This window comes from Drosophila bipectinata, chromosome 2R (genome assembly GCF_030179905.1).
Source record: "Drosophila bipectinata strain 14024-0381.07 chromosome 2R, DbipHiC1v2, whole genome shotgun sequence".
NCBI classification, from domain to species: Eukaryota; Metazoa; Arthropoda; class Insecta; order Diptera; family Drosophilidae; genus Drosophila; species Drosophila bipectinata.
In genome coordinates, this window is record NC_091737.1 from 17,530,062 (window position 1) to 17,791,298 (window position 261,237).

At 45.4% G+C, this 261,237-nt stretch overlaps 57 protein-coding genes and 3 long non-coding RNA genes across 108 annotated transcripts; 28 read left to right on the forward strand and 32 right to left on the reverse strand.

The window, feature by feature from the left end:
• Window positions 1-3,308: 3,308 nt before the first annotated feature.
• Window positions 3,309-4,694, reverse strand: eve (even skipped). Its single transcript, XM_017241031.3, has 2 exons — window positions 4,471-4,694; window positions 3,309-4,399 (listed from the first exon to the last, which is right to left on the reverse strand). Exons 1-2 carry the CDS (start codon window positions 4,607-4,609, stop codon window positions 3,393-3,395), a joined length of 1,146 nt encoding a protein of 381 aa, XP_017096520.2. The 5' UTR covers window positions 4,610-4,694; the 3' UTR covers window positions 3,309-3,392.
• Window positions 4,695-10,143: 5,449 nt separating this feature from the next.
• Window positions 10,144-20,657, forward strand: Usp15-31 (Ubiquitin specific protease 15/31). 2 transcript variants are annotated; one of them, XM_017241261.3, is made up of 7 exons: window positions 10,144-11,391; window positions 12,475-12,482; window positions 15,894-15,977; window positions 16,617-16,823; window positions 16,884-18,951; window positions 19,009-19,826; window positions 19,888-20,657. In XM_017241261.3, exons 1-7 carry the CDS (start codon window positions 10,914-10,916, stop codon window positions 19,936-19,938), a joined length of 3,714 nt encoding a protein of 1,237 aa, XP_017096750.2. In that variant the 5' UTR covers window positions 10,144-10,913; the 3' UTR covers window positions 19,939-20,657. The 2 variants fall into 2 exon arrangements, with proteins under 2 accessions (XP_017096750.2, XP_043066555.1); XM_043210620.2 differs by lacking the exons at window positions 12,475-12,482; window positions 15,894-15,977 and having other exon boundaries at window positions 10,144-11,387.
• Window positions 20,658-20,874: 217 nt separating this feature from the next.
• On the forward strand, window positions 20,875-23,603 carry spz6 (Spaetzle domain-containing protein 6). The gene is made up of 4 exons (XM_017241260.3): window positions 20,875-21,054; window positions 21,988-22,289; window positions 22,346-22,666; window positions 22,727-23,603. The coding sequence occupies exons 1-4, from the start codon at window positions 21,028-21,030 to the stop codon at window positions 23,343-23,345; spliced, it is 1,269 nt and encodes a 422-aa protein (XP_017096749.2). The 5' UTR covers window positions 20,875-21,027; the 3' UTR covers window positions 23,346-23,603.
• A 294-nt stretch (window positions 23,604-23,897) lies between these two features.
• LOC108125164 (Linking immunity and metabolism) lies at window positions 23,898-26,415 on the reverse strand. The gene is made up of 2 exons (XM_017241259.3): window positions 24,415-26,415; window positions 23,898-24,353 (listed from the first exon to the last, which is right to left on the reverse strand). The coding sequence occupies exons 1-2, from the start codon at window positions 26,193-26,195 to the stop codon at window positions 24,320-24,322; spliced, it is 1,815 nt and encodes a 604-aa protein (XP_017096748.2). The 5' UTR covers window positions 26,196-26,415; the 3' UTR covers window positions 23,898-24,319.
• A 2,227-nt stretch (window positions 26,416-28,642) lies between these two features.
• spin (Protein spinster) lies at window positions 28,643-38,155 on the reverse strand. 2 transcript variants are annotated; one of them, XM_070278568.1, is made up of 8 exons: window positions 37,433-38,155; window positions 33,274-33,631; window positions 32,566-32,892; window positions 31,682-31,943; window positions 30,406-30,504; window positions 30,164-30,346; window positions 29,973-30,105; window positions 28,643-29,465 (listed from the first exon to the last, which is right to left on the reverse strand). In XM_070278568.1, the coding sequence occupies exons 1-8, from the start codon at window positions 37,800-37,802 to the stop codon at window positions 29,416-29,418; spliced, it is 1,782 nt and encodes a 593-aa protein (XP_070134669.1). In that variant the 5' UTR covers window positions 37,803-38,155; the 3' UTR covers window positions 28,643-29,415. The 2 variants fall into 2 exon arrangements, with proteins under 2 accessions (XP_070134669.1, XP_017096798.2); XM_017241309.3 differs by lacking the exon at window positions 31,682-31,943 and adding an exon at window positions 32,124-32,385.
• Window positions 38,156-38,475: 320 nt separating this feature from the next.
• On the reverse strand, window positions 38,476-39,242 carry LOC108125064 (uncharacterized). Its single transcript, XM_017241074.2, has 3 exons — window positions 39,032-39,242; window positions 38,806-38,973; window positions 38,476-38,750 (listed from the first exon to the last, which is right to left on the reverse strand). Exons 1-3 carry the CDS (start codon window positions 39,240-39,242, stop codon window positions 38,476-38,478), a joined length of 654 nt encoding a protein of 217 aa, XP_017096563.2.
• A 2,005-nt stretch (window positions 39,243-41,247) lies between these two features.
• Window positions 41,248-43,683, reverse strand: Jhe (Juvenile hormone esterase). Of its 2 annotated transcripts, none has more exons than XM_017241287.3 (6): window positions 43,511-43,683; window positions 43,085-43,436; window positions 42,723-43,029; window positions 41,924-42,669; window positions 41,570-41,859; window positions 41,248-41,507 (listed from the first exon to the last, which is right to left on the reverse strand). In XM_017241287.3, the coding sequence occupies exons 2-6, from the start codon at window positions 43,316-43,318 to the stop codon at window positions 41,315-41,317; spliced, it is 1,770 nt and encodes a 589-aa protein (XP_017096776.2). In that variant the 5' UTR covers window positions 43,319-43,436; window positions 43,511-43,683; the 3' UTR covers window positions 41,248-41,314. The 2 variants fall into 2 exon arrangements, with proteins under 2 accessions (XP_017096776.2, XP_070134670.1); XM_070278569.1 differs by having other exon boundaries at window positions 41,249-41,507; window positions 43,085-43,329.
• Window positions 43,684-44,192: 509 nt separating this feature from the next.
• Window positions 44,193-46,264, reverse strand: Jhedup (Juvenile hormone esterase duplication). The gene is made up of 4 exons (XM_017241291.3): window positions 46,079-46,264; window positions 45,724-46,021; window positions 44,624-45,662; window positions 44,193-44,568 (listed from the first exon to the last, which is right to left on the reverse strand). The coding sequence occupies exons 1-4, from the start codon at window positions 46,262-46,264 to the stop codon at window positions 44,394-44,396; spliced, it is 1,698 nt and encodes a 565-aa protein (XP_017096780.3). The 3' UTR covers window positions 44,193-44,393.
• Window positions 46,265-46,389: 125 nt separating this feature from the next.
• Window positions 46,390-52,816, reverse strand: Asph (Aspartyl beta-hydroxylase). Of its 10 annotated transcripts, XM_070278567.1 has the most exons (14): window positions 52,607-52,814; window positions 51,287-51,472; window positions 51,056-51,229; window positions 50,647-50,984; window positions 50,503-50,586; window positions 50,281-50,446; window positions 50,001-50,078; window positions 49,411-49,518; window positions 48,822-49,253; window positions 48,491-48,576; window positions 47,813-48,053; window positions 47,625-47,730; window positions 46,836-47,561; window positions 46,390-46,781 (listed from the first exon to the last, which is right to left on the reverse strand). In XM_070278567.1, the coding sequence occupies exons 1-14, from the start codon at window positions 52,656-52,658 to the stop codon at window positions 46,631-46,633; spliced, it is 2,928 nt and encodes a 975-aa protein (XP_070134668.1). In that variant the 5' UTR covers window positions 52,659-52,814; the 3' UTR covers window positions 46,390-46,630. The 10 variants fall into 10 exon arrangements, 6 of the variants coding, with proteins under 6 accessions (XP_070134668.1, XP_070134664.1, XP_070134663.1 ...); XM_070278563.1 differs by lacking the exons at window positions 48,822-49,253; window positions 49,411-49,518; window positions 50,001-50,078 and adding an exon at window positions 51,704-51,757 and having other exon boundaries at window positions 52,607-52,810; XM_070278562.1 differs by lacking the exons at window positions 48,822-49,253; window positions 49,411-49,518; window positions 50,001-50,078 and adding an exon at window positions 51,704-51,757 and having other exon boundaries at window positions 50,647-50,987; window positions 52,607-52,810.
• A 68-nt stretch (window positions 52,817-52,884) lies between these two features.
• Ric (Ras-related protein interacting with calmodulin) lies at window positions 52,885-55,360 on the forward strand. The gene is made up of 4 exons (XM_017241191.3): window positions 52,885-53,269; window positions 53,469-53,525; window positions 53,593-53,756; window positions 53,821-55,360. Exons 1-4 carry the CDS (start codon window positions 53,071-53,073, stop codon window positions 54,172-54,174), a joined length of 774 nt encoding a protein of 257 aa, XP_017096680.1. The 5' UTR covers window positions 52,885-53,070; the 3' UTR covers window positions 54,175-55,360.
• A 74-nt stretch (window positions 55,361-55,434) lies between these two features.
• On the reverse strand, window positions 55,435-59,405 carry Rho1 (ras-like GTP-binding protein Rho1). 4 transcript variants are annotated; one of them, XM_017241194.3, is made up of 5 exons: window positions 59,269-59,405; window positions 58,418-58,581; window positions 56,903-57,052; window positions 56,757-56,837; window positions 55,435-56,696 (listed from the first exon to the last, which is right to left on the reverse strand). In XM_017241194.3, exons 2-5 carry the CDS (start codon window positions 58,571-58,573, stop codon window positions 56,505-56,507), a joined length of 579 nt encoding a protein of 192 aa, XP_017096683.1. In that variant the 5' UTR covers window positions 58,574-58,581; window positions 59,269-59,405; the 3' UTR covers window positions 55,435-56,504. The 4 variants fall into 4 exon arrangements, with proteins under 4 accessions (XP_017096683.1, XP_017096682.1, XP_017096681.1 ...); XM_017241193.3 differs by having other exon boundaries at window positions 59,241-59,395; XM_017241192.3 differs by having other exon boundaries at window positions 59,189-59,392.
• Window positions 59,406-59,730: 325 nt separating this feature from the next.
• LOC108125134 (polynucleotide 5'-hydroxyl-kinase NOL9) lies at window positions 59,731-63,570 on the forward strand. The gene is made up of 4 exons (XM_070279153.1): window positions 59,731-60,545; window positions 60,598-60,813; window positions 60,876-63,170; window positions 63,232-63,570. Exons 1-4 carry the CDS (start codon window positions 59,780-59,782, stop codon window positions 63,501-63,503), a joined length of 3,549 nt encoding a protein of 1,182 aa, XP_070135254.1. The 5' UTR covers window positions 59,731-59,779; the 3' UTR covers window positions 63,504-63,570.
• mRpL34 (mitochondrial ribosomal protein L34) lies at window positions 63,541-63,976 on the reverse strand. Its single transcript, XM_017241209.3, has 2 exons — window positions 63,857-63,976; window positions 63,541-63,794 (listed from the first exon to the last, which is right to left on the reverse strand). The coding sequence occupies exons 1-2, from the start codon at window positions 63,877-63,879 to the stop codon at window positions 63,572-63,574; spliced, it is 246 nt and encodes an 81-aa protein (XP_017096698.1). The 5' UTR covers window positions 63,880-63,976; the 3' UTR covers window positions 63,541-63,571.
• Window positions 63,977-64,184: 208 nt separating this feature from the next.
• Dg (Dystroglycan) lies at window positions 64,185-76,153 on the forward strand. Of its 9 annotated transcripts, none has more exons than XM_017241200.3 (15): window positions 64,185-64,326; window positions 68,954-69,340; window positions 69,451-69,645; window positions 69,708-69,839; window positions 69,907-70,049; window positions 70,110-70,193; window positions 70,258-70,318; window positions 70,862-71,533; window positions 72,078-72,296; window positions 72,700-72,759; window positions 72,820-73,124; window positions 73,181-74,331; window positions 74,389-74,583; window positions 74,644-74,805; window positions 74,865-76,153. In XM_017241200.3, exons 2-15 carry the CDS (start codon window positions 69,215-69,217, stop codon window positions 74,984-74,986), a joined length of 3,627 nt encoding a protein of 1,208 aa, XP_017096689.2. In that variant the 5' UTR covers window positions 64,185-64,326; window positions 68,954-69,214; the 3' UTR covers window positions 74,987-76,153. The 9 variants fall into 9 exon arrangements, with proteins under 9 accessions (XP_017096689.2, XP_017096690.2, XP_017096691.2 ...); XM_017241201.3 differs by having other exon boundaries at window positions 72,703-72,759; XM_017241202.3 differs by lacking the exon at window positions 72,078-72,296.
• A 7,706-nt stretch (window positions 76,154-83,859) lies between these two features.
• Window positions 83,860-84,731, reverse strand: LOC138926128 (uncharacterized). The gene is made up of 2 exons (XR_011442490.1): window positions 84,278-84,731; window positions 83,860-84,220 (listed from the first exon to the last, which is right to left on the reverse strand). It is a non-coding gene; the product is annotated as an uncharacterized lncRNA (long non-coding RNA).
• A 562-nt stretch (window positions 84,732-85,293) lies between these two features.
• On the forward strand, window positions 85,294-86,068 carry LOC138926076 (uncharacterized). The gene is made up of 2 exons (XR_011442416.1): window positions 85,294-85,396; window positions 85,454-86,068. It is a non-coding gene; the product is annotated as an uncharacterized lncRNA (long non-coding RNA).
• A 7,186-nt stretch (window positions 86,069-93,254) lies between these two features.
• Window positions 93,255-104,544, reverse strand: LOC108125220 (membralin). The gene is made up of 13 exons (XM_017241338.3): window positions 104,257-104,544; window positions 104,108-104,190; window positions 103,901-104,047; window positions 103,749-103,841; window positions 103,480-103,682; window positions 103,258-103,423; window positions 103,029-103,191; window positions 102,913-102,970; window positions 102,764-102,847; window positions 102,560-102,692; window positions 96,565-96,664; window positions 95,587-96,253; window positions 93,255-94,965 (listed from the first exon to the last, which is right to left on the reverse strand). Exons 1-13 carry the CDS (start codon window positions 104,377-104,379, stop codon window positions 94,202-94,204), a joined length of 2,784 nt encoding a protein of 927 aa, XP_017096827.2. The 5' UTR covers window positions 104,380-104,544; the 3' UTR covers window positions 93,255-94,201.
• Window positions 104,545-106,608: 2,064 nt separating this feature from the next.
• Window positions 106,609-118,203, reverse strand: SP2353 (EGF like, fibronectin type III and laminin G domains protein pikachurin). Its single transcript, XM_043210682.2, has 15 exons — window positions 117,880-118,203; window positions 113,830-114,240; window positions 112,195-112,311; window positions 111,291-112,110; window positions 110,977-111,098; window positions 110,576-110,922; window positions 110,324-110,513; window positions 110,128-110,264; window positions 109,850-110,067; window positions 109,718-109,793; window positions 109,504-109,656; window positions 108,052-109,439; window positions 107,891-107,992; window positions 107,727-107,830; window positions 106,609-107,662 (listed from the first exon to the last, which is right to left on the reverse strand). Exons 2-15 carry the CDS (start codon window positions 113,957-113,959, stop codon window positions 107,508-107,510), a joined length of 4,059 nt encoding a protein of 1,352 aa, XP_043066617.1. The 5' UTR covers window positions 113,960-114,240; window positions 117,880-118,203; the 3' UTR covers window positions 106,609-107,507.
• Window positions 118,204-119,734: 1,531 nt separating this feature from the next.
• On the reverse strand, window positions 119,735-121,636 carry LOC108125178 (UPF0764 protein C16orf89). Of its 4 annotated transcripts, XM_070278122.1 has the most exons (9): window positions 121,475-121,636; window positions 121,221-121,292; window positions 121,021-121,161; window positions 120,804-120,959; window positions 120,626-120,739; window positions 120,423-120,569; window positions 120,253-120,370; window positions 120,028-120,197; window positions 119,735-119,963 (listed from the first exon to the last, which is right to left on the reverse strand). In XM_070278122.1, exons 5-9 carry the CDS (start codon window positions 120,672-120,674, stop codon window positions 119,806-119,808), a joined length of 642 nt encoding a protein of 213 aa, XP_070134223.1. In that variant the 5' UTR covers window positions 120,675-120,739; window positions 120,804-120,959; window positions 121,021-121,161; window positions 121,221-121,292; window positions 121,475-121,636; the 3' UTR covers window positions 119,735-119,805. The 4 variants fall into 4 exon arrangements, 3 of the variants coding, with proteins under 3 accessions (XP_070134223.1, XP_070134222.1, XP_017096767.2); XR_011442289.1 differs by having other exon boundaries at window positions 120,028-120,172; window positions 120,804-121,161; XM_070278121.1 differs by having other exon boundaries at window positions 120,804-121,161.
• Window positions 121,637-121,686: 50 nt separating this feature from the next.
• Window positions 121,687-125,330, forward strand: casp (Fas associated factor casp). The gene is made up of 14 exons (XM_043210414.2): window positions 121,687-121,842; window positions 121,928-122,028; window positions 122,186-122,254; window positions 122,339-122,528; window positions 122,592-122,744; window positions 122,803-122,992; window positions 123,050-123,251; window positions 123,326-123,530; window positions 123,589-123,734; window positions 123,800-123,954; window positions 124,013-124,158; window positions 124,215-124,489; window positions 124,555-124,674; window positions 124,735-125,330. The coding sequence occupies exons 2-14, from the start codon at window positions 121,990-121,992 to the stop codon at window positions 124,888-124,890; spliced, it is 2,046 nt and encodes a 681-aa protein (XP_043066349.1). The 5' UTR covers window positions 121,687-121,842; window positions 121,928-121,989; the 3' UTR covers window positions 124,891-125,330.
• On the reverse strand, window positions 125,282-131,872 carry LOC108124979 (putative ferric-chelate reductase 1 homolog). 4 transcript variants are annotated; one of them, XM_043210415.2, is made up of 8 exons: window positions 131,701-131,872; window positions 127,511-128,020; window positions 127,123-127,454; window positions 126,914-127,065; window positions 126,231-126,852; window positions 126,060-126,172; window positions 125,718-125,873; window positions 125,282-125,658 (listed from the first exon to the last, which is right to left on the reverse strand). In XM_043210415.2, exons 2-8 carry the CDS (start codon window positions 127,981-127,983, stop codon window positions 125,539-125,541), a joined length of 1,968 nt encoding a protein of 655 aa, XP_043066350.2. In that variant the 5' UTR covers window positions 127,984-128,020; window positions 131,701-131,872; the 3' UTR covers window positions 125,282-125,538. The 4 variants fall into 4 exon arrangements, with proteins under 4 accessions (XP_043066350.2, XP_070134220.1, XP_043066352.1 ...); XM_070278119.1 differs by lacking the exon at window positions 131,701-131,872 and adding an exon at window positions 130,811-130,830 and having other exon boundaries at window positions 125,718-125,846; XM_043210417.1 differs by lacking the exon at window positions 131,701-131,872 and adding an exon at window positions 130,811-130,830.
• A 443-nt stretch (window positions 131,873-132,315) lies between these two features.
• EMC7 (ER membrane protein complex subunit 7) lies at window positions 132,316-133,386 on the forward strand. The gene is made up of 4 exons (XM_017240953.3): window positions 132,316-132,716; window positions 132,770-132,916; window positions 132,971-133,099; window positions 133,157-133,386. The coding sequence occupies exons 1-4, from the start codon at window positions 132,375-132,377 to the stop codon at window positions 133,280-133,282; spliced, it is 744 nt and encodes a 247-aa protein (XP_017096442.1). The 5' UTR covers window positions 132,316-132,374; the 3' UTR covers window positions 133,283-133,386.
• On the reverse strand, window positions 133,367-134,602 carry Rrp42 (exosome complex component Rrp42). The gene is made up of 4 exons (XM_017240952.3): window positions 134,411-134,602; window positions 134,145-134,341; window positions 133,919-134,084; window positions 133,367-133,864 (listed from the first exon to the last, which is right to left on the reverse strand). The coding sequence occupies exons 1-4, from the start codon at window positions 134,465-134,467 to the stop codon at window positions 133,394-133,396; spliced, it is 891 nt and encodes a 296-aa protein (XP_017096441.2). The 5' UTR covers window positions 134,468-134,602; the 3' UTR covers window positions 133,367-133,393.
• A 1,277-nt stretch (window positions 134,603-135,879) lies between these two features.
• On the forward strand, window positions 135,880-137,021 carry Rpi (Ribose-5-phosphate isomerase). The gene is made up of 2 exons (XM_017241164.3): window positions 135,880-135,895; window positions 136,112-137,021. The coding sequence occupies exon 2, from the start codon at window positions 136,143-136,145 to the stop codon at window positions 136,866-136,868; it is 726 nt and encodes a 241-aa protein (XP_017096653.2). The 5' UTR covers window positions 135,880-135,895; window positions 136,112-136,142; the 3' UTR covers window positions 136,869-137,021.
• Window position 137,022: 1 nt separating this feature from the next.
• Window positions 137,023-138,225, reverse strand: LOC108125119 (protein TEX261). The gene is made up of 3 exons (XM_017241166.3): window positions 138,067-138,225; window positions 137,701-138,002; window positions 137,023-137,473 (listed from the first exon to the last, which is right to left on the reverse strand). Exons 1-3 carry the CDS (start codon window positions 138,134-138,136, stop codon window positions 137,249-137,251), a joined length of 597 nt encoding a protein of 198 aa, XP_017096655.1. The 5' UTR covers window positions 138,137-138,225; the 3' UTR covers window positions 137,023-137,248.
• Window positions 138,226-138,278: 53 nt separating this feature from the next.
• mahj (LisH and WD40 domain-containing protein mahjong) lies at window positions 138,279-144,458 on the forward strand. 2 transcript variants are annotated; one of them, XM_017241159.3, is made up of 11 exons: window positions 138,279-138,822; window positions 138,884-139,034; window positions 139,090-139,911; window positions 139,976-140,248; window positions 140,306-142,438; window positions 142,503-142,623; window positions 142,681-142,778; window positions 142,836-143,198; window positions 143,620-143,680; window positions 143,734-143,952; window positions 144,010-144,458. In XM_017241159.3, the coding sequence occupies exons 1-11, from the start codon at window positions 138,425-138,427 to the stop codon at window positions 144,012-144,014; spliced, it is 4,644 nt and encodes a 1,547-aa protein (XP_017096648.2). In that variant the 5' UTR covers window positions 138,279-138,424; the 3' UTR covers window positions 144,015-144,458. The 2 variants fall into 2 exon arrangements, 1 of the variants encoding a protein (XP_017096648.2); XR_001773275.3 differs by lacking the exon at window positions 144,010-144,458 and having other exon boundaries at window positions 142,836-143,680; window positions 143,734-143,821.
• A 424-nt stretch (window positions 144,459-144,882) lies between these two features.
• On the forward strand, window positions 144,883-146,883 carry LOC108125116 (uncharacterized). Its single transcript, XM_017241161.3, has 3 exons — window positions 144,883-145,071; window positions 145,468-145,812; window positions 145,869-146,883. The coding sequence occupies exons 1-3, from the start codon at window positions 144,883-144,885 to the stop codon at window positions 146,667-146,669; spliced, it is 1,335 nt and encodes a 444-aa protein (XP_017096650.2). The 3' UTR covers window positions 146,670-146,883.
• On the reverse strand, window positions 146,529-147,219 carry LOC122321246 (uncharacterized). 2 transcript variants are annotated; one of them, XR_006246030.2, is made up of 3 exons: window positions 147,095-147,219; window positions 146,733-146,846; window positions 146,529-146,665 (listed from the first exon to the last, which is right to left on the reverse strand). It is a non-coding gene; the product is annotated as an uncharacterized lncRNA (long non-coding RNA). The 2 variants fall into 2 exon arrangements; XR_011442247.1 differs by lacking the exon at window positions 147,095-147,219 and adding an exon at window positions 146,959-147,087.
• Ip6k (Inositol hexakisphosphate kinase) lies at window positions 146,851-169,361 on the forward strand. 4 transcript variants are annotated; one of them, XM_070277902.1, is made up of 7 exons: window positions 146,851-146,992; window positions 161,161-161,840; window positions 163,713-163,839; window positions 166,206-166,338; window positions 166,398-166,474; window positions 166,536-166,917; window positions 166,978-169,361. In XM_070277902.1, exons 2-7 carry the CDS (start codon window positions 161,286-161,288, stop codon window positions 168,434-168,436), a joined length of 2,733 nt encoding a protein of 910 aa, XP_070134003.1. In that variant the 5' UTR covers window positions 146,851-146,992; window positions 161,161-161,285; the 3' UTR covers window positions 168,437-169,361. The 4 variants fall into 4 exon arrangements, with proteins under 4 accessions (XP_070134003.1, XP_017096723.2, XP_070134005.1 ...); XM_017241234.3 differs by lacking the exon at window positions 146,851-146,992 and adding an exon at window positions 157,312-157,701; XM_070277904.1 differs by lacking the exons at window positions 146,851-146,992; window positions 161,161-161,840; window positions 163,713-163,839 and adding exons at window positions 164,994-165,122; window positions 165,198-165,473.
• LOC108125115 (uncharacterized) lies at window positions 147,191-150,984 on the forward strand. Its single transcript, XM_017241160.3, has 2 exons — window positions 147,191-147,471; window positions 147,870-150,984. Exon 2 carries the CDS (start codon window positions 147,902-147,904, stop codon window positions 150,437-150,439), a length of 2,538 nt encoding a protein of 845 aa, XP_017096649.2. The 5' UTR covers window positions 147,191-147,471; window positions 147,870-147,901; the 3' UTR covers window positions 150,440-150,984.
• On the reverse strand, window positions 161,925-163,316 carry LOC108125149 (protein Aster-C). The gene has a single exon (XM_017241236.3). It carries the CDS (start codon window positions 163,164-163,166, stop codon window positions 162,006-162,008), a length of 1,161 nt encoding a protein of 386 aa, XP_017096725.2. The 5' UTR covers window positions 163,167-163,316; the 3' UTR covers window positions 161,925-162,005.
• Window positions 169,362-169,497: 136 nt separating the features above from the next.
• Window positions 169,498-170,303, forward strand: ND-B12 (NADH dehydrogenase [ubiquinone] 1 beta subcomplex subunit 3). 2 transcript variants are annotated; one of them, XM_017240955.3, is made up of 3 exons: window positions 169,498-169,635; window positions 169,858-169,992; window positions 170,049-170,303. In XM_017240955.3, exons 2-3 carry the CDS (start codon window positions 169,865-169,867, stop codon window positions 170,257-170,259), a joined length of 339 nt encoding a protein of 112 aa, XP_017096444.1. In that variant the 5' UTR covers window positions 169,498-169,635; window positions 169,858-169,864; the 3' UTR covers window positions 170,260-170,303. The 2 variants fall into 2 exon arrangements, with proteins under 2 accessions (XP_017096444.1, XP_070134856.1); XM_070278755.1 differs by lacking the exon at window positions 169,498-169,635 and adding an exon at window positions 169,777-169,799.
• Window positions 170,126-171,554, reverse strand: Rae1 (ribonucleic acid export 1). The gene is made up of 2 exons (XM_017240954.3): window positions 171,055-171,554; window positions 170,126-170,994 (listed from the first exon to the last, which is right to left on the reverse strand). Exons 1-2 carry the CDS (start codon window positions 171,460-171,462, stop codon window positions 170,362-170,364), a joined length of 1,041 nt encoding a protein of 346 aa, XP_017096443.1. The 5' UTR covers window positions 171,463-171,554; the 3' UTR covers window positions 170,126-170,361.
• Window positions 171,555-172,429: 875 nt separating this feature from the next.
• pirk (poor Imd response upon knock-in) lies at window positions 172,430-173,723 on the reverse strand. Its single transcript, XM_017240977.3, has one exon. It carries the CDS (start codon window positions 173,322-173,324, stop codon window positions 172,719-172,721), a length of 606 nt encoding a protein of 201 aa, XP_017096466.2. The 5' UTR covers window positions 173,325-173,723; the 3' UTR covers window positions 172,430-172,718.
• A 3,126-nt stretch (window positions 173,724-176,849) lies between these two features.
• Window positions 176,850-177,518, forward strand: LOC108125003 (uncharacterized). Its single transcript, XM_017240967.3, has 2 exons — window positions 176,850-176,969; window positions 177,030-177,518. The coding sequence occupies exon 2, from the start codon at window positions 177,031-177,033 to the stop codon at window positions 177,490-177,492; it is 462 nt and encodes a 153-aa protein (XP_017096456.2). The 5' UTR covers window positions 176,850-176,969; window position 177,030; the 3' UTR covers window positions 177,493-177,518.
• Window positions 177,519-177,663: 145 nt separating this feature from the next.
• Window positions 177,664-178,206, forward strand: LOC108125004 (uncharacterized). Its single transcript, XM_043210870.2, has one exon. The coding sequence runs from the start codon at window positions 177,766-177,768 to the stop codon at window positions 178,204-178,206; it is 441 nt and encodes a 146-aa protein (XP_043066805.1). The 5' UTR covers window positions 177,664-177,765.
• A 327-nt stretch (window positions 178,207-178,533) lies between these two features.
• On the forward strand, window positions 178,534-180,027 carry LOC122321242 (uncharacterized). Its single transcript, XM_043210855.2, has one exon. The coding sequence runs from the start codon at window positions 178,534-178,536 to the stop codon at window positions 179,080-179,082; it is 549 nt and encodes a 182-aa protein (XP_043066790.1). The 3' UTR covers window positions 179,083-180,027.
• LOC108125193 (uncharacterized) lies at window positions 180,028-180,886 on the forward strand. Its single transcript, XM_017241304.3, has one exon. It carries the CDS (start codon window positions 180,174-180,176, stop codon window positions 180,801-180,803), a length of 630 nt encoding a protein of 209 aa, XP_017096793.2. The 5' UTR covers window positions 180,028-180,173; the 3' UTR covers window positions 180,804-180,886.
• A 156-nt stretch (window positions 180,887-181,042) lies between these two features.
• Window positions 181,043-181,675, forward strand: LOC138926042 (uncharacterized). Its single transcript, XM_070278340.1, has 2 exons — window positions 181,043-181,304; window positions 181,503-181,675. Exons 1-2 carry the CDS (start codon window positions 181,043-181,045, stop codon window positions 181,673-181,675), a joined length of 435 nt encoding a protein of 144 aa, XP_070134441.1.
• A 37-nt stretch (window positions 181,676-181,712) lies between these two features.
• Window positions 181,713-183,167, reverse strand: PIG-M (Phosphatidylinositol glycan anchor biosynthesis class M). The gene has a single exon (XM_017241302.3). The coding sequence runs from the start codon at window positions 183,165-183,167 to the stop codon at window positions 181,761-181,763; it is 1,407 nt and encodes a 468-aa protein (XP_017096791.2). The 3' UTR covers window positions 181,713-181,760.
• A 25-nt stretch (window positions 183,168-183,192) lies between these two features.
• LOC108125196 (uncharacterized) lies at window positions 183,193-183,390 on the reverse strand. The gene has a single exon (XM_017241308.3). The coding sequence runs from the start codon at window positions 183,388-183,390 to the stop codon at window positions 183,193-183,195; it is 198 nt and encodes a 65-aa protein (XP_017096797.2).
• Window positions 183,391-183,398: 8 nt separating this feature from the next.
• On the reverse strand, window positions 183,399-183,653 carry LOC108125194 (uncharacterized). The gene has a single exon (XM_017241305.2). It carries the CDS (start codon window positions 183,651-183,653, stop codon window positions 183,399-183,401), a length of 255 nt encoding a protein of 84 aa, XP_017096794.1.
• LOC108125195 (cx9C motif-containing protein 4) lies at window positions 183,521-184,232 on the reverse strand. The gene is made up of 3 exons (XM_017241307.3): window positions 183,939-184,232; window positions 183,720-183,876; window positions 183,521-183,662 (listed from the first exon to the last, which is right to left on the reverse strand). The coding sequence occupies exons 1-3, from the start codon at window positions 184,003-184,005 to the stop codon at window positions 183,653-183,655; spliced, it is 234 nt and encodes a 77-aa protein (XP_017096796.1). The 5' UTR covers window positions 184,006-184,232; the 3' UTR covers window positions 183,521-183,652.
• A 44-nt stretch (window positions 184,233-184,276) lies between these two features.
• On the forward strand, window positions 184,277-185,810 carry NC2alpha (negative cofactor 2 alpha). Its single transcript, XM_017241303.3, has 2 exons — window positions 184,277-184,469; window positions 184,691-185,810. The coding sequence occupies exons 1-2, from the start codon at window positions 184,428-184,430 to the stop codon at window positions 185,690-185,692; spliced, it is 1,044 nt and encodes a 347-aa protein (XP_017096792.2). The 5' UTR covers window positions 184,277-184,427; the 3' UTR covers window positions 185,693-185,810.
• A 4,350-nt stretch (window positions 185,811-190,160) lies between these two features.
• On the forward strand, window positions 190,161-199,056 carry stum (mechanosensory transduction mediator stumble). 2 transcript variants are annotated; one of them, XM_070279065.1, is made up of 9 exons: window positions 190,161-191,023; window positions 191,081-191,560; window positions 191,614-194,048; window positions 194,113-194,668; window positions 197,406-198,065; window positions 198,135-198,240; window positions 198,301-198,427; window positions 198,485-198,679; window positions 198,746-199,056. In XM_070279065.1, exons 1-9 carry the CDS (start codon window positions 190,203-190,205, stop codon window positions 198,877-198,879), a joined length of 5,514 nt encoding a protein of 1,837 aa, XP_070135166.1. In that variant the 5' UTR covers window positions 190,161-190,202; the 3' UTR covers window positions 198,880-199,056. The 2 variants fall into 2 exon arrangements, with proteins under 2 accessions (XP_070135166.1, XP_017096871.2); XM_017241382.3 differs by lacking the exons at window positions 190,161-191,023; window positions 191,081-191,560; window positions 191,614-194,048; window positions 194,113-194,668 and adding an exon at window positions 196,220-196,497 and having other exon boundaries at window positions 198,746-199,050.
• A 255-nt stretch (window positions 199,057-199,311) lies between these two features.
• Window positions 199,312-200,236, forward strand: eIF3k (eukaryotic translation initiation factor 3 subunit k). Its single transcript, XM_017241312.3, has 2 exons — window positions 199,312-199,475; window positions 199,557-200,236. The coding sequence occupies exons 1-2, from the start codon at window positions 199,405-199,407 to the stop codon at window positions 200,152-200,154; spliced, it is 669 nt and encodes a 222-aa protein (XP_017096801.1). The 5' UTR covers window positions 199,312-199,404; the 3' UTR covers window positions 200,155-200,236.
• Window positions 199,906-201,632, reverse strand: Tbp (TATA binding protein). Its single transcript, XM_017241310.3, has 2 exons — window positions 200,687-201,632; window positions 199,906-200,631 (listed from the first exon to the last, which is right to left on the reverse strand). The coding sequence occupies exons 1-2, from the start codon at window positions 201,446-201,448 to the stop codon at window positions 200,353-200,355; spliced, it is 1,041 nt and encodes a 346-aa protein (XP_017096799.1). The 5' UTR covers window positions 201,449-201,632; the 3' UTR covers window positions 199,906-200,352.
• Window positions 201,633-201,803: 171 nt separating this feature from the next.
• BaraC (Baramicin C) lies at window positions 201,804-202,374 on the reverse strand. 2 transcript variants are annotated; one of them, XM_070278138.1, is made up of 2 exons: window positions 202,220-202,374; window positions 201,804-202,155 (listed from the first exon to the last, which is right to left on the reverse strand). In XM_070278138.1, exons 1-2 carry the CDS (start codon window positions 202,266-202,268, stop codon window positions 201,872-201,874), a joined length of 333 nt encoding a protein of 110 aa, XP_070134239.1. In that variant the 5' UTR covers window positions 202,269-202,374; the 3' UTR covers window positions 201,804-201,871. The 2 variants fall into 2 exon arrangements, with proteins under 2 accessions (XP_070134239.1, XP_070134240.1); XM_070278139.1 differs by having other exon boundaries at window positions 201,804-202,149; window positions 202,220-202,368.
• A 218-nt stretch (window positions 202,375-202,592) lies between these two features.
• Window positions 202,593-203,960, forward strand: LOC108125199 (uncharacterized). Of its 2 annotated transcripts, XM_017241311.3 has the most exons (3): window positions 202,593-202,726; window positions 202,786-203,576; window positions 203,635-203,960. In XM_017241311.3, the coding sequence occupies exons 2-3, from the start codon at window positions 202,812-202,814 to the stop codon at window positions 203,893-203,895; spliced, it is 1,026 nt and encodes a 341-aa protein (XP_017096800.2). In that variant the 5' UTR covers window positions 202,593-202,726; window positions 202,786-202,811; the 3' UTR covers window positions 203,896-203,960. The 2 variants fall into 2 exon arrangements, with proteins under 2 accessions (XP_017096800.2, XP_070134238.1); XM_070278137.1 differs by lacking the exon at window positions 202,593-202,726 and having other exon boundaries at window positions 202,737-203,576.
• On the reverse strand, window positions 203,910-204,779 carry Tim10 (translocase of inner membrane 10). The gene is made up of 2 exons (XM_017241316.2): window positions 204,629-204,779; window positions 203,910-204,170 (listed from the first exon to the last, which is right to left on the reverse strand). Exons 1-2 carry the CDS (start codon window positions 204,777-204,779, stop codon window positions 204,043-204,045), a joined length of 279 nt encoding a protein of 92 aa, XP_017096805.1. The 3' UTR covers window positions 203,910-204,042.
• Window positions 204,780-204,827: 48 nt separating this feature from the next.
• LOC108125204 (uncharacterized) lies at window positions 204,828-205,197 on the reverse strand. Its single transcript, XM_017241317.3, has 2 exons — window positions 205,058-205,197; window positions 204,828-204,984 (listed from the first exon to the last, which is right to left on the reverse strand). Exons 1-2 carry the CDS (start codon window positions 205,093-205,095, stop codon window positions 204,828-204,830), a joined length of 195 nt encoding a protein of 64 aa, XP_017096806.1. The 5' UTR covers window positions 205,096-205,197.
• Window positions 205,198-205,329: 132 nt separating this feature from the next.
• LOC108125139 (uncharacterized) lies at window positions 205,330-205,755 on the forward strand. The gene has a single exon (XM_017241219.3). It carries the CDS (start codon window positions 205,462-205,464, stop codon window positions 205,753-205,755), a length of 294 nt encoding a protein of 97 aa, XP_017096708.2. The 5' UTR covers window positions 205,330-205,461.
• A 2-nt stretch (window positions 205,756-205,757) lies between these two features.
• Ppcdc (phosphopantothenoylcysteine decarboxylase) lies at window positions 205,758-206,573 on the forward strand. Its single transcript, XM_017241213.3, has 3 exons — window positions 205,758-205,932; window positions 205,998-206,137; window positions 206,214-206,573. Exons 1-3 carry the CDS (start codon window positions 205,758-205,760, stop codon window positions 206,472-206,474), a joined length of 576 nt encoding a protein of 191 aa, XP_017096702.2. The 3' UTR covers window positions 206,475-206,573.
• Window positions 206,485-211,011, reverse strand: CngB (Cyclic nucleotide-gated ion channel subunit B). 2 transcript variants are annotated; one of them, XM_017241211.3, is made up of 6 exons: window positions 210,787-211,011; window positions 210,318-210,414; window positions 208,265-209,851; window positions 208,011-208,160; window positions 207,519-207,948; window positions 206,485-207,463 (listed from the first exon to the last, which is right to left on the reverse strand). In XM_017241211.3, the coding sequence occupies exons 2-6, from the start codon at window positions 210,342-210,344 to the stop codon at window positions 206,571-206,573; spliced, it is 3,087 nt and encodes a 1,028-aa protein (XP_017096700.2). In that variant the 5' UTR covers window positions 210,345-210,414; window positions 210,787-211,011; the 3' UTR covers window positions 206,485-206,570. The 2 variants fall into 2 exon arrangements, with proteins under 2 accessions (XP_017096700.2, XP_070134237.1); XM_070278136.1 differs by lacking the exon at window positions 210,787-211,011 and adding an exon at window positions 210,173-210,189 and having other exon boundaries at window positions 210,318-210,348.
• A 202-nt stretch (window positions 211,012-211,213) lies between these two features.
• Window positions 211,214-221,983, reverse strand: HmgZ (HMG protein Z). 6 transcript variants are annotated; one of them, XM_070278707.1, is made up of 6 exons: window positions 221,736-221,983; window positions 221,399-221,472; window positions 221,239-221,345; window positions 219,131-219,193; window positions 218,997-219,060; window positions 218,234-218,920 (listed from the first exon to the last, which is right to left on the reverse strand). In XM_070278707.1, the coding sequence occupies exons 3-6, from the start codon at window positions 221,285-221,287 to the stop codon at window positions 218,884-218,886; spliced, it is 213 nt and encodes a 70-aa protein (XP_070134808.1). In that variant the 5' UTR covers window positions 221,288-221,345; window positions 221,399-221,472; window positions 221,736-221,983; the 3' UTR covers window positions 218,234-218,883. The 6 variants fall into 6 exon arrangements, with proteins under 6 accessions (XP_070134807.1, XP_070134805.1, XP_070134806.1 ...); XM_070278708.1 differs by lacking the exon at window positions 218,234-218,920 and adding an exon at window positions 212,360-212,422 and having other exon boundaries at window positions 221,239-221,472; window positions 221,736-221,970; XM_070278706.1 differs by lacking the exons at window positions 218,997-219,060; window positions 219,131-219,193; window positions 221,239-221,345; window positions 221,399-221,472; window positions 221,736-221,983 and adding exons at window positions 211,214-212,141; window positions 212,202-212,419 and having other exon boundaries at window positions 218,233-218,500.
• Window positions 221,984-222,989: 1,006 nt separating this feature from the next.
• On the reverse strand, window positions 222,990-227,097 carry LOC108125144 (uncharacterized). Of its 2 annotated transcripts, XM_017241227.3 has the most exons (3): window positions 226,726-227,097; window positions 223,944-224,320; window positions 222,990-223,826 (listed from the first exon to the last, which is right to left on the reverse strand). In XM_017241227.3, the coding sequence occupies exons 2-3, from the start codon at window positions 224,280-224,282 to the stop codon at window positions 223,293-223,295; spliced, it is 873 nt and encodes a 290-aa protein (XP_017096716.2). In that variant the 5' UTR covers window positions 224,283-224,320; window positions 226,726-227,097; the 3' UTR covers window positions 222,990-223,292. The 2 variants fall into 2 exon arrangements, with proteins under 2 accessions (XP_017096716.2, XP_043067016.1); XM_043211081.2 differs by lacking the exon at window positions 226,726-227,097 and having other exon boundaries at window positions 223,944-224,404.
• Window positions 226,633-229,301, forward strand: HmgD (High mobility group protein D). 2 transcript variants are annotated; one of them, XM_017241233.3, is made up of 3 exons: window positions 226,633-226,656; window positions 228,277-228,456; window positions 228,522-229,301. In XM_017241233.3, the coding sequence occupies exons 2-3, from the start codon at window positions 228,307-228,309 to the stop codon at window positions 228,705-228,707; spliced, it is 336 nt and encodes a 111-aa protein (XP_017096722.1). In that variant the 5' UTR covers window positions 226,633-226,656; window positions 228,277-228,306; the 3' UTR covers window positions 228,708-229,301. The 2 variants fall into 2 exon arrangements, with proteins under 2 accessions (XP_017096722.1, XP_070134804.1); XM_070278703.1 differs by lacking the exon at window positions 226,633-226,656 and adding an exon at window positions 227,179-227,202.
• Window positions 229,302-229,579: 278 nt separating this feature from the next.
• Tango11 (transport and golgi organization 11) lies at window positions 229,580-232,688 on the reverse strand. Of its 2 annotated transcripts, XM_017241230.3 has the most exons (3): window positions 232,536-232,688; window positions 231,742-232,341; window positions 229,580-230,468 (listed from the first exon to the last, which is right to left on the reverse strand). In XM_017241230.3, exons 2-3 carry the CDS (start codon window positions 232,288-232,290, stop codon window positions 230,184-230,186), a joined length of 834 nt encoding a protein of 277 aa, XP_017096719.2. In that variant the 5' UTR covers window positions 232,291-232,341; window positions 232,536-232,688; the 3' UTR covers window positions 229,580-230,183. The 2 variants fall into 2 exon arrangements, with proteins under 2 accessions (XP_017096719.2, XP_017096721.3); XM_017241232.3 differs by lacking the exons at window positions 231,742-232,341; window positions 232,536-232,688 and adding an exon at window positions 230,524-230,664.
• Window positions 230,684-231,628, forward strand: LOC108125145 (MIT domain-containing protein 1). The gene has a single exon (XM_017241229.3). It carries the CDS (start codon window positions 230,684-230,686, stop codon window positions 231,518-231,520), a length of 837 nt encoding a protein of 278 aa, XP_017096718.2. The 3' UTR covers window positions 231,521-231,628.
• Window positions 232,689-232,797: 109 nt separating the features above from the next.
• Window positions 232,798-235,944, forward strand: LBR (lamin B receptor). 2 transcript variants are annotated; one of them, XM_017241224.3, is made up of 3 exons: window positions 232,798-232,952; window positions 233,249-233,615; window positions 233,736-235,944. In XM_017241224.3, exons 2-3 carry the CDS (start codon window positions 233,280-233,282, stop codon window positions 235,518-235,520), a joined length of 2,121 nt encoding a protein of 706 aa, XP_017096713.2. In that variant the 5' UTR covers window positions 232,798-232,952; window positions 233,249-233,279; the 3' UTR covers window positions 235,521-235,944. The 2 variants fall into 2 exon arrangements, with proteins under 2 accessions (XP_017096713.2, XP_017096714.2); XM_017241225.3 differs by lacking the exon at window positions 232,798-232,952 and adding an exon at window positions 233,015-233,129.
• Window positions 235,945-261,237: the final 25,293 nt, after the last annotated feature.

Genomic DNA, 261,237 nt, shown 5'->3' on the forward strand with positions numbered 1-261,237 from the left:
GGCAAAAAAGGAATATTGCAAAAAAGGACAAGGGACGCTGGTCCGAACAAAGAGGTCCTGCTCGCAGGCGCGCCCAAAAATTCGAGAAAAAAATTATTCCATTTTTTAGAATCAGAACAGGACACTCCGGATCTCTCCCTCGCACCCGGAGCTCTTTAAGACAGTAGAGCGGGATGCCGAGAAGGTCCTGTGGGCTATCCTGACGATGGGCCATTAAAGCCCCGTAAAAAAATAACGCGAAAAAAACAAGAATTATAAATCATGGCCGAAAAATGGGAATCGGAATGGTCGCTGGACTCAGGGGTCTGCCCAGGGGATTCGGGATACTACAGCTTCAGGCTGTAGAGCTGGAAAGTCAAACCGCAATAAAGTTGACACGTCGTGCGCAGGATCTGAAAGACTGCGAGACTGCGAGGCCGAAACACCGGTTTCAGGAAGGCGACTGTCTCCACAACACATTATGTATGTATTTACATGCCCTGCCTATGTATCCTGTATCTATCGCTAGGTGCTCCGCTTCTGTGCCCAGGACATGCGCAGTGCCAGCCGCACCAGTGATTGCCGCAATCATTCTAGTTTCATTATCTGGCCAGCAGATTTATGGCCCTGACCCCCTCGTAGCTCCCACTTCCGATGACCCGAAAATACCGCATCTACCCGGACAGCCGCAGCATCCATCAGAGGCAATTGATTCGATTTTATTGTCCATTTACAGTGAAGCCTGACCAATTGCCATCGATTCACCCACCCCATTGTGGTGTAGTTCCTGGTATGGATGGTATGGTATGGAAATGTTGGCACAACATCGCCCTCATTTGATTGTCGCGATTATCAGTTTGTTAATATCCATGAAAATGATGAGGAATTGGTCTGTCCGACGGCCGATCCGATAAACGGCGCATGGCCCGTTAATGGACAGCGTGCAAATTGGCCAACATCCCATGGATACATCCGCTACACATGTATCTAGATACATTGCGAATATTGCTAGATTGGGTATATGACGCATTTTGGGATGCTGTGCTGTGCTGTGTGTGCGAGAAATGTGTGAAATTATTTCAGTGCTGGCATCATCATTTTACAAAGATGTTTATTCATTGCAAAGCCTCTCATTCCATCAAAAAAAAAAAATATACAAAAAATTGGTAATCTCAGATCTTGCCGTAACTCTGGCTCTTAGCAGTAAACACACTGGCAGTCCTCCTCTCTGATGATCACTTTATATTCATTGACAGTTAGTGTGAAATTCGTAGCTCATAAATCGACGTAGAAGAGGCCGAATCGCGGTCGTCTTGGCCACAAAAGCTGCCTTTTGTCGGCTCTGCAGATGGGTCTCGGAGCTGGGAAAGCAAAGAGGTGGCTATAAACGGCTGGAAGACACAGCCAAGGTGCTAATTCACTATTAAAGAAATCAGAAAAAAAAGAAAGAAGACCAAGACCCAGTCCCGAGAGTCTCAAACAGAAATCGCACCCATTCTCCACTCATCACGCCCCAATAAAACTTAATTTTGTTTGCACATCGGAGGAGTTGAGCCTTGAGATGTGGTTGTTCAATAATCCATTGTTTTTTTTCTTTCGAGGAACGTGGGAGAAGTTCCCATGAAGTGGCAGCCATTCATTGCTATGTATCGCTATCTATTGGATGGACCATTGATTGCCTCCATAACCACCATAAACGGCGGAAATATCAGAGCCCCTGAAATTCGGAGACAATACCAAATTAGATACGTATACCTAATTGATAATAATATCGGATTTATTCAATTCCGAAGTCGGAAGAATCGCAGCTGCTCCTGAATCATGGTTTTCGGGGGCGTTCTGCTCCCAGCTGCTTGGCTGGAAGGATTTAATCCTCTTGTTGGCCATTTCGGCAGCTTGTCGCATAATTTTCCAATAAACAACTTGATGATGGCCGCATTTCAAACACGACAAATCCCTAATCCCCATATGATTAATTATCAACCTGCCCAGAGTCAGAGTCGGAGTCAGCCACCCGACAAACCAATTGGCTCGTCCTGCCTGACTGCCCCCCCTCCAGAGGATAATACTGCCTGGCAGAGATTTTCCTGGTTTTGCTACTTTTTTAATTTACTGTATCCCCGTTCCGGGGCGTTCCCCTGGGTATCTACGTATCTTTATTATCAAATCATAAAATGCTGCCACTTGTGTGCAGTGCATCCCCCGAAGGGAGCAGCCGGGCCACGAAGAAAGGGGTGTCCTGGCACTTCAAGGACCATTTTTTATGCCTCGCCTGGCAAGTGTCAAAACATGTTTTGATACCAGCGCTCGCTCAATTAGATATAGATACAGATACAGTAGGAATTAGGGGTGGTTCAGTATCTATTTATCTGCCAGAATAAGCACTGAGAACTAAAACTATAAAGGACTTTTAAAAAAAAGATTCTATAATAAAAATCTACTAATTTTGTCTATAAACTTTGTTTTATTGTTTTGTAGTTATTATCCTTTGAAAAAAGTTTATTTAAGTACATTTCTCTCAGTGTACTTGGCAGGCGTATCCCTTTTGCTGAATCGGCTTTTTTATGTGCGGGATTATGAACAATTGACAGCCTTTTTAGCAGCCAGGAAGCCAGGAGGCAATCGAAACACATGTTTTCTCTGGTAATTAAATATGAATTTGACTTGTCGCTCCTGTCCTGAGCTCCTGCGATCCTGCACGTATTATCCTTGCTGATTTCTCAATTATGACAATCGTTTTGAGCAAAGCAAACAGACGGCCAGGGACCCGTCTGTCGAAGGACCCGTTCCAACACAACGGGTGAGGTGACAATTAATTAGTCGAGACCAATCCGAGGCCACGGCAATTGAATTCGCCCAGGACGCGTGGCAGGGAGTGGAACAAGGCCCTGCCTACCAGCAGGACACTCATCCTTCTATCACGACAGTCCAGTGCAGTACACTTCGATTTGCTTAAATCACATTAATATAGCATTGGCTTGTGCCACACCCCGTGGATCCTGCTTTCCTGCCCCCGCTGGTGCATGCTGTGACCCTGGTTGTGGGTGGCCACTCCGAAGGACATTCAGCGTCCCTCTACACAGGACTCTGCAAGGCTGCATAAAATGTCATGGCAGAACAGCTGTCGTTGTAGGTTTCTCCAGCGCTAATCCAAGCAGCCAGGTCCATAAAAGTCAGGTAGCTCGCTCCCCTCTTCCCGAGGACTCTTCCAGGTAGTTTCTTCCAAAAAGACTTGCAAATTATTTTCTTTAATTTTGTATTTATTTTCGTATCTTAATAATACTAATTGAGCTACTTTACAATATGATACAATCGTTAGGAATAAATAAAAGGATGATTCGTCTAAGCCTAGTTTGTACAATCTTTGAGGAGTGGCAGGGGCAGGAACTGGAACTGGAACAGGAGGCAGGTTCTTACGCCTCAGTCTTGTAGGGCTTGAAGAGCTTCGGCTTGGGCTCCGCAATCACCGTGGTCGTTGGCGATGGGGGCGACATGTCGGAGGCGGGGCGCTTGGAGCTGGGCATCAGCAGACCGGGAGCGGGCAGCGGGCTGGTGGTGGTCAGGAGAACGGGAGCAGGAGCGGAGGAAGCTGGAGCTGGAGCGGGGCTGCGCTCAAACATCTTGGCGTGATCCGAGCCGACGGGCGACAGGGACAGCGTCGAGGAGTGGGGGGAGGAGGACGACTGCAGATCCAAAGGCGGGGTCTGGGTCTTGGGCACACTCAGTCCGGAGTAGATGGAGGCCGACGGCAGACCGGCTCCCAGCAAGCCGCCGGAGTAGGACGAGGAACTGGCGACGGCAGCGGCGGCGGCGGCACTGGTTCCCATCATGTGCGGATGCATATGAGGGCCAGCGGCGGGATGAGCGGGCACTGGGCGCTGGGCAGTCGGAATGTGGTACGGGGCATAGCGGTACTGGCCGTAGGGCGAGGGCGCATGGCCGGCGGCATGGTGTCCGGGCATCGGGGGCATCGCAGGCATGGCGGGCATGGCCGGCATCGACATGGGCAGCATCGGGTTGGTGGCGGCAGCAGCGGCGGCGGCGGCGGCAGCAGCAGCAGCCGGAGCATATGGGGGGTAGGGCATTCCCACGCTATTGGCGGCCGCTTGCAGGATGGAAGCGGCGAAAGCGGGATCCGAGTAGACGGCGGCGTAGGGCCAGGCGACGGCGATTCTCTGGCGCTTGTCCTTCATGCGGCGGTTCTGGAACCAGACCTTGATGGTGCTCTCTGGGAGGTTCAGCTGGGCGGCCAGTTCGCAGCGTCGGGGCCGGGAGACGTAGTTCTCCTTGTAGAACTCCTTCTCGAGACGGGCCAGCTGGTCGCGGGTGAAGGCGGTGCGGTACCGGCGGACGGAGGGATCGGCTGGGATCTCCGAGCCGCGGCTGCCATTGAGGGAGTTGTCTGGACTCGACAGGCATTCTGAATAAGAAGAAGAAATAATCAGTTAGTTAACCATTCCATAAAAAATGCAATTAATTTTTAAAACCTACCATTTGGGGAAGGCGGAGGAGTTTGCGGCTTTCCGTACTGGGTGGCCAGAAGGTCCACCACGAGGGGCTTCTGGTCCACAGGGCTGCTGTCGTGGTGTGCATGGTGGCTCTCCATGTTGTAGGTTCGGTATCCGTGCATCTTTAGGCGGCGGCGGAGATTCAGAGATCGGTTCGGAAGAGGGTTCGAGTTGCTTTTGAAAGTGCGGATGTGTTGACTGTGCGGCGGTCACAGTTCGAGTGTGCCTCTCCCAGCCACCCCCGCCCGCTTTTATACCCGCGAGAGCTCGGCCGGGCAACCATAGCAATGGCCGCCCTGGCGGCAGGCAACCAATCAGCGGTCACCCAGAGCGAGACGGCAGGCAGAGAGATGCTGCGATGCTGCGGTGCTGAGAGGCAATTACGAGACTGGAACAAAGACGTCTTCTGGTCTGTGAGGAGCTGATGAGGCAAAGGCGCTCAGCATGGAGCTCTCCCTGTGACCCACAGGAAAAGGAAGAGCCTCTGCTCAGCAGCAATTACGAGGCTGGAACAACGGGCGGTTGGATGGGGAGGGGGAGAGGTATGGAGCTTGCAAAAAGAGAGAGTATTTTGGTATTCATAGCGGATGAGCGAATCTTTTGTCTCGCCTGTCCGCAGGCGGTGGACTCTCCACGAGTGAGCGGGACGGGTGGGCCCCCTTAATAATGGGATTTTATCGGCTTCATCAAGAATGATATGGCATAATGCTGCCGTACGGGCGGTGGCTGCTTCTTAACGGTAGCATCCTCCCAACAGTACATATACGAGGAGTACATATATTTATCGATCCGGAGTCGGCCAGCAAATTATTTGCGCTTTTATGAAGTCTTAATATTATGCCGCACGTTTAACAGTCCCACACTGGAGCTGAAAAGTTTATTCATCCCGGGCCACCCTCGGGACAGACCTCGCCCCAAAACCATTTTGTTTTGTGGGATAATGGCTGAGCTGGTCGGGTAGTTACGGGCAGGGGATATATGAAGCCTTCATCTGGAACTAAATTTGAAAAGTTTTGGGTTTCGTTTGGGAAAGCATTTATTATGATGATATAATCACGACGAGCGGAGGAGCAACTGTACCAAAAGATACCATTTTTTGAGGGGGGGGCGCAAGTGGAGCAGTCATTGCCGGAGTGGGAGATGGTAGTATCTACCTGCCGACAGGACGGATCAGAACGGGATTAAGCCAAGGGATTAGGGTTAAGTCCGCGCAAAAAAATAACCCGGTCTGCCTAGTCCGTTAATTGGGCTGCCTGACCCGCAATCCTTCGACGTCATTATTATGTGTTTTTATAACTTTCTAATGAAATCAGCGAAGGCTTGGGACCGGGTTGGGACCTGGCCCAGGACCAAGTCAAGCCCTCCGGCTAATCCGAGCCAACAAACAAACAAACAAGCGACAGGATCCTGACTAGCGGAAAGCCCTGACTCTGACTCTGCAACCCCGTTTCTGGTTTTCTGGTTTGTCTGGTCAAGGAATTCCATTTAATTCGGTTCAATTGAAAGTCAGAAAGAAAGGACACCCAGCGTGTTACCAAACTTCGAGTCGATTGTTCAAGATGCTGCAATAAAATCTAACTCGAAACTGGTAACCGGTAACTGGAACCAGGACCACTCTGAAAAGTGAAATGAAAAGCAGGCTGAACCGAAATTGAAACTGAAACCGAGTCCGAAACTAGGTCGCGCTGGATATTGAAAATTGACTAATAATCTGGATGATGGAAAAGGGATTAACATGGCCGGGAACTCAGCAAGCAACCTTTCTCCATTGTCCGGTTACGGCTAACTTGCATCCTTGCATATCCTTGCGAGTTGACATAGTTAAAATTATTGGGTTATATTGCGCCGCAATTTGCATTGGCATTAACTCGCTGTCCTGCCACTACCTACCTATATAGTACCTTCTACTAGGACCTCTACATTATTGACCTGGAAAAGGTCCAGCTACAAGCCTTCTTGGCCAGGCCCGTACCATGAACCCTGAACCCTACCCTGGCCGCAACCTACAACCTTGCCTATTGTGCAGCACCTCCGGAGCCATTGTCTTTGACTCTCTCCGCGATGGGCTGCTGGGTTAAGCGACAGTAAATACCCTTTATGGGCGAAAGTGACGGGTACGGGTACGGGTGCGGATGAGAGTACCTGACCACCACCCTAGGTGTCTCTCGATCCGCGAACACTTTCGCAGTTTTCCCTTCGTCCAGCCAAATACCCGGAATGCTCGGTTTATTGCACATACTGCCTTTACAAAGCGCCGATCTCGCTGATTATCGTCCGTCATCGTCATCATGGGAAGTAAATGGCGATCGGGACACTAATGGTATGGAATTGTCCGCGCAATACCCAAAGAAGCATAGCATATAGTATGCCCTATCGAGGGACTTGGAAGGGACTTGGAAGGGCCAAAAAGGGAGGAAAAGGCAGAGGCAGTGCAAAAATTGGCAATAAAAACGGCAAACGGAATTATGATTGATGATTGAGTAATTTGTGTAATAAAACGATTACGCCAAAAATGGCAAATAATTTATGATGATTGTGAGGCATTATGGTGGGTCTTTCTCAGTTAATTAATTCATATATTTCATATATTTTAGCCAAAATAAAAAAAAAACTACTAGAATCTTTACTAAAATAGACCATCACTTAAAAATACATAAAAGTTTTATGATAACCCACTATTTTATGATTTTTTGGTTATAAAAACTATAAACTTTTTAGATAGATATATAGATATATCTATACACAAGTTGTAATCCCAAAGTTTCACATTTTTATGACTTGAGTAAAATAAAATTTCTACTCTAGGAAGAATACTATAATTTTAAATATTTAGTTCAATAGACCCATATAATATAAAAGCCATTGAAGGCTAAGAAACATAGAGATATATCCCTAAAGATCCCTCAAAGATCCTTAAAACTCCCATAATTAACAGGTAAGTAGAACGCTAACCTTGTAGCCCAAAACACATTTTTTCAGGAGCACTATACGAAAAGCCGTGAAGAATTAAAAAATTAGAGCATTTCTCGGGGTTCTTAGAAAAAAACTAGCGCAACGAAAAAATCGGACAATGGAAACAAAAAACTTGATCTACTTTCCTAATACCCAAAATAGAGGACCACTCGCGGCAGGATATTGGTCGTTCCGCGAACTAGATCACCGGGACCGGGTATGCCGACATAAAAATCTGCATATAGACCATAATTTCGTATAACAATGGGAACTGGGAATTGGAAAAGCGAGGGCCATAAACCATAAAGCGAAGCAGAGCAGAGCACAAAAATCGACCAAATACTAGAACAAAAAACTGATCTAGTTTTCTAAAAGCAGCGCACTACATTTTCCAGCCACGACTTTATACACAGATCCTTGTCCCCTGTGTTGTCCTGCGGTTCCGTCGAAGGTGCACCAATAAAAAGGCGCGTCCGGATCTTCCGGGCCTAGGAATTTTTTTTCTCGGCCCAATTTTTAGTGGAAATGCGAGCGCGCAATAAAACCTTGCCCCTGTCCGTACGCATGTCCTGTGACCCGGGCAAGGACCAATTGCTGTAATTAGGAGGTTTGTAGCGTAGGCCGGGATTGGGTCGGGATCGAGGGTCGTTCAAAAAATGACAATGGAAAAAACTCATAAAAAGAGCAACAAAGTGGCCCAGAAAGAAAAAAATTGGCTCGCTTTTTTTCGAAAACAAAAAGAGGCCACAAAAAGTCTACAGTCGTGAGCCGTGAGTCCTGGGCAGCGACAATCAGGACGAATAATTAGGTGAGCGATTGTCCTGCCATTGTAAGGCTCAATGATTAGCGGTTTCTTTTTTACAAAAAAAAATGGTTTTTCGGGAGGTGCAGGATATTGGAGTGGAAGCTAAGGAGAGCAAGGACTATTAATGAATTTTTTCTCATGCATTTTTTAATTCATAATTATTAGTAAATAATTAACAAAAAATATAACAAATTATAATAAACAGAGACTAGCTGAGGATTTTCTTTTGTATCTCATAGATGGCTGAGTAATAGTATCTCAAAGATGTCAGTGGAGAGGTGGGGCATGTCCTGAGAGTGCCATTCGAGAAACAGAAAATCAATCGGACACATTTACTATAAATACAGCGCATTGCGGTCTCCGAGGCAATTCAATTCAATCTATGACGAATCGGGGTTCATGTGAAGGAGCAGCAGGACCCTGGGACAGATTCGCCAACAAACGCTGCTGGAAAGCCGCAAACTGCACCGTCAAAGGGACTTGGTAGGGGGCAGCTGTGTACAGCAGGATACGGCCGATACGGCAGGGGCAACAAGGAGAGGTCGTCGGTAGCCAGATTCCACCGCACTGACGAATCACATCAAAGTGGAACACACTAAGGGCCTAAGATCTCAGGACTCAGGGTCAGCGGGCATCCAGCTAACAGACATGTCAAATCACAGAAACCATCGACGACAGGACACTGAGAGCCAGGACTAGGAGGAAAAAAAAGGACATGAAAACAGCATCGACTCACCACAGCAAATTCGCGCTGACGGTGCACGAACAGCGGGGCACACCATAATATTTTGGTTGCCCGGAATGTATCTGAGACGGAGAGACCGATCCAGGACCAAGCGTATGAAGCGGATGCGTCTTGTTTCAGAAGAATTCCTTCTCTCTTTATTGAACGGGCAATTAGCTACGGTGAGTGGCGGTTTCGAGTGAGCTGCAGGACACTGGCTACTTCGACCCAGGACCTACGAATCGGGATCCTCTGCTCCGCGTTGGACTCGCTCGGCAGGACCAGAACCCACAGCTTCAGTGGCGGCGTTTTCTGTTTCTGTTTCCATTTCCATTCCCTGATGTTTTTGTAAATTTGAGAAAATTAAGTCGTTCCGCTTGGTTCTCGTTTTTAGGTGGTACTTCTGTAGCAATTTTATTTGTATCGTAGGTGTTGTATTTGTCAACATTTAGGCAGGATTCTCCGGCTGCCAGGCAGGCAGTGGCAGCGGATTAGACGATTTGTGGGCACGGATTCGAAATGCCTACTGCAGCACTAATTGGTCGACTGAACCGCCAGGGGGGGGGCAGGCATGGAGGAGATTCTAAGGATGCGTTTATCTGCATTGAGGACGTGCTAATTTTTACTCGAATTACCGTGGAGAAATTTATTTTTTTTAAATATTAGAAATAGGTAGTACTTATTAAGTGAAATAAGTAAAACATTAAAATCATGTGAAGTTTAAAAAATCTAAAATTAAAACATAGAATCTTTTAATATTAATTTATTTCAGCTACTTAAGGGCTTCATTTTATTACGCTGAAATTTAGTTTTAACTAAAACTTTTTAAGAGCAGTAGTTGCTATTTATATTTATGGTAAATTCGGACTAAATATAAAATATAGAAACGTAATTTTTAAAAAACTATTCCGTTTTGTTCCATAATTTTCCATCATTCCATCCACCGTGGCGCCACTTAAGCTAAATTTTAAATTTTCGTCCATTGGCGGCAAAAAGTTTTTCATTTATTCCAGCATGGGGCGCAAAATTTGAACCGGTAATAGGGGGTTTTTAACCGGTAATGGTCCGGTTATCGATAATACAAAAATACTGAACAATAATCGATATAATACCGAAAGAATAGTATTTTCGAACATCAATAATCGATAACTTGATACATTTTCGATATGCCGTGTTAGAAAACGACATAAACACTAAAACAGTATAAACGCGGAATACGAGCAAAATAAACACAAATTTAATTAATAAAACGGACCACAAATAATTATAAATAAGCGTTAAACCCTCCCCGTAACATGTGGACTCCGTGAATCTTGTGCAATTATATACCAGACACTTCTGGTTTGTTTATTCCAGTACTGTGGCCCCCCCAACACACCCACACGGGCGAAAAAGAGCATGCACACAGACTGCGACCGACAGAAAAGACCTCAAAACTAAACAGACCACCAATCAGACTCGGTAGCCCAGCCTGTGACCGGATCGGGTCTGCGCTACAAAATCTCGAAAGCGGGTAAAGTCCTTCGCGTGTGCCGCGTCCTATCCCTATCCCAACGGGAGGAAACAACGCCCCTCCTACTCCGAGACCGAGACCGAGTACCCTCGTTCGAGTGCGGATCACTGATTCCGATCGACGATCGCCAGGCACTAGTGAAAGTATTTGCCTTTTGCACCAAAAAAAAGTCTGCGGAGTGGGTCAGAAGCAAGACGCGAAGAGGAAGAGTCAGACGAAGCGAAGCGAGGCAGAAAAATTGGCAATAAGTGCTCCGAAAAGGTCAAGTCGGGCTTGGTTTTTGGTTAACGCTGTGCCAGAACAGCAGCTAGGGCGGAAAGCGACGGTCTCCGCCCGTACAATTCGTTTCTTACGTGTCTATATGTGACGAAAAATCCGTGTTCAGTGAGCCAGAGTGTGAGAGCGAGAGAGAGAGAGAGAGAAAGAGAGACCATGGGTACAACAACAAAAGAACCCCAACAACCAGCAAACACAACGCCAGGACCGGTGGGTGGTGGCAGCACGCCGCCGCCGCCGCCTGCCGAATCGCCGCAAGGAGCACCGCTCGCCACGAGTGCCGCCAAAAAAATCAAGCGCGCCTTCTCCATGCCACGCAATCCCTTTCGGTGGTCGCGCAAGTTCAAGACCTCGTCCGGTGCTGCCGCCTCCCTGTCCGGCTCCGGTTCCGGCCCTGAGAATGCGGAACGACGTGGCAGCCATACGGCTATATCCTCCTGCGTTGGTGGCGGTCGAGGACGCAGCGGTAGCATTGTGTCCCTCAGCAGCTACGAGGCTCCACCCACCACGACACCTGCTTTGGTGACGACACCTCCCTCCCAGGATAGCAACAACAACAAGCGGGCACGTGTCCTGCGGCGTTCATCGTTCAGGAAGTTTCTCAATCGAATCACCCAGCATCTAACGACGGTAAGTGTTCCTTGAGGGAGTCATGATGGATGATTAACTGGGTGACTTGTTCTCCACAATAGTCATAGGGCATCTTATCAGGAGTGCAGTGTCACCACAAGATGAGGAGTCGTTCTTTGTCCCTCCAGTGCCGCACATATGGCGACTCTCTACGATTTGGCACCGTTTTTCTTTTGTTTTCAAAGTTGTGGAACCTTCGACCCCCCCTTATGGGTCCTATGGTTGTTGATGTTGTTCTCCCAACCCCTCCCCTCCGGCTGACTCACTTTCGCGGGTCCGAGTGATAAGCGAGGAGAGAGAGAGCCTGACCGGCTAATCCATATGCATGATATGCGCGGATGTGCTCCCCCGCCAGGCCACCCCGCCAGGCGTTCTTTGTTCGTATCGCGTATCTATAGCCCAGTCGCATTCCTTGGATAAAAATGCCTTTGTTTACAAAACTATAAATACATGGGGAGTACATGGGGCAGCACTTTTCCAAAAGTGTACCTTCCGAATGGTAGCGCTACCAGAATGGGGAATGGAAATTAATTTTATTTTTAAAACAATTGCCGTCTCATTATTATCATAATTTTTGTTCATTGGGAGGTGGAGGTGGAGGAGGTGTAGGGCACCTTTTGTTTCGCAGACACCAATTGTTCAAACATTGTTTTTGTTGTAACATTTGGTGCCCAGCTCGCGCTACAATAAACAAACAAATACAAACAGTAACTAGAAGTAGCGTCTAGTAGCGGAGTGTTTTCAGGTCGTGCTGGAGCTGCTGGAGCGCGACCAGGAGGAGGAGTACCGCCACCCGCCACCCGCCTCCGCTGCATCTTTAAAATGTGTGTCATGCTTAGAAGTCATCTCCAGTGCATTTGGCTTTTATTGATATGGTGGTTTTTGATTAATTGTAGAGGTCGTAACCTTATAGCTGCAGTTGACCTTTTGGCGCTTTTGAATTCCAGAACGATAAGCGCATACGAGAACGAGAACAGAAAATTAATTTCATTCAGAGAGGGAGGGGGGCGTAAAGCTCAATGAAAACGAGGGGAATGAGATATAGCTATAGATAGAGATACTATTCTACTGATAGCTTCTGGTTGAGATTATGTGGTAATTGGTCAATGGTGTGGTTGGTTTCCCCCAAGAGCCCATTACCTCATTGTAAACATCACCCTATTCGGGATTTCGGGAGCTCCCATCAGCCCTCAGAAGTCGGAACTAAAGAAGCCACCGTAGGTGCTGCACTTGTTGATGGCCAGATTAGTACGTAACCGCGTGTACTTAGCCACCCCCCAGACCTCCTTCCGTCTTTATTTGCTGATTTTCCTATGATATTCAAGACCCGAGGGGGAGGGGTGGGGGGCTCTAGCCTACACGAGCGTAGTATTCCCACTTGTTGTTGTTGTTGCTGTACGCCGTGTTTCCGGCCCATGGCTCACACGTAACTTTTCCCTCCCTCCCCTCCCCCTTGTTGTTGTACAACTGTGCGAATTATTGTCTAATGTGCCTTTTTTTCTCATTTTTTATTTTTTTCATTTTTTTCACAATTGTTTTCGCCGCTCGTGTAGCCTCGCACGTTTCTCTCTTTCTTCCGCCCTCTCTTTCTCCCCAGCCCCTGACCCCACCCCACCGCCATTTCTCCCCTGGGGCTGAATACGCTTTCAAGGTAAAATCAATTGAGATCAAACTAATTGAAAGAATGTTTTCAAAATTTTCGCTTTGCGTTTATTTTTGTGATTCCATGGCGGCGTGGCGAGACACGTTCTGGTTTTTTTAAGAAGATTTTTAAATTTTGTTTCAACCAATATACAATTTTGAATTTTGAATCCTTATTTTTACAAGTTTTCCAGGGGAAACCCCTTTTAGAAGGCAGGGCTTTCATGTACCTCATATATTCAGTCATCCAGTAACCAGTCGTATTTGGTTTCTTGCGATGTGTATATCTCAGCCAATATTTATCCGATCCTTGAGAGGAATACCTTGAAAGAATGAAGGATAAATTACCTATCATTCTGCACCAAAACCTGAGAACCAAATTTTCGATCCATATTTTTCAAATTTTTTAAGGGGAACCACAGAAATTCGACCCAAGGCTCCTTGAAATCTCTATATCTTAGCCAATATCCGATCCTTAAGAGGATTGCCTTTAAAGTTTTGTGGAACGATTCCCCACCATTTTGGATCAAAATCAAGGAATAAAATTTTTTATTCATATTTTTCGAATTTTTCTAGGGGAACCCCTTGGAAATAGTTGGATTTCCGTATATGGCATCTCCAACTTTCATATCTCGGCCATTAGGCATCCAATCCTTGAACGGAATGCCTTTAAAGATTCGTGGAATGATTCTCCACCATTCTGCATCAAAATCCGGAGACGAAATATTTTTTTAATTTTTTGCCCTTTTTTGTGATGGAGTCCTTTGAAAATGGGGTTTTCCCCTATAGGGTCCACACAGATGTCTATGTCTTCCCCAATTCTTATCCGATCCTTGAACGGAATGCCTTAAAAGATTCGTGGATTAATTCCCCATCATTTCGCTTAAAAAACCCCAAACAAAATTATGACTTCATATTTTTTAAAATTTTTATGATAGAACCCCTTCCAAAATCCAGAATGTTCATATATGGCTTCTAGCTATGCCTATATCTTGGTCAATTTGCACCCGATCCCAAAGAGGAGTACTTTAAAAGATTTGTGGATTAATTCTCTATAGATCTCTATCAAAATCTAAGAACTTAATTTTTTAGCATTTTTTTTGCAAATTTTTCTTGGGGAACCCCTTTTCTAGAAAACCAAAATTATTCATGAATGGTCTCTAAAAATGGCTGTAACTTTGTTAGTTTTGCACCGATCATTGAATGGCATATCTTAAAAGATTTGTAGACAAATTCTATATAATTCTTTATTCAAACCTGAAAACAACATTTTCCAACCATAATTTGTTAAAATTTTCCCCTAAAAAACCATGTTGTTAGCACTTACCCCGTCTAATTGGGCGTTACTCACTGGTTTTTGTTGTATGTCCGGTATGACAAACATAATGTAGACTATGTAGTATGATGTAATGTTAATAGAATGCCACATCATGAGACTGGATTGGAAAATATGAGCAAAATGTAAATGAATTCGCAGCTCAACAGGAAAGTGCAAATTTTTCAGTGGACTTCGGAAGTCAAGCGGTTCGGTTCGACCTTGTCGAAAGCTACGTGTTCGTTGAATCCAAATGCTAGATATAAGATAAGGTTGACAGGAGTCATAGGGTGTACTATAGAGACAGTAACAGCCATAAAGAAAATTATAAATAAGAGCCCTCTACAAAGCTGTATCTACTTGCATTACAGGCCTGTCGCGCACTGTACTTGTTTAAATGGGCCCCATGAGCACCACCCCGTATCTGATAAGCAACGTGTTCGCAGCAAGGTGGTCTGATTAGAGCCCGTTGTCGCTACAACCTTGACAGAGCTTTCCACTTGATCGAGCCCTTGCTGGGCTTACTCTATATTATATTATATAACTATGTAGATCTCGGGCAATAAGATCTAATTACGGGGGGGAGATAGCAGCAGCATTACGTGTCTGGGACGGGGCTATAAAGGTATAGACTTGGTTAAATGTTTGCGGATCTCGTTCATAAATCTCAGAGACATCATGCCACATGGAGAGGTGTCACTTGTTGACTAACAGACCTGTCGGCTTGGAGCTGAATGACATAAATATAGTACTAGTTTCTGCCGATAATGTTCTAAAAATAGGTTCCATTAATAAGTTAGATTATATAGCATAAGATATAGCTAAAGGCCCTAATCCATAGACCAATTTCATTCATGCCCCGACCAAGATCTCGGAGCCAAGCAGCGTCGCAATTATCTTCAATTATTTACAATTATTTAATAAAACGTGAAACGTAACAGAAATGCCAAGATACAAGTACTATATAGTATACTATACCTACTGGTGATCTTACGTAAAAAGTTGAATAAATACTCGAGTGCAGTGCAATATTTATAAGTTATCTGGCCACCTCCCAGACCTCTCCAGACCTCTCCAGCCCTCCAACCTCTTATGGCTTATCTGTAAAGAGCTTTGGCCGCATAAACACACGGCATGGAATTTTTGCTGGCTACTGGAATCAAGAATTCGAGACGAGGGCCTGATAAATTCGATACATCGAGTTAAACAGAATAATACGAGAAAGTAAACAAAGCGGCGGGCATTAGAGGGGCAAGAGTGTCGCCTCGCTGGACACTTGAACTGGAGCTACTAGGGGCCTGGCGACGAAAGACCGAGCCCACTAGATCCAGAGAAATGTTCTTAAATTTATAAATGATGATTGTCGTCGCAAATTGAGACAAGTGGCCAGTGACCAGTCCCCAGTTGTATTCTTCTGGCCAATTAGCCCCCCGCCCCTTGTCTGGATTAGGTCAGCAAATGTATAGAAAAATATATCCATATTGCTGCTAGAATCTTAATGGTTTCTCAAATCTCTTCCTATTTTTGCCACAAAATGCTGCATCTTCCAGGCGGCGGATAACTCGTACTCGGATCGCCGCCTCGCCTTCATAGAAATCGTGCCTTTCTACACCGGATGCTGGCGCAGAAAAGAGGTACCAACTCTCTATCTAATCAGGGGTCCTCTACACTCTACACTCACCAGTCGTCCCCCAGTGTCATGATCAGGCCCTAGCCCCATCCCACACACACCCAAAGATTTATTTCCTTTCGACCAACTGGGTATTGGTCTTGCGTGGGTTTTTCGCTTTTTTTGAAAAAAAAAAAAACCGGCTTTAGTTCGAGCTTCTTTTGTTTTTTTTTTGTCTCTATTGAACTCATTATAGTCTGGCTTGTTGTTTCATATTTTTTTGTTGGTCGAACGATGACGTTACCCCTTCGGATTACTCATTACAGTGACCCCACAATCCCCTCGAGCTAGTTGCACACATTTCATCATCCGCAAGTCCAAGCTATCAAAGGCACTTGCTGGAAAGGCACTATTGCTTTTATGTAATTTAATTAACAATATTTGGACAGCATCTCTGATACACTTACCCGTCAGACACACCTCCAGACAGCTCATTGTAGCCTCTCCATTATGATTCCAATTCATTATCGACCCTAAACTCGCAAATTTTCCACACGATTGAACCCAAATTAGCATACTTCCTATTTGATAAATAATATTTGCTTTAAAATCAACTAGATAACTGACCAAATCTCCATTTCCTCCAAATCTCCAATCTCCAAAGGCCAACAAGCCCTCGTCCTCGAACTCTGGGGGAGCTGGCAGCATCGAGCGAGTGCCACCCATCGGTGGCTACCAGTGGCCGGCGGATCAGACGCCGGGAGTGATGGGCCTGAAGAACCATGGAAACACTTGCTTCATGAATGCGGTCCTGCAATGCCTCAGCCACACGGACATCCTGGCCGAGTACTTTGTCCTGGACCAATACAAGGTAAGGATCTATAAACATATTCCCCCCAAAGACCTTATCTAATTCCGTTCCTTGTTCCAGGCCGATCTGAAACGACGCAACAAGATCAACTCGCGAAAGTTTGGCACCAAGGGGGAACTCACCGAACAGCTGGCCAATGTCCTGAAGGCCCTGTGGACCTGCAAGAACGAGAGCGACCACAGCACCAGCTTCAAGGCCGTGGTGGACAGGTATGGAACGCAGTTCCGCAGCTCTACGCAGCACGACGCCCAGGAGTTTCTGTTCTGGCTGCTGGACAAGGTGCACGAGGACCTGAACACGGCCAGCAAGAGGCGCTACAAGAGCTTGAAGAACTCCTACGGCCGCTCCGACGAGGTGATCGCCGCAGAGACTCTCGCCAACCATATACGGTGCAACAACAGCTTCGTCCAGGCCGTGTTCCAAGCCCAGTTCCGATCCTCGTTGACCTGCCCGCGCTGCGAAAAGCAATCCAACACCTTCGACCCCTTTCACTGCATCTCCGTGCAGCTCCCGCAGCTCACCCAGCTGACGATCTTCGTCACGGTCGTCTACATGAAGAAGCTGCCGCGCCAAGTGAAGATGGGACTGCGTGTCCCGGCCGGATCCCCCATCGTGGCTCTGCGGGAGCAGCTGCAGACGGACACCGGCATTGAGGGCTCATGCATGGTGCTGGTGGACCTCAACGCCGAGGGATTCACGCGCGTGTTCTTCGACTCCCAGCCCGTGGAGACGGTGGCCAGCAACGAGAACATCTACTGCATCGAAGTCCCCGAGGCGACCCCCGTGCCAAAGGTGGTTGGAAGCGCCGATAGTGCAGCTAGTGCGGCAACTGCCCCAGCTTCAGCACCAGCCCCAGCTTCAGCTTCAACCCCGCCGCAGGCAGACCTGCTCCTCCTAGTGGCCAATGTGTACAGAGCAAAGGACGGCAAGGACGTGGCTCGCTTCGGAGCCCCCTTCAGTATGAAGGCGCCGAGGGACTGCTCCTACCAGGAGCTGCAGAAGAGAATGCTGCGCGAAATGACGCTCCTGCTGAAGCCGGAGGTGTTCTCGTACGCCACGCCGCCCTCCGAGATGTTCCGCATCCGACTGCAGGACCCCTCCGCCGACCCGGACACCTACCTGGAGCAGGTGGAGCACCCGCTGCTCACGGAGATGATCGACTTGGCGTTGTCCGTCCTCTCCGCCGAGGCGGGGCCGCAGCACATCAAGTTGCTTCTGGAGTGGAGCTCGCCGGAGGAGTACTTCCTGGCCAGCAAAGAGCCGGACGATGTGGTGGAGCACGAAAGCGTGGCCCGGCTGAGTGCCAGTAAGTCGGGGGTTACGGCTGCGCTGACCCTGGAGCAGTGCCTGGAGCACTACACCAAGGCGGAGACCCTGAGTGCCGAAGACGCCTGGCGGTGTCCCCACTGCCAGCAGTACTTGCCGGTGGTGAAGACGCTGGGGCTGTGGTCGCTGCCGGACATTCTGGTGGTGCACTTCAAGCGCTTCCGCCAGCACCAGTCGAAGGGCCCGCAGGCCGCCAAGCTGACGACGATGGTCAAGTTTCCGCTCACCGCCTTCGACATGTCGCCACACCTGGCGCGGGGCGTGCACGAGAGTGCCAGCAGCTCGACTGGACTGGGCCTCGGCCTGGGCTCTGCCAATCCTTGGAAACGAGCCAAGACCGGGGAATCGCGCTCCTCCACTCTGAACTCGCGCACCGAATCGAAGGACACGCGCTACGACTTGTACGCCGTGTGCTACCACCAGGGGGACACTCTGGAAACGGGACACTACACAGCCGCGTGCAAGAACCCGTACGACCGGCAGTGGTACAAGTTCGATGACCAGCGCGTCAGCAAGGTGCCCGAGGACGCCATCGAGGAGGACATCATCAACAACGAGGCGTACATGCTCTTCTACCAGCGACGCAGCGTGGACGCCGGCGAGTGCTCCGGCTCTAGCTCCAACTCGGGAGACCACTGGGTGTCGCGCCTAGCACCTGCCAGCTCATCCTCGTCCGCGTCCTCGACGTCGGGTCGGGAGAAGGAGACGGTCAAGCTGGAGGATACCACTAAGGTGGCGGAGAAGGCGGTGGCGCAGTCCAAGCCAGTGGACATACCCAATATTTGCAACGAGAAGATGGAAGGTAGGTGGAGTAACAAAAAGGGAAGGTAATGATTAGTAACCTTAGTCTCTCTTTCAGTTACTGACGCACCGGAAGATGTGATGGCGATGGAGAAATCGCCCCCTCACGAGCTGCTAGGAGCGGAGGAACTAGCTTATGCCGATGCCGATGTGGATGTGGATGGCAGTGGAATCAGCGAGGAGAGCAATGGGTGTCTACCGGTGCCAGCCTCTACCACAATTGCCGATGAGGATCGCCAGCCACTGGCCGAGGATTCGACTTTAATTTTCGCCATGGACGAGAACTGCACGGAGCTCGAGGAAGGAGATCAGAAGGATAAGGAAAAATGCCCACAGCAGGCAGAGGCAACAGAGATGACCGTAGTCCCCGAAGAGGGTATAGCACCCGCAGAGACGGCCAAAACCAACGGCCACACCAGCTCATCCTCGTCCTCGTTGGAGAGCTCAGGGTCTTCGCGGTCCTCGCCAAGATCGCTTAGTACGTCGATCACCGCGGCATCCACGCTGCACCGAAAGTTCAACGGTCATATGACTGCCGCCGCTTCCTTGTTCAACGGAACCCCCCAGCTATCGGGCTCCCAGCTTTCGCGACATGTCCAGCTGCATAACCACAACTGGAACGGATCCAGGAGCAGTGTGTCGGCCGAGGAAAGTGCCGCCCACCAACAGCAGCAGCATGCGGCGGCGGCAGCAAGCCTGAGCCTGCGACACTCCTTCTCCACGAGCTCAAACTACACGGAGACGTTGTCGTCCCTGCTCCGGAACTCGGCCAACACTTGCAGCAAGGACACTCTGCTGTTCATTGACCAACAGAATCACCACGCGTCGGACCTGATGGAGGACGATGATGACTCGTACATGGGCAGATCGCTTTGGGTGAGCTGGAGAGCGATAATGTTGGATGTAATGTTTATTAATAACCCGATTATTCTTACAGATATCGCCCCTGACGCCCCACAAACTCATCACCGTTTCGCCCAAGAATTAAGTGGAAGAGGAAACCACAGAGAAGCACAGGATGCAGACGATAACAGAAACCAGATACCATAAACCAGAAGACACACAAACGCACTATAGCCATAAGCCTAAAGTTTACTTTATATGATATTTGTAAGCCGCGAGCAGTAAGCATTATGAAGATGATTAAGATGTTATACAAATCTGTTTACTTTAAGATGTATACTCATATGTATGATATTTGCAATATGGCATTAAGTTTGACACTTGAGGCGGAAACTTGAGTAGAAATCATAAGCCCCAACATTATTTATTTGATGATTGATACACGATGTAAACTTTATTTTATTATCTGACACCATTTCCGATGTACCACCAGCCGGTAAAAATATTTTATTTATATTTATTTAACTTCTTGTATAGTCCTCAGAGCCAATTTCGACGAAACAATGAAGTGCTTGGCATGCCTATGTTTAGAGTTTTTTGTACACGAAACCAAGTTTCAAACTGCAATCTATGTATGCACGTTATTATACCTTTTAGGCCTAGATCTAGACTCTATATACACACCTCTATGCTCTGTAATAACGATTTGATTTCAACATCGACCTATTTTCCATACATCTACGCTATACGACTCTGGAAGCTTCAAGTTGATCGACTAACGAGTTTAAATAGATTGAAGAACTTTATTTAGGTGTGTAATGTTCATGAAATTCATAAATATACGTGAAGTTGTTGGATTCAAAACTGGGATTGGATTCTTTACTGACTTTCTACAGGGGTACTCTTAAGATTTGGGGCCCTGCCCGAAAGTATGCTTTCTTTTTTGAAAACTTCTTCAAGTTCGAGTCGCTCTTTCGGGCAAGTTTACATGGCTTTCTTTTCATCTACTTTCTTGGCACTATTCTTCGTTGCTCTCCCCATGATGGTGGGGCTATAAAGCAGATCCAGCACCGGAGAACCAGAGGTTCAATGTCTGCAGCGATCCACCGACAGTCTCAGTTCAGTGTGTGCACCTGAAGAGTCAGGTTCTATTGCGGATCACCAGCGAGGAACACCCCAAGCCCCCAAGATACCAAGAACCCAAGCCGAGACAAGGAAGAGCGGAGGAACGGAAATGGAAATGGATTATCGGCTTCTACTGGTATGTCATAATTACAGGTGTGCTAACTGCTAACTGCGAGTCAAGTCAAGTTCGTTGCCCAAGTCTTTTGTTTTGCAATATGCGTTTTTGTCGTTCTGCGGCGGATTACTGTTACTGCGCTCCGATTCTGGAGCATGCTAATGAATTAAACTAACAGTGGAGCACCGTTTCGCCTCTGGATGTGATTCTGGCCGGGTGCCGAGCAACTTTCCCGTTAGTTGCGTGTGGCACATTTATTTCCGAGGCACCGCCACATCGGGCCGCTAAGCTGGAATCTGGTTCTAAGCCACACTATATGGGCACTACTGGGCAGGTTCTTTCGCTTTTGTTGCCAATCCGCAATTGGGCTATCAATATTTACCTATGCAAATTGGGCCCAGTTACCTCCTTCTCGGAGGTCTGCTTTTTTTTCGAATACTCTCTCGGAGGGCAAACTGGTTTTTGGCCCATTAGAAGGGGAAGAAAAAAGAACAAAAGACCTCGAGCCGCTACCGTCACTGACCCAATTTCCCTCGCCGTAGCCATCGCCATCGCCGTCGCCGTATTCAAATTGCGCTGTGAACCATGTCGTCTCCGGGCAAGAGAAATTCCACAGCATCTTCCACTGCATCCGCCCACAAAAACAATGCCGCTTGACCTGAATTCCTCGGCACAGCGTACTTTTGATTTCGTTGGTCAGCTGCCCAGAATTTCAGGGAAAGTTCCCTCGAACAATTAATGGTCAAGTGAATACGGAGAAAGATGCAAAAGTTGTTGCGTTTGTTTATCTTCCGCCAGCAGTCACGGCTTTCGCGCTTTCGCCAAACCCAACAAATACGTCTCGAAAAAGTATCTTATTTCTGGGGACAATGCCGGGCCATTCATGCCCAACTCGGGTCGGGGCAATTAATTTTACGGATGTGCCCTCACAGACTTTGTTTTTGTTTTTCTTAGAAAATTCTTAGCTTTCTGCTGCTGGCCCACTTGGGTTTCTCCCAGCCGCAGCAGTCTCACTCTGCATCGGAGTACGGAGAGGAGCAGCCGCCCGAGGGCTACTACGCCTTCGTCGAGTCTCCCAATGCTGTGCCCCCCAAGGTGCGTCCTCCTCCATACACCTACGTCAATGCGGACTGCAAGGAGGTGGCGGCCGGCAAGAAGTCCGCCGTTTCCGTCCACAACATCTGCGGAGACCTGAACAAGGGTCAGATACCCAAGAACCCGCTGGGTCAGAACGTGCTTGGAGAACCCTATCCCTTGTAAGTAATTTTTAATCTTTAAGAGTCTAAGACTATAGTCCACATCTTCCCAACAGCGAGCTCATTCGCAACCAAACCCTGAAGTTTCTCTCAAAGACCCTCCCAGTTCTGAAGGCCGATGACACTCTGCCAAAGGTCACCCAGATCATACGGGATGATCCCGTTGAGCAGCTGGACAGCAACAACATCGATCGCCCGTATCCGTCGGGAGGATCTACGCGAGTTCGCCGCAGCGTGCCCGAGGGAGTGGAGTCCAATGAGTACAGCTACTTTGATCCTGCTCTGGACGAGGAGGATCCATCTCATCACAAGCAGAGGGAGCAACGTAGAGCTGCCGAGGAACGGAAGCCACGGAAGTTCTGCGATGGCGGTGGAGTGTAAGTCAATGACAGAAAACACCTGCTTCCAGACCCACTACATCGCTGATTCTTCCACAGATTCTGCACACTGTACCGGGCCATCCAGGGAGACTCGTCCTCTGCGGCTGCTCCCACCGCTGAACGGCGAGAGGAGGTGGGACCCATCCGGTACGAGGGTCCGCCAACGCCCTGTCCCGCCAAGGTGGAGTACGCCACCCCAGTGTTCGCCAAGAACTACCAAGGAGCCTGGCGCTACGTGGTCCAGATTCCCTACGAAGGATACTTTACGCAGACTGTGGAGGTTACACGCTGCATCCAAGCCAGGTGCCACTATCTGGATGGCGGCTGTCTGTCCTCGCCACGCTGGGTCAGTCTGCTAGTGGCTGAGATCTTCTACCCGAATGCCGAGGATACAGTGCCCTCCACCTCCACCACCACGCAGGCGCCATCAGTGCAGGACTTCCAGGCCTACCAGCAGTACCTTCAGAAGCGGGCCGGAGTGGCCACTGCTTCCGATGGCACCTCGACCGGCGCGTCTTCGCCACCCACGGATGCTCACTGTGATGGGCATGACGAGCTGGGGTGCTTCCAGGTGCGCCTGTACTACGACTGGTTCCTAATTCCCGGCTCCTGCAAGTGCTGGCGTCCGGACTACTTCGCCAAGTACGTGCGCCGCAAGTCGGTGGCCGATTTGTAAGCGGACGGAGACTCCACAATCTGCCGGACACTTAGCTTAAGTTTATTCAATAGTTTTATGGTGAAGCGCTCATTCTAGCGATCCATCGATCCGGTGATCCAGTGAGGCTTGGATTGCGCAGAGTTTGCGGTTCAGGCGCAGATAAACAATACCAGATACTTTTAACAGATACATTATATAATCTAGGCAACTAGCCCCTTTTCTTGACTGACTAAGCCCAGCGCACGTTCTGCTAATTATATATTTTTTTAGAAAATATGCCCCCACTCTGTGTTTAACTGAGAGCAGCTGAAAGATTCACCAAAACCTGTCGCGCAAGTCAGGTCTGGGTGGTGTTCTTCAGGCCCAAGATACCAGTTGGTTGGGTTCTATCGTTTCCGTTTCGAAACGGGAACAGCATAAAGTCCAGCTGAAACGGTACAGTTTCGAATCCTAAGCCATTTTACTTATATGTATCCTACTCAGGTCTAAAAATAACCAAAAACCGTCCAAGGACTTTCACAAAAAAGGAGATAAAACACGTGGTGTTCGTGTGTTTGCTAGTCTTAGGGTCACGGGTCCATAAATTATCCTACGGGACGTCCTTATCGGCCCAATGTGTAAAGACCGAATATCTTTTGTTTGGTCTTCAGTACCTGCTGAACTTCAGAATGTGATTATTTCGTAACTCTTCGTACAAAAAATGAGAAAAAAACAACCCCAGAAACATTCCGTTGTCGGTTCTTATTTCACTTGAAAAAAATAGCTTGAAAGTGAAGTCCATACTGCTGAGTGAGCAGTTTTGTTTGTAGGTCTGGTTTCAAGGAGTCCATCCACTCAGTCTTGGAAGAGTATTGTATTTCCTTAAAATTGCTTTAAATAATCGTAAAAATAATGGCCAGCTTGGCTGGCACAGGCGTCTTGTTGTGAATATGATCTAATGAATTTCCATCCGAATATTAAATAGTCTTCTAGAAGGCACTCCTCCGCTCGCTCTATGAGAACACATCGCAGTCCAGCCATAGATCGCTGAAAAGAATATAGAAATATTAAAAAATATTGTAAAGCTGATAAGCGTGACTTAACCTACGGATTAAAAAACGGCGATCGCATCGGGTAGGTTCGCTTCGGCTGCCTGGCAGAACTCGCTCCCGGTTCGGTTCTGGCTGGCTGGTCACTGGCGGGCAAGTACTTGGCCGCCGGCTCGCTGGCAGGCTGGTATTTTGCCGCGGCCACCGCATTGTACAGTCTTGTGCTCCAGATCTCATTGCGCCCGAGCTCGGAACCTGGTGGTGGCGCACTCTCTTCCGGGGAGGGTGACGTCTCACAATCCATTGTGGGACTTGCAGGCTTCTCAGCCTGCATACACGGACTGACGACTCCGTGGCTGTACTTCAGGTGCAGCTTGAGGAAGGTCTGCCTCTTGTAGCGTTTCTTGCAGACGTTACACTTGAACAGCTTCTGTACGTGCCTGCCAATCCGGTCCGTGGGCAGGTCGTCTATCTGGTGGAACACTCTGGAGTGGTACTTCAGCGACTGGCGGGAGCTCAGTTTCTTTTTACACAGCTTACAGTCGAACCTGTCGTTTGTCGGAGTGGGCTCTGTAGATGCAGCAGGAATGGAGGATGTCGTTTGTTCCGAGGTCGTCTTCAGTAATTCCTTAGTCGGAATGGGCCTCAAAGTTGCGACAGGATGGGGAGACTCGGATTGTTCCGAGCTTCTCTTCAGCGATTCCTTTGTTGTAATGGGCTTTGTACTCGCTGCAGGATCGAGGGATGCAGGTTGTTCCGAGCTCTTCTTCAGTAATCCCCCTGTCGGAAGGGGCTCCGTACTTGCCCCTGGGTCCGAGGATGCAGGTTGTCCCGAGCTCGTCTTCAGTAATTCCTTTGTCGGAATGGGCCTCAAAGTTGCGGCAGGATGGGAAGACTCAGATTGTTCCGAGCTCTTCTTCAATAATTCCCCTGTCGGAGCGGGATCCGAGGATGCAGGTTGTCCCGATCTCTTCATCAGTAAGTCCTTTAATATTTGAACAGCTGGGGATTTTGGTTTCTCCACAGTGTCCGTTTGCTCTTCTACGTCGACAGATATCTCCACATCCGAAAGATCCACAGTTTCCGGAGTTTCGGATGAAACTATTGGCCGATGCTCCGGTAACTGTCTCGGCTCTGCTTGCAGGGGTGCTGGAACCATGTGCTGGATGGGGTGCTGGATCGGCACTGGCACTGGAGGAAGATTGGGAACAGGCTGATTGGGGAGTGGCTGGTTGGGAAGTGGCTGGTGGGGGAGTGGCTGATTGGGGACTCCTTGCCTCAGCCACAGCGGAGGGCGGGTAAGGAGATGGAGAGGGTAAGGGTGATGGTGTCGAATGCTTGGAACTACTCTCGCAACCATCGTCTCTAGCGGTCGAAGAGGGACCTGGTTGAGCGGCGGCATCGGGTGTTGCCTCTGTTCCTGCATTGGCGGCTCCAGGGGAAACGGCATCGCACAGGGATGCAAGGGCATCGGACCCATTGGCGGCGATGGAGTTGGTGGAAAGGTCACTGGCATATGAAACGGGTGGGTACTCCGCGGTGCCGACTCGTTAGGTGGAATGTAAGGCTGCATATTTGTGGCATTCCCCGTATTCCTCGCGTAGATCTCCGCCGCGTGCTGGGTAAGGTGAGCCTTGAAGCTCTCTATGTCGCCAAAGGGCTGCTGGCACAAGTAGCACGGAATGCAGAGCATAAAGCCCGGCGGAACGTTCAGATCCTGGGTGTTCCGGGCCAGTAAGTCGCTGAGCAGCGGCATCGAGGCACCCTGGACGGCCGAAGGACTCGTCCAAGCTGCTCCTTCGCCTGGTGACAGTGGAGGTGAAGGTAATCGCAAGTACATCCTTATATTCCGCTTGGCCTTCAAGATTCAGTAATTTCTCTTCTTCTTAAAAAGAAAACTCTCCCCGGGGGGTACAAAAAATTTTCTAAATCCCGTCAAGATCGTTATCTGGTAATGCTCACTAGGAGGTCGAAAATTGTGAAATAGAAATATGTACACTCTCGACAGGACGGCACGAACCGCATTCGCCGACGACTTGACGCGAACTGATATTGAAGCGTAGAAGTATTTTTCTTATATACTCCGGATGCCTGACGATCGCGAGTGACCCGTCCTTGCGAGGGTGAGTTGAGAAGATAAGGGCTGGTTGTTTGTGTCTCGCCCCTTTAACGAAGACCCTTTCTAAAAGTCGAGAGAAAAATAATTTGTGAGCAATCAACTCTCTATCAATTAAAACTCATTAGTTTTGTTGAGAAATTTTTTAATTTTTCAATCAAAGAAACATTTATTCCCAAATATTTCTTTATTTAATATTCATTATCTCGAATAGAGCTATCCTAGTGGGGACTATCGCAAAGAATTAATGGGACTTATTGGTTCTGTAAAGAGCGTCTTGATCCATTCGCTTTGAATTTTATTCTATTATCTTTACAAATATTCCTTGGAGTTATCTTTGTTCAAAACGTACTATACATATGTACTATATAGTTGAAACGGATCTAGGTTGCCAACGGAAGCCATGCTATTATAAATATATATATTAACTAATGACGCAGCTAGATTTTAGTTGCGACATAGCTTTAGGATCCTAATCATTATCCTAATCCTAATCTATAACCTCGTGATACTGCTTATAACACTAGATTACTCTCTACGAGCGATCATTCAGCCATTTTAAAATATGAAAAATATTGTTGAATTTTGATAATCCTATAAAAATAAATCTGATTAAATTGCTTTTGTGAGAAGAATAAACGTTTTTTAAATGCTTTCTTATCAGTGTTTTAATATAAAATTAGAAATATGTATTTGAATTTTAAATACCTTATCAGCCTACCTACCTTATTATCAATAATTCAGACATCTTGGTGTCAATTTTCTAGTGGCAGAATTTAATTGTTTAACAATTAAAAATATTAATTCGGACATTTTTTATTGGTTTTCATCGCTCAAAACGACACATTTCTGGCAGATGCTTTATGATTTATTGGTATAAAAAATAATTAAAATAGAAATATAATAGAATATTACATAAAAATATGATTTATTTCATTTTTTAATTCAACAAAATAGGTTTTGAAAACTATTTTCATAATATGGTGAAATTCAAAAATAACAGAAGAAAATAAATTTTTTCCAGGGTGGTTCTAACAACAGGTTTTTGTGTTTTTAAAATGTATATTAATATAAGGGTGGTTCTAACCACAGGTTTTATGTTTTTAAAATGTATATTAATATAACGGTGTGTGCTAGTTCAAAATAAAAAAATTATTTCGCTAAAAATTAAAGACTTTTTTATTGAAATAAGAATTTTCTAGGTATTTTGGTTATTTCCCTGCATTACAATGTCATTATGTACAAGGAATGATAAATTAAGTGTGTCTGTAATGACCCTAACACCACCTTTAAAATTAGGGTCCTTAACACAACACTCACCCTTCATTTTCATAAATTCTTACCTGATCCTTTACGAAAAGGGAGTTTTCTTGATTAAACATGCTCTCACCGCAAAACATCCTAGTTAGGGCGTTTTGGTATGCGAGTAAGGTCACACTAAGTTAACGATGGTTTTCGAAAATTCGAGATCGGGAAGGTTTTCTAGATCTGCCTACTAGTATTGACCAAACTGTACACATTTTTTCTTTTGAAAAAACTTAAATAATTGGATTAGCATTTTAAATATTTCTTAATTTGCAAAAATCCGAACTTTTCACAGTTTTCAGAGAATATTTTAACTATTCCTTAACTGATTCCAAAAAGGAATACCATTTATGAATCAGGACACTAATCTCCGTCGATCTGCGTTAAAATATTTACAAAATTAAGAAATAAAATTTTGGCCCATTTTTTGCCAAAAATTGTGATGTTACCCCTTTGAAAAATTTCGAAAAATGGGTCAAAATTTTTGTTTGTAGGTTTTGATCGAAAAAGATGCTACTCAAAGATACAAGATCGGGAAGGTATAACATTTCTGAATCTGACAAGTACAAGCCGAGTTATGCACATTTTTCCATTTAAAAAACATAAATATTTAGTTTTAACTCTGGGAATAAAACTTAATCCATATTCCCAAAAAATTTTACCAATTTCAAAAATAAAATAGGAACGTATAGAGAAGAATTAATCACAGATTCCTTAAAGCTATCTCGGTTGGAGATCTTGAGCTATATAGCAGAGATAAGGCTACGAAAATCGACGAAAATATTATCTTTTTCAAATCAAGTACGCAATTTTCTTATCTGCAGTCAGCAGAACTCCGACAAGGCAATAAAAACACAATTTAACAATTAATTTGTTTAGTTTCTTGGTTTATAATATAATTAATCTGTAATATTCAGTAATTTTTGAGGGTGCAGGCATATCTCCAATTTGTTACGGGTCTAACTAAGTAAAGCTACGATTAAAATATATATATATAAAATTAGAGGAAAACTATCGATATTACAAACTATGCACTTATCCAATGGCCCGGTATATTCTTAAATATATTTACAAGTCGTGTCATAATATACATAAAAGCATTGAACAATTTTAGCATAGTAGGCACTTTTGACACATTCTGCATTCGACTGCCCACGACTGATATATGTATGTACTTTGATCGAATCAGTTTCAAATGCATTAAAACAGTTGCTCCCTCCTGAATTTCGATTTAGCCTAAAATACCAAAACTAGATACATATATGTACGACTACTGTTGCATCACTACTGTTTCGGAGTAATGCTATGACTCGGGTGCATGTGAGAGAGTGTCTTTGCATATATCTATACAAACGGAGAAGTAGTTCGTGCTTGGTTCTTCATCCACGACGACCACAGTCCGTTCAATCCGATCGATATTTCCCTCCTAATAGGAACATCACAAGGGGAACCTTCGACGAACAGAATGCGACAGAATTCCCCGCCATTGTCTATGATGGCATGGTGTACTGAGGTGTACTGCTGATGATGAGCTTGGTGAGAGCTTAAACTAAAGATGGTTTTCAGTCAGAATATGTTCAGCCTGCAGCGCATCGTTGGAGCTCTGAGTGCGCAGCATAACCTCAAGGATCGGCTGGTATTAGGCAACATTCTGCTCCCGTCGCGGCGGCTGTTGCTGGGACGCGGCGTCTGAAAGATCCGATAAGAAAGTTAATCATTAAGTCAGGATTATATTGGAATTAAAAAACACAAAAAAAAAGCGATAATAGAAACAGGGGGCACGACGCTTTGGACAAAGTTAAAGCCGATCTGATTTTTAGTAGAACGCACGCATAACGACAACAAAATTTGGAGCATTCCACCTACCGGAAACTGGGGCCAAAATACATTCACGTGATACATATGTGCTGAGCACATACTTCCACACCTGACTACTGTGCTGTTATCACGTGCGTTCGCGGAGAGCGATATCAGTGCACAGGACCAGGTAGTCTGAGTTGAAGGACTCTATGTCCTTCTGACCGCTGGCCAAGGCATGTGACGATCGCTCTGCCTCCGAGGATCCACAGACGCCTGCCAAGAGCGAACAATTTTTTTTTTTTTAATTTATGGATGCTTTAACTTGATCGGGTGGCGATGAAGATCATGAACTTGTGTATTGCGGACAGATAGGGTCCTAGATTTGGGTTGCCTTACCTTGGGAGGCCTTTTGCCTGTCCTTGATGATGAAGCAGGCTGTGATCAAGAAGAAAATACCCCCCAGAACTTCCACAAAGCTGGTGGAGAACAGGGCATACTGCAATCCTTCGAACTGGACTACTTCCGAGAACTGAAAGGAGGGGAGATATAAGTTCTGAGAACATCTTTCGACGACGGGGAGTACTTACCTCTCCGGCTCTTTTTTCCGCGGTCAAGCTCAAGGTGTCTGCCAGTTTAGCGGCACCTTCTTCGATTAGTCCTTTAACAGTAATGGTCGTGGTCTCTACCACCTGAGACATACTTTCCATTTCAGTGGACAAACCAGAATCGCCGGGATTCTTCTGCAAGTGTTTCATGATGGCCTCAGACATCTGCGAGGGAAGAGGATCTTTTTATAAACTGAGTTTTAAGGGTTTAAGGATTAACTTACCGCTCCCACCAGGTAGGGACTGCCGGCATCACCCAGGGCATGCGAAATCAGGATCTGGAAGGCCTCAGCCGTGGATCGACGTGTAGGAACAACAACATACTATGGAGGGGAGCACAAATATCAAGTTAGTTAAGAGGTCTCATAAGGGTTAAGAGTTCAAAAGCAAAGCCAAGCTCAAAATAACAGCAACACCACTACCAAAAAGTGCGAAATTACTAATAAATTAGTGTTAAAACACATATAATTAATAAAATAATAATATTAAGCAGTTAGTGTGCGAGAGTGCTCTATAAATTATAAAATACTGATTTTAAATTGCCAAAAGCTCGCCAAAGATGGAGCCACTTAAGAATTTGGGGAACAAAGAAAGAGGCACCGCAGCCCAGTAACATTCTAGGGTTCGTGTCCCCAACGATGGGAACAGATACGGTGGCGGGCCTGACCGGGAACAGTTTTAACGCTACCTGGTTACATGGCGGGCATTTCTTTAATTCTAAATTGTGGCAATTCGTTGGCGTCTAAACTGTTGGACTCATTAATTTTTTACTGTTATAAACAAGTATACTGGGGGGGGTGGTTGTACATGAAAGCAGTGGGGGTGGCATGAAAGCAAGGTGGGTCTTCTGTTAGATAATCGGTTCTGGCCCGATTGCTGGTATTTGCAATGGCAAGAGGGGCAAGGGGGGAGGGGGGAGGCGGCTAAAAAGCGAATACAAGTGCGTTGACAAAAAAAAAAGCGGAAAATAGTGCATGTTGCGGGGTGTATATACGTCGTCTTGCCAAATATAGAACAGACCAGGCCAAGAAACCTGTGCCGAGAGTATTACGTCTGCTCGAGAGTCGGATACCAGAAGACCTTGCAGGCCATTATCTGACCCGCGATGGTGTTATCTTTCATTCAAAAGCTGCCACTGTTGATATTGCATCTTGCATCATCAGCAACACCTGACGGCTTATCAACGAATGTAAAGTAATCTACTATATATGGCTTATACTTGGCTACTGGTCACAATAATATCAATATATTTTTATGATGGACATCACCACCACCACACGATGGACAACACTTATGGGTTAGAGGCTGTGAGTAGATGTGGGATGCAGGCATTATGGTTCGATTTTTGATTATAACAGTAAAAAGTTAATGTTCAATTAATAATATCTGGGTGTAATTACAAAACAATATAGTAGTACTTGTGGATACTGTGCAGATAGTTTAGAAAGCATAAAGCGGGAAGTCGAGATCCCGTCGAGATACATGGATCTCTTGGCTTACCAGCAGGATGTCCGCAACAACTGCCCAATTTAGATTTAAAGCTAATTGCCCGAAAAAGATAAGGACATAGGTGCCCGCGGAATTGCCATTAACCAGGAGGCAGGCCCCGGTTAGCAGAGGAGCGCTCAGCAGCAGGCCGAAGGCGCAGATGATGGGATCGGCGGTGGGGTAGCGCTTTTTCAGGAACTGCGATAGGAACGAGCCCAGCGGCACACCGATCAGGCCCGCCATCATTGTGATGACTCCGAAGATGAACGCAACGCTGGGTGATAAGTTCAGGTTTGGTTAGTTTTTGGCCAAAAAGGTTAAAGGTGTCCTTTTGCAGGACATAACAGGGGTCACTAGAGGGCAGAGGCTTATGCAGTAGTTCGAAATTTGGCGAGCTTGTTGGCTTTTCGTGATGGCTTTGCTTGCTTGCTTAACACTTCAATATCCATCTTACCAGGAGCATGTCGGCGACTATCGACCAGCACAGGTTGAGGGCCACCTGGGCCACAAACACGAAGAAGTAGCACCAGACCTCGCTCTTCTGGGGCATCACCAGAGCGGCAAAGACCATGGGCGCCGAGATGATGAGTCCCGCCGCACAGATGTACGGATCGCACTTGGGATACGGACCGCGTAGTCGTTGGGCCAGTATGGAGCCCAGCGGAACGCCGATCAAGCCGGCCAACATGGCCACAATGCCGAACATATATGAGATGCTTAAGGAACGAATGGAAATCCAGATTTGATTCACGACGCATAGCTCGTTGGGTCGGGGGAGGTCAGGGGGTCGATAAGGTTGTGGGCCCAGTCCCCATTTTCACGAACGGATCTCGCAACCAACTTTGGGTATCTCTCGCCGTGAAAATGGGGACTCCCTCTCGGATGCAAATACTTACTCGTCTTGGACCAGATCATCGTTGCCCGGCTGCATCTTCATGCCTAGATAGATGAAGGAAGGACCCCACCACGCCAAGGCACCGGCCACAAAGGCGACGCAGGTGAAGCCAGCCGTGGAGAGCATGAAGGAGCGATTCTTCAACAGCTCGCAAATGTCCTGTTTGTAGGTGGTGGCCTCCAGGTTCTGGGATCCCTCGCTGTGACCACGGGGCGGGTCCTTGATGAGGAATATCAGCAGCACGGCAATGACACCCAGAATGGGGGTGACCCTCAAGGCCCAGCGCCAGTTGTTGGCCAGGTGAGCTGTCTTGGAGCCAACGATGTACCTGCGAAGAGGCGGAGAGAGGCGGGCCATTAGTAATTGTTATTATGTGATCCCGATCAGTTGACCCGTTGCATTGGCCGGCAATTAGGGGCTGCCTAAGTGCCAATCGACCCCCCCAGTTGACCCAGCACTCTAATTCAATTAAAGCCACCAATTGCGGCATTCCAAATGAATCCCAATATCAATTGCTGGAAGGCTGGAGTCTCGTGATGCTTCTCACGCTTCTTCAGAGATTGCGATACTGATTTGGAAGAGACTCTAGCCTTCAGCTGTGAACTTAGCCCCCATTAGCATATCGCCTGATAAGCTGCCAGACCTGCTGGTGATAAGAGCTCATCTGGCGGCGAACTGATCTTTGGTCGGACTCCACTTGTACACTCACCCCAGACCGGATCCCACGGGAATGGCAAAGTAGAACATCGCCAGCATCTTGGAGCGCATGTCCGAGACGAACAGATCCGAGATGATGGTCGGAGCAATGGTGCTATAGGAGGCTTCTCCGATCCCCACCAGCGCCCGGAACGTGATGAACCATCCAAAGTCCTGCATGTACGATCCCAAGAAGGTCGTTGTGCTCCACAACGCCACACCCACCGCCATAATCCAGGGCCGGGAGTAACGATCGCCCAGATAGCCAAAGATCGGGGCGCAGACCATGTACGAGATGACGAACACGGTCTGAAGCAGTCCAGCCTGGTCGTTTCCAATCTTGAAGTCATCCCGCACGTCCGTCAGCACTCCTGGGGAATGGAAAAAGTTTGTTATTAAGCTATCGGGTTGATAATTGAAAAAATAAACAGATCGTTTAAATATCCGGCATATTAGCGGGTTTTACGTAAGTCTAGTCTCGGGCTGAGAGTGCCTATAATTGCCACTCTATAAGCGAATGAATTGCGAAAACTTATCAGATATATGGCTCATCCTAGTACCCTCGATGTCCATTAATTAAACCATCAATATCTATTAAAACGGAGCCATGACAGGAGATAAGAGCGTCCTCTTATCAAGCTCTCGAGTTACAGTTACAAAAGCTCCAATCAAAAGCTTTATTAAAAAATATAAAGAAGCCTTGCAGTTACCTTCTGATTAAATATGATCACCTTCGCCCACAATCCCCACCATTTCCTAAACATTTAAAAGACCATTAGCTAACGGATATGCAAGCCATCAATTTAATGGCCAAAACGACCTCCGCCGATAACTGTTTATCTTCCGACATAGCCGATTCTATCTGCAGCTCAGACTGAGCTTCAAGCCCGTGAGTGTGTGTTCTGAGCTATTCTTCGTACATTGGCCTCAGGCTTCTAAACAAAAAAAAAAAAAATACAAAAATAATAAGAAATTCAGCTATTTAGGTGCTCGAGCACCGAAAAGTAAACAGAAGCCGCCACTAGGAGCAAGGGGCAAGGGGGAGGGGAGGTATATACATATGAGGAAGAGTGGAGCAGGCGGAGAGAGTGATCAAAAGCTCAACAGTTGGCCATAAAAAAAAAACGGTGAAAAAAGCAAAAGAGAAACAGAGCCCAAAGAGAGAGTCGCCCGCCCCACTCCCCCCGTTACAACCGACACGCGACAAGACGAGACTGGTGCTGCAGTGAATCAGCGTTTGCTTTTTAATTATTCCATTTTCTGGGTCTTTTTGCTCATTTCGCTTTGAGAAATTTATCGTACGATGTTTTCGACCAATCGGAGCGTTTGTTTGACTTGCCAAGTGACGTAACGGTTGGAGGACGCCACGCGATAATAGTGTGTGTATGCAGGGTGCATGGCGCTCAGAGATAGAGAGAGCGAGAATGCGAGAGAGAGGCATGGGGCACACCCCAACGGGTGGGTAATCTCTGGTTCCCCGCAAGACATTCCGATTGTTTATGGCATTCTTGGCCCAAAACAGAAACAGTGGCAGTACGAAACAAAAAAAATAGTATATCAGTACGTAGACATCCTCTACCCCAAAAGACCCCATTACCAGCCAAGTATTCCCCAACAAAACAGGGGGGGGGGGGGGTCCCATACCAAACACGCGAGAACAAGCCGGCAACCGGAGACTCAGAACCAGTTATTGGCTCTCTTCTCTCCCCAGAGAGAGGGAGATTTCTGATTTAAAGATTACTTTTTTATTTTTAACACTTTCTAGGGAAGTTTAGTCTAATATAATTCATTTTTTATGCTTAATTACCCTTTAATCAAGCACTCTGGAGTGGTCATATTATTTATGAAGAACACTGGGGACTGCTGAACCCGCCAAAACCCAAACAGACAATGAATGAAAAAGTGGTTTTTGGTCGAAAGTGACTGTTCTCAGTGGTACCCCCCCTTTATGGCCGGTCTCTGGCATCTGGTGACGTTAACCTTGAAAATCGCGCGATGTGCAGCGTAAGCGTTTTAAAATCAGTCGATGATTAAGCCAAATATCTGCCAGAAAATGATATTTTTCGGTTAAAAAAACACAAAAAAAACAACCGAGGCTGCGTGTGACTTTCGCTTGGAATGCATTTGAATGTTGTGCCCAAAGAGAAACTTTCTTTTCCGACCAGGTGGAAATCAATTGTGAAAGCGAAGACGCCAACAGATCAGTCAAAATAGCTCCAGATCTCCACTAGTCCCTACCTTAATATTTTAATCGATATCCCCCTTTTCTAGCGGAATGTGGCCACTGCACTTTCGCAGAGGGCGTTGACACAAAAATGCAAAATAGAACCAGTGACGTCCAAATCTTCGATAAAAATATGCAAAGCCCCAAGCTAGACATTCGAATTATACGGAAATATATGTATTAGGAGCGACACAGAAAGAAAATTACGAAACGGGGTACTAAATAGCGTAACCTCTTAATAGATCCCCGTTTTAAATTCAAAAAAAATTGAAAGTAAAAAGATTTTTTGAAACAATGAGCAGAGGAAATTATTTAGATTCTGTTTCTTGTCTGCATGGGGGCCAAGAAAATTTACGTTAATACATATAAGCATTTAGCCCACATGTGTATATTTAGACCAAAATAACCAGTAGAGCTTTGTCCCGATCAAAGTTCGGCACCAGATTGTCAACAACAGCGAAATAATATGAATGAATCGAACCAGATCTATAGAGATCTATATACCCGACCCATCCAAAAGGGTATATTGCTATGAAATCGTATGCAACAACCGACAAATTCAGCAAAGTTTGGAGGTCAGACGCAGCAAAGGCCAGACGCGCTTTAAATTATAATTATGTGTATAAGGCGGTCAGACGTCGGACGACACCTGTAGCGCGTAACAGTAAACGTGGGATTGTGTCGAAATTGGCAAGGTAATCTAATCACTGAACTTTGTTAAAAGCCCTACAAGTTTTGCAGCGACACGTGTTCGAATCAGCACCCAGTGCAGCGGTGCAGTTTTTACATTGTGGGCGTCGGTTCACGACCCGGTTCACGGTTGCTTGTAATTGTTATCAAAATTCCTCATTCCTCACTCAGTGACTAATCCCAGCTACTTCCTGCTGCCGATTATAAGTCGTACGATACTCTGAGTGACTCCTATCAGAGGCTTAAGGCCCATCCCTCCATAAAGGAGAGTATAAAATCGATTTCTAATTGAAATCTGCAAAGCCCCCCCCCAAAGGCAATCAACTGATAACTGGGCTCAAGTTCTTGGTCACAGGATTTCGAAACATTCCCCTGTACACAGGCCTATAAATAGCCCTCATGCTGACTATACTCGACTTGGATAGACTCTTGGTAATGATTATGGAGATTAGGTTGAGCAACAGCCCGTATGGGGTGACCGTTTTTAGTCATAACTTGTTACTCCGTGTAATCTCGCAAGTAAACAAGTTTCCATTTAACGTACAAGGGGCGTTTGTATAATGGAATGTGATACGAGACTCCCGACACTCCATTTCTAGACCAAATAGTCGTCGTTTTCCGGATTCAATTGAACGCGCCCGCATACGAGATGCTAGAGACCCAAGAAGCTAGACTCCAATTTCCACTAATATACATAAACAAACGAGAATTCGAGCCAATCAACATCAACTATAGTTTATTTTTAAGCCGAAAACATACGATGAGTCGCTAATTGTCACGCGGGCGGATCCTCTGATCAGTAATCACGAAGAGCGATGTACCAAGAAATCGTGGGGCCAAGATCACCCCACGTCAGGTGCCCTGATCTTTATTTTATTTTATCACACCCGGGTGCTAGGAATGCTCACAAGAAGCTCTTGATTGATTGCCAACGGGAGAGAGAGTGGAAATGTCCCGAGGAAGCAGTACCCTTTATCAGTAAATTAGCAGGCGATAAAACGGTCTGTCTGTTCGGGTTTATGAATATATATGATCGCGTGATTCAATTGTAATGATTAGTCATGCCCCACAGTCAGAAAAGTCATAAACGCGTACGCAATCAGTATGGTTAGTTTTGAAAACAACATCAGATTTCTGGGGAAACTCTCATTCGATGATTAAGTCTGCTGTTGTTTGGCATTCATTCCCAGCCTCAATGTCCCTGATCCTTAAGAAGAAGCCTTATCGCAGTTCCCAGTTTTCAGTTCTGAACACTTACCGGCAATCGTAAAACGGTCCATATAGTTGATGAGGTTGACGAAGCAGAGTGTCGACACCACGAACCACTCCGACCCCCTAACCGCACTCAGTCTAAGGGGCACGGCCGGGTGCGGCATAATGTGATCCCCCGATGGGTGAGGGGGGCGTAGTCGATGTCTCTCCTCCTCCATGCTGTCTGAGTCTGAAGGCATCAGCTGCTGCGATGAGTATGTGGCAGGCAGTCCGATGGGGGCCAAGTTGGCAACATCCTCGCGGCTACCGTTCCTACTGCTTACGCCGCTACTGCTGCTCTGGCTCATTGCGGGATTATCCATGGCGGCCGCAGTGGGTAGCGGCTGGTAGGATTGCTTTTGATGTTTCTGCGACATTCACCCGTTCTCTCCTCGTTCCCGCCGGTTTTTTTTTAATTCAGATTCGCGGATCTGTATCTAATATACTCGTTTGGCAAAACGAAAATTGCAACGCGGCACACGCACACTTGGCGAAAAGAAACTTCGTTGGCAGCAGCGTCAGTCGAGTATTTTGGAGCACCAACTTTATCTACGTAAATAATAAGTTAGGTGTACGGCACTACGGCACATCAACGTAGATGATAAGTTATGTGAACGCCACTAATTTCTACCGCAGCGGTGCTCAGCGGTATTGCTCTTTTGCTACTCGATTTTCCAATTGTTTTGGCAAAAGTAGTTTTTATGGAGCTTCGTTGGCGTTGAGTGTGACCAGCTTACCCTTTCGATACCGATAATTGGGATTGTTATTAATACTAAAATACCAAAATATTTATATCGCGATACCGATAACTATTATCGGTACTATTTCTAATAGTATTAGAACTATTTAAAAGGACTTTTATTAAGAAAAAAGTTAATAAATAGTTGGGTAATATTTTTTATTAATTTTAGGAAACAGAATTACTAAAAGCTTACAGACATATTTGAAAAAAAATTATATTCGATATATCGATATATTCCCACAAAAAGCTTATAGCGGTAGAATTTGAATTAATTTATTGAGCCAATTTTTAGATTTCATTTAAAATCATTAATCAACATCTATTTCATCCAAGCGACCTCGTACACGATTCTTGCGTTTGTGTTTTTTGGTAGGTGGCGGCAGGAAGCTCTCGAGGAACTCTATTGTATTCATGATAGTCTCAGAGCTAACGTTTCCAATGTAGTTTTTGTCAAAGTACACTACCGGCACTGGTGCCTCCGTGGACATCAGTTTGTCGCAGTCGCAGCGGTTCTGATTCTGGTTCTGGATCTTAGCGTCCAGGGTCTCCACATCCGCCTCGGAGCTTGTGGTGTTAGATTTGTCTAAAGTTTTCCCAGATATTATTGGTTATAACGGTCTATCTGTTGGCATACCCACCAAAAATGGGACGAAAACACTCCTTAACCTGGATCCACTTGGTACAAAACTGTTTGATGAAACTGTCGTTCTGGTGGAAGAAACTGCGAGCTGCATTATCCACTCGGTATTTCATGAATCCTGGGACGTACGGCCACTTTCCCTTGGCAGCATAAAAGCAGATGATATCTGTGAATTTTGAATTTAAAAGTTTTGTGAAATATTAAGGAAGCCAATAGTCACTCACAGGGCACATGAAAAAGGTGTAAAAAGGTGCGTTGATGCTCGATACTTGATATGAGATGGATTCCGCTGGCTCGGTTACTGCTTCTGACAATCTGTTTTCCCGCGAACGGAATCTCCTCCACGCGAACACTCTTCAAATACCCATCGCCCATGGAGAGCATAAATCCCACCAGGAAAACGGGAAAAATGGCAACTTTAGTACCCAATTCCATTATTGAACTTTACACCCAGCACTGTCAATTGAAACTGACCATGACGTCCTGCAGGACCTCTATGAACGGTGGTTCTGTTGCGATTATTGATTTGAATTGCATGCGACGCTGACATAAATGTGTCCAGTTGACAAAGGACACTTGCATGCTTTAACCTAATTTGCCAGCAAATGACCACAACACCCATCTGATGGTAAAGTTCATTGCTCTCTTACATACTTCAAAAGGAGACAGGTGAACTAGTTTCACGTATTCGGTCTATGTGGTTTATCATTTAGAAAAGAAGCAAGTGAACATGAAATATGACCCAAATCGCTGGCCATATCTTTGCAAAGAATCATCCGATTTTTAAGCGGAATCCCTCAAATGATTTGTAGATCGATTCTCCATCAATCTGCATCAAAATCTACAGACAACATTTTTTTTAGAGTTTTTGTCTAATTTTCTGAGGGATCCCCTTTAAAAGTTTGAAAAATGCTTGGGAGCAGTATATGGCTCACTTGGATGGCTATATCTTTGCCAATAATCATCCGATTCTTCAGCGGAATACCTCAAACGACTTGTAGATCGATTCTCCATCAATCTGCATCAAAATCTACAGACAAAATTTTTTTTAGATTTTTTGTCAAATTTTCTGAGGAATCCCCTTTAAAATTTTGAAAAATGCTTGGGAGCAGTACGTGCCCCACTGGGATGGCTATATCTTTGCCAATACTTATCCGATTCTTGAGCGGAATACCTCAAACGACTTGTAGATCGATTCTCCATTAATCTGCATCAAAATCTACAGACAACATTTTTTTTAGATTTTTTGTCAAATTTTCTGAGGGATCCCCTTTAAAATTTCAAAAAATGCTTGGGAGCAGTATATGGCCCACTGGGATGGCTATATCTTTGCCAATACTTATCCGATTCTTGAGCGGAATACCTCAAAGGACTTGTAGATCGATTCTCCATCAATCTGCATCAAAATCTACAGGCAAAAATTTTTTTAGATTTTTTGTCAAATTTTCTGATGGATCCTCTTTAAAATTTTGAAAAATTCTTGGGACCAGTATATGGCCCACTGGGATGGCTATATCTTTGCCAATACTTATCCGATTCTTGAGCGGAATACCTCAAAGGACTTGTAGATCGATTCTCCATCAATCTGCATCAAAATCTACAGGCAAAAATTTTTTTAGATTTTTTGTCAAATTTTCTGAGGGATCCCCTTTAAAATTTCAAAAAATGCTTGGGAGCAGTATATGGCCCACTGGGATGGCTATATCTTTGCCAATACTTATCCGATTCTTGAGCGGAATACCTCAAAGGACTTGTAGATCGATTCTCCATCAATCTGCATCAAAATCTACAGACAAAATTTTTTTTAGATTTTTTGTCAAATTTTCTGAGGGATCCCCTTTAAAATTTCAAAAAATGCTTGGGAGCAGTATATGGCCCACTGGGATGGCTATATCTTTGCCAATACTTATCCGATTCTTGAGCGGAATACCTCAAAGGACTTGTAGATCGATTCTCCATCAATCTGCATCAAAATCTACAGGCAAAAATTTTTTTAGATTTTTTGTCATATTTTCTGAGGGATCCCCTTTAAAATTTCAAAAAATGCTTGGGAGCAGTATATGGCCCACTGGGATGGCTATATCTTTGCCAATACTTATCCGATTCTTGAGCGGAATACCTCAAAGGACTTGTAGATCGATTCTCCATCAATCTGCATCAAAATCTACAGGCAAAAATTTTTTTAGATTTTTTGTCAAATTTTCTGATGGATCCTCTTTAAAATTTTGAAAAATTCTTGGGAGCAGTATGTGGCCCACTGGGATGGCTATATCTTTGCCAATAATTATCCGATTCTTGAGCGGAATACCTCAAACGATTTGTAGATTGATTCTCCATCAATCTGCATCAAAATCTAAAGGCAAAGTTCAGCCTTCAGCCCATAAATAAGCATTAGGTATAGGAATTTATTTTACGTATCAAAACTTATTTTCTTGTAGCCTACATTTATTAATATGTCTGGAAACCTAAAAGACAGATCTTAGGAATAATTTTTCTGTCTATAATGACTAGGAACCACTGCTCTCCTCATCCAGTATACTGGCCCAGAGCTTAACCCTGTCGATCTGAAATTCTTTGGCCACCTGGATTTCAAAGCCCTTGGGGGAGTTTACGAATTCTTGGTAATCGCAAATGCCATTTGGACGTGATTGTAGCAGTTCATGGGTACACTGCGTCAGAGTCTCAGAACTTCTTGGTTTTCTAATTCAAAAAATGGTAAAATTAGTTGTTTTTTTTATCAACTTGAATAGAGTTATGCTCACCCAAACTTTGCAAAGTGTACAAAATAATCCACAAAAGACTTCATCACTTGGGCTTCGGTGGAGTTTCGTTCAAAGTCTGGGAAAAGTAAAGGACTCCGGAAAAGGTAAAGCAGATCATCACAGTGAACCACTCCGTATTTTCCAGACACATCGGCGATGGTATACGCCGAGGCATAGCTAAGAGGACCTCGGTAGTTGAAGCTGTACAGGAATACAGGATTCGATCCACGGGAAACTTCCTGGCGAATGGTATTGTAGAGCGGTTGCTTGAAGCCCCTATCCGTGATTAACTGATGGAAAGCGAGATGGGATTGAGAATAACTAGATAAGATTACTGGACTCCTAGAAACTTACATCCATGAAACCTTGGACAGTCTCATCGTTGACTTTGTGCTGGCCCAGGAAGTACTCGCCCACCAGAAGCTTCATTCCCTGCTTGAGTCTCTGCTGGTCCAGTCCAGGAGGGAACTCCATTAGCTCTTGCAGAAGTTCGTCGAAGCGGGAGTTGAAGCTCTCGCGAAGAGTATGGTTCTCATTGATGTTCACCACCCGAACAGCTCCTTCCCCAGGCACAGTGCCGAGGAGCAAGGGCAGTGCCGGCCGCTTACCGTTTTTCAACGTATCCTTTGGATGCTCACCCAAGAAGACCTCTCCTTCGGGAATCCCCTTCTCGACGACTGGACGGAAGTTGGTCATGTGATCGACATCCCAGTATTTGAGGCCATCGCCCGCATTCAGCAAGTCTTCGGCATTTACTCGACGGAGTGCCCGGGTTAGCTTTACAGTGCTCAGTTCCCGGGCATCCTTCACATGGGCCAACTCGGCTAGGCGACGAGCCTGCCTTAGGGGCTCATTTGTAATGGCAAACGGCACATTGGCCGTGCCACTCATGCTGATTACGCGGTGAAAGAGTCCTCTGGAGCGAGGGCTCAGTAGATGCATGTGGGCCGCCACACCTCCGGCACTCTGTCCGAAGATAGTCACACTCGAAGGATCACCCCCAAAGTAGCGAATATTTCGCTGTACCCAACGCAAGGCCATATTCTGGTCCTTCAGACCAAAGTTTCCGGGCATCGCAGAATCGTGAGTGGACAGAAAGCCTGGTGGGGAAATATCTGAAATAGTTTCCAAATCGAGGATTTTAGACACTTACCAAACGGTCCCAGTCGATATGCCACTGTTACCAGTATTACCTCTCCGGAGTCCATGAAATACTCGGGTCCTGAGACACCTGGTCCAGCAGAACCGCCAAAGAAACCACCGCCATGAATGTAGACCATCACTGGGAGGTTGGATGACTGGAATCTGGTCGGATGCTCTGGGCGATAGACATTCAGATATAGACAGTCTTCTTCCCCATAAACGATGGGAGTGGGTAGCAGATAGTTCTTTTGGATGCAGTCCATCCTCGGCCAGCTGGCGTTGTACACGCCCCTCAGCTTCGGCATCGCCTTCGGGTTCTGAAAGCCCAAAAGTGGGTGTTAGCAATCGAGGACTTCTCGTGACTGAACCCACACTGAATCGCAGTTCTCCGACAGGCGGCAGGGCGTAGGGAATGCCCATGAAGGCCTCGAACCGCTCCGCTTGGTAGCCAGCGAGGGTTGTGCCCTTCAGACAGCCCACACTTGGCGGGCAAACGGTGAGCGCATCCAGTGTCTGGGCCTCTAAGGCCGCTGTGATAGCCGTGAAGGTGGGTCCACCGCAGTAGCAGAACAGCAGCACCACCATCGAAATCCATGGTTGACTCATGTTGGCGGTGACTGAAATAGAGCCAATTAATTACCGGGCTAATTAATTATCGGCCTATCAAGCTGTTATTTATGCTCGTATTTTGGGGACTTCCATAGATTTATTTTGACGGGCGGATCTGGCGGATGATGTAAACTCTAGTTTGGAGTCGGCCATAACGAATGGGAGCTGCTGCCCATCTGCAGTACTTACGATCGGATCTAGCAGGGGGGAAAAGTGTCTCGAAGAACCTGCCTCTTCGAAGGTCCAAATCGATCTACCAGCGTTCGAGGGTCAAGCACTCAATTTAATCGTAAACTCCGGCAGAGGAAAAACTTCCGCCGGCCTGGCGTTCCGTCTTCTCTCTCTCGCGATCACTGAGAAAAAAACCTGATGTGTGGTATTAAATATATAAACTATCTAAATATCCATAACAAATGGAAAATAATCGCGAAGAATTTTTTAAACTAACCAACCTTTACGATCGCTAAATAGAGTTTATTTTGTAACTAATTCGTCAGGTAGGTGTAGAATCTACTCTGTAGACTCTCCAACTCTCTTCTTACGATCCGAGATCAGAGAAAACAAGCGACCGATCTCGTTAGTGGAAAATTTATTCAGAGCAGCCACGAGCGGGGTCCACACGGCGTATGCTTGATCGCAGCGGATATCAATTGATCTGGAACTGCAACTAGCCTTTTCCGATCTCAATCTCGATCTTAGTGGGAATCGAAATCTGGTTCCGTGTAATTTGAAACACGCGCCTGAGACCCAGAGCCAGACCCAGAGCCATAGCCAGTAGAAAGTGTTGCCCCTGGGAGCAGGGCTGGGGGTTGAGCTTGGGCTGCGACTTACGGAAGGCCTATCTTATCTGTACTCTGTATTTCGCACTTAATCTCATTCTGCGCCCATTCTGCATATTTAATTGACCTTCGAATGCCAGACAATTGCAAAAAGGGGAGCAGTCTTTAACATAAAAGGGAACAAAAGCCATATCTCCACAATGGCAGTGCTCCCCCAGGTTGGATTACGAGTTCCGTTCTACTTTATTTAACTGTTGAGAATTACTTTAAATAGGGTCACCATTATAGAGGGTCTATTTATGGGATAAATACAACTTTTTCCATAGCGAAAATCTTGTAAGGTCTAGCCTATTCTGAACAGATTCCTCGAAGGTGCCTGGACTGGTACCACCGCTGAATAGCAAATAGTTGCACATCTTTCTGTCCTTGAGATCCGATGCCTGGCAGATGGCATCCTCGTGGAAAATTCTAGGTTGGAGTCAGAAATTAAAATAAATCCTTAGATCTCATACCTTTAACCTACCCCGTTTTCCCGAACTGGGTCACCAATTCACTCATTCTTTTGGTCACTTTGGCATCCAGTGAGTCCTTCGGGTAGTCCTCCACCACTGCCCTTATGCGAATCGTATGTAGACCGTCTTCCATATGTCCTGCTCCCACTCCATAGTTCAGACTAGTTCCGCTGACAAACACTGTAGCGGGACGGGATCCTTCAAAGTCAAAGATATAAATAGACAATGGATTCTTTTCGAGATCAGCATATCCTGCATATGAGACTAGAGTCTCATACATCGGATAGTAAAAATTAAAGTCCCCGCAGATCTCCGTCAGCGCCAGAAGAGTGTCGTTGTTCAGACCTGTCCCCTGAAACTGATACGCATCGAATATGTCCTGTACCACCTCCGGGGCAGTGCCCTCCGGCAGCTGAAGGGCCAAGGACACGTGTTCCAGAAAGCGCTCGTTGAACTCCTCCAGTCGTTTTGGATCAGAAAAGGCGTGCAATAGAGTCATGGATCCCTCGCCAGTCCGCGAATTGAAGCTTATTACCCAAGGCACCTGGTGCATGTTACCAGACAAGTGTGTGGCCAGTGGATCCTCCAGCAGGAAGGCATCCGGACTGCCTTCCTGCTCTAGGACTGGCCGGGAGTTGAGCTGAGGCAGGGTGTCCCACACCTTCAGGCTATCGACACTCTTTAAAAGCTTCATGGCATCCACATCGCGTAGTGCTTCGGCAAGATCCTTGCTGCTAAGGTCTCCGTCCTTCGCTATTCCGGCCAAATTGGCCAATTGCTGGGTTTGCGGAAGTGGATCCTTCAGAATACTTATGGACGGAAGAAACAGCATGCCTGTCAAGGTCATGGCGCGATGAAACAGACCTCGGGACCCTGGGCTTAGCATATGTAGGTGGGTGGAAACTCCTCCAGCGCTGTGCCCGAACAGAGTAACCATCTCCGGGTTGCCACCAAAGCTACTTATATGACGCTGAACCCATTGCAGTCCCAAGCGCTGATCCTTTAGTCCAAAATTACCTGGCATATGCTCATCTCCTGTGCTTAGGAAACCTGGAAGGTGGTATGGGTCATAGAAATAAGGTGTTATTCTGGGATTATAGGAGGCACTTGCCAAAAGGACCAAGGCGATAGGCGATAGTAACCACAACAACGCCTCCAGCATCCATTAGGTACTCTGGACCACTGGCTATGGGATGAGCTGATCCGCTGAAAAAGCCACCAGAGTGGATGTAGACCATAACGGGCAGGAGATCAGAGGTTTTTTCCTTCGGGCGGTAGACGTTCAAATAGAGGCAATCCTCCGACCCCATCACCGGCCAGCCGTCGACAAAATAATTTCTTTGCAGACAGCTCTCCATGGCCATGCCTGCGTCCCTAACGCCATTCCAGGCAGTAGCCGGTTTGGGATTCTAAAGAGTAGTCATGAAATAATCCATGAAAAAAGTAAGTTAGCTGGAAGACAGCACCTTGAAGCGAAGCTCTCCGACTGGCGGTTGGGCAAAGGGTATGCCGAGGAAGGCCTCGAAGCTGCCGCTCTGGAATCCTGGCATTTCGGTGCCCTTCAAACATCCCAAATCCTGCAGGCACACGTCCAGGGAATCACCACGAACGACCGCTAACAAGAACACTGCTCCTAGCGCTCGAAGAAGCATTTTAAAACTTTTAATTCTCTGAAAGTGGTTCCAGTTTTTATATTAACTCGGAGAGCAGCCCATTCCGTAGTCCATAACTCTATTAGTGCAAACCCTCCAATTTAGTTGACAGATAATACCAGCACTTTTCAAAACCTAAAGGTTGTTAATTGTGTATTTAGAGTACAGACGCGCCCACCAAAGCTTAACGTACTATAATAGAGTGTCTTAGCCTAAACACGCATTCAAGTCGAGCTTATCCATTAAGAGGTATGGTTGCAATAATATACATATAAACACGAATCTAACATAGTAATGGCGATTCAATGAACGATATAGATGTGGGTGGGAAATTGCTCTAAATAACAGGCTTAGGAACCGGATACTTTAAATTGCCGGCAGACTGCGGCGCTGGTGAGCGCTCAGCTCCGGATGCCACATATCCAAGATTAACACCAAACGGGGCAACGAGCCATTGTGCCAGACTTCGTGCTCGAAGCTATCGTCGAAGATGAAGAGCTCGCCTTCGCGCCAGGTCCTGAAACAATATATTTGTACAATAATATAATAATAGGTAGAATGTCAAGCATACCTTTCCTGCTCTGCTACACGGAGCACAGTTTTCTCCGGCTCTGGAGCAACTAGCGTGAGGTGAGCCCTTAGACGGCAGTTGGTGGGTCCGCAATGTGGCCACACATGCGTATTGGCCTTCATCACACTGAACTTCACCTGACCCCGTCGACATCCACTCGACTCGGGGAACTGCTGCACTAAAGCACAAGTTTTGGGGGTTTTCTGGCAATTGGCTCCCATTCGGAGTCCCTGGGAGAACAACTCAAACTGCTGCCAGACACCTTTGTCCCGCAACAGCTCCGTTTCGTCCGCGAAAAGCCCTGTTTTGCCCATGACTTCCAATGCCTCATCCCTAATGGTGCGCCAATGAAACTGCAACTTCTCCAAGTGCCGCTGATAGCCGGTCTCCTCTGGCGCCCAAAATGGTTGGGCCTTCAAGCCGGGCACGTTGTACAGTGATCTCTGATACTGACTGGTGAAGAAGCCTTTGGCCACTCCTTTGGAGAAGACTTGAATGGCCTCGGACTGCCGGGACAAGCGTTGCAAGGTTTCCCCGAGCGCCAAGTAAAAAAAAGCCTCCTGGGTGCCTTCCGCCTCGGATTCCACGGCGTACTTGAGAAATGGCAGCGCCTGGGGATAGTCTCCATGCAGTTGCTTGAGAACCAGACCATAGTGAAGCTGGGCCATTGGATCATCCGGCGCGATCTTAAGGGTATTGAATGAGACCTTCTCCACCTGGCGAATGCTGCATAGAAGGAGTCGGATGTATTGGCGATTCGGAAGGAATAAGGTCACCTGTCTCACCTACTTGTTGGCCATGAGATAGGTTAGCGATAGTTGGTTGCGCAAATGGGGATTTCTAGGCAAACGCTCGATGAGGATCTCGTGGATGTTAACGGCCTGGTGGTGGTTACCTGAGAGTGGGTTGAAATCATTAAATCTTTTGTAATTAAACTATTTATGAATATGGTAATGTCCTAATAAAAGTATACTCACCCAAGAATCTCAAATGCTTAATGCAGCTCTCGCCAGCAGCTATAAACTCCGCATCACTGACAATCAGATCCTCAAAGGCCAGGTACCGCTTGTAGGCATCGATGGCTTCCCATAGACGCTGGTTGCTTTGCTGTAGCTCGGCCAGATGCGCCAGGACCTTGGCTTTGCCCAGGTGGGCCAGTGGCTCGTCGGCGTAGCGGAGGGTGAGCATGTTAAAGGAACGCAGGGCTTGGGCGTAGTTCTTGGGTGTGGTGCATATTAGTGAGCGGTTCATTAGCCAAAAACGAAGAAGGGTTACAAAATGACAAGGAACATGCAATTAGTAAAAAAAGTCCATTCTTGCAATCGAAACGAAGCCCAGTTGTCGGCAAGTTAGGAGGCCTAAGGGCTCCTCCAATTTTGGGTGTGTCTTTGTTCGAGGAACTCTATGGGGACTAACTTCCCGACAAGTGGGGCTTTCTTCATTCTTATCTCTAGAGTTATATCTTAAGAGTCTACTAAAATCTTCCCAAAATCTTACGATGCTAAGCCATTGACAAAACTGGAAAACAAGCAAACATAAACTTTAAGCTATGAAATGAGTTGTGTTTTTGTGATTTCTTTAGTGATTGTTGAGCTAGAGATATATATATTGGCGAATTAATCCCGATTGTAGGCTCTCGAAGGAGTGGAACTCACCTCTCGGATCATCTCCTCGTTGGCCTTGCGCAGCTCCTGCTCGAATAGTTCGTTGTTCTCGACAGGAGCTTCTTTGGGCTTGATCTCTGTTCGGGATTAAATTTTACGTTAGCACATTTATAATCGACTCTAGATAAATGGCAATGCGAAATTTTGAACGGTTAATCCTAGAAGAACTCCATTTAAGGGCTACTTGGTACGTTAACACTTACTGGTTAGGGTCAGGTGTTACGATCTGAGTGTACGTGTCTTAAAGTAGCTCTAACATAAGTGATCAATCGAAAGTGTGTGTCGGATGAGGATGGATTCGATGGCTGAGTTTAGAAATTACGTGTCCAGCTGGGATCGTCCGAGTCGGGGTCGCTCTCGTACTCCTTTGAGGGCAGGCGACCGTACTTGGCATCCAGCCGGCTCATCAGATCACTGTCGTCCACGTCGGATATCTCGTCCTCCTCGTCTGTGATCTCGGCGTCATCCTCGCTGTCATCGTGTTCATAATTTTCCATATCCCCATCCTCATACTCCACATATATATCGCTCGACCCGGCTGGCTGAGGCTCCACTCTCTGCTCCACCGGCTCATCCTTGGGAGGTTCCTGCTTGCCCTTGTACATGGCGCTCAGTTGCTCAAAGGTCTCGGGCACATAGCTGGCCATGGAGGCCACGTTATCGTCGCTGTCGTTGGCTGGCTCCTCGTTCTCTTCAATGTCGCTGATCTCCACCTCGATCTCCTCCTCGATAACGATTTCCTCCTCGGAATATTCTTGGAAATACGACTTAAATTAAAATACTGGGCCCGTGGCCAAGACTCAAAGCTAAAGGAGCCAGTAGATCACTTGGATTGGCCAGTAATCTAAAGGCAACTTCGGCAGACCGAAGTTCGCTATGAGCTGGATACATAATTATTCAAATCGTCCAACCATCGTCCAACAGGGGCAGCTCCTCCACGTCATCCGGTATGTGATCCTCGGCCGAGGCGATCGTCAGTCTGCGCCGCATCACGGCCTCCGGGGCGGGCGGGTCGTCGGCTAGCGTTCAGATCGAATATTATTCAAGGATATAGGAAGTATACATGTCGAGCAAGAACATTAAGCCATAAAACTATATCCGTACACACATACATACATACATGGGTGAAAATATTTAAATAAAGCTGTGACTAAAATCAAGAATACACAAAAAAAAAATCAAAAATGAACAATCAAAATAAGCTAAAGTGAAGAAAGTGCAAAATAAGATGCCTGTTTTTGGGTTTAGTTCTGTTAATACGAGACATTCAGATATAGATCTCTTTTCAGATAGATCGGAGTTAGCTAGGAAAGCGGCGTTTAGTTGGAAGCCTGATTCATCCAAAGACCAATTCCCCACATTGGGTTTTAATCGTTAGCATTACAATTTGACGTGCTGTTGCTTTTGCTTTTGCTTTTGCATGGAGATTGGAGATTGAAGAGCAGAGAGCGAAGAATACAGAGCGTGGGGCGGAGAATTCTATTTAGCATTGAAGACTCACTTGTATTAGGACTTTTCCGTATCAATACAAGGCGTGAAACTAAGGCAAGTGCTACGCCAACGCCAAACTTGACGGCAACTGTAAATGAGTCAGTATTTAGTATAATCAGAAAACAAACATATATCGCTTGCACTTTCTTGTACAATTTTTTTTTCAGTGTACATTGTTCTTCGTTCTTTTTGTAAGATGAAGCCTGTCCTTCTGTCTGTCCGTTCTTAAATGTTATACTTCTAGGATATTCGTTAACCGTTCAAATTATCAATCTCTGCCACCAACTTACGTGATGCCAACCAGGAAGATCCTTCTTCTTGGGGATCTTTCTCCTCATTGTTGTCCTTATCATCTTGATCCAGTTTCTGGCTGACTACTTTCTCTGGTTCATCTTGAACATCCTGATCAAGAGACTCAAAATCGTCATCATCATTATCTTCGTCGTTGTCGTCGTTCTATTGTATTATAATATGAATTGAATTGATTTACTGGATTAACAGAATCTTCTCACATTCTCATCATCGTCCGCTGCTGCAGCGGGTTCCACAGATTTCTCTACCTCCTCTTCTTCCTCAGGTTGGTCATCATCTTCTTCCTGAAACACACAGAAGTACTTAGCAATGGCACTCATCTAGTCAAGTGAATCAAAATTTACTTCAGGAGCTTTCGATGGAGGTGCTTCTTGAGACTCCGGAGCTTCTTCATCATCAGCATCGCCTTCGTCTACATTGTCTTCGTCTTCTTCATACTCGGCAGTGGCTTCGGTGGTGGTCTCCACAGTGGGTTCCACCTCCTCCTCCTCCTCTTCGTCCTCCTCATCAGCTTCATCATCCTCCACATCATCTTCGGCTGTTATATTTTCGCCGGCATTATTTTCCTCTTCTCCCTCTTCCTCCTCCTCATCCTCCTCTGGTTCCTCATCTTCCTGATCCACTTCCTCCTCGTCTTCCTCAGGAGTGGCCTCATCTTCCTCTAACTCGGCAGAGAGGGGCTCTTCTAAGAATGAATCGCGAAAGGATACCCATAGTTGAGTTTTTTGACTAAATCCCCCAAAAAAAACCTACCCTCTTCCTCGTGCTCATCTTCTTCGTGATCCTCAAGCTCATCGTGTTCGTCATGATCGTCTAGAGCTTCTCCGGATGGCTCCTGAACATCGTGGGCCTCGTGTTCCGCTCTATGCTCATCCACCCAGCCATCGAAGTAGTTGGAAAATCGAGATTCCGACAAGGGAGTATCCACTGATATAGAAAACAATCTTATAAGTAATCGAACACTATGGATATGTTGATACTTACGATCTTCCAGCCCTCGATTCTCCATGATAATCAGGGCCACCAGACCCAAGAGCGCAGCCATCAACGAGAAGAATATGATTTTGGCACACCAGTGGCCGCCAGTGCCATGATCGTGGTGCACGTGCAGATGGACGTCATCGTTTCCCATCTTTGTAATGTGAACGCCGTGGGACGATTCGTCGTCATCTGAGTTCCAGCGGCCGGAGCGGAGAATGCAATTGCATGAGAACGAAATAATAGTGACATGTGAATGCAATGCCTTTTAATTAAATGCACCTTCAGACAGACAGAGTGATTTTAGTAACTGAGCGGGTATTTAAATTAAAATACAGTACATGAAAAAAGTTTAGAATATTCGTGCAGCAGAGGGGAGGACTAGGGAGACTGGCTGGGGTTCATACATTTAAATTAGGCTACCTTGAAAACTGGACTGGCGCAGATCAGTCAGGTCGCCCTCGGACTTGCGATCATCTAGACAAAAAGTTAGTAACATAATGCAGATACAGATACGATCTTAAAATTCTCTCCCTCTCATGATTTTAAAATTTTTACTCATTTATTTTATGCATATTGGAAAATTCTAGATACTTCTTATCTTTATTTAAGCGATTTTTCATTTTACAATAGGGGTTCATAAGTATAATGCTCTGTTGTACCGGCATTACAGTCCGATAAGGAAGCGAGAAGATTTGTTTATGCCCAAATATGTGAGATTATAAACAAAGAACCCGACAGTCATGCTCTTGGGCAGCTGGCCAACAGAATATAAATGGCCTCACATGAAGCCGCGACAGCACCCGTTTTCTGGTGGGTGTAATGGCCAGGAAGAGTCTTGGCCAAATGCAATGGAATTATTATAGACAGATATATGTAGATTCTAGAAGCATGGTGACTTTGTGGAGGTGAATTCCATCCGTCTCGCCCCCTGGGAGGTGGCAAGATAACAGACCTTCAACATTTGTTTGCTCATACAGACGAGCAATCAGAACCACTCTCTGATTTTTAAGGATCATTCAACCCCCGAATACCATGGCCCTTGTGCCTCAGGCAGGCTCTTGTGTCGACATCCGCACACACGTCATATATGTATATTTTTCCCCCATCTATACGATCGGCACACGCATAGCGACAGACCACGGGCGAGATGTATAATTTTATATAATAGGGCAAAGTTATTTTTAAATGCACTCGCCAATAATATGCTAATAAAAGAAAACAAATGCTTGCTCGATTCTGGCGGCGGCCAAGAATAGCGGTAAGTCACACGGTCACAGATAACGGTTACTTTCACTTTCGAAGGAAATTAGATAGGGGACTCACCTCGTTTTCTGCGCTTATCCTTTCGCTTTCGCGGCTGCACATCACCCGACATTTTGGCTCCTTGGCTCTAAGTTTGTGGCTCTAAGGTGGACAGGATGATGCTTGCCGCTGGTTTGGACCACGGACCGCGATCTTCGTTATTTTGTACTGTTCAGCACTCGCCCCTAGGCCCGGGTGGCAATATCGGATCTTTAGCGTTGCCAGATAGATTGCGAACAATCACTGTGCCGACAGCGCCGAATGCAGTACTATCGATAAAATCGATACTATCGATCACATTCGCAATGCATCCGTGTCCAACCACCCCCAAAAGAAAAAGAAAATACACAAAAAACAAGAAATACACAAGAAACAAGAAGACGGTGGCGCAGCGGATTACAAAGTGGTCCCTGTCGCAGTGAACGGCAATTGAACGGCTTCGGCACTGTCCGCCGCACCTGGCTGGGTAGAAGGAGCACCTGGCAATGGCCGGAGACATGTCCATCGGATGCGCGGCTCTCAAGCGGTCCAGCAAGCATGTGCCCAGCGGAGAACTGGCAAAGGACAAGGAGAACGGTGGCGGTGGCCTGACTAAGATTCCTCCGGTGGCACCACAAAATATGCGTGGTGGTCTAAGAGTCTACAAGATCGTCATCTTGGGTGACGGCGGTGTGGGAAAGTCAGGTGAGTCTGGGTCCAGGGTTTTTAATCAAAAATGGGTATATAAAGTCGGTCGGCCTATCACTGCGCACTTTGTATGTGTGGCTGCGAAAAATCAATAAATTATCTCAATTTCTTTTACGCTTTGTTTTGGCGGCCACCCCTCGACCCAATACCATCTTCCACCCCAAAAATCCGAACGTTGCTCGGTTTTGCCGAACAGCTGTCACTTTGCAGTTCGTGAGCCACAGTTTCCTCGACTACCACGACCCCACAATTGGTGAGTTGCTCCCCTGGAAAAATATCCCACCACCCCCTCAATGACATGGCCTTAATTTTTCCGGCAGAGGACTCGTACCAGCAACAGGCGGTCATTGACAATGAAGCGGCATTGCTGGATATACTCGACACCGCCGGCCAGGTAGAGTTCACGGCCATGCGGGACCAATACATGCGATGCGGCGAAGGTTTCATTATTTGTTACTCGGTCACTGACCGCCACAGTTTCCAGGTAGGATTCGAAAAGAAAGACTACTTTGACGATACCATTATACGCTTTTTAAACGCTTTCTCAGGAAGCCTCTGAATACAGGAAACTTATAACCCGGGTGCGTCTCTCTGAGGACATACCACTGGTGTTGATCGCCAATAAGGTGGATCTGGAATCCCAGCGCCGCGTCACCACCGAGGAGGGAAAGAATCTGGCCAACCAGTTTGGCTGTCCATTTTTCGAGACTTCGGCAGCACTGCGGCACTACATCGACGAAGCGTTCTATACACTTGTCCGCGAAATCCGGCGCAAGGAGCTGCAAAAAGCCCTGGGCACAGACTCCAGCTCGGAGAAGATTCATACACGCCATCGCAGTCGCTGGTGGCGTATTCGCTCTATTTTTGCATTGGTGTTTAGGCGTAGGCGGAACCTCAACTAGGTTCGACCAACCTCGAGTGCAATATTAGCCACACAAAACACACAAAAGAGTAACTTTTTTGCTGTATCTAAGATAGTTGTTATTGATGGTCAATCAGATATTTATTTATTATTTGTTATTACAAAACTATTTAACTTACTTGTTGGCCAGAAAATGGGAATGTGTAGAGCAAATACGTTTAAGCACTGATCCAAAAGATACGTATTAACCATGCACGTACATATGTTTATGTAGTAAATATAAATAATAACGTTGATTCCTATTGAACGGACGATTGGCAGGCGGATTAATGGAAAAGCGACGTTTCTAAAAACCCAGCCGTACGACCAATAATGCGGGCAATTGCTGGAAAAACATTAGCCACGTGGGGAGAATTTTAAATTTATGTATGGAACGTATTATTAAAGGATACACTTACAAAACACGACACAAATTTAACTAATCGAATAAATGTTGAATTTAATGTAAACTAATATTATAAATCGATCGATCGATGGAACACTAGTACCAATAACAATACCAGAGAGCTTTGTTCAAACCCCCAATCCAAAATGAATTAATAATATATACAATATATGTAACAGCGACGCGAAATGTGTGCGTAATTTAAGCCCAAAGCAGCCGAATTGCATTTGTTGTTTAAGTTTGAGACATGTTTATTGTTTATTTTTAAGGACCACCATGTTTACACCTAAGTTTATTTATTATAGTTTAAAAATCTGTTAATTACTTTTACACATCACGACGTTCTATAACAAAAATACTTACCATGAGTTCCTTGTCATCAATGTTAAACTGAATCAGAGCTATCAGAACTCATACACAAAACCGACATCTTCTGGAAGACCCCTCTGTGGGGGCAGTTGGTCGGGCCTACCGTAATTATCCTCCTCCACACACAAACAATATTCCGACCAACAGAATCCAAAACGGCGTAGAACTATTCCACGCCATCATGTAAATGAAGCGATGCTTAAAAAGTGACATGGAGAGATGTCGAAGGAACTATATTTTCAGGTCGTTTTGAAAACGGCAGACTGGTTCTGACAGCGATGCCAATAATGATTGTATCACATAATCGAAAGAAATTCAATGTAACATTTTGATTCATAATGTTATGTACATTTTAAATGTAAAAAAAAAAATGGAATACTAAAGCACAAAATAAAAATAAAAACCAACCAAAGTCTGGAGTTATGATTTTCCCCTGATAGATGATAAGTGACCCATCCAAAATAAAGGAATCTTTTAAACCAAGAGTAGATCAAATTTACTGTTTATTTATAAGTATATATATAGTTTGGTTGTATCTGTTGCATCTTAGAGTTTTTCAACTTCTGCGTGAGAATTACACGATTGACGGTACAAAATACAAAAAAGAAATGTAGTATCTATCGTTTTTTTTTTTTTTTTTATGTTTTCCACTCGTTTTAATGCAAAGTACAAATATTAAAAATCCGCTTAATGCGCTCGAAATAGTTGGTTTCACTTTAATCAAAATCATCATCATCATCATGATCCATTTTTGTTTTTCATCATCCTCCCACGCGAAAACTGAATGCATCTCATTTGTGGCTTACGTTTAGTTTTTTAAATAAACATTTATCGTTTTGTTTTTGTGTTTAGTTCTTTTCGTGTAATGTAGTTTCACTTGCTTGCATAGCGCTGTCTCAGATAGGATTTAAAGGGAACATAACTTTCGCATCTCATAGCTTTCTCTCCGCCTTCCGCGCACAAGTCTAACTAGATCCACTGATAATACACCTGCCCACAGTTTACAATTTACTCATCCGGCTAGACTTCCTGCTGGACCACTTAATCACAATGACACACCAATGGAGCTGGACATAAACGGATACAACTTCTGAATATGTTTACATATATCGATATATATTTGCTTGCAGGTGGCTGACTGATCGATCTGCTCTCTGCCCTAGGTTACAAATAATAATGCCATAGTTATTACTGTTTACTTTTCGGTTTATAACTACACTAGACTGTATATAAAATCAAATCCGCATTTGACATTCTGCCCGGGGTCCACTCTACTGAATCCGCTTGACCTTTCTGCTTGAGAGCTGCTTCCTTGCTCTTCCCTCCGATGATCTTTCATTTCTCAATGTTACTTGCTGTTCTTGCTGTTTGTTGTTGATTTTTGCAGCTTGATGTATCCAATGTTGTTGTTTTGTTGTTTGTTGAGTGGTGGTTCAGCTCGTTATTGTTGTAAAAAGGTGTGTTGTGTTGTTGGTTGGTTGGTTGTATGTGTGAGTTTGTGTATGCTGTTGTTGTTGCTGTGTGGTAAAGATTTTCATGTTTGTTGATTTGCTCTTTTAGAGCAAAAGGCATCTGGTCTTCTTCCTCTTTTTGACTTGCAGCGCGGCCCGAGTTGCCGTCTCAAACACATCCCTCACACCCTCCTTAGACTTGGCCGAGCACTCCAAATAGGCAAAGGCATTAATCTTCTCGGCCATGGCGCGACCCTCTTGCGGTTTCACCGGCTCCTGTTTCATCTTTGCGAGGTCCTGCAATATCAATTCAATATTAAAATTTCGAACTGGCTGAAAAGTCGTTTTAATACTCACCCGAATTGTGTTGGGATCATTTCGCAAATCTTTCTTATTTCCTACCAAAATGATGGGAACATTTGGACAAAAGTGCTTGACCTATAAAAATTATATATAAATTAGAATTAAACCTTTGAAACAGTGAAAAGTCTTTGTCTACTCACCTCTGGGGTCCACTTTTCAGGAATATTTTCTAATGAATCAGGGGAATCCACTGAGAAACACATCAGGATTACATCAGTGTCTGGGTAGCTCAGCGGTCGTAGTCTGTCGTAGTCCTCCTGGCCGGCCGTATCCCACAGGGCCAGCTCCACCTGGAAAAGTATAAATAAATATACATGTATTTGTTATCAAGTCTTAGGTCTGGGGCATGGGTAGGAGGCTTGGGGAAGGCTAAACGCGAAACGAGTTAGAGTTGCAGATAGCGGCGGGAGAGTGAGCTTGCCGAAGGAACTCGCCGGCGGAAATACCAAGCGAATTAATCACTTCGGAACGGGTGAAGTAGGATGACGTGAACGCTGCCAGACGAGCATATGTATGTAAACGCTATCCAAACAGAAATACAGAAACCAAACAGAAACCCCCCCATATTGCGCAGCAGAGGCGGCACACAATATTCGAGTTTTTGCTGTTTATTTCAAAATCAAATCGACAGCTATATAGCCATAGCTATAGCCACAGCCAGGCAAAGGCAAATCATGACTTAATGCCCTCAGAAATCGCAAAAAAAAAAAAAGAAAAAAAAATACAGAATGCTCATTACACTTAAAAGAGAGAAAGAGTAAGAGAGGGATCGCGCAAGAGAGAGTACAGGTAGGGAGAGTGCTGGAGCAGGGAGGAGGAGGTGGGAGGGGGGCGCAGGGCAACGCACAAAACTGTATCTGCGCAACGGACTCGTCCAGTGGCGTGCAGGATTTAAGCTTTTCAAAGGATCTGAGAAAATCTAATATTAAAATAACTAAAAAAAAACTTTAATACTAACTGAGCTTTATGTCGGTCTGTATTAACTTTGATAACAGCTGACCCCCCCGTGACTGCTGACTGCGCCACTGATCTTGTATAAGACAAATTCATAATAAAAGAAACCGAGCGGAAGGAAGGGAGCCAGCCAGCCAGCCAGCCGCTTTCAAAGGTATTGGCGCTGCTAACTCTTAAGAACACGATTGGGGTCTACGAGTGTACATACATGTATGTATGTGTGAGTTTGTAAATGTGTGTGTGTGAGGAAATGTGGCGAAGTGTGACTTAATCACTGCTATCAAAAGTTGGGATTCCATAGGCTTCTCTAGGTTAAAACAACCAACAAAAATTTGAGCAACCAGCGTGATCACTGAGGAAAAATTGGGTTTTTCTCCAGCTTTCCCTGGTACGACTCTGGTCTCTGGGTGGATGTGTTTGTGTAAATCATTCGATATTGTGAGTCAATTTTTTTACAAGGGAAGTGGGCTGGGTGGTGAGGGTGTGGGTGGGAGTGGGGGTGGTCAGGTTGAGGGTGGCACCAACAAGAGAACAATAAACAAAACATAAATAGGAAATGTGAAGAATAGGATACGAAAACAGGCATAAAAAAAGGTCGGATGATTATCTCTGTGAGTCGCCGGCAAGGGTGGGGCTACCAGAAGGGGAAGGAGTGCGTATCTGGGAGGGTTGGGAGTGTTGGGGACAGTCTTAGAACTCACCTGTTTACCATCCACCTCGATGTCGGCCACATAGTTCTCGAAGACAGTGGGCACATAGACCTCGGGGAACTGATCTTTGCTGAAGACAATCAGAAGGCAAGTTTTACCGCAGGCACCGTCGCCGACAATTACCAATTTCTTGCGAATCGTCGTCATTGGAAATTCTGCAAAATTCAGAAGATGCAGTAGTTGCAATAGTTGCAGCCTTTATTCCCTCCTCTTCTCGCAATTCTCGCAGCGTTTGTTCAGTGCTGATTAATTTATTCGCGAAAACTGCTCGAGCTGTTCAAAATTATCAAAATTAAAAAGCCACACACAAACACACATCCACGCATACAGCCGCACGCCCGCTCTCTTTCTCCCGCCCCACTGCCGTGGCCCTCTCCCGCTAACACACACACACACACACACACACGCACACTTAGTCATACTCGCGAGTCGCGACTGGACGGCGATCTAATAGTAAAAAGTGTGGGGGTTCTTTCTTTCTGGCCAGTGGCCATTGTCCGTTGTTTGCTTGTCGCTTTCTGGGTTTTCGCATTTTCCTTGGACTCCAGGTCGCGTCATAGGCCGCTTCCCTCTCCAGAGAAAAACTCCTCGTCCCGCTTTATTCCAAAAACATCTCATCATCCACTCGCGCTCCGCTGCCTCTGTGTGTTTATATGTATGATATACGTATACAAACGGCTGTGTGTGTTTGCGATGGCTGGGCGTGCGTGTGTGCGTGCTGTGTGGAATTTTTTCACAGCTCTTTCAGTCTTCAGCACTTACAATAATGATGATTTCACAACACTCAGCACGAACTGGACACTTATTTGCTTACAAAATGGCACAGATTTGTTGATTCTTACGCGTCTATCGTTTAGCTATCTCGTTATAGTTAATGCAATTACAAAAATTCGAATTCAACTCGACGATTTTTTCCCATGCAAAATGACGATGAACCAACGCCTTCAGGGCTGCGTTTGCGGTCATCGAACAGTGTGGCCAGCTGTAGCGATAACCAAGTATCGTTAATTGTTTTTATTATTTGTTTAACTTTAAAAGTATAAACAATTAAAAATATGGTCAATTTTGTATTCATCTGGCAAATTATTGAAATCAGAATGTAAGAACTTTTAATCTTTTAATATTAATCTTTAAATTTATATCGTTTGATACTGTTTTCTTTTTAATCAAATATAACTTTGTAATATAATGTATTTAATTTAATTTATCATATAATTTAGTTATAAAAATATTAAGTATGATAAAACTAAAAGATACAAATATTTAAAAAAAAACCCCCTAATAGTTTTGAGAAATGGTCATACTTTTTTCTTCCTCTTCCCCTCGGTCGCATGGCCGGGAAAATCAGGGGCAATGTCAAAAAACATTTTAAAATCTCACATGCTGGAAGAGATGAAGCGGAGTTTCCAACTAACTGAAGCGCGTGAACTTGCCTCCGGTCGCAAAAAACCGGGAAAAAGTGGTAGACCAATTCCAGCGGATTCTAAGCTTCGTCCGGCTGGTCCTGCTCCCAAAAAACCAAAAATTCTTCAGGATATCGTACCGAAGGATGGTGCCAAGCAGCAAAACCAACCTCCTTATAAAAAGAAAAAAAAACAAAAGTCTAAAGGTGCTCCGGCTCCCATATCTGCTGAAGTCAACAAGCCCATAGTCAAGGGGCAATCGGCCCAGACTCTGTCAAAGGGTCCTTTGACAGGAAAGCGGAGTTTCCAACTAACTGAGGCGCGTGATCTTGCCTCCGGTCGCAAAAAACCGGGAAAAAGTGGTGGACCAATTCCAGCGGATTCTAAGCTTCGTCCGGCTGGTCCTGCGCCCAAAAAGACCAAAATTCTTCAGGAGATCGTACCGAAGGATGGTGCCAAGCAGCAAAACCAATCTCCTTATAAAAAGAAAAAAAAACAAAAGTCTAAAGGTGCTCCGGCTCCCATATCTGCTGAAGTCAACAAGCCTATAGTGAAGGCGCAATCGGCCCAGACTCTGCCAAAGGGTCCTACCAAACAGGAGAAGAAATCCCAGCCAACTCCCAAGAACAAGACCAAAAAAAGGCCATTGGACTCATCTAAAGATGAATCTGGTGGTCCAAAGAAAAAAAAGAAAAAGGTTGCGCCGACGACTAAAGGTAACACCATCGTGTTTTTTTAAGCACTCGCCAATCAAGCTTTTGTTTTTAGGTAAAGCTCCACTAAAAAATAAAAAGTCTGAGAAAAGAATAAATGGAAAAGGCCCAGTTTCCGTCCCAAAAAGTTCCATAAATGGACGACAAGGAGCGTCGGCTCCAGCAAAACCTGGGAAGGTAGTCCAAATCGCTTTTGCAGGCAATGGATTTGGCGGATCTGAGGAAGACGATCAGGACGAAGAAGTTATGAATGGGAACTATGACCTTACAGGTAAGCATTGCATTTATTTAAAAGTTTATTTTTTTGTCATTAAAATTGTTAATTTTATGCAGATTTGTTCCAAGATGACTCTGGTGATGGGATTGGTGATTTATTTAGAGCCCCGAAAATTTTCAAAGCGTCTAAGCGTAATAAAGGGATAAAGATTAACTTGCCAGCACCATTTCAGGATTATGAAGTGGTCAACGCTCACAAATTGAAACCCAATTCTTCAGGAATTGTGAAGAAGATTTCTGTTTTCGAGGAGTCCCTACTCTCCGATGGTTGTACTGAAGAATCGGATGATGAAGATGGGTCTTTGGAAGAAAGCGATGATTCTTTTTTCGAGGGGAACTCACATGCTGATGGTTGGACTGAAGAATCGGACGATGAAGATGCGTCTGATGGAAGGGAAGAAAGGAGGGTTTCTCTTTTCGATGGGAACTTCCCTGCTGATGGTTTCGAAGAATCAGCGGATGAAGATTGGTCGCCGAGCGAAAATGAAAGCAGTGATGATATGGAAACTGACAGTGATGAGTCCTATACCGAGGAGTCCTTCGACAGCGAAACCTTTGACTTTTCTTTGTATAACAGCGATCTTGACTCCACATTCGAACTAGACTCTTCGAAAGAAGACTCTGGCAGTTATGACGACAGCTGCAGCGAAAACTCCATTGAATCCTTACCACCCCACCTGAAACCTGAGCCTCTTATTATAGAGGAAATATTCGATGATGAAGTGACTGAAAATATTGAAAACAAAAACTCAAATAGTAAAGAACATCCAGACGATTCACTTCAATTGGCACTGGTTGTAAAGAAACCTGATGAACCAGAAATTAAAATACAACCGCAGGAAGATCCAGTAGCTGAACCGCCAGAAAGCAAAACAGAAGAGCAGGAAGACGCAGTCGAATCAGAAGATGACAAAGCTGAGCAAGAGGATGTTGATAATACACAGGATACTCCCGTTACATCGGATAACAATGTTCCATTTTATAGAAATCCGGAAGCCAGCCTATCCGAGCTCAGTGTATTTGAAAACAGCCTAAAGACCAACCATGTTCTGGCGGTGATCAAGGAAGATTTGGAGTTCTACGGCACGGTGATACTTACCCTCTTGGGTGGCCAAATCACAGTGAATGGATACAAACCGCGTTGTCAGGAGTCTCTGACCATTTACTCTCCAAAGGGCGTCAGTTGGGTGTGCGTTTCACCCAAGAAATCAAAAAGACCTGGCAAGGATAAAATCGACTGGGAGAAGCTCAATCTGAATTTTACTCGCGCCCAGTTGAAAAGAATTCAGGCCAATTTTGAAAGTCAAACAGATGCTATTGTTCTCCTACAAAGAAACACCGCCTCCCAAAGACTAGTGGATGGCTTTGAAAAGCACATGTCCCAAAATGTGTTTCCACAAGTGAACACATCCCATCGTCCGCTCCACCTTACCGAGTCTTTGCTGCACTGCCTCGTTCAGTCCTCCGATAATCAGCGTACCATGCAGGTTCCACAAGTATGGAATAAATTAAGACTGCAAGCTAATAGTCGAATGATGTTTGTCGGAGGAAAGGGTGTTGGAAAGTCCAGCCTATTGCGATACCTAGTCAACAGGAGCTTGGGGCAGTTTCCGAAGCTACTGCTTATCGATTTGGATATAGGCCAACCGGAATTGTTTGTGGCACAGACAGTGTCTTGTACCCTTATTGAGGAACCATTTCTTGGACCCGGATTTTTCTTGAACAAGCAGCCTGATCGCGCGTATGCCGTCGGCCACGTAAACGTCGTTATGTGTGCGGAACAGTATGCCAAGGCAGTTACTCAGTTGGCCCGGCACATCCAGAAAGACGCCAAGTATCAAAACCTGCCCTGGCTGATCAACACAATGGGTTACAACAAGGGGTTCGGCACAGAGCTGGTAGCCCTCTTGGCCGACCGTTTTTGTCCCACTGATTTGGTGCAGATTGAGAGTTCCACGGCCATCAACAATTTTGATTCCCCACTCGAGTGGAGCACGCTGACCAAGAGCACACCCATTGTTTACACATCGGATGAATTTGTAGTCAAGGAGATTCCAAAATACACACTGCACAAGCTGGCGAGTGCAGTTCCCTTAAAGGACAGAGGAGCTTGGAGCATGAGCGCCAAGGATTTACGTTATTCTAATCTGTTGGCCCGCCTCAGTTCGTGCTTGAGGGGAAACGCTAAAACCCTAACAGATTTGCAACCAGTGGCAGTTTCTCTGGAGCTTCTTAAATTCCAGCATCTGACCAGTGAGGAGTACACACGAGAGGAACTTATCCAGGGTATGGAGGCCAATGTGGTTTACCTTTGCCGCCAAGACGAAGGCCCTCCAGAGTGCCTGGGAATAGGTGAGCTATTTGTTAAGTTTTTGTAGTGAAAGTAATTAACTCATTATGTAAATCCTTCCAGGTGTGGTTCGTGCCATTGATTACGAAAATGGAAAGCTGTATCTAGTGCCCGCCATGCCTCTAGCCCGACTGACTTTTGTGGATTGCCTGATTCTCGGCGGTGAATTGACCTTGCCTCAGGGATATTTCAAAAACCAAGGCACTGACGTCTGTAGCAGTGTCCCCTTTGTCTTCAACCTAGAAGATTCAAAGTCTTCCAAGAGTATTCAGCAGATCTACCACCGCGCACCTGCATTTCTGGGAGCGCCCGGATCTCGGAAACTGTGCAACTAAAAAGACAAACACCTCGTGCTAATGATAACTTGTTAAGTTTAAATAAAACCAAATTTATTATCGAAAAGCTAATGCGTTAGATCGTGGCGACCCTTGAGTATACGGCGCATTATCACCCTGCGGCCCTCAGGCGTGGACATCCTAGCATCCCATCCGTGTACTTTTATTCTTTTGACTTCCTTCGGTTTGGGGAAGTGGCACCGTACTTTGGGCATCAGCACTGCGCGGTCAAATGCGTGTTTCTGCCGCACGACGAGCGTCTCCGCGGTGGTGGCCACCAGCAGGCAGGTCCTGAATGTAGATAAACATTATTGATTCATTCAAGAATCCTTGTTTTTAATATAATATTGTACCTTTGAATCAATCCTTGGAACATGTTAAGTAATTTGGGGAGCAGTGTGGCTGCCGCTCCAAAAACACCGGTCTGGATATCTGGTATTGTCGCACCACACGGTAACACTGCAACAGCTGAGCCGCTTCGCCCCGTTCCACTGCTGGTCACACTGCAACAACACTTCGAGCGGCCCGACTGCGTTTTTTGTGCTAACGTAAACCGATCCGAAAATCGACCATAAAAGTGAAAAGCCACGCGACCAGGGGAAAAATGAATCCTGGAAATCGGTAGTTGCCGCGAAAGGTGCCTAATAATTGGAACTGAGATCCAAGGTGCAGAGCTCCGCGCGGGCAGGTGCTGCAAGTGAAAGAACACTGCAAGTGAAGTGCAAGTTACAGTCAAAGGAGCACGGGGCAGTGGGGACTCAGAAAGTGCACCAAGGAGACTCTACTTCGCTTACTGGTGTGTCCGGAATAGCATAGCGAAGAGGTGAGTGCCACAGCTACAAGCTCCAGGCAATGGAGTCCTTCAGGACACCAAACAACTCCACCGTTCCGGGTCCAAAAACGAAAGAATACAAGAAAATCGATTTTCCTGAACTTACAAATTTCTCCGCCTCACTGGGCGCCCCCCGAACGAACGGTCGCTCCAGCGGCAGAGCGGCGACAGACCAGCTCGGGGAGCCGGCTGCGCTGGCTGCGGCATCATAAAGTATACATAAATTGAATTTCGAAACACGGAAGCGAGTGGGCGATGGGGCGCTGGGGCGCATGGGGCGGGGGTGGCCGAATGGGAGGCTGCATGCTCTTCCCGTGGATATTGTTTTGTTTGGCTGGTGCTGAGATGATAAAGTGTTGGAGGAAACGGACTCGGGAAATTGTGGTCTGGTTGTTATGGTCACCGCACTTAACAAATGATTTTCGAGGCGACTGTCCCGAGTCTCCCAAAACGGTTCCAGGTACCCGGTACGTCTGCGGCAGCTGTCAGACTTCTGCTTCCTCCTCTGATTCAATCTGTCTGCTCATTTCTCCCCCATTAGAACCCCAAATAGGCAGGACAGTGGACCTCACCTTTCAGTGTCATCTAGTCCCTTTATCAGCAATACTGTCCTCTTTAGCCAGAGCCCACTGTAGTAAATCCCCTCCCGACTTACCACTCTTTTTTTTTTTGGCACTCTTTTGCGGATGCTGCGTACGCAAGAAGGGAGCATTACGGACGGCTACGGACGAGTGTTTCCCTTTTCCATTTCACTTCCGCCCGCACCCCTAATTCGAAAGTGTGTAGGTATGTCTGTGTGTGTGCATACGTGGAGTCCTGCGTATTTTATTGCCGTTTAGCACTGGTTGGCGCTTCCCCTTTGTTGTCAATTGGCTTTTATGCCTCCAGACACGCCTCCAGATTTTGGCAGATTTCATTGCCAGGACTTGGTTCCGGTTCACAGCCAGATGGAGTGTCAAGTTTGGCCAACTGTCCTGCTATCAGGTTGCCCAGCTGCCCGGCCTGTTAATAATATTATATGACCGATATTGGCAAGAATGTCGGAAAACTATCCAGAAGCCCCACACTTATGGCTGGTTCCATGGCCCGTTTAAGTACAAAAATACATGGGCCACGCCAGGCCGGGATGGCCGGATATACGTACGTACATACATCATGACGGCAGCTGTCCAGACCAGCCCGCCAGCAGCTCTCTGGATCGTTCTTTATATTTTTGTTGGTTCTGTTTGCTTTCCAGTGAGTGAGAGTGAGAAGGTTTTCTTTTCGACTTTACGACATTGCATTATATTTTCGTTTAGAATTGGCTTTACTTGGCTCTGGCTGGTGCTCCGACTGGTGCCTGGTGTTGTGAGGAACAGACAGCATCATTATGCATGCAAGGGATCTCTTTTGGAGTTCATTTGATCGCCAACTTGGCCGTACAATGCTCTCTGCAGCCCAGCCAGCCAGCCAGCTACCTCAACTCCAACGCCGCACGCTTCTTGGCCAACATGGCGGCAACAGTCCTGCCCTCCACCAACTTCCCTTCCCCATCTCAGTATCCCCAGTATCGAGAATTAGTGCCAGACGTGGTCCCCACGCAAAATATTTTTGCTTCAGCGGTGGAGTCTCGGGCACAGTGTACTGAAAGTACTTTGTTTTTGTGGTTTACTGCACCTCCATCGATTATGCGTATCTCCAGCTGGCTCATCAGCATCGTCATCGATGAGGTCATGCTCATCGTCTCCGTCATACCCCAATTACCCTCAATTGCCAGCTGCATCTAAAATATAATAGAAAGGAAGTTATCTGTAGCACTCCCGAATCTGGGCTATATTACGGAATTTGGGTAACACCTCGTTACCTCATTAGGTACCCCAGTTACCAATAGGCCTTAGCTTATCTAATGTCCATATGACTGGGTGTGCTATCTCCTATGATATCTATGATTTTGGTGGCATTATCTGGGAAAACCCAGCTAATGCCCGTCATGTGGCTGATTTCCAACTGCTTTCGAAGCATGCTTTTGGCAGAGAAAAGTTGGGGAAGTAGTTGGGGACCAGTCTCCCCCTTGCATATGCTCCACACATTATTCCCTCGTCATTGCAACTCATTGGATCCCAAAAAACTCAGTGCTGATGTGCGGCGATGATTGAGGAGAGTCGAGAGACTTTTGGGGCTATTTTTGGTAATTACATGGCCTGCTTTTGGCAGCGGAGTAGTCTTGTTTTTGGTGCCCAGAGCTTCGAGACTCCCCTTTCTCGGGTTCCCGTTCATTGACTATGCGTGCAACAGAGAATATTTTCAATTTCGACCATTTTTCCAAACGACACAACGCGATTATGGGTCAAACGTATGCCAACATAGTCATGTACATATATAGATACACTTTGTATTCGTTGTGGGGCTATTGTGCGTGTGTGTGTCTGGGCAAAGTATGTATAACAATTTCTCGATGGGGCAGTGCTGGCTGTAAACAACAATCCCGCACTGCCAGCCATACTGTGGCGGCATGGTGCGCCAATGCGGCGAATCAAATTAATTAAAGCCGGCCGAAGGGGTTCCCTCTTCGGAGAAAAATGGAGTCGCCATGGAACAATTGTAGTTGGTTGTTGGCTATTCCCGCAAGAAAACTCATCGAGTTATGCTGGACACTCGATTGAAAGCTAATTGATGAGGAAAGTTGTGGAAAGTCTAGGCCCAAAATTATGTCTATATCTTGGCTAATTAGCATCCGATTCTTCCCAAGATAATACTTCAGGTTAAAAAGGCCCCACAACTAGGTCACTGCAAGTAAGAAAGACCACAAAGAGTGGCTCTATCTTGGGAGACAAGCTCCCAGAAGTGAAAGAATGTCTTTGCAAGTGCCGGCGTTGCAGAATCAACATCTTTTATGTCACGTAGGGCCACCAAGAATGAACAACATCGAGGCACTTTCTTTGTTAACCAAGGCTAATTAAACTGGACCGAACCGAGGCCACGCTGTTTCATAATTAATTGCCCACCAAAAGGGGGGGAGAAGAGTGCTGTGGCTTGGAGATAGGAGGAAGGCCCATAAATAAGGCATTGAACCTCTAAGGAAGACTTTAAAAGGCTGAAGTGTGTGGGTGTCATGTCAGGAATCAGTGTCATCAGATCAATACTTGTAGAACTTGTACCTCTATTAGTTTGGCTTGGTTTCAACCCAATTTATGATCTGACTCCCGACCCTACCGCCTATACCGGCTATAAACTGGTAGGTCCGCACCCCCATGTCTCTGAACCGATGCATTCCGGAGAGAAAAACTCGTTTTTGGGCTGTGTCTCCTAAATTATGTTCTCTGCCACTCCACTCGAACAGTTTAAGGTTTGGCTTTGGGTTTTTGCATTTTGGCTTAAAAAGCTATGATTTCCGATGATATTAGAGCCTTCTTTAATATAAAAATAATCATTGTTTTAATAATATGCTTTGTTGTTTGTTTCAGTGGAAATCCTCATTGGTTAGAGCCTCATTTTTATTCATGCCAAAGAGCAAGAAATATGATGGGGGTGAGGTGTTCATCGGGTATAACGCATAACGACTGATGGCCCCTGCATGCTTGGCTGCATTTTAAGTTCACATACGCCTGTGGCACTCTGTGGCAGACACACACACTCTGCCACAGTCTGTATCGGTGGCATATTGCCGCCTGACACTTGGACACCGCCTTCTCCCTTTTCTCATTTGCTATTCCAGACTGGTGGTGGGTCCCCCAGGGGCGAGGAGCCAGGAGGAGCGAGGAGCGAGGAGGTCTTCAATTAAATTTAACTGGAAAGCGGCAGCGATAGAAAAACAAATGATGGTTTCGTCTTTCCATGCATAGACAATTATAGTTACTATATATATATTATTATTTATGGCCACGGCATTCAATAACTCTCCTTTTGCATTCCTTGCAGTGCGTCTGCAAAGGAATTCCTTTGATATGGATTACAGACGATGGACTGTGTAGCTCCCATTCCCAGGCATGTGTTTATGGCCAGTCGCAAACGTTAACCCCTTTTCGCCCCGAATAGAATGCTGCAAACTTGTGCAACGCTGTTCTAATTTCTGTCCAACACATGGTCGCCTCATTTAATTTGAAGAAAGGGGACTGGCGACAGCGCCCACTCCAACCCGAACCATCGTTGAATGGTTATTGAACAGAATTTTTGGGGAGTGGTTCAGCGCTATAAATAGACCCCCGTGATAAGAGGGGCTGTGCGTGTTCAATGAGGGATTAACCAATTAATGGGAATTATTTTGCTAAGCGGGTCGATAGATGAAAGGCAACGCATTGATTTAAAAACTAGGCAGTTGGGGGCACAAAGGTTAAGTTCCAATTAATCTGCAATTGTGCCCCCAGCCCCTCGGGTATCTCTATCGTTTAATTAAATGCCCCCTTTGAGTAAAACTTTCCATTTTCACTCGTTCACTTTGGTGTCTTTCCAATTACCAAAGATGATCATGTGCATCACGTTAATCAAGCGTTAATTTTTCCCCAAAATACAGGAAAAACAACACTATCGGTTGTTTATGTTAATTACCGAGTGGAGGAAAAGTTGCAGCTATGGGTGAACAAACTTTGGGCAGACAAACAAACCATATTTTGCTAAAGACCTTGTCCCAATCCACTTGCAGATGGTGAAGACGCAGCTGAGGAGCGAAACCAACTAACGAACCAGATGATGTAAACGACCTACGACCGCCCTCCTCTCTATTCTTTCTCTTCAATCGAATCGAAAGTGAAATCGAACCTCGGAGAAGTCTCGGGCAGCAGCAGCAGCAAGCCATAAGCCGAACCAGAAAACCAAAACTGCCTTCGTTGCACTGCAATCGAAGCTGCATTCTTTGGTTTCATTTTTTTTCTTTGGAATTCAAAAGCACATCACAGCGATCGCCATGAACCTGTCACCAAGCTTATCTGCCACTGGAAACCTAATGCTCCTCGCCCTATGCCTTCTGCTGGCCACCTTTCATGGCGCCAGTGTGCAGGCGGAGCGCGATTTCAATGTAAACGACTCCCAGGTGAGTAACTCCTCCTGGAATTGGAATCTGATTCTCAGCGACAACATTCCAGAGCTGATAAGATAAGAGAGCTTTAGGTAACATAACTAAAAATATATCCCCCTCTACAGGTGCCCGTCATTGAGCCCAAGGATGTGCCCGCCTACAAGCAGGATCCCTATGTCAAGGAGCTGATGGGCTGCTCCAACAGCCAGAGCGAGATCGTCCTCTCCCTGGTGCTGAAGAAACACGACTGGAGCGATCTAACTGCCACCAAGCGAGCTCATGTCCAGGCCAAGCTGGCCAAGTTCTTTGCCATACCCAAGGTACTCTATGATAACTCAAAGCCTGCATCCTTCTTTTAAACCAAAACCTCTGTTCTTTCCAGGAATTCATATCCCTGGACTCTGTGTCCAAGCACGAGCTGAAGTCCATGCACAAGTTGGCCAACAAGAGGGGCGGAAAGGGCAACAAAAACATAGAAACCCTGAATCGTCGTCTAGGACGCGCCAGTTTCATGGTTGGGATCTACTTTCTCGTCCTTTAAAGTCCCATATCTTAAGAAAAATATCCTCTCTCTTGACCAGATCGGCTGTGATTCGCGGTACTTTGCCATGGGGGAGCCGATAGCCATGCAGATTGCCCATCAAGTGAAGGATGGCACCATTGGAGCCTTGACTGAGGAGAACTTTGGTCTGTGGTTCATTTGGCGAAAGGAACTGAAGGCCCGGTAGGAGCTCTGATCAAGTATGATCCTCTGATGGTTGAATAAACCAAGTAATCCTTCCAGATCACACCGCAAGAGACGCCAATCAGAGGGCTCTGGCAACGAGGATGACGACTACGAGTACGAAGACGATACCGAAGACACTTCGTAAGTCTTGTAGTATATCTTTGGATGAGTAATGTGGCTAATCCGGGTAATGTTTTTTTTGCAGGGAACCCAGCACGGAAGTACCACCTGTGACAACACACGCCCATCGACACCATCACGGAGCGGTGAGTGCCGAGTCCCATACAGTGGCATTTGTTTCAGTTATTCTGGGTGTTTTCTTTATCTCTGACACTACATACATATGTATTTAAATGAGACTATGGCTCATTATACGGTTCATACTCTGTCTCTGTATGGATCGCGTTGGAATACCGTGTATACATAGATTCCATATTGGTTACCGGAAGCTTTTGTTCCTTTTTGTTTTTAATTATTGCACTTTTGTTAATAACCGCAATTGGTAATAATGTTCGAGCCAAAAACACGATACACATACACATGCATTGAAATGGAAACCCACAAAAAGACACCCACATCTCAACACACACACACTGCAAAAAAAAACTTTAATCAAGAAAACGGTATTTCGTTTTTTTTCTCTTCTCTTTTTGCTATCTTCCCTTCTCATTCCCACTCACTCTACATTCGACATTCTACATTCGACCTCTCTGTGTATATCGATCAATCTCGTTGTGGTAAAATGTTATCGAAAAAATCGAAAAACTAACCCGCCATCCCCACGATCATCAATCCGCCACTAACCCAAGTCGGAGGTTCCCGATTCCGTTTCGGTCGCGTCGGTCGCATCCGTGGAGGAGATCCAGGAGAGCGTCTCCAAGCTGGAGTCCGTGATCAGTAAGACCATTGAGAACACGAAGAACATCAAGGAGCTGCTCATTCTGGGTGCGGATGCTGAGGATGAGGAGGACGAGGAGTTCCGGCAGCTAATCCCAGGGGAGGCTGCCACCTTCAGCAGCAGTACGGCGGCAACTCCAGTGACGGAAACCGTGAAGCCTGTCCTGTTCCCGGAGGAGAATCAAGTGGATCAGGCAGCTATCGATGTGGAGATCGAGACTTCCACGCACGCGTCCAAGCCGTACTCCCCGTATGATGCCACCTCTGCGATGGTAGCCACGTCCTCGTCGCCCACATCCGCCCAGCCAGCGATTTCGGAACCTCCTCCACCTCAAACATCGCAATCGTCGGCGACCACACCCACACCCATGCTCACCGAGCTCGATGGCAATGCCCCCACCACCACCACCACCACCACCATAACCACCTCACCAGCATCCCTGTCCCCGGCAAACCCCGCATTTCTGTCTCCATCTTCACAGGCCACTCAACCATCCTTAAAAACAACTACAACAACATTAACAAGCACAACAGCAACAATCTCAACAACAACAGCAACAACAATATTGTCAGAATCGCCAAAGGTAATGATGTCGCTTCTGTGTTGGTATGTGCAAGCGCCCACATCTCTAGCCACTTGTCTCTTGTCTCTTGTCCCCACTGTCGCCATTGTCTCCTGTCCCCCGTCTTTATATCTGTGTGTGTCTCGTCTCTCGTTGTCACATATTAAACATACTCTTCAATCTGTCCAACCCACCCACTTCGCCCTCCTGTGGCGTTTATCTTCATAACCCCACTTTCCCCGCAATTCTTAGTAGTAAAGACTCCTCCGAACAGGCAAACATTTATGATCCTGTCATAAAATATATGTTAGTCTTAGATAGCAACTAACTATAAGTGTATACTAAAAGTGATATCAAGTACTTGGTCTTTAACATGTCTTGTATTAAGTATAATTTTTGGTGTAGAGAGGGTTTTTGTTTTTTGGTGGTTAGAAGCACATACATATATCCTAGCAAAGAGGGTTAACTAGTTAGTTCTTAGAGGAGTTTCGACCCATGCCCTTTGATTAAAGACTAAGAACAGCACCTAATTATATCTATCAACAATCAAACATCGCAAATGCAGCCAAACACTCTGCACAATGATTTCGAGCTGAGCACCCTGCTGCCCTTCGACGAAAGTGAAGGCAGCACCCCATCAGCAGCAACAGCAGCACCTACTCCAAGCGCAGCCGGAGCAGCATCGGCGGAAACACCAACTCCAAGTGCCACGGCAGCCACTTCAAGCGAAAGCGAGATCGATTTTCATGTAGAATCCACCACACACCGTATTGTTAGCTCTAAGGTGAAGGTCTCGCAATCGCAATCCCGCAACTTAGATCTTAAGCTATAGACCTGCACCACCAATTACCCCCCCCGCCAAAAACTACTCTCTGTACTTGCTCTCGTTGTTCATCCCGAATCCAATTAGGGAAAATTACTTCCAGCCCAATGCACTCAGCATGTTAAGGAAGGCAATTAGTGAATCCGTATCCGAATCCGAATCCGAATCCGAGCTCCTGCATGAGGTCCTTGGTAATTGCATGTCCACTTGTATCTCCAGTATCTGTTGAACGAACACTAACACACACTCTAACCCTCACTCTGCCTGCCTACTTAGCCGATGACTTTTGCAGCATGACACTTAGCCATACATCTGCTGGTAATTAGCCATTTCACTGACAACGTTTTCCTTGTAATTCCCCCAGCAGGGAGAACCTGGTGACAGCCTCAACAGCAGTAGCAGTAACACTTTAACCCATAATGAGGTGATGGCGCACTCCTTTCCCTTGAAACGTTGTAACTGACTATCTTTTTTACTCCCACAGCTGCCCACTCCAACAGTAGGAACTACTACCACCACCGTCCAGCCCGAATCCAGCAGCTCGTTCGCCTCCACGGACTATGTTGAACCGCCGCAGGAGGAGAATAGTCCGCCGGTCATTGAGACGCGTCTCCCGAAACTGGCTGTTACGTCGGGTAAGGCCTTCACCTACATCGTGCCTCTCGAGACTTTCTCTGATGCCGAGGACCAGGGCAACCTGAGGCTGGAACTCACCGACAAAGATGGCCATGAGCTGAAGTCAACCTCGTGGTTGCAGTTTAACGCCGATAAGAGGGAACTCTATGGACTGTAAGTCTCTCTGAAGCTTTATGATCATCAGTCAGTGATAATCTGTTCCTTTCTAGCCCCTTGGACGACACCGTATCCCGATGGCAGTATCGACTCTCGGCAACCGACTCAGGCAATGCGAGTGTCACGGAAACCGTAGAGATCAGCGTCCAGCAGCACCGGGCGGTGAGGACCATCAACCATGAGATTAGTATTTCTGTGAGGATCAACGAAAAGCACGGCCACAACATCAACTGGCAGTTGAAGCTGATCAACGCCGTAGCTAGGACATTGGACGATACGAACAGCTCAGCGTTGGTGGTGCGGGAGATTCGGCAAACTCCCCAGGATCCCTACTCGGCTACCTTGGTCTATTTCAACGAGACTCTGCCAACAAACGAGTGTCCCGAAAGGGAACTCCATGACCTTGTTGGCCGGCTGGATGCCCAGCGGCTGAGTGACTTGGTTCAGCCTCTGCTGGCCATCAAATCCATTACTGGTCAGCTGATTGGTTCCTGCCAGAAGGAGCTGACGCGAGTGAAGCCCACACAGCACATGGCCAAGAATGTGCCGCCCATGCCGCGGAACCAGGTCGATCGCGTGAACGCCAGTGTGGGGCAGTTGTTGGTCTACAAAGTGCCGACCGACACTTTCTACGATGCCAACGACCAGCAGCTGACTCTGACTCTCAAAACCAAGGACCACAAGGAGCTGAGCACACGTCACTGGCTGCAGTTCGACTCCAAAAACGAGGAGTTTTATGGTGTTCCCAAGAGCGGGGATATTGGCTCCGAGGAGTACCTGTTGGTGGCCGAGGACAGCGGTGGGTTAGTTGCCCACGATGCCCTGGTCGTGGTGGTTAGCCATGCTCCCAAACGAGAGTTTGGAGCCTTCTTCAAGGCATATCTGGCCATCAGGCACGAAAACTTTAACGCCGAACTGCAGCGGAAGTTTGTGGAGCGCGTAGCCAAGTTGCACGGAGATCCCACCACCAGCCAGATCCAGATCCGATCCATAACCACCCACCATGACTCGGATGGCACGATTGTCAACTTCTACAACACAACCCTGTACAAAATGCACAATCGTTGTCCGGAGAAGGAGCTGGCCGCCACCAGGAGTATCTACCTGAACAGCGATCTTAGCCTCAAGGATTCGGTGAAGCGAGCTTTGGGCCCGGAATTGAATCTAACCAACTTTTCGGTGGTTCCGTTCGGCAGCTGCCATCGTAAGGACTAGATTCCTTTGTTGAAAGTCAAGGATATTAATCCATTCTCTCTTACAGATGCTGAGATTCCGGATATTCAACCCGATTACAACCCAAGGCCCGATGAGCCCAGCCTGAAGTCCACTTTCAGCGACGAGTACTTGGCCAACATTGTGCTACCCGCCGTCATCATTGTGGTCATGATTATCTTGGCATCCCTTGTGGCCTGCTGCCTGCACCGGCGTCGTCACAAGAGCGGAAAGATGGAGCTGGGTAGGCCACCAGGATTTAGATCACTCCAGAGTCGAAGTCATAAATGAGTTTATTTTTCAGGCGACGATGAGGAGCGCAAATCCTTCCGAACTAAGGGTATCCCCGTAATCTTCCAGGACGAGTACGAGGAAAAACCAGAGATTGGCAACAAGAGTCCGGTTATTCTGAAGGACGAGAAGCCTCCTCTACTGCCACCCTCCTACAATACCTCGAATATGAATGGTGGGTTTAGTTTTCCCTCTTAATTTTTGGAGAATAACCATTTCTATAATCTTGTTTAGGTGACAACGACGTGGATGAGTATGTGCCACCGCCGGCTGTTGTGGTGGGCGGACGGGAGGTACGAGGGAAGTCCCCGGCCACACCCTCCTACCGCAAGCCTCCGCCATATGTGTCACCATAAGTCAGTGGGATCAGGAGGAGCAGAAAAGTAACAATAATACCAATCGCATCGTATTAACCACACAATCTATATATATATACAAGCATACATACTTATGTGTATTTAACCGATTTCGGCACAAGTTATATGCAACTAAGCCAAACCTTTTGTATATATTCAAGTGCAAATTGGTTTCTTTCGAGTGGGTGAGCCAAGTCCAGCCGAGAAGTGTTGCCAGCCAAGTTGAGGAGATTTTTTGATGGAATTTTTTGTACGAGAAACAATCAATTAACTGGAAACGTTTAAGCTTATAGAGATCGACTAACATAGCATGATTTATACCATGAATACCATGAATACCATGAACACAAACACACACGAGTGACGAGAACACAAAATTAGTATTTGACTAGGCCAAGCTAGATGGCTTGAAAAGCAAACGAGGAGCCACACACAAGCCCATTTAAATATAGCATTTAAACAACAAATATTCTTACTAGTTAAGCTAAAATAATTAAGGCATGTCCCGCGCCCTATTTTGATTATTTGTACGGGACTTTCCGATCGATTTGCTTAAGCAGAAGCAGTGTTTTTTAAGTGAGGCAGGGGCGTGCCAAGAGCTTCTATTATGTTTAGTTCATAAGAGACATTCAGAATCTGCAATAGAGCTGCCAATAGATACGACATTTTGAGGTCGTATGCTAACGATTTCCTAGTTGCCTACAAGTGCTTCCCACTCACCGACAACAGACACTACCAACATACCATATCCGCCACACAAAACAAATAATTATACGAACTTGATTACTTAAAGTAGAACTTAGTTTTAAATGGTTTTACACGACTCGCACCCTCTGTATTAGTTTTAGTGGCAGCTAGTTCGGACGTACCCGAGTACTTACGACATCCCTCCCTTCAACTCGAACTAAAAATACCTAGCCAGTTAAGATTAACAATGATTTTATACACAATGGATTATTACGTAGCGTAGAGAGAAGTTGAAATTGAAATACTTTACCTATTACAACTAAGTACGATTAACTAATTTATGTATTTGCATTAAGCTCGTGCGCTGAATTATTTACACTTTGTAAGCAGGACAGGATACTGCAACAGCAATAACCATACAGAAAAAAACAACCAACAATAATGGTATCAATTTATTTTGAATAAAAAATGCCAAAGATACAGATTTTTGTTTTATTTTTGATTTATAATTGCACTAACACGCTAAAAAATATACGAAATTAAATAAATAAATACTGAAATAATTGTGCAGTCGAGATCCAATTGTTGTAAATTGCACATTTAATTAATGTATTGAGCAAATAAGACAACAGCAACCTACTGTATAATATTGACATACAGCATCCCTATATCCCTATATGATGCGTCTATCGATGATACTGTAAATGCAATCTATTGGCCACTTGTTTGGCTTTAATTGAGCGAGCATAGAGCTCTACACCCTCCACAATACAAAAACACACTCACAAACACCCACAATAATTATAATAATTATTGGGAATAACTAAACATTAATTGATTAAAGCATATATGAATTGGATACATTCATGTACGGATCTAATAAACATTTATATATATATTTTGATACAAAATACGAAACGAGGTGAAAAGTTTGATTTTTAATTGGTCCTTCGGAGCGGGCGGGCTTCCATCAGGGATATAATTTGAGTAAAAATTCAATTTATGGAAATTCCTTAACAAATTATGGAATCAAAGCAAGCGGGGAAGCGGGGAGGTGTGGGAGTGGGTGGTCGAAAAAAAAGTCGAATCAAAAGCATTGCCTTAATGAAGTAATACAAATTTGTTTTTCTTGTTGCTCCTTGCCGCCTAATAAAGACATCCTCCAACGTTTCCTGCCCTCCTCCTCCTCCAGGCCAAGGCTATTGATTCCTGTTACTTTGGCAACGAATACACGCCGGATGCTGGTGCACACACACACAAATTTCCGCAAACACACACACACGAAAGGACATATTTGCTTGGCTTCTTTGACGCCGCGGCAGATTGTCTGTCATGTGTGTGATTGTGTGCGTACAGAGCGAGAAAGTATGCTACGAATTAGGCAAAAACTAGTCTGAAGTTTAAACTGTGAACTAGTTGTTAATATTATTTAGTGACTAACTTTATTAGTGTTTTAATATCCCAGTAGTTGGATAATTTTCTTATAATATTACACTTCTATTATAATATTTTCATAAATTTTTACTTGTGTAAGGACACATGGCGGTATAACGGAATGGCGACAGCCATTGTTGCTGCTGCTACGGTTATTGTTATTATTATGTAATGCAGTCATTTAATTGGTAACAAATTGTATTGTTTGGATTGGCTTTCTAGCCTGGCTGGGACGGGGACTGGGTACGAACGACATTTCTTGCTTGTTTCGTTTCGATGCTACGCTTTTATGACTTTCCTAGGAAACGTAAATAGCAACATCCGCCCCGTCGTCCCAGCCTCCTCTCCACCTCTCCACGTGCGTAAGCTCCCAGGGTGTGATACCTATATGGTCTTAATGCCGCCCCCAGGACACTCGCCACTCCACACCGCCCCACCCTACCCTCACCCCCCATCGAAAAGCCCGCTGGAAAAACAGAAACTTTTGCCGTATGGTGACTGTTTGGTTTAAAAACTTTGCCCTCCTGGAAGCCCTCGGAAGTGGAAGTGGAGCGGACTCTGGTTTTCGGGAAATGCAAATCATAATACGCTTATATGAGTTGTAATTAAAAAGTCAAACCGCCGAAACAACAATAGTTGCGCTTAAAAATAATGCTCGCTGCATAACTAGATTAGTTGTATTTTCCAAACATAAAAAGGGATATGTTTTTTGGAGCTGATGGGCAACGAATAGAGTGGTTGGAGGTCCACCTCTTAATTACTTAAAAATATTTTAACAATAATGGTTGTATGTTTAATGGCTGGTTTTTACGCATTTCCATTACATAACTCGATTCGGTTTCATCGGGAGTCGGGGTATTTATCTTTTTCCGAGCAGCTGCTTTCATTTGGGCTCCTTTTCCTCTTTTTCCGGCTGTTGCCATAACGCTCATTATCGCCTCCAAGTGGGCCACAGTGACAGTGGCCATAATCATTCGGTGGCCCCTCTTTCAGGTTTCAGGTTACCTCACAGACAAAAATCAACACAAAGCGTATAATGAACTTATAATCTTACATAGATGTTTGTTGCGAAAATAATAAGCTCCAGTAGTCAGCTGCAAAAAGGCACAAAGGACATGGTGTTCCTTTCACTGAAGGGAAAGACTCACCCGACTATGTGTGACATTTCCATAGTTTTGTGGTTAGAGAGATGCTTTTGTCATGGGTCTTCCACAGGGACCACGCCCCATTGTCTTAAAGCAATACCTCATATCAGAGGACAGGAGAGATTGTGTCCAGGATTGTGTTTGTCAAGTTTTCACTTTTTTTGGGAAGCAACCGAGAGTTCCTGGGGATGTGGCATTCGGCAAATTGAGATTAATCACAGAACAAACCCGGGCCAAAAGCTCAAAAGGTGACAAATGCCGGAACACATACCACACCGAAAGGAACGAATCGACCGAAATGCTCGGGATGTTAAAGCAAACCAGATGATTTGTAAGTGTCAACATACGTGTGTACCTTTCAATGGATATATTTAAGTTTTCCTGCATCTGAACAACGGGCGACTGCTGAGTTCGTTCGGGACACAAATCAATTATGTTGGACACAGGACGCAGGGTGCAGGACAAAGGCGAAAGCATCAAAAAAATAATGGCAATATAAAATCGAGAGGTGAACCCAGAAGGGAACACAATAGCCGGCATTGGCGACCTGCTGCGCTAATGCCGGTTTCAGACAAACAAGCCCCTCGCCCCCCCTCGTCCTTTCTTATCATTTTCTAGCAAACATACACTGAGAGAAACCACTGACATCTTTGGTGATCCACCATCTATCTTTGAGCTGGCTGGTTTCTGGCAGTGCAGTCGGCGAGGCACACGTATGGTGGACACGCAGGAGGCCAGCTCAAAAGAGCCGTGCAATTGAAGAGAGGTCCTGGGCAGAGGACGGCACCCCGAATAGAACAGGGGAATCGTATTCCGGATATTCTCCGGACACTATATTGGGGGCTTTAGGTAAATTGCTTTTATTGCTCCCAGTTCGTGTCGCCGTTCGAATTGCACTTAATTTCAATCAGGCGCCCGCTGCTAAGCCACTTCGGCTAATTGTTTGGCTTTCTGCCGCTCTAGCCTCCTCATGAGGCGTCCCTATGAGGGAGGCAGTATCCCTCCCACCCCTTCCGAGGGTCATGCCAATCTGGAGTCAGGCATCTCCAGTCGCGGGTCTTGAGTGTGGAAGCGAGAGTGTGGAATCCAAGTTAATTTGCAAATGCTGTGCAAGCTGCTAGGTAACAACGTCCTCGAACAGGACTCTTTCCCGCCGATCTCCATCCCCACCCCCTCGCCTCATAGCACTTGCAGCCTGCTCAGCGCGACTTAAGCTGGCTTAAAAATCAACTAGAGACTAGGACGAAGGATGCTGGGGATACTGGGATGGAGGATAGCGTGCCATCTTGCAATGCTACCCGAAATTAATTGTAGTGGCTTTGCTGCGCACTTTATAATTTTACTTTGGAGAAGGGAGCTGGAGCTGGAGCAGGAGCAGGAGTATATCATTAGCCAGCCAGGGAGCATAGCCTCTAATCCCGGGTTTCTGCAAAGTCAATCTGCTGCGGCTAATGGAAGATTCTTGTTGCGCGAGTCCTTACGGCTCGGGGAGCAAAAAGGCGGGGCAAAGTCCCCCCCTCATAGTTGCGTGTCCTGGTAACGCATCAATAATGCGTATCCGTCCCGTATTCAGATTACGTTCTGGCTGAAATCCAAAACGCGTCAAAAAGTGTTGCCTACACGAAGGCGCTGCTTCATGACTCCTGCCATTGCCATTGCCGTTCCAGCCCCCTCTTCTGCCCCGCTTTCAGGTCTTCAAAGGCTGTTTGGAAAAACAGGAAAACAATTCCCATATGGCAGTCGCCTGTGACCTCATTTTCAAATCGAAAACCCAGCCAGCGCAAAGCCCCAAAGGAAGCTCGATCAACTTGGATTTAATAAAGTTGGAGCCGACCCAGGGACCACCAAACACCACACCACACCACGGCATATGGAACAGGGAGCTCTGAGTCTGAGACTGGACAAAGTCCAGGACTTGAGGGTTTCACGTTCCTGGTTTCAGGTTTGGCCATTGAAGCAGCAACAATAAGTAAATTAAAACTGAAGCTACACAGATCTGGCTGCATGCCGCACGCGCTTTGAATACGTTCGGGGCAGGCAAATTAAAATGAAGCATGGCGAAATGATTTTACACTTGCCACCCCCTTCGCTGGGGCATGTCCTCGATGTCCTGGATGTCCTGGAGACTTGTCGTTCACGCATCCGCACGCACAGCTGGCAAGCGAGCAGACTGGCGCCAAAAATTGTGGCTGACTTCACAGATTTCTCGCGATAAGTGACGGCTGTGGCTTTAGTTTTACACTTGGAGAAATAGTTTGGAACTAATTGGTGGAGATTAGGGCCGAGAGAAGCTAAAATATTAACAGAATCTTAAATTATTTAAAGCTCTGCTATAAGACCCTGAATCATAAAGTTAAAGGGTTTCAATGTTAAGGCTATTTTTTTCGAGTACAAGGTCCTGGTCCTGGTCCTGGCTTACTGGACGTTTTGGGTCGTTAATGCTGGCTGAACGCCGCAGGCCAGTGGCATTCGTAGCATGCCGCTCAGCGTGGCAGCTCCAGCTCCAGCTCCGGCTCAAAAGCCAATTCCTACTCTCCGAGTTCCTCCGCCTGCTCACCTCCAAGTGACCCACTGTGCGGCATGAGGCGGATTGGCGTCTGCTCGTGTGGGTGACATGTTCCTGTCCCGAACCGTCGCCGTCGCCGTCACCGTCGTCGTCCTCGTCGGCGCCAGCTCATCAACTAGTCCCCCCCGCCCCGTGCCACTTTGTGCTGTGCCGGGGTTCTGCCATGGCGACGATGCTGATCCTTGGGGAGTCTCCTTGGGGAGAGGGTGGCTCCGTCCCAGCAAGAGTCATTTGGGGTGGCTTGGCAGTTTTGTTTTTATTTGTTGCCGCATTAAAAAATAGACAGAATCCAACGGCAGTAGCGGCGAAGGACTGAACAGAACTCACCATATGGATGCTTGTCCTGGAGAGCCAGGACCCTTGTCAGGTCAGAAGGGTATACTGAGTCGAATGTCGAGTGATTGCTGTTGGCCTCCAGTTTAGATTTAGATCGAACTCGGAACTGTTAATACTTATAGCTCGAAGGACTCTACTCCTTCTCATAATCGAGCGTTAATTGTACAACAATTTCACAATTTGGCTTATGAATATGAATTAAGGACGAAAGGGAGTCCTCCACACCCCTCACACTGACAGGGTTGAACGAATGAATGAATGAATGAATAAATGGGGGTAAGAATGGTAAAAAGGACGAGGGTTGGGGAGCTATGGAGATCATTATACAATATTGTGGACAATTGAGATTATTGCTTTGGCAGCAGGCGGTCTATATCCTCTTCATAAAGGACTCGCCGTGAAAAGGGGGATGAGCGATATGACTTTATTCAAATAATAATAAGATGTGGAATATATAGAAAGTTCTATACCAATTGAGGTAGCGTATTTTCGGTGTTAGATTCTAACAAACAGCCGCTGATCAGCCCCTGGCTTGTCCTTGTTCCAGGCTTAATGGTTAATGCCTTCTGCTAATCCTGTTAGTGCCGACATACAACTGCCCAGCTAGGGGCATCCCCCGAAAGTAATTGCATTCCACCAACTGGTCCGATCAAGCGGAGCAACTGTGTAATGCAATTGTTGCACTGCCCAATTGCAGGACTCGGACCCGGACTCGGACTTGGCCAGCTCTGGTTTGGCCAAAAAGAAAATGGCGTGGAAATGGAAAAGTGCGGCAAGCCGAAAGGGATTTGCATACGTAACTCGATTTGCGGTGTGAGCTCTTTCGGAGAGATCTCCCCTCCTCTGGCGTGCCAACAAATGGACAAATCAGGTGGGTGGCTCTCCATCCACCCTCGCAGGACACAGACAGATGTTGCCACAAAAAAAGGATGGCGGGGGTCGGCTATGGAATAAATCAAGAAAGCCAATTTATATTTGGTATATGGCCCATTAAATGAAATCTTATGAAGTTCGGATGACAATTACATGAATAATTACATGAAAGGGTAGCCGAGCCCACACATCATACTAGCATGTGTGTGGGTGGGGGTGAGGGTGTCCTTAGATGCCGCAACACTCGCACAGACACTGCCAAGGATACAAGGACCAGGACTTAGACCTGGTCCTGGTCCTGGGTCTCGCCCTTGTATTATTTATGTCGCGCACACGCATACCGCAAAAGCCGAGTGCCAAGGATATACAATTGCACTTAAAGCCTGCTCCATATGTGGCAGCCCACAAGCGCCTTTGGCCCGGACACAAGCTGTAACCCAATCTGGGCGGGGGGCAGCTCCATCTCTGGCTTCAGTTCCAGCTACAACTCTGCTTCTGCCATCGTGCTCCGCAGCGCCCCTTCCCGCCTTTGTCCTTGCCAGTGCTTAGTCCTGCAGCATTTCAAGTGCGTTTCATTTACAATTTCCTTCCTCGTGTTATGCGTCCGTTGTGGCGGCGACTACGACGACGACGACGACGACATCACAATGGGGCACACAAAGTGCAGCTTCGTCGGTCCTGCCAGCTCCGGCAACAGGGAACTGGGGATCCGTGCTCACTTTGGCTTTCATGTCATTGTTATATGCTTATTGTGCCCTTCGATGCCATTTTGCCTTTTTGTTGCCACTTTTTTCCTGCCATTTCCCTTGTTATTTTTTTCCAGGTCCCGGCCCGGTCTGGTTTCCCATTGCCGTTAAAACGGTTTGGTTGCTGCAATCGCAATCGAATCACGGCGGCCGTAAAAATATGCAAATGGTGGCTAACGAAACGGAATGCATCCAGCTAGACAGGAGTCACCGGGCTCCAGTTTCGGATTTTAACTCCATCTGCATATCAGACAGTTCCCGGGACACGCCCCTAGATACACCTGGCGAAACTTTGTCACCTACTTCTTGACTTTGTGGCCTCACATCACTATTGGGTTCCGTCCATGTAGTGACCCATCACTGTCATGTCTTTAATTAAAGCTTAGATTTCAGATACCGATTTTTTCGAGTGCCTGCATATCAAAGCAACAGCTTAAGAGAGCACCAGAAAGAAGCAGCTGTTGCCAGATGGGCGTGTAAATGTGTTTAATGCCAGACAGGGGCTGCCAGGGGAATCCCCTCTGCCCTGCGAATCGCGTCATAAACAAGCTGCTGGCCCAGGGGGTGGTGTTGGCTGCCAGCGAGAGTGGGCTCTTCCTGGCGTCACACAAAAAGTAGGCCAAACACACAGACCCCACCATCCACCATGTGTGCGGCAGTCCGATTGTTGTTTTCCCTTGCTGGCTTTGTCTGGGCTTCCTCCAGCGTTTCCTCCAGCAACTGAACAAGTTTATTTAATTCTTCCAGAGGCTCTGGCCAAGGATTTGATTTATGATTGTGTCGGAGATTATGATTCTGCCAAAAATCGTCTCGACCGAATCTCGTCAAAGTCCTTAAGAGAAGGAGGCAGGATATTGTGTTTAAATGAGGAGATGATGGTCGAGATCGTAAGGATTCTAGGGCTACAGTGATTATAGTTTCCTTCAGTCAGTTAAGGTGTTTGATATTGAAGATCCCTATATATATATGCCTTAGATTCTGTAATTCTATAGCTTTCATAAAGCAGAGCTCTTCTATGGATGAGAAAGTGTTGAACATTAATTAGCTTTCTATTTTATGAACTTTTTACGGATACTACAACGTAAGACTTATCAGACTGATTTTATTTTCATTTTTCTGGCCATAATTTAAGAAAACTATTTTCGGGAACAAACCCTCATGACTTTAGGCATTGGAATAACTTGAAGGCCATTTTGCACTTGTTGTCATCTGAGATGTTCATGCACTTGGTCTCTATATCCTTTATAATTTGCTGGTCCTGGGCTGACAGATCTCTGACTAGATTGGTGTAGCCGCCGGAGACGAGCTTGCCATTGGAAGTAACTCCCATTTTTTCGTAGACACAGTGCATAAAGCACTTTGATTTGAGAGTATTGACTCGAGGCAATTTTTTATAGTTGAGTCCTCCCTGAGCGGCACATTCTTTTCGTATCCCGACATTCTTACTCTATGGGCGGAAGAATCTTTAGAAATCTATTAGCTATAATTATGTTCTATTGATTACTTCATTAGGATACGAATAGGCCAGGCCAGCAAGGCAGAGGCACAAAAACGATACAGTCAGTGTCCTCATTTTTTTTATTTTGACTGATTTGAAGGCATTTTTAGAGTCTTTATAGTTTTTACAAATATTTAGCTTGCTAATTGCATTTAATATGGATCTTAATATGGAACGAAACTCATTCTCAGCATTGGATATGGCTGTGGGGATTATACAGGACGAGAAGAAGCTCCATAAATATCAGGAATGTTGGGGATCAATGGTAATTAGCTTTTCGCAACTTTTCACATTTTTACCACTCCAGTCTCCTGCCCCCTGCCTCGTGCTAATTGCTTCACAAATCTGCTTGCAACCCAAAATCAATTCACTCTAAACTTTATGAATTTTGTACGGATACTACATGGGTCTCTTCACAGATTGATTTTATTTGAATTTTTCTGGTCACAATTTAAGAAAAATATTTTCGGGAACAAAACTCTCATGACTTTAGGCATTGGGATAACTTGAAGGCCATTTCGCACTTGTTGTCATCTGAGATGTTCATGCACTTGGTCTCTATATCCTTTATAATTTTCTGGTCTCGGGCTGACAGATCTTTGACTAGATTGGTGTAGCCGCTAGTGACGAGCTTGCCATTGCGAGTAACTCCCAATTTTTCGAAGACGCAGTGCATAAAGCACTTTGGTTTGAGTCCTCCCTTAGCGGCGCATTCTTTTTGTGCCCCGGAATACTTGTTTAAGAAGAATGTTTAAATTAGAAATCTATTAGCTTTAATTATGTTCTATTGATTACTTCATTAGGATACGAAGAGGCCAGGCCAGCAAGGCAGAGGCACAAAAACGATACAGTCAGTGTCCTCATTTTTTTGATTTTGACTGATTTGAAGGCATTTTTAGAGTCTTTATAGTTTCTACAAGTATTTAACTCACTAATTGAATTTAATATGGATTATAATATGGAACGAAACTCATTCTCAGCATTGGATATGGCTGTGGGGATTATACGGAACGAGAAGAAGCCCCATAAATATCAGGAATATTGGGGAATCCATTATATCCATTATACTTTCCAATCGAATCGCCGTGTAAAGTAGCAAATTGTTCAACTTAGGGATCGCCAAAGGTTAATCGATCAATGGTAATTAGCTTTTCGCAACTTTTCACATTTTTACCACTTCAGCCTCCTGGCCCCTGCCTCGTGCTAATTGCTTTTGCCGCAATTCCTTGTGCCACCACTATACTTCACAGATCTGCTTGCAACCCAAGTTGCAGCCACAAGTTGTGGCAAATTAAAGTCGCTTCGCAAACTTCGATAACTTTGGCAGCAACAAGTTTCGAAAGGACTCCACTCCATGCCGCAAACTAAACTCATTGCTGGAGGTCGGGAGGTCGGGAATAGAGAGAGGACAGGACGTTGGATATATATATGTCCTTGTGTATGTGAAGTCCTTCGAAAAGTTATGCAGACTCGCCTCCAAAGCAGGCACAAACAATTGACTTTTGAGCATCGACTCTGTCGCCGTCTGTCTCCATCTTCCGCCCATCCCGGCCGAGGTCCTTGTAGTTGTCAGCATTGTTGCCTTTGGACCGCCTAAGTAAAAGGCGGAGAGTCAAACATATGAGACATACTTGTTACTTGCTTCACCTGAAAGTCCTGTCCCAAGCTATACAGAGACAGGATACAGGGCACTGGGAAGGGGCAGGCACATTAAATGCCAGCAGCTTCCGCCCCCTCTGCTTGAACTTTTTGTTTTCTGTAGCATTTTTCAAAATAAAGAAATGCGGAAAAAATGAAGAGGAACTTAAGGATTCTCAGTAATGCCTTAAAAACCTGACAGATCAATATGAATGGGATAAGTATCTTTAAGGGGGATGACTGCATCCAACCGCTGATCTTGGCTTAGTCCTTGATGGAGTTAATGGAACCTAGATTCTTCAATGTCATACATTCTCCTCCTAGAAAACTAAACTACCTTGGGTCAGGGTATAATTAAGCATAATAATAAGCTCCTAGTTGCCACACCGCTCCATGGCCAGGATCTACCAGCTCTGGCGCTGGCTCCGGCTCCGACTCCGGCTCCCAGCACCTACTCTGACTCTCGCTTGGAAAGAAAAAGAAGCTAGAAAGCAGAAAAACTGGCAACAAAAAATAATAAAAATGCCGCCAGCTGCCCGTACGCCGTACTCTGTATTCCGTATTATTATTACCAGCTGAGGCTGTCTCTTTCGGCCCGGCAGCTCCCTCTCTTTCTGGCTGCCAGGTGCCGACTGTGCTTTGCTGCTTGTTGCTTCACTTGTTGGCAGCGCAGGCCGGCGCCTGCGCCCTGCTGCCCCCATGGCGGCAATAACAGCACCGAATGGAATCCACACCAGGACGGCAGGACGACAGGACACCCGACTTCCCAAGCAGGCCAGAGTGTGGCGTGTGCGTTACAGGTGGGTGGCATGCAACAAATGCAGGCGCCTGGTTCCGCTCTGCCTGTCGCCCTGCAGTAGGAGGTCAAGTGCCGCCCTGGCAACTGGTTGCTCTTGTGGATCCCATCCCCAACGGCGGCAGCGACAGCAGCAGAGAGGCCGAACCAGAGCAGTGACTGAGGCAGAGGCAGAGGCAGCGACAGAGGCAGCAGCCTCAACAGGCTGAATCAATTTTCATCCCTTTTAGCCAACCGTCACCGCGCCCAAGTTGCTATAGATACCACCGCCCCCCCCCTCTCTCCGCCAGTGGCACCCACAACCACAACCACCCTCACCCCGGATCCACCTTCGACAGGGGCCCAGAAGCCGCCGCAGCAGCTGCGGCAGCAGCAGAATCGCCACCAGCGGCAGCGGCGGCCCCAACGCTACCTAGACTTGCTGCCCGATAAATTATCAAACTTCATAACAGTCACAGTCTGACTGGCAACGGTTCTGGTTCCGCTCCTGCAAAGTCCAAGAGTTTCAAAACAAAGACAATGGTGGTGCAAGCACAAAAAAAAACAACCAAGTGTGGTGGAGATCGAGCCTCTAATTTAGGATCTGTAGGATCTCTGAACGCAGATACGAGTGGATCCCGCCGCTGGTTTGTCCGTCCAGAGGGTAGAGCTGCGCCAGCCTGAAGCGGTTGATGGAGGCCAGGACGGCCAAGATGGAGGCCACCATATGGCTGGGTAAGTAGATAGCGCACTCCCGTTATTAGCTTGCTTTTATCGTATTAAATATTTGATGTTGGCAGTGTGCTTATCGCGTCAGAGGGGGTGAGCCACATATTCGAGGCTAACCATATGGTAGTTCAATTTATGGCCAAGATAGCGACTAAGCCAAACTAGAGTGAACCAAAAAGCCAAAAAAATCAAGCTGCAATTCAATTGCAGCCTCGTCTCGGGCCAGCCGAATCCTGGAAGGTCCTGTTGCCCTCGGCAGGTCCCTCGTGTGCATGTGTCTGTGTGATTGATCATTGTGATATATCGCCGGCTGGCAGTGCTAACACCTAAACGTCAACTTTAATTAATGTCCTTTGGGGCCGAGCCAAGTCGTCGCTGGCTCGTTTGTCCCTGACATGGGTTATGGTCGAATTTAATTTCGGTTTAAATTAAAAACAGAGCCCGAGGACACTGAGCCGGAGGGTGTGTGTGGGTGTGGGTTTGGGTGTGAATGGGGGTTGTCGGTTGGGGTATGAGGTGTGTGGAGCTGCTGACAGATAAGCCATAAACAAGGAATTGAAACCCAACACCTGTTGATAACCCATGCGAGCCCCGAGCCTCGTCGGCCTCATTAATTGCGCTAAACAAGCAGCGCAGCCGCCGGGCGAATAAGAAAGCCCGGAAAGGCAATAAATGTGCCAGAGGAGCTCCAGGACTGGGTGCAGCCAGCAGCTCCTCTAGGTACAGCCAGAATTTATTGCCAGCTCATATGCAGCAGGAAAGAAAACAGTGTCTAGCTGGAGATGGAGCTGAAGCAGGAGCAGGAGCTCAAGACGGAGCCGAAGCAGTAGCTGTAGCAGGAAAATTGCAGCCAGTTATTGACTTTTTATGCTGACTGCAGGGCAATAAAAAGGGGGAAATTATTTACCTCTCGGCTTATGATACAGACAGGCAAGCACACAAGACCCAAAGGGAGCCCAAGCCCGGGATCCTGGAGCTCAGGCAGTCAGGAGTCGGATCTAATCCCCGAATTGAGATTATCTTTAATGGTTTCAAATTTAAATATTTGTCTCTTAAGGCAGTCTAGAGGACTAAGAGGGAGGCATCCTTGGAGATGTTAGTTCTCACTAAAGACTAAGATAGTAGATTAGTTAACTTTAAGAAACAGGACACAGATAGACAGATATAGAACCAAATGCCACCACCAACTATCACGTATTCATCTCTCCAGTCTTTTCTCAGAAGCGACCTTTGGCGCTGACAACACTGCGTATGCTTAATATACTCTAATCCCTCCCAAATGCGAAGTAAGTAATCTGAGCTGGCAGCCGCGGGCGCGGACGCCGTTGCGGGTAAGTATCCAGTAAAGATTATGGCTTATAAATACATATACATCCATATTCGAGCACCAATATCTATAAAGTCATCGATAGTTACTTTTTTTCAACTTTCAATGACATGTGAAAACATCAAAATTGTTTCAAAAAATCCACAGTTAAGTGAAGAAAATACATTGGCTTTCAGCCAGTCGAACATTAAATGCCTTTAAGTGCCAATTAATGTTTGAGTTGGACAACTGGGGTGGGGGGGCTAGGTGGGTGCTGGGCCGTAACATGAGCACTCGGGGTAGGTCCTCGGTCCTTGGTCTTGGGTAATGTTCCAGCTGCCGGACTTATGACAAAAGTATGTCGCATATCGCCTGCGGCTCTATATTGTTGGCACATACTTATCGTAACTTTGAGACTTTTTTAAAACATCAATTATATTTACGTATTGAAGCGTAATAATGTGGAGTGCGGGGTGGGGGACGTCCTCTGAGGACATTGAGATCCGGAGCTTGCCTCTCAGGCCAACGACTAACAAGCTGAATCCTTTTCCAAACACATCCCCACCAGACCACGTCTACTTATGGTGGCAACTAATTAAACAAAGACGAGCTCCTTCCTTCCAGAGAAGACTGGCAGGAGCAGGTTCATTTGCTTGCACTTGTTTCCGGGCCGGGTAAAAATAAAAAATGAGTGGGTCCTGAAACTGAAAAAAACTCTTGATTGAGTGGGTTGAAAGTGTCAACAAATTATTCATTTACTCCCCACTGCTGTTGCTGTTTATTCTTCCACGTAGTTATCCTCCCAAAAAAAAAGGTCAGAAAAAACTAGTAAGACAAGCAGACACTACTACTCCGGAGACTCGGAGTCTGCATGCCCTTCTGATGAAAAAATATATATCATATAGTATAAACAAGGACGAAGAGTGCTCACCTCAGCAAGAGTATCAGGAGCAGGTCCTGGGGGCAGCAGTGAATGGAGTTTTAATTAACAACACCCCCAGACAGTGGCAGACAAAGCTTTAAACTTAATCCCCTTTAGTGTCTGTGGCTGTGATTGCAATTTGCCATTAAAATGTCGATTCCCGTTGCCATTCTCATTGCCCATATCCTTTATATCCTGGGAGCACTCAGCGACAACTTCTTTATTGGCCATCATGGGGCGGAACTATCGACGCGACGGGTAAATATTTTAAGAAATGATCAAAAATTCACTTCAAATCCTGGAGGCAGGAGGCCCTACTGTACGGTCCGGCCAGGTCCGACCCGGATCCCAACCAAACAAAATCAAAGTTCCTTTCTTTCTTTCCCTTTTTTGCATACTTTGTTTACTTTTGCAACAATTTCTATTGGCATCCCGTCTATTGGCATATTGGAGGATGCCTTTCTGTGTTTTTCTGTTTTTGTTATGGGGAATTGGCGGCGCTGTTATTGTTGCGGCAGCATTTTTGTTTGCATAAATAAATTTTGAATGAAATCATGTGTCACATTAGCTGCGGGATGTATGCGCTGCCGGATTCCACCCCTTGGAGGGGAGGAGGTCCTTGGATCGAACCTGATTACCCCGGGCTGCGTGGATTCTGCATAGCTGATGGCGGGGACATTCTGTGGTATTCTAATGACGTGTCCGGTTCATAATTTGATTTGAAATCAAATGTGGTAGCTGCCCGATGTCCTTCCGACTGTTGCTAATTGAGTTCTGCGAATGATTTTTCAATTAAAACACCCAAGCCGGCCACGCAATAAAAATATTTTTATTTATACACCAACAGCAGGACAATAACGAGGCCGGGGGGGAATAAGAAGTCGGGATACTGGATCCAGGATACAGGAGGAGTCTGGTGCAGTAGTTGTGGGGCTAAGAGCCAGGCGGAAGTGGATGCTCCGCTGTCAATGTTGGCACAAATTGTTTGTCACGCAGTGCAAATACTTCGTGCTGTTGCTCTGCTATGCGGTATTATGCGCGATTTATTTTCCGTCTGTTGCTGTGGCTATGTCCTGTATCTCTCTGTCTGTGTGTGTATGTGTGTGGGTAGGAGCACCACCAGCAGCAGCAACAGGACAACAAGGAGCAACACGAAGACACAGCAGCAACATCACAGAACCAATTGCCCCACGGCCATGGCAGAAGAACAAATTTGATATTTGTTGATTTTTCTCGTTTTTTTCCTCTCGTCTGAGCTCTCTTATTTTTCCAACTCGCAATTAATGCTGGAAAAAAATGTGTAATATTAGACTTAAATGGCGAACACCGTCTTTATTGGCTAACCTTCACCGGTCACCTGACAAAGTATATTTATTGCAAAGTTTAGGGACTTAATTCTATCAACATTTTGCATTTTTCGCTTAAAACTTTCTAAAGTAGTTTATTGGCTTTGCTTTCCGCACAAAACTGCAGAATAATTGGCTGCGGGCTGGGTGCTCGGGGGCCAGCAAGAATGATTGCGAAACAAACTAATTTTATGGAAAGTGATGCCTTTTTGTGGCCTGGAACAGAGTGCGAGAGGTGGGTTGCGCCACCAGACGTTGCAACCGCCAACCAGGCAGCCAGCCAACCAGCCAGCCAACCAGCCACCCACCAACCACCGATGACAGCAAGTTTGTGTGTAATGTAATTAATTAATTACGAGGAAACAACGGTAGTTACATGTACAATTATGAAAGGGTATGGGTGGCCCTGCGTCCTCTACAGGACACTCTGGAGCTGGAAACTTTGAGCAGACTCAGTCCTGGCCGGCGAGCACCTTCGGTTTTATTAACCGGAGCAGAAACCCTTTCCGCAACGGCATTCCAGCGCGCATAGTTTCGTGTTAGCCCCCCCCGGTAACTTAATTACGAATTATAGTGCAATTAATTCTGCGGCTCGGCATTATTAGGCGCATCAAACGCGTAACACAAACCACCGTGGAGGACGGTGGACGGAGGACCTGCTTCCGGGACTGCTCCCGAGGGTGAGTAGATGAAAATTAAATGGAATCCACCGCAAAGTGACCAAGCGCGGAGACCGTAACGCTTTGGTATCCGATTACCTTGGAAGGTGCGAGAGCTTGGTTATGTGCCAAGTGGATTAAAGTGGCAATCTGAAATCTCCAATGGCCACGTGTATGCTCGTAGCTATAACGTGATGTGCGAATGTTATTGCTTGAGAATACACGTAGTTCAGTGAGATTTGTTCAGCAATCAAAAGGAAAATGGAAAAGGACGATGATTCAAGTGCCAGTGAACCGATAATATCATTATTTCAAAAGCTGCCTTATACTTATTATTAATTAAACAGATTAAAATGTACTCTGCGATTTCAGCTTTGAACTGCCAATTATAGACAGCCAGGAAGAACTTAAATTACACATCCTTCTGGCTCCGCCCCCAGGACGAAAGTGTATCCTGAGCATGTCGGAGCATATGTAGTTTCTGGATTAAGCCGTTTCATTTATCCAGCGGCAATGTTTGGCGAGGGCACACATAAAGAGCCAATTAAAATGTTGTGCTTGTAATCACAGAGCAGGCAGCCCAGAAAAGTAGGCAACACTTTGTTTGACTTTTGATTAACAGCATCCCCGCGGTGGAGTTGCCGGGGATTCCGCCGCAGGGGCTGTTCCTTTTAAGTGAGGCGGTGTGATGGGGAGGTTTTTGTTCTTGACAAGCCTTTTAAAACACTCCCACACGCGAAGATGGGCGATCCAGGATCCCAGGACCCATCATCTATATATGTATGTGTGTGCGTGTGATTTGCATTAATGAGATGCAAATGATTTGTTTATTTTTTTTGCTGTCAGTTGCCAGCGTCTTTGTGGGGAGGTCCTTCATTGAAAAGTTCGCTCCTGCTGCTGAAATGAAGAAATGAGCAAATAATAAGAAAATATTGATAAAGATGTTAATCAAAGGAAGCTCACGTTGCTCATATAGGCAGTAAGGGAGAAGGACTTGCGACATAATAAATATGTATGTATGTGCCACCCCGCCCCATTGCCATTGGCATTGGCATGTTACTTGATGGCCTGGATCCAGGAACTCGTCCTGCTCCTGCTGGGCTTCGTCTGTCGCTATCCCTGTCGCGAATATTTCGACTGCTGGGAGTACTCCTGTCTGAAGACCTGGATCCGCCTGTTTATTATTGTTAGATACTTGGCTTGGTCACATCAACGAACTGGAAGCAATGCACAGTGACAGCACAAGTTGCTACGCCAGCTACATGGCAGAGGAGGAGGTAGCCAGTAGCTCTAACTACTTGGTTAGTGAGGACTTTGATGAAAATAAGATCCTCTTGTACTATAGACAAGTGTTATGAGTATATCCTTCTCTTTTCATCCCTGATCCATCCTATGTCTATCCAATTGATAAATACCCATGAAAGGACTCCCCAAGTTCACTCGACAGGCAGAAATATGCAAATCAAGTGAACTTTTCATGGAGCATAATTTGTTTGTGTTTCATTTAAATAAAATTTCCAGGGACGTCGGTCCGAAGCATTTATGCAAATGCTAATCATTTTCAGATTCATTAAACCCGAAGCCCCGCACAATTACCAGATAGACAGATATGTTTAAGTTGCATTTATTTTTTACACATTTAGAAATAACATTTTGTAGCAATCGTAAATAGTTTGTAGCCACTATGGTTTAGATTAGTGTGTAATTTCGTAAAATACAAACCGTTCTCGGATTCATTGCTTATTGAAATAGACCTAGAAGTACAAAGTCACTCAATAGAATATGGTACACGGGTGTGGGAACAGGGGGGCCTTAAAGTAACAAAAGTTTTCAAAAACAATTAATGCTAGCCATTGCCGTTCGGATATTTAAATCATTCATATTCACAGTCCAGTGTTTGCGGTGTGGCCTGTCAGGGTCCGAGCCGTCCGAACAAATATATTACAATTGACAATCCTATGGCGATTCATAAAGTTTAAAAATGTAAATAGTGGGGGCGGTGGCGGCATCCGGTAAAGCACCGCTCCAGGCTGTTTAACCGTCCGGCTAACCGGCTAAGGGCTTCGTGGCCGCTCGAAAGTTAATTAAAAATTTCCAACGCATTTTTCTCAATAGATGGAGGCTTCGGGGGCTGTGGCACAGCCCAAAAACCAGAAAACAAACAACAAAATATTCAAAGGGAGTACTCGTACATTGTAAAAAGCGACTAGCTGTGGTTAGTATGTGTTGCGGCTTCTCACGTATTTGGCTAATTAAAAGGGGCGAGAGAAACGCTATTAATATTTTTTTTGCTATCAATAGCCCCAAACTGCAGCAGGTCACCTACGCGTGGCTGCCAAGGCTGAAGAACAGATCCGCCGGAGCAGCCCACAGGACACCCACTAAGCGCAGTGGCCATAAGTACACCAGAGAAATTATCTAAAAACAAAAAATTACTAGCTGAGTTTGTGTATAACATCTTGTTATGTGGTTATTTCTGCTCGGGATGGGAATCTCGGTTGAGGTGTGTGTGTGTGGAGTCGGGATGGGGCAGTGCCGTGCCACTAATGCTCGGCTTATTCCGCCGCTGCTGTTGTCACTTGGTTTGATGTATGTTGTGAAGTTTTCATTAGCTCCTCCTGTTGGTGCTGCTCCTCTGGATGTTGGTTCCTTGTTGGCGCCTTGTGGTTTGTGCCCGCATTGAGTTGGCAATTTGTTGCTGACGTTGGGCTGTCGCCTTCTATAAAATCAACTGCTGGCCTGTCATCCATCATTGGCCTGGCTGCTACTACCCCAGCTACCCCTACTCCCACCACTCCACCTCCAGCTTCAGAGGTTTGTTTTGACATGGCAGATGCTGATGTTGTTGATGTTGTCGCGGCCTCGCCCGACTTGTTTTTTTCCCGCTGCTCCTCCTCCTGCTGGTCATTCATAATGCTGTGAGCTTGTAGTGAGCAGCTTTGCTTTTCACCTGGTGCTGGTGGTTCTGGTGCTGCTGCCGGAGCTGCCAAAGCTTTCTCCGGCAAATTATTTTCTAATTGCCCTCCCTTTGGCTGGGAGACGTCCAGACCCCGGACGTCAAAGTGGGCGTGGATTACAGCCCCCGATGCTGTAGCAATAGTGCTTCTCTTATCCGACATACTTGTAATATTCGCCGCAACGGAATTTAGATTTTCCAGCGTCTCGGACATGGCAGGCTTCCGCCCCTCCTCCAGCTTCTTTCCGAGATTGTCTTGAGCTGTTTCCGCTCCGGCTCCTGCTCCAGCTCCATCTCCTGCTTCTCCGTCCCCGGTTTCTGCATCATTTATGCCCGTTGTTGCCCTCTGATTTGTTTCGACATCTGAAATATGCAGAGAATTCGAGATGGCAAGTGAAAATAAAACAGGAAATGACAAGCGAAACATTTACAGTGAATACTTCCAAGCGAATTGAGAAATAATTTCATGCATATTGCGATTATAGTGGCCAGACAAGCCATCCAGGAGCAGACACCCGCCAGGACTCGGAGTCTTGCCATAGAACCAGAATCGAAAATCGAGGGCGTGCCAGCCACCTTTCTTGCTCGAGCGGCTCTCGTTGGCATTTATTGCCCCTGAATCTGAATCTATTATTTGTTTATTTGTGTTTCTTGTTTGGCTCGAGAGTCCTCCTCAGCTCCGGGAAAGGGATTTCCCGCTTGTCGAGTGGAATTCAAATTTGAATTTGTCTTCCAAGCGATTTCACACCCAGCCGAAAAGGACTCTTCCTAGCAACGCAGTCTCTTGCTCGAAAAAAATAAAAGTACTGTGCCACGTGTGGAGGCACTGAATATTCAAAGGATCAGCCTCTATCCAGTCTCTATCAAGCTCTATTATGCAAGGAGGATCTATGGAGAAGGTATGCCAGCTAAGAATTTAAGCCCTCAATGAAGTATGCCGTCTGTCCACTCAATTAAGGTTGCGGGATGTCACCGAAAGCTTACCTGCTGCTGGAGAGGATGCTGGTGGCGCAACTCCACTGCCGAGTTCATCAGCCCGGCTATCCGATGCTGCTCCGCCTCCGGCTGCCCTTTGGGCGGCTCCCACCGCGGCCATGGCTGCTGCCACCTGGTTGCGCAACTCGGGTATATCGGCCACATTGATGCGCTGCAAGCGGACCTGCATCAGGCGTCCGTTGCCCCCCTCCCCCTGCCCGAGGAAGACCCGACGCACGGTGGCGAACTGCTCGCGGCCCTGCAGCCACTGCCCCACCACGGGCAGGCGCCTCAGATTCGCCAAGGCCATGCCCACAGCCGGCGTGGGACCTGGACTAGCTCCTGGCTCGGGCTGTCTTTGGGGCGCTGGCTGCTGCTGTTGCTGCTGCTGCCGCTGCGCAGCCAATTGACTGAAGAGTCGCGTCACGATGAGGCGGGCACGTTGCATGGACGCCTGCTGTCCCGGTGCTTCCCCTCCGGCCGCTGCTCCAGCTGCATCTGGCTGCCCGGCTGCTTGGGCCCCAGCTCCTGCTTCACCTCTAGCCCCCGCTGCTGCTGCTGCTGCTGCGGCTGCTGCTCCTTCCCCCGCCCCCTGGTTGCGCGTAATGATGAAGACCTGGTGCTGGGCCATGATGGCTGGCAATTCGTAGCGATGGAAGAAGAACACCATCGAGTGCTGGAATGGAAAAGAGACAAATAGAGATACATGGAGCAGATGGGTGAGGTTATGCCACGGTCGCCAGGCACGTGAGCCGTTCGTTCGGGGCTGCACGTGAGCCGCCGCCCCGAACGCCCAGAACGGCCCGGATGCCAGGACCCAGGAACGAAATGGAAAACAATGCCACGAGCCGAGCCAGGCAATTTGTCATGCACTTGACAGGCGTAAACATGACCGGAGTTGTATTCGCACTCGCAGTCGCTTCCATCATTGTGGCAGCTCCGCAGTCGGGTTGCATAACGCATTTATTACTCGCCATGGTTACTCACCTGGGTGAAGAGGTAGGAGGATAGCAGCGCCAGGGTCCTGTACTGGCCACTGAAGCGGTAGTGATACGCATAGAAGGCAAAGTGGTACAGATAGAAGAATCTGCAAGGCGGAAACCAAACGAATTTATTAGTGTGAGGTCAGGACGGGCCAGGGAATGGGTCCAAGTGGGTGTCAGAATCCCTTCAAAGTCAATTGTTCGGTTTTGGACTTGAAGCTATATGACCTAACCTTCCTATTGTTGAGTCCTTCATCCGACAACTGAGGTTTTAAGGAAGAAAAGGACCTCTTTTTAGGTAGTGCTCCTTTCTAAAGGGTCTTACTCTCAACTCTTAAGAGTCTCTTACTAAACCGCATCCTTGAAGATTCGTAGATCACATCTCTATCAATCTTCATCAGAACCATCCACCGAAATCTCCAGAATATCAATTAGGTTTCAGTTTTGGTTCGAAGGACAACAAGGACAATATGTATGAAGCTGACAGAAATAAAAAGTGAAAACATATTGGTTTCAGTTTTCTATTTTTTATCGAGACCCCAACCCCTCACTCCCACTCAGGGCTATTTTTTGGTGGAGCGACAATAAGCTACGGAGAAATGGGTCAGACGTGTGGTAGATGGAACGGGATGACATAAGGGTAACAAGTATCAGTGGCCGGACGGACACCAGGGGCGGGAAAAATATCAAAAACTGCCAAGACAACGGCGGAGCCGGCTGGAAACGGAACGGAAACAACAATGGCCAGGACACGGAAAACGGACGGAAGGCGGACGGATGGAAGGAAGAAAAACACTCAAGAGGATTTAATAATATAAATAATTGCTGGCGCTGTTAGTTGAATTGTTGTTCGCCAAAGACAACAAATATAAAAACACAATAGATGGCCGCTGCCAGGACAGCAACAGAAGCAACAATAATGACACCGAAGGCGACTCATTGATAAGCAATGGACAGCGGACAAGGAGCCGAATGGACAGGGGACAACGGACAAGGGGACACGGGGACACGGGGACGGGACAGCTTGACAACCGGACTGAAGGACACCCGTTGGCCTGGCCAGCGGAATTCAACTTTAATTTATTTTTACAGCGAGTAGGATGAGGGGCTATGGCAGTGGCTGTGGGTATGGCCATGATTGAGTTATGTTATTGAATTTAATTCCAGTTGATTGTGTGCACACACACCAGCCCACAAGCAGAGCCGCACACAAAAGTATCGGACCATCAATATCAACAGCGACAAATGAAGACACACGACTCTTATTTAGCAAGCCTTTCCATTCCAGGGCATTGGGCAAGGCGGGTGCAGAGGCACTGAGTGCAGAGCATTACGGACACATCCTTGGCAAACGCTTGCCGGCAATTTCCTCAATTTCCCCCCCACACACTTACAAACACACACACACCCACAGAAGCACACTCTAAGGACTCGCAGCAGACACGTAGACAACACTTATCGCCTGTTCGTTTCCGTTTCATTCGCTTTCTTAATGTAGCGTAGCGTTGACAAGCAGACAACGCCCTTCCCCTAATCCTCCCCCCCTCCCTCCGACACCCGGCACATCCTTGTTCTGGTCCTCACCCTTTACCAGGACTACAGTGCATCCTCTCCATCTATGACTAATTTCGAGTGAAATACACAAAATACTTTCAAAAAAAATGTCTAATTTTTCAATTCTTTGGGGTCCGATGGTGGTATCCTTTCTCTGAAAGGACTCCCGAAACTTTGGGTCGGCAACCAGTGTGCCGGGGGAACGGATGTATGCCAGGCAAATACTGTTGGCCTTCCTGTCCTTTGGCGCGAGAGGAAGTGGGTGGGTTGGTGGGCGGAAGGGCGGATGACAGTGTGGCAAATAAGACAACTGTTGCATGTGTCTGGAACGGAGATGAGTGTGGGAGTGAGTCTGGGAGGTGTGAAAGGCTTCTGTTCTGGTTCTCAGGCACCAATAAAGATCCGATCTGCGTCATAAGCGCTTATTTGTTGCAGGTAAACAAGTGTGGAGTGGGAGTGGGAGTGGGGGGGCTAGGGATCCTAATAGTCGTCGAGCTCAATGAGCTTGTGAGCACTTGTGTTGTGAGTGAGCTCGCTTTTAATGGCATTTGCATATTGGACTGCATATCTATCCGTGGCCATAAATAGCAGTGCCATGGAAACCCTCCAGGAGCACCACATCCAGGAACAGGATTAAAGGTTTTAATGTGTCGTTTAGAGGAGAAGGACTCGTGCTTCCGGCTTTCTGAGAATGCAATTCGAAACTTAATTGAAATATCAGACAACAACAAAAAATGGGAAAGTATTTGCCCAGCAAACATACAGGGTAGAATGCGTGAAAACGACCCATTTTCGTGCATAAATTGGAACAGAGTTCTCGAATGTGTAAACACGGGACAATAGCACGTTGCGCATACGCCATGTTAACAAACAAAACAAGCTGGAGCTGAAACAAACAAAACACCCAAGCACCCAGGCACCCAGCTCCCATACATACATAACAATGAAGCGATTTCGCCTCGTTATGAACACTCATCAACTGCACCTTTGAAGCAACCACCTAACCTCCCGCCATGGCGGCCAGGATACGCTCCATAGTCCCACCCCCCCTGAAACGTCCTGACCGACCAACCCCCCTGGCGGCACTCGGTTGGACAAAAGTTATGGCAGAAAAACAAACTTGACGCAATTATACTTTGCGTAACATGATCTCAATCAACACGAAAACAGCCAAAGGAGTGCAAAGGAAAGGAAAAGGCTGCCCTTTTCCGCCAGCTCCCCCCAGGAGGTCCTTGCAACCATGGTTGCCAATGCCGTTGACGTTGAGGCTAACCCGTCGACACCGCGGCCACCTTTGATACAGAGCAGTGGCAACAATGCCACTCTATAATATATGTATGCGGATATATATATATATATATATTCTGCCAGCGTAACAAGCGTGTAAACAACAGGAAGAAAGCGGAGACTCGGGGCAGGCTACTTGAGGCGCCTCCACCTGCTAACCCCTTTTCTCAGACTGACACCCACTTTTCCACACTCGGAAAAGGCTTGCCCTCTATTCTTAGTCCTTGCTACAAATAGTATTATGAAGTCACAGTATTTCCTCTCAGTGTGGGTGGGTTTCCCCTTTTACTTTCTGGTAGAACTTTTGCTCTTTGATGCCAACCGAGGGCGTCTTGTCTTCCTACTCCTGCTCCCTGCTCCCAGCTTCAGCTCCAGCTTCCTCGACAGCTTTTTAGCGCGACAAAAAATCTGCGCAGGACTCGAGTTGGATACGTAGCCTGTAGGCGGTGGCAGGTGGGAGGAGGGGCAGTGGAGTGGCAAGTGTTTCTTTCAGCTTTTGGCTCCCGTGCGTTTGCAGCTCATTTAATACGTGTCGTCTGCCCCGTGCCTGGCAACCAGATTTAAGCACAAAAGAAGCATTACGCGCCGCAAGAAGCCACAGGCCAGGAAAATAAGAGCCCGAAGAGAAAGGGCTGAGGCTGATGCTGAAGCGGCAGCTGGTCCTGTGACGGGGTGAGCTGGGTGTGAGCTGACAACAGGGGCTTATTATGCCCCTGCTCCTGCCCCTGCCACTGGCACTCCCTGCTCGTTAAACGGCGATTAAGCGGAGCCGGGAAGAGTTCGAGACTGCCTTTGCTCCTTTGATGACTTTAATGTCTCTTAAAAGTCAATTATAATGAACGAGTCGGGAGGCAATTGGCAGGAAGTTCGAAAGGTTAGAAGGCTTTGTTGCCCCGATCGACGTTCGGAAGAAGTGTTACCTGGCCACTTGACAGGATTAAGGTGCCATTCTCTCATAGTTTAAGGACACAAATTAGTCCGTGAATGAAATTAATACCAGCGGGGACTGGAAGGCCGCACTGTGTAGCTAAAAAGCGAAAATAGCCGCCAGCACTTGTTTATCTTGTAGTATGGTAACTTTAATGCCAGCCAGCCTTCTGCAGACCAAGTTAACCGCAAAAACAGGCGAGCAAATACGGAAGCAGAAGGGTCTGAAGCTGGAGCTGGAGCTGGTGCTGAAACACCACAGGCAGGAAGGAAGCAAGAGAACAAGCAATCCCGGCACTCTAACCCATAACCGCAGGACCTACAACAGCAGCGCTACTAACTTGTGTCTTGCAATTTATGAGTCACCAAAGACGATGTCCTTAATACCCTTTCTAAAGCTACAGATTCTTCTAGAATTTGTTGTAGAATTTAAGAAATACTGTTCAACTTTCCACCATATTAAAGCGGAAGTAGTAAAGATTCTTGTTTACCAAATGGCGTTGCCTCGTTCAGATAGCCTCTGAAAGGGTAGTCCTGGCACAGGACCCCTTCAGCTTTCGAGGCAGTCAATAACAGCAAAATTAAACCGAAGGAAAGCACACACACATCCCCCCAGGAAGAAAAAAAAACTCTCGCTGCCTAGCCCTCTTTCCTCAAGCACACACATGCAGTTATGGCCCAGGCGTATTCAGGAGTATCCTGTCCAGGACCCTTTTGCTGAATTAATTTTACTGGCAGCCAGGACCCAGCAGCTCCTTGGCAGACTCACGCCACGTGATCTAAGCAGAAACATATTGAACATTGTTTGCTATTCAATTGCATAGAAAAGGATTCGCCCGGAACATTGCAATTGGATATTTTTTTTCTTGTATTGAAAACTTTTTCCGACGAGGAGCACAAAGTTTGGCAATCTGGCTGGCAAATTATGAGTTATGCGACAGGCCAGAAGATACCATGAAGACTACAAAATATATTATGTAGAATTATAATGTATCTGGGGGGCTTGCTCCCACAGGTTTTTGGGAAAAAGATTTAAACCATTCGCGGCTATGAATATTTAATAAATACAAATACCGCCAGTGGTCGTGGCCCAGTTCTCGAGACTGCCCCTCCGCCGGAGACTCCAAGCATCTGATAGCCATTTAATTCGGCGTAAATTACGCAAAATCAACACCGCGAGGCCGCGACGGAGGCCAGTGATTGAGGACGGATGCATGCACATGAATTTATAATAAGACGCCCGGACCACGCCTGGACCTCGCCTGGGCCTCGTCCGAGCTGCCAGCGCGCTAAAAGGGAATTTTCGAGTGTCTTTTTGAATTATTGATGGTTTCGTTTCCCGCCTGTCTGTCTACAACTGGCCGAAAAAAAAAAATTAAAAATAATTTCTTGCGGCAGTCGCCGTTCAATTATGCAAAGTGCGCGTAATAAACCGCAAAGTAGCTCCTCCTCCTGCTCCGAGATGGGGTTGTCCGGTCTATGCCGGGCTGGCAGTGACGTGCGTGGTCATTAATGTTGATCGAACGGGAAATGAGGGCTCTAAATTTCCGCTGTTTTCCGCTTCATTTTTTTTTTTTTGCTGGACTTTCTGCCTCTTTTGTTAAGAAAAAGCGGCGAGTTTATTTAAATGTTTGCTAATGGCGCGGCTCAGTTGGTCGAGGAAGGGTAGCTGGAGCTGCCACAGCTACATAGAGCTACATGGTGCTTGGGTTACGCTTGTTGACTTAAGTGATGAAATTCTCTGTTTGCCGGTGTCTGTGTGTTGCCAGTTTGGGTGGTAAGTGGCAAGGGGACAAGGGGAGTACCCTGTACACTGGTCGATTTGTTCTGCCCCGGGGGAGGCTTGCGCAAGCCGAGTTAATTTTCAAATAACAACCGAACAGGGGTTCGTCCAGGAAGGAGTGTAAAATAGTAGTCGGTCGGGGGAGTACTCCGGTCGGTACTCGGAAAGAGAAAAGGAAAATATGCGAACCGATACGAACGAAATGAACTGTTAAGTGCTGATGAGAGGTTGGATGAGATGATGGCGATGGTCAAGGAGATGCCTGGTAGCTATTATCAATGCTAGCAAGGCAAGATGCTGGAAAGGATTCTCGACTTAATGTAATTGAATTTATCATTTGTTGGGACGACGGACGATTGTACGAAAAATAAAAGAAATACTCGACTAAATGAACACTACGACAGTGAGGTGGTAAGGTGGAATGGCTTGGCAAATCGCAGAGACGCACCTGAGCCAATGTCGCTTGGTGATGCTGGTGTGGCAACAGATGGCATCGTATTGATCCGCAATCCACACAATTAGAATGATGTAGAAGGCCGTGGTGGTGTCGTTGAAGAACTCTGACATGATGGCTTCCATTCCTGGACAGAAAGTAAGGAAAAAGATTAATGGAAATGCAAATCTTTCCGGGATTAGTAGACAAGTTCCACACCTACGAGCGCCAGAATAACAGTCAACAAAGGAGCGATTGGGAATCGGGCAGACACATTATACTCCAGCATTTGCAGCAAGTCGACTAGAACAAGGTTTATAGATCATTTCAAAGCAGGAGTATCAACAAAATGTTTACGAAATAGCTACCTATAAAGACAAAGATCTGGTGATGGGAGTAACGTAGCAGCATCGACACAGAAAATGTCTGAAAAATAGATCTTCATTTAGATGGTTTTCTAAAGAACATAATCAGTTGAACTTACAAATAAAAGCATCACACAGAAGGCTGCTGGATAGCTGCTCCAGGCCGCCCACCACATGGAGACGAACCTGTAGTGTTCTCCGGTAATCACATTGCGCAAGTAGCCTTTGTTCTCTTCCTGCTCTGCTATGGTTCTCACCGAAGCCATCAGTAGGTCGTCATAGCTGTGGAGTTAGACGATATATATTAGCTTAATAGACCTATATGGATGTGGATTTGGTTTAACTTACCCCAAGAGACGTTTCAACAGGTAGCGTGTTAGCTTGTCTCCAAAGCACTTGTTCGTATTTGGATCCAGCTGCACAGTAAGAACGGGTATCTTCAGGCGCTTACGTGTGGCACCCGAAAGTCGCAAATGACCGTACTCCAATGAATACTCCACGATATACTGCTCGTCTGAAGTAATAACATGTGGATGAGTAATTAGAAGTAAACAAGCTACTAGAACCTACCATCGTCTTCTTCGTCTTTCAGCTGTATGGCATTGGGATGCTCATAGGTATCAAGGATGTTGATCGCATCGAAGTAGTAATAAAGGGATTCGTTGCTGTAGGCAAAAGTGGCACGAACAGGCAAGCCCAGCCTGCCCAATATAGACTCGTAGCGTTTCAGTCTGTCATGATTCTCCAGGGTCTGGGGTCCAATTCCATAGTAACTAAGCAATGTAGAGTTTGCCATAAATAATAGCCCATCTGGCGATACTTTGGTGTCAAAAACTCACTAGGAATCCTTAAGAGATCGCACTATGTGCTTATCCCGCTTGATGCTTTGCCATATGGCCCGCTTCTCAGTCAGATGGGGGATTATCTCCACCCTGCAAAAGTAGGTATATGTTACATGCCGTACCGCATCGATCACCTGAGTAAACCATACCTAATGACGCCCTCTCGGGGCCAGTTTTGAACTTCTTGCAGACAAGTGCAAGGATTCTTTATAAAAGCATTGTGCACATAGATCAGCGTGAAGAAGAAAATCACAGCCTTGGCCAGCAATAGGTATTCGATGGTCAACTGCACCTTCCTGCGATTAGATTAGAGAATTAAGACCACCTAAAGGTAAAACATTATCCATATGACCAACCGTGGCACAAGCTCCGCATAGGTGGCCGCCGCCCGAAAGTAAATCGCGTGGAAAAGCCGATCCCGCATGTTCATCATGTTGTTCTGTAATGACAGTCATCAGGAAAGATAAGGCCTCAAGATATGCATTATATGCTTGAGTAAACCCACCTGGCCACCTCCCCCCAGTCCTAAGACGCGGTTGCGCCCGTTCCCGTTCCCGTTACCATTATTGATGTTATTGATTGCGTTGGCCACCGCGATCTCGGCCGCGTTCTCGGGCACAGCGGCCATGGGTGGCGTTTGGATGCTGGAGGTTACTTAGCCTTGTTACTTCCGCGTCCGCTCTTCCGCGGAAATATTTATTCCAAGTTCCAGTCGCCAAATTTATTCGCGATGTTGTTGTTGGTTATTTTTTGTTGTTTTTTTGGTTCCACGGTGGTGATGGAACTAAATAGGGTTGTCGATAACACGTCGAAATGTCAATATATCGACATTCTTTGTCTGGTAATGATAAATACATCGATTATTGGTTTGTGTCTTCGCTTTTGGATGGTCATTAAAATGTTTTTCCCAACACTGGCTTAGCTTTTGACTTGGCTGAATAGGCGATGATGGATTTTGGCCAAAATCGAAACTTTTGATGTGAATATTTTAACTAACTTGCAACCGATTCAAGAACGAAATACCATTTATTATTCAGGATTTCAATGCGCTTCGATCTGCATTAAAAGTTTGGAAAAATAAATCAAACAAATTTTGACTCAATTTTTGGCTAAAATCATGATGTTACCCCTTTGAAAAAATTGAAAAAATGGGTCAAAAATTTTGTTCCCAAGTTTTTATGGAGACCGATGCTACTCAAAAATACAAGATCGGGAAGGTATAACATTTCCAAATCTGACAAATATTAGCCAAGTTATGCAAATTTTTCATTACAAAAAGTGAAAAAATGGAAGTCATTTTTTAATATTTCTAATTTGGCCAAAATTGAAACTTTTATCACACATTTTTGTGAATATTTTGACTAATTCGCAACCGATACTAAAACGGAATACCATTTATGAATCAGGGCTCCAATCCTCTTCGATCTGCGTTAAAAGTTAGAGAAAATAAAAGAAACAAATTTTGACTCAATTTTTGGCCAAAATCATGATGTTACCCCTTTGAAAAAATTGAAAAAATGGGTCAAAAATTTTGTTCCCAAGTTTTTGTGGAGACCGATGCTACTCAAAAATACAAGATCGGGAAGGTATAACATTTCCAAATCTGACAAATATTAGCCAAGTTATGCAAATTTTTCATTACAAAAAGTGAAAAAATGGAAGCAATTTTTTGACATTTCTAATTTGGCCAAAATCGAAATTTTTAACACCCATTTTAGCGAATATTTTAACTAATACGCAACCGATTCTAAAACGGAATACCATTTATAAATCAGGGTTCCAATCCTCTTCGATTTGCATTAAAATTTGGGAAAAATAAAAGAAACAAATTTGGACTAAATTTTTGGCCAAAATCATGATGTTACCCCTTTGAAAAAATTGAAAAAATGGGTCAAAAATGTTGTTCCCAAGTTTTAATGGAGAACGATGCTACTCAAAAATACAAGATCGGGAAGGTATAACATTTCCAAATCTGTTGAGTATTTACCGAGTTATGCAAATTATTCCATAATAAATGGAAAAAAATTTGGAAAAGTAGAAAATATATATAATAAATATATAGCCGGATAAATTAGTAACATTCCACTCTTACATTCTTTTATCTTTATTTTCTGCAAACGAATGTACGAAACTAAATGTCCCAATGGCTTCCTCTGTTAATAGTTAGTCATATAAATAAGCTACATTGAATGTCGTTAAATTTAGTTTTACATTGATTGGTGGTTGTGATTTCTTTATTTAATTTTACGCTTCGTTTTTCTATAGTTCCCGTTAGTCATATATATATGTAGTTACGCATATGTGTTTATAATGTATATATATAACTACATACGTGGTTGTTTATCTCATTAAGCTACAAAATTATATACTCATAAGACGAATACAAATGTGTCTCCCCCCAGCGGGGCAGACAGCTTTTTCTTAGGTTGTCCTGTCAAACGGAAACTAAATGACGCAGCTCGTTCAAAGTTTTGACAGGACTGTTGACAGGAGCAGTGTTGCCATATTGAATTAGGAAGCGGGAAATTAAAAAAGTCACGGACTTGTTGACCCACCCTTGTATTACATTTCTTATGGATCTTATACCATTTTGTTATAACTCGCTTGATTTAAAAATTTAGCTATGGGATTGTTTAATTGCTTCGCTTAAGTTTCTGTTTGTTTTCCATTAGCTAGTTGTTGTTGTTGTAGTCGCTGTTTTTATTGTGTTATAGTAAAAATTTGTTTAAAAATCGTTTGTGTGTCCTGTTGCTTGGTGTCCTTACGTATGTCTTAAGTTTCTTTGGTGTCTTTATAGTATCTTACGATTTGTTAATGCTCCACGTCGATATAAAAGTAAATATAGGCAGGCGTGTGTGTGTGTGTGTGAGTGTGCCGACTTAAAAGCTAGTACACGCTACACATTTATTAGCTTACAACCTAATAGCTTGTGTTTTTTTTTCCCATCTCCGACTGTCCATCTCACTTGCCCAGCCCTCCACTATCTTTGATTCATTCGATTTTTGGACTAGACCTTCCATGAAGCGCCAAATAGTACAGGATGTACAGTTATACAGTTTAATAGTTCATAGTTTAAGGTACAGCGAAAAACGAAACATTTGCCAATTTCTCCTTCAAGTTTTCAGTTGTCAGATTGTAGGTGTGTGGGTGTGTGGTACAAAAGGATAGCAGCTTTGCGAGTGTAAAGCGTAACGGTTCGTAACGGTTCAAAAAAGCCACCACACACTAAAGTATCGTTATCGCTATCGCTAGTCGCGGCAAATGGACAGTTATTTTGGTATTTGGTATGTTTTTTTTTCATATTCTATATGATTACTCGCCCGACTTCGATCCTTTCGCTAAAGATATATGTATGCACGTATATAAACTATTCCGTTCTGAAGTATTGACAGTCACAGGCTCTATGCGAAAGCGTGCCTTTGTATTTGCTTTGGGAATTGGTTTCCTCTGCTTTAAATATATATATATATATATATATATCTATGTATGCCTTTTTTTTTTTCTTGTATATACTAAATATGCTTGTATATAATATGTAGTTTCTTCCCTTCTAGAATTAGTTCGGTTCGTTCTCAGCTCTCATCATCCACATCATCCTTGGTGTAAAAAAATGCTCCTAACCGTTCTCTGTTTCTCTGTTTTTCGTTTTAAAAGCGTATTTGTACAAACACAAACCGACGAAGGACATTTGTGTGGTTAACATAAACAATTAAACTATTCGATATATCAAAAGTCTTGAGGCGTGCGTGCACCGTTTCACAGGAGGCCCGTCTCCACGTTGTGCTCCGTTCCCAGCGTGTTGGGATCAAAGTTCAGCTTCATCTCGCCCGCCAGCACGATCTCCGAGATGCATCCAACAATGCCGCTGAAGTATCGATGATGCGTGAAGTATGCCACATCAGGCATGCCCCCTTAAAAGGAAAAAAATCTCATAGAATCAAATCCGAAAAGGACCAAAGGATCTCCTGTACTTACCCACATACAGCCCCGTGTCGGTATTCAGCTGACGAAGCTTTCCTGGCGCCAGAAGGGCTGATGTTTTCCGGCCATCCACTTCGAGATAGCCCTCTTGGGAGTTTCTATAAAAGGCAAGTTATGTTAAGAATATATAAATAAAATGCATATAGGATTATCCTCACCTTATAGCCCTCACTCGGTGCCACAGACCATCGCTGACCTTTGTGCCGTTGAAGCGGATGTCCACCTCACCTGAGCCCAAATCGTAGCGGAAGTGCAAGTACCTAGGATTAAAAGATAGTTGATAAAGTAATTCTTATCCTTAAGTATCCTTTGAACTCACCCCTGCTCTATGCCCAAGGACAGGTAATCATCATGCTGATCCGTTGTCCCCTGCCGTCCTGTCCACAGAATAACACCGTTCTCCGAGTGGGTCTTGATGCGCAGATTCAGGTCTATGCTGTAGCTGATCACCTGGCTCATGGTCTCCGCATCATTGTAGTGGAAGTAGCTGTCACTGCCGGCAAAACAGGCTCCGAAGTTCTTCCGGACTCCCTGAATCTGCGACTGGTGCTCGGCGGATAAATCGAACTTCTTCAGCAGACTCCAGTCCGTGTTGGTTTGCGGCGAACTACTGGAGGACGCGTGCTGCTCCGGCTTGGTTTCATCTTCACCCTGCAGCACGGGGGTCAGGAGCTCGTCGTCAGAGTAGTCACTGTACTGAGCGGTGTCCTCGTTGGTCAGTACTGGAGGGCTCGGGGTCTGGGCCTCGGCCTTCTTGTGGCTGGAGTGGGTGTTGGAATTGGACATGATGCGCCGCATGTCCTGGGCCAGCTGCTTGCGCTGGTACTCCTCCGTTCCATCCGATGCATCGAACAAGGACTCGTCGAACACAAAAGTATGGTCTTCCGGGGCTGGCTCCTGGCTGTCATCGTTTTGCTTGGGAGGCTTGGGGTTGCCCTCCTCCTCCTCCACGCCCTTGGCATCGGCGTACTCCTGCTGCTGCAGGCTCGCCACCCAGTCGTTGCTGTCCGCAAAGGTGAGGATGTCGCTGTCCGGGTTCGTCTGGAAACTCTCGTAGTGGGTGGGCAGTCTGCTGAGCTTCCGGGCGAAGGCAGCATTCGGTTTCAGGTGGTGCTCATGTTTGCTGGCGTGGTGCTTGCCGCCAGAGTGTTTCGGCTTCGGCTTGGGCGTGGGGGCAGGACTGCTGCTCAAAGTGGACTGCTGCTGCTCCTTGAGTTCCTTTTGCTGCTGCTGCTGCTGCACAAAGCGGAAGATTATATCGTCTTCGATTTCCTCGTTGCTCAGCGACCCCGCCGTGTCAGTCTCTGCTTGGACCGTGGTGGTGGTGGTGGCTGGGGTTGTGCTCGTCCTTGGGCTTGTGCTGCTTCCCGGGGTTGGCTTATGCACGTTCCTGTGCTTCTTAAAATGCTTCTTGTGATGCAGGCCCGAATATGCCTTCTCCATCGTGGGTTCCTCGCCATTGTGTTTTGCGTCAAGGACCCTGGACTTGTGGATACCCAGCTCGGGCAGTTGTTCCGGCGGTACCTCGGCGGCCTTGTTGCAGCGCTCATTGTGGATGCTGCACCGGCACTCGTAGCTCTCCATCTGCGGCACGCACTCCGCCAGGGGGCCGCAGGGACGCGCCACACAGGCGTGGGGGCAGTTGCCGATGTTGCTGCCTCCCAATGCCTCGGCCACGATTCCCAGCGAGTGCCCATTTATGTCAATCTGGAGCGGGGGGGACAGAAAAGATAAAAGAAGGATTGGAAAAAGCCAAGAGCACTTCACTCACCTTCTGAATGCATCCCACGAAAAAGGGTTTGTACTTGAGGTCCAGGGGCAGGCGATCCACGTGGTTCACTCCGCCCACAAAGAGGTTTTGGTCCAAAGACAAGTGCCAGAAGCCGTTGGAGGAGATGGTCATGACCTCCTGGTGCTGGTCCACCTAAGGGGACAAGGAAAAAAACGTAACTCAAGACAGTAAAGAAAGGAACAGGAAGCCATACCTTCAGCACTGCCAACCGGGCGGTTCGAGAGACCCTAATGGTGTGCCACTGGCCCGGACTGATGGAGCGCTCACTCCTAAGGATCGAAACATTGAATAACCATTTCCTTAAAGAAGAGCTATCCCAACTCACCTTACTAAAGCCGGACCACTGCCCAGGTCAAAGGCAAACTCAACGAAACCGTCGTTCAGGTAGAGGGCTATAAAGTCCCCACGCTGCTCTGGGCCGGAATACAGGATCAGTCCATCTGGCTGTTCCGGTTTCAAGGTCACCTTCAGCTCCAGCCAGATGAGGGCACTGTCTCCCAGGGGCGCGTACCGGAGGAAGGAGGAACCATTAAAGGCTGGGACCTAAAAGAACAATTTAACTTTGAACTACATGGAGGAAAAGATCTTAGATGAGACTTTCACCTGTAAATCCATTCGGATTTCGCACAAATCTCCAACGAAACCAATGGGGCACAGGCAGATGGCTCCCTTGTCCGAGGGAAGGCACTTTCCGCCGTGCTGACATGGATACCTCACACACTTGTCCATTGAACAGTCCTCTGTGATGAGGAGAAGAAAATGTCAGAGCTTCTTACCAATACCGAATAACCGAACTCACGTATATCGAATCCATTGATGACGTCTCCCAGCGGGTGTTCCGTGAACTTGTAATCGTGTTCGTTCGCCACAAATCGGCGAATGCATCCGGCAAAGCCCTCAGCCATTGGTAGTCTCTTGGCCAGTCCAGTAATGTTGCCTATTCCTCCCAGGAAAACGGGCTCTCGGAATGTGATGCGCGAGAACAGGCCCTGGAAAGATGAAAGGTATTCTAGGACATGAACTTCTAGGACATCTCTAAGCTGCAACGTACATTTGATCTTCCTTGAACCTTTGTGCCGTGGTTGAGAACCAGCCATGCGTCCCACCTGTGACGGTATATGATCACCGAGTTCCATTCGTTCAGCAGAATGGTCTCCCGCGACCGGACACTGCCCACTCCAGAACCACAGTCAAACCAAAACTCCACAAAGCCCTTGTTCAGGAGCAGGGCCATAAAGTCGCCAGTCAGGTCGTCCCGCTCGCCGCTGAGCAGGATGATGCCGTCAAAGGACTCGGGACGGAATTCGAGGCGCAGCTGGACATGTTTGTAGGCGCCATGGAGTGCTGGAAAGGCTAGCCAGGATCGCTTGGCGAAGCGCGGTACATTGGCCCGAATGTCTAAAGAAGGAAGATGTGAAAGGTTTGAATTTTATTTATTTTATTCCCTCTCACCTTCTTGGCATCCTGGCCCTGTCTTTCCGAAAGGACACAGGCAGCGGGAACTGGCGGCAGTGGCCTCCAAGGCACAGATTCCCTCGGCGCCACAGTCCAAATTGCAGATGGGGCTGCTGGTTCTGATTTAAGTTAAAAGGATAGAAGGGTAGTTAAAGGATATGAATAATATTTCTCAAAAAAAAATTTAATAAAAGTTCCATCTGAAGACTCCCCCATCCTTCAGCAGAAAGGGGAGAAAGGATTCCACCCTGGCTTTGTATGAAAAATGGCTCAAGGCACTCATCCCTCAGGAGCTGCATGTAGTAACTCACCTGTCGGTTGCCATGGCTGCCCCCACATCCTGCTCCATAGCCTCTGATATGTTTCCAAGAGTGGTGGACTCCCTCGTGATATGCATTTGAACCTTATTGCTGGTTATGTTATTGTTCCTCTTCCTGCTCTTGGCGTTGCTCCTGTTGTCTGGATTGGTATTGCTTGTTTGCTGATATGTTTGCGATTTACTTCTACTGCTGATGCTGCTGCTGGCAGGGTGTCTTAAGTTTAATTGATTATTGTTGACGTCGTCGTAGACGGACATGTCCGACTTGTAGCCGTAGCTGTAGTCATCTCCTCCGTTGCCGTAATCGGCCTCCAGATCCTTATTTCCATCCGGGTCATGGCCAGCACTGACTGGAGTGGGTCTCCGCGTGGTGGTGCTGGTGGTCACCCGGATGGTGCTCCTGCTGCCAGGAGTGGATGGAGTGGCGGTCGAGGGAGATGTGCTGGCCGCCTTGAAGTTGTCCTCGGATTCCGAGTTGAAATTAATGCTCTCGGCTGATATGTAGTAATCGTTTGAATTGACTTTTTGTTTCTCTTCCTGCTGCGCCTGCTGCAGTTGCTCCTGTGTCTCAAAATTGCTGTCATCTGCTTCCCCGTAATCGTAGCTGTCGCTCTCCGAGCCAGACTCATCGTCCCCATTGGCGTCTCCCCCTGGCGCGGAGGTTTGCGAAGCAAATCCCGCCAGTGGCGACTTTCCTGCTGACTTTCCATCATCGTTGGCCAGCTTAGCGCTGAAAGAGGCTCCTTTCTGATAGAGCACGTCCTCGTCGGACTTTCCACGCCCATCCAACCCATTGGCAGTGGAGTTGATAACTGGATGAAACGAAAAAGAGATACGGAAATGAGTGATATTTGAAAGGCTTGTAGACCCTTGCCCCTTGGGATCTTGCAACCCACCTTGACAACTGTAACCGTTCTTGTTCAGCTCGTATCCCTCGATGCAGTCGCATTCGTACATCCCATCGTGGATCTCGTAACAGAGCTGCTCACAGGGGCTTGTGTGTCCACAGTGGCCTAAGGTGAAGGAAACAAGAGTTTATAAATCCCTCGAACATACACCCAAAGAAGTATCTCTTTTATTTTTTGGAAGAGCCGAAGTATCTGAGTCATTTGAAGTCAAGTTTCGAGTTCCCAATATTTTTCTCTATAACCATTGCCAGTTTAGTTTACTTCAGTTTCGTTTAGGGAAGTGTCCTGCGTGTCTAGCTACGTATAATTGTACATCCGAGTGTGTGTGTCCTCTTCTGGGTGTGACCGACGTGTCCGCAATAAATTCTAATAAGCTTTAAGGACTTTGGGCCTGGTCCGGGTCCTGTTCGGTGCTCGGTTCTGGCCTAGTCGTTCTGGTTGTGGCATATGCTTTTGGTAATTTACTGCTGCTCCTGGCAGTTGAGCATTTCAAATGCACCGTCCTAGAGGCCCATGGCCCCACCCACGCCGCCTGACCACAGGACTTCATAATGTCTACTAAAATAACTCGGCTGGGCGGTAGCTCACAATTCGGGTTGAAGGTACAAGTTTTGTGCCCCCAATTCGATGGCAATTTAAATGTAAATTTCACCAGCGCCCACATTTAGTTTATGAAAAAAAATCCAAGCCATTCGACAATGCATTTTAAGAAGTCATTTGGGCGAAAGGGGAAAGAAAGTAAAACATTACATGCATTACGCATACGCCCGAGTGGCCGGAGGAATCTTACGTCATGCATTGTAATAAATGGGACGAACACTCGCAATGGGCCCGAGCCACTTTCAAAGCAAGCAGGATCTGGATAAGGAGCTGGAGATGGAGACGAAGGCACGAACACGTCAGCCACTCTGTTAAAGTGCCATCAACAAGGACATGGGCGGCCATGGGAGGCAAAAGGACGTCGCAACATGCAGGCTTGCTAGTTGATTAAGCAACTGTGGGGACGATTAAAGTGCACTGGACATAGAGGAACATACATTTGCATGCATACAAATATCCATACACACACACACACAAGCACCAGCACCAGCACCAGTACCATCAGAAGCGCCAGCGTGTGTCGAATTCAGGACCTCTTCATCCATCCTTGCCGCCGTCCGTGTTTGCCCGCTGGCTTGTGCATTGCGTATTCAAATTTAAATTGAAAAATCGCATTTTGTATGCAATTGAAATCGAAGTGTCAGCACCAGCACATCACCCAGTGACAGATTCCCCCCGGAGAACTACAGCACGGGCGCATGGGTCCTGGCAAAGAATTTGACAACGGGCATTGCATAACCTCCTCTTCTGGCTTTACACGACCCCCACTCCAGGCCAGTGGACAAACCACACCCGTCCTTCCGCATAATTAAGTCGCTCATTAACGTCAAAGGCCTGGTTTTGGGGTTCGCACAATAGGGCGTCGTCCATTGATATGTAGAAGGGTCTGGCACCAGGCTATTCAAATTTGAAATGCCAATACCAAATACCAAATACCAGATACCGAATTCCAAATACCCAAATTACTACAATTGGCAGGCCTTGCGATTGGTGAGGGGTTGAGAGGTCAAATGTCATACGCACCTTGGAAGGCCGCCTCCTCCGGCTCGGCAATGGCACTCACGGCGGCACTGGCCGTCGATAGCAGAAGAAGCCACACGAAGCCAGCATGGTAGTGGTAATGCCGATGTTGATGATGCTTGGAAGTTGACATCCTGCTGCACGGTGCACTCTGCCCTCCTTTCTTCTCAAAGCCCACAGGTGTGTTCAACGGGGTACGTCGTTCTCTTCAGTTGGAGTTCGTGTTGGAGTTGAAGGTGGAGGTGGTGTCACTGCAATCCCGGTTTCTGTTTCGATTTCGATTCCAATTTTGGCCATCAGCCAGCGGCGAGCATGGAGCATGCATGCGTCTCGAGGTTGCCTTCGCTACTGTAGCTCCTGCTCCCACTGTTCACTCGGGCGCCACCTGAAAGACACACACCAACACCAACACACCTGGAAAAAACACAAGCGCGCAATTAGTAGGTGGTATTAGTAAAGGCAGAGGCAAGAGCCCAGGCCAGCGCAAACGCAAAGGCAAACGCAAATCAAGTGGTCATTATAATATAACCGCAAATTGCTAAGCACGCAATGGCCAAATGGAACATGGCAGGTAAAGTACACTGCCGCAAAAAATATACCTTAAATTATAGGAATATTATAAAGACTTGGTATAAACCCAAACCTCTAGATAAGTAGGTATCTCTTCGACACATTCTCCCATTTATTTAGTATTCTTTTTCTTTCAGTGCAGCATGAGGCATAGGCTTGAGCTTTGGCATTATTCATGGCGTTTGGCAAAATCAATAGGAGCCGCCATGGCAACGCCGCCACAACAAATAGACAAAGGCACTCCCATCACCCAGGTTTCGGCCACCCACTCAAGCCCGCCCACTCAAACCCGCCTGACGTCCTACCTTAAGCCAAATACTGCGTGGCAAAGTAATTAGAAATCAATATGAGCTTGCCACAGTCTCGATACAATGCATCCATCCACCAAAAACCCGACTAAAAGTGATACATAAAAGTATCTAGTTTGGTGGAAGGCTTAGGTTGAGTCCCTAACCATTCGATATAAAAATAAGTAGAGTCTCTGAGTCGCGAGAAACAAGGCGGTGGTACTTTCGTTTCTGTGGCACGGCACTTAACCCGTTCTCGAGAAAAGTGTAGCACACTTACTGGGGCAAACATTGCAGCCTCAATGGATCCACCCCGTGATTGCTCTTCTGTTTTCACTTTTTTCTCTTCTCTTATTTGTTCGAATGCTGGGGCAAAGTTTTCTCTCAGTGTATGCAAGGACTTGCTGTTGGAATCTCCTTTTCGCGTGCTACATATTTTTATGGCAATTTTCATATGGCTTTGCTTGATGTGGCGCTGACTGCCTACGGCCTCGAGTGGTGCCTCCAACTCTGCCCCGCCTCCCGCGTTTGGGGGCAGGCAACTGTGGGTGGAAAAGAACGCGCTGGATGTGCGTACAAAACTTTCCATTCCCTTTTTTTTTTTATACAAGTTTGACGTAAGGGCTAAAAACCCATTACCATTCTGCAGTGTCTCAAGTGGAGTCAGTTGGGGTTTTCTTTAAGATGGGGGCGACCAAATGTTGCCATATTCATTTATATCGATTTTTCCACCTTGGCTATTTACACACACAGAGGCACACAGGGACACCCACACATCAACAGACTCGCCGCACGCTACACACAGACACACCAACACACATACAGCCATGCAGAGTAGAGCAGTTGACATACTACCCACACACTTCTTTTTTTTGCGTTTGTATGCGCACTCTCTACGGTACATTTTCGCATTTCTTTCATTCGGGATTTTGTGTTTCCGCTCCCCCTGCCACCCATCCTTTCGGCGCTACCCTTTTTGTTGTATTTTCTGCATTTTTATTGCGTTTTTAATGGCATTTCTTTCCGGTAGGACGCCTCCGAATGGCCAGCTATGTAGAATGCTGAAGCCTGTCGCCCATCCGTGCACAGTTTGTTTTTCGGGGACTTCCCCGCTCCTTTTTGGAAGCCTTTGCGGGTGAAATGCATGCCACACACGTAGTGTGGGGGCGGGGGCTAGGCGAGGGGCGTTCATCAGGAAAACTCATTATTCAGGTAAGCGTAGAGGCTCAAAACCGAGTGCTCATTTGGGTGGAAAATATGTGTGTGGCAGGACGACCTCAGAAACTAATTAGAACGCACCAGTATCGAGATTAATGGGAGATCCTTTTATCAACCAAATTAGCCGGCTAATGGACAAAAACGGATGCTCAAGTGGCAGTGATTTAATTGCACAATTAAGAGCTCATCTGGAGGAAGTAGCTTTTCATAGTTGATTTGTGACTTCTGATAGTTTTCCAAGCTTTTCTCTGAAACTCCTCGGACGCCGTCGTCCATTGAGAAGTTTTTACTTTTCGGATCGAAAATTAAAAAGTTTGTTCACCCCACTGGAAACGTGACCATATCAAATGATGAAGTTTTTATTCGGGTCGATATGTTGGCAAACTATTTGCATTTCAACGCACAAAAAGAGTATCTTTTGAAGGACTACAAGCTAAGTAGCTTTCCAGAAATATCCCTCCGCTACTGCGGTTCGTTTCAATTATTTAAAAGATGCTCTCGATTCCATGGCTGGTTTATTGATTCAAAAGCCAAACAAGGCCAAAGAGCAGGGCAGGACTTCTATTCCTGCGGTTGATGTCACGCAAAAAACTTTGTACAGAAAGCCAATAAGGGGAAGTCCCCAGGCCACAAAACCCCAAAAAGCCGAATCAAAAAAATTAAGTTCGAATAAAACAAAACAAAGTGGAGAAACTAAAGCAGAAAAAGAATACAATGGCTAATGCAATAAAAGAAAAAGTGGAAACAGAAACCAAAAACAGAAGCTGAAACTGAAGCTGAAGCTGAATCTGGAGGCAGCAATACAAACACACAAAGGCAACCGTTGGGGCAGCAATAAATTGTGTTTTATAAGGCAGGTAAATAGAGCACAAAATCCGTAGAGAGCCAATTGGGTGGCCAGCAACCACAAAATACACACAAAAACAATGCGGGGCGGGATATTTGGGGGTTGGCGGAGACCACAGGCTGGGGCAGGGACAGGGAATCAACTCGATTCACGCATGCCAGACTTTGGACTCCCGTACTGGGCCGGAATGACAGCCAAGAGACAACTGAGAGCCCACAGTGGGGCATGTCTTTGCCACCATCAGACCAGCCGATGAGTGACCTCGACACAGGAACCGCAGGATTCAAATGGTCAAGAGTATTGGAATAGTTTTTACAAATATTTTGTACAAAAAAATGCCTAAACATGACTTCCCAACTAACTATTTATCTCCCCCTGCCAGCAATCACTGTAGCAGCCTTGAGATTTGGCGCTTTTTTGTTATCCTGCCAGGGCTTTAAGTGCTTAGACAGCATCGCACTAAATACATATATCCTTCGACATGCGGGTCCGGGATCTAATTTATGGCAAATTCGCAGGTGCGTATTTCGCTTGAAAGCTGCCAAAGACCGCGTTCCTTGCCAGGACAACAACAAAGGACAGGCAGGCAGGCTGGCTGGCAGGCAGGCGCTGCCACAGCAATGGCAAAGCAATTTTCTTAGCTCCCGAGGACTAAAACAAAGGTAAACACACACACACAAACACACACCAAGGATCATACACGCGTATACCAGCAGCTGGAGGGTAGCCGAGAGTGACGTCTGTGTGCGTGTGCTTTTTCGCGAAACTGGCAGCGTTGGCGGGATGGCGGGTGGGGAAAGGAGATGGGAAAAATTCCCGTTGAAAAGGGGGGAACTCCCCGAGACTTTTGAACTGCTCCCGATGTGAACGAACTGGTAATTACCAACATCAGCACTGAAACTTTAGTTTGACCCAAAATCGCAGGACATAAAAAAGCAAAGCAGCCTTGTTTTGTTTTCAAGATGACTATCCTGGAAGGACACTCGACTCGATTATGGGTGGTACTATAGCTTACCACATCGATTATTATAGACCCTTGTATTTATTTATAATATAAAACACAAAACCCTTTTTCTCAATAAACTAATCGCATAATAATACACTACACAGAATACAAAAACAAATCCTTACGTTTCTTGCTCTGGATTTTCTCTTCTTCTTCTTGCTAGGGATGCCTCCGGCCAAATAATGTAGCTCTGCGACTCCTTCGTTGATTTCTGCTTTCTTCGCCACCCACTACTGCCCCCGATTCTGCTGGTTTATTTTTCGGCGTTCAGTGAGTTTCGTGGTATTTACTTTCACGCACACACGCACAGTAACACACACACACACTCACTGGCAGGACACTCGCGCATACAGACAGTGGCAGGACATTCAGCTGTCGTATAAGCTGACTTTCACATTGCACTTGTAAATTTTCAATCCGAATACCCGTACTCGCATACAATTATTTGGGAATTTGGTTAGTTTTCAGCTTTATCGGATTCGTTGTCGAGCATCGTTGTGCGGCTGTGTGTATATATATGTATATGCAATATTTTTGTTGTATCCTGCAAGCGGATATCAGACGGCGGCGACGGATACGGATTCCTTCTGGGGCTCAGGCGATTCCGTTTTCCGTTCGTTATCATGGGGAGCGTAACGTTTTTACACTCTAATTGACGGTGGACTACTGAGCGTATGAGAAAGGACCTCAGCAGGAGAAAGCAGGGGCGCCAATTCAATTCTCGCTGTTAGCTTTCCAGCCAGGGTTACCAGAGAAGGTTCGAAGAGCTTTTAGAAATTCTTTACTTGCAAGAAAGAAGAGTTCTTATATCTTAACCATGGGATATCCTTATTTGTTAGATTACTACCCTAAGATAATGTCCATCCTTAAAATCAATTAAAATAAATAATATTTGTTTTTTTAATTATTCCCCACCAAAGACTTGACAATCCTGTAAGTCAACATTGTCATCTCTCCCATTCACTATTTACAGGTGTTCTCTCTCAGTTCCAACGCATGCGTCGGAGAAAGTAACCCCCAGTGGTATGCAAGGACCTGGCTCCGGAGAGCTCCGAATGTTAGACAACAGCTTGTTGTTGTGCTGCCAGCCATTTAACAGCATAATAAACACCTACGGAGTGCTACCGACACTTTAAAGGACATAAGCCCATAATGAACTCGACGACACACGCGTGGAAAAAACACAACACAAGTACGGCAGGGTGGAGATGGGAGGGCTGGCTGACAGTACCAGTAAGTCAGCTGATCAAGTTGCAAGGGTTGCTGAAGGGTTGTTTGTCCGCCAGAAAAAAAAAGGAGGCATAGAAGGCAGGAGCAGGACTGTCCAGGTCTGACCTCAGACCGCCCACTCCCCACCCAGGTAACCGACACTTGTAAGGGCTGTGGCATTGTTGTTGCATTGACAAGTCAACGTTACTAATGACCCAGCGCTATTCATGACCCCCGACAAAGGGGATGACATGCACACTGTAGGGGATGACACATGTGTATGCCCAACAACCTTTCAAAATGTTTTGGCTTGGTTGTCTTTTTTTATGTTTCTTTAAATAATATTAAAAAAATGTTATATAAGGAAAATAAATATTATTCAAATCCTGAAAAATATTTCAAAAATCAAGCTTAAAAAACCTTTTTCTAAAAAAAAAGTAACCCTTTTCTTTGTGTGTTTCTTTTTCCTCTGGCTTAGCGGGTGCATTCCCCCCCATCGTGGCAGACACACACATCCTACCCATCGGCTTGCATCAAATGAGGCATTAATATCCTGGCAAATATTAGTATTCCACTTCAGTGTGAGCATTTTGTAATGGAAAGTGTCGCTGTCGCTGTCGCTGTCGTCGCCCCGGCTGCATATCCATCAGTCGGGCAGCCAAGCGCAAGTAATATGTCACATTACAAATGTTTCCTTCCTTCCGTCCTCAAGCCCAGCCCGAGACCAAGCCCAGTGCAGTTCAATAACAAAAGTGTGCTGGAATCGACGCTGGCGCAAAATAAAAGCAATAAGCGGAAATTTATTAACTTATGAAGCGGAACTATGTGAGGGGATTCATAATTTAATGCAGCAGAAGCAAGGAGTTCACATAGAAGACCAGAGCAAGATCGCTTATGTGCTGACTGTCAGCATTGGTGTCCTCCTCCAGCCAGCTGCCAATTTCCATTACGTTGCGCCAATTGACAAACTCATTATAGCCAAACAGCCCGCAGACGGTGGCTGTGGAATGCTTAAAAAGTCAAAGGATATGCCACAGTGGTAGTGGAATGCCACACAAGCTCACCTTGCTCCAAATACAGATCACGATAAGAGGAGGGCAGACCCAGGCTTCGGATAGCATTCTGCTCGCGCTCTACCTCATCGCAGTGGCTTCTCGCCAGAAGCCCATACACCTGGGGTGGACTGAGGTGGGGCGCACACACCTGATGCTGCAGCACGTAAAGCAGTAGTACCCTAACCAGTCCTCATGGTTCAGTTCAAGCTTTGTATGAAACTTGGTGTTACTTACTGGTGGGTCCTTTGGTAGCCGTAGGCAGGGGCATCGCTGTTGAGCATTTCCAGGCAGCTTGAAGAAATACCCTTACAGTTTGGGGGCTCCAGCATTACAATCTCCCGTAGACATAAATCTAAATCATGTTATCTTTAATTTCTTGATGAATTCTCTTGAGAGCCACTCACCCGATAGGGTTTCATTCAACTGCCCCTCGTTCACCACTTTCGGATAGACCTCAGCCAGTTGCTCGTACTCCCCATTAGCATTCAACTCGCCCCACTTGAGAGTTGGGGGTAAGAGCAGCATATTCCTTTGGAAAACACTGCTGAGAACTGGTAAAAAGATATATACTTTTACTCTGCTTTATATTTCGATATAAATTACTGACTGTCTCCGTACACTCCAGACCAGTCAGATCGCTCCCTGATAAGCTCCATCCTGTGGAGTAGATGGTAATATAGCTGCCGTTCGTATCGGGTTGGGGCCACATAGCGTAGTTTTTCTGAAAAACAAATAAATATGCACATCCGTCATCCGTATCGCGGTTTACGGTTCATTAGGCTCACGTTTTATCAAGAACTGAGCCAGCAGTATGGCAAAGGAAGAACTGGCACTTAGTTTGGGAACACAGGATAGTCCATCGAGTAGTCTGTCGATGCGATCGGGCAATTCCCGGCCAGATTTTTCCGCAGCCACAAACTCAAGGACCACCAAACCAGGACCTAGAATGAGAATCAGGGAGAACTTTAGGCCAAAGAGCAACATGTTGTCGCTTGAAGATACCGGAGGCTTCTACTCTGCCGGTTTATTCTGTCCACATCGAAGTGACATCGGACTGCGTCTTTGATTTCCCAGCTTCATGAAGATTAATTGAGCCGCATTTGTTTTGGGCGCGTGGGAAAGTCGTCCTTTATTTATTTGTCTCTGCGGGAAATTAATCAAAATTTGCAGCTGATTTCCATTAAGCTGATTGAAAAACTCACCCATACCCATGACATTCATCCTTTTTTTTATAAATCCACTAAAAAATAATAATTACTGACTAATGCCTATCACTAAATAAAAATGACAGAAAATAAGGTTAAAAGAGTTTTAAAAATGCAGCCCATAGTGAATGAAACTTAAAAAACTGTTTAAAGTTTGATGATATTAAGATTTAAGAAGATTCATAAACACATTCATGAAAAGTTTGGTTCAATCATTTGAAAGTTGGCGCTAATAATGTTATCGTTCATACCGATGTTTTGATGTGACAAAAAATATATTATCGATATATTTTTTTAAATTAGAAGCTTGACAAATATTATATACTTCCTTAATAAAAGCTTGCTTTTGCATCATTTTTTTAAATTTAAAATACATATTTTAGTAACTAGTCTAATAGATTTGTGATTTCACAACTTTGATGCCAAATTTATTTGCGTATTCGGTCATAACATGCCTACCAATTGATAATTTGTCGTTAGAAATCGTCCAAAATTTTAGTTGAAACAGAAAACCCAAAAAAATAAATGAAAACAATTTACGAAGCTGCTTTGAAAACCCAGTTACCCGCAACAAAAATTGCTTGATGCCATCTAGACGCTTTCCAACACTGCCCATCTTGTAAGTCACATTAATGGGACCAGCTCGGTCGATTGGTTATTTTAACTTAAGTCGAAAAACACCTTTTCTTTGTGTAATTTTGTAGTGAAAATCCATAGAGCTAAACACAGGTTTGTCGGTTAAGTTGAGAAACACCAAACGTGTCCAATGTCGGAGAACAAGGAAGAAACACTCGCCAGTTTTCAGGTAAGGCCATCCATAAATGCCCAGCATAAACAGAGAACTCAGCAAGATTCGCTGCGCACATTGATGCGTATTGTTCGTGTATGGGTGACTTTCTGGGAATAAACTCTTTTTCGTACTAATATGAGTACTATTTTGTTTTATACTATGTGTATTTTAGAACATCACAGGCATTGACGATGTCGGCGAAGCCTTCTCCCATCTGGAGGCCGTCAACTGGAATCTTATGGTTCGTTCCTTTGTTCTTCACTCATGCGTCGTCTTCTAACTTTCATGCACTTTTCAATCCATTGTTTTTCTTTTCCGTGTATAGGATGCACTGAGCCGGGTGATGCCCCACGAGGATCCATCCCTTGCCAGCGCTATACATCAGTCGCAGCCTGCATTGGCGGAGAACACCAATGGTTTCCGGCCACCTGGATACGACGAACTGCCTGGGACTTCGAGTGGTGGCTTCTTCGCCTCCGAGCGCCAGAACCTCAACATCCCGCAGAGATTTCCTAGTAAGCTTAACGAGATAGAGCATAATTGCATAAGCCTTGATTTGAAACCATATCCTACTATAGCATCACAATTGCTAGCCCAGCTAACGTCGAGCATCAATCTTGACCCGGTAGCCAGCCAGAACAATAACCAGAACAATCAGGAATTGGTTCTGTTCAATATTCACTTCAACCAGCAGATCTGCCAGATTCGCTTGCCTCCACAGGCTACCATAGGTGAGTAGTTACCCTAACAACCATTAGTAATACTAATAAAAATCGAATTTCTATTTAGAACAACTCAAGCGCTGCATTTTTGAGAAAACCAGAGTTCCAGTCTGCCGGCAGGCCATTCAAGGCTGGCCTCCGTCCAAGGCAAGCGAAGCCCAGCAGCCCAGTTCGAGGCTCGGAAATTTAGATCTGGCACAGGAAAACGAACTGTCTCTAGTGGATCTCACCGATGATGGATACATGGACACTGAGCAGTAAGTGTTATTAAAAAAGTGGTAGCCGTTGAAAGAATAATGAGAAATTTCTTATAGGGATGAGGTAACACAGCGTGCGGACAAGACTTTTTCCATCCATATCCAATTCGAGTCGGGAAGTCCACTCGAACTCAGTCTTCCTGGGAACACAACCATGCTGCAGCTGAAGATGCACGTGGACGATATAAAGAGCATACCCGTTCGTCACCAAGAGTGGACTGGCTGGCCCAGAGGCTGTGACAACGACACCACCCTAGCGGTAAGCTGTAAACTATTAATGATATCCATGTCCTTAAAAAACTAAGCTCCTTTTTTTGTGTGCTGTTCCCTTAGCGATCTGGAATAGATCTCACCCATAGCTTTGGAGTACGCAACCTTGCGCCTACAATTGCCTCCCATAGCAATTCAAACCAGCAACAAAATAATAGCTACGATATCGTCAACGTAGACAGCGAAAGTTCCACAGATGAGTTCGAGGATGCGACTGACTTCAATTTTACAGACTCTCCGCCTGCTCAGCCACTTAACATACACTTAAGTAAGCTCAGTTAATGGAATTTTAAATGCATTTAGTTGCAAGTATTTGCCACTTTCAGTACCAAACAACACAGACGACGAGATGAGCGGTTCCTCTCAGTTCGTAGAGAACTATGTGGCGCGATATGGAGAGCCTTGTCCCTACTTCTTTGTAGGAAGCCTAGAAAGTGCCCTGCAGATGGCCTGCTATAAGCCAGCAAAGGAAGTAAGCTCTGAAAATGTTTACTTAGCATAAGATCCTATTTTATACATTCCCTTTTCAACTTTCAGCGTAAACTTTTGGCCATTTACTTGCATCATGGCAAAAGCATTTTGACCAACGTTTTCTGTGATCAGCTGATGAAAAATGAGACCATTATTCAAACATTCATGGAGAAATTTGTGCTCTTCGGCTGGGACTTGACCTTCGAGAGTAATAAGGATATGTAATATAAACTAAACAGTTACTTGGGTTCTTATTTTATTAATTAATGTAATCCCAAGGTTCCTTTCCTCGCTGACTGCCTGCATCAGCAGCAATGCTTCGCTTATGGCCCGAAACATAGGGCTGGACAAGCTGCCAGCTATCATGCTAGTGGGTAAGAGCCGTGAATTGGGCAGCAGCTGCGGGGTGCTTTCTGTGATTCCTGGTAAGCCAAATAAAGTCGAAATATATGCAGAATAATTGTAACACTCTCTTTCGTAGGCAACATTGACTTGGATGAATTGCTGACGAGGCTGATTGGAACATGTGAGCGGTTCGAGGAGCAGCTGCAAGGAGAGATCCGGCAGGACGACGAGCGGGCTGCTCGTGACCAGGTTAAGGCTGAGCAGGACATGGCTTACGAAGCAACCCTGCAGGCCGACAGGGCTAAGGACGCGGCGAAGCGCCAAAGAGAGGCGGCCCAAGCGGCCGAAAGAAAGCGCCTCGAATCTGAACGTGCCGAGGAGGATGCCAGGCGCGAGTCCATCAGATTAATTGTAAGTTGGATGATTTACTCAAAGATTTTCCTTATCTAGAGACTAATTGCTTCTTGCTATTTCAGGCTCAACAATCCCTACCTCAGGAGCCGGCCGAACAGACGACAGGCACTGCCAAGATACGCGTGCGGAAGCCATCAGGCGAATTTTTGGAACGCCGCTTTTTGAAGAGCAACAACCTCCAGGTATGATTGTTAATTAAATGAAAGTAATCTTCAATATTTCATAAAATATATTTTATGCAGGATCTACTGAACTTTGTGACCGCCAACGGATTCCTAATTGAAGAGTACAAACTGTTAAGCTGGCCACGCCGCGATCTCACAGCCATGGAGTCCGGCCAGACACTTGAGGCCCTTAAGCTGTATCCGCAGGAAACTGTGTTCTTGGAAGAGCGATGATTTCGTTCCATCCCGCCCATCACACCACCTTAATTTTAGGCAGTTTTCGTTTAATTGGTTTCAGTTCTTGTCGCATTATTTGAAAAATGTTTGAGTTTTATTGAAGAACTATTAATTAATTTAACGAGACAAGCGAAAAGTTTAGAAAAAGCGCGAACACAGAACTCCCAAGCACACTCTTATAGCAGCCACACCTAAACCCATACATTCATATAAAGATAATGACATCTGATACAGATTACGGCATGTAAGAGCTAAAAGGTTTTATACAACTATATACAAACATAAATATTGGAGATTCAGCGAAATAAGATAGAGCAGTAGCACCAGGCCCCAGATTCTAGAGATAAACATATAGCAGAGGGGAGAAAGGATAAACAAAATTACTGCATTTATGTTGGCTTGTTTTACTTTATTAATAATAAATTATATAACATGTACTGAGCGCTCCGCTGTAGGTTACACTTTGCGCATAATTACACATAACAACACAACACGGGTTTTTAAAGTCGCTGTGACTGGAGGGGAAAGGCTTTAAACAAAAATTGTTAAATGATAAAAACCCTAGACTGGTACAGGAGTATTGGAGCGGGGGCGGACAGATTATACAAAACGTACGACAGGTGTACGAAAGCGATCAAGAGGCGCCTATGACTTTCCCAAGAATTGTTCGATCGGCGCCAGCACAACCAACAGAATCAACACCACAACAAATAGCGCCAGAACTACGGCATACACTCCCAAGAGACCCTTGCGCATGGCTCCATACTGGAAATAGAACAACCAATTAATTAGACCAAAGACTATTGGATATAATCATTACTTACCGGAGCATCCATCTTGCGTTCCATGCTCATTCCATTCCGCATGGCATGCTGATGGTGATGCGACATGTCGCCCATCTGGAACGTGTTGGCTCGCTGGCTCTGGTGACGCTCCGAGGCCATACCCGCCACCTGCCAATGATTCAAACAAAGACCAATCTACACGTTAAGGGACGTAGCCACAAGTTCTCGGGAGGATGATGGATGATGGCAAATGAATTAGTAACGAGAAATGGTATTTTCCGGTCAATAATGATACAGGCAAGCGATGAGGGGACTACGCTCTATACTCTTTGGGTTAGCATGAATAGGGATCACATTCGAACCCCATACTGAAGGACTTACGGAGAAAACAAGGTGAACCAAAACGTGTACCACTACGAAGCTGACCAAGATCCAGTCCATCCATTCCGGCAGCTCGGCTTTAGGGAGCTTCACCGAAAAGAAAATGGTGACAACTGAAAAGAGAGTACATTTATATATTCTGACCAATGTCCAGAGGAAGGAACAACTTACTGCCCAAGATGTGCGCAAGGTTTCCACCCAGCCAATGTCCCCAGTTGAAGTACGGCCGCTTCTTGTCGTTCGGTCCTGGCCTGAACAGGGCTCCAATGGGTTGAATGAAGCAAAGGATCACGGTGATTAGGCCAATTATCGAATGTGCATGCCAAACGGCACGCTTCAACTCCACCCAGATGAGCACATAGGCGGCAATGGTGAGCGACCAGGTGGTCACCATGAGCAGACGATGCCAGACGAACCACTGATCCTTGCCGCAGCTCTGGCTGCCCACCCATGTTTGCTTAAAGTAGCGGGCAAAGATAATACCCAATGATGTGGTGCCGATCCAGGCAGCAATCATGAAGGCACCGTGGAGCTGAACCAACAGCTTGCTGGATCCCTCCAGATCCTGTACTTCCGCCAGATTGATGGCCTTAGCCGAGGGCAAGCGTCCAATGTCGTGATAGCCAACGCTGTTCTCCTTCAAGCTCCTTCCGGAGGCCACCAACAGGTGGTACTTTCCATTGCGCAGGTCAAAGCTTCGTCCCTGCACGGTGGTCTGAGCATCGCGCTGAACCCGGCAGTATATGACTCCGTCGACCAGCGAGGCGTCCAGCAGGCGGGCAGAGTTTTGGCTCTAAAAAGAGGGATTCCTTGAGAACTCATTGAGTTAAAACCATTTATCGGAAGTCCCTTACCACACTTGACCTGACAGCCGCATAGGGAGACGCAGAAGTCAGTGAGGAGTACAGGTTTACTCTTCCGTTTTCAGGCACACACTCGGTGGTTAGGTCGTCACCCATTCTCTCATCGTCAGACAGGCCAACAGCCACATAGGCAGCATTCGTTCCTGAACATCCAAGAAGTATTAGTATTCATAGAACCCAGAATAACCCTGAAGGCTCACCCTTTCCGGACTGAATCTCGAATTCATACACGTCGCCCCGCACAGTCACAGCTGCGATGGATGTACACGTCTTGGAGGATACACATCCGTTGGGAAAGCCAAAGCAGTTCTTGCTCTGTCCGCATCCATTGTAGATGGGATCAGCGCTGGCCGCTGCCACGTTGTTGGGAGCCACATAATTGGGTGGCACGTAGGGGGGACGGGTAGTTCCTGCCGAGGCCGGTGGAGCTTGGGTGGGCAGTGGCACCGCCGACACATCTCGGCGAACAATTTGAACGGGCTGGGACGGTACTCCGACCCAGAACTCGCTATAAGACTGGGCCACCGTGGCGCTGAAACGGAATGGGTCAGAATTGGGCTATTTTCGACATAGTTTCCTTAAACTTACTTGAAGACCACCTCGCCCAGGAAGTCTACAGGCGACTGCCACTCCAGAAGCACCTGCGGCTTGGGTCCTGCATTGCTGTGAGTGGCGGAGTTGTTGACGGAATTTTCGCAATTCATCAGCTTGATGGTTCCATCGCGGGCAGCTCCAAACTGACCGACGATTTGGTACGGTGGGTTGCGGTTGCGCGCCTGGATCATGTAGCCGCCGAAGTTCAAGCCGACTGGCACGCCGGTAAGATCCACCCGGAGGGTCTGTCCCTGGCCGACTGTCGAGGCCGAGGTCTCAACTCTGAAGGGTGAAACGCTGCTCTGGGGCAGGACACTGCCGCCGGAGTGGAAAGGTAGCATCGAGTCGCACACTGTTTCGGGAGCACCTTGCGGCAGGCTCTGGCTGAAATCAGGCCATGTGGCCAGCGCCAGCAAGAGCGCTGTTGGCAACACCAGCCAGCCCCGTATCGTCGGCGGCTGCGTCATCGTAGCCAGGGAGTTGGAGCCGGATAAGGGGGAGCACCTGTCGAGAGCAGACATTGTGGAATCATCAGCATTGGGTGATCAGAAGCGAACCGTGTCCCATGGCTTCCGCCCCCGACCCTAGTTTCCCCCTCGCATTTGACTCTGAATTCGTAATTTCCATTTCCATCTTGTCTCCGCCGTCTGTGCCTGTTTAATTACCATGGCATAAATAATTGCTTCCCTGCTTATCAGAGTCGAGTTTCCAGCGAACCCGTGCAAACTGAGTGAATTGCAAATGTATAATATCTGGCCATCTACATACTTCAGATACTTATCAGACTATCGATGGTTCTGAAGAGCAGGGTCACCAAACACAGTGGGTAGGTTAGGCATTTCCTCCACATGCCAACCCGAGCCCATAAAAGCTAAATATTCTATAAATATTATACACATACTTTCCAGCCTTAACTTCATCAGTAACAGAGTTCATCATCAGTATTAGAGTCTATAAACTCTATATAATAGGTTCCAATTACGAAAAAATTGGCCTATGGCCATATCTACAGCCCAACAGCGTTTGGCTTTCAGTTGCCTGTCCACCCATCGCTTATCACAAATCCGTAATATTCTCGTTATAATTGCAAAATTAATTAAAACCACAATAAATCACACAAATGCTAGGCGGTTAGACCAATTAGCAACGAGAGCTTCTATAAATTAAACGCAAAATCGTTTAATTCGATGGGGATTCCGCGGTCCCCATAACTTTTGAAATATATTTAGGTTTTTGAAGGTGATTGCCACATTAACGAGGTCAGTTCCCCGTGACTCAGAAAGTGACTTTTGCTTTCGAGTTTCCAGCACATTTCGGGACCAAGATCATTGAGGAAGTGAGTGGGCAGAATACATTATGCGTCTTGGATATTCCCATGTGCTGGCTTGGCTGAATCATCAAGGTATATGTATCTGCCAGCCCGGCTTGGTGGATTCATAGCTAAATCTGTCGTGCTCAGAATGCGAATTTGAACTTGAATTTGAAAGCGATTGCTTCTGACCTTGCCTTATTTTATTGCCTGGTTTTTTTTTTTATTAATTTGCCTTTCTGTAAAATGCCAAATAGTACATACAATTGTATGCTTTTTGATTTGGCCATAAGAACCGCACAATGGGCGTTCACATTTCCATTCGCCCCAGAGACCTTGAAAGCCAAAATTTATCGGTTTTGAGTGATTTATCTTAAAAGCATTCACCTCCGAGACCTGTGTCAAGGTACATGTGTACTACGTACTGTATCTCCGCATGGAACATGGCCAACATGGTTCGCATTCTGCAAAAGGCAAAGTGAAAACCAAGCCAAAGACCCAGTCAGACATAGTGAAAAGTTTCCCGTTAAATGCTTTTCATTAAATTCTTGGCTCATTAGTAAATTTTTCGCGCACACCGCCCCACACACAGTCATATAGCCATTGGCCTCCATATAGCAGCGGCTTCAAATCGGGCTTGGCTTTATTTATATTTTTGTTGTTTTCGAACGTGAGACAAAACTGTTTAGCGACTTTTCCACAATAACACAATAAGCCATTATGTGGGCCCAAGCACTTGACTCCAACATGCTCGTGGCGGAGTCAACACTCACACACACACTCGTCCAAGCTGGTATGTACAATGTATATATGGTACACCTGTATCCAGCATATACTGGTATATAGACGTTGTCATGCCCTTGTTAAAAAGCCAGTTTTTCGAAACTCGTACAAAAAATAATCGCAATTTGAATTTGAATTGGAATGTGTCTACTCGAAATGCCCATTTTTAAATGCACAGAAAACAATTTTGTACTTGTTACTTATGAAATGGTAGGGTTTTTTTCAAAAAGCTATGCTTTTGAAGATTAAAAACACTCAGATATAGCCAAGTACAATCAGTCTGTGCATATGAAATACTTTATTTTTTATTTCTTCTTTTTTGTGTGCCGCTTAATTGACAAGTCGGCTCTAATTGCTTCGATCAACGTATCCAAGTCTGCCATTTTTTAAGGTAAGTGGTTCGCTGGGGGTAACTGACACCCCGGCCGACTAATTTGGCTAAGGTGACTCTGCCTGTTTACAGGTTTACAGGCCAAGTTTGCCAAGTCACCCACTTCACGCGTCCGCTACGTTCTCCGGTGCTAACTATTCCATTAGATTTTATGTGACTTCGATTGATAAGATTGCTCTTCACATTTCTGGTCGAAAACTAGTAATAGCTACCCTCTCCTACGTAAGTTCTCCGCTTATCAGTCATTAAAAGCTTGTTTAGCCAGTTCTGTATAATTTTCCAGCCCACGCCGTTTTATTAACATTTGACCTAAGCGCCCGCTGGGAGGGGTGTCTCCAAGGTGCTCCACGAATCGATCCTTGCCATGGCAATTGCTGGTCATTGCAGCACAATCTTTGCCGGACATCGCGTGCCACCACCTGTGTAAACTGGGTTAGCCCCGCCTCCTCTAGTGCCTTTTCAGGCCATGTCAGTGGGGGGTAAGGACTGTTTTTCCAGGGGGGCATAGACCTTTCCTTGCTTGCTTTGCATACGGTAGGAGATTGATCGAAATTTACACAGTCGGTCCGAATTGGAGTGGCATGTGTCAAAAGGGTTCTAATATTATCTTAAGAAAGGAGTCCAGTTTTATGAAGCTTAAGGACCTTATGAACATCAAAGGTCCTAGAAGTCCTAGTCCTACGAAAAACTTAAAAGTCTCTGAGAGACAAACAGGTGCGCACGGTAAGACCTCGGGAAAATGCCTTAACGACTCGATTATTGATTCGGTTGTATGTGCTCACATATAAACATAAAATTGCCATTAGCTTACATCATGGAAAACAGATCGGCGAAGCTATTCGAGGAAAGGCCAGTCGGAGGCCAAAACAAAAGCTATGACAATTGTCGCCGTCGACCATTATTAAGTTAATAGAGCAGGACGGACCGAAGTAGAAAGTGACTGTCAACTTGATTTATCAGCAAATGCATTAATTGCGTAAGAAATGAACTTGTGGACGCGAGTGTCTCAAGCCGACCTGGGACTACGACACGTCCCGAGATTATTTTATCCAAATGTATGCACGTTGAGTAATTGTTGTCATTTACATGTAAGAATGGTAACAACTTTTTGTAAACATTTTTTATAAATTACTTCTATGTTGAGTTCACTTTACTTAGTTTTCACTGTCTTCTTTTTACGCCTTTTGACTCTTCTGCATATTGTTTACATCACTGCTTCGCGCAGGCGCGACTATTGTCATCACTTGTTTATTTTTATTTTTATTGGATTTGAGTCCGCCGCCAAATGAATTACTGGTTTCCATTGTACTAGAGAAGTCTTGGTTGCGACTTGCCATTGAAATGTTGTGCGAAAAAATAATAAGTCTATGCAACCTCTCAAAAAAGGTGCGCCCGCGGAAGGAGAGGGGGTTTCTGTGATCTCACAGCATCATTAAAATTTCTGAAACCGGTTTCACTGTACATGCGACATACAAGTGGAATAAAACAACAACTTAGGAATTTTTTTGAACAGAGATTTGTGGGTCCGGAATTCCACATCTAATCTTGAGAATTTTATGTTTTACTTTCGTCGCTAGTTTTAGATTTTTCAAAGTGCACATTGCATGGGGCTGTCGATGGCCAGTTGGCACACCTGCGCCCTAGAACTCTAATAATTGCGAATAACTGAAAACTCGTTTGTCAAAAAGCACACGCACTAACCTAAAATCGTTAATAACAAAACTCGAAAATCCGAGCTGCGTTAGAGCTGTTCGCTCTCCGGATTCTGCCGCTGAAGATCCGAACTCGAAATAGACGTATCTGTCGGATCACCTTTTCGCTATAACGCGGAGATACGTTTGTTCGATTCGGCGGCTCAAATTGAATTGCCTGGCTCTACGTTGGCGTTCGAGGCGCCAACGAGTAAAAAAGTTAAGGGGGGGCAGCCAAGTAACCCACTGAAAAATGCGTATTTTATGCAAATTCTTTTTGCTCTGTAAAATGGTCTATCGAACAATTATAGATATTTTTTTAAAAATAGCTGACAATTAGTTTTTAAATTTATTTTTTACTGCAACCTGTTAAATTTTTTCAAGATTAAATTTGGGCTTCCCCCCTTAAAGCTCCGATTGGAGGTCTTCACCAGTGTTGCCAACATAAAAATATATTCTTGTTAAATTTTGATATTTTTTAAAATCGAAAACTACAAATTAAAATTTTTTCAATATTATATTTCGTTTGTTTTGTAAAAATAGTTTTAATAAATCAATCATCTGATTCACTTTTGAATTTGCCGCGTAACACAAAACCCTTTATAACGCTTTGTGGATTATTCATAATTTTCCAAATGGTCACATTACTGCTAATGAAAAGAAAAAATTCCAATTGATCCAAAAATGTGCCTAAAGTTTATTATTTTTGCGGCTCTTATTTATTTAGGGGCCAGTGAAGTGATCATTGGCCAGGACGAGCTAGTAGATGAGGTCTCTGGGCTTTACACCATTGAAGGCAGGGTAGCCCCGCCAGATTCCATTTTTCCGCCTGGCCAAGGTTCACCGGGGAGCAGGGGTGCTCCCATGAGCAAGGAGACATCCAAATGGCAAACAGATGTATCTATCACTATTAATGACGGCGAATTCAAGGGATTTGTCCGTGAGGATGGCCAGTTCATCATCAGTGGAGTACCTTCGGGCAGCTATATACTAGATGTCCATCACCCTGACGTGTTCTATGAACCTGTAAGTTATAGAAACTCCCTGAGGAGCTTTCCATCAATTGTATTCTTTTGCAGGTCCGCGTGGAAATCAATCCCAAAGGAAAGTTCCGTGCACGTAAAGTGAACTATGTCCAACCGGCCCAGATCATGCAAGTACCATATCCTCTGCGAATGAAGCCGCTGATGCCGTTTAAGTATTTCCAAACCAGGGAGCAATGGAAGGCAAGTGCCATATTAAAACAATTGTTGAATATTACTTATTTTACTGGATTTTAGATCACCGACTTCCTCTTCAGCCCAATGGTTTTAATGATGGTACTTCCTCTTGTACTCATGCTGGTGCTGCCCAAGATGATCAATGATCCTGAGACCAAGAAGGAGATTGATAACCTGCAGTTCCCTAAGGTAATCATATCCATCACTTGTTTTTCCAAATTTTTAATTTGGTTTTCCCTTTACTAGATGGGCAACGACATGCCCGAGATTAGCGAAATGCTGACCTCTCTGTTGACCGGCAAACAGCCAGAGCCCAAAGAGAAGAAACCAGTACCCGCTGCCAGACAAACGAAGAAACGCAAAGATCAGTAGCTAGCCAAGTCGCAAGCAGTGTTTAGCATTAAGCCTAAATAGAGCCATAAGCTCGGAAGTCAGTTAGCTTGAGTAAATAGTAAATTTTCATAGCAATCCAGTAAGGAATGTTTATTTTAGAAATCCAACCGTCTTGGGTCGCTTGGGCCCGACGCGGTCTTGTTCCTGCTTCAGCATTTTGGTAAGCAGCGTATTTAGCTGCTCGCCAATGGATAACCCAAGCTGAAGACAATTTTGCATAGTGTCTCGGTGCATAGAACCTCCGCCAGTCATATGAGTGCCCGACAAGTACGGTTCGCCATTGCGCATTGAGACTGAAACAACAATGCTTACCGTGCTGCACCCCTCTTCTTCTGCTGTCGGATCTACGAGGCAGTAGTCCCCTATCTTGCAAACGGTTACCAGAAGAGGCGCCGTTTCGATTCCAATGCGGGTGCAGTCGTATGGATTATCAGATATAATTAGATCTGTGATACCGGCGTCTAGGAGGGTGGCAGTTACCCGTGGTAGCTTTGTGTTAAAGAGCGCAGCTTTGGCAGCCAGCGATACTGCATCATGTAAATTCCCTCCACATTCTAGTACCTTCAAAAAGCAACAATCTATTAGGAAGGCCCTAAATAATGCAAAGTTCCTTACCAAAATGTCTATGTAAAGTTTCCAGCATTGCTGACCTGGGATAAGGCACAAGGAGCGATAATCAAAGGCCAATGGTGACTCGTAAGCGTTCTGAAGGGACAATATCAGTTCCTGGGCAAGATCCGATCCTCCTCGGCCCTCAAACTCCGGAGTGGCATTCGCCGAACTGAAATATATATTGTGAATTTAGTCTGTGACTTTAAAATCATCTTTTCGAATCCATTACCAATCAACAAAAAACTCTAGCTTTCCATAGTCGGGCGCCAGCGGGCTAGGTACATCGATCTCTGTTTTCACGCCTACTAGGATGTCCGTGTTGGCCAGTCGAAGACGTGCTGATCCGCTCGCATTACTAACGACTCCTGTCTCTAGTTCCATTGGTCTGTAATCCCGGCGAGAACGGCCGTCGCATCGAAAATCTTCCTGTTAAATAATTCTTCATTATTTACTATCTTAATCCAGAAGTGCTTTCCCGGAGGAAAAAGAAATTACCTCAACGCCATGTAAAATGAAAGTTTTCTCAGCCTCGCTTAAAGCAACATAGGCCATTTCAGTGATTTACAATTATTTCAAGTAATAAAATAATTTGGTAAATTATTTTAATGTTTATTTTTAAATGTGCAGCATGTGCAGGGTGATAGAACAATGTGGCCAGATGCCGCGAGTCACTTCCCGCAAACTCTGGCCACCAAAACCCACTAAAAAATCCCTTCAATTACAACTATTATATATTTTTAAATTCTAATTAATTTTTTTAAATTATTCTTAATCAGTCTGCATCAAAATCTGACAACAAAATATTTTTTAGATTTTTTGTCAAATTTTCTGGGCGGTCCCCTTCAAAATTATGGAAAATGCATGGGGTGCACAATATGGCCCACGGCGATGGCCATATCTTGGCCAATATCCTTCAGATTCTCAAACGGAGTACCTTAAACGAAAAGTAGATCGATTCCTCATCGATCTGCATCAAAATCTGACAACGAAATATTTTTGAGATTTTTTGTCAAATTTTCTGGGCGGTCCCCTTCAAAATTAGGGAAAATGCATGGGGTGCACAATATGGCCCACGGCGATCGCCATATCTTGGCCAATATCCATCAGATTCTCAAACGGAGTACCTTAAACGAAAAGTAGATCGATTCCTCATCGATCTGCATCAAAATCTGACAACAAAATATTTTTTAGATTTTTTGTCAAATTTTCTGGGCGGTCCCCTTCAAAATTATGGAAAATGCATGGGGTGCACAATATGGCCCACGGCGATGGCCATATCTTGGCCATTATCCATCAGATTCTCAAACGGAGTACCTTAAACGAAAAGTAGATCGATTCCTCATCGATCTGCATCAAAATCTGACAACGAAATATTTTTGAGATTTTTTGTCAAATTTTCTGGGCGGTCCCCTTCAAAATTAGGGAAAATGCATGGGGTGCACAATATGGCCCACGGCGATCGCCATATCTTGGCCAATATCCATCAGATTCTCAAACGGAGTACCTTAAACGAAAAGTAGATCGATTCCTCATCGATCTGCATCAAAATCTGACAACAAAATATTTTTTAGATTTTTTGTCAAATTTTCTGGGCGGTTCTCTTCAAAATTATGGAAAATGCATGAGGTGCACAATATGGCCCACGGCGATGGCCATATCTTGGCCATTATCCATCAGATTCTCAAACGGACTACCTTAAACGAAAAGTAGATCGATTCCTCATCGATCTGCATCCAAATCTGAGAATAAATTATTTCTTAGAATTTTCGTCAAATTTTCAAGACTGGAGGGTCTTGATGGTCATATCTTTGTCCATAGTTACCCGAGTCTTAAACGGAATACTATCATAGAATTGTAGATAAAGAATTGTTGTAAAGATGGCGCCAAAGTTTAAAGTATAGCGCCAATAAGAATAAGGAGACATTTGGCTTTTTTATCGTTATCGATAATTTCGCGGTCACATTGAAGGAACATCTTAAGGTCGTCAAAATAGTAGGCAAAAGTATTAAAAAACATCAACAAAAATAAACTTTTATTCGATATTTCGGCAATACTTGAAATATATTGTTTTTATACAAAGAACAAACTACTCTTCCACCCAACGTACCCAAACGTACATATGATATCTTCATTGCTACGCAAAGGCATCCGTCAACCGCAAATCAGAGACTTTATCAAACAAAATCTCATCTCCAGGGCGTCTGTACTGTACTTACAAACTCGCGGAATGGAGGAAATCGCTGTAGACGCTGCTAAAAAGAGGGCCGCACGCACGGCTGTGGACCAGTGGGTCACTGAGGACACCAAAATCCTGGGCATCGGTAGCGGCTCCACCGTCGTGTACGCCGTGCAGCGCATTGCTGAGCGCGTGTGGAAGGAAGGTGAACTGACGGACCTCATCTGCGTGCCCTCGTCCTACCAGGCGCATCACTTGATCCTGGACTACAATCTCAACCTGGGCGATCTGGATCGGAATCCCAACATCGATGTGGCCATCGATGGAGCTGATGAAGTGGACAGTCACATGGTGTTAATCAAGGGTGGTGGCGGCTGCTTGCTCCAGGAAAAGGTAGTGGCCTCCTGCGCCAAGCACTTCATCGTGGTGGCCGACTACACCAAAAACTCAATCAGACTAGGTGAGCAGTGGTGCCGCGGTGTACCCATCGAGGTGGCCCCCATGGCCTACGTGCCCATCAAGCTACAGATCGAGGCTCTGTTCGGCGGCGAGGCATCTCTGCGCATGGCCAAGGTCAAGGCGGGTCCTATTGTGACGGATAATGGAAACTTTCTACTGGACTGGAAGTTCATTGCCAACCGGGAATACGATTGGGATGAGGTGAACAGGGCCATCACGATGATTCCGGGCGTTATGGAGACGGGGCTGTTCGTGAACATGGCCCATAAGTGCTACTTTGGTATGGCCGATGGCAATGTCAAGGTGCAGAACAAGTAGATAGGTGAAAGTGGTTAACTGTTTGGAGTACACATGTTTTCATTAATAAATTTGGGAGCCCGGCTCCAGTGCATTCCCCTTGCAATTTATTATCATTATTACCCTTAAGGATACCTGGAAATGTTTTTTAAATAAATCCATAATGATTTGAAAGTTGCGTTTTACATTCACATATTATTTAAATAGATAAATAAGATCATTGTTTGGTCTCCATCTTAATTCTTATTTCCCGACATACATATATTGCTTAGGCTGCATATAAAGTGCAATCAAAAATAAACAGATCACGAATGTCATACTAGCATGGCGCATTGTATACTTTTGCGGCTGTATACTCGATGCGGCTACAAAAATAAATAAACATTGGAACTTGATTAATCTTAGAAGGTCTTCTTGCTCCGACCCGGGAGCAGAGACTCTTTCAGATACTGGAACAGGGACAGCAGCCCTTGTTTTTTGTTTCGCGAAAAGTAGTTGCTGACCACGTCCGGACTGCGCCGGTTCTGGTCGCTGACGGTGGTGGGCAGGACGCTGTCATTGGCGCTGAGAGACACGAACAAGGCAAAGGGCACGATCCACATGCAAATCGTGAAATATGCCAGCACCTGGATAAAGAATACAGAATTAAATTGAGCTTTTCATCGATAATGCAAATAAAATGGGCATTAGTTGTGGTACAACTTAAAACAAAAAGGCGAAAGACGTCTAATAATCTTATGCAATATACAAGTGTATAGGTGCATTGCTCATGCACCTGTCACATCCTTTATGCAATCAATTTTAGAATCCCAATCCCTCCGCTACCCTTCCAAAATCATTTCACTTTTCTCACCTGCGTGAATGGAACGTAGACGGTAGTGAAATACTGAAAAGCCAGGAAGTGATTGACCACCAACATGGCCAACGATCCCAGGAGCGGCAACGAAAGGAGGCGGACAAAGGGGAAACCGCCCATTATGGCCAAATGGAAGCCCTGGGCAACGAATCCGCATATTATCATGCTCCACGGCAGATCCTCGAACACCATCAGCATTATATAGACAAAGATGGTGAAGCTGATAAAGCCAAGGATGCACTTCCTCGCCGCCGTGGTGTACTCCTCTGCCAGTTCAGCCAGGTAGTAGAGGCCAGCCACTGAAAAATCCATTGCAACGTGTAAGAAGGAACACTGCGTAAAGAAACTACGCCGGAAACTAACCTATCGACAACGTAAGGAACACGATCTGTATGCCCAGGGAAATCCAGCCGAGAATATATAGGAAACCCATGATGTGTACTTCAGTCGGCAGGATAAAATATTTTCGCACCGACAAAACAAAACAATCCCAATCAGTTGGAATAGCGGTGGTCCAGCAACGATAGCCCTATCGATAGCGTGTCATCAGCTTTTCTCGCCTGCCGCAGGACGGTCCCTCTGTTCTGTGCAAAAAAAAATCAAGCGCGTGGTATTTTCCGCCGCACGCTTTCTTTCGCCACTTTGGATCTCCAAGGATCGAAGCTAATTGTGCGTTTTACCCTTTGCTACTAGGGCCTAGAGTTCCAGGCCACACAACCCGATGGATAGTGGAAGTGAGGCTGATGCTGCCCAGCCATCAGCAGCAGAGGCAGAGGCAGCAACCGAAGCGGCGTTGATGGCCGAAGCGGTGGCTGTAGCTTACCAAAGCGACGAGGAAGAGGAAGAGGCTGAGCCGGACGCGGATGGAGAAGCAGTGGAATTCGCTGTCGATGATTCTGGCGAGGATAACGATGAAGGGGCGCCAGACGGCGAGGAAGAGGCCGCGGGCGAAGCTGGCGAGGAAGACGGTGTAAGTGTGAGTGAGTCGAACGGCAATGCCGAGGAAGCTGCCGCCGCCGACAAGCGACATGCCACCAAAAAAGAGCTCACCCAGATCATTGACAAGTGGGAGCAACAGCAGACCCAGAATGGCTACGACCCGGTCCCCACTCTGCGAAGGTAGGGCTACTTACTGAGAGGGATCTGAATATCTTTCAATAACACCCTTTTTCCATTACAGTCTGGCAGAAATATTTGAGCGCGAGAATGACGTGTATCGTCGCAAGGACCCGGATCCGTTGGACTCTCGCCATCCCTACAGGGCCGATCCCGTCTGCCAGTATGGCTTGTTGTTGAAGCTGCTCTTCCGTAGAGATGTATTTATGAGCAAGGTAAGTGTTTTATCCCCAAGTCATAGCATTTCATTGCAACCCTTAAAATCCCCAGCTTCTGAATGACTATCTGCGCGAAAACTACTTCAGTCGCCAGAATGTTAGTCGCAGCTCATTGGAACTGAACATCCTCGCCTGCCGTCTCATTCTTGAAGTTATTCCGGGCTTAGAGACCACGGCCGTCTTCCAGTCTGCCGTCGACGATGGCACTATCAACCGTATCTACTCCTGGGCGGAGGACAGTATTGAACCATTACAGAGCTATGCCACGGGACTGTTGGCGGAGGCCATGGAAGTCACCGATATCGCGATCAACTATCGGGAACAGAATATGCGACTGGTGCCCAAAATGATCAAGCGACTACACATGCTGCTGGCAATTAGCAAGAGTGCTGCGGCGGATGCTCCAAACACCTCGTCGCATAACCAATCGGCAGACAGTTCTGCCTCCGGGATGCTAAGTTGGATGGCCTGTGCCAGCAACGCCTCCGCCCCTCAATCTCCGCAGCACAATGGCAGTGGTGTGGGGACGAGCTCCTCCGTCCATGGCGATGCCTCCAATATGTCCATTCTGTTTGAGAATAGTAGGGATGCCTTTTCCGTGTCTCGTTTCTACAAACGAATGTACATTCCTTTGCATCCGCCCACAGCGGACACCAGCCAAATGCTGATAATGCGCTTCGTAACTAGCTTGGGCGAGTACCAGGAGTTCCTAGCCATGGCCTTCGAAAACAATGTGATGCAGTTGATCTTTGGCTACCTGGAGAACCTCGATCGGAGGGACACGTGCCTTGCCTTTGAGGTGCTAAAGTATCTGGCATCCTTGCTTTGTCACAAGAAATTCGCCCTGGAATTTATATCCAGCGGAGGCTTAGAGGTACGTCACTCCTGACCTTAGTATACTACTACTTCCATCTGACAACTTTTATATTTTCGTACAGATCTTATTGAAAGTGCCGCGACCTAGTTTGGCCACCACTGGTGTCTCTATTGCAATATACTACTTGGCATATTGCGAGGATGCCATGGAGCGAATCTGCAGCATGCAGCGGCCACTCATCTCTGAGCTCGTGCGCTATGCGCTTTGGATTTTAGGCCGGTGTCACGACTCCTCCAAGTGCCATGCCACTATGTTCTTCAGCCTGAGCTTCCAGTTCAAGGTAATCTTGGACGAGTTTGATGCGCAGGATGGGCTGCGGAAGCTCTACAATGTGGTAAGTATGAGGATTTTGAAATGCGGAAATCTTTCACTCTTTATAATCGTATTCTAGATCTCCGTTCTGAAGATCCTTGATCCGAGCCACAACGACAGCGATAATGACTCTGAGATCAACGAGGACGTGGAATGTGCTTCCCGCCAGATGGTGCGCCATGTGTGCGTCGCCCTTAAGCGCTACTTTGAGGCACACTTCTTCTACAAGTACAACAGCTTCCTATGCCAGCACTACGCCGCATCCTCGAGCCACTTCTTCAGCCAGAATCCTACAGTGGCCGCTAAGCTGACATTCGACCAGCTGCACGACCAAATACGAACTCTACAGGAGCACACTTCCATCCGGGCCCACTGGCAACCAGTGGATCAACTTCTGAAGCTTGGAGGAATCAGCATGCTGCTCCGTATAATCGCCTTCAGCTACGATTGGGTTAACAGCGGACGATCAGAGACTATCCGCTCCGCTCTGGACGTGATTAGCGTCTGCTGTGTGATACCTCGCGTTTTCGGCGTGCTCTGTGACCGGCTACAGATGTTGGACAAGACAACCACTTCGGGATTCTGCTCCGTTTTGGGAGCAGCAGCCGGAGAAATCACCTCCGATGCGGAAGTTATCAAATCCGCACTGGCAGTACTCTGTCATTGTGTTTGCTCGCCAATCATTCGCAAGGATAGTGGCAGCAGTGTGATCAAGTTTGGAAACTCTTCGAGGAAAAACAAGGCCAACACCAAATTCGCGGAGGAGCTGATCGAGCGCGTGTGGGAGTCGGTGTGTTCCAACAACGGTATCGTAGTGCTGCTGTCGCTCATGCAAACCAAAGGACCGATCACCGATGCGGACTGCATTCGGGGAATGGCCTGCCGGGCACTGGCTGGATTAGCACGCTCGGATCGAGTCAGACAGATAGTTAGCAAGCTTCCCCTCTTCGCAGGAGGGCAGCTGCAGGTCCTGATGCGAGACCCCATACTGCAGGAGAAGCGTGCGGAGCATGTGATCTTCCAAAAGTACGCGCTAGAGCTTCTGGAGCGCATTTCCGGCAAGACGAAGCCACTTAACAATCCATTGGATCCCTCCCTCTCCAACATGCACAAGGCGAACGTGATTGCCCAGACCCGCATCCATTACAACAAGCAGCAGCTCTACCAACTCATCTTCGAGCACTTGGAGAGCAATGGTCTGTCGCAAACGGCTCAGATGCTCCAGCGGGAGGTGGGTCTCCCACTGCAAACACCAACCACTCGCAGCTTTCATCAGTCGCCATTCGATTACAAGACCATGCCCAGTAGCAGCGGCTTGTCTTTGTCGAGGAACCGCTTGCGCAGCCGAATGCAGGATGTGAATGCGGCGATAATGAGCAACGGAGAGTTTAACCGAAGCTTCGGCGAGGAATCTTCGCCAGCGCCTGGAGGAGGGGCAGGAACAAGCCACCAGGGAGAGTTGGCCAGCATACCCAATTTTTTGTCTCTTAACTCCAGCCAAACACCAATAAAGATCCGGCGAACTGATCGTTCCGTGAACTCTGTGAGTCGCTCGATTCAAAAGCAAATGCTGGAGCCTGGAGCTAATCTGGCAGTGGGTCTGCCGGAGGAAGGCCAGTGGGCGCCTAAGCGGATCACTTTAAATACTATCGTAACAGAGTACCTAACTAACCAGCACTCGCTGTGCAACAATCCGGTGACCACGTGTCCGCAGTTCGATCTGTTCGAGCCCCACAAGTGCCCAGATCCCAAGCCGAGTCGGCTACTCAGCTCTAACTATAACCTGACCAGTCGCCATGCTCGAACCCAGGCTGGTTTCAACACCAGCCGCTTTGACCGGCGTTACGTGCACACCCACTTCTCGCCCTGGCGCACCATTCGATCGGCGGACTACGAGGACCTGGAGTTCACCTGCTGTGACCTGGTGGGCAAGCTCATTATCGTGGGAACCCAGCAGGGAGATGGACGGGTGTTCAATATGAACGACGGTGTAGAGCAGTTCTTTTCCAACTGCCACAACTTCAGTGTAGATGCTATCAAGGCGAATAGAGCCGGCGATCTTGTGATAACCTCCAGCTTCTGGCGGACCCCAACCAGCATCCTGTGGTCCATTGCGGACAATGAGTTTAAGCAAAAGCTTCGTCTGCCGGATGTAACCTATTGCGAATTTAGCCAGACGGCGCAGGATCGTCTTCTGGGCACTCAGAATGAGGTGGGTTAACAAAAAAATATTATTATTTTATATATTTTTATAATTTTCTTCACAATCTCGACAGTGCGCTACATTATTCGACATAAACACAGGCTCCAAGGTGTCCACATTCACTCCCACAATCCCGAATTTGTACACCAAGAATAGAGCTACCCTGTGTCGGACAGATGAGTTAATTTTATCAGGTAAGTCTTCCATAAAAGACCAGTCCATACCATAGTTTTATCCACATTTGACTACAGATGGTGTGCTGTGGGACGTGCGTTCTGGAAAGGAGATCCACAAGTTCGACAAGTTTAATCAATGTATTTCAGGAGTCTTCCATCCCAACTGCCTGGAGGTGAGTATGCGACCAAGAGACGAACTTTTAATTGTTTGAAACATTTTCCCTTTACAGATCATTGCGAATACAGAGGTGTGGGATCTGCGCACGTTCCATCTGCTGCAAACTGTGCCAGTGTTGGATCAGCGCAACTGCACCTTCTCGCCGATGCATGTGATCTACGGAGCAAGCTTGGGGGCGGATAGGGATCATGACATGGAGCAAACTACGTACGACACCAGCTTTAATGTGCTGGATGCGTACGATTACTCCAGCATTGCTACCATCGACGTGAAGCGCCACATCAACGATTTGAGCGTGAGCGCCAATGGAAGCCTGATCGCCGTTGTGGAAGACTACAGCGGCTACGAGTCCAAGCAGGAGACCTACGTGAAGATCTATGCGGTGGGCGTGAAGAAGAGCGAGCGTTCGGAAGAGGTGCGTGCGGTTATAGAGCTGCCAAGCGAGGTGGCCGACGCCGTTGCGCCGGCACCTGGGAACATTAATTTAAACGCAATCGACGTTGTCGGCGGTGGTGCGGGGGCTCCTTTACCGCGTGACTTTGAGGAGCAGCCCGCGCCAGAGATCCCGGACTTCGAGGAGTTGGATATACTCCGTCGACAGAGTCCTGCCTTGCACGCCAGTCCGAATATAATGCGCCCACATGCATCCAACAGCTCAATTGTTGGCGTGCGACGGCGGCCACGTACTCTGGGCGGAAACGGCAATGGCAATGGCAACGGGAACGGCGGGAGTCTCAATCTGAATATCAATGGTGGCATCGGCGCTGCCATCGATCTGAGAACTCTCATGCGGCAGATGGATGATATTGAACTTAATATTCTGTCTATGCTTGCAGGAAGATGAGGAGGAGGTGCCCGAATCTGATGAGGAGGGCTCGGACACGGACTCGGAGAACCGTAAGTCAGAAGAACCTCATTACCTGACTCTGAAATAATGCTCTCCTTTTTAGCCGGACCTTTCCCACGTAGCCTGCGGTACCGCCACGCCCCGGGCCTTCTCGAAGGTGATTGGGTTCTGGACGGACCAGATTCCGACAGCGACCTAATCAGCTCCGATGACGAGGATATGGATGATGACGACGATGGGGACGGTGACGGAGATGGCGACGGAGACGGCGACGGGGACGACACCGATGATAGCATAGACTTTTTCGGCAGCAGTGGTGACGGTAACTCAAGTACTCTTTCCTCTGTTCGTGTACGACTTGTATTTTCTCCTTCCTTAGATTGATTGAGTCCACTTTACTTCAATACTACTACTACCACTTCTGCCTCCAACTCCACCACCGCTCCAACGATCCACTGCTCCATTGTTATCCTGTTATCCACTGTGCCGTCTTCTCTAGTGTCGTCTCGCATGATCTTTGTTATCCACAGGAGAGAGACGCCGCCAATCTTTGCTAGTTTTTATAGATGTAGTCCGTAAGATGTTACAGTTAAATTACGTTGATTTTTTGTACAAATTAAGAAGATAGCCAGAGGAAGAGGTGCGTTGACTGGGAATGCATGATGATAACATGGAAATGTCGACTGTGAGAATCAAATCTGAAAATTGTTCAACAATTTTTTTCTGTACAAACATACTTATTAGAGTGGCAACTTTTGCTGCAACAATTAAAAGAAGCCCAATTGTAAAATCGTTATAAAAATTCAATAAAAGAAACTTAGATTTAAATTTTTATTAATAAATTGCATACCTATTGGCTATGCCGAGTATAAGTACGATACTATTTACAATCCACAGAATGTGGCAGCATGGACTAATCGGATTCGTAGCTCGTATTATCTTATCGCACGGTTTTCGGGACTCCCAAGTTAGGAAAGAATTGGCCCCAATCGTTACTCACTCGCTGGCATTGCGGTGAGGTGACGTTTCGGGGACGGCTGTTACCCAAAATCGAACCGAATCTCGGCCAAATCCTTCATCAATAGATAAATATGGTGATATTGGCTGGCGGTCAAGTTGAATGCGTCCGATTAAGCATAGGCCGTTGCCCAGTTCTCGGTTTCAGAAATTCAGTGACGACTTGTCAACCGAGGTGCGCGCATCGGCTGCGACTACGGCTCCGCTGCATTAACGAAACCCAACCACTGCGGAAATGTTTTTGCAAGTCACCATCGGATGTCTAGCTCTTTTGGCGGTTGGCACTGCCTTCGAAGAGCATCCGCACTTCTGCATCGATACAGAGCCTCTCCTCCTATCGCAAATAGATAGGCATGTGGTTATTCCCACCGAGAAGGATCTGCAGTGCCATATTAAGGCCACCACACTGACTCTCAAGGAGAAGGTTGGTAATCTTAAGTGCGTGGTTCCGTGGGTTCTAGTGGTTTAATTTAATCGAGAGCGAAAGGAACTGTGATAAGTGGGCTCCCCATTTAGTGATCAGTTTTTTCTGATTTGCCGTCAGTTTTTGTCAGAGGCGACCTTGGGTATAAACTCCTTAAATGGCGTTGAAACGAGTTTGCTTCATCCAAATCCTTAAGTGAGAAATCCAATGCCAATGAGCCATAAATCATTCGTGTGCCCACCTCGAGTGGCTGATATACCAAATTGAATTAGCTCGAAGATAAAGAAACAGACAATATAGAAGATAATGCAAGCAGGCCGCCGATAAGACCACCGCCGGAACACCCGGTTCGTACCTGCCTATTTCCTTGATAATTTTATCTGGACTAATCCGTAGGCGAGCCTCGTGGACACCTTGTGTGCGGATCACGGATCTACGACGATCCGACGCGACAACCATCACTTCCTTCGGCTTCGCAACGGTGAGCTGAGTGGGCGTGGCTCTCAGTCGGATATATGTACGAATAATGCCAGTTCGGTGCTATCGTGGGTGCCGTATGACATGGTGCTGAAGTACTATGCCGCCGAGCTGAATCCAAAGGAACGGCTCACCTACATAGCGAAGGCCACGAATGTTGAGCGCGAGAAGACGGAACTGTGCCATTTCCGGCACACGGATCTGGTCAATGCCGTCTCCGACAACCTGTTCACCTGTGTGGTTATGATATTTGGTGATAACTTTGTGAGTTTCTGGAGATATTCTTGAAAATTGTATTAACCATAAGTTATTGTTTATAGTACGGCTTGGAGGACAACATAAATGTCTTGGTGGAACTGGAACCCCTCATGCACCAGCTTCGTAACATCACCTACTTGCCATGGCGCAACGTCTCCAACAGCTATAAAATGCAACTGGGCGAAAGTATGCTCCGGAATCCGGGCAGCGAAAAGAAGCCCATTTATGGGAGTCTCAACTACGCCTTTGTGGAGAAGATCCATCTGAATGTCAGCAGTGTATATCAGGACAAGCACTTGGCTAGGCTGCCACTTCTCTTAGAGCATCGCAGTTCGGTGCTGCAGCTCGATGAGCACGGCGTGGGCGGTATAGACGTAGAGGAGAAGGCCTACTTCGGGCGCAGCATGGATCCTCGGAGTGAGGTAAAGGTGCAGGTTATTGGGCAGTGGGTGGACCAGCACCGCCAGTTCTCGGCCGACATCTACGAGTACTACGGCTATGGCTTGAAGCGCTACAAGGAACCAATGAAAGGTGGACAGATCACGTTCGTGAGGATTGACAACACGGAGCCAGTCTTTTCGGCGCCGGAGTCAAATAATCTGGTCAAGGCATCCTTGTTCCAGGACTCCAAAGCCGCCAAACTAAAGGATGGATCCACTGGCAACTTTACAGAGTGGGAGAATGCCCAGGAGGACCCCGACGACGAGGAGTCGGGATTCTACGGATGGTTTGTGGTGACATCCTTGTTGGTGGCCTTCATCGTGGTGCTTGGCATCTATGTTGTAATACGCCGGCAGCATTGCAAAAATGGCCAGCGGCAACAGTATAATCTAGCTAATACAAACGTCCCTGCACCAGCCTAAAAATACAGAATAAATCCCATAATCTTAGGACTCAAAAAACAAACTTACAGGTGCTCCTCTCACCTGAAATGTCAGTTCACTTGAACGAGTTGGCAGTTCCTTTGCCAATTCCTTTTATTTTTTAATTGTTCTTTGGTAACCGCTGCAATATTGGTGTAAAATGTCCAGTTTTTATTTCTGAAATAAACCAAGTGATGTATTCTTTGCAAAAATACATTTCCAATGAAAATACTCTTTAGAAACTAATTTGCAAAGACCAACATTTACAAAGGATCCCCGTTCCACCTACCCATGCTGCTGATGGATTGAAAATAAACATCCAGGTAATTCTTCTTTTTGCTGCTTTAAAGTTTTCTTAAAGTTTAAATATAATATAATGGTTCTTAAGCAAAGTTTTTGGTTGTAAACAAAAGAGAGTTCGTCACCTCGTAGACCGCCACTCGCAGTGATAAACAAAGCATGCGTTAGTGCCTTTCTGCTGGCAGCCAGCTTGCAGCCCTGGGGTTGGCAACACGCCTATCTCACTCACACACGAAAAAGACAGACGCGGCTGGCAGTGAAATTCATTCACCGAATTTATTAATTCTATCCGAGACAAACAGCTAGTTATTTCCTTCTAATTGACCCAATACGACCCACTGGTGTGGCACTTGTTTTGGTTCCCTTATCAGTGGTGTGTACGATCCGGATGGACGCTAAATATGTGATTTTTGCAAGAAATTTTTTGTGACGCGGCCATTTTTGAAGAGTTTTGTGTGTTGACTGTGGGGCTAGCTGTGAATATTATATAAATACAGCGCAGGTAAGCAGCTATCGGGTGTTAATAACCAGAAGCAATATCCCCATTAAAGGTGCACAAAGTGCGGGAGTGAGCCAAATCGCAATCAAAGTCCTTAATGTTTCGTTTCGTGGATCGAAAATATGATTTTTCGCTCGCACCAATACAAGGATGGGAAATTGTGTATAACAATATAGCTGTCTCCGTCTGGCCAAGAGCCAGTGTTGCATAGCCGCTTGTTGTGCCAATTTGTCTTACAGGACTGTTATTATCAAAAAGCTGTTATCAACAGCTGATGGACTAATCCGAGTTTAATTGCCGGAAATTGGCGCGGAAACGATGCGATTTAATAGCTGCCGTACTTGTGCATCTTTCGGGGACCTGCCACAGTCCGCCACACAGCTAACAAGTTCTTTTTAAAGCAACCCACAGGGAGAGGGCACCACACCCAACGATGGATCGCAAGAAGGACCTCAACCTGGACAAGATCTGCCGCCTGTGCATCTCGGAGCGCAAAGAGATGCGACCGTTGTTCAGCGAAAAGGTACCAGAGATGCTGATGGACTGCACCAGCGTGCGGATAGAACCCACCGAGGGATGGCCGGACAAGATCTGTGTGCAGTGTGTTCATGCCGTCAGCCGGAATCACGCCTTCAAGACGCTCGTCGAGCGCAGCGACAAGGAACTGCGCGAGTACATTAAGGGACTGACAGTGCGCCTGGTCATGGAGGAGCAGCAGCAGCAGCAGCAACAACAACAAACAGCTGCTAACGCCAAACAGCAGCAGCAGCAGGAGCGAAAGCAACAGAAGCTGCTTCAGAAGCAACAGAAGCTCTTAGAGGAGCAGATGCATCAGCAACAGCTCATTGAGCAGCACCACCAGCAGCCGATACAGCCCAAGCCCAAGCTCAAGCCCCTACTCAAGAAAGGGTCGCGGCAGCACAAGCAGCGGCAGCTGGAGGCAGCTCCCGCCCCTCAGCCCCAAATGCAAATCCTTCCAGAACCAACGCCCCCACCACAGCAACAGCCAGCGACGCTTCAGCAGCAAATACAACAGATCCAGTTGCCGACGCTTCAGCCTGCTCCCACCCAACTCCTGTCCACAGCTGCCGCCACCACGACACTGCCCCAGCAGATTCTGCTACCCAACGGCCAGATCATCACAACGGCGCAGATTGTGGCGCCACAGCTAGCACAAATCATAAGCACGGCTCCCCAGGCGACGGCCAATGGAGCCGGTGCCGCACAATCCTCGTTCCTGCCCCAGTTACTCCAAACGCCGGGTGGCCAAACCCTGCAGTTTGTGCAGCAGCCGAATGGCACCCAGACGCTGCAGCTAGTCCAACTCGTGCCCCAGCGGAGTCTGGCACAAGCTGGAGTGACTGGGGCGTTGGGCACGGCCTCGGCCACTGCAGACTTGTCCCAAAATCCCGGTACCTCCCTGGCGGAGGCCGATGTCCAATTACTGGAGGACGGTTGCGAGGTAGAGGACGAGGATATGGACGAGGTGTACGATCAGCTGGACGGAAAGGGTGGGCATAATTTTGAGACCATTGTCTTGGACGATGAACAGCACCACGAATTCCTTAAAGATCAGCACCAAGTGATGATCGACGAGGATCTTTCCCAGAGCGAAGCCCAAGAACACGAGTACTTTGATGACCTGGACAACCAACAGGTGATGGACGAGGTGGACGAATCGGAGCATCTGAAACAAGAAGAGGAAGAAGATACCTTTATTATTCAGCTGGAGGACGAGGACATGCTGGACGATCCGGATGGTGGGGCCATCAGTCCGGATTGCGAGTATATAACTGATGACCAGGATCCGAATCTGTCCGGTGACGTCGACGACGATCTGCAGTACGCCATCATGGAGCCCCCGGACGGCGAGGCGAGTGCAGACATCGAACAAGCCTTCCTCGAACCTGACCAACTTCACCAGCACCAGCAGGCACAGCAGCAGCATCAGGAGCATGTCGAGCTGCAGAGCATATCGTTAGAAAATGCGGTTGTGGAGTTTAGTCAGGCCAACACCACAACGGACGCGCTGGTGGCCCCCACCCTAACTGTTAGTTCTGAGAGTCCCACTCCAAAACGGGCCAAAAGAGGCAATCAGTCATCGGCCGGGGTAGCTGTCGCTGCTGGAGTTACTCTGGAGCCGTGTGACCACCAACCGGCAGGTCCGGCAATCAACAGCAAGCTGGCTGCGGCAAACTCTCGGCAATTGGTGCAGACGGCCAGTGTGATCGCTGCCGCTGGAGCGGACGACAACTACGAAATAGACGCCAATCTGGTCACGGAATTCATTCGGCAGCACACCTCCCCTCTGGGCTCGGGGCGCTACATCTGCCACCTGTGCAACACCGAGTTCCGGCAATTCAAAGGCCTGCAGAACCACATGCACTCGCACACCAACTGGATCCGAGCCAATTGCAAGAAGCAGCCGCAGTGCGAGATCTGCCTGAAGAGCTTCAAGGGCCCGGGAATGCTGCGGATGCACATGAAAACGCACGACGCCGAGACCAGCACGCCGGTGTGCACCATCTGCAATCGCACCTTCAAGTCCAAGGCGATCCTCTACAGACACCGGCAGACGCACCAGCAACGAGCCTACTGCTGTGGAGTGGCCAACTGCAGGAAGAACTTCTCGTCGGCCGTGAATCTGCGCTGGCACGTGGAGCGCAAGCATCCAGAGGTCCTGGAGCCGTTGTTCAAGTGCGGCGAATGCGGCTCCGTCTACGACAATGTGGACGTTCTGCAGCAGCACGTAGAGACGACGGATCACAGCGCCGAGGTGCAGGCGAGCGGCCAGGACGATGGCTCGTCCGCCTTCAGCGGAGCCGTTAGTATCGTAAGAAATGGGACGGATATGTCTTCTATGATCGCCGCCGCCAGCCAAGGCACCACGTTGACGTCATCCGCGGGCGGAGGAGACCATGCTGTAGTCGTTGGCTCCTCCGGCGAGGTGTACTTTGTGACGCAGGCGTAGCCAGCGGAATATGCCGCAGCCGTTGCTCCCGACGCTGGTGGGGAGTGCCTGCTCGGCATCTAGACGACTACTTAGCTGTAATATATAAATATATACATATATATATATATTTTTGTACTACCCATTTAGATAACACATTATAGAACTTAGCACATAAACACAAATCCACAAAACCACACTCAACACACACACATAAATAATGCAATCCTAGATTTTTGTCGTAGTACTTGTTTTGGTAGAAAAGGACCCTAAAATCCTAAGCGATTCACTCGAATTTCGTAGGGTATAAGCTGATTCAGATCCCACCGGGCCATGATGTAATGCCCGGCGGGACTTGAGCCAGTTTTTGTTTTTAATTTTATTAATCTAATATAAATATTATTTTGTTTTCCCGGGAAATATCAGACTGGCATTTTAGGCTAATCGTCTTACGGCTTTCGGTTTTCATTGTTGGGCTTTAAAACATTAATTAAGATTGAACTGTTTTAACTGCAACAAAATAAATTAACAGAACTTCTATAAAAAATTAATACACAAAAACAAAACATTGTATTATTTAAGGGGCTCTGCTGTAAGGGGCTTTGGGGCGTTCAATATAATACTTATGTATTTTTAACCATGTAATCCTATCCGGTGGTCCGTTGGCTCGGCTTTCTTGTTTATGTTATTCAATTGCTCAAGAGGAGGACCGGAAAAAACCGAACCAAAACAAAATTGATCGAAAGAAAACAGCAATCAAGCCCAAGGTCCAGTCTATTGATTCCCAAGTGCCACGTGCCAACAAGTCGCCGGTATCTGGTTCGATTCTCTGCTGGAATGCAGGTGCTATCCAGAAGATACTTCTCAAATTGGTTTTGAATTTTTGAACTCCCAACTGCAGCTCAATTCCATACCTATCAGATACGGATTTCGTGTTCAGAAACCGCTTATGTCAGAGTCCGTCCGTAATGCGACGCAAATGAAAGCGGATACCAAGGCGCACTTTGGTTTACATTTCGATTTGCGTCGCCAACTCGAGAGTTTTTCCATTTGGGGTTTCGGGTTCGTTCGGATGGGGGGATTTGGAAACAAATGCGCAAGATTGAAACATTTATGTACCCTCTCCATTGTAAGATCCCTTATCTGGAGTCCCCATGCTGTCACATAAAATTGATAATTAATTAGCAAATAAGACGCAAATATCATCAATTGGAATAACCACGGAAAAATCGCCTGCTGGCAATTTATTTTGTTTAGATTATTTATGAGTGTCAGGCGAGAACGGGTGTTGAAAGATAAGATAACCAGGCACGTCACATTTCCTTTATTATATTACATATTTTTCAGTTCCGATTCCCATAATTTTCCGTAATAGAAACGCCCCTTTCTTCTTGACGTGCCCTCAGCTGTAGTTTTTTGGCCAAGTCTTTAATAATTCAAGAATGACCTTTTAAGAGGTTCAACCTTAAGGAAAATATTAAATATTCGTAATTTGTGGCCAGCTGGAAAACGTCCTTGAACTTTGATTCATCCCGAGGAAACTTGGCCACGCAGCCAAATGATTCGAAAACTGGGGGCAAATAAATATTGTTTTGAATGCATAATTTGAACATTTAGTTGAGCACCAGCCCATTGAAAATATTTTTGGCATCATATAAATAACTTGGCCAACACACTACCGAAGAGAATCCGACCAACAGTTGTCCTCCCCATTTCAAATTTAATTGATCCGACACCAGGGGCTCGGGGGGAGCAATATAATCGCATACATTTCATTCTCATCCTTTGAAGAAACAATTTTTGGCTGATTAATTATCCGGGCATCTGTATATAGGCGATGTGCCCCATCATTTTCAATTAATATTCATTTTATTGAAATTATTGAATCGAAACCACAACGTCATAGGGATATTAGTCACGATAGTTGGATGGCACGTATAGTATTTTTTTTTAGGGCATTAAATATTGTTTACTGATCCGATCGGCTGAGATCGTTGAGCTCCCCAGACTGGGCCGAAAACGTGCGAGAGGGCCAAGTAAGGCAAACACTTGTTAGTCCACAACCTGGCCACAACAACCGCCCCCTCGATACCTGCCCCAGACCCGCCATTGACGCAATTGAAAAGAATAACAAAGTTGTTTATTTGGCGCTCACTTCTTAGCAAATAGTAGTGCCCATACTTAGCCCTGATTATTAACAAATTTTATTAAAATTTGTAAACTTTTCCCTTCATATGAACACGTAGTAAAATTTTCCACAAAAAAGCAACAATTTTAATGGTCAGTTTTGGGGGTTTTCCAGTTTCTCAATTCCCATAATTGGGTTTTTCAATTTCTAATTTCTTTTCCCGAATCCCCACAACTGATTAAAATATCAAATTATTTTGCCATAAATTCCTTTTATAAATATTTTTGTTAAGCCATATTTTCACTTATAAGTTTTTATTGGTTTCAGGGTATTACTCTACCAATAGGTTGAGGTATATATATTTTGGTTATTTCTATTCCGTCACGAAATTTTGCAATTCACACGTCGAACATCGCATTTTGTTTTCATTTTTCGCCAATATTTGCACAAAGAATTTGGTTTTCTGGTTTTGGGTCCATGGCCTAGGCTATAGATTTAATAATGTTACCAATAAAGGTCTTCAATGAACTCTTATCAGAGACTTTATCCCTACTTCCCTTACTATTAGCATTAAAAATGTTTAATTTTTAAATCTGGGTAAATACTACTTAAATATTTATATAATTTGTATAATTATAGACCCGCTGTGCAAATCGTGGCTATATTTTTAGCATTATCTATTCGATGCTGCTTGCGGCGCAATTTCAGTTTCATTTCCGATTCGGCTTTTCAAAAAACCGAAATTTTTTTATATTTGTTTGTAAAAAAAAAAAAATTGGCTATATCTGTATGTATTTTATGTGGGCCACACGAGCCGAGTGGGTTATTCTTCTCTCGGATAGGGGCGTGTGCTATTGACATTGCACTGATTTGGTCATGAATTCATTTTTTTTCCCAATTTTATTTTTATTTTTGTAGTCGTCTGGCAAACTTTTTGGCTGAATCCGTTGGCTGGGGGCACTTGAGCGAAGAATCACAAGGCTTGTATCTTTGTATCTTATAGATAAACGCCCCTTAAAGTGGGTGAAGGATGCAGCTGACCAGATATGTTACATTTTTCCCCTTAAAAAATAAGAAAAACTTTCTCAGAATAAGTTGGCTAATTAGAGGCATTGTCCGGTGGGTCATAATTTCATTCAGATTGTGGGGATCTAAAGAGAGATGTTTCGTTAGTGATTCCCAAATATTTATCATCAATAAATGCCGGCGTTTGGCATTTCTGATTTGGCAGTTGGCCAAATTATTTGGGCCACCCACAACAGCTGGGAATCGGAATCATTTTGGCGTGGTCAGTGCCAAAGTGAGTGGCTTTCGATTGGAATTGTGACTAGAGGTAGCTAGTTGTTAGATTGGCCCTGAAATCGCGTCTCTCTGTCAGGGGCGACCAAGAGTCCCGGGCATTTCTTCTTGCCGCGCCTTCTGGCTTTCCTCCCTTTCTTTTGTGGGGGGAGGTGGGTGGCAGACGGACCATTCCCATCACCCAGCGCCACCAATGCGGAAATCAGCTTGGCGAAATGTGGTCATCGAGCGCCAGTGATCACGGCACTAACTCGTGGCCATTGTTCCGGTAGCCGGTAACCGGTGACGTCTCCTCTCGATGGTGCCCCCCATTTATAATCAAAAGTATCTAGATACATCTAGTATCGCGGAATGCTTGGCATAGTCGGAAAAGTAAAATTCGCCAGCACTGTGGGGAATTCTCTAGCCCTCTCTGCCACAAAAAAAAAAAAAACTATTTCGGATGGTTGAAATACATTTTGGCTTTCTTACTTTCTATATGTGGGGCTTTCAATGTCAGGGTCGGTTAAAAAAGACCTGTTGCAGCCGCCTAATACATGTACTAGCCACTAAAATACTATAATGCCATGTCAACGGCTTGTGGCTAAAAATATTATACATTTTTTGAATCAAAATCCAATTAATTAAAATCTAAAAATCACTTTTGCGAAACAATTTTCAGGCAGAACGTGGTAATATACTTTCGAATTTCTGTGGGAATTTGAATGAATCAATAAATATAATTATATATCTACGATGTTCTTCAGAGTTGAGTGGGAATATTTTTAATATTAATGGGCAATAAAATATTCTTTAAAAATTTATAACAAACACGTGCCCATATCAAATATTTGAACATAGATTTCCTGGTGACTCATTCTGCGATTATTTATCTTCCGACGAAAATCTGGACGACAAAGCTATGACAGCTATAGTTTCAAATGGTTTTCAAATTAAATTAAAGCCAAGTGGTCTGTTGGGGGCTGACTAATGAAAAGCAGCTGATAAACCCAATTTATTGGCTGTTTGTGAATCATTATTGGACAAACAATCAGGTAAACGAAGTAATTTCAATTGTTGTTGCAGCCATTTGCCATTTGCCGGTTGATTTCAATTAAGTCTGACTGGCGCGTGTTTTCAATAACACTAAGTATCAATAACAATGCACCAGCCAGTCAGGCGGCCAGGCCAGGCACGGGATGGAACCCACTACTCATCAATCGCCTCCTGGCACGCATCCTAATCTGCTAATGCAGGCCCAATGCCAGGCTCCATGTCCTTGCCACCTTGCCAGCCCAGACAATCGATCGATGTGGTGAGGAGCAGCAGGTGCAACTGCCATTGCAGGTCCGTGTCCTTGCCACAGAATGAGGCTGCCAGCAAGGTCGTTGCTCACCCACAAGTCCTACAAAGCTGGCCCGTTTTATTCACAAGTTAATCCACCTGATATACATCATTCGTGCCTAATTTCGTCAAATCTCTGGCTGAGTGACAGCTTCCCTTTACGGCCTGACATCCGAATTGGCCAAATAGATGAGTAACCAGCCATCATCCTGCTGCCACTCTGACAGCGAACAAGCCGCAAAATACACACAAATTAAATTAAAATCGTCATATATTCGCCGACTGACAATTTTCCCCTTGAAACAAATATGTAGAATTCGTTTTGCGAATTTCTGCCAGAGAACACGATTAAATATTTACTTGGGAGAGTGTTTGAATTAATTTTCATTTCAGCCAGCCATTAAAAAAACAGTGAAGCGAATAGTAAAGCAATTATAGTGGAATTAATTAAAAACAGATAATGAGTTTTTTGGATCTGGTCTAGTGCCACACGTGCTGTCGAAGATCTCTTTAAAGTCCTGGGCTGAGTATGCCTGTCATTCAAGAGGAAGTCCTTGCCTTCTGGCTGCAGTCAGTGTCAAGGATGCGAGCTCTTTGAAACAAAGGAGGCGACAAGCGGTGCGGCGCCCTCTTAGCCCACAGCCCTGACAATGGCCTTCCCAGCCATGATGGCCGTCCTCTGAATAAATTATTCATGGGTGCAGCCAGCAGGACGACTCAGGGTCAGATTGGTAGTGCCACTGGGTGGACTGGGGCTGGAATTCAGGCCAACTCGGTGGCATAACTCTTATCGCTTATGAATGGGCTTCCCTGATGTTGTAGTTTCGGTTCCTGTGGGCGGAATACCGATTTATGTATCTCATCAGGCCTACCGCTTATCGCCCCCACCAGTGGGCTGGTGTAAATGTATCTCAGAGTTGCGTCATTCTTGGCATTTTGAACCTTTATTTCGGGATGTGCCAAAGGAAATGGAGAACAAGTCACAGCTCACGCGATAGGGTATTGTGTGGGCACTGGTTTATTACCAATTTCCATACGACGTCGCCGGCAAACACTTTCGATAATGGCCCGTCCCAGGCAATTGCAAAAATGTATCTGAAGGGTGTCCGCTGTCTCTGTATCTGTTACGGTTCGTGTGACGCGTTACTGACACTTGGCGTTGGGAAAGTTCCAGAACTTCAGTAGCTCCAGCTGTATAAAAAGAGATTCTAAGAAGCTTTATAGAAATCGAGCCATAAACTGTAAATTTTATTGGAATTCCTGACGCCTGGCGATAATATCGATCGATAGCTTCGAGTATCTGGCACTTCGAGAGTTCCAAAGCCCATAATCTTGGCCGAAAGCCCCTGTCAAGAGGGTCTACGATCAAAGCCTATAGATTGCCCGGCCAGACCCATCATAATAGAATCGGGAATGGAATATTCTGTGATAAGCTGTGAACGATAATGGCAAACGGAACATTTGTCAACAACCAGCAGCTTTTTTTTATTATTATTTTTTTGCCATTTGGTAATTTAATTAGGCTCCCACTCTCCATACGGAAGTGGAGAGGTGCCAGGGTGCCTGGAACACCCCGATCTTGGCCCCAATATCGCTTCCGTCAACAAATATTTGTCCGGCTATTGCTTTGTTGTTTTTTTTTCGTGGCACAAACACCGGAGAGCCATTTGAGCTTAAGAGGAAAAAACAGTTTGTTTATTATTTCTTTTGGGCTTCTCGGAATCGGAGACGCCAACTGGATTTCCAGCTTACTATTGGCCTATTATTAGTATCTGTATCTGCCAGATTCCCGACCAGCTGGCCCACCAAAGGTGACCTAGGTCTCGCAATTCCCGGTTCCCTGGGGATTCTTTGTAAAAATAGGATGGCGCGTGGCGCAGGCCAATTTGTTATCCGAGTGTCCTGAAATCCGAGGAAATCCAGTAGGAAAATCGCAAAATGAACTTTTGAGCGAGCCAGAGTCTCAAAAGTATCTGAGAGTGCCCCCGAGAGAGAGAGAGAGCAAGAGAGCGAGAGCAGACTGAAAAGTATCTGAGAGCTGGCAGAAAAGTATCTGCGAGCAGCCAGCCGAGTATCTGTGTGCGCCCGTTGGCTGGGTCTGTGTGCGTGGCTATATAAGGGGCCGCAGAGAGCCACTCTCGTTCATATTGAATATTTTTTCGGATGCGGTCGGACGTGATTATACAGTCCGCGAACAGAATCTACAAAAATTAACTAGTGAAAAACACTCGTCGCCAAACAGCAATATAGCAATTAAAATATCAGCACAGGTGCCGAAAGCCCATTTCCGTGCAATAATCGTGCAAAAAAAAGAAAAGGTGCAGAAATATTTAGTGAGTGTGATTAAGGAGCCACATCGCGCATGTGGAAATCAAATTTAATTGAGAGGAATATAATTTGAGATATATATATATATATATGTATACGGGGAGCGGCGCATGTGTGTGTGCGTGAGTGGGTTTTTGTGCGCCGATGAAAATGCAAACTGAATGAAATTCAGACCGAAAAGTGGACACAAAACCGTCTCGAAAAGGTAAAATTCTTTAACCCATGCCAGAAATCAGAAATTAGCAATTTTTTCGACAGTGTGCGCTGGTGTGTGTGTGTGTTTTATTGAAATTTTTTTTTTTGTGTATGCACTGTAAAAATAGCTAAAGAGAGTTCCCTCTCACGAGAGCCCAAACTCGCTCTCTCTCTCCCGAGACCCGAGAGCTATAGCTATATATCTGCGACGTCACCGTTTCTTTATTTTATTTTATTCTTTATTTTTTTTTGTTGGCCTGGCTCTTCTTTCTGGCTTTCCTTTTGGCCTAATCTTTTGTTTAGAATACGTTTTATCTGAACCCTGCTTCTTCTTCTAGACTCTCTAGTTGGCTGGTTGTATAGCCTGTTTTTTGGTTCGGAGGTGGTTTTTTTTTTTTGAACACGTAATTCCCTTAGATATCGAACCACAGCTGCTTTTTGTTTTGATACATTGTGAAGTCCCATAATCATCAACCTGCTCGGTGAACTTTTTGGCTAAAAATCCGGTTTTCGGTGACGACTCCGAAGACCCAGACATTTCGGGGTGTACGCTGTAAGGCCCGCCATAAAATTAGCAAACTTTTCCACTACCAATACAGGGCCCTTTGAATCTGTTTTAATACCACCAAGGGGCACCAGGTATTTCTGCTTGTTTTAAAATTTACTGTTTTGTTTTTACTTTTTACTTGGAATCGTGACTAATTGTCGCTTTAATTGCTGCTTATTTAATTTGTTCAGTGTCTCAAGTGTTGAGCTTTTTGTTTTTATCGCTTTTGTTTGTCGCAAGATTTAGCTTTCGTTTCTTTTAACTGCCTTTTGCTGCAGTGATAACTGTTGTTTTAGTCACGGGTTATACTAGCCATTAAGTAAATTAATTTGCACAAATACACATGTATGTACACCCCCGCCCCAAAATTTAACTGGCACTGGCAGTTTGGAATATTGTTTTTGTTGCCAAGGCAATCATAAAATTCAGTAAGAAGCCCCCCACGCTCCCGATTATTGGCTTATCAGTGGGCAGAGTTCACAGTGGATCAGTCGATGGATGGGATGGTTGGGGGTAAAGGGGCTCCCAACAAACAAAGGCAGGCCTCCTTTTTATTTGGTATTGGTGAGCACCCCCTCCCGATGCTCCGCTCCTATTTGAATACCAGAAACAAAACCCCACAGCTCCAATACCGACCGCCCAGTCTCACTTCCTACTTCATTTGCAATTGCCAATTCAGTATTCAGTAAATACTGGCTATTGGCCAACAATTTCTGTTTACTCCGAGAATAGAGGCATCCGATTTGTAGACGCAATTGGAGCAAGGCAGGTCAACGAGGTCTATCAACCGTAGGGCCTCCTTCTGCCAGCTGAAATTTCAAACACCAGAGCATATGTCTGTGGGTGCCTGTTTATAAACGAAATTGAATTAATCAATTGTTTGTTTAGCTGGAAATTCACACCTCACTGTTTGCTAGTCTGATCTCCACGGATCTCCAATAGTAATCAGAGGCGATCTGTGCTTTGTGCTTGGAATGGCGCCTCTTGCCTTTGTCCGACCACATGATTATGCTGAGTGGGAGGAACAGCTGACAGCGGATTCTTACTTACGGAGGTCTTCAATTGTCCGGTCCAATCCAATTGGCTTTCGGACAAAGCAACACAAAGCCCCCTTTCGGAGACCGGAGCAGCTGTTTGGGTTTCAGTTCAGCCCGCTTTATTCACTGCCGCCGCCGCTGACCCACTTTCCGGCTCCACCTTATGTACACGATATATAAAGTTCATAAATATGTACATATGCCTATTGCCTGACGGTGGGTACCCCCCACCCCCCATCCGGAAAAGTGGAGCAGTCGGGGATGTTTAGTTTTGCGACGAACTTTGAATCCAATTCCCCCGAAAGTTTTCCTCGCTCTGTTTTTTCCGCTCGTCGATAAGGTCGCTGATTCCGCGATTCCGCTGATTCATCCCGTCTGAGCGATCTTTGGATGATCTTCAATCTCTGGCAATCGCTTTCAATTAATTGCCCGATTATCTTAGTAGCTACTAACACTCGGATCCGGCGTAGATTGTGCGCCTTCCGTGTTCCCAATCAATTTTCGCGACTTTCGCTTGACATTTTCCCGGGTACGGGGACATTAACGGATGGATGGTTGGAAAAAAAAAGCAAAAAATAAAGCAATCGCTAAAGCGAGTAAACACTAATTTATTTAAAGGCCTTTGCTATAAATAACCCCTGTCGAAATAGGCGGCCAGCTTTTGGCTCGGGCTAGGCGATAAACTTCTCCGTATTGTTTTGCGGCGTAGACAAGACAACGGAGTGAATCACCCCGCAAGTTAACGAACTGGCGGAACACTTGGATCCGTTTTGGAGAGCGGTTAATTGCCTTTTGTGGTTCCCCGAACTCGGTGGGTGGCTATGCAGCTATCCAACTATCTAATTACACGGCCAGTACATCTCAGGTCTCTGGTATCTCTCGGGGATTAGCTAATGCCGCCGTCTGGTCTCGATCAGGTAATAGTGGCAGGCCCAGGCAGCAGCTGTCTAATTTGCATACACTGTCTGGGTAGCTGGCTGGCTATCTTTATGACGTCTGCAGTTCCCTTTTTATTCAAACGATTAGAAAACAACAATCAGAGGCGTTGATAAATATGGGCTGAGGGCAGACTGATAGGCGTGTCTGCAACGCAATTGTGGGAAGAGTCGTGCGATCTTTTCGCAGCTCTGATTAATATTATAATTTGCCAGCTCGCTAATTAGAAACCTTTGATACCAGAGCCGCCCTATCTCTGCCCCACAGCTTCTCCTTCTCTCCTTCCGTGCACGTGCCGCACGCTTGACCAGCTCCCCCGATTCGCAATTGCTTTCAATTAACAGCACGCTCCATTGAATGCTTTTCTAATATATAGCTCTTGGTTCACGGGCTGATTTGATTGCTAAATAGCATGTACCATTGTTGATTGTTGATTGTTGATACTTGATATGGTCCGAGGGTCGAGAGAGGCAGGTGTAGTGGCAGTGGGTTCAGTAGGTCTAGACTCTAGAGGGTAGGATTCACAGCCGCAATGTGAATGATTGCCCGAAATTTGATAGGACTTGGAATGTTGCTGATCTGTGGGCTTTGTCCAGGGGTTATTGATCTTTGTGGTATCTCCAGTATTTAGAATTCAAAACCCCTGACCCAAGCTCTAAGAAACTGCAAGTTTTACAACCCATTCGTCGGCCGGAACTGGATTTGCATTCCGAAGTCGCGTGGCAAGTGTTCCGTGGCGGAAATGACATTGAACCCCCGCCCGCATTCCGAATGCATTTGCACCGATCCGAGAACCGGTTAGTGGCCAGTTGAGTGAACGATCAGGGGATGATTCAGGCCATTAAACGATCAAGTGTGGCAGGTTAAGATTATCGCTTATTTAACCCAATTTGCAGGCAATTTATTAACAGCACCCGTCGTTTCCATTTCCATTTCCCTCCCATTCCAGAACAGAACAAAACGACAGGAGACACGGATTTCCCACCATTTCCCAGTGCTCCGAGCGGGAAAGCCTTCGAGCGAGAAAACCCAAAAAGCGAACAGCAATCGTTACACTGTTTACCGCGGCGGGGAATGGTATATTTCTTGGGGGATTGGGGCATGGGAGATTCTGACTTGTCGTCATATCAGCAACATGTTCCAAATATACAACAACAGCAGCAACGCATCCATGGACGTGATCTACTCCTCCATCAGCAGCAGCAGCAGCAGCAACAACAGCAGCAGCAACTCCAACAGCAGCAGCAACAGCAACAGCAGCAGCAGCAACAATTTGTGGCACAAATCTCCAGTAGCCTAAGCCAGTTGCAGTCGCAGTTGCAGTTTGCCAGTGGTTCCAGCTTTCTGCAGCAGGACTCTTCATCTCACTCGACTCACCATCAGACCCAGCAGCAGCAGCAGCCGCAGCAGCAACCGCAACAACATGTTGCAGCTCCAAACAGTAGCAGCAGCTTGGTAACTGCCAATCTCCAGCAGCTCTCAGTGAGCAACACCCCCACCAAGCCGCAGCAGCAGCAGTTGCCCGAAACACCAACCACTGCTGCCAAGGCGTCTAAGTCGTCCTCCCAACTCGGCAAGGATCTTCTGGACAACGAGGATGAGGTGGCATTGCATCCACTGTCAAACCAGGTGAGTGTCTCTTGCTATATATTTCTCTAAGGTAGAGTAAGCCTCTCGGAAACAAACCTCAACCCAAAGAATGTCCAACACGTATACAGTCGATTCTCTATATATTTAGGGACGGTATTTTCAACTCGAGTGACGGTGGGTCGGCGTCAAAGGGTCAACAATCAATCACATCTTCTTGATCTCATTGAGCAGAGCACTGAACAGGGACTGGGCGAACTCGTCCAGGCCCGCGTATGCGTTCTTCTCGATGAATGCCTTTACCACCGCCCAGACGGACTTGACGAACTTGATCTGGGCAAAAATGAGCACGTCGGTCTCGTTATCCACGGTCGCCTTCAAGCAGAAGTGGATTTGCACCTCGAAGGTATCGGCGTAGGGGATCTCCGCGTTGACGCTTCGCACATCGATCGAATAGAGTTGTCCCGGCTGGCTGCACTCTCGCAACGTCTGAGTTTCGGTGACCTTTGCCGTTTTGGGACCGACATTGGCGGCCAAGGCGACGGTCATGGTAACGGTGCGTTCGTTCTGGCCACTGGCGTTCTTGGACCAGTTTCCCATGCGAAGGTCCGTCGTCTGGCGTTTGTCGTGGAAGCTCTGCAGGAACTGTGATGGCGTGAAGAGTAACTTGAATAGGACGTCCACCCCCACCATCATGCGTTCCTGCAGAAGCTTTCGGCCTTCGTGCCCCGAGTTGCACTTGGTTGCACTCACCAGTCTGTCACCAGTCTCTGTCTTCCTGACTAACACAATCGGAGCCGTTTTAAATTGAACTGATTGGGTGTGGGACTTCTTACGCGAGTAGTCGTCCGCGATAGTCCGCCTCCATTGGCTATCTCTTCCCTCGTTTATTGTCGACTGGATCCGCGTCGACCGTGGCTGCGAGATACTAGGATGCGTGTAAACCTGCGTCCTTGAGCGCCTATCATGGCTGATCGTGCTCCGTCCCTCCGTCTGGGCAGAGTTTTCCAGACTGCTCCGGCGCTGTTCGCTAAGCTTTACAGAGTTTGTGGGTCGTTTTTTCCCAGCAGCTGCCATCGATTCCCGCACCTTGGATTGGTGGCTGATGGAGGCCTTGCGACTGCCCCATGGAAACCGCTGTTTGGTGCTGCTGCTGGAAAAATCCGTGGGATCCGAGGATTCGCCGGAAGTAAACAGTTTGCTGCGTCGGGCAGCCGCCGATGCGGCCACATGCATGGACCGGGTGATGTGGCTTATGCTGCCTTTGCGACCGATGAGCATTTCTACAATGGAGACGGAGCCAGCGGCTGCATCCCTCGGGATGTGTCTCCCGGATCGATGCTTGTTTCGGGCCTCAATCGAGTTCATGTCTTAGCAAAGATTGATTTTTATCATAATTGAACCAAAGCGTTGTCAATGGCGCTATAAAATCCAACACAAAACTATAATTTTTATTGTCAGAGTTTAAAAGGCTTAGAGACTTCGGTGATGAGAAGCCGACTGATCCTACTTTCTCATGGGTATCTGAAAAAAGGTTTTTTTTTTTTTTCAAATGGTTCCCCTTTTCAAATTTGATAAGAGGGGTCTTACCTGTTCTTTTGGCACTTTCGTTTCGGGCCAAGAAGTGACGTACAACCGCCAACCGATTAGATACCAACGGCCAGGGTTATGGCCACGCGTCTGGGATCTAGAATGGGCTGAAAATGTTTAGATTGTGTGTATTTTGATAGCCAAAAACATAATAAACAACTAGAAAACGAAAGTAGCTCTAAGATATATATTATAAAGATGTTAAGAGGGTCAATAAATTGCTTTTTAAACGATTAGATTAGGGTAAAATATGAATAGAAACATTCTTATATTCTTACTGAATAATTATTTTTGAATAAAAATTGACTTCTTTGTCTATTCCAGGTCGGAGGACACACTCGCCTGTTGCTGCTCAACCAGTCGACGGTGATCAAGCCGCTGAACCTGCGCGAATTGGACTTCTACCAGAACATTCCGCAGGACATACTGAAGTTTGTGCCCAAGTATAAAGGTAAGATACCGACTGTTTCACCAACTGAAACACCAACATACTGATCACACGTTATCAATTATCTCTCGATTTTGTCGAAGCGCTTCATTTGCTCTTTCGTTTCGAATTAACTAATCGTTTTTATTCATTCAACCGAACAAAATATGCATACAAAAAAAAATAAAATATAAAAAAGAAATGCAAAAAAATATATATATATTATACTCGTAATTATAAAGCATTCTGATTCTGAATCGCGCCAAGCATTTGTCATGTGTCTTGAGTTCCGAAATCGCCAATTTTTAATTGATTCGTACTTTTGTTTTTGTACTAACTCGCAACCAAACAACTGCCAAAATTATGAAGCCAACAACAATCAACCAATATGCGTTTGCTCCTCTTGTATCGTCCCTAGATAAAGCCAAAATCGCATTCGAATATCATTTTTATTTATAGTCTTTTTTTTGCTCTACAACTATATACTACGCCTTAAAAACTATACATATATGTGATATCCTTAGTTTGTAAGCTGTTTATTGAAAATGGAAAAAAATAAAAACCGAGCACAAAAAACAAAAAAAACTAAAAAAAAAAAAGAAAAGAAAAATAAAATGAAAAAAAACTGACTGATGAAAAAAAAAAAGACTGAACCATATACAATAAATATGTAGCTAACATTATAGCCTTAAAGTTATGTAATACAAGAGCTAAGATCGAAAATAAAAGAACCGAAAAATACGTTGTAGATGCCACATGCCACAGAACATTCTCTGACTCGACGGCCCGAACCAGAGACCGTTTCCGATTAAATCCCTCTTAGTTAGTAACAAAAAACAGACAACAATGGGTAAGTCGCAAACCAAAAACAAACCAAAAATCCAATATCAAATTCAAATCAATACAAAATACAAAAAAAACATAAATGAAAATATTAAACGAAAAGTAAAGTATCCAGTATCCAAAGATTGTACAGTTTTTGCCAGGCGAAAATTGTACAATTTCTGGAAATGGAAAATGGAAATTGAATGATATACCATCTATGTATGTATGTAACCTACTACTGAAGCACCCACTCCCGATCCCATCTGGATCGGGGGGCGTGTGCCATCCCCACTACATATTCGCTCTATGCTCGTATTATCCAAAGGTTCGAGGTGCCTGCTGCCCGACTGACAGACCCGCTCGAGATCTGCCGCCGAACCAAGCAAGCCTCTCACTGAACCGTAACCGATACTGATACTGATATCCGGAGTCCGGAACGAGTCCTCCTCCAACCAGCTCTCCCGGGAAAGCCCATAAAAAGCGTAAAGCCATTTAATTTTTTTTCCCGCCATGAAACAGAAACAAAATCGAGTCTCTTATTTTATGTGTTTGTTCAGAGCACGCACCTCCATTCCCTCAAACGTGAAAGGTGAAAGTGTGTTGTTGTGTGTAGTCGTCGTCGCCACCTCCGCTCTGCTCCACTCTGCTCCACTCCACTCCGCTCCACTCTGCTCTGCTCCACTCCGCTCCGCTCAGCTCGTCTCATCTATATACCATAGTGATCCTTAAGCGATCCAGCACGGCCCGTCCTGCTAAAATCGGTTTAGAATGCAGGCGAGCCAGAGCCAGAGCCCGAGCCAAAGGCAAAGCCAAGACCAAAGCGAAGCGAAAGGGTTTGTATGAATAAAACACATCTATATATTATATATTTTACATATGTTAATTACCAATATCTACCATATGATAAAAAAAACAAACTATGCTAGTTAAGAAAACCCCGTTTTAGTATAACTACTCGTAAGAACAGGAAGATGCCCCCGAGGGTATATCCCAGAAGGACATCCTCAACACAAAAGTCTATATTATTTTTCTCAATTAATTTTGCACCTGTTACTGCGTCGGTTCGTTAAGTCTTTCTCCCTCCTTACCTTTCTCTCTATAAATATATATATAATACATATATCCGTTTCTGTTTTGCACCAACTTAGATTAGGAATAGGATTAGTTATATAACCGCCATATGCATAAACATTTTGAAAGCCATCTGAATCCGTCTGATGTTGGAAATGCATGAAGCACTTTTCGAGTTCATTGCACTGAGAAAAATACTGTCAGCCAGTCCAGCTCACTGGACCCACTTGATCCTTTGAGCCGGGCTCCATTTCCACCATCATCAGCTATCTTGTTTTTTGTCTGTTCCGAACCATACCGTGTGTCTGCTAACTCGCTATGTGCTAACCACCTCAGGCCTCCATTTCCACATCTCTGAGTAACCCGTCCCCTAACCGCTCCTAACATCTCTACCGTGTCGGTACATAAAACTCAGCCAGAAGAAGAGACGATAGTGCTGCTCCAATCACAGTTCACTAATCTTCCGGTTCGGCTCGTTTCTGTGTCCATTCCAGGCGTCATGCAGGCCACCACCATGGGCGGAGCCAAGCTGGACAAACGCTACTCGCCCAGTTTCCGAGAGGAGGCCGCCGCCGTTCCCGTTCGCAAGATGAGCGCCTCCAAGAGGAAGCGGGACGAGGTGCTGAGGTGGGTAATCCTTGTATAATCTCAACCCAGGATGTAGCTAACCAAACTAATCATTGCAGGATGAAGGTTCACAAGAATGGTCAGGCAGCTGATGTCATCAAGAGCATCTCCCAACTGGACAACACCAATAAGCAATGTAAGTGGATCGATAAGATAAATGAGAAAAAGATTCTAAATATTTTGGTGGCACTTTTCAGATTTCCTCATGCTCGAGAACATCACCTCGCAGTTCCGCAATCCCTGCATCCTGGACCTCAAGATGGGCACTCGCCAGCACGGCGACGACGCCTCGGCAGAGAAGCGTTCCAAACAGATGGCCAAGTGCGCAGCCAGCACCTCCGGCTCGCTCGGCGTCCGCCTGTGCGGGATGCAGACCTACCAGGCCGATCTGGAGCAGTATGCCAAGCGGGACAAGTACTGGGGCCGCGAGCTCAACGAGGGAGGATTCAAGCAGGCTCTGCACGACTTCTTCTACAACGGATTCAGGCTGCGGGTGCGCGTCATCCGGAAGATACTGCAGCGGCTTCTCCAACTGCGTCGCGTGATTGAGAAGCAGTCCAGCTACAGGTTCTACTCTTGGTGAGTTGAAGCCCACAAATGGCCAGTGTTCCATGTCTAATCAATAACTTCTTTCTCCAGCTCTCTGCTTATTGTGTACGAAGGCTTCGAGGAGAACCCGATGGCCCATCCGCCATCGATGTGCATGGACGAGTGGCCGGAGGCACCCAAGTCGGCAACTGTGCCCGGCACTGTCTTCGACTATCATCCAGAGAACAGCATAGACGAGGAGGACGACCTGGAGGACGAGGACGGGCACGAGGCCGGCGATGAACTAGAGCCCCATGACACGGACGAGGATCTCCAGCTGGTGGCAGCGGACAGTGGCAATGCCTCGGCAACCAACAGCAGCACTGGAGGCGATGGCTGCAACTATGATGCGGATGCCTCTAACGATTCCAGCTCACTGCTCAACCTGGCCACTCGGCGGCACCTGCACAAGCGAGGATTCGCGGAGGCGGCAGCCCGAGGTGTCAAGCAGACGGCGGCCAGTATCACCACCACCGACGAGGAGGAGGAGGACGAGCACCCGGCTGCCATGCCGCCACCGCGCAGCTGTGGGGTTATGGCAGCCAAGGTGGCGGCTGCAGTTGCGGCAGCGGCTTCTGTTTCAGCTACTGGACTGGCAGGCAAGGGACCGGGCGCATTCATTCCAATCTCCGAGGAGACAGTATTCCTGGACCCAGAGCCAGCGCTGCCCAGCGTGACGACCTCATCGCCACATTCCGGTGACTCGTGGATGAACTACAGCAGCAACAGTAGCGACGACTTCTCCGGTCTGTCAGAGCAGATCAAGGCGGTTGCCAGTGGACGGCAGACGGGAAACAACAGCAGCGATGACGCCAGCTCCGACTACGAGAGCAGCATCATCGGACCCACGGAGGCCATGTTCAAGCGCTACAAGTCGCAGCAGTCCTTCGATGCCGCTTCAGTTGCTGCCGAATCCGCCTCTTCCCCGCCCCACACTGCCGGCAACTCCAGCGTCTCCAATGGCACCGGAACCGGCACCGCCACCGCCCGCTCCCTGGTCTCGCCTGCCTCCTCGAGCGCCTCGTCTCTGAAGTCGGTCAAGGGTGCTGTGAAACGATTGCGCTGCAAGGACGATGATGAGCAGGCGGCGGCTCTGGGGGAGTGCGACTCGCGCGAGGCCAAGAAATCCACGATCACCTCGACGCCTGTGTCGGCCGTATCCTCGCCGGCGAAGACCTCCAACCCGCCCTCGCACTCCTCCCTGCTGGCCGGCTTGCTCCTGGACTCGCTGGACAACAGCAGCGAGCAGCTTGCCCCGCGCAACTCAGCCCTGCTGCAGCATAGTTCCAAGTCATTGGACATGTCTGCACCCCCCACAGACGACTCCCAGTGCTTTGTGGACGTGCGCCTCATCGACTTCGCCCACACGGCCTTTGTGCCGAGGAACGGCAGCATGCTGCCCACTCCAGTGGCCGCACCGGTGCACCATGGACCCGACGGAGGATTCCTGACCGGGCTGGATAGTCTCAACCGTCTGCTCAACGAAATACTGGCCGAGGAGCGCATCTGAAAACTTAAAAAAACAGGAACAAAACCCAAAAAAAAAATGGAAAAAATTGAAAATGGAAAAAAGAGTAGTGGAACCTGGGGATCCTGGGAAAGGAACAGAAGTTAAGAGTACAATTTGATTTCAGAATACCTAAATTGTTGTAGCAACATGCGTTAAATTATGAAACTAAAAATCTGAAACTAATCTTTAGAAATTCGAAATGTGATTCAACAAAACCTATTTAACAACCGGATATAAGCCCATATAACTTTTAACTTTTAACCAAAACACGTAAAATTAAGCGCAGGGCGGAGCCTGTTCCCCCGGAATTACCGCAGCATTTGTGGACAACCAGAAGATGAAGGATAATGTAAAATTGATTTGTGAACAAGACGCTTCCAAAACCGTAGTTGAGAGTTAGCTTGAGAGTAGTTTGATAGTTTGATATTGTTCGTGCATTCTGCATTTCAGATCCATACGTTAATCGGCGAAAGTGCATATTGAGTTGTAACCCTTTGTTAGAATTTATAGTGCTGCCCACGGACGGATCGTACGTTTTATACCTATCCATTACAAAACAATACAATGCAAAATGACAAACCAACAAACAGACAGCGTAAGAAACAGTATTTCGTTCTATGTATCTATATGCTTAAATTCTTAACCCGTTTTCTTTCCAATGTAGTGACAAAAGTTGCAAAAACCAGAGTTTACCATAAACTATCAATTAAATACATGAAAAAAAACACTTTTTAAGTTAACGATTAAAGAGAGAAACGCTATTAATATATAGATACTACATATATTATTATTACTTATTGTGTAACTAGAGAAATAAATGAAAAACGATTTATGTATATTTTCACTTAACCACGTTTAAAAATTACAATGTTCTACAAATTGCAACCATACATTTACTGAATAAATAAAAATCAAAAATATCAAAGTTTATTTTTTAAAAATGGTGCTAGGTGGCAACATCCGGTCTATCGATATGCCTACTTCCGGTTCATCTCTATGTAAGCTCTGTGGCTTGTGGTTTCAATTATATTTCTGGTATCTAGAAACAGCAATTTAAAGGAAGAAAATTTCAGAAAATAAGCAATACTTTTTCAGTAACATATCTATTTTTGTTAATTATTTTGCAAATAGTTATTTGCTAAATATCGATTTATCAGCTGTGCAAAACTTATCGACACCATCTCATCTCTAAATCAACCGTGCGTATATTTATTTTTAATATATTTTACACATTTTCTACCTAAAAAGTGAGATTTTGGAGTTTTCATACATTTTAAAATCAGACTAGTTCTCTGAGCTATCAATCTCAGAATTTAAACGGATTTTGTAGACCCATCCCTATCAGGAATATAAACATACTTATGTAATTTTCCAGTCTAGGAAAGGCTATACTTCTATTAGATTTTTTTTTGGAATTTCAGTTGAGAAATGGGTGGACATCACGGAGAACCCTATCAAGTGCCCCACGCATCGGCCTACAAAGTGGAGGCTGTGCCGCAGCTGGTGGAAGTGAAGGAAGCGCTTGCTCGCCAGGGCTTGAGGGATCCTTGGCTCAGGTAAGTTTTTTTTTTTAATAAGCATTCTGACTAGCTCATGGAAATGGTTTTTGCAGGAACGAGGTGTGGCGCTATGAACCCAAGCAGTTCGGCACCCACAGGACTCGCTTGAACACCTTCCTTTTCCGCGGCCTCGGTGTGGGATTCTGCGCTTTCCTTGTCACCGCCGCTGTTGAATATGGCCTGGGCATTGGAAAGGGTCAGGGCGGTCACGGCCATGGCCACGGTCATGAGAAGGACGAGCACGGAGATAAAGGTCACCATTAGTTAAATTTACAGAAAATAAACCCGCTGTGGGATTTCGCTTCGAATCAGTGTTTATTCGCAGTTCATTTGGGGGCTCTCACTAAAACTAAAACAGGCTTCCAATCAGTTGATACGCGGTTTCAGCTCGTCGTAGCACGAGCGCAGGAAGATTTGGGGCTTCTTAGCAGGATTAAAATACTCATGGCCCTTGGACCAGTCGTAGCCCACGGCGTAGGCGAAGATCTGGCCATTTGCATTGAATCCGCATTTCGTAATAGACTGATCCATAGCCTCGCTCGACTTGAGTTTGGTGCGGGCATCTTTGTCCCAGAAACTAAATGTGCCATCGGATCCGACGGTTACCAGGGTGCCGTGCACCGGATGGAATGCTATGTCGTTTACGGCGTAGATGTCCTGATAACCTGCCGTGCCCGTGGAGCGGTGGCACTTGAATGTAAAATTATCCTTGGGATTTGCGGGGCTCACGTACTGAATGGCTACACGGCCTTCGATACTGCCCAAGGCATAGCCCGTGGGCTCCTTTTTCTTATCTTTAAAAATTGATATGGCGCGGTGCTGGTACTTGAGCGGACTTTCCTGCCTTTTATATTCCGTGGGGCTGTTTTGCAAGGAATATATGATCAAGCCGCGATTGGCAGTGCCAACCACAGCCATTGGGTAGTCTACGTCGGCACAGTAGCAACGTTCGGGTAGGTTGATAGTCATCATAGGGTTGGGCGAACGCATGTCCCAGAACTGAAAACGCAAACAGATTCACCGTGATTCAGCGTTACTTAAGGTGATGAAATTACATACCTTCAGCGTCTTGTCCCAGGAGCCGGTCATCAGACAGGTGTATGTGGGTGCCTTGACCATGTGGCACGTTCGAATAGGGCCGTCATGTGCCGCCACTTGCATCACTTGGTCAGAGGCCAGGTCCCAGAGCTTTACTTGCTTGTCGCAGGAGGCCACAAATACTTTGGTGCCGTCGTCCGACCAGCACACGTCCAGCACTGGGCCGCCCATGGTCTTCATCGACTTTGGCACTGTTGCTCCATTTTGTTCCACCTCCCAGCAGCGAACGCTGTTGTCCCAGCTGCCGGCAATCAGGAAGTTCTTCTGCAGCGTGTTGGGACTGAACTCGAGCGCCGATACGGAGTCATCGGGTGGCGAGGCCACCTCGAAGTCATTCATCCGGTTGGTAGATTGCGTTGCGCCAAACATTATCTTGTTCTTCAGATGTCGCAAAATGTTTGTTTTTATTCATGCGATGCGGTTGAAAGCGGGATGGGGTTGTTGATAATCAACATATCAATTAATCGATAATACCTTCTTAAGAGCATGGTATATTCCGCGGTTGCCTATCGATAAATGATTATTTCCTGGGGAGTCACACTGCTCAGAGCGCGTAGTTTAAAATATTTTAAAAATAAAATATAAATAATATAATAAAATAATATAATATAATAAATAAGAACATTATAATATGGAAACGCATCCATTATACAAATCTTTTTGAGAACAAATATGTATTTTTTGTCATATAAATGTTAAACTTTGCTCTAAGTTCATAAGCCATCACCTACCGACAATTATAAATTTGCTGGATCAAAAAGCAAGTTATTATTAAAGTCTTAAATCACCTCAAACAAAATCAGATATTTCTCTGGGGTTCCCACAGTAACTTAAGTACAAGTTGAGGGCATCTTAAAATGCGATTCTCCAGCGAGTGCAAAGGTGGCGTTCGTTTTTTCGGTAATGAATTGTTGCTTTGTATGCCGCTTTGTCAACTTGAACGAAAAAATCCCCGAGAATTGATATTCGGCACTCGAAAGTCCGTAACCAAGGGCACCCATAGAAAAGCGAAATTTAATTAATCAGAGAAGTAGTAGCTCGATAAAGCCGTAGCGGTCCCGGTACTTTTTCCGCGGTCATTGAAAAATAGGTCAATCCAATGGCACCGCTCCACTCTCGAATGCATCAAGATGATTAACAGAAGATTCGAGGAATTAATGAATGGAATGTTAAAAAAAATATGTATTGTCTTTTCCAGCTACAGATAGTGGAGCACTAAAGGAAAATATTTTGTTATTTACACATCTGCTGGGTAGATCACCCCGCTTCTGAGTAAATGTGAAGTACGCCAAGGCTAGGGGGTTTTCTCTACAGATTAAACAAAAACTACTTAAGGTTTGGTAATTATTTTAAATATATATTTTTTAGGTTTGGGTTAATCAGATCATTCATTCTTAGAATGAAGTTAGGGCTTTGTTCATCATGGTTTTAACTATCATTATAAATAGACTAAGTACACTAGGATGCATGTTTGTAGCTAATACTTGATCAATGGTGAATGAATTGTTGCAGTCGGAAGTCGCAGATAAGACTAAAAGTGACTTTTTTCAGTCATTAGGAACCTCTTCAGTTCGGCGGCAAGAATTAGACTAATCTTTGGGGATGACTTAGAGAGCTCCAACGTTTCAAATGCTCACGTTGATGGCATTCTTGATCACAATGTTTCCGGACACTCCATTGACTACGGTGAGATTGCTGTCAATCTCGATGCCCCCGGAAGAGGGCGTCTGGGGGGACTCCCTCGGCTTGCCAGCTTGACTTCGCCTGCTTGGCTTTTTGCTACCGCTCCCGCTGAGATCCAGAGACTTGACCACCTTGAGCAACCCATTGCAGCCGGTGTAATCCACGTTTTGCTGCGGCGAGTTGCTGCCCAAGTAGATCCTCCCATCGTTTCCTGTATACTTCAAAGATCCGTTATTGCTCTGGATCTTGAGGCGGGTGGCATTGCCAATGATTTGCAGATTTCCGGTATTGCTGACAATCCGTATCCGGTTGCCATTTCCGATAATACGAAGGTCCCGGGTATTGTTTTCGATGCGATATTCCTTGAAGTTGCCCACCAGGTCCTTACTGCTGTAGGAGGTGGTCTCCGGGAGCGTGGTAGTGCTCCTGGTCTTGGTTTTGTTGGGAGTCTTGCCTTGCTGCTGTTTTTCCTCCTGCTGGCAAGTGGAGCACTCGTCATCGTCATAGGAATCACTGGCCGAATCCGTCTCTATCACTCGAACGCCCATTTTTGTGTGAATTACCTCAGCTTTGTATGGTTTTTGTTTTTGTTTCTATTTTGTTGCTTTCCGTTGCTAATCGAACGAAAAAATCACCACACAAATTTTTGTCTAACAGCTCATTCTCAGCTAACTGGCTCTTTATCTCTTTTAGTTTGGGGGAGTGGAATCTATGACTTTTCTGTCTGTCTTCTCTGGGGGAACACCATTCGGCGAAAATGATGAGCAATCCGCTTCGCGACTAAGGTCAAAATATCCAATTGTGTTGTCGGTTGGGGGATCGTCTGCTTCCGTCAGGGGAACTCCCGCTCGCTTTTTGGTTTACGTGGTTTATGGCTTGGAGCTTTCGCTTTTACTGATTTTTCTGGCGACCGAACGGAACGCTCGCTCTTTGGCTATTGAACGATATCACTGCTCGCAAGCCGCTTTTATACCAGCCGGCAGACCGGAGAACCGGAGAGTCTCTACGACGGGGCTTTTTATTTTGCTGGAGGGCCGACGCAGTCCCAAAATCACCTCGTAGGCATGAGAGTATTGAATCTAACCGGGGAGGTCTTTGATAAGGTAAAAGACCTTTTTTTGATGATTAATACACACCTGAGGTGGCCCAATGCAATGGGCCACGCTATCTTGACCAACTGGCCCGGGTTATTTGATATTTGGGGGACTGCAGTCCAAAAAAACCCTTCCAGACACACATAAAAAAATTAAAACATCTAACTTGGCAATCATCATAAATTAACTTTTATAGTCAAAGATTTTTAATATCTTCAAACTTTATTGGTTGAAACATAAAATTTTATGCGAAACACACTCAAAAATATTCCGAAACTTTAAATAGTCTTCATTGATTGACTTAATTTTTAGCTAAAACTTAAAAACAACTATAATACGATTTCTTTTTGTGTACTGATAACAGTCAGTTATCAGTTTATGGAGTGCAGCCGAAATTTCGGTGGTTTTTCTGCCAACTTCGTTATCATTGTTAAGTCCCTTGATATTGACTTGTTGATTTCGCCGTGGATGGTCGTAAAATGCCTTGCCAAAGTGTCGAAAAATTAGAATCACCTTGCCAAATGGTGAGGGGGTAATAACCCTCCCCCAGATAAGACGATAAAGTTTTCCCCCACAAATAGAAAAATAGATACACATCTACATAATGAACTAATATTTGTTGGGCCTGTTACCAGGTAACGTTAAAAGATCTGAGGCAATCGCTTCCTACCCGACAACCGGGTCCCGAGTTTAATGTTTGTTTACAAACTCTGAAAATTTGCACCTGCAATTCGCACATTTGCTTTTGATTAACATCCATAATCTCCGAGAGTTCCCGAGATCGAGAGGCTTCTCCGGAGAGCTCGAGTCTTGGCCATATAACCTGCTTTGGTTTCAAGTTCAGCTTTCAGTTTTCAGTTTCCAGATTTCAGGTTTTGATTGAGATTTCAGTCGTCGGACGCGCTCGGTGGTGCTCACAACCTGGAAATGTGTATCGGATTTGGATCATTTGTATAAACATGCGGGAATGTAAACAGTTGTGCTAATATTTGCTCATTTTATAAGGGAATTCACCGTAGCTACATATACTAAATATATGTATATATATATGTATCCCTGTATAGCAATAAATAAAGGGGTGCACTACCGGCAGTTGCGTAAATCGTCGTTTTTGTGTTATATATGAACTTTCTAGGTGCATTTGTTGACAATTCAATTATAAAATGATTTATTTTCTGATGAACCAATTTTAGGGCAGTAAACGGGGACTTTTCTGGAGCTATCTGCCTCGTACTTGACACTTTTCAAAGTCGAAATTATAAAAATATTATTTATAAAAAACATTATTAAGTATAACCCGTTAGAAGTAATATCAGGCAAGGCGTGTGATGTGATAGCAATGTCTCGGCGTTACAAAACACAGCTCTATCTATCAGTCCGAAATTGAGAAATTGTACGGGCAGAGAAAAACCCCCCTAGCACAGACATCATCACCTGTGCTCACACCTGCCGCTACTATATCCGTATCTAGCACGCGTCTAATTCCATACTAAAGACCCCCAGAGGTGCGCAGCAAAAAATCACCGATGCCTAACCATTTCTATCTGTTATTCGGATCAAAGCGAGGCCTTTGTTTGTTGCTTTCCGAGTTCCGAAGTGAAATAAATTGAATTAATGATAGACAATTGATAAGGGGGGAACAGTTATATGCATAAACAATAAAATTATAAGCTCCAAAGTTCAAAGGTTTCTTTTTTAGAAGGGCTTTATCAATAAATTTCGAAAACAAAAAAATACAAAATGGTTTTTTTAAGATTTTGATTCAGGGTTTTAGGGTGCTCATACCAGAAATCGTTTAAGGTATTCCGCTCAAGGATCGGATAGAAATTGGCAAAGATATGGACTTGGTTTGGGCCTAAAATGGAAATCCTGGATTTCACTAGGGGCTCCCTCATAAAAATTTGAAAAATCTGGATCGAAAATTATGTTTTGAGGTTTTGATGCAGATTGGAGGAGAATGGAACTACAAATCGTTAAAGGTATTCCTTTCAAGGATCGGATAAAAATTGTCTAAGATATGGGTATCGGAGGGGGTCAAAAATGGGAATTCTGGAAATCCCGGATTTTACAAGGGGACCATCAGGAAAAAAGTGAAAAATGTCGATCGAAAATTTTGTTTCTAGGTTTTGATGCAGATTAATAGAGAATTTAACAACGAATCTTTAAAGGTATTCCTTTCAAGAATCGGATAAAAATTGTCTAAGATATGGGTATCGGAGTGGGTCAAAAATGGGAATTCTGGAAATCCCGGATTTTAATCCCGGAAATCCCATCAGGAAAAAAGTGAAAAATGTCGATCGAAAATTTTGTTTCTAGGTTTTGATGCAGATTAATAGAGAATTGAACAACGAATCTTTAAAGGTATTCCTTTCAAGAATCGGATAAAAATTGTCTAAGATATGGGTATCGGAGTGGGTCAAAAATGGGAATTCTGGAAATTCCGGATTTTACAAGGGGACCATCAGGAAAAAAGTGAAAAATGTCGATCGAAAATTTTGTTTCTAGGTTTTGATGCAGATTAATAGAGAATTGAACAACGAATCTTTAAAGGTATTCCTTTCAAGAATCGGATAAAAATTGTCTAAGATATGGGTATCGGAGTGGGTCAAAAATGGGAATTCTGGAAATCCCGGGTTTTACAAGGGAACCATCAGGAAAAAAGTGAAAAATATCGATCGAAAATTTTGTTTCTAGGTTTTGATGCAGATTAATAGAGAATTGAACAACGAATCTTTAAAGGTATTCCTTTCAAAGATCGGGTAAAAATTGTCTAAGATATGGGTATCGGAGGGGGTCAAAAATGGGAATTCTGGAAATCCCGGATTTTACAAGGGGACCATCAGGAAAAAAGTGAAAAACATCGATCGAAAATTTTAAAATATTTGAAACAAATCGTAAAAAAGTTCCAATACTCTATTCCTATATATAGTGGTGGAACTAGGTCCACCCTAAAGCCCAAACAGCTGGCTGAAATACTTCCATCTCTAATGTTAAAGCTTTCCGTTGTGAAACAAACAAAATGATTTCATTTGTAAATAAATAAACAAAGAAACCAGTTGGCAACCGGCTTAGTCCTAAAAATTATTAAATTTAAAAAGAGTAAGGTTTCTTAATAATAGAAAGAATGACAATTATTCACATTAATTTTTTCTGAATCAGAATGGAGTCGAAATCTGAAGTTTTGACGATTGGCGAGGATGAGAACCAAAATCAAATGGATAAACAATCAATTGCTAAACACAGAAAGGCATTTTTTACGGAGGATTTTGAACTGCGAATGCAGAAAGTTATTCTTGGTGGTGTTAGGCCTCTAAATTCCCAACTGGACGAAGGAGCAATTGAAAGGTTTTCGGCTAACGAGGTGAAAAAGAATGGCCAATTCTACTACGAGTTTGGACCAGAAGCTAAAATCAAAGGCTGGATAATAAATGTGATTACTTTTGAGCCTAAGGGGTTTCTTAAACGATTGAAGAATAAAATCGGAAAAGAACACTGGGTCAATGAAAATGTTGTTAAATTTAGTAAAGATTCGAGAAATTTTATTGTAAGTTCGGTATCTCAGGCTGCAGATGAAGAAACGTTGGAACTTTATCAGTATTTATGTTATCTGAACAATACATAGTTATATTAATTTTTATTCTTATTTTAAGCATAATAACAAAAATATATTAATTATTAAATAATAGAATCTTTTGAAGTATTTTGAGTTAGCAGACGAATAATATCATTTTAAATAGGAAAGTTCTGCTAGGCAGGTTAAATTTAAACTAAGTATTACTGCTCTTTCTAAGGTCGCTTTTTAAGAGTATAAACTTCCGAGCTTTCGTGGTGAAATTCGTGAATGGAAAAAGTAAATAAATAGAGGAAACATTCAAACATCAGTGAAGTCTGCAACATGGAGCCAAAGTCGAATATATTGAGCATTGAAACGGTGACAAGTGACTCATCAGTAAACAAACAAACAAAATCATTTGAAGAAAAGTTTGAGGAACGGCTGCAACAGTTACTACTTGGCGGTGCAGCTCCCTTAAAAAATATTCCGGATGAGGATTCAATAGATAGATTTGGAGCTCAAGAAATTCGGAGAAACGGCAAACAATATTTTCAGTTCGGAGCCGATAATTTTCAAGGAAACACTATTATATCTGGACCGACTTTCGATCCCAAAAGTGTAATTTTTTTAGTCAAAAATAGGATTCCTAAAGAGCATTGGATAAATGAAAGTGTCGTCCAGTTTCGCAACGATTGGCCTGAAATACAGCACATTGTTTCCGAATCTCTTGCCGAGCAGAATTACCAGATTTATCAATATCTGCGATATCTGCAAAGTAATTAATAATTCCGAACCCCCTGGACAACGAAAACCCAACACTTGTTGAGGAACCTGCGACGGAGCACTGGGTCAATGAGAACCTTGTTGAGTATAAAAGATGTGCGATGACCTACTCAAGAATCAGATGGTAATGGTTCAATTGAGTTACCTCATTGAATGCAACAAAAGAAAACAATAGATCTACTCCTACAATTATTACATTTCTAAATGAAAATCTGCTTCGAGTGATAAGCTTTCAAAAATAAAGCTTTAATGAAAAATTATCATTTCTTTAATTCAGTTGTTCTACAGACATTCGATTTACAAGTTGGTTGAGAGACTTTATAAACAATGGCTAATACTCCACAATCAACACTCCCTGCGGTTCACATTGAAACTGCCAAAAGGCGAAGAGGAAAGCCTCGTATTAATGATAAAATCAGCCCAGACACCTTTCCCACAATCTTCAGCAGGATAATGCTAAATACCAATACTCCCCAAGAACCACCCACTGATGATATTTGGGATTATACACAGATCCTATGCTTTCTTTATCTGGAGAACTATGCAGCCCGGAAGCGGGTCTATCATATGTTTGTATCGACGGACAAGGATTGCGAAAAGGATTATGAGGAAGTGCGGAAAGTTTACAAAGATCGGAAGGACTTGAAGATAGTCAACCAACTAACCGAGAACACGCTCTGCGCCCGAACTTTATATGAAAGGGTTAAGAAATTATTCAGCGATGCCAAGTGGAACAAACAAGGTAATGTCTTCGAATTGGATATGACAGCCGAGACTGGGATCTGGGCCGTGTCAAGGAGAATAAATAAAATCCGCTCGGAGGAGCATGAGAAACTATTCAACTACATACGATTTTTGAGCTTTTCAAATACTTAAAATCCTCTATCTTGTGATAGGGTACTTTTATTATCGTCCACCCTAATCATGAATCATTTTATATTGATATTCGAATAAAAACGTAAACAAATGAAACCCTCTTACTTTTTTTGAGCTTTTTTGTTGATGATGAAATGTTTATTGGGTTTAAAAGAGCTTGTTTTCGCCAAAACATTTTAGTTTGAAATAAAATTCACAACGAGAGGGTCTGTTTAATTCTATAAAAAATAGTTAATATTAAAAAAACCAAATGGCGGAACTTAAAATAAAATCAGAGTCCCCAGTTCTGAGAATATCGGGAAAGCCGGACACTCCTCCGCCCCGCAGAAGAGGCCGAAAGACACCCGAACCCCCACCGGTTTTTGAAAAGTTTCTAATTCCTGAACCGCCAAAAATAAATCAAATAACGTTCCCGGTTCTTATAAGTAGGATTATGCTAAAAAGCAACGTTCCACCACAGGCTGGCCCAAAGATAAATAAATCTGACTACAACCAGTTACTCTGTTTGCTGTGTTTTGCCAAACCTTCAACGAAAAGGATAATTTATCATATGTTTGTTTCAACGGAACAAAGCTTGTACAAGGACATCGAAAAAGAGAATAAGGAATATAAGAATCGAAAAGATTTAAACTTTGTAAGAACCACAACTGTGGAAACATTCTGCGCCCGATCTCTGTACCACAAAGTCCAAAAGACGTTTACCGATGTGCTGTGGAATAAAAGCGGAAATGTTTTCGAAACCGAATGGATCAAATCCGATTCCGAAGAAATTACGAAAATTACCCATAGGATTTACGACTTGCACTATCTGGAAGTTTATAAACTAATCAATTACACAAAGTTTTTAAGTGCAACGAACAGTTGAAATAAATTGTATTATTTAGAATTAAAGTTAACCATAAGCTTTTTGCCATTCACACAGAAATATAAACAATTTATCAAATATTTGTGCTTTTGTTTGAACTTTTTATGGTGAAATCATTCCGATTTCAATTGGCTACTAAACATTTTGTAAATTTAAGCGAAGCCCTCTGGTGGAGTCTGCTCAGTATTAATACAGTAATTATTAAGGAAGCTCCTCCTGTTCCGCCATGGAAGTTCAAAGTCAGGATACTGATACATCTAACGCAACAACGCAAGTAGCATTACCTGAAATACAGGTGCTTAATATTTCCGGACGAGTCAAGCCTCCCCATGGGACTCCTCGAATCAGGGGAAAGAAGAAGAAGGCTCCTGTTGAGCCAGAGGCTCCCAAGGTCAATCCCACATCGTTTCCAGTCATTCTCAGTAGGATCCTGCTGAAAACCAACGAACCACCGGAAAACGCTCCAAAGATAAATCAATCTGATCACTCCCCACGTCTATGTTTTCTGTGCCTCGAGAAGCCAGCCGCCAGGAAACGGGCTTATCACATGTTCACATCCACCGAGAACACTCTGCGTCAAGATTACTCTAGAACGGAAAAACTGTACGAGAACCGGAAGGACTACAAAAATGTTAATAACATAACGGTGGACACTCCATGTGCCCGTGCCCTGTACCGTCGCGTCCAAAAGGAGTTCACCGATGTGGTGTGGAACAAGGATGGCAATGTTTTCGAGACTGACATGACAGGGGATACTGATGTGTGGAAGATTTCCAATAGAGTGTACGACCTTCGAAAGAAGGAGCTTGAAAGACTAATTAACTTTGTTAAGTTTTTAAGCAGCACAAAAAGTTAAAGAAAATGTTTTTAAATATACATAAGGTTGCTTTACATTAATTGTGATATCTTTAAAGTTATATTAAAATCTTTTCACAACTACTTTATGCTTTGTTATTAATTTTTATGAATGATTCCGAGCTTTTTCTTAAACTTTAGGTGGTGAAATCATTCCCATTTCAATCTACTACTAAACAGTTGTCATATATAAGCAGAGGTCTTTGGTCGTTTTTGTTTAGTGTTTAAAGAAATACCAACATGGAAACTCAAACCTTGGAATCCGGTCAGTCCCCATCCACTATCAACCATAATAGAACCGTAACACCTGAAATGCCGGTGTTGAATATTTCCGGAATACCAAATCGTCCTCCGTCCAAAACCCGACAAAGAGGAGTAAAGAAAGAGGATCCTGTAAAGCCAGAGCCTCCTAGGGTCAACACCTCAACTCTTCCTGGTTTTCTCAGTAAGATACTGCTAAAGACCAACGATCCACCTAAGGATAGTCCCCAACCACATCAATGTTCGCAACAACTATGCATTTTAAGTTTCGAGAAACCAGCCACAAGGAAGCGCATCTGTCATATGTTTATATCCGATGAAAACCATTTACACAGAGATTATCAAAGGTACGAAAAACTTTACGAAAATAGAGAAAAATTCAAAAATGGAACCAACATAACCGTGGATGCTCCATGTTCCCGATCCTTGTATCGCAAAGTACAAAAGAAATTCATCGATGTGGCTTGGAATGAGCAGGGTAACGTTTTTGAGACTAACATGGTGAAGGACTCCGATGTGAACCTCATCCTTGACAGAGTCTACGAGCTTCGCGAAGAGGAACTGGAAAGGCTAATTAATTACATCAAGTACATGGCAAAAACAAAAACTTAGAAAATGTCTTTTAAAATTTTTCTGTATGATAGCAATAAACTCGTATTCTAACCATTTCGGATATAGTTGAAGTTTTATGATTGCTTTATAATAACTTCCTATAGCTAATCTTAAACTGGGTAAACCCATAATGACTCAGAAGCTGCTCCAGTATGTAGCCATTGGTGACGAAGAAAATGGCACCTTGCACTCCGATCCAGTAGAGGGTGTTCCACGTCCGGAACTCCAAAAGATAGGCGGGAAGAAGCCACAGCGCCTGGGCGAGCAGCCACAAGCCCAGGAGGCTGAAGCATTTCCGCCACGAGAGTAGCTTAAAATTGTTTAGGCACAGCGGCAGGATAGCCAAATACCAGATGAAGTATTGCGACGTCACCACCGAGTTGTAGGTTACTATCACAAAGGCCACGATGAAGATGCAGAAGGGAAGCGTCTGCCGAAACTGGCCAAAGCTCAGGCTCAAGTACAGGATAAGCAGGATCTGAGGGGCCATTACAAGAAACTTAACGAGGGCCGAGGTCTCAGCTGTACTGCCTAGATACTGCATCAGGAACTGGACAGAAAAGTTGTGGCGCGGGTCCTTGCGCACAAAGTGGTAAAGGTAAGCCTCGTAGATGTACTCCCAGCCGTACATCAAATAAAACGTCCAAGTAAAGGCCACCAGGCTCAATATGGTTCCAACTACCAGGCACAGTTGCTGCGTGTTGGGACGCAAGATTTGCCACAAGAAATCTAGTGGAGTTCGTGTCAGCTTGGTGGACAGCGCCAAGTAGTATCCCAAGCTAAACAGCAAGGGGTACAGGCGGAGATGGATCACCAGCCCGTGTGCTAGGCCCGCGCAAAATATAAGCCACAAACTCTTAGACTCCTTGTGCTCCGATTTCATCAGCAGATAAATGGTCAGGATCACGAAGAAACTTGAGAAGCAATCGCCGCTGCCCCGAGTCGATATGACTGCCGTCAAAGGGTTGTAGAGCCAAAAGCATGCGGATGCCCGTGCCAAGTTTTCGGGGTGGCTCTTCTCATCTAAAGCGTCCAGCGACTGATCCGACTCTCGTGGCCTGTTGAACTTGCTGAGCAGGTGTTGTACGGTTTTCTGATATTGGCTCTTGATCTCCATATGCACCAGTCGGTAAATAAGTATGGCAATAAGCAGATCGAAGGTGGCATAGACCAGCTTTCCCCACGCAGGATGTACGAGGATGTTTAAGGTTTGTATGTACGCCATAATCGGACTGTAGCGGTACGTGTGCCTAGAAAACGGGCTTCCGCCAGCTAAGACCTGGCGGGCACCATCCGTGACCACCTTGTAGTCAATATCCGTATAAGGAACCGGCGACCTACTATCGTGGATATGTCCGTAGCATATTAAAACAATGCGCAGCAGGGCAGAGATCAAGAGATGTGTGCGGAAGCTCATTTGCAGGATGCGGCGACCCAAAGACGGCTGCCGCACCGAAGGCTTCGTAGTGGTAGCGGCTTTATGTTTGGTCATTTTGTTGTTTATTGTTTTCGATTGTCTACAGCTTGGCCTTCATCTCCTGGGCACTCTTACGAATGCAGCTAATGAATTCCTTGAACTCGGCGTCGCAGATCTTATGCTGTACGTTAAGATCCCGTGAGACACACACGGCGTAGGCCGTAGCCTTGTCCGCGCACTTGCCCAGCAAGAGTGGATAGTTGCGGAGACGTTGGTTAGCTTTGCGCACGGATTCCATGCCCTTGCTTAGCGTCTGTGCGGTGGCACCCTCACCTCAGGCGGTGGCAGAGGATCAGCGATGAAGCAGTCGTACAATGGTTTGGAAAAGAATATAAGGAGCGAGCCGGTAAGAAAAGTGATCTGGAACAGACGAGGGTTACGCTTTATCCACGAGCGTTTGGGGAGAACGGCTGTACGCCGGCGCTGGTTGATCTGCTGTTGCTCTTTTTTATCTAACAGGTCTTGGATTTCTTTCGGTGGCTGATACTGCGGCACGGACATTATTTTTTGCTGCAAGTTCATGAGATATTAGTTGGATTTCGGGGACGACCTACTTCCTGTACTCACGACTTGCCGGCTGGGAGCTTGTCTTTGGCAGCTTCTGGTAAGTAGGACTTGTTCAGGTCGATTCCACTGCAGCAGAGCGATTTGGTATGCCACTTAAGACAGCACTGGCGCATAGCCTCAAGCACATCCAGGCATTTGTGTTCCTGGTAGTTATTATCTGAAAGTGCATTAGAACGATCCTTACATAACGAAGTTCTTAGGACCTTTGATGGGGCTTACCGTTCAAACAGGCTTGTATGCGGCAGGCAAAGGGTTTGCAAGGATCCTTGCGAGTATCAGCAGACATGAACTCACTTCTTATGGGGGAGTTTTTGGATAAAATTGAAATTATTAAAAACACAGACCACTCATATGAGATGCTTCTTCTTCCCTGCCGGACTTTAGAGCTGCCAGATCGATGAACCGCCTTCAGTCAGTTTCGCATTAATAGATAAATGCCAAGTAGAATACCTTTAGAAAAATTATGGCCAACAGAATGACCGAATTTGTATTGTAGCTCAAATATTTTTCAAAATGTTTTTGTTGAAAAATTCAAATTTTAAAATGTGTCAGGCAGCAGTATGACCAGGCTACTGGAGACGTTGCCGCTCATACGAGAGACGGTCACGCTAATACACAAACATTGGGCACCAAGGAACTGTTCTAGTGTGAAAAACACCCTCACTTTTGTTTTATTATTCTAGGACTCCACAAAAACTATTTTAACAAATGCCCTCGAAAAAGAAAAAATATAACGCGCGCTTCCCGGCGGTGAGTATGGATTGGAAAACGGAGCGGAAGTCGGCGACATTTTGCGGCCCCGAGCTCCGCTGGGTTATCAGTTTTCTTGCATGTGTACATACGCGCATAATCAGAGGCTCTGGGAATAGCTGGGTGCCACTCTTCCACTTCCACGGGCCCCCGCTTGTTTTCCAACCCCCCTTCATCCACTCTCCACTGATTACTCTCTACCGTGCTTTTCTCACCCCCAGGGTCGCATCAAGAAGATCATGCAGAGCGACGAGGAGATCGGGAAGGTGGCTCAGGCGGTGCCAGTTATCATCTCGCGCACTCTGGAGCTCTTCGTGGAGTCGCTGCTGACCAAGACGCTGCGCATCACCAACTCGCGCAACGCCAAGACGCTGTCGCCGTCACACATGCGGCAATGCATCGTGAGTGAGAAGCGGTTTGACTTCCTCAAGGAACTGGTGCGCAACATCCCCGATATCAGTGTGGCCGAGGAAGCCAATGCCTACAACGACGATGATGTGCTCCGCAGCTCACCGGAGGATCAGTATCCCGACTCGGACACGCCATACGATCTTAGCCTGCCATCGACGTCGATGCGAGCGAATGGAGCCGCCACCAACACCTCCGCATACATGCGCTCTATGAGTCTGAACGGCGGACCGGGATCCACAATCGCTGGCAGCAAGAGGCATCAGCAGCCGCAGCTCACCGCCCACCACAATAATGCCCCAGCCCATGTGCCCGCCAAGTTGGCCCGTTCGGAGTCCACGCCAACCTACACACAGCGGGGCAGACCGCCCAACTCCGCCCATCAAAAGCATAAGCAGACGGTGCCCCTAGACACTGCCATACCCGCGCCAATCTGCAGCTATGAACTTAACAAGCCGATCGTCAAGATCGAATACAGCAACGTACAGATGCCGATGCCCACGGCGACCAATCTTTGCACTCCGGATGCCTCCGACTCCGGATCTGGTGGTGGCTCTGCAGCCAGCACCTGTAGTGCCGCCTTTAACTTCGACATTGCCGCTCCGGTGATTAATATCGATTTGACGAATATCGTGGCAGCCGGAACGACGAGCAGCAGGCCGAATTCACTGGGTCTCGCTCCGGCGGACAATAATAACGTGAACCAAATGGCTGGAAAGAGCAGCGCTCCCATCATTCCAAAGGCCACAGCGGCACCATCGAACCCCCCCATCGAAACCATTTTCGAATTAGATGAAGACTATGACAATATTTGAATAGGATCTATGTGAATGCGCTTTTAAATTATTGATACATTAATATGTACTTTAGGTCTAAGAAATACAAAATAACATTTTTTGCAAAATAAAGACCATGCTGGATTTTAAGCTGAAATCTTTAGTGGTTTGAGTTTCTGAAGAGTTTTTTTTCTTCACAGAACCGGGAACTGGCCACAAGCATGCAAGTAATTACGAGGCAAGTAATATTCCCTGTTCCTCCAATCATTTAGATATCCCTTAATCACCAAACGACTATATTTTCAAGAGATTTCAATAAAAATGAGAAACGCTTTCCTTTCATTACCGTTATTAGTGAAATCTCGCAACAATTGCTAAGGGGCTTTCCATATATAATAAAGCCATTTCCAATACGGGGCCGCAAACAGGTCATCAAATTAGACCGACTGGATCCCAAGCAGAAGTGGCCTACTAAGTGCGACCTCTACTTACCTGTATCGAGGTATTTATACTCGTATACACATCATAATAATTATTACTTAATTTCCAGAGAGCCAGGGTGCCAGGGAGCCGGGGAGTACCGCTTAGTCATTGTGTAATCCTCGGTCACAGTCAATTACAATTAAATGCCTTTCAATCCCATTCCGAATCTGGAGCATTCGTATATTCGCACACGCAATCTGCCAGCCACAATTGATATTAATTTGTGGTCCGATGTGGGTCAGCCCTGGATGTACCGCCTGGCTCCTTTATGGAATCATAAAGGCCACCTGGCTGAAAATCAAATATCGCGTGGGAAAATCTTATTGCAGTCGAAACCCGAAAAAAGAAATCATAGGAGCGGCTATAGGACCGACCCCACAGAGTGGGTGCATAGGTGCAGTTACAAAATTATATGAATTTGCATCGCTGGGCTTGGCATAATTGATTAGGGCCAAAAATCGGGTGATTAGCCAAGCCCCAGGACAATGGGTATCTGGATCATAAGCAATTTGACTCCCAGGCATCCCTCCGCGTACCGTTCGAGGCTTCCATTGAATTCCCCGAATAAAAAATTAGATCTGCACACCTGCACTCGTAGCCCTCTCACGAGCCCCACACAATCCCCCATATACAGTCCGGTCCGGTTACTGCGTCCCACCTGTCTTGAGTCATGAGGCAAAAAGTTTTGAAACAATAAAAACAACTTGCGGCGCGCCGCCAGTGCCAAGTTTTCATGTCCAAGGCGTATTTATGTCAACCGGAAGTAGGTTTACTGACCCACGTATACCCGTATGGGTTTGCCCAAACAACCGCCTTCGGCTAACGGTCGTTCCGTCCTCGGCAGCGCTCCGAGCTCGACTCCTTCGAGTGGTCAGTGCGAAGCTCCAAGGCGCAGTACGTCGTATAAGAAGGTATTTGCCCACAAAGGATTAGTTTTTCTACGAACGGCGAGTGCAGTGCATCGGATCGATGCAAATGCGCGTTGGATTTTTGGGTACTCCGGTTAAACTTTGTTTTTTGTTAGAAAGTTTTTCAAATAAAAACGATTTTAAAAAGCCAATAATAAATAAAACAACATAAAGTGTAAAATAAAAGTCTAAAGCTTTAAAAAATTGTGAACTGAAACGAAACCGGATAATAGTTGAAATGATTGAAGTCGTCCTGAAACAATTAACTACTTGATGTCTCTAGGAATTCCCCTGACTTTGGACTCCGTGACTCCACTTTTTTGTTGGACTGAGTTGACCAAGTTGGGCGGTTGGGCTATCACGACATTAGCCAAGGATTTCTCCGGCACTGCCACTTAAAAGTCCCCCACCTCCCCAGCAAATGTACGACCGTGTGTGTTTGCCGAGAGTTAGTGCCTGTGTCTACTATAGCCTGATGTTGCAACAGTGCCCCAGGTGGCAGGGCAGGAGTCCGTGGACTGGGGCTCTGTCTCAGCCCAAGTGTTGTTGACTCCTTGCCGCTGCACAAGGCAACGCGGAATTTGTTGTGGTTTTGACCCTATTCCAAAGCCAAGGAAAAGTGCAGTGTACTCGGCTTGAGGTTGTACCAAGACAAGAGCAGTGAAGCTTTCTACAAGTTGATAACAGTATCAGGATAGAATTTGTTTTTCAATTTAGTTTTCAAAACTCTAAAGTGAGTGAATCCTCTTAATAAAAGGACTTTATTTTCAAAAGACATCAGCAGTTTCTATATCATTTAAAAACTAAAGTGGACTAATAGCCATAATTGGCTCATATCACTCCTAATACTTGGCCATAAACTATAACTACATGATTGTTCAGCCAAGCGAAGTCCAGACTCGGGAAATTGGTTAATTAATGATTAACATTCTAATCCCAGACTTGTAATTTGAAAGGCAATTGTTCGCCTGACTGAGTCTTGCCTGTACTATCTCTCACCTGAAGACTCGAGTCCATTCCGGAGAAGGGAGTCTTTGGTGCGTGTTGTCTGATCGAACTATCGGGGGGCATCCTGGTATCGGGGGAAAGCCCCGAAAAATATGAATAATGAGTGTGTTTGGATGTGAGTGGTGCGAGTGCTGGAACAGCGAACATCGCGTGCCACAGACATACCAACAGGTGTCACAGCCTGCCAGGGGAAACAATCAAAAGTTGTCTAAGAGGAGGCAACACCAGAACAAGAAGCAGAGATGAAACAAAACATGCAAACAAAACTAATGCAGCCGCCTTGTAGAATTTTCGCGGCGAAAAGCGCCCCAATCACGGCGAATTCAAGCCCACCTGAGTTTTCTTTTTCGGTTTTTAGTTTTTTTTTTTTTCTTAGCGGGTCTGCGTGTGGCAAGTCGGTGTGTCGGTGTTTGTGTGCTTGGGGTGTTTGGCGCTGGTGTTTCGGATTTGAAGTGTAGGCAATATTTCTTTTGAAGGCCTCCTTTTGCTCACTTGCCGCTCGGTGGCGGCCATCAGTTCCAGTTAGGCACCGGCCACGTTCCCATTGCCCGCTCCGCGCTACCAATTTTTTTGTTTTGCGGCTTTTCGGCAAATGCATTTATTTTTGCGGAACTAAAGTACAAAACTTTAAAATTCTATTTAAAAGGAAAGTGAATTATATAATAACAGCCTTCGGCTTAAAAGTGTATGAATGGTGGGGCTTGCGGATTTGCGAAAATTAGATTTATTTTTGACAACGGTAACTTTTTAAAGTCATTCAAGTTTTGGCCTCGAAAAAACGTTATTAAAGTGTGACCAAGCTTTAATGAGATGCAGGAAAACTGCGTGTAATGCGGCAAAGTGTTTGTAAAAAACATAAAATCAAAAAAAGAATGAAAGCAATTCGCAAATTACCTTAGGGAGCCGGCCAACGCCGCACGCGTCATGGCCACAACACGCCGGCCAAGTCACTTCCTGTGGCCCAAAATGTGTGTCACCGAAATTCGAGTGGCGGCGGGTCCTATAAAATGTAGGTTAAATATTAGGCAGAGGAAAATCAATGCGAACAAAAGGGAACTCGGGGTGCCCCATTCAACTTATTCACACTTCCCAGACCCCAGCTACCCAGCTACCCAACTACCCATCTACCCAGCTCCCAGCTAGAGCTACGTCATTCCGCAGAAATATCTGCGTACTAAGCCGAGCTTCAAGAGAGCGAGGGGAACCAGGTGATAGTCTCACCTGGCTGGCTTCCACACTTGAAACTTGAAGCTCATCATCTTCTCGGGTCGTTCGACTTCAAGTGCAATCACTAATGCGGCAATTTGCAACATGCAATCGCAATCCCCAGAGCAGCCAAGTCAACCAAACCAATCCAAACCCGATCCCCACCGGCTCCGCCTGCCAAGTGTTTCTGCTCTCGTTAGCGCCAAGACAGCGTTTTGGGAGCTGCAATTCGGAATACGGATTTATGTGCAGGGGCATTCCATTCCATTCCATGACTTTATCAGCGCCGTACACGCAGCTATTTATAGGCGTGGAATGGCATTAGAAAATATAGCCGTGCAGTAATAATTACTCTTTCTTTATTTTCGCCATAAACGAAAATATAGTGATGGCCGATGGCCGGATAATAGTGATTTTATTGCGAAAATTTATATATAATTTGTAGTCTTCTCATAGAGCTGGTTTTCAACAGTCAGATCAATTAAAAATTGAAAGTAAGAGGCGGAAAGGATTTTCCCATCACTGCGAATTGAAACCAGCGGCCTAGTTAACTCCTGTTTTCGGTCTTTGGATTTCCGTTCAACCTCCGTCCCTACTCCCAAAGTAATACCTAGTCAGTCGTACGTATTCCGTACTCCGGCGGCGAAGGCGTCGCGTGTACGTCCGTCTCTGACATTGCAAGGGCCGGAAGGTCTCGCTGCTCTGTCTGTAGAACTCAAAAGATGTGTGTTAGTGAGTGATTTTTAAATACATTCTGTTGCTTCGAATAAACAGCTCCTGGCGTCATTGGTTTTGTGGCACTTAAACTAGCCGAAGGACAAACACGTAGAACGGGCATATCCTGCGTGCCGCCCTCGGATTGATTTTCGTCGAAAAAGAATAAAACTAAAATAAAAATGGATAGTAAATCGTAGTAAACGCATGAGGGCCGGAAATGACAAACCATGCAGCAGACCCTCTCGTACTCATCTTCATCGCCATCCCCATCCCCGATGCCCACGCCAGGAGCGGCATCTGCTCCGCCGAATCCCGATCCGAGCCAGAAACCGACGACGCCGAAACCGAAACCTCGTCCCAGGTCCACTGCGGGCATCAACAACAGCTTCCAGCCGGCCGTTATTCCGGTTGACTACAGCTACAGCACCCACAGCCTCGCCCACACCCGTTCCATACTCTCCGCCCACTCGATGGCTCCCTCGACATTCGCCTCCAACCAGAGCTTTGTCCGGCAACCCTCCGTGTCGGATGGCCAGCCCTACAGCAGCCTGTTTGGGGATCCGGTGCCCCCACCCCTCCAGGCGGATGAATACTTCGGAACAGCCGCCTTTGAGGCCCTCAGGAGCGGATCTGTGGACCTGCCAAGTTCCGAGGAGGATGCCCTGGTGGCCGCCGTGGCACTAAACGCCCTGCTACCCGCTACCAGGGAGCGAATCTTTCCCAGTGTTCCATACTCCAGAAGTCCACGGAGATCGCTGCTACCCCACCTTCAGCCCCCTGACATTCAGATACTGCCCAACTCCAGTGGTGGCTCCAGTTCCGAGCACCTGGGCTCGCCCAACTATTGCCTCCTGGCTCCGGACGACATTCTCAACAAGCCGGACATGTACGAATTGGAGAATGCTAGTGAGGAGTACACCTCAGTTGGTCCTCGTCTGTCCTTTGGAAACGAAGACGACGAGGATGTGGACGTGGAGCCAGCCAGGACTCCGAGTCAGATGGCCGCCAAGTTGAGTGTTTCCAGCATCAACACGGAGGATCATAGGGGGTGAGTCCTCTTACTTTTTGCCTCTTACTGGTTAAAAACAGAATCCAATCATTGCAGCCTGCTCAGCGACACGTACTCCGGCCGAGATTGGTTCCGACCGGCGCCGCAGCACTTCCCGGAATTCACACGCATTCCCCGGCTGCGACCAAGCTCTAAGAATATTATGTCCATGAAACAGGATGAGGGGCCGCTCTCGCCTCTGGCCACAATGATCCAGGACATGAACAGCTCCAGTAGCGGCGGCGAGGAGCGCGGATCAGAAGCCCAGGACAATGGGAGATTAGAGATCGCCAGGGACCTAGTACTTTCACCGAAGCAGTATCTGGAAGAGCAGCTTATTCTCGATTTAGGCGCCCGGCAAAGAGGGCTCCAGGACTATGACATGCCCCCGCCGCCAGCTGCACCTCCTCCTTTTGGAAGGACATCACTAACGGAGGAGCCAGAGGATGACCAAAGCATTGGACGGGCCTCCAGTTTAAAGCGGGAAATGTCACCGGTTATCATCAGGGATTCCATACCCATGGGTGGGGATTATAGGTAAGACAACACCCATTAGTTGAAGCTAAACCATGTTAACCCGAATCCTTTAGAGTGGACCAGCCACGGCCCCACAAGAAGACTGCTTTCACCATACTGTCCCCGGGACAGGCGATGGCTCCGGCTGCTCCACCACATCCGCGAAGGACTAGCCAGTCCACCACGCCTAGCAAGCGACACGCTTCTATCCAGTCGACATCGACGACTACCTCATCGCTGCTGGCGAGGATCAGTCCAAGGCGGAGATCGATTTTTGGGTCCGATCCACGACTGCCGGAGCTTCCAAGCCACCTGACCACGGACGACTCCCCCCGACCTTCGGTCCAATTCAACATGAGCGGCCGTTACAGCAAGCTGGCCACTCCGCAGAAGGGCATCCTCCAGCAGAGGGACTCGCTGACCTCATCCATCGACACCTTCACGCCCAGAGATCTGAGGAGACGGGGCTCAGTGGGCAGGAGTCCCGCACGGGGCCAGGGACTACCTTATGGCCAAAAGATCAAGAGCATGGAGTCTCTCCCAATGATTACGGATCCCTATCGCAGCAGCTCCATACCTCGTCTGCATTATGGCTCCAATGTGGAACTAGATGTGGGCAAGGAGCAAGCGGTTTTTCCTCCGGGAGCACTGCCGCGTCCACTGAAGCCAAATCTGAATCCCACAAGAAGCCAGCGTGGCCTCCTGAAAATCATCAACAAGGAGGAGCCCCTGTCCACCCACCCGCCGCGTTCCAACTGGACCAGCTTGGACGATCTGAGCCGACCCACTGCCCACTTCCAGGCGAGGCGTCGCTCCAGCTCCACGTCCCCGGAAAGGCGGAGCTCCACCCAGACGGCCTCGGATCGGAGGAGTTCCAATCTCAGCACTGTTACCACCTCGGACTTTAGTTTTCGCCGACCCTCTTCGCTGGCCGCCACACTGCCAGGATCTCGGATGCGTCGCAAATCAATCCAGGCTCCGAGTCCCAATAGGATACCCAACAGAATACCCAGTTTCAGTCCCCGCCGTCAGTCCATCTTCCAGAGAGATTCAAAGCCTCAGAGCCGGCATGGGAAGATTGCCAAGCCTAGTACACTTTCTCCCATTATTGGAACACCTAATAAGGATAGTAGCTCAGCCCAGAGTCCCACGCACAGATCCTCTCTGCGGGGAGGAGGTGCTATGAGTGGAGACACTCCCTCGGAGGTGTCCACAGGGCGACGCGATTCCATTTCCCGCATACCCATTCGCAAAAGTCCCGAGTCCCGATCCAGTTCACCAGTAAAGGATTCTTTCGGGATCACTGCCTCCGGGAGAAGTTCCAGGGCTAGTATCAGCCGGTCGCCCACAAGGGCAATGATGAACCCTAGCAGGACTCCCTCGAGGGAAAGTGGACGGCTTGGCGACTCCCGCTCCGTTTCAAGAGGCCCACCTTCGAGGCCAACTTCGCGTCTCGATCATGTCAGCTCTCGGCAAGATATGTCCATCTCCAGGGGCAACTCCAGAGCCAATTCCCGCCTGAGCATCAACTCCTCTTCACTGAGATCCTCTAGCGTCTCTCCAGCAACAATGGCCAGGAACAGGAGTATGCCCAACCGTCGAAAGTCCATCTCCCCGAGTCCAGCCAGCTCCATGATGAGTCGTCGGAAATCCATTAGCCCCGGGGCACTGAGCCAGGCACGGAGAGGAGTGGTTACCAGTCGGGGAAAACCCGAGAAACCAGACATGCTTTCCCGCCGGAATTCCCGCTCCCGCATACCCACCAGAGAGGGCAAATCCCCACCCCAGTCCTCCACCACCAAAAAGAGATCCAAATCGCCGGAAAAGGCGAAAACGCCGGGCACCACGCCCAGGAGTAGCAGAGCTGGAAAGGTGGTGACGGCCAAGAGCCAAGGAAGCCCCAAGTCGAAGGTAAAGATCCCTGCAAGTGCCAAAGCCAAGCCGAAGACGGAAACCACGCAAAAGACGCCTGCAAAGCCCTTAAGGAAAACGCCAACAGGAGCTAAGCCAGCATCGGAAGCCAAAAAAGTCTCGCCCCCGAAGGAATCCAAAGCGGAGAAAGGCAAGGAGAAGGACAAGGAAAAGACTAAGCCAGGAGCTGCCAAGAAGAATGGAAAGGAACCGCTGGCCACCACAAAAACTAAAACGCCACTGAATAAAAGCAAAGCCCCCGGAGGAGCTGCGACTGAAACCAAAAAGCCCGGAGGAACCAAAGCACACGGTATGGTTCTCGAAAAAGGAGCAAACGGATCAGCCTCAGCAACGGATATTCCTCCTCTGGCTGCCCAGGTGGGCAATGCCGTGCTCCAGGCCGTGGAAGCGGTGCCAGCTGTTACCAGTGAAGTCCCTGTGCCCTCGACACCTGGCGGAAAAGGATCTGGTGGTGGTAACATGTCCAAACTGGTCCGGATGAGCTCTCGCCTGAGTCTGCTGAGCAACAAAAATCGTGCGGATTCCCCGCAAAGCCGAAAAGTGGCCACTGTACCGGAACATGCCAGAGAAAGTGAAGGTGGGTTCAGTGTTTTTGAATTTTTAGGCAAGGATTAACCCCAGAAAATCTTTTTTACCCGCAGCAGGTGCTCACGGCTCACAGCCCATGTCCAATGATGCTGCCGCCATTCTGGAAAAATCGCAAAAAACCCTGGAGACCATTCAAAAGACCGTCACCGAGGCCACTGATGAGATCCACAAGACCATTACCGAGAATCTTACGGATCTAAAGAGTCTGGAAAATGACTTGGCCGAAGGAGCCTCGCCTACCCCCAGCTCTACCACTATGGTGGCCAGGACGGGTGAGTCCGCCTCTCGCACTGGCACTGCTGATGGCAGCATAGCTCCCCAGAGTTCCGGGGAGCAGGCCAAGTCACCGTTCCCGCCCACACAACCCATCGAGGCAGCAGTTTCGGTGCTGCATCCTCCCAACGAGAGTTCCGCCGACCGGATATCTAGTGTTCCGGAGGCTGAGTGCGAGAGCTCGGACATCCCCACCGCCTTGGATGCCTCGGAGGCGGAACTGGGTGGCCATGTAATGCCTACGCCGGAGAGTGGAGCTGATTTCAAGGTGGATGCCAAGCGACGATCGCCGGACGGACAGGGCGGATCCACGGCTGGCAGTGGCGGTCCGGGAAAGTAAGTATAGATCCAAAAATATAAGATTTTAAGGTATAGAAAGTATTTAAAATATGGCACCTTTCCATTTCTATAACTTTGGCAATTCTTTTTTGATCTCTAAGAGTCGCATATTAAAACGATCGTGGCTACAAGCCTTATGAATCCGAGTCAATGAATAGTAGACTACATTTTTGACTATTTTTGATTTTTATGATAAACCTGTTAAAAATTCAAGTATTTAAAGCGCTGAGATCAGGACTAAATGACCCCTTGGGATCCTACAAATTTTCCCCAAGCTATGATTGTTTGAAGTTGGGATAAAATCTAAAGATTCTTTAAAAATAAAAGATTCTAAAATATGTCACCTTCCAATGCCATAACTTTGGCAACTCTCTTCTGATCTTAAAAAATGATACACCATAATGATCGTGGTTCAAAAGACAATAAATCAGTCTAATAAAGTAATCCATCAAATTTTTGAAGAATTTTTATGATTTTTGTGATGTACCCCTTGTAAAATTTACAAAAAAATTTTAAAATTTTAAGGATTACATTTTTTTACTCGAAATTAAAGTATTCAAAGCGCTGAGATCAGGAAGGTATCACATTTTAAGATCAGTCCAATATTCCCCAAGTTGAGATCATTTTCAAATGGTAATGTTGAGATAATTTGAAGAAAATATAAAATAGTTTCTTCAGAAGAAGTAGGGCCCTACAAACACCATATACTATGAAGCTTTTCCAAACACCATCCTTGTAAGGTCTTTTAAAACCCTCCTCAGAATCGTCCATGTTCTGTTTTTGTCACCCAAGTACAACCATTTCGAAAGGTCCTGATGGTTGCAATGACCATTATGAATATTCATCGGTCAGGCCTTCATTTCGAATCTAGCAACCCCGAAAAATTATAATATTCTGACCATCATCTGGCTGGAAGTAGTACTAATTTTTTGCCTCGACCCTAAGGGCTCTTGGCACACAACACTAGCCAAGGCTTATAGCCTGGCTGGCCTGGCCAGCCAATTTACATACAGGAAACTCCCGGGAGGGGGAGGGTGGCCGCGGCAAGCAGCCACCAACAACAACTATGATACATAAAACTTTACAGTGTCGTGTGGGAAGGAGTTCCGTGCTGGGAGCTTCGAGCTCCGAGCTCTCTAGACGCTGGCACAGGTCCGTCAAGCCACTCATAAGTGCGTCAATAAATTGTGGAAATAACACGAGGTGGGATGGCCAAGACCTGCCCCATGCTCCTGCCCCAGCTCCACCGCTCGTCTTGTGCCTCGGCGCTCCCTTATCCTGTGAGCCTTTGAGGAAATCCGTTCGCTGCCCTGTCGTCGTCGTCAGGTCGCGAAGTTCCAGTAGCCGTCGCAGTCGGCGAAGGTAACGATGTCCTTCACTGCATTGTTTTCCCAACCAAGAACGGTGTGACCGACCAATTACAGGAGCCACCCCACAGAGAGGAGCTCAGGCTGGCCTAGACGGATAGAAGACTGCTGAGAGTGGTTCGTCCACTTGATGGAGTGACCACTGTAGAGGGCATAGCGTGCGCGGAAAACACGGGGAAAAGTATTTTCGCAACACGGCTTAAGTTTTCTTGCCGCAATAACAAATCAGTTCGGGCCGGACAATCGCGCCAACCGCAGCACTCAGTCCTGCGAATAGTTGGGAAACCCTTAGAAGTGATTTCCCAGCAATTAGTCCCAGCCGAGACGAATAACCCCAAAAACTATTCAGATAATTTACGAAATCGACAACATGCTTAACGGAACGCCAAAGAACTCGGTGATTTACACGGTGGATCTCGCCCAGGACCCGTTCATCGATGGCGACAAGTACTTTTTTAGGTAATTAGCCACGAGATCCAATTATAACTTATCAGGTGAAAGCATCTGCCAACTGGGGTAAATAAACGCACTGACCTTCGAGAGGCATTTGCGGCGAACTTTACGCCATTCATTCCGGGGTTCTGTATTCGAATTCCGAACTCCGGAGCGGTTCAAATAAATGGCCGACCTCCAAATTGCGTTTGGTCGTTGGCTCGTGCACAACGCCGGAATTAAATTTCTCCTTTATACACTCATATATTATATACACGTGAACACTTTCACTCTGGCCATATTAAAAAAATAATTGTGTAAGCGCCCGAAAAGGAGTTTTTTCGTGACACATTTCGGTCGTTGCTTACGGACGGTATATTTTTCTGATTATTCAAAATCGACCCGCAAAAACCCACACCTCTACTGTAACGAGATGAAAGTTTAAATGCCAAAGATGTAACTCAACACGCCAGCCAGTGCATAATCCATAAATCAGAGATCCCACGCTAATGGTAATTGCCATCCGAAAGTGATTATACCAAACTTCACACCAGCAAAGTGCGGAAGTGATTTTCAAGACTATCCCAGCAACTTGAACTTTCCAATCATAAAACGCTTTCGACGCCTGCCATCCTACCATCCTACCACCCTAGCACCTGGCACCTGGCCAATCCCCTGAAGCCATAAAAGCTTATATCCGGTCTGCGGACAGTCAAGGATAATGGCTTATGTGGGGTGGGGACACCACGGCCAGACATTACTTTACAACGTGTCATAAGCGGTCTTGAAGGATCTTTAAGAAAGAATGCTTAGACACTGAAATGTTTCAGTTTCAGGGTTAGAGATTTGAAATCCTAGAATGGTTGTTAAAAAAATTAAATAAAAATCATACTTACTATAATATTCTTATTTTTTCCCCTTCTTTTTTACTTCAGAAGCAGCAGCCAGGAGTTCCTCGAGGAAAAGGACAATAATGCCAAGAAGCGCGGCCAGTGCGGCGGCTGCTGTACGAAGCTTTTTATGCCCTGCCGCCGCTCGCGCTGCTCCCGCTGCTGTTGCCTGCCCCGAGACCGCGACTCTGACGGCAACCTGTCCGCCGAGAACCAACCCGTCCTGTGGAGCGGCCAGAGCAGCGCCACCACAGCCACCAATGTCCAAGTGATTGACGAGACCAAGCCAAAGAAGCGAAGAAAGTGCACCGACTGGCTGAAGTCCAGCTGCTGCCGGAGCTGCCGCAAGAAACCCGGGAACGTTGAAGAGGAGCAACCAGTGCGGCCGGAGCAGCAAAAGACCAATATGAGTACGGGACCAAAGGCGAGAGGCAAGTGTGGCCTCTGCCTGAGCAAGGTCTTCTGCTGTCGCTCCGTCAACAAGGTGGACCCTACCACTGGCGACGAGACGGAGGTGAAGAAATGCTGTTTCTGCATTCCCTGTCGAGGTCGTGGAAGCCGCAGCCCCAAAAAGGGCAGTTCCGTTTCCTGGCGCGATCAAGATCCCGAGTTGGGCATCAAGCCCACCGAGTCCTCAGTGTTGGAAGGTGCTTCGGAGGCGGCAGTATCCACAGCATCCAATGCGGTGGATAACCAAGTTAGAGAGTAGGTTTATTTTAATAAGTATTTTTAATATAATTTTAATTATATATAATGTATATTTTATGTATCAAGGGGATGTTGCAAGCGATTCTGGTTGATGTTGCTATGTTGCCGCAAAAAGAAACGTCGAGAATCGAATGCTCGGAGGCAGAGCATCAAGGCGCCACCCCCCAGTGAGGTAAGACAACTGTAAAGTAAATACTATAAATAAAACATTAAAATCCCCTTTCCATCGAAGGACACTCGAAAAAAGCTTCACGTGGACCTGGTGGAGTACACCTCCAAAATGAAGGGTGCAATACCAGTGTTGCCCTTGTACTTGGCCTGGTTCTGTGCTTTTTGCAATGTAGTTTTCCCCGGTTTGGGTAAGTTTCTTAGACGCAAACTAACATAATTTGATTCATCTGAGTGTTATTCTTTAGGAACCCTCCTTTCGGGTCTCTTTTGTCTGTGCGTGGGCATACCACGATTCTCCCAATTCGACAGTGCTCGGGCCAGGATTGGATCATTCATAATTAACATCATTGTGGCGGTGTCGCAGTTTTTCTGCGTGCTCTTTTGCTTTGTGGGCTGGGGCTGGTCCATTTGGTGGGGCACTATAATGCTGAGATGTGCAAGTGAGTATAAACCACTCAATGTTTGATTGAAGAAAACTATATGGGAGCTTTGCACTTTCATTGCAGAGAAACTGAGCAAAATCAAAAAGGTGGAACGCTTGGAGCTGGAGGAGGAGCAGCGGCAGGCGCAACTGGCGGCCACTGCGGCAAGAAATGGCGATGCCGAGGCGGCACCTGCCGCCGCCGTGGCCAAGACATAGTCCTCCGATACCGGATACGAATAAGATGCTTTTATACCCAGAAATTGTGTACATAATTTTGTACAAAAACCTGTAGAATTCCACTTTCATACGAGCACTTCCGCATGAAGAACTTCCAAGTTAAGCTAAAACGAAACGGAAACTTCCCTTGAAAAAGAATACATGATTGTATAATGAATTGAAATCATTAAACTTCCACTAAACTAACGGTCTATTGTTTTCTTTTGAAATGTAGTATTTGATTTTAAATTTTGAAGGGGGTCTTTTTGGAAAGCTAGGAGAAAAATTAGGAATGGAAATTAGAAAGCAAAAAATATATTTCATTAAGATAACAATGATCCAACAAAATATTTAAAACTACATTTTAAAACTTTTTTAAATTAATAGTAAGCTGCATTTTTGTCGTTTTACCCTCACTGTGGTTTGGCCACACTATTATCCATCTCTTTGTGAAACGGCCCCACTGCACGGCATTCCTCAAAAAAACACGACGTCAACTTGGAAATTAATATTTAGCTGTACAAAATGTCGCACCTCGTAAAAATGGAGAACGGCCAGAGCCAGACCATCCAGGAGATGCTGGGCTGCATCGAACGGTGAGTGTTTATCATATCTGAAAGATGCAAAACCGAACCAAAACATAACCTCGCTATTGTTTGTCCCCTCCCCTCCGTCAGGTACAACCCGGATCATCTCAAGACGCTGGAGGCATATGTCCAGGACCAGGCCAAGAACAACACCTACGATCTGGAAGCCAACCTGGCCGTGCTGAAGCTCTACCAGTTCAACCCGCACATGCTCAACTTCGACATCACCTACACCATCCTGCTGAAGTGTCTGACCAACCTGCCGCACACGGATTTCGTGATGGCCAAGTGCCTGCTGCTGCCCCAGCAGATGAAGGACGAAAACGTGCAGACCATCATTGACTTGGCCGATATTTTGGAGCGGGCCGATTTCACTTTGTTCTGGCAGCGCGCGGAGGTCAACCGCAACATGTTCCGCCACATCACCGGCTTCCATGACTCAATCCGCAAATTCGTGTCGCATGTGGTCGGCACCACCTTCCAAACGATCCGCAAGGACCTGCTAAAGGAGCTGCTCGGCGGCATCGAGGACTCGACGCTGGAAAGCTGGATCAAGCGTAACGGCTGGAAGCACCAGGGACAGGGTTTGGTCGTTGTGGCCACACAGGACGACAAGATCAAGACCAAGAACATTACGGAGAAGATCGAGTTCGAAAACGTGGGCGCCCTGATGGCCCAGTGTCTGTAAAGAGTTTAACCTTAGTCCTGTCTAAATTTCTACGAATAGTAATTAACGGAAACACAAAATAAAGCCCGGTCTTTACAGCTAATCTTTTCGTTTTTATTATAATTCGGAGCTACTCGCCAGGCGGCTCCCAATCCGCACTTACAAAACTAACAGACCTTAACACAGACTTGTACAGAACTAATAATGCACTTACACTATTTATGACTGCTTCTTGAACTTTTTCAATATGGGGAATATCTTGTCGAAGGCGTCATAGATCTCCTGACGCACTTTGGCTCCCGTGAGCACCACTTTTCCAGAGACGAAGATGAGCAGAACGATACGCGGACGCACCATACGGTAAATAAGACCAGGGAAGAGCTCTGGCTCGTAGCTGCTGAAGTTGCAATGGGTCAGCACCAGGCCTTCCAAACGGATCGGGAACTTGACGTCACAGGAACCAACCATATTTTGAATCTTGAAATCTAAAAATTTTGCCTGCAACGAACAAATATTAGCCAAGCGGAAAATGAAGTACAGCTTTTATTTTTACCGGAAATCCTAGTTTTTGGATGATACGAGCATATTTCCTCGCCGCCAGTCTGGAGTCGTCCTCACTTTTAGCTCCCGTGCAGACCATTTTTCCGGAACTGAAAATCAACGCAGTTGTGCGGGGCTCGCGGATTCGCATAATCACGGCTGCAAAACGCTTCGGGTTGTACTCGGCGTTCCTAGCATGCAGTGCTATCTTTTTGAGGTCCAACTTGCAGCACAGATTAACTGTAGACACGATATTTTGAAGCTGCGGCACTATGCCGGGATCTGCGGACCCGGGTGTCGCCGGCGTCATTGGCGTGGAGGGGCCCATGGTTTGATGGATGTTTCCAAGACCATCGCCACCAGACCCGCCACCACCAGCTCCGCCAACGCTGCGCTCGCTCATGGGCAGCATGTGGGACATCATGCTCTGCGGAGTCTGTGGCTGCATCAGGGATTGTGGAGTGCTGCCCCCGCCACCGGACTGGTTCTGGCTCTGGAACGAAGAGGGCTGGTAGCTCTGAATCTGCTTATGAGCCAGTGGCAGGGAGGGTTCGTGACCAAACAGCCCACTTCCGCTGCTAGTACCGCCGCTGGCATCTTGCTGCTGCTGTACTGACGAGCCGGCGCCCACTGGGGCGGGCATCACAGGATCTGGCTGCGGCACAGACGGTGGATGGTACACGGGGTTAGGCACGATCTGCTGGTCCGCCTCCATCTGGTGCAGCGGCGTTCCGATGCTCGGAATCGAGAAGTTGGGGCTGAGCATCTGGTCCATCTTGAGGTAGTTCTGTGATTCTTGGCGGCCGTCTGTTTTAGTTTTAATGGACTGCTCTGGATAAACGCCTTCAGGCTATATTTACATGCCCGGCGTCGGTTTTTGGCTGATTATTGTTGTGTATTATTATTATAAATATGAAGAGTTCCTACGAGTGTTGAGTTGAATACAGTGTTGGAAAGGAGAAATATTTTTGTATCGGATGGCAATGCCGATAACAAACGGAGGGTTATCGATTTAGCCGTGTGTTCAACCCTGTCTAAGATATGGCGCGAATTTTTAAAGTAAAGTTTTGCCCCGCAATCTTGTTTATTTTCTTACCCGTTAATGTATGCAAATTGAAAATCATTAGCAATGAGGGTGGATGATAATAGGACGGCGTTTAATTATATAATTTAAAAAATTTACATATTAAATAGCTCGTTAAAATGATAAATAGGTCATATAAGCAAGAAAAACAAGTCCCACTCTAAAGCTCAGAGCCGAAGCCGAACTCCTAGTATATTCTTTTGAAGTGTGGGTGTAGGTATTCCCCTGCTCATCGGTGTAGCTATGATGACCGTTTCCTGGGGAGTTCTGGAAGGTCCCGCCCACTCCTGGCACCGTGTAGGGTCCTTCGTTCTGACCCCGTATGTAGACACCGTTTCCGGGGGAACCGAACTGATGGGGGCCATTCTGTCCGTCATAATTCTGCTGCGCATCTGTGACTGGAAGAAACCCCTTTCAATGCTTCTCCCGCTTCTCTCTAAAGTTTCTCAGGTCTCAACTTACCGGCAAACAAAACAACACAAAATATGAGCAATAATACAAACAGCCTCATGATGCAGTTTCTGGTTACGGAGCTCGATTCACACAGAACGTAAATTGTTATTTGAAATCTATTTATATGGCTGGCTCGAAAGCTAAGACGTGCTTTTGTTAATTAGCAGAGATCAAGTGAGATCACAGAACAAAGCTCTTACTATGTATTCAAAATATTTTCGAAAAAAAAGTATTCTAAAATAGAAGAAGCACCCTATGGCAAAAAGATATGTACTGTATATTTGTATATAGGTTTTTCTCATGATTTTAACCAGCTAATGTAATTTTTAAATTTAGTTCAATAGCTCGGGAAGAGAAGACCCACAAAAAGAGTGCAATTCCCATAAACTGAGAGAATAATAGACATATAACTTGAGAAATTTGTGCACATATAGAGGCTGAGAGGCGTTATATAAAATGTTCTCAAAACAAGCAAATAAACAAAACCCAAAACACAGATATTTCTCCTTAGACATAGTAAGTTTTTCCAATAATGTTACTTGTTTTGGAATACCTGCTAAATTAGTGCCTTCTAGAAAATCCATAAAAAATAACAAAAATTATGGAGAAGGTGTGCCAGTTCTTTCGCAACAACTATGTGCTGGCCAACTGTGAGGATGCCATTTACAAGAAGTCCTTTAGCCTGAACCTCTCGCACTACCAAATGTCTGAAGTTCCCGAGATAATCGAAAAATGCGAAACTCTGATGAAGCTCTTTCTGAACCAGAACAAGCTGACAAAGATTCCATCCTCCATCGGCAATCTATTGCGCCTCCAAGTCCTCACCTTGGACTACAACAAACTCGACGAGTTCCCATCCTGTATTTGTCGGCTGGTTCGCCTTAAATTCCTCAACGTCAGTTGCAACAACATCACTCGCCTGCCGCCAGAGCTGGGGTATCTCACCCAACTGGAAACATTCTGGTGCAACAACACTGGACTGCTGGAACTGCCCTCCGAGATACGTAACTGTGAGCGCCTCGAAACACTGGGAGTGCGCGGAAACCGTCTCAAGAAACTTCCCGAATCTATTGGAGCTCTGAACTCGTTGCGATGGTTTACGGCCGAGGGCTGCCAGTTAGAAGAAGTTCCACTGACCTTTGCCCTTTTGAAAAACTTGGTGCACCTGAATCTCAAGGGTAACCAGCTCCGGCGACTGCCCAGGATGCTGATGGCCATGCAAAAGCTTCGATTTGTCTTTCTCAACGAAAATCACATAGATGAACAGCCCACACGGGCACAACTGGAGGAGCTGCGAACACTACATGTCCTGAATCTTTCCAAGAACCCTGTAAGCTGCCATCCCGACCTGCAGCGCATAGCACTGGTAAGCTGAAGAGATTCCTTCATTCTCATTTCAATTTTACTTCTGTGTTCCTTTGTAGCGCCAGACCAATATATACGTAGACTTGCCCCAGGATCTGGCCGAAATCTGTGATGGGCTGTCTAGCCGAGCCAGCATGAATACCCAGGAGCAGCAAGACGAACAGGTCCGAGGTGTTCCTCAGGAAAACGACTCTTCCGACTGGGCGAATAGTGTCCGTACAAGTGAACTAAACACCACCGACGAGAGTTCCCTGGAAACCAACATAGAGGACTTGAGTGTGTTGTTGCCGGAGATGTCGCGCTATGTTACTACGTTCTGAAGATTAGACTGATGTTTGGTTCGAACTTATGTAGAACGCATAAATCTGTGGTTTATTCTCTACAACTGGTTGTTTTGTACATGTACCTCATCTAATAACAAACGTAGCCCCCGAAAATGCATATTAATTAAAGAGTTCGGAGCCTGGTTAACTCGACATCTTCTTCATCAGCTCCTCATCCTGCATAGACATTGCTGTCAGCTTCTTGCCGATCTTCTCATGGATGTCCAGGTACTTGGCCACGCAGCGATCGATGCAGACCATCTCGCCCTTGCCTGAAATATATATGAGAATTATATTAGGTGTTAAACACAAGGTGTAAGATAAAACCCCAACAATGCAAAATATAGCTCCTTCGCAGGCTCATAACTTGGTCAATTCTTATTCGATCTTTAAAAGAGTTACCTTCCTATGATCGTGGATGAAATCTCTATCGATTTGGGTCAACATTTGAGATATTAAATTTTAGTCAATTATTGATGATTTTTATGATGTAACCCCTTGTAAAAATTTCGAAAATTGGGTCAAATTATGGATAGTGATATTTTAAGCCAAGATTCAAGAGCTCGAAGAGCAGATTACGGGAAGGTATGTCTTATCCCAATTGGACAAAAATTGGCCAAGTTATGATGTGCCTGGGACATGGGCATATAGGCTAAGAGGGTTCTAGTACAAAGTTCTCCTAATGTAAGCTCTTTAGTACATCATCTTGGACATGTTCCCCCCCACTCACCCAACTCCGATTCGGAGTAACGCGGCGGAATACACTTCTTGTGGCAGGCGTTCGTCATGCGGTTATATAAATCGGACATCATTTCGATCTCCATCTCCTGCATGAGCTGCAACTTGGCCTGGTCGGCGGAACTTATCTGGGGTAGAGCCATGGCTGGTGTTTTGGGATTCGGTTAGTGGGATGTATCTGGTAGTAGAATCTAGTAGTCGAATCGCCTGTCTGTGGCGGTTGCGTCGTATTCTCCCTTGTTGGCCTTTCGCATGCGTTCTCGTACTTGCATGCTCTCGTAACGACGGGTTTCTACGGATTTCTTTGACAGCACAAAGGCGTAGACTCCTCCAACGGTCAGAACAGTCCTGTTAGCACAAGTTTTGATTCATCAGTTGAATAGAATAATAGTATAATAGTAATAGAATAAAATAATTTTACCAACAGATAGCAATTCGCCCCGCGTTGCCCAACGACATAGCCTGTTCCAAAAAAGTTCACGGAAAACTACAAGTGTGACTGTGGTAATGCGGCGAATTGGCCTTTTGGTATTTTCATCACTGTCACATGTGACAGCCCGGAAAAGGGGATATTTGTTTTTATTTTTATATATCTTTTTTCTTTTTATTTATTTGAAACTCCGTTTGTAAACCAAAACAAAAATAAAAGGGCTTCAAATCCAAAATAAGTAAAATTTTAAAAATTTTAAATATTTTAGTATTTTTATGGTATTTTCCTACGGTCACTTTAACGATCTCCTCTGTTTACTCAACTATTATTTCGTAATTTAAAAGCCGTATTTTATCAATGATTTAAGATAAGACGAGCATAGACCCATCCGCCAAATGACTTCACAGATCTACAACCAGAAGAAGTTCGTGCCCACGCCGCCCGAGAAGGGTTCCTTCCCCTTGGATCACGAAGGTCTCTGCAAGAAGCAGTTCCTGCTCTACGCCAGTTGTTTGCGAAGGAACGCCCAGGATACGAGCCAGTGCCGCGAGGACGCCCAGAACTACCTCGCCTGTCGCATGGACAACAATCTTATGGAAAAAACCGAGTGGTCAAAGTTGGGTTTTCACAGCGACAGCAAGCCGGTAACGGAAGAGAAACAAGACAGTAGTAATAGTTCACACAAATAACCATGAAACCAGAACGTAACGTGATCCTGGCGGCCACGGGCAGTGTGGCCACCATCAAAATGTCCCAATTAATTAAGGAGCTCTCCGACGAAAGCCTGCCCTTCAAAATCCATGTAAAAATCATCATTACAGAGTCGGCCAAGCACTTTTTTGAACTGGAGCAGATACCCGAGCATGGTGGGTGTGAATCGGGTGTCCTTTTTTACATGTCTCCTGTAATATCTCTACCATCTACCCAACAGTACCCATATACCACAACCGGGACGAGTGGATCACCTGGAACAAGCGAGGCGATCCAGTGCTGCACATTGACCTCGGAAAGTGGGCCGACCTACTGGTGATTGCCCCCCTCAGTGCCAACTCCCTCTCCAAAATAGCCACCGTAAGTTCCGCGTTTATTGTGAAATACTAAAAGTAAATCCAACCACTTCTTTATCTTTTTCGTTTTATGGCTCCAGGGGATTTGCGACAATCTGGTGATGTGCGTGGTGCGCGCTTGGGATCTGCAGAAGCCTCTTCTCTTTGCCCCCGCCATGAACACTCGGATGTACGACCATCCAATCACCAGGGAGCAGATCGACAAGCTAATCAGCTGGGGCTACAAGGAGATTCCCTGCATCTCCAAGACTCTGATGTGCGGAGACACAGGAAACGGGGCTATGGCGGAGGTGCCGACGATTGTACAGGCGGTGTTGGCTGGGTTTCAGTTAAAGAATTAGTTAATCAAAATTGTTATGCACACAGAGTTTATATATCGCAGAATACTTTTTGTTACAACACTTAGATAAAAATGCTTTTGAATTGGCTATATAATCTTAGAGATCCACCACCTGCATGTCCTCCAAGGAATTGTTGGCCGACTGGCTGATCAACGCCTTCTCGGAGTCCGTGAGGTTGATGAACTTGTGTTTGGACTTCAGCTCCTGTTGGATGGAGGAGAGCAAATCGGGAGAACATCGTCCAGGCTTCAAATTCCTTTGCTCTTGCGTAGACTCTGCGACGCCGGTGACCTCCATCTTGGGCTCCACAATGGTCTCCATCTGCAGAGACTGCCGCTTGCGCCGCAAACGCTTGGAACCACGGGTTATGAGCACCACGGCGGGTGATTCATAGGGAAGCGCCTGAATAACCGTCTGTAGCAGTTTCGGTGGGGTCTCCGGTGTCTTGGGATTACCAATCACCACATCCGCCTGAAGAGCACTGCGTGCTCTCTCGCGTTCCTCCTCCCGCTCCCTGGCAGCATTCTTTCTCATTAGCTGACGTGCCCGCTTCTTGAGAATGGCCTGGGCGTTGGGATAGTAGGCGATGACCTCGTTCAAGTCGGACTTGGACAGCACGAAGAGGTTGGAGTAGCCCTTGGAACGCACATCGGCTGTCCTACGGTCGGCTCCATTGATGCCCAGCAGGCTGATCTCCCCGAAAACGGAGCCTTCCGTGAGGGTGGCAAGAACCACGTCGCTACCAGGGCCACCCATTACCTGGACTTGGCCCAGTTTCACGATGTACATCTCTCGCCCTACCTCTCCTTTCCGGCAAACAAAGTCTCCGGGCAGGAAGGTGACGGCTCTCAACTTCAGGACCAGATCACGGAGCAAGGCCTCCTCGCAATCAGCAAAAAGTTGGACCTTGGAGAGGGTTTGAATGTGCACGGATATGGCGATGTCGGTTTTTAAGTTAATGGGTAAGGCATCCAGGATGTTCGATTCATCTGTGAGAGGGGGAAAGATGAATAAGTTGTATAAATATTTCGAAGATTTGCTTACCCAAAGTTCGTTGCTGCTCCCAGGTGAACTGAAACCACATTTTAACCCTCGACTGCACTTCCTGAGAGAGATTAAGACGTCGCATGTACTCCAAGGTCTCATCCTCCAGCTGTCGATACTCATGCTTATTCCGGGTAGCCGTGGAGATGATGTCCCGGATCTGTCCGATCAGTAAGGCAAAGACAAAGACCCCCATCAACCATGCCACGGTCATGAAAACGTACTCTCCTAGTCGCTCCGGCTTTGGATTCTTCCCTATGGAGGTGGCCGTTTTGGTTGCGAAGGCGAAGCATCGAACATAAGGATGCCCCTTGCCACTAAAGACCCACCGGTTCTTGCCCAGGCCCTGGTAGTCGCTGTAGGCATAGTAGAGGGCGGCTGTGATGTGGATCATGTACAGCATGTAGGTCAGGGTTTTGGCCACTCGCACCTGGAGGTTGAGGAATAATGGAGTAAGATTTGTTGTTATAAGAGCTATAGCTAAAAACCTACAAAATGGGGTGAAGATATAACCCGATCCAGGAGACGAAACACTTCCCAGAAGCTTTGGATCTTGAAGAAACGTGGAAAACGAAGCCACACAGCGTTGGTTCCCAGTTTAAGATAGAACAGTTCCAGCGGGAGGAGGGCCAATAAATCCAGCTACGGAAATATAAAAGATATGAATGAATAAAATAGCTATTGGCTCCTTTTTTGGAAGATAGCTTCATAGGCCAAAACACGTAGTTATTCCAATCCCTACTTACCTTAAACTGAAGCTTTCTCATATAGTTCTTCCTGGTCAGATTCTTGTTCTTCACCCAGAACCCCTCGAAGAGATACATGACCCGGTGCTTGAAGAACACCACATCCAAAAGATAAATGATATCGGCACAGAAATCGCAGGCCAGCCAGATGTTGGTGTTCGCCTCGGTCTGGAATGGGAAGGAGGCGCGCAGCGGAATGACCCAGGCATTGTAGAGGAACGATAGGGAGACCACACACAGCCAGGAGATGTAGATCTTGCCCTGCGGATCCAGGGTCCTCTCGTCGTTGTTGGCGCCGCACAAACTTAGCCAGACATTGGAGCGCGGAGTGTCCGCCACGAAGAGCCTGCCCCGATGCGGGGACTGACCGGCCGGCACCAGACGCACCTTGTGCTCCGGCGAAGGATGCAGACTCTTGGTGGGTGGCGGAGTAGGCGAGCTGGCTGTGCTACTGGACGAGGGAGTGGGTGGCAGCTCAATCCGAGACTTGACCTTGTTGGCCCGGGCTGTGAAGCGTCGGACCAGATGGCGAACCTGGTCGCGCAGGAACTGCTGACCCTGGGAGTCCAAGCTACCGGCAATGCTGGGCTTGCGATGCTCTGCCTCCATGCCCTCTAGAGTTTCCATATCAGCCTCCACTGCCACGATTTCGCTTTCATTTATCGAGGGAGTTCCCTGGGCACGTACATTTCGATCTTCGTTCTGGAGCTCCGGGGACTCGTTGTAGCATATTTGCACATCCTGTTCGTCTTCGTCGATAACCGGCTGCACTGGTTCCTCCACAGCCTCCTCCTCTTCCTCGTCCTCCAACACCACCTGACCTGTGGCGGCAGCGAGCTCCTCAGCCCTCTGAACGGCTATGGGATCCGGCACAATCTCCGGTACGGCTCCTGGGAGAGGAGTCATCTCGAAGGTCTCCGGCTGGAGCACTCTCCTCACACTATCCGGGCTAACCAGTGGCTTCTCGTGCCGTAGGATGTGCTTGACCAGTGCGTGGGTGGCACCCACATTGTTCTGGTTTTCCGAGGACTCCACACAGCCGATTCTACCGTTCCGAAAGTAGAGCCTCGACTGGTAGAACCTGGGACTGCCAGGACGATGCCTGCGGGGTGGAGCTTTGTAAGCATTGATCTTGTAGGTGATGCGACGGATCGGACTGGGGGACTTGTTCTCCTTATTGGCGCTCAAGGCCCGCTCCTGCTCCTCCTCCTGCTGCTTCTCCTTTTGCAGCAGCTCCTCGGTGGCGCTCAGGAACTGTTCGATCTCCTTCACATCCTTGGTGATTTCCTCCAGGCTGCGTCGCACCTGCGCCTCCTTCTCGCCCGGACTGGAGTAGCGGCGGACGCTTTTGGGCTGGGGATTGATCACGTACTTCATGAAGGCATGTCGCTCCAGGGTGTCGCAAAACTTGGGCTCCGGCTTCGACCTGACGGCTGCGACGGAACTGGGTGTGGTGGCCATCCTCTGGAGAGGCGAGTGATTCGGCTGCAGGAACTCCTCGTAGGCAAAGTTCTCAAGTATATTGGGGGATGACTTTAGCAGAGATGCACTCGCCGTCGGATCGAGCTCCTCGCTCGGACGGTTCACCTGAAAATGAATGAATGAGCCGCACGTTCCATCACTCGAGGGTCGCCACAAAAATAAAAAAAAAAATAAAAAAAAAAAGCAAGGCGAACCAGCACGCAAATGCAATAAAAACAACAAAAACAGTGGGACAGCGCGTGTGCCTCGCATGGTAATGGCCCCCAGACGCCCGCACATCCATCAGTAGCGCCGGAATACGCCAATGGCTCATCCAGGCAGGGGGAAACCTATCATAGTATCTGCTGTGGCCATCTACAGACGGTTAACCCCAGCGCGTGCCCATAGTTTGTTTATTAGTAAGGGTTACTACAGTCACCCATTAACCTCTTGAACTCTATTTCCTAAAATTCAAGGACATCACAAAAATAACAAAATAAAATGTTTGAATCATTAACTTTAAAAATTTTAATTCTAAATAAATAAAAACACTAATGTTTTAAATAAAAATAGAAAAACTATAAACAATTACCTTGCGAAAGCGCGCCATGCTGGACATGCTGGCGAGCAACCTGCCGCCAAGTTCACTGTCACCTGGAGCTCCGGCCGAAGGGTTCAGGGTCGTTAGCCTGTAATTAAGCGGGGGGAGGGGAGCAATGAGAGGCGGGGAAACGGGTTTAGTTGGGTGCGTGTTGCACACGGCGTATGATTAATTTGTCAGGAGTACACGCGACCATAATAGCATGCACTTGACCTTATAGACTGCTATTCTATGCTATCTACTCCTCTGCCTGCCATCCATATGCTCTACGCATTATTGATTTTTCCAGATGTTGCAACACCGAGAGTGTCTCTTTGTTTTCCCACCGACTGGCTTTGCTTTCCGCAGATAACGAAGCGCCACAGGTGGTTGAATTAAATCGCGACTTTGGCAGGTTTTAGGACTCGTGTTTCTCTAGTCTTTATAACCTTCTCGTTGACTTCCATTCTGGGTAACTTACTTGACCCTCTGGATGGGGAAAAAGGTTTGTTGTTGGGGGGAAAAGGTCCTCGATCCGCGGGAGAATGTCACCAGTCGCCAATGCAGAAGAAGATAAACTGAACAACAAAAAGTTAGACTGCCTTTGGTTAGTCTAAACAAAAGTAACGCAGGCGCTCTTGAAGGACAGTGGTACTAGGGTCTTTAAAAAGGGGTTCTAACCAGGATTAAGCTCAAAGTATATGAAGCATAAAAGTACCATATTAAATCTATTAATAAATAATCATAACAGATCATAAAAATCATAAAGAATATCATCCAAGATATATCCGATATGAAAGCTGTGAAGATATTGAAAAGCTAACCATAAACTCTTACCAAAGTTCAGGAAAAAGCTCATCCTAGCCAATTCCAGAACACCCCCCAGGAACTAAATTAAAAAAATCCTCTTAATGTTTTCACAATTTTTTATATTTTTTTTCTTTTAAATATTCCATTCAGCTCTACATTCACAATTACATATTTGTAATATGGGTTTTGTTTGTTTTCATTTTTAAATTACACAATATATACTCAAATATATATTTATGTATATAGTTTAAAATTTATATATATGTATATATATAACTCTTGCTTTCGAGTCGAAGGACCCAAAATTCAAATAACTTGATGCAATCGAAGAAAGTGGCTAAAGGGGGCTGGGGCGTGGGGTCTGTTTTGGCGTGTTTATGTGTGTGTGTGTGTTCCAAAAAGAGTGTCATACATATAGTTACAGTTATACGTACAAACCTAGAATAATATATAGAACAGTTGCTAAAGTTGTCCGACTGGAAATTATGTGTCTGTGTGGCTTCACTTCTTTAACTTAGTTATATGGTTTATGCTCTGTCTGTGTCTGTAGTATCTATGCCTGGGTGTTGGCATGTGTGTGTGTGTGTATGTTGTGTATCTCATGTTTATGGAGTTAGTGCATATTAAAGATTTAAGGTCTTAATTCATTTTTTTTTTTTTTGCATTTTTTGAGATTTTTTTTTTTTTTTACTTAAGTTTTGTTGGTTTCCATTTTTTGGGGTTTTTGTTTTTTTTTTTTTTTCTATGTCACTTAAAAAATTACATTAATAAAATGTATTTTAAAACTTATGCAGAAAACGTTGCCCGCTGGGAGGCAGCAATTAACTGGCCACCTCCTACTGTCTACTCGCTCTCGTCCTCCTCCTCCTCCTCGGAGGACTCTTTCTTCTTGGCCTTCTTGGCGGGCTTGGCGGCCTGCTTCTTTCGCTTCTTGGGCGCCCCCGAATCGGTGCCACCATTGGCCTCGTACTCCTTCACCGCCTTGTTGTAGTCCTCCTTCATCTTGATGGCCTTCTGTTCCCACTCCTGTAAAAGCATAGGGATTAGTACGATTGTGTGGGGGATTGCCTGTTTTGTGCCACTTACGGATTTGTCTTTCAGTCCACGCCAGAGCTCGCCACCTCGCTTGGCGATGTCTGTCACCTTGCTGCCGGGGTTATCCTTCTTGATCTGTTCGCGGTTCTCGTTGAGCCACAGCATGTAGGCTGACAAAGGACGCTTCGGGCGCTCTCCACTCATGTTGGTTTCTGTTTCTGGTTTTTCTTTTGCTTTTTCAACGGAAATTCGGTAGCTTCTCTTTCAAGCTGCTGTCGGAAAGAGAATTGAAAGTAAAATGTTTAGTACAAGTAACTGACAGGTTGAAGCTAAAATCTAAGTGACTCCCTGATCAAAAATTCAAATCTATAAATACCCATTCGTGAATTTTTGATAAGCACCGCGAAATATATCTTACCCCCACAAACACTCGCCACAGAGGTCCTGCCTCCGCGTGTGTGGCATATTCAATAATTGCATTTTCGGTTCGGATACAAACAGGCATTAATTAAATATGCCTGTCTGTACAATAACACACGGCAGTGACACCCATCCACCCTCACTCCGTCGCCCATGCACACACTCCAGCCATCGGAATCGAATACTTTTATACATAATCCTGACGGCTTTGTACATAGGCCCGTATATAATTGCTATTTATGGCAGCAATATTCCGAATTAATTGTGGTTGGAGAGAGATACAGTCTCTTATGTACTCTTAATTCGGTGTACATATGTATGGTCACTGAGGTCACTGCACTTTGGGGGCCCAGATAAAAGGATTTCGTGGCAGCGCCAGTGACCCCTCAAGACGAGAGGTCCTTTTCCGTCAGTGCCACAAATCAGCTGGAAAATGGCATGCAAATGTCGCAAACGATGGCGACAATCTGCCACCCAAAACAACTGCCATAAGCCATGCACTTGACCCAAATCCAGAATTCAGCGCAAAATGCACGAGACATCGACAGGCACATCCCCGGGGAAGGAAGCACGGGGGCCAAGGAGCTGGAAGCATAACAACGTGAATTGGGTTAACAAACGACTCGAAATCGCTCTGGGAAGGCGACGTGAGGAAGACCGAGGATGCCACCAACGAAATAAATCAGCACTGCAGCACCGGAGAGAGGAAGAGAAGGTGGTGGCAAGGAGGCAAGCAGGCAGGCAGTCCGGCAGTGCCGCATCAATCAGGCAACCGCCTCCGCACATTGCACAACATCCTCAATTGCCCCCGGGCCACAGATACAAATACAAACACAATACAAGTATGTTTGTATGTATGTATCTGTGCTTGTGTGTGTGTGCATCGTATCCTGCGACATGGCTGTGTCCAGGAGCAACAGGAAAACGGCGGCAAAATTGTTGCTAGTTCAACGCGGCCACGCACACACCCACAAGATACACACACTACTTCCCCACCTCCCCACCCAGTTTTGGGGGCACAGAGGATAGACAGTTTCGCACATTGCGGCAACACGTGATGCAACCAGGATACCACCTCATCTAGTAGGTACAGGAAAAGGGGGCAAGCCCAGAAAATCGAAAGCGAAAACCATTTCCCGTCTATCCTGCTCCTGCTCCTCCTCAGAATGGGTGTATTGTGTATCTGTGTGTGTGTGTGTGTGTGGCGGCCACTGGATGTATCTGTATCCGTTGTTCTGCGCTGCGAGCTCGTTTTTGTGCTCTGGCAGTGAAGCTAACAAGGTAGAAAACATTTGCAAAGTGGCCTAAGTGGGCTGCATGGCTACAGTTAAGTTGTTAGTGAAGTTGAAGGGTTTACCACACATTGGAAAACTTTATTTTTCACAGAAATTGCGGGTAGAACATACTCTCTGTAGGATAATATAAAGCTACATGTACCTAAAAATACAAATACATGTGTGTTTTCCACCAAACACCTATTTTCTAGTGCGAAATGCCACATATCATTTATAAAATATTACGCATACGCAGCGTAGGCAGTGGGAACAGTGACAACATTACGCATACGCAACGTGTTACCACCACGAAACCGCTGGACATATAATAAGAGGCCAGACTGACGGCAAACAGACTGGGACCCAGGACGCAGGACACAAAGGACATTAAACGGAATAAAAAATAAGGAGAGGCAAAATATAAAGCCTTTCAACACAGTAGCCAACAAAAACCACTGTAATTTTGTCGATCTAAAATTGAAAAGCAGACGTTACCCGTCGCAGTCGCCGCCGGCTGAAGCAGTGACTGCAGCGGTAGCAGCGACTGCGACGGCGACAGCGACAGCGGCGTTGACGTCAACTGAGAGACAACTGACAACGCTTATCGGGGGCGAGAATATGTGTGTGTTTATGGCGTGTGTTTTTAATGCCCCGTCCGGAGTCCCGACACCACCCAACCACCCAACCACCCAGCAGTAAAGTAACCACCGAGCCACCCAACCACCAAATATTGCAACAGAAGCGGCAAACGGAACCAAACGGAACGAAGCTTGTGCGCAGAGCCAGCATTTTAGGGTAGATACTTTCCCAGGGATTTGCGCACTGGATGTTTGCTGCCCGTGTCCGTGTTATGTGTTCTGGGCTCTGGCATGGAGAGCGTGGAACGCACAGTGGTGACTTTTTACGAGGGGATACATAATGCTGATAATGCTCTCGTTTAACGACCGTTGTTCTCTATCCCACTTTTTGCGCAGTGTACGCAACAGTACAGTCGTGGCAAAAATCAAAGGGTAGGTTGTCATTATTTTGCCACAAAAGGAAGTGAAGCTAGATGGTTAGCCCTTCCTGGCTCAATGGAAATGACTCTCAAGGGAAGTTTTTAGTGGGTTGTATATTATTTAGAGGGAAAACCATGAGTTTTAGTATATTTTTGGAGGCATTGTTTTTCTCAGAATTAGCACTGAATGGCTGACTTGGCTAATCAGTATGAAACGAAAAAAAACATATAAATTATATTATTGACTCAACCCGATTCCCTTTTGCTTTTTATTACGGCCATGTACTCCCCAGAGGGATCGATAATATTTAAAAGCCACACTATCACCAGTGAGAGGTGCTTAGCGTTATCAGGGATCTCTCAGCAGAGGGCGGGCAAGCGCACGAGATCGGTGACTTTGAGGGATATCTTAAATAACCGAATTTTGACTTGTGGGTAGCCCTGACCGGCTATCTGGGCCGGGAGATTTCATTCGGAAACGGCACAAAAATGGCGCGAAAAGAGCTTTATAACTGTAAATGCACGCTAAAGAATAGAGCTTTGTCGCTCTAGCACGCTCTCGCTCGCTCTTCATCGGCCTCCTATGTGTGGGTGAGAGTGGGGGGGCCTCCAATGACAAAACTTTTGGCGCCATTTTTAGTTTGCACTCGAGAGTGCAGCACGCAAAGCGCTAAAAAAAATAAAAACAAAACACGCGCACGGCATGGATAACAAAATAATTATAAACTTCGAATCGAATTCCTGCCGCCTACCCACAAAAACCAAATGGAGAATGTCATCTAACGATCCTTTAAAAAAAAAGATCGGTATCCTCAAAAGAAGACATCTCTATAAACCAACATTAGCCCGTCTGACTAAGCCGGCAAGGCACTCGAAAAGTGCCAAGACTGGAAGCACACCGAGAACCAAGTGAAGCCTCAGATGGCGACAGGTGGGTGGACAGCGGGTGGCCCTTTGCCGAAGGTGAGACCCAAAGCCGATCAGAAATCAAAAGCCCCACCGAGCAGGTGCGACTGAAAGTGACTTGCACTGAGGAATGTTTCCCGGTTGGCGGCGGAAGAGCCCCCAAAATACACTAGTCAGGCAGAGATTTGATCAATAGGTGAAATAATCAAAAAAATAACTCTAAGATTAGGCTTAAAAAAAAATAGATATAATATTCTTTAAATTACTATCTATTTAATGACTAATTTTTAAGGCAAAATGGTATAAATCTTTTAATAGTTAACCTAAATAGCTAGATTTTTAAATTCTTAGGCACTTTATAATTTATTTACTCATATTTATAATTTATTTTATTAATATATTTTATTTTAAAAATTCACTTTAACCTAACCAAGTCATGGGATCGCTTTAAAATCCCTTCAACTTAAACCTTTGAACAAAATCTCTCAGGCCTAATTAACTAAATACACAATCAAAGCAATTTCCCAAGGCACATGATTTCCACATTTGAACAGAGTTATAGAAAGATACAAAGATACAAAGGCCTGGCCAGCCAATTTGCCGACGAGTGTAAATGCGCTTGGCCAGCAGAGTGCAAAAATCGTATGAAAAATACTCGTATTGCCATATCTACGTACGTACTTTGGCTCTGTGTGTTGACTTTACTTCTTCTGGCTACAACTGTGTGATATACTGGGTACTGGGATACTGGGATACTGGCTTCTACTACTGCCGCCTGCAAATCGCACTGAATACTGAGCAACCGAACAAAACGTACTACGGGCAAGCGTCTATAGGAAGGCGAACTGAACTGAAATTCAACTGAAGCAGCTGTACCAGGCCAGGCCAGGCCAGCCAGCCAGCCAGCCAGCCAGGCAAAGCAAGGCAAGCAAAGCAGCGACGGCAGCAGCTACAGCTACGCCAGCTACACACAGAAACCAAACCAAAACGAACCGAAACAGAATCGGTAGAGCAGGGGCACTGACGATGGCCGAGGGCACAGGGCGAAGAGGCGTACAGGCATACACAGAGGCAGCCATACAGGCAGGCAGGCAGGCGGTCGACGAACGAACAGCGAACAGCGAGACCATCAAATAACACACAGCACAGAGCCAGCGCAGTAGTACAGGCAGCAAAGTATCTGTATCTGAGAGTCGAACCAGCCAGCCAACCAACCAACACACAGGCCAGCAGATACGCCGTCGGACTGCGGGTAGGGTGGTGTAGATACACAGTCGTGGCAAATCGGTTGGCACAGCTGCTGCTGCTGCTGCTGCTGCTGCCTCTGGTGACTGTCTCCCAGGCTGGTGGGAAAATCATTTGTAGCTGCGTGGCCTCACAGTTGCCTCCCAGCAAATTGAGCCCGTTGAGAGGTAAACTTTCCAAAGAGCGCATGCACAGTGAAGGGAAAGAATATTGAAAATTGTCTTAAAAATAATTAAATTTAAATAATAAAAGCCCTATGAATGCTAGGCACTATTTCTGCTGATGGAGAATTAATGAGAATATTTTTATTATTTATACAAAATATATACAAACATCTCCCACTAGTAAACAAGTCTTGAATTGGATCTCTCGCTTGTTTACGACAACCCAAACCCCTTGGAATTTCTCTAAGAGAGCATGTACTGGATATTTTTGCCGCGACTGCACGCTGTTCGCCCAAATAAAAAGCATGGAGCAGAGCGTGAGCTCTGTGCGAACGAAATGCCAGTAGTATTTGACGGCGAAGCCGCTGCCCCTCGGGCACCCCTACCCCCTACTCCCGGCCAACCCCTCCCCCCTCCCTCCCTCTACTGTGCCCCTCTCATTATATGAAAACGTCGTCACATATAAACCGAAACCGAAACTAAAACGCTGCTGCCGCCGCCGGCCCACCTGTCCCGCCTACCGCCTATCCGCAAAATGCAAAAAAAAATATATATATGAAGTACTCTTATAATCCAAAATTTCATCCAATGCCTAACATTATTTTGATTTTTGGAAACTAGTGTTTTCAAAAAAAATTAAATTTGGAAAATGAATCTTAATGGAAAAATGTATTTAACCTAGAATATTGATTTGACATTTACATATCAATCGATTGAGTAATCATCGAGCGAGCACACTCTCATACGCCATAAATTTCAAAAAATAACCGTCAATATTTCGCGCGCGCCCTCCATTCAAAAATTTCAATCCAATACACGACGTCGTCGACGACTATGGCCAGTACGAGAGCCACCTAACCAAAACCAAGCAAGCTCTACATGATGGAAGTCCCAAGTAGTATAGGAGAATATAACCCACGCCAGACTACTACCGAACACCGAACTGAAATTGGGTCGTTTGGTTTAAGTTTTTCGCAAAATTTATATAATAAATGGCCACGCTGGCGATGACTTTTGGCCAGATAATTGAGGCGATAGAATGACGGATCAATCGTAGTGAAACACTTGACACTCACCCGTATAAAAATGTCGCGTAATTTGCGTTTAATTGCAGCCAAAAAAAATCTATGTATGCTCCTCAATGTATCTTGCACTGGCGTTCGTTCGCCGTTTCAGTTCAGTTTGGTTCAGATGGTTTCAGTACTGGTGCTTGGTGCCTGGTGCTGGCTGTTGGCTGCCTTGCTGCCTTGCTTGCTGCCTCTGTATTTTCACTTTATAAATTTTCTTCCACTAAAACTCAAGTCGAGCAGTCGGCCGTAGTACAGCTTTTGCCTTTGGAATATCAAATACACAGAGTGAATGCCAGCCATACGGCCATAGAGGCAGGCATACAGCCGTACAGCCATACAGCCATACAGCCATACACACAGGCAACACGAGTACGACGCAAACTCAGGCACTCTGCCCTGTATCTGTGTGCGTGCTATGTGCGAGCAACGACTCACAGATACATCCGTACGTGTGTATCTGGCCTGGCTGGTTGCTGGTCGGCATGGCATCTGTATGGGTAGCAGCTCAACGTAGCTGTAGTAGCTGTAGCTGTAGCTACGAATTCGTTCGTTCGGTTCGGTCGGTTATATGAACACACTGGCGGCAGATGGACGGATGCGGCGGGGTGTAGGGCGGTGTGCCGGGGGAGCTGGGGTATCAACAGCAAGAGCGCAGAGTCAGAGCATTGAACATGGCCGCCTGGGTTTGCCTTGCCTTTGGTTCGGTACACATTGGACGGGTTTGCCTTTTTATCTTTTCAACATTTTTGTTAAATTTTGGAAGAACTTACCACTCACATGGGGTGTACTGGGTATGAGGAACGCTCAGCAGAATCCTTATCCACAAAATGCCATCTAAAATAAGGGGATACCATCATTAGAAATATTATATTTTTTGGTTATTTTAAAAATATTATCATTGTACTTCTCTGTTCCTGGGAATACCATCCATAGTATTCCACATATTTATAACTGGGATGGGTTATACCTGGTATGAGGATGATTTGAAAACATTATTAGCCATAATCAGGGATTTAATTTTTTTTAATTATTTAATAAAAAATAAGAAATTTGATATTTTCTTTCAAAAAATCAGAGATATTTTGGTTTAAAATGATGGATAAGTACTTGGTTATCAATATTACTTAAAACTTAAAGATATTCTGGGTGTTGGGCATTTAATAGAGGAAGTTCTAACCTATCTATATGATTTATTTAAATTTATTATGATAAATTATATATCATTTTTATTGAAAAAATTATTTAATATATGATAGGCAATGGAAGTCTTTTAAAAACATTTTTAATTTAAGTTTTGAGAAACTAAGAAGTTTGCTGATTCATAAAGCTTCTAAAGAAATAAGTATTTAGAAGCTTCTAAGTCTTCAGCTAAGAAAGATTTCAATCTCCGGAAGAATTGGTTAGCGGTATGGATCAAACTAAAGACAGAAAAATAGATGACATCAGATCTGAGAGTTACAAATACCTTATCTAATCATAAAACTGACAAACAGCCACCCAAAGGTTGGTGCATGAAAAAGAGGATGCCGCAAGTCGACCAGGCTCGCTTGTTTTTCGACTCGCAGTCGGTTCGTTCGCCTGTATCTCGTTCTATAGAGCCATGAGCCGTATAGCTGAAGACCGCAGTACAGCTACAGCAGCGAAAATACGAACCGAGCGAGTGTATGGAGCGTATGAAGGCGATGCGGAGTCCCAGAGAGAGAGCGGAGCGACGTTCGCATGCGAAGCAAACACAGTTCTCACCAACCCAAGCCATGCAATCGACGTGCCACAGAGATTCGACTGTAGGGTGTACACAGAAGGCAATGGGACAATAATGTTTAACCACTCAACGGATTAACCAGATTCCTGGGAGTATCTCAAAGCGAAATTCACAAATACAGGGAATATGATATGTCTATTTAATTATCATTCAGATTATTCTATATCTTTGGGTGCTACAGATCCAATAGTTGGTATCTTAACTATTTCGGATGCTGTTCCATACATTCTCTAAGACTGCAATGTTCCAAAGTCAGTAATACAATAGAACTCTTCATCATTAATCAAGCTACTTCCCTATTAAAATGCATAGTGTTTTGAATAGGTTTTAAGAACTGTATCCTTTGATGGGACAAGGATATTTTACAGATCATTGACCTTTACCCTAAAGCATAGTAAGGGTTCCTACCAAACAAGGGGTTGATGTAACAAAAGCCAGGATTAATTTTCAATATTTCAAGATTCAGAAACAGTCGCCATTCGAGACATATTTTTTTTTTGCTTACCGGTACCGTGTGCCGGTACCGGGCCTTTCGATCCCACCGTGCCAGTGGGTCGGTCGATTATTATGGTTGTTTGTCGTCTCATTTCAGCCGTGTCTGTGTAACACACCGAGCGCCTTCCACATCCATAATATCGCCGGGGGGATGGCGGGGGGAGGGATGGGATGTTATGGCTTTGGCTCGGCGTTGCTTTCGGGCTGACTGTGCGACTCTGCTGCTGCCGTTTATGCTGCTTCTTTTGCTGCTGCTGCTATTGCTGCCGTTCCTGGGAGGTGAGAGACCTGGGCGGGCTGCAGTCGGCGGTCGGGCTGACGCTACTGGCGGCGGCTTTCGGTGGTGGCAATTGTCGGCCAAGAGTGGATGGAAGAGTCCAGGATGGGCGGAAGGGGGCCCAGCAGTTCGTCGCTCGGTCGGAGTATGCAAAAACGAACCAGCAGCTAACGAGCCGAGCAGGCAAGCAGGCGAGCAACGCTTCATCGAATTGGGGACGCATGAGGCGCACATTTGACAGGATGTGGATATAACGAGCCTGCTGCATGCGTATGTACTCGAGTGTGCCAGGCTCGGGCGAGAAACTTCTTCGATCGAAGAGCCAATGCTCTACGGGGTGTACAGACCCGGAAGAACGAATTCCTACGAAATTATATTTATAACTAGAATGCAAATACTAGAACTATGTAGTCCTTACATGAAGCTGGATAATCATGTTTTTCCTTCTAAAAAGATTAGTTAATCTTTAGTCACTTACCATATGAAGTGCATTCTCCGTCCTGTTTCTCTTCTTGGCAACTTTTCATCTTGGTAATGGTCTAAGAGCGTACAGCAGTCCTTTCTGTGTGTGTTCTGAGCATTTCTCTATAAGATCCTTGATGTTAGTGCCTGCCTCGTCCTTCCCCGACCCAGCTTACCCAGCTTAGGTTGATTTTGATTTGATTCCTGTTGCCTGGACTTGGACCACAGGCCCTGGGCGGCATCATTTTGCCTGCAAAACTCACATATTATTTTGAGGAGGGTCTGTGGACTGTGAGTATTTTGTGCCTTTCATGGAAACTCCGAACAACGGCAGGAGTCTGCCTAAGCAAATGTTGCAAACACACACACCCATAGTCAGACAATCAGGAGACTGAAGTACATCACAGCAGGATGCAAGCTGGGTTCCTGGATGTGGACTGGATGTGTCTGAACACGGGGTACTTGTTGTTGTCGGCGTCTCCAGGCGACTTCATAACAAATATGTATGCTTACCATATGGCCAAGTAATTTACTTCGTTTTTTTGCCGTTATGATCCGGATAAAAATAGCTGATTGGCGCCACATTTGCAGCAAATTATACCCAATTAGAAGGGATTAGGATTATGCACTTTTTTATCTGATTTCCCATGGCATTTTTCACGACAGAGTTGTCAACACATCCTTTCAAGCGATCGGATGTCAATTTTCAGTGTTGTAAAATACAATAAAGGCTTAAAAGCTTTTAAACTATGAATCTTGTAGTTTTATGATTTCTTAAAAACAATTTAAGATATATTAGATATAAAAGCAAGTCCTTTCTTTAAAATAATTTATTAACCTAACGGTATAGTTCCTTTTAATATCTCTCCTATACTATTTGACTAACAGGTGGAAGAACCAAGCCCACCTGAGCAAAATTTAAGGTGAACAGTGCTTCGTTTTACCCATAATTTGTATGGAATTGTTGCTCTTTCGGCTGTTCACTCGATTTTGGCGTTCGCGTCGTTCGTTTCCGTCGAACAGCTGATTTTGGCGCTGTGATGGTGCAGCGAATATGGGGGACAGTGTGGGGCAGGCGGGTCCCCAGAACAATACGGATGGGCTGACGATGCGTTCTTGTTGGTTTCTGCGAGTGTGTGTGCGAGAAACAACAACAAGAGCTACCGAATGGCCCCCCATCGGCGTCCACGGCCAAGTTCAGTATCTTCAGCCTTTCGAACCGAACACATTCCCTGGAACCCTTTGTAGGAGCGACAGCAATAACAAAAGGCCCACCAGGAACAGGACAAACCAACTCCTTTGTGACCCAATTTGAGCCGCGAAAGTGAAGTGTGTCCTCTGTTTGGGTGGTCACAGTACTCCCATAAGGGACTTCCACTTTGATTAGAAACCTCTACAGTTAGCCCTGAAGATCAATATAACGGTAGGGTATTAGAATGTCTAAAAGTTCTGTCAAAATGATAAGAAATCATAAAAAATAAACGATTGTCGTCCGGTTTCAGTGTCTCAGTTGTCTCCCTAGTTGTGAATTTCAAAGGTACACACACAAATATAGGGGGTCTGGCCAGCCCGAAAATCAAAAAAGATATTTCCCCAATCCGAGTGATATCTATAGCTTTACACTACCGTTCTTTGGCTCTCTTCGCCACTGTTCTACGAGTACAGTACGATTAGCTCTTGCTTTCTCCCACATGCCTTTCGGTTCGGCTTCTCTTCCGAAGGCACAGTCCACACCCGCTAAGTGAAGCCGATTAGAAGATTTAGTTTATATTTTATTGTATTTTTATACAGTAATTCTTAAAGAAAAGGTTATTTAGATATTTATAATTTAACAGATATACATATTGTTACGAGGATAAGGGGTTTTTACAACGGATATGTTCAGAAAATCAACTTCTGTTCTTTTTAAACCTTATAATTAAGGAAATTATATATCATAATAAAACACAGAGATCCTGTGTTAGATCACATTATCTAACTAATCTTAAAGACAAATTTCTGGACCCCTGTGATAGGGTTTTGGGCATCTCTGCTCTATGACACCGTCGGATCTCATTTAATTATAGATTTCTATTTAAAAATGTTCACGTCTGTGGAATGACCCGAGATCTTACGTCTTTCCACGGCCAGCATGTACTGGATCTTCGACTGCATGACCATGGCATTGGCCAGTGGCATATTACGGAGCTGGGCAGCTACACTTAATCCGAAGAAGGTGAACTCGTCCTCGCCGCGCATTCCCACTCCGAGTCCCAGTCCCGTTCCAGTCACAGATCCCTGTGTGCTTCCCAAAACCTCGCCCTTTTCCGAGGCGGAACATCCAGCTGGAATAGGTTCCGTTATCTGGACAGAAACCGGAGGTGGAACCCAGTTAGTTTCCAAAATCTTTGACAAAGAATCAGGAGGAGTGGGTGGGTTATCCACACTCATGGCCATCGGCATTGGGAGAACAGTGAATGTGGTCGAGGGTTCCGATCGTGTCTCCGGGCACACGACCTCCTCGGATTCGAGCTTGACCTCAGGATGGATCTTAATGGGCTTTACCCTGGTTAGGCGGATCTGCAAACGCTTCAGCGGAGGTGTATCGGGCGATGACAATTCGTTCTGTGAAGTGAAAGCGATAGTGTAGTTCCGAAGATTAGTTTAGGTTAAAAGACTATCGCCGAGAGTCACCTTCGAAATAGATAAGAGATTTATGTTAGAATTCGAATTCGAAATTACCGTATCAATGAATTCGCCGAGGAACTCGTGAAGTGGCCCGAACCATGGGGTTTTCGGCTGGTATTCGGGATTCAATCTGATCTTCTTAAGCTCCTGGTGATAAGCACTTCGCAAGTTCTTAATCTTCATCTTAACGCCCTGAACTGTAAGGTGAGCTTCGTGGGGCTCAGTAACGGAATTGATCCCCGTCTGTATGCGACGATAGGCGGCGTTTCGAGCTCGCTGCAAATACTGTTTCTTGTTCCAAAGACACGGTTCCCGGCCATAGAGTATTACGAATACCAGGGTACGTTCATCCGTGAACCGAAACGGAACCGTGGCCCTGGCTGTGTTGGACATCCTGCCTTAAATACACCTCTCTATCTGGTTGATATCTTCTAAAAAAGCACAAAAGAAAAAAATTGATATAGGAATAGTTCAGCTATAACCTCTGTGCGCCAGTGCTCCTCGCGAACTGACGGTCTCCCCACATGCTTTCTGCTTTTTGCTTTTCTGCTTTGCTTTGCTTTTCTGCTTTGCTTTTCTCAGAGCCATTTGAAACTCGGGTCCACCGCAGTCTCGCTTTCACGATGCTTTTATCAATCATTGCCTTTCCCTTTACAAATCGCACGCAAAAACTATCAAAATTCAAAATTATACCTTTTTCTAATCTTTAAAAATAGACCTTTACAAAAATAAAAATCCCTGTCTAACTGGACCTGATTTTAAAATCAATAAACAAAAATGTTCTTTATTTCTTCAAATTCGAACTCCAAAAGCATTTGAAAGCATTTTGTTTATTCCAAGTTCGTGCAATAAATATTTTTAAACAAAACACCCAGAGTTCCTTCAACGCAAAAAGCATGAAAATTTGCTGAAATCGTGCTTTTTCGCGTTGAATGTTGCTTTGTACTATGGGACCAACGAGAACTTTTGTGGGCCGGTTTTCTGTCCAGGAAATTTTGAGGTTTCCTCTGAAAAATCTTACTTTCACAAAAGGTGCTCTTTAAAACTTCATTATTTCGAAAGAGGACAAGACTCTACTAGAAGAGAGGTACTCTAGAAGAGAGGACCTACCACAATGTTGAAAAAACCTTGATAATTTGCTTTTTAAACTAAAGGATTTTTCCCTGATAAAAACATTGATATTTTTATGAACCATTGAAACTAAGGTAGTTACTCTATTATATCCTTTTTTTTAAGATATTTAGAGTTTCATAAAATGCCTTTTGACCGAAAAATTTGCTCCTTGACCCCATGGTGTGTTGGGGCTACGAAGACGAGAACCAATGCGAGAGAGAGACTGAGAAGATGCTGCGCAGGTCTACTGGAGAGAGTGGATTATAAACAAGCTATGACGTCACTGGTGCAACAAACTGCAATAAAAAAAATAGTTTTATAAAGCTGAATGAATATTGGAACTTGGAGTGATCGAGGGAATTCTAAATGGCCGAAGGCCTATTAATTTTTTCTCAGATTCCTAGCCTACCCTCTATATGGATATTTTCCTGAGATCCCTTCTGGATGCAACAAAATGCATTTTTTTCCAACGTTCTTCCTTCAGGTACTGGATTTCCATCATCTGCCTTCCCTCTAAGATTCTCCCGTTTCATACGATACACTGAAACAAAATTTATAAAGTGGTTGAAGAATTCTTTACCTACTGACATGAAAGAGGACTAGGGGTGGATGTTTAGGGATCATACAAAGGGTTTTTTTTCTCTGTGTAGGGTGTCCTTTGTGAACTTGCAACAGCGCGTGACATCGTTGTCCTTAAAGCAGCCGCTAAGGAAGAAAAAAATGCAGCGACAATGGTAGGATGCAGTTCGCCCTAACATCCTTTGTTCGCATTTTCGGTTATTTACGATGTTATGGTGGGAAAATGCTTAGTAGCATCTGCCCTTAAATCTGGGCAAATTGTAACGGTTTCATAGATAAAGGCAATATCACAGTTACATAGCTTTATAACTGAGGGTTTAGGATCTTGAAAGCCGTATATGGAAATGATATTGTTTATAATTTATGACTCGGTTGGAGTATTCCTATGAAAATAATCAGAAATCAAAGGATATAAACATAGTTTCTATATAAAAGGTTGTAATAAGCTTGACTAGAGGACTAGATCCTAGTACCTAGTTTTTTCAATCCCAAACCAACGTCAAGCTGAGATGAGTCATAGGTTTTTAATTTTTTGGTAAACAAATTGCTTGTAAATATATATTGAAGTTTAAAGTTTCCTACAATATACTCTATAGGGTACCCTACAATTTTCCTATATGTATTTCCTTTGCATGTCTAATTTTCTTGCATGTAAAAATTTTGGCGCCATTTTTTAAAAGCGACCCTCGTTTGCACTGCAGTGTGTACCAGTGCGAGCGAGAAGAGTTTTCAGGTTTCCTGTTGCTCTTCTTTGTATAATAGCTCTTTGGCAAACAAATACTATTTACTTTTAGTTAGAGATACTTAATTTTAGAATATTACTTCCAAAATAAGTCTAGTTAGTTTGATCGTAATTTCACCCAAGCGTTTTTATTTGTTTTTACATTCCATTTATCGCCCTCCCTTTTCACACTCGAGGCAGCGAAGAGAGCGGCTCTCTCTCGCTGCGGCAGCGCTGCCGGCGTTTTCTCCCTACTCGACAGCGCAGCTCTGCCGGCGTTTTCAGCCTTCTCGTCCGAATATAAAACGAACACCAATATTAATTTTAATTTCAATTTCAAATTCACACGAGAAGGTTGGTTGTCTCCAGGAGCTAAATATATTTTACTGGCATTAAAGAAAAGTTGATATTAAAAATCATTACCTGAAAAAGTGCAGTGCGGCGTTCAGTGAAAACAGACTCGATTCGTAGATACAGTGCTACTTGCTATTTTGCGTGAAAAAAAAAAGAAAACTTATTCGTGACAAGGCGAGGCGGCGGGGTACGAAGAAGCGCGTCTTCAAAGCGACGCTGATGGAAAACAAAATGGCCGACGCCTTTATTTGCTTTTTTCTGCACAATTTACCAAATTTTCACAACAAAATTGTTTATTGGACGCCAGCCGACGCGCGCTTTTTCCACATAAAATAGATTATTTTCCTGCATTTGTTTTTACTCGACATTTAGCGATTTCTCTTTCGATTCGCCGGTTCTGCCGAACATCTGCCGCATTTTTCTGCACCTCTGCCGACGTCGACGTCGACTTACGCAGCAGCAGCAACGACAGCGTCAGCGGCGCGGCTCCGTGTTTGGCAATCGACGCCACATTGTTTAGTTATTTTTTAGAGACAAGCGTTAAAGGTTGGTTAGACATTTCGTCTCCTCCAGAAGTTGAAAAAGAATTATTTCAGTGAAATTAAGTAGAAAATCAAAGTGTTAACAGTTGACTTCAAAAAAGAAAGATTTTTCTGCAAAAAATAACCAGAAGGCGTGGCGTGCATTACTCTCCTCACTGAGCACTTGGAAATCTATTAATTAAAACGGCTTCCTTGCTTAGTTTAAGCATCTTAACTGTGTTTAAACAATTTTTTAGAGAATAATGTGCTTTGGAAATAGCTTTCCCGGGTGCTTGGAGTTTTCGTGGCCTTTGAAAGCGGTCGCAGTCTGTACCAAGCAGCCACGGGCATACAAGGCATACAGAAAAAGTGCTGCCATTTCGCTGCTCTCCGCACTCGCTATACTGCGAGTGTGCTGCTGCTTGTGGCAGGGCACAAATTTCAGCAAGTGGCGAAAATAGTTGCAATTTTCAAAAGATTGATGCCGACCCTAGCAGTTCAATTAATTTTGTATTAATTATTAAGTGGCTCGCGCGTTGAAGATTCGGCTAAAGCGCGCGCGCGCGCATTTTTTCAGGGCAGCGCTGCTGCAGAGCGGCGAGCAGTATAGCCGTCTCTTTTGGCTCGTCGCCATTGCTTTAAAATTGGCTCTGCCGGCGTCAGCGGTGGTGGTGGCGGCGGCGGCTCCGCATCGGCAGCGAACCGCCGGCGTACAGGAACATGGCGCGCTGCTAAGAAAAAAATATATGAAATGTACTGTACTTAAGGAGTTTTTAGGTATTTGGGACATTAAAGTTGACCACTTTTCATGTAATTAAGGATTAAATAGGGTCTTCCTGTCCAGAATCTGAAAATTTGCATTCTAATAGGAAGATTTGTAAAGAAATTAGGTTCTTCGGGAAGTACAGCCTCTGGTAGAGATGGGCCCTCAAAGTACAAGTAATCTGGCAACTCTAGAAGAAAATCAGAGCATCATTCCAATGCCAAAACTCTATAAAATTCAGGTCGATGTAGGCTTTTTTGTAAAACTTGAATCTAATGCCAGAAAATATATAAAATCATCTAGAAGACGAAGCTAACATTTATATTTCACTTCCAGCTCGAACTATTTACAAAAACACAAACTAAAATGGCCGACAAACCAAAACGCCCACTCTCCGCCTACATGCTGTGGCTCAACAGTGCCCGTGACTCCATCAAGAGGGAAAACCCCGGCATTAAGGTTACCGAGGTGGCCAAGAAGGGAGGTGAATTATGGCGGGCAATGAAGGACAAGTCTGTAAGTACTCTTAAAATTGCATAATTCTAAATGACAAACTTATACCTTCTTTAATTAATTTGCAGGAGTGGGAGGCCAAGGCTGCCAAGGCCAAGGATGACTACGATCGGGCCGTTAAGGAGTTCGAGGCCAATGGTGGCAGCAGTGCTGCCAACGGCGGTGCCAAGAAGCGCGCGAAACCCGCGAAAAAGGCATCGAAGAAGAGCAAGAAGGATGAGTCCGATGAGGATGATGATGATGAAAGCGAGTAGACCCATCTCCTCCCAACCATCATCCCCAAGTCACCCACACACACACACAAACACACACACATAATACCTACAAACAAAAAATGCAACAAAAAAAAAAATTACATCCAACATCAAACAAGAAGAAACCCCATTTGTAAACAATCTGAATAGAATATAGTGGAAGACCCAACACGATCCAAGACGATTGTCAAATCATCTCATCTCGAATGTTAAGATCACCTGTTGGGGCTGCAGCTACGCGTTACATGGGAAATGAACAAAAAAAACCATAAAAAACCAACCACGAAAATAAGCAAAATTGTATTTATACATATGAATTTAAGTTTATAGTAGAGTCGTTTCTTTTATAAATACCTACATATATATACAAAGAAAAGGACAACCAACAGGAGAAGAATGAGAAGAAGAAGATAAAGAAGAAGATAAAGAAGAAGAAGAATAAGAAGCAGAAGAGAGAAGAGGAGAAGGAAGCACGTTTGAGGTGTTTTTTTGTTCGATTCTGATGAGAAGAAAGAAAATTTATCTTGCATATAAAGTTGTAAAGTAAACGATAAAATAATTCCATTAAAAAAAATAAAAAATTATACAAAAACATTGGTTAATCTCTGGATTGGTATTATAATAATAATTTGGGGCTAAAACACCGCAAACATGACACAAAAATAAAACAAAACGAGGTCTCAGGTCTTTTCGTCTTAGGACGTCTTGTTAGCTGATGAAGGAGGGAGTCGGGAATCGGAAGCAGGAGCAGCTCCGATTGCATTTAACCGGTAGACTTAATATATAATATATACGTAAATAAAAAAAATACATTTTTTTAAAGCGTTAAATCTATAACTTTTACTGGGTGTTTGGAATAAAAGACCTTCAGATACTTTAAACAATTTATTTTTTAATATTACGAATTCAATAAGGTCTAAGGGATTTCCTCAGCTTCTGGTAATTCTTATATGTGGGTTAGGTCTACATGTATTATATTTAACTATTTATCGTATGGGATTATCGCATACAAATACCATTAGAGTTCTCGTTTTCACTTTGGGATTATCCAGTTGTTCTATAAAAATAAACAGATCTAAAAAAGAAACACAAAACACAACCCTTCTTTTAAAACAATATCTCGACTCAGAACAGAATTGTGGGCTGCAGAGATTAAAGCTTAAATTTAGATCTACATTGCTTGCTAAGTAGGTGCCAGATCGATAATCTTAAAAATTAAGTTTTGGGGGCGTGGGCCTTGTTTTTGGTTATCATCGGTGTACAAACAGAAAGGTGTTGTGCTTATTTATTACCGAGAGGAGAGCTTAAACTACATAGTTATGGCAAACAAAAAACAAAGTCTCTCTCAGAGCCTTTTTTCCACAAAAGAAACAAGAAGTCGTGAAACTAAAGAAGCTGTTCCGGAAAGGGTGTCCAATATTGGGTGTGGGATGAGTGGTAGATGGTGAAGTTGGTGGCACCATTTCAAGATCTCATTTAGTTGCGATTCAGCCAGAATATTGTCTTTAGCACAAAGTAGGCCAGTCCCAGGCAGTAGACGATTTTCTCGCGCTGCGTTCGCTGCTCATTGTTGATCTCGATGTTGAGCACCCGGCGATTGAGCTTGGCCAGCTGCCGGCGCAGATAGAGGATCTCCTCGTGGGGCGTCAGCTCGCCCATGGGTGTGCCCTCGCGCTGAGACAGTATGGATGAGTCCAGGTTGTTGTAATGCTGCTGCTGGAGATTCAGCTGCGAGCGCTTGCTGGCGCTGCCCGTGGTCAACTAGAAGGATAATAATTGTTAATAAAAATTCTAAAAAATAAATAAAATATTATACCATTTCGAGCATAAAATGATGGGGGAATACAGATGGGGAATGTGTCATTATGTTAGGAATGTGGATTAGGAAGAACCTCTGACTTGAGTGTCATATCCCCTGGCTAGCAAACGAAACAAAAACTAGACACCCAAAAAAAGAAATTTCCGGTCCGAACACAATGTCAACTACCAGCAAACCCTATGCCAACGTCGATGATGGCGAACTGCCCAAGCTGGAGCCCATCATCAATGCCCTCAAGTGCGAGCAGACCGGCCACATCATGGAGGCCATTCTGCTCTACGAGGAGAGCATCTTCCGGCTGTCCCAGATGGCCGAGGAGGAGCCGAGCCGGCGGCAGTTGTGCGGCAAATACCTGAAGATGTACGAGTCGCGGGCCAAACAGTTGCGGGACCAGGTTAAGGGCCACTTGCACTCTAGCCGGATGCTAGACCACATCAGCATCGAGCGGGGTGCCAGGGGCCGTAGCTACCAGCGTCTGTTTGGCCCCTACTTGGACGACAGTGTCAGGGAGGCCCATCTGAACGAGCCGCATCTCGCCGAGCCGCACCACTTTCGCAACTTGCTCCACTTCTTCGAGGTTCTGGTCAAGAATTGTCGCTACCTGAAGTATATACGCCTCACCACCAGGCCGGACCCGGCGTCCCCGAAGAGCCAGCTGCATATCCTGCAGCAGATGAAGACCAACTTGGCCAGCGGCAACATCCAGATGAACTTCCAGATGGACGAGAGCCTGCACGACCGCAAGATTGTGCTGAGCTCGGGCGTGGTTATCAAGATTGGAAGGGGCCTGCACTACTTTGAGCCCGGCGAGAGCTCCTACAGCCTTGGACTATGCGACTTTGATTTCCGCAAGTGCCTGGCCACGGAAGTGGACATCTGGAAGTGCCGTGCCTTTGCCAAGCGACCAAAGGACACCTCGGAGTGTGAATTCCACGAAGCCAAGGAGGATCGGAGCAGCGACAGACGCGAAGGCCGTGCCTCCTCGAGTGATTAGAATGCCCCCGGCAGTGGGCAGTTTCACATGGCTTTTGTAAATTAAGTCAGTCGCTGATAAGACGACTGGCAAGTGGTAGAGAAAATCAATAAAGCAGCAGTTTCTTAATCTTTAAGAAGAGTGACTAGGCGGGAACCCGAGCCCTTCCTGATTTGGATTTCGTCATTGGTTAGATAACTAAAAAGATGTGAGGCTGGTCTGGACTTGCTGTAATGTCTCACCTGCGAATCCGACTCCACCGAGTGGGTATCGTTGGCATGGAAGCCCATACGAGCGGCTCCATTGGCTCTAACATAGTGGGTGGCTGGATGTCCAGCCTCGTCATCGTCCTCCTCGTCTAGGTAGAGATGTCGCCCGTTGGCGTGAATAGGCGAATTCTCTTCGGAGGCCGAAGGGAAATGATGATCGGTGAGGGTGATGACACGCGGTGGGGTCTGGACGCGCACCAATCCCGAGGAGGGATTCTTGGGCAGAATGGAGTTCTCCAGCTGGATTTCTCGCGGCGCTGAGCGCGTCTCAAGGTGCTGATTGTGGCCCAGCACGACGATCCTGTCCGGCACATTCATATCAATCTTGTCATGGTAGTTCCACGAGCTGATAAGCCCGTTCTGGTTGGACAGCAAAAGGTCCTCGTCCGAGTACTCTCCGGTGGCTTTGATGCGTTTCGGTACCCGCATCTTGTCATTGATTTCGTGGGCGAACTTTGCCTCGCTGTACAGATCCTCGTCCAGGCCATTGAACATGGGCGTCGGCGACTGGGGGGTAGCCATTATAGATTCCACAACTTCTGGGTATTGTTCCGCAGCGAATGCTGTGCGCTTCTTTTGTTGCCCCAGTTTCGGTGGGTGGTTTTATTCGGTTCGGTTCAAGGAGGCGGCGGCGAGAGAGACGTTTTCATAACAAAGTTAGTAACCAGAAATTTTGATGCGCAACATTTTCGATTTGGTTTTTCGTTAGTAGTTGCTGTAGGTGTTGTTTCCAAGTTCCCCTTTGGCGAGGAATAGATTCTACTTACATTGCTGTCTCGTCTGACAGGAAAATGTTCGGGAATTTCGTCTTAATTTACAATTTTTTCCAGCCTTTTGTTATGTGTGGGGGCCAGTTGGAGATGGAAGTTATATCGTTTTGCCTCTGGCAACGCTGTTCGGCCCGATTGTTCTTTTCAAAAATGTCCCACTGAATTTCCCGCGCCCATCTCTAAGATTATCGATAAGTGGAAGAATTCTAGCTTTTTGTTAGCATTTTTTAGCTATATTTTACTATCGATAGTTGGCAGCATTGCCGAACCTCGATATACGGGTGTTACCGATGTTTTGAAAACACCTCTAGCCGACAGCAGACGCGCGTCTTTTTTTGTTCGAGTGATTTTGCAGATTTTACGGTGTTTTATTGAAAGAAAAGTCTAAATATCAGTTCCCAGCTTTAATCAGCAGTAAGTTAAATAAAATACAGTTTCATAAAAGCCCAAAATCATGACTTAAACGGTCTTTAAAGCTGAACGCTAGAAAGAGAAAGAGTGCTGCCGCATTGAGGCTCTGCCAGCGTCGCTGCCTGGGTACAGTTGAGCAGCGACGTCGCTTTTGCTTTCAGCGCGCGAACCGCAATACAAGTAAATAAAACTAGCGTATTTACTCTGGCCGCGTGTGTGATGGTGGTGGTGTTTACGACTATAAATAAAATATAGCACTTGCCCGAGCATAGTTTTCACATTTTCCGCTTTGGTTACAGCACGTTTTTTGGAAAAGCTGTATTGCATAAAATGGAGCGACGCCTGAGACGCCCGCGTCGCACCGACGAATTGGCTCCCGCAGCCTCGGCCGCAGCCCTCTCCACACAGCCCAGCCTGCTGCCAGTGACCCGGCGAGCGGGCTCCCTAACAGCGGCAGCAGCCTCCGCCCCCTCTGGTATTGCCACCCGCACACGGACCTCGCCGTCGCGCAACAAAGGACCAGCAGCTGCTCCGCCATCTCCGGAACTTGGACCGCGCACACGCCGTTCCAGCCGACCCCGATCCTCCGTAGGGCCCATAACCGGATCCTCGCTGCCCGTCAAGGCCTCCACAAAGGCCCCCACACCCATACGCGAGGTGCCAGAGGTAAGTGGCGACGGCCCCCCGAAACCGGTTTCGCTGGAACCCCTTATCAGGGCACTTACTGTCTTGTACAAGTGAACTGTACCAGCCGGGATGTCTACTAATCTCTCCCCACTCTTACAGATTACATCGCCCGTTCGTCAAGTTTCGAGCAGTCTGCCCATCGCCCTGACCACCAACACCAGCAGTCGGGCTCCCAACAAATCCCTCAACACAAGCTCGGTGAACAGCAAAAACTTTAGCAGCACTACCACCACTACCAGCACCACCACCACCGAGCGCATCGAGATCCGTGCCGAGGGTGACAGCGAGGTGGACACCGACTCCATTCGGAAGCGTATCACCGAGCGTCTGAGGCGTTCTGTCTCGAAAACTATCTCCAACTTGGCGGGAACCCCAGTCACTAACACAGAAGAGGGTAGTCGCTACAGTCGGAGTGTGTCGCGCTCTGTGTACGACGATGAGAAGTCCTCGAAGCGCAGCTACTCCACAGGTGAAGAGGAGGATGAGGATCTCGAAGAGGAGCAGTTCCGTAGCTTCAATGCCACCAGACAGTCGGCCACGCCAGTGGAGATTTCGTGCCGCCAGGTGAAAGCGCCCCAGGAGTTCGGGGGCTGGTTGGGTGCCTTTCTGCTGCTGCTTCTAGTGCCCACCGCTGTGTACTATCTTAGCTGGAGTTGCACGGCCAGAAATTCCTGTCAGTTCAAGACGCTGAATCCGGCCATCCTGCTGGATTGGAATTATCTCTCGCGCCAGGTGTTCCAGACGCGCGTTGTAAGCGCTTTTGCTGCCTACCAGGTTGTGGTTTTCCTGCTCGTGGCCCTGCTGCCCGGACGAAGGGTCCACCTCACTCGCGAGACCTACAAGTTCAACTCGCTGGGAGTGGCCGTCACACTGCTGATTGCTGGCGGAATAGCCGAGTATCTGAAGTATCCGGTGGTCACCTTCATACTGCGCCACTACCTTCGCTTCTGCATTTATGGACTGGTGGGAGCCTTCGTGGCTGCTGCTTGGAGCTATTGGCGCGTCGACACTGCCAAGTACAATGTGCTTCGTCAGACCTTGACGAATGATTACGGAAGATCCGGAAGCTTTGTGGTGGACTTTGCACTTGGCAGGCAACTGAATCCCAAGTGGCTGGGACGGGTCGATTGGAAGCAGTTCTACTATCGGCTCTCCTTGGTGAGCACTCTGTTGTATGCCGCCTGCTACATCTACCAGACGCTCGTCTGGCCGTCGAAGCCTCAGCTGACGGAGGAGGGATACCTACACGTGGCTCGGTACTACTGGAACAATGTCAACTACGATCCGGCAACCCTTCTCGCGGCCAGCTCTTTGGCGATCTATGTCCTCGACGCCATTGTCTTTGAACACCACCTCAGCTCGTCCTTCGAACTGCAACACGAGGGCTACGGCTGCCTGCTGCTCCTCCGCTACGCAGCCACTCCCTATCTGCTGAGCTCGGTTACCAAGTACTTTTACGAGCAGCGAGTGCCCATCTCCTGCTGGTACGCCCCGCTGGGAGTCCTTGCTCTGCTGGCCCTGGGCTTGCTGCTCAAGCGCTTCAGTTGCGCCTACAAGTACAAGTACCGCCTGAACTCGCAGAGCCCGATCTTCGCCAACATCGAGACGATCCACACGTACCAGGGCAGCCGTCTGCTGTTGGCCGGCACGTGGGGATGGGTCAGACAGCCAAACTACCTGGGCGATATCCTTGCCCTGCTGGCCCTCGCCGCTCCCCTGGCCCTGCGTCCTGCCTGGCCGCCATTGCTGGGCTTAAGTCTGATCGTGCTCCTGCTGCTGCACCGCGCCACTCGAGCAAACGCCCGGAATCAGGCGCGCTATCACTCGTCGTGGCATCGTTACAGCTCCCAGGTGCGCCACTACATCCTGCCCCGGATCTACTAAGGCTACAGACCTTTATTTTATTCTTTTTTATTATTTTTTGTGGCCATTTTATTATTTTGAATTTGTTTATATCTTTCGTTTCGAATTTTTGTATATATCTATACGTATTCGTACTCCTGCAGACCCACATTGATTATCACCCCCTCTGTACCCCAACCCATTGATTTAGTACAAAATTTAATTTAGCCATTATCTCTCCATCATATTGAAGCATAAATTTCACATAAATTAGAACTAAGTTTAAAGACGCCCCCAGAATAATAGAGAACCAGAACCACTTAGCTGTACGGAACTAAGCGCTTAAGATCATAGACTTTTTAAATATTCTATATGGAAGTTGTAACGCATATAGGAATTACTTTGTACTTTACATTTAAATATTAAATAAATAAAACTTTAGTTTCTATGCTAAAAAGAAACGCAACTCGTTGGGTGTTTTAATGGTCTTGGAAGGTCTTTAAGGTCATTCCCAAAATTTTGATTTCAGATGGGGGGTATATGATGGCGCATATTTCATGGCTTGGAGCTCCATGCTTGGTGCTTGGTGATGATGATGAATGTAAGGCCCCGAATAAAAGAAGTAATTTTGTGTAAAAACGCTAACCATCACCACCACCCCCCTTGTTGCCGCATAAAGTTTGGGTGGCAAGAGGCGTGGCCCGAAGCCGTTACAACTGTTAATGACATTTACGAATGTTTGTGAGCCACCAAGTTTGGGGGGAACCCCCCATCTTCTGACTGCTCTCGCATAATGCCAAAATAATGACAAAGTCTGGGCCTGCACCGCCATAGAAAAATGACGCGGAAACTGTCAAAAAAGAAAGCAAATGGGGCGGTAAAAAAAAAAAAGGAAAGCATGGAAACCGGCTAGGAAAACCTCAGTGCCGACATTTGCGGTTTGCTATACAAATGACCGACCAGCGGACCGCCGGATCGACCCGCCCCGCCCACTTGACGAAAATTATACAATAATGGCGTCAACATTAGCAAATTGTGCGCCTGGAGTAGTTACCGCTCTTGGGCTTCCATTTTTTGTGCTCTGCCTTGGTGCTCCTTTAATGAGCGTTTAAATTGGCGGATCCTGGTTTTTTTTTCCTTTTTTTTGATTGTTTGTCCTGTGTGGTTTTCCAAAAACGATTGCCAGAGAAACTATTTTTCGAAAAACTTTAAGCATTAACTAACACTTTTTAAACCGAAATGGTAACCCTAGTAAACAGAACCCTAATCTAGTCAGCCGGTGACCCTGCTTTTTTTGTTATAAATAGAGTTGTTCTGGGTCTCTAAAATCAGTCGTATTCGGTCCTCGGACCGGAGCAGCTCCAAGAAAAAGAGCTCCAGTTTATTTTTCTTGATTTTTTTATATTTTTATTTTATTTTTTTCGGTCTCTGCTTTTTATTATTATTTTAAATACTTGAAAAAAAAAAACAAGGCTCTTGAGTAGCAGCATGGCAATTTGTTCTGTCACTTATTGCTCTGGTTTATCTATTTTTATATATTTTAAAATAATTTTTTATTTTTAACAACAATGGTTAACAATTATTATGGGCCTCATTTACTTATTTTTGTATTTGTTTATTATTTGATTAAATTAACAAGGCAATGTGTCTTGGAAAGACATTTAATTGGGGTTCCTGTTTATATTTTTTTTAAATATCAATTTTTATTGAGGAATAGTGGGTTCTCTACGAATATAATTAAATTATTATGGGCCTCATTTACTTATTTTTGTATTTGCTTTTTTGTATTTTATTTGATTAAATTAAAAAGGCAATGTGTCATTTACTTATTTCTTGCAATTTTTTTATTGGACACGCATATCCCCTCTCGATGCATACATATTAAATGTTTATATAATTTTTATTCATTTATTTAAATTTTTTCTTGCAAAGAGTTTTCTGGTTACAAAATGGACAATTATGGGCCTAATTTTCTTTTTTTATTAGCAATTTATTTGTAATTTGTATCTTATTTATTTTTCACTTTTTGATTTTTTATAAACTTAAATGACCAAAATTATTGTATAAAACTTTTTAATTTTTTTTTTTTTAAACTAAATGATCAAAAAAATGTTTGATTTTTATTTAAAAGAGTTCATGCATAGAGGTTTCTCTGGTTACAAAATGGACAATTATGGGCCTCATTTACTTATTTTATTAACAATTTATTTGTAATTTGTTTTTTATTTAATTTCCACTTTTTAGTTTTTTTATAAACTTAAATGACCAAAATAGTTGTATAAAACTTTTTGTTTTAATTTTTAAATGTTTTTTCAATCTTCATTTTAATATTTTATTGTTATCCAAGTTTTGCATTCCCATCTGTTTTTTTTTTTAATTTTTTATTTCAAAATACCATAAATGGTAAATGGATGCAACAAAAGAATCATTTTTGGATTATTGAAGGACCTGATTTACTTATTTTTTTAAATTTTCTTACCAAGAAGTAGCAATCCTACATACATACAAATACAATGTTTGTATAATTTTTATTCATTTATTTAATAACCAAATGACAAAAAAAGTTGTATACAATTTTTTATTTTAATTTTTAAATATGTTTTCAACCTTCATTTTAATATTTGATTGTTATCCGAGTTTCGCATTTCAATCTGTTTTTTTTTTTAATTTTGGTGTTCAAAATACCATTAATGGATGCAACAAAAGAATCATTTTGGATTATTAAAGGACCTGATTTACTTATTTTTTTTATATAATATAATAATAAAATGTTTATATAATTTTTATTCATTTATTTAATGACCAAATGACGAAAACAGTTGTATAAAATTTTTTATTTTAATTTTTAAATGTTTTTTCAAGTTTTACTTTAATTTTTTTTGTTATCCAAGTTTTGCATGCCCATCTGTGGCCGTCCACGAACCAGTTCATAGCCTATTCCTCCTCTGGCGTAGGTGTTCCCTCCTTTTCAATTCCTTTCAATTATCAAAGTTTAATAAAAAAAAAATAAAAAAATCAGGTTTCAGTCTTCAGTTCAGTGCATTTTGTTGTCTTGTAATTGCCGCATGTCAACAAGTAAGATCGATATCTCTTTGCCACAATTTCAGTTCTGTCACATTGGCCCCTGTGTTATTGGTTTTGTTGTTATAGCGGCAATAAAATTGTTATTGGATGTAATTAGGTTTGTAATGGGGTTATTTATGTGTGCCAGTCGATGTTTATATACTGCAGAGTAGTAGTAGGACCAGGCTTCGGACTTTGGACAAAAGTTGTGATTGATTGATGGGGACAGAGACGGTGGTTTGAAAATTGCTTGAAAATTGAAAACAACTTTGACCGGCAATTTAAATCAATTTTCGCCAAGTTTGTGAGCATAGCAGAATAATTGGTTTCAGCAGAAACTAGTGAAGGAATTTTAAATATTTTAACGAAAGCGCTGACCCTTCCTCATGATTTCTTGCATTTCCAGGAAGGTCCTTAAAAAGCGTATCACTGACCGAGGCTTTCAAAAGCAACTTAGGGCAGGGACCTTGATAAGTTGTTTTGCTTTCTTTTTTGGAAAACAATGGTAGTGGGACAATGGTGAAATGAGAAAGGACACGTCGCCTGCGGATCCCTTTGTGCGCCAGTGTCGCATCCATCTTCATCAGTCCAAAAAGTTTGCATTTAAATTGGTAATTAACACAAACTGAAAGTGAAAGCCGAAAGACGAAAGCCGAAACCGAGAAGAAAAATACAAGATGACATTGAGTGGGAAAATATAATAGATAAATAAAAGAAAGGACGAAACAATCAACTACCAAGGAAGTGCGAAATTGATTGTCAAAGCCAAAAAGATTTCTGTACTTGGAGAAATACTAAATTTTTATTTCGAAAATAAATCCAATTTCAAAGAAACATTTTCGATAACAAGGATTATAGCGTTAAGTCATCCGAGTTTCCCACCATTTTCGGGGTTATCAGAACAACTTCCTTTAGAATTCTTACTTGAAAGTTTTCAGTGCAGGTTTTCTGATTTTTCTTTAGCTATTTAATGTTTATTTTATTCAGTTTATCATTTCATTAAATCGAAAAAGCCAAACTGAAAAGGCAAAACAATAAAATAGATGAGGCAAATCGACAAAGATAGTGGCAGGATACCTCGCGGGCGCACGTCCTTCCATTGGAATGTAAATAGGAGGACCAGGATTGACAGGACCAAAGCGAGTGGAGCGAGTCTGAGTGGAAATTCGACAAGGAGTAATGCGAATCGTGTTGAGCAGGTCATCAAGGACAATTGCCGTCCCGAACACTTGGTTGACAAAAATGCGATGAAGTCATCGACAGGTGACGAGCAATCTATTATCCTTCAGTCCTGTTGGAGGCAGTAATTGATTCAAATAGATTCGACATCCAGGACATAATCACAAGACCAGATCTGTTTCTGAATTATTGCTCAAGTGAACTAATGACCTCTCCGTCTAAATTGAGTTCCAACCCGAATTTTAATCAACAGGCTTGAAGTCCAGAAATCGAATCCGACTCCCAAATTAAGTTTGGCCTCCATCTCCGTCTCCATAAAAAGCCAATTCCTTGCATCTCTGGCAACAACAATTAGTGCAATTTCTTGGCCAGGACCAGAACGGAAAGCCAAGGACCAAGAGGAGCCATTACCTGCTCGACTTGGCCATAAACGTGCAATTCGGAGAACGGTCCGAGGAAAAAGAATATGCCCAGGCAAAACAAACTTAATTGTCTGCACAGTTTTATTTACTTCACCGACGGACAGGACTAACCATGTCCTTGCCACAGACAGATCCTGCCGGGGGTCTGCGTCTGCCTGTAATTACTGTGCTACGAGTCCTGCGAGTCCTGCCCTCCTCTGCCCACCCAGCTGCACCCACTTAACGAACATGGCCAAGACTGACCAAACAATAGGCCTCCTTTGCAGTCTCTCAACTCTCGGATACAGGCGAAAAAATAATCTAGGGATGACTTTAAAGAGTATCCTTTTTTGGGGTAGCAACCACGGGAATTCGTCTCTCAGTGCTTCATCGGGCATGGCTCGTTGCCCGGATAAGTGAGGCAAAGTCCGCTTCCCTGCCCCTTCTTAGCCAGGCTTTCCTTGGGCCTTGTTTAATGCTAACACAATAAACTTGGCCGAAAGGAGGCTCCCTCCACGGTTGGCCGGTCACTGCGAACAAGGATGTGGCCATGTAGTAGGTGTTGCTATCTATCGCATTTGCATCCAACCTCCTCGTCCTCTCGTTCTTCGTCCTGCCAATAACTCAATCAGTGGCGCAATGCAGTCGCCGGCGACCATTCATCATCGCCAGACAAAATATTAATCGCCTCTGCCCTTGCACTTGCACTACTTGCCACTCTGCAGTGGCAGAGCTGGCCAAATTGGATTCGAACGCGATTATGTCACACGGAGCACAATGCAAGGTTACAATTTATAATTGTCAAACGGATGCAGCGATGCAAGGATACAAGTCCGGACAAATGGTGCTCTGCTCCCCGCTACACTCGCCGCAAATTTGCACTATCCCCTTGATTTATGGCCACCGGAAATTGACTTGTGATATATGTGATGGTTCGAAATTCTCCAGATACAGAAGTCCTGTCTTCAGGAGAGACCTTGAAAAGGTGTTGTGAACTACAGAAGGATTAAATAGAAATTAAAGACCACACTCAACGTTTATAAAATCAATACACAAAGCTCTGGCATTGGAAAGGCTCAAGTGGACTGACCGAGTGCCTCGGCCGAGTACTCGAGTCGAGGTCCTGCGGCGGCAAAAGGGGTTTTCAAGAGCCAGAGCCAGAGGCAGAAATGGAAATTAAAGCAAAGGGCAAATGACAAAAGGTCAGAGGCTGTTTCCATTTCAATTACGGCATTTCCATGTCTAAGCCAAGCTTTAATCCGGAGCGTTAGCAGGCCTTTAAGCCACACCGCCACACCTTCTTAATGAGGCACAAAGTTGCTTGCCACATAACGATGTCATAATGGCCGAAGCGGGTGCTGGACGCGGCAACAGTAGACAATGGCTGTTGGCCAAGAAGGCGGGCTTTATTGTGATTTTAATTAGAAAAACTTTTGCCTCCCCCACCCCCTCTCCGGGCACTGGGCCACAATTAGTGGGCTCGAATCCGAGGGGGTCTACTGCCTACTTGCCGCATAAGCCACAACCCAAAAACCCTAAAAACCGACAACATGCAACAATTTTTTGAGGATGGGGGAGGTGGAAAACAGATTCCTAACTATGCCTTGGCTTAGCATAATATTTGCCAGAAGCCCGAAAGTGTCTGGTATCGGACAGAGTTTAAAAAATGCGAGAAAATATTGGAAGAAAAACAAGAGGATCCAGGAGCCACAACAATTCAGGCTGCCGAAGGACTCGCAGGGCAGCAAAAAGTATGCAACACTCCGGAGTGGAGCCAACGAAGCACAACAAAAGGCGCTTACCAGGTGTTGGTGCATGGCAGGATCAGGGTGGAGGAGGAGGAGAAGGAGGAGGAGGGGACGTGGCAACCACAGGTCCTGGCTCTGGCCAAACAGTAAGATTTTACACGGTGAGAAAAAATATATAATAAAAGATTAAAGAATGTGTTTTGGGTAGAAACTAAAAGAGAAAAAGGATTAAAACGCATATATTTTATAACTCGAGTTTTTTGTTTATAAAATAGTATTTATAATTTCTCTCAGTGGAGTAGCTCCAACGGAGAAAAAAGAAAAGGATCGGGGCTGGGGAGCCATATGCGAAATTGTTTTATAGCCGGCCAGGAACGGTCAGTGCGGAGCGTTGAGTTTGTTTATGGCCACAACCAGCTCGGCCCAGAACGGATGTTGCCTTTAACTTGTATATCCTTTAGCCCGGACTATCTCTGCCTGTGTGTGTGTGAGGGTTGGGGCAAGTTTCTGAGCATTCGGTTTCATGTTGAAGCGTTTAACAAAGCGCCGTAAATTGCATCAGGCGTGCAACCACAAGCTCCTGCCTCGCATCCAGCTCCTCTGGTATTTTATTCAGCTCTTGGTTGGGTTTTCTTATTCCCAGTCCTGGGACCTGGCCAGCACCCCTCTGCGGTTCAGGTAAACTTTTATTGCCCGGCAATTCATGAAAAAAGAATAACAATTTAGGCTTTAAGGGGGAAGGGTCTCTAGCTAAGAAGGGCTTTCAGCTCGGTCGGAAATTAGATTATTGGCTTGTGGTACCATGTTCCTTATTTCCAAGTCGATCTTACATGGTCCAATGCATACAAAACTGAAATAGAACCTTGCCAGCTTGTAATTAAAACATTTCGGTTTGCATTTTTCGCCTTAATTGGCCCAAAGGCTCGGGAATTGTGAGAATTATGAGAGTCCATAATCGAGAGCTCCAGCTGCGCATACAATTGCCATATTGCCAATGTTTATTAGAGCTCTCGGCCCCGGGGCAGGACCGCGAATTGCCAAACACATGCCAAACGGGAGGTGCCTCCCAGCCACGCCCCCTTTTGGACCAGAACTTGCGCGACGGTGGCAAGTGCAGCAAGGCGTTGCTTTTTTAATAGAGTCATAACTTGCTGCCAACTAATGGGCTTGCAACCAAAAACCCACGGCACTGCAACAAAAACTATTTAGAACTATTATTCTTAACTTGTCCTACTCCTTAAGGGTACTACAATTTTTCTCAGTGTATTTGTTATAGCCTCTCTAGTTTGTGTCCTGTGCTTTTCTGGGCGACTCGACTTTGGTTACAATTCAATTTGCTTTGGTGGCCGTTTCCTCTTGGCCATATACATATATTCTTCTGGTCCGAACGCTTTAAAAACGCTCGCGTCCGTACCTGGACTGTGTGGAAATTGTTGGGTGTTATGCCTTGTAGGTATGACTGCCAGTTAGGCAGCGGGCGGTCCTCTTCCTCTTGGCATCCTCGAGTGTGAGTGTGTGGCATTTGGCCAACAAATCTCTCGCTCTTCCTGGCGGCCTTCTCGCTGTCGTTTTATTGTCTTGCCATAATGTTGACGTTGTCGGATGGATACTCGCTTTCAGCTTTCAGATTTCTAGTTTCTGGGGTGGCCTCCTCATAATTGTCTTGCGCAAATGGTCGTGTAAAATTTTAATTGCTTTTTAGTGCAAGCTCTTGGAAAATTTGTAGTTCCCAAAGAGGCTAGGACCCACACCAGCAAGGGTCAACTTTTGTGGGCTGATTAGGAATTGTTTATGACATAGGTGTCTCGTTGTTCTCGGGGATAATGGTTTTCAACCCGAAAGAAGGATTTACTTGAGGGTTAAATTTGTTAATTTCCTATCCACAGTGTACTTATAAAGCCTTAAAAGGAGTTAAAGGCTATACAGATTCTAAGACCTTAAAACAACAGCTGCATCTTAACCAAAAATCAGCAGACAACTCATTAAAATCCAAAGTAATTTTCCACACCATATCACCATGCCTGACACATATATCAAAAATTTATGTGCGAAACGTCAGAAAGTTTAAACACGGCTACCATAAAAACAATTTGAATACATTTTTGATTACATTTTTTGGGGGTTGGGGTAGGGGGGGCGTGGTAAGGAAACCAAGTCAAGCCGAAAACAACTTTCGAACAACACTTGACATGGATTCTCTGTGTGTGTGTGGTTGGCTCCTTTCGCAGGATATTCAAAAAAGTCCCCCCCAAAAGTAGGATGTGATGTGGGATGTTCAAGGGAGTCCAAATATTTGTACTTTACTTGTCTATTTCGGAAAACTAAAACCGAAACCAAACGGCAGCGTTTCATAACTTTAAGTGTCCCTCATCATTTTCATATATATTTTTTTCCGGTTTCTTGGTTTTCTGATAGTGGGCTGGATTTTGGGGGGCTGATGGGCTCTGGCCAGACCTACTACGGCTCGTTAGCATTTTTCCGGTTATCTCTGGGCCAGATTTATAGTGCTCATTGCCCCAATGGCTGTGACCCGTCATTTACGGTCACAATTTTTGACATTCATTGGCCTTTTTCATCCGCCCGCTGTGCTCCTTCGTTATTTTTTCTTTTTTGGGGCGACTCCTTCCGATAGAACACGACACTTCAACTTAAATAGAAATGAGGGCACGAAGCGTGAAATTAAATTTGATAAATTCTATTTACGCAAAAGGAGATGGAAGATTTGTGAGGACACTTAGTCGTGGGGGCCTCTGGGGTTTCTGGGGGATGTAAAGGGATGTTGTGGTAGCTGGCCCAGGTCATAATTTAAGTGTATCGAATGAGTTTTTTAACGCTCGGTTGTGCAGTGTAAGCATGACTATGAAGAGCACAAAATGGCCGAGGTAGGATAACAGGTAATAAAAAGTAACCATTACTTGTAGGCTAGTTAACCTTTGTTTCCTTCGTATGAAAGTCTAGTTCCTTAAGAGCGGGCACTCTTCATTAGACATGCACCACCCGGTAAGGAAAAAAAGCTAGGCATAATATTAAAGAATATAAAGAATAATAATGTAATCATAATCATCTGAAGAGCAGCCAAAGGAACCGCCCACATAAACGAAACCCCAGAATCTGAAGAGACCGCAGAAAAAGGTGCATGCAGACAGGCCGCATTGAAAACTTTTAATATTCACTCTTGTTGACTGCATAAATTAAGGTCCACCTCGAGGAAGGGGGAGGGGAGCTTCGGTTTCCAATGGAAGACCAGATGAATAGGCCAGTTGCAAGAGCGAAACAACAAAACAGTGAGAGAACAAGAGATGCTACATTTAGGGATTAAAAAAATCAATAAAAAATAAAAAAATATATTATTATAAATATATTATATATATCTTAAAGGACTGTAGTTAAAATTAAAATAAAACAAGAAAGGAAAGCTAACTTCGGGCGGAGCCGAAGTTTATATACCCTTGCAGTTAAAACCGGATATATATCGCAAACATCGGATATAGTTGGCCGATCCTTATGGGAATAGGAATATATAATCCAATTTATTACAATACAAAATCTAAAAAAAGTCCCAAACTTCTATCTTCAAAAATACGAAAGTTGATATTTCTACCAAATACCATTTCCGATCGTTCAGTTATATGGCAGCTATGGGATATAGTCGGCCGATCCTAATGAAATTTGGTAGGTTGGATCAACTGACCAAGAATTAAATCTGTACTAAGTTCCAGCTTTCTATCTTCAAAAACACGAAAGTTGGGTCATTTCCGATCGTTCAGTTATATGGCAGCTATAGGATATAGTCGGCCGATCCTTATGAAATTTGGCATGACGTAATGTTTTGCCAAAAATAGCTCACATGTCAAATTTGAACTCTCTAACTCTAAAAACACCAAAGTTATACCATTTCCGATCAATCAGTTATATGGCAGCTATAGGATATAGTCGGCCGATCCGGGCCGTTCCGACTTATATACTGCGTGCAAAGGAAAGAAGGGTGTGTGCAAAGTTTCAAGACGATAGCTTTAAAACTGAGAGACTAGTTCGCGTAGAAACAGACAGACGGACAGACAGACGGACAGACGGACAGACGGACAGACGGACAGACGGACATGCTCATATCAACTCAGGAGGTGATCCTGATCAAGAATATATATACTTTATAGGGTCGGAGATGTCTCCTTCACTGCGTTGCACACTTTTGACCAAAATTATAATACCCTCTGCAAGGGTATAAATATAAATCATCTGGAAAGAATACCGCTAGCTTGGCAACACTCCCCCAGGAGAGATGCTGTCGATGGAGCAGATAACATGCAAACCAATGGAAGGGCACTCAACTGAAGAGCGAGAGGCAAGCTCGAGAGCGCGGCAAAAAAGCCAACAACAAGCCACTGACAAGGTTGGAGCCAAACGACCAGAAGAAGAAGAAGAATCAGCGAACGGGTTTTTGGGGGCAAGGGGCAATGGGAAATGGGCAGAAGAATATGCACAAAGCGAATGAAGTATGAAAATTGTAGAGCCGAAAGGGCTGCCAACTTGTGGCGCCTTTTGTAGTTGTTGTTGCTGCCAGTTCCTGTTTGTTATTGCACTTTTGCGTGGTGAAACAGAGGGGCTAAGGGGGGCTGGTGGGGGAAGACAGCCAAAAACTGTGGGCCCAGTTGGGCCACTCAAACTCACTTCAATGAATACTTTATGGGTTAATAATCGTAAAACCATTCAGCGCAAGAGCCTTGCAGTCCTTTGGGCCGTTTGGCCTGCCAGAGTAGCGGCACTGAGAGAAACCAGGTAATGAAAGATTAAAAATAGTAATTATGGCAAGTGTATTAGAGAGAGATTTATCTTCTTTAAATGATTTTCAAGATTTTTGAAATATTCAAAATTTCTTTCAGTGCTTTCGCCTTGCCACCGTTCCTTTTCTTCCCATGGGCAAAGTTTTTGTGCGCGAGAATTCATAAACAATGTGCATAAAGCGCAAAATGTAGCGCTCCTGAAAAGGGGTTTCTGGGGCCAGTGGGGGGGATGTGGGAGGATGTCCCTCTGCAGTGGCAAATTGTTTGGGCCCTGCTGTTTCTGCTATTGTTATTGTTGCTTCTGCTGCTGCTATTATTATTGTTGCAAGCGGCAGCTGCCTTTTTGAGTTTGTCAGGTGAGTTGAAACATCGCTTATACAAGTTTTCGTGTTTCCCGGTGATTTCCAACATTCCGCCGTGTGGGTGTAAGCCAGTATTGTTGTTCCTGTTGCTGATGTTGCTGCTGCAGGTGGTGCAGTTGTTGCATTTGTTTTCGTTGTCATTGTTGATGTTATTGTTGTGTAGGTTCTTAGTGGTGCTGACAAACGATGTAAAGAGGATTTTCAGCCTGAAAGACGGTGAAGTGATTCAAGATGATTGCTTGAAGGCAGCAGAAGAGCCAAGGATAAGTCCTTTCTGTATAGCCATTATATTCCTTTATACAACTCAATCACAGTTGAAGCCCAAGAACCCTTCCATAACCCATTAATCTGCTTGCCAAGTTTTAAATACTCGCAAATGCGAAATCATTCATCATTCCCCAACCCCCCCACACTTCATAATCGAATTCAGATAACAAATCCCCAAAGCACGTTCATCCCCAGCTCACAACACAAAGTTTCAAATGCCAATAATTCAAAAATAAATAACTCATACGCAGTGTGGGCCCCTCAGAATTTTCAGCCTCCAGCAAGGAGTGGAAGAGAAACAATGAAAGTACAAAAAAATAAGAAACAAAGCGAAAACAGAGGCAAGTCACGCCTGCCAAATGGCAAAAAATGTTTCAGAGTCAATTGTAAATATTTTTCCCATTGAGTTTTATTTGAAAAGTTACCCGGGGGCTGTAAAAATGCCACCACCTAATGAAAAGCCACCCTCAAAGCGCCCGAAACCCGAAGGGGGGTTTGCCGTATACCTGGGTATACAGGCCCCCGTCAGGTTTTACACGCTCGTTACGTTTGATTTATAAAAGTTGATGTTCCTGGTTTGCTTTCGCTGCAAGGCGAACGCACAAATTAATTGCCGTTGTTGTGCGTTGATAAATTGCGTATACGCCACAGTGTACGCCGGAGAGTTCTTTAACAATTTGCCGAACGAGACGTCGGTGAACGAACGGCGAAATATTTAAGCAATAAATAAGATGCCAAGTCGAGTTTAGTTCTTTCCACTTGCTGCGAATATCATTCGCTTTGATTAACGCCCTGGGATTAGGGCGGGGGCTTCGGCTGAAAGTTTGCCCGCCACTTAGCAACTGAAAGGATATTTTAACAAGGATTCTTTGGCATTAAATTAATTGCTCTGCTCTGCTCCAGGTGCGATTAATAATGACAGTTTAAACGGGCTAAAAAGCTGAGCATTTAATGGTTAGTTCTAGAACAATTTAAAGATTTATTATCTAACTTTATTTAAACGAAACACGACGAAAAGGCACAACATTTTTCAAATGTGTAAAGAAACACTATGTATGAAAAGAACATTGTGGCTACCAGCGAAATCTTTACATCTGGCAGTTTTTGTTCTCAAGCGCAATACCTTAATCGATTTGCGGATCGATTTCGCTCGATCTATTCCCCATCCATCTGCATTCAAACCTAAGAACCACTTTTATTTTTTACATTTTTTGTCAAATTTCCTGGGGAGTCCCCTTCCAAATGTGGAAAATGCATGGGTACTACAGAAGGGCCCATTGGGATGGCCATATCTTTGTCAAAATGAATCCGATTCTTGAGCGGAGTACCTTAAACGATTTGTAGATCGATTCTCCATCAATCTGCATCAAAACCTGAGATTGTATTTTTTTTTAGATTTTTTGTAAAATTTCCTGGGAGTCCCCTCAAAATGTGGAAAAGGCATGGGGACTATAGTAGCGCCCATTGGGGTGGCCATATCTTTGCCAAAATGAATCCGATTCTTGAGCGGAGTACCTTAAACGATTTGTAGATCAATTCTCCATCAATCTGCATCAAAACCTGAGATTGTATTTTTTTTTTAGATTTTTTGTCAAATTTCCTGGGAGTCCCCTTCAAAATGTGGAAAAGGCATGGGGACTATAGTAGCGCCCATTGGGATGGCCATATCTTTGTCAAAATGAATCCGATTCTTGAGCGGAGTACCTTAAACGATTTGTAGATCAATTCTCCATCAATCTACATCAAAACCTGAGATTGTATTTTTTTTTTAGATTTTTTGTCAAATTTCCTGGGAGTCCCCTTCAAAATGTGGAAAAGGCATGGGGACTATAGTAGTGCCCATTGGGATGGCCATATCTTTGTCAAAATGAATCCGATTCTTGAGCGGAGTACCTTAAACGATTTGTAGATCGATTCTCCATCAATCTGCATCAAAACCTGAGATTAAATATTTTTTTAGATTTTTTGTCAAATTTCCTGGGAGTCCCCTTTAAAATGTGGAAAAGGCATGGGGACCATAGTAGCACCCATTGGGATGGTCATATCTTTGTCAAAATGAATCCGATTCTTGAGCGGAGTACCTTAAACGATTTGTAGATCAATTCTCCATCAATCTACATCAAAACCTGAGATTGTATTTTTTTTTTAGATTTTTTGTCAAATTTCCTGGGAGTCCCCTTCAAAATGTGGAAAAGGCATGGAGACTATAGTAGTGCCCATTGGGATGGCCATATCTTTGTCAAAATGAATCCGATTCTTGAGCGGAGTACCTTAAACGATTTGTAGATCGATTCTCCATCAATCTGCATCAAAACCTGAGATTGTATTTTTTTGTAGATTTTTTGTAAAATTTCCTGGGAGTCCCCTCAAAATGTGGAAAAGGCATGGGGACTATAGTAGCGCCCATTGGGGTGGCCATATCTTTGCCAAAATGAATCCGATTCTTGAGCGGAGTACCTTAAACGATTTGTAGATCAATTCTCCATCAATCTGCATCAAAACCTGAGATTAAATATTTTTTTAGATTTTTTGTCAAATTTCCTGGGAGTCCCCTTCAAAATGTGGAAAAGGCATGGGGACTATAGTAGCGCCCATTGGGATGGCCATATCTTTGTCAAAATGAATCCGATTCTTGAGCGGAGTACCTTAAACGATTTGTAGATCAATTCTCCATCAATCTACATCAAAACCTGAGATTGTATTTTTTTTTTAGATTTTTTGTCAAATTTCCTGGGAGTCCCCTTCAAAATGTGGAAAAGGCATGGGGACTATAGTAGTGCCCATTGGGATGGCCATATCTTTGTCAAAATGAATCCGATTCTTGAGCGGAGTACCTTAAACGATTTGTAGATCGATTCTCCATCAATCTGCATCAAAACCTGAGATTAAATATTTTTTTAGATTTTTTGTCGAATTTCCTGGGAGTCCCCTTTAAAATGTGGAAAAGGCATGGGGACCATAGTAGCACCCATTGGGATGGTCATATCTTTGTCAAAATGAATCCGATTCTTGAGCGGAGTACCTTAAACGATTTGTAGATCGATTCTCCATCAATCTGCATTAAAACCTGAGATTAAATATTTTTTTAGATTTTTTGTCAAATTTCCTGGGAGTCCCCTTCAAAATGTGGAAAATGCATGGGGACTATAGTAGCGCCCATTGGGATGGCCATATCTTTGTCAAAATGAATCCGATTCTTGAGCGGAGTACCTTAAACGATTTGTAGATCGATTCTCCATCAATCTGCATCAAAACCTGAGATTAAATATTTTTTTAGATTTTTTGTCAAATTTCCTGGGAGTCCCCTTCAAAATGTGGAAAATGCATGGGGACTATAGTAGAACCCATTGGGATGGTCATATCTTTGTCAAAATGAATCCGATTCTTGAGCGGAGTACCTTAAACGATTTGTAGATCGATTCTCCATCAATCTGCATCAAAACCTGAGATTAAATATTTTTTTAGATTTTTTGTCAAATTTCCTGGGAGTCCCCTTCAAAATGTGGAAAAGGCATGGGGACTATAGTAGCACCCATTGGGATGGTCATATCTTTGTCAAAATGAATCCGATTCTTGAGCGGAGTACCTTAAACGATTTGTAGATCGATTCTCCATCAATCTGCATTAAAACCTGAGATTAAATATTTTTTTAGATTTTTTGTCAAATTTCCTGGGAGTCCCCTTCAAAATGTGGAAAATGCATGGGGACTATAGTAGCGCCCATTGGGATGGCCATATCTTTGTCAAAATGAATCCGACTCTTGAGCGGAGTACCTTAAACGATTTGTAGATCGATTCTCCATCAATCTGCATCAAAACCTGAGATTAAATATTTTTTTAGATTTTTTGTCAAATTTCTTGGGAGTCCCCTTCAAAATGTGGAAAATGCATGGGGACTATAGTAGCGCCCATTGGGATGGCCATATCTTTGTCAAAATGAATCCGATTCTTGAGCGGAGTACCTTAAACGAGTTGTAGATCGATTCTCCATCAATCTGCATCAAAACCTGAGATTAAATATTTTTTTAGATTTTTTGTCAAATTTCCTGGGAGTCCCCTTCAAAATGTGGAAAATGCATGGGGACTATAGTAGAACCCATTGGGATGGTCATATCTTTGTCAAAATGAATCCGATTCTTGAGCGGAGTACCTGAAACGATTTGTAGATCGATTCTCCATCAATCTGCATTAAAACCTGAGATTGTATTTTTTTTTAGATTTTTTGTCAAATTTCCTGGGAGTCCCCTTCAAAATGTGGAAAATGCATGGGGACTATAGTAGCGCCCATTGGGATGGCCATATCTTTGTCAAAATGAATCCGACTATTGAGCGGAGTACCTTAAACGATTTGTAGATCGATTCTCCATCAATCTGCATCAAAACCTGAGATTAAATATTTATTTAGATTTTTTGTCAAATTTCCTGGGAGTCCCCTTCAAAATGTGGAAAATGCATGGGGACTATAGTAGCGCCCATTGGGATGGCCATATCTTTGTCAAAATGAATCCGATTCTTGAGCGGAGTACCTTAAACGATTTGTAGATCGATTCTCCATCAATCTGCATCAAAACCTGAGATTAAATATTTTTTTAGATTTTTTGTCAAATTTCCTGGGAGTTCCCTTCAAAATGTGGAAAAGGCATGGGGACTATAGTAGAACCCATTGGGATGGCCATATCTTTGTCAAAATGAATCCGATTCTTGAGCGGAGTACCTTAAACGATTTGTGGATCGATTCTCCATCAATCTCCATCAAAAAAAAATCTGTATTTTTTTTTAGATTTTTTTTCAAATTTCCTGGCCAGTGGCTGATTTGTTTTTGACTTTTTTGCGGAAAGAACCTTCTTCAGACGAAAAAAGCTTAAATATTGAAACTCACTTAAGTCGTGCTCATTAACCGTAATTACAAAAATGTTGCCCACTCCAAAAAAGATTATTAAACACTTCCCTTGACTGTCCATCCATTTACCTGCTCCATAACCCGCTGTCTCCATAATTTATTTTTCTCAACATTTTCTCTGTCTTGGGCTTCCCATTTTATGTTTTATTTGGGTTTTTTGTTGTTGGCTGGCTGCGGATTTCGCGGCAAGAGGTCGGCACTTTGTTTTAGCATTTCTCTTAATTTGTTTTGGCAATGGCAGAGAAAAGAAAACAATATTTCTTTTGCAGTTCCAATGCCCGCTGAGTGCGGCGCCAGCGGAAATGAAAACTTAACGCTTATTTGAGCCTTCAACAGTGCACATAAATCACCGGACTGATGTTGCCAGGACTCGGGCTGCCAGCCATCCAGCTTTCCCTCCCACAGCCGGTAGCCCCTCCCTATTTTTCCGCTGCTAAGCAAGAAAGCTGCTTAAATGTCAGTTTGTATAGTCTACTTTTCGGGGTCTCTTTAGCAATCGCATTTGGTCCGGACTCCCGAGTCAGGCTCTGTATTTTTTCGTGTTTTCTCTGCAGTTTTCCCTGTCTGGGGGCTTTGTCTCCGGGCCTGTCATAATTCTGTCTCTAAATGTTTTTCGACCGCATTATGCTGATGCCCGTGATGATGATGATTGGGCGCATATGTGCGTGAAAAGTGTTCCTCTCTTTTTGCCGCCTCTTCCGTTTCTGCGGCGTGTGCAACTTCCGTTTCCGGTTGGCGCATCGGAAGCGGCAGACGCCTGTGGCAGGCACTTTCACTGATTGCTGCTGCTGCTCCCCAATCCGCCCCTCACGGGACCGTTCTTCGTCCCCCCTCATTTGTATTTTCAGTTATTAGCTTCTCGGCAGTACAAATGCAACCCCCATTTCCAAGGGAGCTCCATTTTTCGACCCCAATACCAGAAAAATAAATTCCAAGGGCAATAAAAAATATTACAAGGCAACTGCATTTGATTGCTCTTGCCAAAATGAGTTCGTCTCAGGGCTTACATTTTGAAGTAATCTCTAAAATGTTTGCTTTTTCTCATTTGATTCAATTATACCTTTGGGTGTTGTAACTTTATTTTGCCGGCAACAGCCAAAATATAAAAAAAATTAGGAAAGATGATCAAAATAAAGTTTTGGATGAGAAGAGATATATAAGATAAGAATAAGACTGTTAAAAGTTGAAATAAAATATATGTATATATTTAAATTACAATAAAGTAACTGAAGCAGAAGATCATGTTGCCTCAAAGACGTTGTAGGCCTGAAGCTTTCGAAAGACTGTTATCGATTCGATTTTTATTGATTGTATCAAACTTAAAAAATGGTCTCATCATTTACTAACGCCTTAAAGTTGAAACGGAGCCACACCTAATATAAAAACTTTGACATCTTTTCCAAAAACAATGGCCAAAAAATGTGAATTTTTCGGTACTTTTTGTTCAACATGGCTGCTAATTTGATGCTGCAACAATGCAAGCAACACTTTTGCACCCTTTGACCCTTCCACCACGCCGCCCACCACCGCATCGCCTCATCTCTCCACCGCGGTAGCCACAAGCTTTTGGAAGCCACGCATCCATCAGGGCCGTAGGTCGCCCTTTCGGTTTAGCTTTAATTTCATGGTTACTTTAATGTGAACAAGAGCATTCGGCGCCCCCTTTATACGCTCCCCTGCCGCCGATGACTTTGTGCTGTAGTTAACGGCTTTTGGGAGGTCGGTGGGAGGCTATCCAGGAGGATGGCTTTGGAGGTTAACTACTTTTCATGAGCTTAATTTTAAATTGAGGCTGCAGCGGCGGCTTCATTTACTTTGTGTGCCGGCCAACTTTGTTGCCAGCAAACTTTTGCGCGGACTGTGTTTAGCAAAAAGGCAAAGTTAACTTGTGGCAGTCCCCTCCACTCTGCCCCTGTGTGGAAAAATTCTATTAGGAAATGAAAACCGGTTGCCGGGGCCATTGAGTTATTAAGCCAACTAATTGCTTATTTGCACAAGGAAGAGCTCGGTTAGGCGATCCAGAGATCCTCCGAATCGCAATTTGCACTCAGCGCGAAAAATTGCCACTCACGCCCCCCGTTTTCCAGGGGGCGTGGTCGGGCTGATAGTATATCTATGCCCCCTCTAAAAAGCCGCTGAAGTAACGCCTCCTTTTAGAGTGATTTTTCCAGCCTGGGCTTTTAATTGCCGGCCAGTTCGGCTCATGATCGTGAGTTTAATTAAAGTCCCGCGAGTGGCCATTGCGTGTTGATGACTCTATCCGAGAGTGCAGCTTATCTGGGCATCTGCTGGAATTAATATTTGATTTTGCTTCCTTAATAGAAGAAAACCGGAATTTACAGCCTCTGTGGATGCAGCATGTTTTTATTAAAATTCCCCCGCAACTGGCATTCTTCTACAAAAATTAATAACGTGTTGAAACTTTGCAGACACTTCCTGGCTAAATGTGAGTTAAAGTTATCTCTCCTGGCCGCCACAAAGCAAGGTATCCTTACCCTGCATATGTGGCAGCAACTTTGGCCAAACACAAGCCACTTGAATTCATTTTAATTCAAGCGAATGGCAACGGCAGGAGCCGCACTAACTCGTAATAATTTCAAAACGCAAACTCTTGCCGTAAAAAAATTGCCGCAAACTCTTGCATAAAATTTCCTGAATTTTTGTTTTGGCCTTTTTTGTAGGGTTTTGGGTGTCTAGTGCGTCTCAAAGGACTTCACACTCTCTGTGTTTGCCCAGACAGGAGCCAGCGGCAGGGACTATGTGGAGCCTAGCTTAAGGGGTTATATACAGTTGTGATATATGAAAAAATCGATTTTTTTTTTATTGCATATTCTTTAAGTATATTCTATTGGGTGTACTCCCACAAAAATTGATAACGATCGGAGCATTAGATCCGAAGCTGTAGCTATTTATAGCACACTATCTGCATATAAAACTTGAACAAACTTGAAACTTTAAACGCGATTATCTCAGAATCTTTTTTTTGGGAAATTACCTTTGCGGTGGACACGATTACTAAAAAACTACTAATCCGATCAACACCAAATTTTGACCACATATTTATTATGATATTAGCTAGTCCGTGAACGAGGGATTTTCCGTTTTTTTGAAAACTCCCTTTTTAAAGCACAAAAAACGAAAATCTTATACCTTGAAAAAGTAAATTTTTTGTTTCAAACGTCGCCATTTTTTTTGTAATCAAAATTTTTAAAAATCCCTCGTTCACGGACTAGATAATACAATATACTAACTAAACTTTTTTGAATTTTGGATTTCGGATGAACCGTTTTCGAGAAATCATGTCCACCGCAAGACACCATCGAAAAAAGACGATTCGGGAATTCGGCTATAACATTTTTGTTATGTAATATCTTTTTATGAAAAAATTTAATTAAGTACCCAGAAACATGTACTAAACAACGTCGGTAAAACATTTTTCATAAATATTTTCTATGGTGTCAAAAAAAAATCGATAAAAATCCATATTTTTGCGCGGTACAACTGTATATAACCCCTTAAAAAATCACTCTGACCTTAAAGTTTTAAGAATAATTTTTGGGTAAATTTCCCAATTTTATTCATTAAGAAAGATCAACATCTTGGAGCTAAATATTTCATTTAATCGAAACTATTTTAATTGCCAACTGAATAGAAAGCCATCTATTTTACGAATTATTCTTGTTAAAACACCTTAAAATGCCATAAATTCTGAGCGACTATTTATTGTTTTTATCCGTTGACCCAAATCCTATGCGAACATGCGAATCCGGAATCGAACAGAAGCTGTTGGCTTCTGTTGGAAAATGGATGACCCTACACATCATTCATGGCCGTATCTTTCGATACCTAAGCCATTGTTTTTTGGCCATTTGGCCGAAACAATACGACAAATTGGTATTGCATTGTCCGTTTTTGCAATTTTCGCAAATTGTTTTTACCCAAAATATTTGCGTTTAACTGCCGTTTTCGAGTACCATATAGCCCATGGCCATTATATTATATCTGCCATTTATATAGGCCATTAATATCGCCTTTTTGTGTTGGACTCGAAAGCGTGCGACTGTGAGTGTTGGGTGTTGGAATTTTGTCAGCGTTTTTCGCATCTCGACGCGCTTTTGAATGTTATTCGCCGGTTTTGCATTTTTGTGCCTTTCCTGCATTGAAATTAATTTGCGCAAATTGTATTAAATGTTTTGCCATGCCCAGCAAACTGTGCAAATTTTAATTGAATGCCTTTTGTTTGCCTCTGAATAATTCAGCAGTGTTTGCCTTTTTGGTCTTTGTTGTTCTTGCTGTTGCTGCTGCTGTTGGTCTTGTTAAATCGCTTTTCCCAGTTTACCAGTCCAATTTGATCGCCAAAACAAAAAATCAGTTTCTGGCCGAATGCTACTCGACACGATAAATGGATAAAGTCAACAAAAAACGGCCAAATGCAATTCGAACGGGTTCAATGCAAATTGGTTTATAGATTTTATTATCTTTTAATTATTACTATAAAATAAAATATTCCTTATGGGCCATTATGCGAATTGGTTTTAGCTTATTCTATGGGTACGGAAGAGATAAAAAAAAGGAAATGGTCAACAAAGCAACCTTTGCAAATTTTCAATGGCCTTCTAAGAAGATAGATTTTCAGAGGAAAGCCCTACGATTTTCGTATAAATAGAGGCTTCCCTCATATTCCCAGTCATCCAGTTTCGGCTTTTAAGTCAACAACATTTATTTATTTATTTTTTATTAATTATCTTGCCAAAGGAGAAAATTTCTGGTCTCTAGAGACGTCTGAAAATAAATTACTCCCTGATTTTCTTATTTTCTTTTATTTATTATTTCGATTTATTTTTTTATTAATTATTTTGGCAAAGGAGAAAATATCTGGTCTCTGAGAGACGTCTCCAAATGCATTATTCCCTGATTTTCGTATTATTTTTTTTTTATTTGCCAATAATAATTTGCTTTAATAATAATAATTTTTTTTGTTAATTTTTATTGTGCCTGGGATCTTGTTACTTTTCTTCCTCATACTGAGTCTTATCTATTCGTTATATATTATCCTTGAATTCTTTTCGTTATTTATTTTTTAATTTTAATTATCTTTGATATTGTTTTAAAAAGCCAAAACGTCTAAAAAAAGTATCCTTGAACTCACTTTCAAGTCATTGGGCTCCTGTTCGACCAAGATCTAGACAGTAGACATGTCCAGCATCTATAACTATGTAGGATATTGATGGATTGCCTTGTAGCCTCTGGCTAGGAGGATCTTTGGCTGCATACTCGAGACTACAGAATAAATAAATCTTTTAGCGCAGCCGCGCGACACGAGACGCATTCAAAATGCTAAATTAGTAAAATGTCACTTTCGCTTTCAAGTCGGGAGCTGCGAATTCCAGGGGCGATCAGGCTGTTCCCGGGCATTGTGTTGCCGGGAATGATCAAAGCCGCCGGGAGCTGGGAGAAAAGAAGCAAGATGCGGCAGCCACATAAATTATCGCGGCCCAACCAGGCGCAGACACTTGCCAAAAGCGTCGGCCAAGGGGCCTGGCAGGGGAAAGGGCTCCACATGTGGCAAGCATTGCATTGACATACTTCAAAGGCAGGGACCACTTCTGGTGGTGCAACAAAGTGGGCCAAACAAGTCCGAGGGGCAGAAACACTTTCATTAAAATTTGCCACATTAAAAATATTGGATTAAACGAGGCACGAGTGTCAGAAACATTTATTTTATACCAATTATAGCTTTTAGTTAATATCATTAAATCAAATGATTCATTTTACAACTGCCCTGAAGCTAAATGGAGTGTTAAAATATTGAAATACTAGACTGGGTGGCACACATTTTCGAGAACCGGATTCCGATTCATACAATCCAAGCCGATAATCGTAAATATTTGGCCGGCAGTTAGGCCAGCGGATATGGCCAAATCGAAACTGGATTTGGGCCAATAAATACTAGGCCTGGCAAACAGATTGTTTCCTGTGACACTTATCCGGTCTATGCCTGCCAAGCGATAATTCTCCAAGGGTCAAATGTGACGCTATCTGGTGTATCGGCCTTAAATTGAATTCCCGTACAGTGTCTCCCATTGGACACGTTATGCCATCTTTATTGGGGACGTGACTAGACCACTTCTCTGATGGCCATCGGGTAGTCAATCAAACAAAGTTTGCCCCTGTCGAGTAGCTAGCTACATTTCCATAAGTTAACTACCGTCCTGGCACTCCAGAACACATGTCACGCACTTCTCGAACAACTGGGAAAAGCTGGAAAAGCCCACGCGCCGGGCCATTTCAACTGCACTTCACAGCTGGCCAGTCCAGCCAGTAGACTGCTCCAACCAGAGACTGGGGGCCTCAAATCCCACGCAGAAGACCAGAGACGAGCCATCGCCGTTCAAGTGTAAGTGGAGCGAACGAAATAATCAAAATGGGAATAAAATCAAAACATTGCGGCCACTGGCAATTTGCATGCGGAGATCCGGCAGCTGGCTGAGTCACTGAGATGCTCTCTATAAACCCATGGGACTTAAGACATATTAAGATAAAGTATTAGACCTGCACATATAATAAGGGATAGAGCAAGTTAAAGCGACGATAAAGGTAAGGCTTAAGCTATCTGTTATTCACCTTTTATAGACCATAACTAAAGTATCCTACTTCCAGAAGCCCCATCTATATGTTGGCTAGTTTTCTCCATTAAAATAAAAGGCCAACTGCTCAGCAGTGTGCTGCAAGCTACTTGAAGACATCGCTGGAGGCGCCTCTTCTGCAGCTGGCAGGGTGAAGTGGAGGCAAAGTGTGTGTTTGAAGACACTTGTTGGCTGCTCGCCAGATGAGGATGACTACGACGACGATGATGATGGCGACTATATAGCGGAGGAGATGATCGCGACCGACGACAGCATAACAAATGAACATTTAGATGGGAAGTTGCAGGCAAATGCCACAGGCTCCAGCCCACTTGGAGACTGGGCTTGGGAGTTGGAGAAAGAGTTGCTTTAATCAAGCGTGAAGTGTGCGAAAACTTTGTCTTTGGCTTTAACTGACTTTGGTTAACTGGCCGTCGACAGGGCCATAACACAGAAGCAGCTACAACTGCAATAGTTCCGACTCTGACTATGACTCCGCCTCTGAAGCCCCAACTCCAATTGCCTTTATTAAACGCTGGCCTGTCAGACTCAGATTGGGGGCCCTTTTCTGCATTTTTTTGTTTCAGATCCAAGCTGCCACTGCGCGATGAGTTGTTGAAAAGTTAAAATGGATTTTACGCAAAGTTTTTAATTTGCCGCTGTTAGCCAACAAACCAATGACCGTTGCAGCCACTTTTATCCTCCTGCCAGAGTGAAATTACAATCCTTAATTTCTTTGGCAGACGACCAGATAGGCGGTGGCGAAGCTTATTCTAAACAAAAGTATTGACTTTCTGCTTATTTTAAAGGACCAAAAATCAAACTCATTAAAACTTTGTTCAACGCATTATTGTTATCCTTCTCGCAAGGCCTTTTGTTATGAAACACTTTCAGAAAACCAATTTCAGCCGAACCAGTTGTGCGTTTAGCATTCAATTTTATCAGCCGCACTCACAATTTTTGCATTAAAACTTGCACAATGGCTTAAAGGGACAACCCACGCAGCCAGTGGTTCGAGCCAAGTCACCAGCCACGTCTAGACATTGGTAAACAAAGGACTAAAGGAGGACTTGGTGGCAACTGTAGCAGGCGTGGAACAAAAGATGCCAGAAACCAACCTAAAAAGTGCGTTGAAAGTTACCAGAGAGGTAGCTCTTTTTTTTTTGTTCTTGGCAACTAAAGAATGCAACCAAAAGTGCATAATTGCTGATAGGAGGATAGTTCCTTCAATGGTTCTTATAATATACAGAAATAAGATAGTGCCACTCTATTCTTGGCCAGTTATTTGCCTGCAATTGCAGTTGCAGTGTTTCTTTCAACGTGAGACAATTGCAACAAGCTGCAGATACACTGCCGCACAGCCACAAATTAGTTAAATTACAGGCGCTTCCTATTCGGCTTAGTTGATTAGAAAAAGTGGCTTTGGTATCTTCTCCTTCTTGGCATCTCCTTCTTGCCATCTCTTTCTTTCCTCAGCCACCTATCTCTTTTCGTCAGGTTCGTTTTCTTTGGCTGGGAGCCGTTGCCGCTAACGAAGCTCAATTCGAGCGCCAAATTGAAATTGATTGTGACATTTGATCATGCGTCTGCCTTTTATTTTCTAGGCTAGGCTTTCTGGTGAAAGAGACGGGAACTAAGACCCTCGAAAGAGACAGCGACAAAGACAGGTTGTTGTCTTTGGAATTTGTGCGGAAAATTGCTGAAACGTTGGCAGGCGTGCAGGTGTGTCTTTTTGCTTGAAGACTCCTCGGCTGGATTGCCTTTTCCCAGATACGCACTGGATTAATTGGACGGATGTGCCTTGAGTTGATGACTTGGGCTGGGACAGAGACACTGTAGGAGTATCTGACAGACCTGGTGGGCCTCCCTGTCAGGGATTAAGTTGGGACAGCTGCAGCTAAAAAACTTTGGGTTGAAAGACATAGTACTATCTTGAAAGGAAAAAGCCTTTCTTATGGCTAGAATATATGTGTGGCAATTATAATTTTAAATCATATTCCTTTTATAATTCACCTGAGCTTCTACAAGAACTATGAATAGGAAAAAGGTCTTCAAATCTAACTTCTCCACCAAGTTCTTCTCCTGAGACAGGAAAATCTCTAAAGGGATATCCCCACATGAATAATTACAGCACACGCAGTTCATTTAATATCCGAGAGGGTGGAAATCCTTCAGTTCCCAGGGAGGACTAAGAAAGAAAATATTTAATGAAGAAATTTATAACAAACTTTGGCGAATGGCGGCAGGCTGTTGGTAATGGAAAGGCTAAAACCAAAAGGGTTGCTAAGCCAAAAAAATTATGAACATTAAAATAAACTTAAGGCTATAATTTTGTAAAGAAATAAAGCTTATACTTAAAGAAATTATAAAGACTTCTTTAGGAATTCAAACATAATTTCTCTGTGTGTCAGTTTAAACGACTTTCCACTGGC

Excerpts from the sequence above, each read along its gene's own strand:
- eve (XM_017241031.3), bottom strand. The coding sequence starts at position 4,609 with ATGCACGGATACCGAACCTACAACATGGAGAGCCACCATGCACACCAC. Across the intron at positions 4,400-4,470 it reads TCCTCCGCCTTCCCCAAATG|AATGCCTGTCGAGTCCAGAC; the intron begins GTAGGTTTTAAA and ends CTTCTTATTCAG.
- Usp15-31 (XM_017241261.3), top strand. The coding sequence starts at position 10,914 with ATGGGTACAACAACAAAAGAACCCCAACAACCAGCAAACACAACGCCA. Across the intron at positions 15,978-16,616 it reads GATGCTGGCGCAGAAAAGAG|GCCAACAAGCCCTCGTCCTC; the intron begins GTACCAACTCTC and ends CAATCTCCAAAG. Across the intron at positions 18,952-19,008 it reads TTGCAACGAGAAGATGGAAG|TTACTGACGCACCGGAAGAT; the intron begins GTAGGTGGAGTA and ends TCTCTCTTTCAG.
- spz6 (XM_017241260.3), top strand. The coding sequence starts at position 21,028 with ATGGAAATGGATTATCGGCTTCTACTG. Across the intron at positions 21,055-21,987 it reads TGGATTATCGGCTTCTACTG|AAAATTCTTAGCTTTCTGCT; the intron begins GTATGTCATAAT and ends TGTTTTTCTTAG. Across the intron at positions 22,290-22,345 it reads CTTGGAGAACCCTATCCCTT|CGAGCTCATTCGCAACCAAA; the intron begins GTAAGTAATTTT and ends TCTTCCCAACAG.
- LOC108125164 (XM_017241259.3), bottom strand. The coding sequence starts at position 26,195 with ATGTACTTGCGATTACCTTCACCTCCACTGTCACCAGGCGAAGGAGCA. Across the intron at positions 24,354-24,414 it reads CGATCGCCGTTTTTTAATCC|CGATCTATGGCTGGACTGCG; the intron begins GTAGGTTAAGTC and ends TATTCTTTTCAG.
- spin (XM_070278568.1), bottom strand. The coding sequence starts at position 37,802 with ATGTCGCAGAAACATCAAAAGCAATCCTACCAGCCGCTACCCACTGCG. Across the intron at positions 30,505-31,681 it reads TTGTTGCGGACATCCTGCTG|TATGTTGTTGTTCCTACACG; the intron begins GTAAGCCAAGAG and ends TCCCCTCCATAG. Across the intron at positions 30,347-30,405 it reads GTCCCTACCTGGTGGGAGCG|ATGTCTGAGGCCATCATGAA; the intron begins GTAAGTTAATCC and ends CTTCCCTCGCAG.
- LOC108125064 (XM_017241074.2), bottom strand. The coding sequence starts at position 39,242 with ATGGAATTGGGTACTAAAGTTGCCATTTTTCCCGTTTTCCTGGTGGGA. Across the intron at positions 38,974-39,031 it reads ACACCTTTTTCATGTGCCCT|ATATCATCTGCTTTTATGCT; the intron begins GTGAGTGACTAT and ends CAAAATTCACAG. Across the intron at positions 38,751-38,805 it reads GTGTTTTCGTCCCATTTTTG|ACAAATCTAACACCACAAGC; the intron begins GTGGGTATGCCA and ends GGAAAACTTTAG.
- Jhe (XM_017241287.3), bottom strand. The coding sequence starts at position 43,318 with ATGAGTCAACCATGGATTTCGATGGTGGTGCTGCTGTTCTGCTACTGC. Across the intron at positions 41,860-41,923 it reads CTGTCCAAGGTTTCATGGAT|TTAATCACGGATAGGGGCTT; the intron begins GTAAGTTTCTAG and ends GCTTTCCATCAG. Across the intron at positions 41,508-41,569 it reads GTACACTTTGCAAAGTTTGG|AAAACCAAGAAGTTCTGAGA; the intron begins GTGAGCATAACT and ends TTTTTGAATTAG.
- Jhedup (XM_017241291.3), bottom strand. The coding sequence starts at position 46,264 with ATGCTTCTTCGAGCGCTAGGAGCAGTGTTCTTGTTAGCGGTCGTTCGT. Across the intron at positions 45,663-45,723 it reads CTATCGCCTTGGTCCTTTTG|GTTTCCTAAGCACAGGAGAT; the intron begins GCAAGTGCCTCC and ends ACCACCTTCCAG. Across the intron at positions 44,569-44,623 it reads ACCCAGTTCGGGAAAACGGG|AATTTTCCACGAGGATGCCA; the intron begins GTAGGTTAAAGG and ends ACTCCAACCTAG.
- Asph (XM_070278567.1), bottom strand. The coding sequence starts at position 52,658 with ATGTCGGGTGATGTGCAGCCGCGAAAGCGAAAGGATAAGCGCAGAAAA. Across the intron at positions 50,985-51,055 it reads AGATGAGCACGAGGAAGAGG|AGCCCCTCTCTGCCGAGTTA; the intron begins GTAGGTTTTTTT and ends CATTCTTAGAAG. Across the intron at positions 47,731-47,812 it reads TAAGCATTTGAGATTCTTGG|GTAACCACCACCAGGCCGTT; the intron begins GTGAGTATACTT and ends ACCCACTCTCAG.
- Ric (XM_017241191.3), top strand. The coding sequence starts at position 53,071 with ATGGCCGGAGACATGTCCATCGGATGCGCGGCTCTCAAGCGGTCCAGC. Across the intron at positions 53,270-53,468 it reads CGGCGGTGTGGGAAAGTCAG|CTGTCACTTTGCAGTTCGTG; the intron begins GTGAGTCTGGGT and ends TTTGCCGAACAG. Across the intron at positions 53,757-53,820 it reads CTGACCGCCACAGTTTCCAG|GAAGCCTCTGAATACAGGAA; the intron begins GTAGGATTCGAA and ends ACGCTTTCTCAG.
- Rho1 (XM_017241194.3), bottom strand. The coding sequence starts at position 58,573 with ATGACGACGATTCGCAAGAAATTGGTAATTGTCGGCGACGGTGCCTGC. Across the intron at positions 57,053-58,417 it reads TCGAGGTGGATGGTAAACAG|GTGGAGCTGGCCCTGTGGGA; the intron begins GTGAGTTCTAAG and ends ATACTTTTCCAG. Across the intron at positions 56,838-56,902 it reads CTGAAAAGTGGACCCCAGAG|GTCAAGCACTTTTGTCCAAA; the intron begins GTGAGTAGACAA and ends TAATTTTTATAG.
- LOC108125134 (XM_070279153.1), top strand. The coding sequence starts at position 59,780 with ATGTCAAAAAACATTTTAAAATCTCACATGCTGGAAGAGATGAAGCGG. Across the intron at positions 60,814-60,875 it reads TGGGAACTATGACCTTACAG|ATTTGTTCCAAGATGACTCT; the intron begins GTAAGCATTGCA and ends AATTTTATGCAG. Across the intron at positions 63,171-63,231 it reads TCCAGAGTGCCTGGGAATAG|GTGTGGTTCGTGCCATTGAT; the intron begins GTGAGCTATTTG and ends AAATCCTTCCAG.
- mRpL34 (XM_017241209.3), bottom strand. The coding sequence starts at position 63,879 with ATGTTCCAAGGATTGATTCAAAG. Across the intron at positions 63,795-63,856 it reads TTCCAAGGATTGATTCAAAG|GACCTGCCTGCTGGTGGCCA; the intron begins GTACAATATTAT and ends ATCTACATTCAG.
- Dg (XM_017241200.3), top strand. The coding sequence starts at position 69,215 with ATGAACCTGTCACCAAGCTTATCTGCCACTGGAAACCTAATGCTCCTC. Across the intron at positions 74,332-74,388 it reads TCCGTTCGGCAGCTGCCATC|ATGCTGAGATTCCGGATATT; the intron begins GTAAGGACTAGA and ends TCTCTCTTACAG. Across the intron at positions 74,806-74,864 it reads CAATACCTCGAATATGAATG|GTGACAACGACGTGGATGAG; the intron begins GTGGGTTTAGTT and ends AATCTTGTTTAG.
- LOC108125220 (XM_017241338.3), bottom strand. The coding sequence starts at position 104,379 with ATGGCCGCTGTGCCCGAGAACGCGGCCGAGATCGCGGTGGCCAACGCA. Across the intron at positions 104,191-104,256 it reads GACTGGGGGGAGGTGGCCAG|AACAACATGATGAACATGCG; the intron begins GTGGGTTTACTC and ends CTGTCATTACAG. Across the intron at positions 104,048-104,107 it reads TATGCGGAGCTTGTGCCACG|GAAGGTGCAGTTGACCATCG; the intron begins GTTGGTCATATG and ends ATCTAATCGCAG.
- SP2353 (XM_043210682.2), bottom strand. The coding sequence starts at position 113,959 with ATGTCAACTTCCAAGCATCATCAACATCGGCATTACCACTACCATGCT. Across the intron at positions 109,794-109,849 it reads AGTGGTCCGGCTTTAGTAAG|GAGTGAGCGCTCCATCAGTC; the intron begins GTGAGTTGGGAT and ends TTCGATCCTTAG. Across the intron at positions 107,831-107,890 it reads CACCGAGTGAGGGCTATAAG|AAACTCCCAAGAGGGCTATC; the intron begins GTGAGGATAATC and ends TGCCTTTTATAG.
- LOC108125178 (XM_070278121.1), bottom strand. The coding sequence starts at position 121,002 with ATGTTGCTCTTTGGCCTAAAGTTCTCCCTGATTCTCATTCTAGGTCCT. Across the intron at positions 120,371-120,422 it reads GTTGAATGAAACCCTATCGG|ATTTATGTCTACGGGAGATT; the intron begins GTGAGTGGCTCT and ends AACATGATTTAG. Across the intron at positions 119,964-120,027 it reads TGATCTGTATTTGGAGCAAG|CCACCGTCTGCGGGCTGTTT; the intron begins GTGAGCTTGTGT and ends AGCATTCCACAG.
- casp (XM_043210414.2), top strand. The coding sequence starts at position 121,990 with ATGTCGGAGAACAAGGAAGAAACACTCGCCAGTTTTCAG. Across the intron at positions 123,252-123,325 it reads ACAACGACACCACCCTAGCG|CGATCTGGAATAGATCTCAC; the intron begins GTAAGCTGTAAA and ends CTGTTCCCTTAG. Across the intron at positions 123,955-124,012 it reads TTCGAGAGTAATAAGGATAT|GTTCCTTTCCTCGCTGACTG; the intron begins GTAATATAAACT and ends TGTAATCCCAAG.
- LOC108124979 (XM_043210417.1), bottom strand. Across the intron at positions 126,853-126,913 it reads CGGCTGTCAGGTCAAGTGTG|AGCCAAAACTCTGCCCGCCT; the intron begins GTAAGGGACTTC and ends CCCTCTTTTTAG. Across the intron at positions 125,874-126,059 it reads TGGTTCACCTTGTTTTCTCC|ATTGGTCTTTGTTTGAATCA; the intron begins GTAAGTCCTTCA and ends CTTAACGTGTAG.
- EMC7 (XM_017240953.3), top strand. The coding sequence starts at position 132,375 with ATGTGCCTAAAGTTTATTATTTTTGCGGCTCTTATTTATTTAGGGGCC. Across the intron at positions 132,917-132,970 it reads AAACCAGGGAGCAATGGAAG|ATCACCGACTTCCTCTTCAG; the intron begins GCAAGTGCCATA and ends ACTGGATTTTAG. Across the intron at positions 133,100-133,156 it reads ATAACCTGCAGTTCCCTAAG|ATGGGCAACGACATGCCCGA; the intron begins GTAATCATATCC and ends TCCCTTTACTAG.
- Rrp42 (XM_017240952.3), bottom strand. The coding sequence starts at position 134,467 with ATGGCCTATGTTGCTTTAAGCGAGGCTGAGAAAACTTTCATTTTACAT. Across the intron at positions 134,342-134,410 it reads TCATTTTACATGGCGTTGAG|GAAGATTTTCGATGCGACGG; the intron begins GTAATTTCTTTT and ends ATTATTTAACAG. Across the intron at positions 133,865-133,918 it reads AACTTTACATAGACATTTTG|GTACTAGAATGTGGAGGGAA; the intron begins GTAAGGAACTTT and ends TGCTTTTTGAAG.
- Rpi (XM_017241164.3), top strand. The coding sequence starts at position 136,143 with ATGGAGGAAATCGCTGTAGACGCTGCTAAAAAGAGGGCCGCACGCACG.
- LOC108125119 (XM_017241166.3), bottom strand. The coding sequence starts at position 138,136 with ATGGGTTTCCTATATATTCTCGGCTGGATTTCCCTGGGCATACAGATC. Across the intron at positions 138,003-138,066 it reads GTTCCTTACGTTGTCGATAG|TGGCTGGCCTCTACTACCTG; the intron begins GTTAGTTTCCGG and ends TGGATTTTTCAG. Across the intron at positions 137,474-137,700 it reads TCTACGTTCCATTCACGCAG|GTGCTGGCATATTTCACGAT; the intron begins GTGAGAAAAGTG and ends TTCTTTATCCAG.
- mahj (XM_017241159.3), top strand. The coding sequence starts at position 138,425 with ATGGATAGTGGAAGTGAGGCTGATGCTGCCCAGCCATCAGCAGCAGAG. Across the intron at positions 139,912-139,975 it reads TATCCAGCGGAGGCTTAGAG|ATCTTATTGAAAGTGCCGCG; the intron begins GTACGTCACTCC and ends ATTTTCGTACAG. Across the intron at positions 140,249-140,305 it reads TGCGGAAGCTCTACAATGTG|ATCTCCGTTCTGAAGATCCT; the intron begins GTAAGTATGAGG and ends ATCGTATTCTAG.
- LOC108125116 (XM_017241161.3), top strand. The coding sequence starts at position 144,883 with ATGTTTTTGCAAGTCACCATCGGATGTCTAGCTCTTTTGGCGGTTGGC. Across the intron at positions 145,072-145,467 it reads CACTGACTCTCAAGGAGAAG|GCGAGCCTCGTGGACACCTT; the intron begins GTTGGTAATCTT and ends ACTAATCCGTAG. Across the intron at positions 145,813-145,868 it reads TGATATTTGGTGATAACTTT|TACGGCTTGGAGGACAACAT; the intron begins GTGAGTTTCTGG and ends TATTGTTTATAG.
- LOC108125115 (XM_017241160.3), top strand. The coding sequence starts at position 147,902 with ATGGATCGCAAGAAGGACCTCAACCTGGACAAGATCTGCCGCCTGTGC.
- Ip6k (XM_070277902.1), top strand. The coding sequence starts at position 161,286 with ATGGTATATTTCTTGGGGGATTGGGGCATGGGAGATTCTGACTTGTCG. Across the intron at positions 161,841-163,712 it reads TGCATCCACTGTCAAACCAG|GTCGGAGGACACACTCGCCT; the intron begins GTGAGTGTCTCT and ends TGTCTATTCCAG. Across the intron at positions 166,918-166,977 it reads AGCTACAGGTTCTACTCTTG|CTCTCTGCTTATTGTGTACG; the intron begins GTGAGTTGAAGC and ends TTCTTTCTCCAG.
- LOC108125149 (XM_017241236.3), bottom strand. The coding sequence starts at position 163,166 with ATGAACTCGATTGAGGCCCGAAACAAGCATCGATCCGGGAGACACATC.
- ND-B12 (XM_017240955.3), top strand. The coding sequence starts at position 169,865 with ATGGGTGGACATCACGGAGAACCCTATCAAGTGCCCCACGCATCGGCC. Across the intron at positions 169,993-170,048 it reads TTGAGGGATCCTTGGCTCAG|GAACGAGGTGTGGCGCTATG; the intron begins GTAAGTTTTTTT and ends TGGTTTTTGCAG.
- Rae1 (XM_017240954.3), bottom strand. The coding sequence starts at position 171,462 with ATGTTTGGCGCAACGCAATCTACCAACCGGATGAATGACTTCGAGGTG. Across the intron at positions 170,995-171,054 it reads CCTGGGACAAGACGCTGAAG|TTCTGGGACATGCGTTCGCC; the intron begins GTATGTAATTTC and ends TTGCGTTTTCAG.
- pirk (XM_017240977.3), bottom strand. The coding sequence starts at position 173,324 with ATGGGCGTTCGAGTGATAGAGACGGATTCGGCCAGTGATTCCTATGAC.
- LOC108125003 (XM_017240967.3), top strand. The coding sequence starts at position 177,031 with ATGGAGTCGAAATCTGAAGTTTTGACGATTGGCGAGGATGAGAACCAA.
- LOC108125004 (XM_043210870.2), top strand. The coding sequence starts at position 177,766 with ATGGAGCCAAAGTCGAATATATTGAGCATTGAAACGGTGACAAGTGAC.
- LOC122321242 (XM_043210855.2), top strand. The coding sequence starts at position 178,534 with ATGGCTAATACTCCACAATCAACACTCCCTGCGGTTCACATTGAAACT.
- LOC108125193 (XM_017241304.3), top strand. The coding sequence starts at position 180,174 with ATGGAAGTTCAAAGTCAGGATACTGATACATCTAACGCAACAACGCAA.
- LOC138926042 (XM_070278340.1), top strand. The coding sequence starts at position 181,043 with ATGGAAACTCAAACCTTGGAATCCGGTCAGTCCCCATCCACTATCAAC. Across the intron at positions 181,305-181,502 it reads TAGTCCCCAACCACATCAAT|TACAAAAGAAATTCATCGAT; the intron begins GTTCGCAACAAC and ends TGTATCGCAAAG.
- PIG-M (XM_017241302.3), bottom strand. The coding sequence starts at position 183,167 with ATGACCAAACATAAAGCCGCTACCACTACGAAGCCTTCGGTGCGGCAG.
- LOC108125196 (XM_017241308.3), bottom strand. The coding sequence starts at position 183,390 with ATGGAATCCGTGCGCAAAGCTAACCAACGTCTCCGCAACTATCCACTC.
- LOC108125194 (XM_017241305.2), bottom strand. The coding sequence starts at position 183,653 with ATGTCCGTGCCGCAGTATCAGCCACCGAAAGAAATCCAAGACCTGTTA.
- LOC108125195 (XM_017241307.3), bottom strand. The coding sequence starts at position 184,005 with ATGTCTGCTGATACTCGCAAGGATCCTTGCAAACCCTTTGCCTGCCGC. Across the intron at positions 183,877-183,938 it reads CATACAAGCCTGTTTGAACG|ATAATAACTACCAGGAACAC; the intron begins GTAAGCCCCATC and ends ATGCACTTTCAG.
- NC2alpha (XM_017241303.3), top strand. The coding sequence starts at position 184,428 with ATGCCCTCGAAAAAGAAAAAATATAACGCGCGCTTCCCGGCG. Across the intron at positions 184,470-184,690 it reads ATAACGCGCGCTTCCCGGCG|GGTCGCATCAAGAAGATCAT; the intron begins GTGAGTATGGAT and ends TCTCACCCCCAG.
- stum (XM_070279065.1), top strand. The coding sequence starts at position 190,203 with ATGCAGCAGACCCTCTCGTACTCATCTTCATCGCCATCCCCATCCCCG. Across the intron at positions 198,066-198,134 it reads GTGGATAACCAAGTTAGAGA|GGGATGTTGCAAGCGATTCT; the intron begins GTAGGTTTATTT and ends TTATGTATCAAG. Across the intron at positions 198,428-198,484 it reads TGTAGTTTTCCCCGGTTTGG|GAACCCTCCTTTCGGGTCTC; the intron begins GTAAGTTTCTTA and ends GTTATTCTTTAG.
- eIF3k (XM_017241312.3), top strand. The coding sequence starts at position 199,405 with ATGTCGCACCTCGTAAAAATGGAGAACGGCCAGAGCCAGACCATCCAG. Across the intron at positions 199,476-199,556 it reads ATGCTGGGCTGCATCGAACG|GTACAACCCGGATCATCTCA; the intron begins GTGAGTGTTTAT and ends CCCCTCCGTCAG.
- Tbp (XM_017241310.3), bottom strand. The coding sequence starts at position 201,448 with ATGGACCAGATGCTCAGCCCCAACTTCTCGATTCCGAGCATCGGAACG. Across the intron at positions 200,632-200,686 it reads TCCAAAAACTAGGATTTCCG|GCAAAATTTTTAGATTTCAA; the intron begins GTAAAAATAAAA and ends TGTTCGTTGCAG.
- BaraC (XM_070278138.1), bottom strand. The coding sequence starts at position 202,268 with ATGAGGCTGTTTGTATTATTGCTCATATTTTGTGTTGTTTTGTTTGCC. Across the intron at positions 202,156-202,219 it reads TTGTGTTGTTTTGTTTGCCG|TCACAGATGCGCAGCAGAAT; the intron begins GTAAGTTGAGAC and ends GGTTTCTTCCAG.
- LOC108125199 (XM_017241311.3), top strand. The coding sequence starts at position 202,812 with ATGGAGAAGGTGTGCCAGTTCTTTCGCAACAACTATGTGCTGGCCAAC. Across the intron at positions 203,577-203,634 it reads ACCTGCAGCGCATAGCACTG|CGCCAGACCAATATATACGT; the intron begins GTAAGCTGAAGA and ends GTTCCTTTGTAG.
- Tim10 (XM_017241316.2), bottom strand. The coding sequence starts at position 204,779 with ATGGCTCTACCCCAGATAAGTTCCGCCGACCAGGCCAAGTTGCAGCTC. Across the intron at positions 204,171-204,628 it reads TTACTCCGAATCGGAGTTGG|GCAAGGGCGAGATGGTCTGC; the intron begins GTGAGTGGGGGG and ends TATATATTTCAG.
- LOC108125204 (XM_017241317.3), bottom strand. The coding sequence starts at position 205,095 with ATGTCGTTGGGCAACGCGGGGCGAATTGCTATCTGTTG. Across the intron at positions 204,985-205,057 it reads GGGCGAATTGCTATCTGTTG|GACTGTTCTGACCGTTGGAG; the intron begins GTAAAATTATTT and ends TTGTGCTAACAG.
- LOC108125139 (XM_017241219.3), top strand. The coding sequence starts at position 205,462 with ATGACTTCACAGATCTACAACCAGAAGAAGTTCGTGCCCACGCCGCCC.
- Ppcdc (XM_017241213.3), top strand. The coding sequence starts at position 205,758 with ATGAAACCAGAACGTAACGTGATCCTGGCGGCCACGGGCAGTGTGGCC. Across the intron at positions 205,933-205,997 it reads GGAGCAGATACCCGAGCATG|TACCCATATACCACAACCGG; the intron begins GTGGGTGTGAAT and ends TCTACCCAACAG. Across the intron at positions 206,138-206,213 it reads CCCTCTCCAAAATAGCCACC|GGGATTTGCGACAATCTGGT; the intron begins GTAAGTTCCGCG and ends TTATGGCTCCAG.
- CngB (XM_017241211.3), bottom strand. The coding sequence starts at position 210,344 with ATGTCCAGCATGGCGCGCTTTCGCAAG. Across the intron at positions 209,852-210,317 it reads GCATGGCGCGCTTTCGCAAG|GTGAACCGTCCGAGCGAGGA; the intron begins GTAATTGTTTAT and ends ATTCATTTTCAG. Across the intron at positions 208,161-208,264 it reads TGAGAAAGCTTCAGTTTAAG|CTGGATTTATTGGCCCTCCT; the intron begins GTAAGTAGGGAT and ends ATATTTCCGTAG.
- HmgZ (XM_070278706.1), bottom strand. The coding sequence starts at position 212,354 with ATGAGTGGAGAGCGCCCGAAGCGTCCTTTGTCAGCCTACATGCTGTGG. Across the intron at positions 212,142-212,201 it reads GTGGACTGAAAGACAAATCC|GAGTGGGAACAGAAGGCCAT; the intron begins GTAAGTGGCACA and ends ATGCTTTTACAG.
- LOC108125144 (XM_017241227.3), bottom strand. The coding sequence starts at position 224,282 with ATGTCCAACACAGCCAGGGCCACGGTTCCGTTTCGGTTCACGGATGAA. Across the intron at positions 223,827-223,943 it reads TCGGCGAATTCATTGATACG|AACGAATTGTCATCGCCCGA; the intron begins GTAATTTCGAAT and ends TTCACTTCACAG.
- HmgD (XM_017241233.3), top strand. The coding sequence starts at position 228,307 with ATGGCCGACAAACCAAAACGCCCACTCTCCGCCTACATGCTGTGGCTC. Across the intron at positions 228,457-228,521 it reads GGGCAATGAAGGACAAGTCT|GAGTGGGAGGCCAAGGCTGC; the intron begins GTAAGTACTCTT and ends ATTAATTTGCAG.
- LOC108125145 (XM_017241229.3), top strand. The coding sequence starts at position 230,684 with ATGTCAACTACCAGCAAACCCTATGCCAACGTCGATGATGGCGAACTG.
- Tango11 (XM_017241230.3), bottom strand. The coding sequence starts at position 232,290 with ATGGCTACCCCCCAGTCGCCGACGCCCATGTTCAATGGCCTGGACGAG. Across the intron at positions 230,469-231,741 it reads CGGTGGAGTCGGATTCGCAG|TTGACCACGGGCAGCGCCAG; the intron begins GTGAGACATTAC and ends TTATCCTTCTAG.
- LBR (XM_017241224.3), top strand. The coding sequence starts at position 233,280 with ATGGAGCGACGCCTGAGACGCCCGCGTCGCACCGACGAATTGGCTCCC. Across the intron at positions 233,616-233,735 it reads CCATACGCGAGGTGCCAGAG|ATTACATCGCCCGTTCGTCA; the intron begins GTAAGTGGCGAC and ends CCACTCTTACAG.